This window comes from Rissa tridactyla, chromosome 1 (genome assembly GCF_028500815.1).
Source record: "Rissa tridactyla isolate bRisTri1 chromosome 1, bRisTri1.patW.cur.20221130, whole genome shotgun sequence".
Taxonomy (NCBI): Eukaryota; Metazoa; Chordata; class Aves; order Charadriiformes; family Laridae; genus Rissa; species Rissa tridactyla.
The window spans coordinates 183210330-183498687 of NC_071466.1; the positions used below are offsets into that span (position 1 = coordinate 183210330).

Below are 288358 nucleotides of genomic sequence, written 5' to 3' on the forward strand. Positions count from 1 at the left end.
TCTTCTCTTGAACAGCATGTATGCTTTAATTAAATGTTTTACATTGCAAATAAGATAAATAGGAGCTTGGATAGATAAAAGAATCTGAGTTACACTAAAAAAAAAAAAAGAAAAAAAAAAAGATTTGTCTCTAATATTGCCAAATGGTACGTTGTGCTAAGGAAAGTACCAGACTGATACAAAAAGGATGTAAACTGTTACAACCAACTTAGGAGTTTTTAACATTTCCTTGAATTCTTTAGTGTAAATTATTAGCAATTACAAAGTTTATACCTATTTAAGTATGTCTACGCTAGAGGTTTGTTCTGGTATATTTTTGTAACCTCTACATGATGCTAATTCATATATGACTTAAGCACTCCTGAAGCACTCGTTGAGCTTTAATTTAAATTATGATGCCAATTCTGTGTGACCTTGGACAAGCTTGGGTAACTTTTCTGATGATCAGTTCACTACTTGGCAGGAACTTGGTGAAGCTTAACTACATGATAATACCTCTAGAGAGATACAGATATATAGATATAGGTGTACATAGCTGTTTGAATTTCTTGTACATAGATGGGTTTAAGGGTGAAAATATGGTTTTAAATATAAGAACTTATAAATAACAACTCATTTTGTTTTCACAGAATACAAACTTGTTAAGCAGTGTCTTTTCTGTGCCACACAGAGGTGTGGCAGGCTCTGAAATGGTGATTGAATCTTCTATTCCGTTCGACAATTAGAGAATATAACACAGAAGTGAGAAGAATCAACAATAACATTTTGAGTCAGTGGGCATGGTAGGTGTTTGGTACCTCTGGAAGCTGGCTTGTAGCTGTCAGTTGTAACTGATTTATCAATTCCTTTTTCTGCAAATTTTCAATTGACTTAAAGGGCAATGAAAGAGTGGACTTACCATGAAAAACACCTGCCCCCCATGCATTAGTGGGAGAAAAAGAAGTATATTTTGTCTTATTTCACCATGTATAGGATTAATCTGATCACACTTTAATATCTAAAGGTTACTGTCTAGTCTTAGTTAATCAGATATGGTCCTTCATTAGTCAATAGAGAGAGATGGCCTCTTCTAAAGGATGACTCATCCCCTCTGTGTTACAGTGAGAAAAAAATGCTGCCTGGGGGTGCCTTTCTGTTGTTTATAAAGGGAACCTAGAGAATGAGTGAGTTGTTAGGCAGCTAACGCTTGGTGAGGTAGATCCTGCTTCAAGTGCCTTCTGAATTTTGAGATCTGAGACCGAAAAGTAACAAGCACTGTCAAGATAATTCAGAAGTTACTAAGTAGGGATAGCTCCATGACAGTATGCTGGCTTGTATTTTCTCTCACATAAAGTCATTGTGTATTTAAAAGAGCAAGATCCATATATATTATTACTCATTAAGTATCCTCTCAGAAGACTGGAACATCTCTTTTCTGTCTTTGAACACCTAAACACCCTGGGTAAGATGCTATCTCCTGGGAAAAATCCTATTGCCATGAAGACTGAAGCAGTGGCTTCACTTACCTTTCAATAGAAGTGGCTTGTGTGCTTGCATTCTGCACGAGGGTTATTCATTGAGGATTGCAGTGCTTTTGATTTTATAAAGGGTGAAAGCTATATTAATGTCCACTTGTAATCAACTCCGGAGAAATTAGAAACTGATCATTATTTATTTCAACTTGGAAGCTGTTTCTGGGTGAAGGTGATTTAAATTTGCAAATAAGTTATTTCTGAAGGATAAAGGAAACAGTGACATTAAGCAGCTGCCTGATAAATTCAGGTCAAGACTCCTAACTAAAAAAGCATCAGATATCTCTTTGGCCAGAAATAAAAATTATAGAGAAGAACAGCCAAAGCTACCTCACATAAATATTTGGAAAACCTGAAAAGTTAAGCTTAAATTAGGGACTAACCTGGTCAGTCTGAAAAAAAAATGAAGTTGCATACTTTCTTAATTTAGTTACTTTTAGTAGCTATCAGGTGAACTTCAAATATCATATAGGCAACTTCTGTTTGTATAGTTATCCACTGGGAAAGAGAATTATTAACCAATAACTTTTGTAATAACATTTTTTGACCTCTATTCTCTCTCATGTAGTATTTTTAACCCTGAAAATTATGAAAAGCACTGGAGAGAGTACACAAGAACACATTTAGTGGCAAATCTAAGACAGCGGCTACCTCCCAACAGGGAGGGTGTTGCCTTTTCTACAGGGTCATATGTGTCTGGAAAACATGTATCCACTGCCCATGCAGAAAAATCTGTTTAAATGGTGAATTAATGAAATATTTTGAAAAGTAATTCCACCTCCTTTCTCAGGGACTTTTTCTAGCATTATAGCTTGCCAACTATGTGAAGTGCTAATCATTTTAACTGGTAAATTTAAATTGTTCAAGGTGCCATTTAATTTCCTAGGTCTTGTTCATCACATCCACTTACACATATGCAGTTATTGAAAGGTTTAATATGTAAAAGTATTAAAGTTAGACTTTTGGGAAGTATTAGAATCTCAAAGTACCTTGCATGGGTTTAGCCATCAAGGTAAGGTCCTGGGCCTCTTAAAAATATCTCTGGAGAACTGGTACCCAAGAAAAGGCTTGTCAGCAACCCGTGGCATAGGAAGCACCTAGAATAGCTTGTAATTAAACATGAAAAATTATCATCTAAGTAGGAATGAAATGTGGAAAATATGAGATGCTTTGACACACAACCATTTCAGATTTCCTTTCCTGAGCATGAACACTCTCCTGAAGTTATGTGCTTAAACCAGTTCATCTTCTTAGGCAGATATTCTTTTGGTAAAAAAAGAAAAATGGAAAAAAAAAAAGCCAGGGAGAATAAGACAAACAAGGTATACAATAGCCAGGACTTTTACCTTGAATATTAGATTTCTTTTTACATCCCTGTTCTGCCCAAATATGGCAGGGACTTACACCTCCTTGGTCCCAGGGAGGTGCGCTGATGAGGGTAGGTTTAGATTAGATATTAGGAAGAAGTTTTTCACTCTGAGGGTGGTGAGGCACTGGAACAGGTTGCCCATGGAAGTTGTAGATGCCCCATCCCTGGAAGTGCTCAAGGCCAGGCTGGATGGGGCTTTGAGCAGCCTGGTCTAGTGGGAGGTGTCCCTGCCCATGGCAGGGGGGTTGGAGCTGGATGATCTTTAAGGTCCCTTCCGACCTGAACCATTCTGCGATTCTATGATTCTATGATTCTGTGATTCTATGATTCTATGTCTGCCCATCGTTTAATTCCAGCCTTCCAGCCACGGGGTACTGCAGATGATGAGTGTTTGGTGCTTCATGGGTGAAGGACATGTATATGGAAGTGTACAGACTTCACTGTCTACCGAGATCCTGATATTCCCAATATTTGCCATATGATAGGATTAGGACTCTCATTCCATGATGGGCCAAGCCTACTCAGGGAATCCTGTTAGAGCACACTGGGTTACGTGAGAGGTTTTCCTGGGCAGGTAATAAGAGAGAGCCCAGGGCACTGGGTCACTGTTGGGGAATGTGCCTCCTGGACTTGGGGGCTCCAGCAGATTTTGTAAAGAACTGGAGGGGAGAAGTGGCTTACCTGGAAACATGAAAGGAGGAGATAAGGCGAGAGTCAAAACACTGAGTTAGGCTCAGCAGTGGGGACTTCGCAGGCTCTTTCAGCTTTGGGTGTCCTGCATTTTGGCCTAAATTAAGCCTCTCAATAGCTTGTTAGCTGTGGTGGTATTGTTAGCCATGTCACTTCCCAATTGCTGAGCGGCAGCATGATAAATGTCTAGGGGTTTAGACATCCAGGAGTGTTAGCTCTGTCTAAATGATAGGTTTAGTAGAGAAAATCCAGCTGAAAATGGGAATGAGCATTGTGGTCCTCATGTAGTACAGGTACGCCTACACTGAGGAGCAGACCTACATGTACCAAGCAAAGTGGCCTAACAGGGGCTTGGGCTCAAATTGCCACAATGTGCTTAGGAAGAACTAAATCTCCGGTATTTCCTACAATGCACACGGCTGACCGAGACTGAAAGCAGGTCCAAGGCACAGGACTGAGGATTTATGGGGGGAAAGAGGGGATGGGAGTGGGAAAGTCTGGCTTTGAGAATGTGCTTACCTGTGTAGCTAGACTCCTTGGCATATATTAAAAGAAATGTTTAGGCACCTGTTTTATCTCTTTAGATACCTTGTTGACTTGGGTGCTTTAACCTCAGTCTACATCTTAACCTTGTGCTCGAAACAAGGCATGTTCTGGTGCTGCTCTCTGCTTCTGACTGCAAAAATTCGTATTCCAGTTTTTTTCTTTTTTTGCTAGCTGTCACTAAAATAAGTACAAAATATTTTGTACTTATTTTAAAACGTGACACATTAGCAATGGAAACAAGTCAAGATCTTTGGGAGTTTAATGCAAATGCTGTAGGTTATTCAAGCCTTCCCTTCAGAGAAAAATCATGAAGTACTTCAAGAGGTGGTCAGTCAGTGTAGGTCAGACTCATACGCCTTGTTCAAGTACTGACAAAATTATTTTACTGTTGACATTTGGAATGACCTTCAACCTATAATGTAATAAAAGGATTATTTACTGACAGCCAGCCCTGTAAAATCAAATTCTTTCCTTTTGAATTTACAAGGATCTTCAAATAAACACATAAAACATCTTGCTATATTTTTTTTTCTGAGTTGGTGGTGAAGCAGGAGAGGTGGTTTGCGGGAGCTTTGTGTGTGGAGAGGGGGAAGGGAAGGCTTGTATTGGGCTGTAATATACTGATATTGCATTATTTAAAAAAAAAAAACCAACAACAAACCACCAACACCCCCAAATCTAACTCCAGGAAATTAATAAGGTGTATGGACTTTGTTTTTGAACACGTATCATCATCATTTCTCAAATTTGTTTACATAAAGATAATTGGCTTAGGCTTATCCATGTGTGCAATTTCCAGATATACCATTAAGAAGTTTTGCTGGGTATGACTCCCACAACTGATTTACTAATTGTATAGTTGTGTTACCAGACATTGAAATGGCTCTGAATCTATCTGCTGAGGATGATATTTTAACTGTGAAGCTGCTGAAATTTGTTTAACATGTCAGTCATGTGAAAGTCTGTTTCGATACATTCTAAGTTTTCATAGAATTGACCCATTTCTGTAAAAAAAGCTCAAGAGGGATCATTATTATAGATTAATATAGACAAGCCCATGTGCCTATCATTCATGCTTCATAAAAATTCCATTTAATTTTTAAAATCTGTTCCTAAATTTTTATGATGATATATAATCTTGGGTCAGGAAGGTTAAGTAACCATTGTAATGCAACAAAAACAGCTTCACAATACAAAGGGACTAATTTAAGGATGATCACTTAAATAATAGCTAATAAAATCAAACTCATTTTATGTACATTTAAGAGCTAGACTAATCAAAGCTAAAAATGTGAAAGGATAATAAAGCAAAGCTCATTAATTCAGCATAGTAGAAATACATACAATCAAAAAGGGCTGGAATAAGCACAAGCTTACAATAAGAGAAAAGTGCTGAGCGGTTAATCTTATTCTCGCTGAAATCATCATAGAAATTCAGGGCAACTTCAACTGGAGTCACAGCACACTGGTAGAAGGCAAATCTGTTCTTCTCTCACTGTTATCAATGCTGCCTGTTTCGCTGTGCCGGAGGGATGTGGAAACTTGCTGTAAAGGATGGCATTTTTCACGCTATCATCTACTTTATTTTGAAAAGAAGGGAGAAAAAAGACGGGAGGGGTAACCTGCTAACATGCAGTCATGGGAACGGGGGTTTCATCAGCAAAGACTCATCGTCAATCAGGCACATTTCTGCATATTCCATAAATTCATAATATGGTAGAAAAATGAGGAACCACCAGAATATTTAATGGAACATTTAAATTTCCAGAGCAAGTTCAGGTGTTTAAGTAATTCTATAAAATTAATGGCCTCATTAATCTAACTCTGTAACAGATTAAGCTGTCCTTCCATTTTCTTTTGCTAGGTTTCCTACAGAAGAAAGCCTTGTGCATTTTGGAGCCCCCTCTGATTGCAACAAAATTTGAGAGACGGGTAGAAGTCTTAAAGCTATTCAATTACAATAAGAACAGATCCCTGGGAAAAAGAGAGAAAAGCCACAAGTGCATCTCTCTGAAAAGCTGTGCCTTGGGGTCACTCTTACGCACACAAAAAAGAGAAAATTTGAAGTTCCCCAGCATAGGAAAAGCTTCAATCAACCATGAGGTAACATCCATAGGAAAAGAGACTTCATTAGTTCCAGAGCTCACAGAACTTGTTGTTATTCAGCTTGTTTAGCAACTCCAAATTTTAGACAACTCTTTTTCTTTGATATGTCACCTGAAGCTTAACAGGGTTTTAGATCTCCTGCTTTTTATCTGTTTAAGGCTACGATGAAAACAAAAACCCCTAAACCCGGTGTTCCCTAGGTGATTTTCTTTCTGTGTGTATATGCATATGTGTGACAGGGGAGGAAGAGGGGAGAAGGAAGGGGAAGCATAAAAGAACTGAGATGTCCTTTTCCAAGATTTGGTAAGGTGGTGTATTACCTAGTCTGCGTTCTGCCTTCTGACATCTGGTGGCAACATCTCTCCATTGCAGTGCTTGCTCTGAATTTTTCAGAAATCTCCCCCACCCACAACTCTACGGGCTGCTCTGACATTTGTGGGTGCTTAATGCCAGTGAAAACCAGGGCACTTGTGGATAAGGAGGTAATTCTGGTGTCTGGCAGGAAGCAGCAGACAGGCCATGAAGCTTAAAGTGGGAGGAAAAAAAAGAAGATTTATGTAGCAGGTTTATCGCTCTAGCAGCAGCAGCAGCATCTCTCTGCATCCCAGGCTATGCCTTCTGTGCAGAGCAGAGACGTCTGAGATACCTGCTCAGAAAAGCAATTTTTTTCCATGCCAAACTCTGAGCATCTGCGTCCAGTTGCCAAATCCCAGCACACCTGCCTGGCACTGCGGCTGCTACAGATATGTGCCTCCTGACCACAAGTAAAAATGCTCATTTTGCTCATTGCGAATACTGAGTTTTGGGGCCACAAGCACATGCAGAAACAGTTGGTTCTAAAATATCTTTTTAGAAGAAAACTGTAAGCGATTAAGCATTGGACAGAATGAAAATGCCAGAATGATTCTCAAGACCATACCACATACATCCCCAAGGCCCTAGGTCTCCCCTGTTATTGCTCATTGTCCTTACCCTTGTTGGGCTGGGTTTCAGAAAATGAGTGTTACGTGCATCCAAGATCAAGTCAAGATGTTTATGTTGTGTTTACCATGTCCTGTGGGTGAGAAAGAAATGGAAATGTGAACTGATTTGCTATGTGAGGCAACCTGGCAGGTGGTGAAGCTCTTCAGGTTGGCCAGGGTTGAGGCAGTCGTTTCTTCAGGCCAAATGTTTTTGCAGGATGAGGGATGCCAGGCGGAGGCAGGTGGCATGCAGGGAGTCATGTGGTGACATTTCTGTCCATCCACGCGTGGCTGTTTAGCATGGGCAACCAGATACTAATTTCACCTCAGTCAGGTGCGGGTGGACTCAGTTGTAGTAGCGGAGGGAGGCGCACGTGAAATATTCTGAGCAGGACCAGGGCATCCCAGTTCTCTGCCATCACGCAGTCCGCACTCTGAATAGGGCAAGGTTAATCTAAAGGACTGCCAACTACAAATTTACTGCCTTCAAAGGAATCAGACAGTGACAGACACAAAAGCAGAAAAAACCTCAAAAGGCATTCATCCTTTAGCATTTCCTACCATGGAAGGAAGGCAGAGCTCGTTCAGTCTGAGTTCCTAGTCCTGCAGACCCCGAGATCTATGTGGCAATAATCCTCTCTAGGGACATATAGTTTACTTTCATATTTATACAAAGAGAAATTATTTATATTCAGACTATTAACTACGTAATCCATTAGCTCCACATTTGTAATCTCATTGAAAGGTATGGCTACTCTAAATAGGAAATGTAACTTTTTACATATATGAAATGGATTTTTTTGATTCTTTATTATCAGAGGCATTTTTTCATGCTGAATTAATAGCTGCTTGTCCTCAGCCAAGCCAAAATGCTCTTAGTTCTCTTCTCTCTCTCTCAAAAAAAAAAAAATTCCTTTTGGTCTTGTTTTTGAAAGTATCTTGAAATCTGCAATTCAGAACACTTAAACATGATCATATTCTATTCTTGCTTTGGTTTCACTCCTCCATCCCCCTCCAGTTTAGGGCTGTTTTGGAATAAATACAGTAGATAAAATTCTAAATAATAGTACTTCTCTGCTCTTGACTCTTGGAAAGCTCTACTTTTGCCTGTACTCAGTATGCAGAAAGATGATATCAAAATACACCTTTTTGCCTTACTATTAAAACAGCATAAAATGCAAAGTCTGTAGCAACCTTTAAGCCATCTTGTAATGTTTTTTAATGCACATACACAGCCTAGTACATTCTTGAGTGCAATTCTCCTTTATTTTTCCTTCCCTTATTGAAATATAGGTGGTTAAAATTCAGAGGAAGAAAGACTTAAAATCAGAAAGAAATGCTGAGGGACAGAACAACTTATTCCTATTTAATGCACTGTATCCTTCACTGAACTTACTTACTGAACTTTGGGTGATATTATTTGAAAGAGCGTGCTGTAACTAAAACAGGCGAAGTATTATTTCTTTAGAAAAAATAGCCCAGGTAAGTTCGGAGTGACTTTTTTTTCTTCTTTTTTTTTTTTTCTTTTTTTTTTCTTTTTTTTTTCCAGCAAACACATCTGACAGTCCCCTAATTTATCTCCCACTGTAAGAGAGGTGAGTTACTGGGCTAATAAGCTTTGACACCTTTTTAACCAGAATTTGTGATGCCTGTTTTTGAAATGACACTACACAGATTAGAAAATGCTATATCATGAGATAATAAATGGCACCGTGAATCTCTACAGCGAAGTCTAATCCTTCTTGGGGATGAGTTCTCAAGTCTGCCAACACGTTGCTCTCGGTAAAGAGGTTTCAGAAAAAAATAAGTATGATTTGTTTTGTGAAATCAGCTTGATCCTGACTTACCTTTACTACTCTTGGTCTGCCTAACCTCCTGTCTTCACAAAGTCTTCTTTTCTTTTCTTTAATATAATTTAATTACATAAACACAATTAATTCATGAAAATAATTCAAGACATAATTTTGGAAATAATTATATTTATTTTAAAATTAGATGAAAACCTCATTAGGTAAGGAGGTCTGCTTTTTTTCCCCATTTTGGCTATAATGCAACCCTTAATGTAAAATTGAAACAAAATTAAAACACATTTAACCAAGGATAAAACATTTATTAATTTTTGAGTTCTTTGTAGCGTGACTGCAAGAGCTGATTCTGTTTGATACACAGGAAAATGAGAACTACCATATTGTATCAGATGAAGACAAACAGATTCACAAATGAGTTGTATAATACAGTAACACAAATTTAGGCCAGATGTGCACCAACACTTTTTCCCCTGTTTTTTTTTCTTTTTTTTTTCCTCCTGATTTCTTCTTCTGGATGCCTGATTTAGTTATTGCCTCCTTTTACTGCTCCGAGTCCCACAGATGTAGGTGGAGGAATAGTTGGAGTTGTTTTGTTTTGTTTTTTAAAAAAGGAAAGATGGGTAATATTTTTTCCTGGATATAGTTTGGGTAATTTCCCAAACTCATGAATAACACTTACTGTACCTCCAGGAAGAAAGCAGCACTACATTTAATATTCTTGTAATTTACACCTTTGTAGTGCAATAGAGCCCTGTAGTCCCCCCCAAATATTTGGCCCGTGGACTCTTTTGGTGTAATAAAGCACAGACCTGTTGCTTATTAAATATAGAATCATAGAATCATAGAACCATAGGGTTGGCAGGGACCTCTGGAGATCACCTAGTCCAACCCCCCTGCCAGAGCAGGGTCACCTACAGCAGGTTGCACAGGAAAGCGTCCAGGCGGGTTTTGAATGTCTCCAGAGTTGGAGACTCCACCACCTCTCTGGGCAGCCTGTGCCAGTGCTCTGCCACCCTCAAAGTAAAGAAGTTCCTCCTCATGTTTAGGTGGAATTTCCTATGCTCAAGTTTGTGCCCATTACCTCTTGTGCTGCTGCTGGGCACCACTGAAAAGAGCCTGGCCCCGTCCTCCTGACACCCACCCTTTAAGTATTTATAAGTGTTGATAAGATCACGCCTCAGTCGTCTTTTTTCCAGACTGAAAAGGCCCAAATCCCTCAGCCTTTCTGCATAAGAGAGGTGTTCCAGTCCCCTAATCATCTTGGTAGCCCTTTGCTGTACTCTCTCCAGCAGTTCCCTATTATATGTATTTTTTATATATATATATAGCTATTATATTCGATATAATAGAACCAAGCAAATTACTTGTTAAAAAGAAAATTTAAGATGATTTCCAAAAGGTGGGGAGACCAAGAATTGTTCTACTTTTGATCTGAATTCTTCTGGTGGTGTTTTTTTTCTGCTTTTCGTATGGATTACAGCCTAGACTCAAAAAGAAATTTAGGGGCCACAGCATTAAATATTGCAACTCCTAACTTTTTGGTATGTGCTTCACCCAGAGCAAGACTGGGAAGCTTTGCCTGGCAGCATAGGATCTCTAATGCATAGAGAAAGTAAGGTGCCTTATGATGATATATAAAAGATCTAAAAAGCTCAGTAGTGACTTGTCAAGAGGTAGCAAATGAGAAATGAGGAGTGCAGGTTTTTAAATCTTTCCCCTTTAGGGAGCTTAGGTGCTTTACAAAGTATCAGAAAGAAGCATTTTTATTTTCCAGAATAGCTACAGTTCTCACAGCCTGGGGGATTTTGCTCTTTTTGATGAAATAACGTAAGAAGAAAGATCCGTTCATATGATATTCTATGGGGCAGGTCAGACAAACAGCATTCATCCCAGGGTTTCTTCATCTTTTTTTAAATTCTGCTTTGTTGGTGAGTTTGGGGGAGTAAAGTACCAACTCCGATAGTTGGGAAGATCAATAGAGGCCACTTAAGCGAAGTGGACATACAGTAGTCTGTGGGACCAAGTGCATCCAAGTGCCCTGAGGGCACTGTGGATCGCTGTCTGTCATCTGCAGATGTTCTTGGTGACAGAAGGTCCCAAATAATTGGAAAATGGTAAATATGCCTATTTTAAACAAGGCAAGAAGGTTCCTATGTGAGGAACCATAGATCAGTCTGCAGGAAGATAATGGAGAAAATTCTCCTGGAAGTCATTTCCACACACATGAAGGACAAGAAGGTGATTTGGAATAGTCAATATGGATTTACTAAAGGCAAATTCTGCCTGACCAACCTGATTGCCTTCTACAATGAAATGACTGGCTGTATGGGGAAGGGGAGAGCAGTGGGTGTTATCTTGACTCTAGTTAGGCTTTTGACATGGTCTACCATAACATCCTTGTAGCCAAATTGGGCAGATATAGGCTGGATGGATAATTTATAAAATGGGTGCAAATTGGTTGAACTGTGAGGCTGAAAGAGCAGTGGCGGGTCACTAGTGGCCTTCCCCGATGTTCAGCGCTGGAGTTCATACTGCTTACAATCTTCACCAACAATCTGGATGACTGTGGCAAACACTCCCAGCAGGTGACACCAAAACGTGGGGAGCCATCAATGCACTGGAGGGCAGGGCTGCTGCTCAGGAGGATCAAAACAGGCTGGAGAAGAGAGCTCACGGAAATTTAATGCAGTTCAACAAAGACAAAGGCAAGTGCAGCACCTGGGACAGAATAACCCCCTGCAACAGTACAAGCTTGGCACAGACCGTCTAGAAAATATCTTCCCAGAAAAAAGCCTGTAGATGCTGGTGGACAAGTTGAACTTCAGTCAGCAGTGCGTCCTAAAGTGGTGAAGACATGACATACAGGAAAACTGAAAGCTGTGTTTCTTCAGCCCCATTAAAAAAGAGAAAAGGGGATCTAACTGCTGTATTCAACTACTTGTGGGTGGTTACAGGGAAGATGGAGCCAGAGGCTTCTTGGAAGGGCACAGCAAACGGATGAGAAGCAATGGACATAAGAGACAGAAAGAGAAATTCTGAGAAATTTTTTGGGATGTAAGGAAGAAAATCCTTCATGATGAGGATGATCAAATTCTGGAAATGGGCCAGAGAGGCTGGTAGGTAGAATTTTTGTCCTTGAAGATATTTGAAACCACTGAACACAGCCCTGAGCTACTTGATCAAACTTTTAAGTCAGCCCCACCCATGACTAGGGTTTGGATCCTCAGCCCAACCAGACCTTCAGAGATCCCTTCCAACCCAATTTTTTCTCTGATTCCCAGCTTTCTCTCCTCCTTCATGAAAGCAACAAAGTCTTGCTCCCAAACTGACATTGAATATGTACATGTATCTGTTTTTTAAATCCTGGAAGATGGCATTACTCTATGAGAAGCGTTTATGTTAGCATGGATAAGCAATCCGTGTCATCTTGTATTTTAGGGGAATACTTTTAAATGGTAAAAAAAATCATCATAGTGTTTATCTGTGTCACTTATGTGTTGTAGAAAAGGAAGAATGGCTACTTCTGTTATATTTTGCAGTTAGTTTTTCCATTTTTTGTGGAAGCTTTGAAAGATCAGTGATGATTCCAGTATGCTAGTTAGAAACCCTATTTCCTTCAGAATCCAATAACCAGCATGATTTTAATAAATGCCTGTGGGAGACTTATTAAAGAACCCCAGAATAACTTTGCTCCGTTGCCTTTTCATTTTCCATCAGTTTTCAGGAGTCAATTACCTTTATTTTTGTATGTGAATATTGGAATATACCAGAGCTTTTAAGGAACTTTAAATTTGGTGGACCAGATTCTCACCTGCGACAAAAACATGAGTGTGTAGCTGTGTATCTGTGTACACATTGTAAAGGGGACTTTTAGGCACTGTTGGCCTGTCCCAGCTCACAGAGCGTCAGGAGAGGAAACGACCTCAAGTTGTGCCAGGGAAGGTTTAGGATGGATATTAGGAAAAATTTCTTCACCAAAAGGGTAATCAAACTTTGGAACAGGCTGCCTGGGGAAGAGGTGGAATGGCCATCCCTGAAGGTATTTAAAAGACAAGTAGATGTGGTGCTTAGTAACATAGTTTAGTGGTGGTTTTGGCAGTGTTAGGTTAACGGTTGGACTCGATGATCTTAAAGGTCCCTTCCAACCTTGATGATTCTATGATTTTATGATAACCACAAATCATTTACAGCAGCTGGCTTTTGGAATCTATGCTTCTTCTTCCCCAGCTTTAGGGGATGGCAATAGAGGAATGTTGTAAGATGCTGCTGCACATCAGGTTCTAAGCCACTATAGGTCTCCTTACATGGAGGTATTCCTGATGACAGCTGTGGTCTTTGTCCCTGCTTATTTTAGCACCTGAAGCTCAATATTAAGAGAGGTGGAAGACCCAAGTAAAAACCTGATCTTTATGTTCAAAATGAGAAATCAAGAACCTAACTGCTAATCTAACCATAACTGGCGCTTTTAGTTAGTTTAGGTTAGTAGCACGGTGGGTGATGGGAGGGGAAGGGTCTCTTGGGAAAGGCAAAGGAGCAAAATTGTTGATAGACATTACTGAACTCATCAGTTCTTAAAGACAAAATCTACATGTGGCTACCAAAATATAAATTTTCTTTTTCTCTATTTAGCAGCTCAGAACATGCATGCCTCTGAGTAAAATCAGTGTTTAAAAAAGATGCATACCAGATCCACATACAAGCAACTGTTCAGAAACAAGTTTTTATTTTCCTGATTTTTATGCTGTGCTGTTCACCTTGAAATGGAAATGCTGAAGCTGTTCCAAACAGCATACCTGTTGTGAGTGCCAATGCCCATTTTCATGTTTTATGTTTTTCTTTTAGCGTGTGGAAGAGCCCTACAAATTGATGAAAAGTAAGAAATAGTGACACTAACTCAAAACTGAAACAAGCTAAAGAAAGAAAGAGAGAACATTCATACAATAATTTTGTTTCATAACTGTATTGTGTTCTAAGGCCATGGTATTCAGCTGGGGATTTTCCAGTCAGGAAGATATAAATACAGGCTGTGTAGGACAAAGACTGCCAATCTGGTATTTCCAGAAAATGGTAAATTTATCATATCGTGCATGTGCAGCATGTACAAATGCACCTTTGGAGATGAGTCAGGCTTACTAAGTAAGCATCTGTAAAACCAGCTGCACTGTCTAGGTGCAATGGATCAGTGCAGTTCTTCCCAGGAGTGTTGGCCATACTGTGAAAGCACGTAGAGAAGCTTCCTGAAAGCATGTCTTTCTGCATGGTGTCACGCAACCTGGGGATTTTTTCACATTGTCAGATGTCGGGCAAAGTGATTTACAACAACTGCTCATGTGCAGCAGCATCACACCGTAAATAACGATCACATTTTCCAAGATTTGCACAGACAAAATTCTTGCGTTCGAAAACGGGTCAGCTTATCTATTGCTTTGGCTGCTGCTTTTTCTTCTGTTGTTTGCATGTGACTTGTTTGTGTTGTTTTAACTGGGTGATAATGGTTCTGTGTCTTCAGGTGTGTTTGCCTGATTTCTGTAACAGCAGGACACCAATATAAAACTACTTAGTATCCTCTGGTCTCACAATACACAGTCAACTTGAGTGTAATGATACATGCAGCTAATATAGGTATATGTGCTCCTATAATTACAAAGTGTTTGCTACGTCTAAAGTGGAACAGCTGCTGTAGCTGCATTTTAGCTGCTGCAGTTGCATTTTTGGCGTGCTTTGACTGCTTTTAATCCAGTAATGATACTTGTGAACACTGAACCACACAACAGTAAAGGTTACCCGTTCCAGTATGTATTCAGGATCCCTGGTCATTTTGCATTGGTGGGGCAGAAGCATCCAACCCCTGTGGATCCACATTAGTTTGAGTCTACGTCAATGTGCTGAAATCACACTGCTGATAGCAGCACGGTCTTGGTTGTTTCAGTTCCCTCTGCATTATTTTTAGCCGTCTGCAAACGTAAAAACTGACTAGGGAAATTGTGATGTTACTCTACCAGCTTCCAATGAATGAGATAAGACAACGTTTGTATTTACCACCAGCAGCCTTTAATTTGGCTGCAGTCCGCACCCAGGCATGTATGTGTACTGCAGAGCTTGCTGCAACAGTGACTGTGACAACCACATACCAGGCTACTTTTAACTTGCCCTTTCCATACCAGCCTCTTTGTATTTCATCCTACAGCTGCATCACTGTGTGTAGGGCAGTCAACATTAAGCCTTCATTTTGCCTTTTCTCTTTTGACTGCATGGACCTTTAGGTCTGTATTTGCTTTGAAAAAAAATATTTCAAACATTCCACACATCCTTACTTACATGGAAAAACTCTGGCATGAACAATAACAACTGGGGAAGTGTTTCACTTCCCTTTTCTGTTTCTCACAGAGTTGACTATCAACATCATATAAGATGTAATGACAGTTAAGGACTCAACAGAAGCTTTTTTTCAGAAAACTTGCTATTATACAAGCTGGTACAAATTAAAAATAGGCAACAGATGATTAAGTATATCAGTACTTCTTAATGCTGCATCCCCTTTTAACCTAGGAGCGGACAAGAATTCTAGGAGAAAATTTGACTCTGTTTGCTATCGCTGTAATGAATAAGGGCCTTTTGTCTCCTTCTTTGGCTCCCTCCCCTCCACGTCTCTGCACCCCCTTTCAAACAGCACAAAACACACTGAAATAAACAAGCAAGCTACGCTTTCAGTTATCCTCACGCACCAACATTTCCCTCTATTAATCAATAGTCGTGGCAGACGACTGCGACCCACCACCCGCCTTTAAGCAGAGGGAGAAGAGACCTTCAGGATCTGACCCGAAACACCTTCCCCCACCACCTCCCAAGCGCAGGTGCTCGGCGACCCCACCACTCGGGGACCACCCGGGCATGAGGGGCGCAGCCGAGGCCGCGGCTTTCCCGCCGCCGGAGCTGCCGTGCGTGACTCCCTTCTCCCTCTGGAGGGAGACACAGTCCAGCTTTTGGCTGCCGGCGCCGCCGCGTCCCTCCTGCCCCTGTCCCCGCTACAGCCGCCGCGGCCCCGGGGGGAGCTGCCCGGCCCTGCCCGGCCTGGCGGCTCCCTCCCCGCCCGCCGCCCAGCCTCCCGCCGGAGGGGACGGGGAAGGGGACGGGGGGGGGGTGTCCCGGCGGGAGAGCCGGCGGTGCCACCCGCCCCAGCAGCGGGGCCGCCGGGGATCCGCGGGGCTCTCCACCTCTCCCCGGCCACGTGTGCCTGCGCGGAAACTTCGCACCCCCCCGCCCAGAGGAGGGGAGGGGAGGGGGGAGCAGCGCCGTGCCGTGCAGTGCCGCGGGGGCGGGAGGCGGCCCAGCCCCGGTGTACGCGGGCCGCGGAGGGAGGCGGCTGGCGCTGCCGGCGGAGCCCCCCCCCCCTCCCTCGGTCAGACAGAGCGGCGGCCGCGGGGACCCGCTGCCTCGTCAAGGGGCTGGGGAGGAGAGCAGCGAGGAGCCGGATAAACACCGGGGAGGAGAAGAGCGTCCCTCCCATCCCGTTTCCCCTCCCGGCAGGGCGCGCTTGGAGCTGCCTCCGCTTGTCCGGCCGCCCGGGGCGGCTCCGCGCCCCTCTGCGGTGCGGTGCGCTCAGGTTGGGCGCGGGGCGGCTGCTGCTGCTGCTGAAGGTGAAGCTCTCGCTCTCCAATTACTTTTCCCAAGAGGGAGAAGGAGGCAGCAGGAGGGGGAAGTCGTGCTGTGTGCGAGCGGCAAACCAATCAGAGATGCTCTAACGGAGGGATTGCTGCAGGACGCGCCGGCTTTTCCTCCCTTCCTCTGCCGGCGGCGCTGAATCGGGACCGCACGCAGCTGGCGGAGGGGCCGGAGCCGCACCGGGCTGCAGGACTTCCTCACCCTCCGCTTTTCCGATACCTAATCCATACTTCGTCCTCTTTTCATTTTTTTTTTTTTTTTTAATACTCTGAAATCGTGCTCGAGAAACACTTCAAGTCTTCCTTCCCTTCCCTTTCCACTTACTTCGCCCTTCCTCCAGCATCTCTTAACCGGATTCCTGGTGTATTCCAAGAGAGAGGCGGGGGGAGACCCGGGCGCCGGCGGAGGGCTGCCTGCCCCAGCCCGGCCGAGCGGAGCCGAGCGGAGCGCGGTGCCGCTCCATGCCCCCGGGCGCTGGCGGGGCGCGGGGCGTCTGCCGGCGATGCCCGGGCGGTAAGGCTGGAGCCGGAGCTCCCCCCCGACGGGAGGCGGCCGATCCCTAGGTGTTTCCAGCAGGAAGCGGGGCTGCAGGTAGGTGAGCGGAGCGCTCCAGGGGCGTGTGTCTGTGTGTCTGTCCGGGCGCTGCTGGGGGGGTGGGGAGGGAGATGCGGGGCCAGGCGCAGGGTGTGCGGGGCTGCCGCTCTCCCGCCGCCCAAAAGTTGCAGAAAGCCGGGTGTGTGTGTGTGGGGGGGCTGCCTTCGCCGCCCTTCCGTGGCTCCTGCCGGCTGCATAGGGCAGCCCCCTCCCTCCCTGCGCCGGGGCATCCGCAAGGCTTTTTTATTTTTATTTTTTAATTTTTCCTTTTAATTTTATTTGATTTTATTCAAAAGAAAATTTCATCCTTTCAGCAGAACCGGGGGGAGGGGGGGGGGGCGGGGGGAGGGCAGGGGAACCTACCCGTTTTTCAGCCCAACTCCTTGTGTAGGAAGGGTGGCCGCTAACTCGCAACACCCCCGGGCACTTGGGGGTTTCCTCTGCTTTGGAACCCGGACGCTTCCTCGGCCGCCTTCAGAGAGCGGCTGGAAGAGCAAGGAGCCGCTTTGTGAATCCTTTGGGGGGAAAAAAAAAAAAAAAAAAAAAAAAAAAAAAAAAAGAGCTATAAAGAGACGGTTCGTGGCGTCATTTCTTTCTGTAACGCTCCCCAAGTTGTGGTGTATATAGCATGAAACATACCTTGTCCATCCACGTTTCTTGCTTTGCATTTCAGTGAACTCATTTACCTACTAAATACGTTTCAGGTCCTGTATACAGGGAGAGGGCTTTTCCCTTATTGCACCCCATTTATAGCTTTGCAAGAGAAAGTTGTAAAATAACCTGCTTTGTTCCTGTGGAGCTGTGGGATCGGACACCAGGTTATCTATGCAAAGAATAAAGAGCGATAGCTCTCACTGCCCTGTTTGGAGTTGCCATGCCTGGCTCTTGTGTGTGTTTCATTCTTACCGAGGGTTAAAATCATTGCTTAAAGCAGTTTAAATTATATGTGTAGTTACAATTGTGTCTTTCCATCTTTTGCTTGGAGATTATCAGTATTTTTTTTAGAGCACTAAGTACCTCACTTCTACCACGCACCCCCCCAGCAGACACCGGCTCAGTATTTAAAGAATCGTGCTTTGACTCCTGCAGAACTGTCAATTTAAATAATAAACATACTCAACCCCTATCCCTGAAAGCCCCGTAAAGCATTCAGGGTCTTAGGGTCTTCGCACGGCAGTGGATACATTTAAATTACTATTGACTAAATGATAATTGTTATCTGGTTTCTCTATCTTACCAACTAGTTTCAGACATTAGCATTCAGCCTGCTATATGTTTAACACTTCAAAGCTGCTTTATGGGCTGATCTAAGTGAAGCCAAAATGATAAATTAAGATTCTTTTCTGTAGCGTAAGGTAAACACTAGAAAAATAGTAGTTCAATGGTAGTAGGAACACAGCTTAGCTGAAGTTGGGAAAGAGCAAACTAAGGCATTTTTATCAGGGCTGGCAAAGGTTACATCTTTCATTGTACTTTTTCATAGTAATTGTACAGTCATTTCAAGCTGATGCCTAAATTGTTTTGTGACTGTATAATTAACAGTAGTAAAGTAATTCACATAAATTCCATTATTAACATTTTATTTCAGAGAGCTGATACCGCTGAGGCAATATTGAAAGCTATGTGTTTTTTGGTTTCATAAAGTCACAATTTCCAAATCTACAGTACTGTTATTCTTATAAATATAAACTAAGTGCCATAATTTCAGTGGAAAGCTCTGCACAGTTAATTAATAGCAAATTCACTGGTTCCACATGTTGGTTGAACATAGGGGACTTTCAAAAATGTGGTATTAATTTTAGATATGCTGCTGATAGTGGGTGACTGAGATAAAATCTTGATTCCTGTCATGCTGTTTTAATCAGAGAACGACGACTAATCTGGCAGTGTCTGTTATCATACTGGACATACGAGGTAACCTTTTTTACCTGTCTCTTCCTTTGATCTGAGGGATCCCAGCTTTACATGCAGGTGCTGGTAATGCACTTCATAATTCTAGTGGGGAATACATGAAAAACTTGTTCTGAATGGAAGTAAATAGATGTGTGTACAGACGGATATTGGAAATTGCTTTACTGGCAGGTTGCAAAGTGATGATTCATTGAACCCTATCTAGATTTACATAAAGCAAATAGTACTTTACACTGTATTGTGGTGGCAGAGAAACATGTAGCAGCCAAGAAGTTCCATAATTTCATCACAGGTGATGACAGACTTGATAAAGGACGTCTTTACAAATGCAGGTTATATGGTTTTGGTGAGCAAAACATACCATGGAATTTTTCAGATCTGAGCGTCTTCACTCTTAAATTGATTGCTGGCTGTATTGCTACTTACCGACAGGCGTAAAGCCTAAATAGTGTATTAGAAATATGTTGCGTAAATTATGTTGTATGTAAAAGAACAATGCTAACTAGTTATCACACTAAAGGAAATCACTGACTTTGGAAGACAGAAAATCACATTACCTGATACTCATCTACACAAAGATGTGATCACCATCTTGAAAAATTATTCTGAATGATACAACTCTGAGTGAGCAAGCAGTTCTAAGCCCCTGTTTTAACTTCTGCAGGATTTTATTAGAAATGCTTCATTAAGTCACATTATTCTGCAGCTGTTTGTTCACTGAAAATTAAAATAAAAATCAGGAAGTTTATCCAGCAAAGCAGCATTATTTCCTTTGTTAAGTACTGAAAGTTCAAACAAAAAAATCCTTTAGCATCAGCGTGCCAGAAACACTGAGTATATCCTGTTTTTGTGATATATGGATGGCATTTGCTGATGCAATTCATCAATGTATTTATTAGTCAAACGTCATCAAACAAAGAAAATAAATGAAAGTAAACAAAGACTGCGTGATGATACGGAGCCTAAAGGAAGGGAAGACCCTGCAAATCTAATTAATTGATGTTCAGCCTCATATTTACAGTCTATATTTAAACATCTCATTTAAATATCTTTCTCTCATCGATTTTCTACTACAACTCCAGATAATTCAGGTAGCAATAGCTTTTCATTTCAAAATGCATTTTCCATTTACCTTTTGAAATGCTGTGTTTTAAAGGCATTGAGGCTAAAGTTGCATTTGGATGAATAGAACAGAAGGGTCCCATGTCAGCAGAACTGAATAGTGACCTGTCCGCGTTCATGACCATTTTTATATGTTAAGAGGGGCATCCCCAACTGATGCAGACTTTCACTGCTCCATTGGAGTAGCTGAAGCTCTGACATTTTAAACCAGCTGGAGATTTGCTCCATTATCCTTAGATCATTGAATTTAAGTGTATATTTTAAAAGGATTTTGCTTGCCTTTTTTTTTTTTTTTTTTTTTTTTTTGGATGAGAAAACATTTACATAGCATACTGAGCTTCACAGAATCCATTGTAAGTGTACACCTTCACATTTGAAATACTTTTTAGAAACAGAGGCCCACTCTTGGAGCTATTTCAACAGGAAATTTGGCCCAGTGATTTGGTTTTGTAAGCTGTTAATACATGCTTCAAAACACTCCTCCTCATAACTCAGTGCAGATTTATAAAACTCATCAGACATAGGAATGAATGTGGAAACATCAGGGGTAATGTTGTTCTTTTTTTCTGGTGACGGTTACAGAGCTATCTTTTGTTCTTGGTAGAACTTGGAAAGATAGTGATTTTTGTGCTTTGATTCCTTATACACCCTTGCCAGCCACTCTTGCTTACCATATGTAGTCAGTTATTTATCAAAAGAGAAGACAAAATAATAAAGGCCACCTAATGTACTTTTTCATACTGCTAGTGCAAACCAGTCACATTTTTAAAATAAACAATTCGAGGCATTTTTATAGAGCTTCTTTGCTGCAGCGTGTTTTGAAAAATGCTTTGGAGATAGAGAAAATAAAGACATTGTGCTTTACAGTACTAGTTATGGCAGGACACTGCATACTTACATAAAATGGGACAAAGTCACTAAAAAAAGCTTTCTTAGCTTTTTCTTCTGTTCGGATACATCAGGACACTGATTTGTAGAATGCATTGTAGCTGTAGCTATTGCTTGAAGGAGCACTGGAAAATGCTTTGTATGGATTTGATCCTTAGTCCTTGCGTGAGTAAGCAGTTATAGGAGTAGCTCCTGTATCTTTTGCGGTATGGAAGAATCACTTATATAATTGCATGTGTAAAAAGCGAGAAATTGTCGTGTCGTCCCCCCCCACCCCCCACCTGCCTTGTTTAAAGCTTATCAAACCTTGTAATCCATACTACATTAATAGCTTACATTTTCCAGTAGCCTCACTTCACATCTTGCTGATCTTGTAATATGAAACTTGAACACAGGTCTGTCGGTACCCGGACAGCATTGTATACAGCCGCCTCTACTGTGAGCATCCCTTTAACCACACCAAGGGGAGAGCCGCAGTACAGGGCAGCACACAGGTGAAAGCACACAGAGCTTTTTTTGGACTCGTGAGTGTTTGGTAATCTTCTATGCTTAAATCACGAATTGGAGCTAAGGTCTCGTAAGGTGCTTTAGGTTGACAAACTTCACAAGTAAACATGCACAAGCACAGTTCAAGAAACCTATTCGGTTGTATAAATAGAAAAATATTAAGAAATAGATTCGTAAGTATGAAACATTTTTGAGATGGATAATGAAGTTTTTAGCCTTGGTTGTATGCTGGCCTCTTGTTGGGTGGAAGATTTCTTGCCTCTGTTGCAATATTAAGATCCAGTATTTGAAGATGAGGTACAGGACTAGGCGGACCACTGGCATGATCCAATAAAGAAATTTCCTTCTTGAAATGCAAGGAGGCGGTATTGCAGTACTGTATATTTTAACTGACTTAGTAGAACCAAACTGCAACTGCTTTGTGTACTGTTTTTGCTTTATTTTTCCCTTTTAAAGCAGGATATAATACATTTCTAAAATAATCTCTCAGTAACATGCAGTCTCACACCAGCTCTTTTAGAGACAGGAGCACAGACCTGAGAAGTCTCTCACATTTGCAGTGATACTCTCGTATTGGATTTCTTCCACTCCCCCACTGCAGTTTCTGCATCACATATTGATAAGGCAGAGCTGTGGCTTCCAGTCCGTCTCACCACGAACCAGTTAGCTATGCGATATGTGGCCCTCCGCTCATCTCCATCTGACATGTGGTATCATGGAATGGAGGAGACGGTATGCTTGCAGCCCTTGGGTCACCAAATGGCTTTTCATGCTCATCCGAGCATCCTTATCCAGGACACTCTTCTTGGTTACAGGCTCTCCCTGTGGCTTCTCCCTCACCATGTGAACCTACATGTATGAGAGGACCTCTCCCAAAGCCTTTGATGTGCAGTCTCAGGCTGGGTGCTGCCTTCTGCCTCGTGGCTGTGCAAATGGGAGCTCTGAGAACACTGCATTAAAACTATGTGCTCTAGATCCCCTTTCAGTTGAGACTGTTTTGGCGATCGTTCCTGTTTAAGATCCCTGTTTGGCCTTTCGAGTTCTAGGCTCAACCATAAATCGTCGTTGGCTTTTGTGTCATTGTACTTAATGGCTCTGCAAAGTAACACAGAGTGTCTCGATGGCTCTGGGGAAAGGTAACGGCTTTCTGTGCCGTTTGTATGTAGGAAACTCTTTGAAATTTGGATCCTTTCCAGCAAGGGATGAGAGTCAGTACCATCTAAAGCTTGTCTCATGGTTTATCTAAAATGAGTTAGTAGTCTTAGTTTGGTTCTTACTGTAGAAGTGCTCAAGTCGCAAAAGTCACCACTAGCAAACTGTAGGACATGGGCCTGCTATGTGCACAGAAAGGCAAAACCTGAGGTCTGATCACGCAAGGCATTTCAGCTGTAAGTGCGTGGCTTCAATGGGACTAGGCAAATTAATGATGTGCTTGAAGACTTTTCTGAAGCGAGCTTGAATAAACATTGCTAACTGCTTCGAGTGATCCATGTGGAAGGCCTGTAGGTGGGGTGGTGTTGAACCGACTATGTTTGTGTCTGTATTCTGGGTATATATTCAAGACTTGAGCTTTGTTTCAATGGCTTGTCAGTCCTACACCTTTTATAAACATTCAATCCCCTTAAATTCAGAACAGAGACTATAAAACAGCAGGTAATTTTCAGAAAGATGCTACAAGTAGCTACCCTATATTACAGTATTAGAAACTACAATTAAAATAATGTAGATTTTCAAATGTGATGTTACTGGTGTGGCACTGAAGTAAAAATATTACTTTCTGACAAAGCATATCAGGCTATGGTATTCCTGCTAGAAATGAGGTCATGTTTAAAGCTTAATTGCAGAAAAAGATCTGTTTCAGCACCATGACAGAAGAAGAATACCCTCTCTGGATTGTGTTACCTGTTTTTATTTAGCTTAGAAATTTTTTTATCTATGTATTGTAATAAATAAGCTATACTTAAATAAGATGGGAAATTTTATCTTGAGGTCTGGTAACAGCAGCAAATGAAGTGAGATAAGTTCTGGTTTATAAGCTTTCTGGAATCAAGACAGAAGAAATATTGTATTTGTATGCTGACACAACATGCTATAGATTCAGATATATTATCAGCCAATATGCTTAAAGTTGCCTGACACTTCTCATTATATGATCCTACTTTTTTCTGTTCAATCTAGAATCATGAGGGATATCCCTTGCATTGGAATTAAGGTAATACTTAAAACACATTACTCCCAAAGTGTCCAAACCTTCATAATCGAAGCATTATATTGGTATTTGTGCAGTGGATTTTCAAAGAAAGAAGGCCATGAATCCAGGTGCTGGTTGAGCTTCTGACTTAGGAAATGCTTTTTTTTTACCCCCATGCAGATTAGTTTTCCTTTATGGCAATGAGATTTTATTATTTTCTGTTTATAAACATCATAATTTGATTGTTCTGGTTTAACCCTGGTAGGTGGCTCAGCCCCTCCTAGCCACTTGATCACTGTGCTGTAGTGGGGTGGGAAGAGAATCAGGAGGGCAAAAGTGAGAAAACTCGTGCGTTTAGGTAAACACAGTTTAATAGGCAAAGCAAAAGCTGCATGTGCAAGCAAAGCAAAAGAAGGAATATATTTACTACTTCCCATGGGCAGGCAGGTGTTCAGCCATCTTCAGGAAACCAGGGCTCCATCACGCATAACAGCTACTTGGGAAGACAAATGCCATCACTCCGATCTTCCCTGCTTCCTCCTTCTTCCCTGCAGCTTTTACTGCTGCGCATGGTATCGTATGGTATGGAATATCCCTTTGGTCAGCTGGGGTCAGCTGTCCTGCACCTCCAATCTTCTCCCTCGTGGGACAATGTGAGAAACAGAAAATAAGGCCTTGATGCTGTGTAAGCACTGTTCAGCAATAACTAAAACATCCCTGTGTTATCAACACTGTTTTCATCACAAATCCAAAACACAGGAACTTACAAGCTACTATGAAGAAAATTATCCCAGCCAAACCCAGTGCAATCTCCACCCCTTATTCTTTACCATTTATGTCATGCTCAGGTCCCACACTATCCAGTACATCGTCATTAAGCACCCCCCTCCCCTTCCTGCCCTTTGATAGGCACACAGATGTCATCCCTTAGTCTGTGGACCACCCCTGTATAATCTCCATAAAATGTCCATTGCATTCATTTAGTCCATGACTTGGGTTCAACTTGTTGTGGTGGTCACTGTGGACAGGAGAGGTGATGTGTTGTGTGGAGTTATTGGGCACCAAAGCCAGCTCAGTTTGGGTCACTGCTGCGCTTGTCCTGCTGCTTGCAAGGCTTGTCCTCTGTTGGTTTGGGTGGTTTCTGCTATACTACTTCTATAACGTGACCTTTGGACCAGGTCATAGGGTTTAACATTGTAATGAACTCCTTCGCTTGTCCTTGCTCCAGCATGGACTTATCCACAGATGCATGGACTTATCCACAGATGACAGTCCCTTCAGGGGTATGGTGTGGTGTGGTGTGGTGGTGTGGTGTGGACTGTGGTGTGGACTTATCCACAGCCACAATCACTTTGAGGTGTACCTGCTCCAGCGTGGCCTTATCCATGGGCCACAACCCCTTTAGGGATGTGCCTGCTCCAGCGTGGCCTCGTCCGTGGGCCACAACCCCTTTAGGGAGGTGCCTGCTCTGGCATGGCCTTATCCATGGGCCACAACCCCTTTAGGGAGGTGCCTGCTCTGGCATGGCTTTATCCATGGGCCACAACCCCTTTAGGGATGTGCCTGCTCCAGCGTGGCCTTGTCCATAGGCCGCAGTCTCTTTGGGGTGTATCTGCTCCAGCGTGGCCTTATCCATGGGTGTCCTGATTTGAGGTAAAACAATCAATTTTCTGTTTTTTAATTTTACTTTTTAGCTGGGCCTCTTCTAACTGATTAAACTCTGAAATTAACAGCATATTGTTCAGAAACTGTTCGCTCTCAGAGTGATAAGACCCTTCAGGGGTGTACCTGCCATGTTGTAGACTTATCCACGGCCACTGATGCTTCAGGGTCACAAAATCCAAAACACAAGACCTTATGAGTCACTATTAAATAAAATTAACTCTATCTCAGCCAAAACTACTACATTGACAGAAGTATTTTTGGTGATTCTATCGCAGATTTTGTGTTACCACATAGATCAACTTGTGGTGAAAACCTGACAAAATAAAAGAATGTAACTCCGGGTAACTTTCATCCCCTTTTGAGCTGCTTGTCCTTCATCTGGGAATCTGAACCCACCTGCCAAAGTACTTCATACATCACTTTGTGCTTTTAGTTGACTGTACAAGGTTTTAAGGGGCTTTAGCCCCTCCTGTTTGTGCAGGCTGGCGTGGAGTGCATTTAGTTGTGACCATGCAAATGCACAGCTGCCTTCTCCCATTCTGATCATGTTTGTGTTCCCTCATGTAATTGTTGGGGTCACTGCTTATGTGAAAATGTACTAGGAGAAAGTTTAAGCTTAGCTCAGCTGTTTGGAGCTTCTTTCGCTTTGAGGCTGTGGTGTAATGTTTTAGTTTTGGGGTTTTGTTTTGGTTTTTTTTTTAACAGTATAATTATTCTTAAAAGCTTCAGAATTTCTTTGGAGTTGCTTTGATTTGTTACATTATTATAAATGCGTACTTGACATCTGGTAAATACACACTTCATGCTTTTAAAAAATGAAGTATGCTTTTATCAGAGCTATGGGTACGTAACTGTTACTATGTTTTCTTATCAGAAGAGAAATTACAAAATTGCTAATTATTCACCTACACAAATTCTATATAAACACCCTTTGTGAGAAAAGTGCTAACACAGCTATTACTATAGCGGCATGAATACACCGAGTCTCTTTAATGTAACACCTTGTTCCCATTCCCACTTTAAAAATTGAACCCCCAGATATGACACCCATATTCTCCTCTTCCTCATCATCCTCCCAGCTGCCCATAATCTAACTTTTTCTCCTCTAGCTCTCCTTGCCCTTCCTTTTCTCTTCACTGTTCACCTCATCTGCATTGGTGTCATATGATCTTTCCGAATGTCAAGTAAATGCAGACTGCAGTCAGCATTACCAAATTGCTTTCCTGCCAAAAAAGTCTCTTTTCATATGCCATGACCCGTCATCTCACAGTTAGCTGCAAGTCATTCTGATTCCCAAATTTACAATATATTTTCTATTTAATGAGCTATTAAACATTATGCACTTTTTAACTTCATCTTTTCTGACTAACTGCATTCCTCCTGATAATTATAGCTTCAGAAAGAAACAATTAATTTGAAACCAATTCTGCAACAGAAGTGACATTATTTAGATAGCATTCCTCCATATCCATGCTCTAGGGATTATCTCATTAGAATATATTTATATTTGGAAACTCCTTGAGACCATTATATCAGTCCAATAGCCACCATGTTGTCATCAATAATATAGACAAGACTACTGCATAAGCTGTTTTAATAAAACACAAAATGAAAATAGATACATGGATGGATGAATAGTTAATTTCTGCTTTGACTAAATAAAAAAAAATCCACCCCAGGAGAATGTTTTGTCTAAATTTAAGTTAAACACAAACACAAATAATATTCTGTATATATTGCATAGATGTGGACATTTTGGAATTGGAATGTTATGCTCATATATTCTTTTGGTCATGGTAATATTCAATTTGTTAGAATAATTCTTCAAATTAAGTGGTTGTCTTATAAAAAGTTTGCAAAAATTGCAGATGACTCAGTAGCAATGAGTGAGTTCAGTCTTTGTGCTCACAGGCTCTATTACATCTGTGTTTTTATTGAATCCAATAATATCTACTAGTTCAGGCTGTATAATCCTGCTTCTGCCGTTGTGGTTAATGATATCCGGTTAATGCATACAAACTAAATGTCATAAATGCACATGTGTTCAGCCAATAGTTTAGCTTGTGGTAAATCCCAATAACTTTTCCATGAATTCTAATTTGAGCAATTCTAATTTGAGCAACCTTGTCTAGCGGGAGGTGTCCCTGCCCATGGCAGGGGGGCTGGAACTAGATGATCTTTAAGGTCCCTTCCAACTCTAACCATTCTATGATTCTATGATTTTTTTTTTCTCTGCTACTCAGAGTTCTGCTTTAGCAAAATATGGAAATGAATGACAGAAGAAAACTTTTTTCAATGACCCTGCCATGGCAGAAGGTAGAAGTGTACATTTTAAAAAGTCTTAATCTTCAGGTTTGAACCTTATGCTCAAGATGTAGTAAAAGTAAGTCTCTAATAGACTTCCTTCATTTGTCGTGTATCGGAGCTTGTGCCTAGTTCTCACAGTTACTTTGTGGGAACAATATTGAAAAAGTTCCTGGGGGAAAATTTCCTTTCTCTGAATCAGTAGATGTTAAACGCTGATTTAAAATGAGTGCAATATACATATGGTTGAAAAATGTGCTGTGAGGTTTTCAAGCTACCTAAAATTCTCGTCACCTTCATAGCTGAGGGGTGTGATGTGTATCCTCTGCCCTGTTGGATACTGTAAGTTCACAACTTACTTGTGCCTTATGCATCTTTGCACCCCCTTTTGAGTATATATCTAAATATGTGGATGAGTAAGCAGTTAAACAGGTACCTTCACTTCTTCCCTCATTTCTCTTGAAGCTGGAAGTTTTTGGTTCAGCACCGCTTCAGTTCAGTTGCGATCTTTTCTGGTTTCTTGACATAGTAACATGACATCCCTAATTCTGTCAGCTGAAATAAAATATTTCTTTCTAGTGAATGATTAAGGTGATACAAAACCAGATTTTTGTAGCAAAATATTTTTTATTCTCCCAAACTTCCTACCCGTTAAACAAAGATAAAAGAAAAGTCTGTGTATACCCAATCCTACCTAAACTTTACTATTTTATTGGAAAAAGAAGTTATGATTTAATGCTTATGTCCACAGCTGTTCTGAGTTGCATATTTCAGTCGGTGTCTTTCTTTCAGCATCTTAAATTAAGCAGTTGTTGGTAATTCATGGCTTCCTTCCTGGAGAGACAATTTGTAGCTGTATTGTTCTTTTAATTTCTGTATGTGTTCTGGTCTTGACCAGAAGATCTGTATTACTTTTATCTAGCAGCCGGAAAGAACATCTTTCCAATTACTGGCCAAGCTATTGCAACTTTAAAGTTATTATCTCTCCACAAGTATATTTATTTTTCTTTTTATTTACAGCTGGTACTTCCACTTGCATATAAAATACATTTATGTCCAAATAAATATAACAATCCAAAAACAGTTATGAACTGATTGTATGTGAATTAGCTATGTGACAGTCAGAAAATTAGTGTATATCAGTCTACATTATCAACAGAAACCATTTGATAAACACACATAATTTTGCTGTATATACAATACATTCCTGGTTCAGCAGTGGGCTGTGGAGTTCAGACCATAGCAATGACAGATTGTGGAGATTTAAAGATACATCTTCTCTGTTTTACCGCTTTTGGGGTTGTTTGTTAGCTAATTATAATTTCTCAGTTGGTCTTTGACAAAGGATGAGTCAGGCCTATCATAATGGTTTGAGCTATTAGATGACGGGTAGTTTTGGAGGTAGAGGGGATGTTGGAGCTCTGTACATAATGATATGTTGGCTCCCACAATGTGGTTGTTTCTAGTAGAAATTATTATTTGAAAATATTTGTTCTCTTTACTTTCGCCTTTCCCCTCACATCAGGAGAATTTTTGAAGTAGGTCATTGCCCATGAAATACAAGATCTGTGATTGGAGCCCACTGGAAAAGGAAGTAGCATAACGGACAAACAATTTCTCTGTTTTGTTTTTATCAGCTGTTGCTGAGGTTCTCCAGTGACTATGACCTTGATAAAGACATTTAGTTTTTTATTCAGTAGTTCTCTTCTGTGAAGGAGAACTGAACTTGGTCTGTTGAGGAACTTCAGTAATGGCTGGAGCCAAACAACAAGTGGGACTAGACTATCAAAAGAAGGAAATGAGAATATGAGAAAAATACTGCTTCGTACTTTGATGAACGCTTTGCCATATTCTTTCTGTTGTTTCATAATAGCCAACGTTTCATATAACACTGTTATGTGAGGACTTATATAACACTAATTTGTGCAGGGATTGAACAGTCATTCCGGTTTTGGTGGAAAGAAGCTGTACCTGGCCTCTACTTTTTGTTCTATTTTTATTTTGTGCTCTTTTCACATGTGTGGAAGACATTCATTAGTGTTTCCCAGAAATGTCTAACCATACATTGGTGAAAGGCATGCCTGTCTATGACTTTCTATGGAACCCTGCTTTGTAAGGCCTTTTCATTCTTAACTGTTTTAAATACTTTCTAGCACTGAAGAAGACAAGACCATTATTGGTGAAGAGGAGGCTGATGAAGAGATTGTGCATGTCCTTCCTTTTTAATTTAAACAATCTTTAACTTGGGCTTCTGTCCAAGAAACACTTTCTTTGAAAAATGAAACCAAATGTATTGTTCCATTAGATTTTTTTTTTCAGTTTTTTCTTTTTTTAATTGTGATTGAATGACATAATGTCTTTGATTAGTAACTACATACTAACAATTAAGAACTTTTGTATACTTATAAGTACATTCTTCTACAAACATTTGATTTCTAATTGAAATGTCCCTTACCCCAGTGCATAGTAATGCCAATTACTTTAGTACTCGAGTAGTAAGAGAGCACAACTCCTTGCTTTACTTTTTACCAGCATAATAATTTATAGTAGTAATTTTATATGAGAGTTTTAATTTTCTAGTTAAATTTCCAATGAGCTTGTCATAATTGCAGAACTAGGTCAACTTTTTTCCCTTTCTTTGCTGTTTGAGGGCACTTCTTCCTACCTCTGAATGCTTTTAAGCCCCTACCGCTTTATCTCTTTTTGAGCATAGCCATCATTTTGCCATCCCATAGGACACATTGACCTTCAACACCAGGCTTCCTCAGCAGGTCTAACTGATTTGTGACCAGGATTGAAGAAAACAGTCAGAAAAATTTTAAATGCAAAGTTATTTTTAATACTAAGAATCAAATATAGCAAAATATCATAGAATCATAAAATAGTTAGGTTGTAAAGGATCTTTAAAAATCATCTAGTCCAACCTCCCCTGCAATGAGCAGAGACATCTTCAACTAGATCAGGTTGCTCAGATCCCCATTCCAGGGGTGGCGATACCACCTCTCTAGGCAACCTGTTCCAGTGTTTTACCACCTCATTGTAAAAAATTTCTTCCTATATCTAGTCTAAATCTCCTCTCTTTTAGTTTAAACCCATTACTCCTTGCCCTGTGTGAACAGGCCCTGCTAAAAAGTTTGTCCCTGTCTTTCCTGTAGGCCCCCCTTTAAATACTGAAAGGCTGCAGTAAGGTCTCCCTGCAGCCATCTCTTCTCCAGGCTGAACAACGCTGACTCTCTGAGCCTGTCTTTATAGGAGAGGTGCTCCAGCCCTCTGATCGTTTTCGTGGCCCTCCTCTGGACCTGTTCCAACAGGTCCATGTCTTTCCTACCCCAAGAGCTGGATGCAGTACTCCAGGTGGGGTCTTACCAGACTGGAGTAGAGGGGGAGAACTACTTCCCTCAGCCTTCTGGCCATGCTTCTTTTGATGCAGCCCAGGATGTGGTTGGCTTTCTGGGCTGCAAGTGTGCGTTGCCGGCTCATGTTGAGCTTCTCATCAACCAACACCACCAAGTCCTCCTCAGGGCAGTTCTCAATCCCTTCATCCCCCAGCCTGTATTGATACCGGCTGTTGCTCTGATCCAGGTGCAGGATCCTGCACTTGGTGCCTTGTTAAACCTCATGAGGTTCACACGGGTCCCCTTCTTGAGCCTGTCCACGTCCCTCTGGATGGCATCCTGTCCCTCAGGCATGTCAACCGCATCACCCAGTTTGGTGTGATCCACAAGTTTGCTGAAGGTGCACTCGATTCTGCTGTCTATGTCGTTGATGAAGATATTGAAGATGCGTATAAAATGGACTGTCTTTTCTATCTTACTCTTCAGTTTATCTCTTCCAGTTCATAGCCCAGGTTGATTTGCCTTCTGCAGTTGCTCAAATATCTGCGTAACACAGTAACTATTTTGAGAAAAAGTTAAAGGTCTTGAGCAGCAGACACCACAAACAGAACAGAGATGCAGCTAATTTTGCAACTGCTAGCAGTCCTGTCATTAATGTTGGTTATTAAAATAGCATCATATCCCTTCATGGTTAACTCCATGTGTTCAGTTTCTCTGCTAGCCTTCAATACTATAGAGATTTCAGACTGAGTACCACATACCTCCTCTTTAATTTCAATCTCAAAGGTGATGCAGGAAGTTTAAAACCTGCTCAGATGGCCTAGATCTGTCAGAGAAAAGAGAGTCGAGCCCTTCACATAACCATTGCAGTTATTCTGAAATTCACTCTATGAATCTCATATAATAAAAGCTCTTTGGGTGGCTGATTTTGATTGAAAAGGTGAAGGTGGAACCACCTTTCAGCATTTTCAACACTAATAAAACTTGTAGTTGGAATTTACCTTTTTACTGACATTAGCAAATCCGGAAGCTGGAGAACAGCTACAATTGTGTTTTATGACCACCTTGTGTTACTTGATTGGCCTGAAGATCTTTTTCCCAGTGATTAAAATTTATGATTTGGAATGATACAGCTAGGTGTAGCAGTAGTCTGATAGGTCTCATAGTAGTATGTTTCTTTGCCTGTTCAAAAGTATGGTAGTAATTTTATTTTTTGAAGTTATTCTTTTTAATCTTGAAGCCTCTGCTCAAAAATCTATTAACTCCCCTGGTATTTGGAGAAGAGTAATAATGGTGTATCATCAAATAAAATTCCTGAGCTAGCTTAAAGAATCTGAAGAGAACACCTTTTCAGACATCTCCTTCTCTTTCTTAAAAAAAGAAACCAAAACAAAAGGGCAAAGGGGTCCAGGAAGGCTGGATGCTCTTCAAGAAGGAAATTTTAAAGGCCCGGGAGCAGGCTCTCCCCAAGTGTCGCAAGTCTAAAGGGTGGGGAAAATGGCCAGTCTGGATGAATAAGGAACTTCTGATGGGATTTAGGAATAAAAGGAGGGTTTACCACCTTTGGAAGAAGGGACAGGCAACTCAGGAGGAGTACAGAGATCTCGTTAGGTTATACAGAGAGAAAATTAGGAAGGCAAAAGCCCAGCTGGAGCTCAACTTGGCCACTAATATTAAGGACAACAAAAAAGTTTTTATAAATACATCAACAAAAAGAGAGCCAGGGAGAATCTTCATCCCTTACTGGCTGCGGGGGGGAAAGTTGCAACCAAGGACGAGGAGAAGGCTGAGATACTTAATGCCTTCTTTGCCTCCATCTTCAATGGTCAGAGCAGCTATCCCCAGGCTGTTCAGTCTCTTGAGCTGGAAGATAAGGATGGAGAGCAGAACAATCCACCCATAATCCAGAAGGAAGTAGTCAATGATCTGCTTCTGCACCTAGACGTACATAAGTCTATGAGGCCGGATGGGATTCACCCAAGAGTACTCAGGGAGCTGGCAGGAGAGCTCACCAAGCCTCTCTCCATCATTTATCAACAATCCTGGTCAACAGGGGAGGTACCAGATGACTGGAGGGTGGCTAATGCGACGCCCATCTACAAGAAGGGTCGGAAGGAGGATCTGGGGAACTACAGGCCTGTCAGCCTGACCTCAGTACCAGGAAAGATCATGGAGAGGATCATCTTGAGTGAGCTCTCATGGCAAGTGCAGGGGGGCCAAGGGATCAGGGCCAGCCAGCATGGATTTAGGAAAGGGAGGTCCTGCTTAACCAACCTGATCTTTTTCTATGACCACGTGACCCGCCTTCTGGATGTGGGGAAGGCTGTGGACGTTGTCTGTCTTGGACTTTGGTAAGGCCTTTGACACTGTCCCCCACAGCATTCTCTTGGAGAAGCTGGCGAATCATGGCATAGACAAGTGTACTCTTCGCTGGGTTAAAAACTGGCTGGATGGCCATGCCCAGAGAGTTGTCATTAATGGGGTGAAATCCTCTTGGCGGCTGGTCACCAGTGGTGTCCCTCAGGGCTCAGTTTTGGGGCCAGTTTTTTTTAATATCTTTATCAATGATGTGGATGAGGGGACTGAGTGCACCCTCAGTAAGTTTGCAGATGACACCAAGCTAGGTGGGAGAGTTGATCTGCTTGAGGGTAGGAAGGATTTACAGAGGGACCTGGACAGGCTGGATTGATGGGCCAAGGCAAGCTGTATGAGGTTTAATAAGACCAAGTGCTGGGTCCTGCATTTCGGTCACAACAACCCCAAGCAACGCTCCAGGCTTGGGGAAGAGTGGCTGGAAAGCTGCCCAGCAGAGAAGGACCTGGGGGTGCTGGTGGACGTCCAGCTTAACATGAGCCAGCAGTGTGCCCAGGTGGCCAAGAAGGCCAACAGCATTCTGGCTTGTATCAGGAACAGCGTGGCCAGCAGGAGCAGGGAAGTGATCGTGCCTCTGTGCTCGGCACTGGTGAGGCCTCACCTCGAGTCCTGTGTTCAGTTCTGGGCCCCTCTGTACAAGAGGGACATGGAAGTCCTGGAGTGTGTCCAGAGGAGAGCTACCAGGCTGGTGAGGGGTCTGGAGACCAGGTCATATGAGGAGAGGCTGAGGGAGCTGGGCATGTTTAGCTTGGAGAAGAGGAGGCTGAGGGGAGACCTCATTGCCCTCTACAACTACCTGAAAGGAGGTTGGAGAGAGATGGGTGTTGGCCTCTTCTCCCAGGTGAATAATGACAGGACCAGAGGAAATGGTCTGAAGTTGGGGCAGGGGAGGTTTAGATTAGATATTAGGAAGAATTACTTTACTGAAAGAGTGGTCAGGCACTGGAACAGCCTGCCCAGGGAGGTGGCTGAGTCACCATCCCTGGAGGTGTTTAAGAAACGTGTAGATGTGGCACTTCAGGGCATGCTCTAGTGGCAGAGATTGTAGGTTGGGTTGTGGTTTTTTTTTTTTGTGTGTGTGTGTGTGTATGGTTGGACTCGATGATCTCAAAGGTCCTTTCCAACCATGAAGATTCTGTGATTCTATGAAAAAAACAAAAAACAAACCCACCACAAAACAGAAGCTATACAAGTTTAGAAGTAAATGCACCTTTAGTTGTGATTTTTTTTGTTGTTGGATAATGAACCTTTGCAAAGCTAGATTCAAAGTTACAATCTATTTTAATGATAATAGAAACTACTTCTTCAGAGACTTAAGTGTGTGCAAAGGGTAAAAAACTTTGTGTGTCACCCTGTTGCTGCTTTGTGCGTTTTAAGAGTCCAGTGCTGCTTGGTTTTTGGTGTTGGAAATTCAGTCATAGCCTACAAAAAAGGACCGTAGAGGCAGGATTCAGCTTGAGCTTGACACCTAAAATAGCTGTCCAGTTGTAACTATCTACGTGTGAGATAGTTGCTTTAGCTTCATAGTCAAGGGAGACCCACGGTAGGGTTCGGGTGCATAACATAATTGAGAACACTCTAGAGTATCTTGTCTGCCCTCAAAGTGCTACTTCAGATGCATGCAGAATCCAGTCTGAATCAGATGCAAGATGCCTTGCATCGTATCTGCCAATCCCCTTGGACATCTCAGATGGTTCTAGGTGGTTATATTCAGGCACCTGACTCCTGTTTCTTATCAACAGACCTGTAGAGTGATGCTGCGTGCCCTAAAACAGATACCTACTTTGGTTCAGCTGAATAGTACTTCAAGTCGTGGCAAGTTGGTCAAGTTGAATACCTTGCCCTCAATGTATATTTTAACTTTCTGTAGTGAGCATTTTAAATGCGTCAAAGTGTCTAAGATACTTGGATGGGATTTGTAGCACTGCGTCAGATCTATGACATGTGACTCTTGGGCATGTCAAATACCATGTTTAGTCAGCTGAACTGAGTACTTATATTTAATGCCTATATTTAAGTGTCTTAACCTCGAACATATCAGTACCTGTGTTACTGATAGATAACAGGAAGAATTAATAGCATCATATGCAACAGTTCTGAAATGAATTAATCTTGGAGGCAATTTCTGCTAAAACTTTATTTTCGCCTGTTTCTTTGTCTATCATTTAGTGATGTAGTCTAATGCTAAATTCTAGGTTGTGAAAAAATACCTCTGCTCCCAATTCAAAGGCTGGATTGTCAGCTGAGGAATCCAGATCCAGATCACTGAGAATTTTCTCACACTAAAAAATCTCACAAGTTATGAGCCTGCTAACCAAACTGGGTAAGCTAGATTTGATGTTTCTGACAATTTAAGAGAAATAAATAATCAGAGAATAGCTTTTTAAAAGTAGGTCTGGAAAGGGTGATTTCAGCTTTTCTTCTAAATCATAAAGAGCATGACATTAATTAAATTTTATTTCTCAGGTCAACTTTTGTTGCTGAGAGCATCATCTAGAAGGACAGTTAACTTCAGAAGAAGCATTTATTGCATTATCGTGTAATAGGGGGAAAAAAGAGGAAGAGTTTCCACATGAATGAATAAGCATATACTGAATGCATGTAAAAATCTATTTACAGAGTTTCAGAGCAATAAACCAAATGTGCAGTCCTGAAAGAGGCATATTTTGTATTAATTATTTCTGTGACAGTGGCACTTAGCATAACCAGTCGGGAGTGAGGTGCTGAACAAAGATAAAGCAAAAGATTTTTTTGTCCTTTACTTTGGTTCACTTGCAAGACTGAACTCTGCAAGAGAATCTTTTAGTCCTTAGTCCTTACTGCAGCTGCCTGTGCTTAGGTCTACAACTGTAAGTCAGAACGTTGTCCTAGCTGTGGCAGTGGTTCGTGTGCCTCAACCTATGAGGAGTGGGAAGTATGTAATTTCTAATGTCTACTAGTCTTTTATCAAAACAAACAATGAGAATGTTATAAAGATTTCCTTTGTGGTTTTCATTTTCTGATGAGTAACTTAACTGTGATTCATTAATTTTCTTTAGTTTTGGCTTTTTGTAGAATACAGGTCTACTGGCATCAGACCCCAAACTCCCATTGTTCTCATTGGAACTGGATAGACTTAATCTACACAAAAAAAAAAACACCACCAGAAAACAAAGCAGAACAACTCTCCTTTTTCTAATGAGAGTAAGTAATATAAGAAGAACATCTTCTTTACTACTTCTTGGAATATGAAACTCTTTACCCCAGAATTACAGCGAATCTTAAAAATGAGAAGTAGTTTTGCTTGTCCTTTGTGTTGTGAAGTGATTCTTAGTGTAGGCAGCAATGGTTTAAGTCACTGGGTAGATAAAATGCTTGGGCCCCAACCCTGACATGATTAGGCAATGTGCCTTCTCTCCTCATCCCATATCCCCCTCTTTTATCTCTTCCCCAGAATTCTTCTCTTCACTCCTCACTATCAGCAAAATGATTTTTGACCGTATTTTAATTTGCTGGGGGTCTTCAAGGCTCCTTACTATTTCTAGACTATGAAGAATCTGTCTGGATTCCCCCAATACCTGTGTTTGAGAACCTCTTGTAGCAGGACACTTGTATTAGCAAAATATCAATATCTGACTAATTAGAGATGAAATGCCAAATGAGTATTGAGTAATGCAGTTTTCTAACTTTCTAATTAATCGCAAAACACATGAAAATGTTAATTATGGTTGGAAAGATCCTAAGTACCATTTTGTGAAGAGTTCTTACAATTTTAATTGCAAGAAATGATGCAAATTGCCAAAGATATAATATTTGGAAAAAAGGTTTCTCATGCCGCTTAAAATACAGACATAAAATATTTTCTGGTAGGTAAAATTGTAAACTTCTACAGAAAAATGAGGATTATGCTTCTTTCAGTGAATAAACATTATCCTTCCTATGTACTTAGCTGCCTCCTTTTATAACCAAAAGAAAAAAAAACGAAAAAAAACTTTGCTTTTAAAATACTTAGACAATGAAAAAAATGTTGAAAATTCCTAGTACATTATTTATGATAACTTTTGATAACTGTTAGCACAGGTTTCATAACTGATGACCAAATCTGTCTTTAAACGTTAGAGTGGATATACATACTTAGATTGATGGGTACAGTTTAAAACCCTAGGGCCTATCTATAATAGAAAGAATTAGCATCAGCGATTTGTACAGCTGAACTGATGGTGAATGCTGTTTAGATAAAAATGAATGAAGGATGAACTTTGTCCAGCCCCGGTTCAAAGAAACCATTATATATTGGACCAGATTTTGACCAAGCCATGTGCTTGCATATGGCTAGAATGCCCACGTGCAGTGCGATAACATCTTTAAAGCAAGACACCTCATGGTTAGCAACAAGGCAATACTACATCTGCTTTAGGCCCTTTTTTTTTTTTTGCTGAATTCATACAAATGCATTTCCACAAAAAGTACAAACAGCTGCCCAGCAGTACTTGTGCAAAGTGGAACATTTCTGCTGAACCCATTTCATTCCACTCTCTCTGTCCCTTAGATGGGATAGAAGTACTTGAAGGTTGTAACACAGCATGGTCTCTAGGAAGCAGCTCACATGCTGTACACGTGCATATGTACCTGCTCTAAACAAATACAGACTTTGAAAAAGACCAGAAAATACAACTGATTTATCTGCTTTTTGACTATTTGCATGGTGACTTTTGTAGGAGCTATGATAACCAGGATACATATAGATTGTGCATATAATGAGTATCTGTCAGGAGTCATTAAGTTCTTTCTCCATATTAAGCAGATTGCATTATTAACTTGGGTTCACTGTTTGCATTAAATTTGAAGCATTACCTTTAGCTTTTGGCAGGTTTTGTTTTGATTGCTGTATAGATGTATTTATAATCAGCCCTCATTTTTGTAACAAAAAAGGAGGGAGATAACAGAACTTTGTAACCCTTCTGAATTGTTTCACCTTTCATTTCCTCACAAACCATCCCAAATGAATATATTAGCATCATTTCCTAGAAGAAATTTTGCTACTCTTACTTAGTTTTTCATACACTTTCATTTCTTCGCCATAGCAGCATAGAAGAGAGCATCAGCAAAACTTCCACTAGAATCTTGACTTTCATCCTACTTCCACTCCGAATGTAGACCAGAAAGTCTGCTTTCTGGGGAGCTCACTTGATTTTTTGTAGCGTCCAGCTGACCTGCTGGGCTACAACAGCAGTACTGCTTAGTGGTAATGGGAATGAAACTTCAACATGAGGAGACAGCAGATTTTACCTTGGGTGATGCTGATGTCTTTCTCAGGGCCAATAAACCGAATCTTCCCACCCCCTCCAGTCAAAGCATCTTTTGGACGTGAGGTCTGCATTTTCAGCTGATGCATGGCCACGGTACTTTATGTTAGGGATGTGAAGTCCTTATGGCTGCCATTGACCTCAGTTATAATTTGCAGTTCTGCAGCTCTGAGTGGGAACTTTCTATAAGCACAAATTAAGATCGCATGTGTAAATTGTGAGACAGCCTGCATAACTTACTGTCATTTGTGCATGTAAAAAGATTATGTGCATACAGTTCAGCCCATATGCTGAAAAAACAGCACTGTGTTTTAATCAAATTCCCTAATTAAATCAAATTTAAACTACTTGTTACTCTATCTGCCCTGAAGAGTCCTGACTCAGATCTCTATGAAACCCTTCTCTACACTAAAGCAGCAGCCATTGCCAGGCAAAATTTTGAAAAATTACTGGAGATACAGCTTACTCCAAGGGCAGTATGGAAGTCCTGGAAAAAGGAGATGAACCTTAATAAGGTTTGTATTCAAGTGGTCTACTGAAAGAAACTAATCCCCGTCTCCAAACAATCTTCACCTAAATCATGTTTTTGCATACCTTTACTATAATGATATCTGCAGTGGGTTTTATTTCCAAGGACTTCTGCAAAACATTCCCAAGAGAAAGCAGTTTGGTGATTGATTGCAAGCAGTGTGTGTCATGTGTTTAATTTCTTTGTTCCCCCTTTCTTTGTCTAACATTTAATTCGAATTTTTGGCTTCAAGCCAAATGTGATTTAGAACATTTTTAGGTCTCGATCACAGAAGCAGCTCTTGTAAGAACCGCATCCTCATTGCACAGAGGATGAGTTGGCATTTCTAGTTCAGATTATTTAGTTCAGTGATTGTAGCTATTATGCAGTGCAGGTGACAAGAAGGACCTTTGCCTTTGGGCTTTAGTTAGAAAGCTTAGTTAGCCAGGAGATGCTGTCGTGTCGGCTACAAGGTTAGAATCACCATGGACTTTGGATGCTTGGGAAAGCTGTTACAGCCGTAGCATAAAAAGATGTGGCTCTTTAGTGCAAGAATTGTTATTCAATGCATTTTTAGTTGTGGCATTCACTATTTCGATCCCTAGTGAAACAACCTTGAAGCAATAATCACGTTAACTAATCAAAACAGAATTTGAATCAGTTTTTCTGATCTAGACAAAGCTATTAGGACAGCTGCATGCTATCCTAAGGACCAAATCCGAGTTTTCTGCAGGTGCTTTTGATTCGTCCATAAATATGCCTAAGCTTGGGCTGCAGGCAGAAAAAATTCAGCTGATCAAACTTGCATATTTTCCTGTAGTTCAGGACTAACAGATTTTGCTCCTTGATATGAGTTCAATTTTTTGATATTCTACAGAGGAATGCTTTTATTACCTTGCCTGTAATTGTTGAAAATGCTGTATTTCCACATCATAGTTTGGAGAGCAATTTTCAAAATTGTGGAAAATGAGAGCTTGAATAGCTATGTAGTTATCTCTGATGACCTGGACAATTTGTATTGACCTGTTTTAATTGTAAAGGAAAAAGAATCTCCTTTTACAAATCTTACCTTACTTATGCATTCTGTTTGATTTCGTGATATCATTGTCTTGTTGATGTGTATAGGAAATTTACCATCTTCTGTTGGGGATATATACTGTGCGCCTCATACCGGATGCCGTAGAGCATTATTGAGCCCTATTGATCACTTACTCTAATTGGAACACCTCATCTTGTAGGAAGGTTGGTAAATCAGGCTTCCTTTTTTTTAGGGCTGGGCTGAGGGACTGGTTTTCAGCCCTTCAGTTTGAAGGACTGAAATTTCTCCAGAAGCAGTAAAGAGGAGTTGGGTGTGAAATTTGTTCTTTGTCATGGGACTAGTAAATGTCGAAGGAAAACATATTCCATGGGAGACGGCATCCTCCATTTGGGAGCTGCTTGGGGGTAGCAGAGTCTTGGAAAAATCACTTGGCACTCAATAAACACCTAACACCGATGAATACTCCAGTGCAGTATGCAACTCGTGCTCTGTCTGAAGCCGAGTAAGTGCATTCAGAATCTTTACATAGTCAATTAAAATTACCCACTTCAGTTATGATGTGTCCTTTAAAGGGCTTATGGAGAGACAATGTTCATGAGATGGGAGTTCTGTGGAGAAAGGTCATCCTCATATTATCAGAAAGTGTTTTATAGTAAACATAGGGGCCAAGCAATTGAACCCATGCGTCTTGAAAGGAGTGCTAGATAGAGGAGTGTGATAACATTTTAAAAAAATAAACAAACAAAACCCACATAATTTTTCAATTCAGAGCTCAAGACCTGTTTTTAGAATAAATTCAGTCCTCGATGTTAAACTTGAAATAGAAAATAAAGCGTTAAGCATGCCTTTCTTTTTTTGACCTTTCCCACTTCATACATCTCAGCATAATACTGTTTACAATGTAAATATGTTTAAGTATTTTAGGAACAAGAAGCAAGATCTCAAGTTCTGGAAGGAGCTGAAAAATGAAGTGAAAGTTTTGGCTGCCCTTCAAAAACTTCAGATCCACAAAATCTTAGATCAATGAGCTTAGCTCATCTAGAGACGTCTCAAAGAAAGTGTTGTATGTATGCGTCTGTGGCCTAAGCATAGAAGTTTTCTGAATCGTGCCTGTGAAGAATGGATCAAATACTAGATTTCATGTTCTGCTTTCTTTTATTGCCTGGAATAGAAGACTGTTCATAAAAAAAATTGTTCCGTTTCTGTTTTCAGAATAAATTGGCTGTGATTATAGGGAGATTATTTAAATTGAAAATTTTTGTCAACGATCTTGAAGAAGGAGTAATATATAGCTTTTTTTCTTTGTTTGGGGTATTTATTTACAATTCAGCATCTATCCAAAATTGTAATTTGGGGTGTGGGAGAAGTGATTTGGGAAGTGATGGATGATATTTGTGTGCGAAGCCAAGCAGATGACAGAGTCCTTTCCATCGTCACATTGAGAACTCACTGTGAGCTGTTGCAAGGGCAGTATGACAGAAGCAACTCTGGCACCGTAAGTGCTGGTGATGGTGTCCAAATTCAGCTAGCTGTTACCTGGGATGTGGGGTGCCCAGAACTAGGGTAATGGTTTGAACAGGCAGCATCAGCAGCTGGAAGGAACACAGACAGCAAGAAGGCTACAGGGTCCAGCAAATCAGTAGTTTTTGCTTGGAAGTGTATTTCAAAGTTAATGAAATTTATTAGTAAATAAGCTGGAAAGGGGTTGCAGATGACCCAGTTTCTGTTTGCAATGCTTTTACTCCTGAACACATAAATATGTAAGACTTGTGGTTGACATGTAAAAGAAAATTAGTCTAAAGTCATAGCTGGCTGTAGAATTTGCTGGGAATCAGACGTGCAGAAGCAGATGTGTGTGTGGCTGCTCCTTTCTCCCTCCCATAGACCACTCATGTCAGTGTTTAGCTGCTTTGCTTGCCCGCCACACAGAACTGACCTTGTTCTGGCTGGCCTTGTACTTTCTCATTTCTTTTGTCTGTGTTAAAGCCAGCTGGTTCTCTCTATGGAAATTCACAGCTAGGACCCTTTCAGCAGATGTCTGCGTGGCTTCAGCAGCTCTTTTCCTCTGCCCTTCTGTGGCATCATTAGACTTTTACCCTCACATCACAAAGTGAAAGCTGGGTTACTCAACTTTCTTGAAATGTGTACCAATTTGAAGGCTATTTATAGTTGGACTTCAGAGCATATGGAGTGAGCATAGCCAGAATATGTATGACCTCCAGATCACTGCCCTTTCTTCACCCAACCCCCAGATTTACGTAAGACATTGTAGCCTTTTATTTTTGAACCAGGATCTGTCCTGGTGTGTATTGTGATTATACAAGAAGATTTTCTCCTGGAAACTCTGCAGAAAAGTTAGGCTGCTCTCCAGCAGCATAACTTCACAGAAGTTTTCACATAGTTTATAGCAAGATTGTAACTGTGAGAAGGGCACTATTCAGGGTGTTCAGTGTGTAAAGGAAACTGAAGTCAGGCTTGGGAAATGGTATCACCTGCAAGACATGCTGAGAAGTCAAATAATAACATTGTCAAGGGGGCGCAGCCAAGGACGGCTCTTTACTGACTTCGGTAAAAACGTTTGACAGTATGTACTTGCTACACTGTCTTATTGCAAGAGAATTCTTGCTGCTTTAGCAAAAGGCAGGCTCAGTTTGCACCAAACCAGGTGCCGAGACCTCTTTTAGAACACCTTGCCTATGCCAGGGAGTGAGCAGAATTTCGCATGGCTGTTCAGCCTCCAAGAAAAGCTGGGAAACTTACCCTGTCATGTCATGGGGAAAGCACTGGTTTCGGCAATGTTTTCTACCTTCTGCAGCTCAGATTTTTAAACTATGCTTTCTGACAACTTGTGCTATTCTAAAAGACCTCAGAGCTATGTTTGAATCCTCAGGGTTCAAAACCTGTATCAAGGGCTTGCTAAATGTTCTGCTTCCAAAAGTGACAAGACTTTGAGATCTTTGTACAAATACAACGCTGGGCCAATCTTGTTTAGACCTGTGTTTCATTTCAAATCAAAATTTTGTTTAAGATTTCTTAAAGTTAGCAAGCATCTTGACAAAGCTTCATGTGTCAGTCTTTCTCTGAGTACTTGCACTCTTCTGAGAAAAAAATATCTTTGTAAATGGACAATAAACCCAATAGCATGGTATAGTAGTGGCTGTAATTTTTTTGATGAGCATATGATTTTGATGGGCATTTTGAGTATCTTATCCCATGTTCACTAGAAGGTATGTGGGTGGAGGAAGGATCTATATTCAGGGCTTCTTATGTGATCTTGTTTCCCCTGTGTAGGGACATATTCTTGCAAGTATTTTTCAAATAGAAAAAGACAATGGGTGAAAATTGCCCATCCTAGTTATGAGCCAGATTCCTTTTGTGGTATAAATTGACTGAGATTCCCAATGAAAGTTAAAAGTGAAAAAAATTTTAACTACTACCAGAGACTATCAACTCTACTTCATTTTCATGCTTTTGGATTTTGTCATTATTCTGGTATGGAACTGAACAAAACCCTTTTCCTTTACGTTTGCCTCCAAAGTCAGAAATCTATTTTGGACTTCAGCATGAGGTTTTTGAGAGAACGGGTGTGATGTCTTAAGTGGCCTTTTGGTTGTAGAAGGTACTTAGGTTCAGGTTCACTTTATGTGATTGTTCTAGAATGGCAGACTGTTTGCATAAAAATTGTCAAAAAGGCATTGTGGAAGGACTTCTTCATTCCCTGGTTAGTTCCTTGCCATCTGTCCGTGATGTTGTGACCATCTCTAGTTAATTATTCCTTCAGGCTCATAACGGATCCTGTACCTTGAAGGTGATGCCCTGTGGAGGTTATGGTTTCCTTCAGGCACGTGGCAGAACATGTTCTCTTAGCTGGGGATCTCATTCAGACTCCAGTAACTGAAAATTATGTCATGACTCCTAGGTATTTGTCTCATTTGCTTAGCAATGTGGGTTGCAGGGAATATATTACAACATGCTTCTGAGATTGATTAGGCTTTTTTTGAGTGTTTTTCATAACAGCTTTAGAGTTACGCTTCAAGGCTGTGCAATTGATCTCTGTGTACCTGAACTTGCCTCTTAACTACCTGAGAAACCAGTGAGACGATGGGTGCAACAGATGGCAAACATTTAACCCAGATAAGGTGATACTGTGACCTACTGTTTCTTCACATAACAAAGACAAAGAACAAGAATATTAATTACAAAGATGGGAGCATTAGTGTTCTGTTGGAAAGAGCCCTGAAATGTTCTTGATCTCAAGATGAAGATGACAGGCAAGCGGCATACGTGGTTCAGAGTGTTTGGAGGGATGCCGCTTTGTAGTAGATCAGCTGTCTTCCATGTAGGACTGATCAGCTAGGGACCAGGAGATTTTGAAGTGCCCTAGGTTGGACAGGGTGCTGAAAAAGAATGAAAGAAACACAGGAGTCCATGAGGGAAGGAGGAAAAAGGGGAGGAGAATCAGGCTGGGTCTTGCAGGAAGGCGGAGGGCGTTCTTTGCACGATTTGTGGTTGAGCTGCAGAACTTGCTGCAGGATGTTGTTAACGTGCCTTCAAAAATGGGCACTTCCATGAAGAAAACTCCACCAAGTTCTTACTAAAAACATTAAGGCCCTCTCTGCCTGAGGAATTAACTGAGATGCAAATTGCTAGAGGTTGGGAGCATGTTCTGGGGAAATTATCACTGCATGTTTACCATGTTAAAAGCTCTGTATAAACGTCTTACAAGGCTCCTGCTGCTGATGTCTGTTAGAAACTATTTACTGGAGGAGATGTGCTTTCAGTCTGACCACATACAGTTACTCTTAGGAGCAGGCAGACTGGGTTTCAAGAGTGAGAAACCTGTGAAGTGTAGATTGCCCTCTGGTAAGGGGAAGGACTCTTGAGTCAGCTTTCTGTGGATTATGAAGTAAAGTAAAAGTCATCAGAAAAGATGTGAATTGTGAATGATGCGTTTTCTTGACGAGAGAGGGTGGCAAAAAGCCCTTAGCTTTTTACCTGGTAAGGATTACTCCTGGTATAATTACAAGTCACTTGGACCAAAGTCACTTCCCATAACATCTCAGTCCAATATTTGACTCTGTAGGAACTGCCTTGTTGGAGGACTTGTGAGCTTGCTATTTGGGAGATATATTTCTTTTGTTTCTCTGATTAAGTGTGAATGTGAGGAATGATACAAAGGCCACACATGACCCTGCCACCAAACAGGGTAAAAAGTGTTATACCTCTATTGATGTTTCAGTTGTTGATTTTTCTCTAGTAATAGCAGCTGATGTTGAATTATTTTAAAAGAATCATACCAGGCATTTATATTTAATGATGGAATTTAAACGCCATTTAAGATGCCCGTTTAAACTGACAAACCCTTGCTGTTTCTTCTCTGTAAATGTGATTCACATTATTTACAGTTTCTTCAAGACTTCACGTTGATCTGTTTTTCAAGGTTCCATAACTGAGATCAAAACAAACTCAAATCAGAAAGTATCAGCGACAATGGCGGAAAAAACCTCTCACTCCAGACAGAGGTACCACTTGAGAAATACAAGGCAGAAACTGTTTTTTTTAACAGAATGTTTAGGTTAATAAAAGGTTTTCAGTCTCAAAAAAGGTCTCACAAGCTTATGCTTAAGTCTCTGTTGTGCTCAGTCAAAAGTGCATGGCACAAAATTTTCAAAACATTTGCTCTTAAAGAGAGTGGGGTTTTACATTTCAAATTAAGTTTTCCTCTTTTTTTTTTTTTTTGAGAAGCTCTTACTTTTTATGTGTTGCATATAGTTTGTCTAAATGCAGATCTAAGATTTCATTATATCTAACAAGACTCAAAAGTAAGCAGTCTTTAAATACTTTAAATGTATGCTTGAGATTTTCATTGCTGTCTCTGGGATTTAGCCATGCAGATCTTGTGGAAATCTTGAAAAGGACTTTGAAAATCAGTATCACAAGAGTGACCAGAGCACGCAGATGTACCTATTTATGCATGTCATGACAATATTACTGGGGTGGAACAACTTTTTCCTATCTCAACCTGCAGACTGTAAGTTCCCTTCAGAGCTACTTAGGCTGCGATTTTTCTCCAGTTTTTCACTGTTTTCTGTCATGGTTTTGGTTTGTCAAACATAAGATTACCAGTGAGGCTCCTCTCTAGATTTCATCACGAGAGCGCTACTTACATGTGACATTTTGCTAATCTTTTATGAGTCATTACACTTGTTTTGACTTTCTCTCCGTGTAGTCATTGCAGAAGAGAAAAATACCGTTGAGTATAATGTTTGCCTCACCTCTTCTACAGCCTTTACGCGCAGTCCTTCAAAAAGGGAACGATAGAAAAGATCAGTGAACAACAGTATGAAATAATGTAGCACTGACATTTGGAGATTGTAATTTACACAGTGTAACCTTTTTATTTTACATATCCTGAAATATATTTTCACCTGATTTACAGGTTCAGTGATGTTGTAAGGAGAGGCTGAAATGTGAAATGGGATGCAGTCTGAGAGACAGATTTGGCTGGGGATAAAAAGCGATTTTTGAAAACATAAAAATGTTCTTAGTTTTTAAGGCAAACATGCATGCATTTATTTTCAGGAATACACAGAATGTTCTTATGTTATAGAAATGAAATTATTTGATTTTTACTTTGAAATGATGTTTTTCTGTTGAAGTGACCTGAATTCTAAAATGATTGAGTAACATGACACCAAAACTATAAAAAATCCCCTTTTGAGTCAGTTGAAATTTATGAGTTAAAACAGAATTTTTGTAGTTCTTTTTTTCCTGCTGAACAGAAAACTTTTTGGTTTGTTTTAATTTTTTTTTGGCCTCTTTATTTATTACTTCAGCTGCAAACTCCAACATTTGTACAGATCTACTGAAGGATGCTATTTCATAAACTACGTGGGGCCTGGCCATTTTATCTTATTTTATGCAAATATAATGGGATTCTTGTTCCATATATGTGAAAATCACATGTCTTTCTATTTTGGTACTTGTAGGTAGTGATGCAGTTGCTTGGGAACTGGCTTATATACCCTGGTGTTACTTTCTAAATGAGTTCTCTAGTTCTGATAACCAACATTCTCTTTTGACATCTGCTACTTTATTTCTGGAAGAGGAGAGGTCAGAAGTGTCTCTTCCTTCCCAAAGAACTGTGCTGCAGGGTGAAACGGAGAGGTTTGGGGGAACTTCTCTCCCTGTTCCTCCTCATTCACTCTGCAGATGGGCTCGTAATATGTAATACCTTGCAGCGCACGGTACAGCATTTCCATCAATGTCCCTTTCAACAGTTATTAAAAATAAATATATAAGTCATGGCACTGTACCGTGTTGCATACCTCTGATTAGTTTTTTAATCGTCTTATCTCCCAAAGTCTTCAAAGTAAAATTCCTCATACAATAAGTATGACGTGAATAATTCAACCCTGCTATACAGTTTTCTGTTGAAAGTAGCAGTAATTCAAATAAGCCCGAGTTACCAAATCGTCAAGTCACTTTGTAGAATCCGGATTTTTCTTAACGTTATTTTGGATTAAGACGAGTTCTGCAAATCTTATAAACAATAATGTTACACAGTAATATTTTTATGTGTGGTCAAGAATAGATCCTGCGGGATTCACTGGAGAAGAATTATTTTTTGAGATCTCTCATTTAACCAGTTTTTAATCCATTTAAGATGTGCTAAATTGATTTTGTGTAATGCATTTTCATCATCAGTATGTCAGACAGCACTGTGTCAAATGCCTCATAGATGCCTAACTATGTTATATCAACTGAATTTGAAAATACCCAGCTTCTGAGAATATATTTCTAATCTATAAGAAATTTAATTTGGAGATATTTAACGAGATTGACTCTAATAAAATCTACTTTCTGATTGAGGACTTGATCAAATATCTCTAAAAGACTTCCAAGCAGACACACCTTACCACGGCAGCTTAGGAGTCCGGTGGGTATCTCTTCTTTTATACAGAAGTAGTGGAGAGACTACAGACCTTTTACTTTTCTACGTGCGTTGCTTCAGCCTCACTCGCTCCACCTTAATATGAAATGGCATAATGTACTGAAAAACTGTTATTATTTTTGGTGCATGGCATGCTAATTTTAAACCTGGTTGTAGGCGGGAGTATTTCATATGGTGTGCATTGGCCAACCTGTATTGCATGTTCCTGTCATCTGCCTGTTTTAGCAAGTGTCTCACCTCAGATTGCTTCAAGCCTGGAAGACTTTATGTCAGACTCCTAAATTTTCTAGTATATTGACATTCCCTGGCTTTAAGCTGAGCTACCACTAATTACGGATTGCTGTTCTGTTTTCTCTCTGTAAAAGAATACAGTTAGGGAACACTTGCAAATTATGCTTATTTTATAAGCATGCAAGTCACCTAAACAGTCAGAGCTTCCTGTACAATTACTTTCAAGCATGCACATGAGTGTGTTTGTGAACACATTTATAAAAGGCTTCCGCTTGGATACTTATATTTACTGAATGACAGAATGAGATGCCTCTGTAGAGGGAGAAAAAAGCAGATATATTCCTCTGCAAATTATTTGAGCTGACAGAAGAATCACTGAAGAGACAAAACCTGTCACATCTTATATGAATTTAGACCGATATCTGTCTGACCCATCTGCACCCATATCTGTATTAAATGATTCATAATACTTATAGACATTCTGTTTTTAACTAATCTGTCTTCAAAGCTTTCTGGTTACTTGTTCTCTAAACTTGAGAAATTCTCTGAATTTTCCTGACATAATCCTAGACATTTTGAAGAGTATAAAGCTGTTGATTACAGAGGCTGTATTCAACTGCTCCTTTTGTCTACCTTCATACTGGGGCATTGCCGCCAAATCCTGAAGAAATATGTTTGTAGTTCAGTACAATAGATGAAAACTATCTGCAGACTAATGTTTTTCAATGATAGCTTTGATATTGTTGTGTCAGCATTGCTATTCTAGCATGGAAGATAATCTCATCCTTCCTGAGACTTCTGACGTATTAATAAAAGTGAACCAAGAGAAAGGAAAAATTATTTTCTCATCAGAAGGCTATCTTATTCATTGTGTTTAATTTATGGGACAATATTCAAATAAAGATAATATGCATCTGTATAGACCAGCCAAATAGTTTTCAAATAGTGGCCTGTACAATTTGTTTGAATAGATATGCATAGTCTACTAGATACTGTCACTAACATAACCTGGTTATAGTTTTCCATGGGGAGAACAATGGTTGTTAAAAACTCTTAACATTTTAAGTTGCATTTTGTTATTTAGAGTATGTGGTTAAAATTATTATTTTTCTCTGTCAGGTTGTTTTTTAACTTTTCTCTCTCCTTCATTTTTCTGGTTTAGTATGTGGATTTGCTGCATAATCTCCTGTTTCACAAGAGTGTGGAAAGCAATTAAGAATACTTTTGGAACAGTTTGGCTCACAAAAGCCTTCCCCTGAGATAATTTCAACATGCTGAAAGCAAACTCTGATTCTTGGCAGCAGAAAGAATTGAACCTTTTAAAAAGCAGGCTCCCAGTAAGCACAATTAAGTTATTCGACCAAGCGAAGGTTGAATTTAGCCTCTCAAATAAACAATTCTGCCAGCTGCATCAGTACTGCACTGGTCCCAAACTCCCACTTCTTTGATCTGGCATGGCAAATTCATGAAGAGGAAAAGGCGAGATTCTGCATTTATTTTATAGTCTGTCAGATGGATTGTAGACTGAGGCCAAGCTCCACAGTTCCCTATAATGTCAGGGGGACTCGTGCGGAGATCATGGGGAGAATAAAGCATTTTTCCCTAAATTTATGTATATGTACTGTCACTTGGAGACTCTGCTTCTTACCAGGCCAGTCTTCTTCCTGCCTTTTGCTTTCATTGCTCCCTCTTTGTGTCCTTTCTTCTGTGTTGACTCCCACTTTTCACCACCCCCCTCCCCCCTCGCCCCCGGCGTTGTTTCTGCACCCTATTGCTATATTAGCTCATGTGAAAGTATTACAGGCTGTGTCTGTGTGACACTTCCGACGGAGCAGTAAGCAGTGAGACAGTCTCCATCACCAAGTGGTGATTTCAGGCTGTGTGCAGACTCAGGAAGCCCAAGCTGACGTGGTGTATGTGGTTCTGTTGGTGTTTTGGCTATTTATTACACGATCAGAGGAACAGGAACCTGGCTGACAGTGTCCCTCAACGTGCCCTGCAACACCAAAAAGAGGGAGAGGAGGATGCACTGCTGTGGTGAACTATCCCATTCCAAATTTTACCGCTTCTAATAATATGGTCACCAATCTTTATACGGTATTCACTGGTATTTTTCCTAATGCTAAATTCTCACTAAATAATTCCCACTGTTTAACAATGTTAAATCCTCACACATTATATCCAAATACGCAAAAGAATTCAACAATGCTGGGGCCTCCAAAGCTGCAAAGATGTAGAAGAGAGTCTTGGCTCTTCCTTGGTTCCTTTCCTCCTCCACGAGCAGCACATCTTGAGCAAAGAAACTCCATTTTAAGTTAGAGAAAATTTTCAGATAAACTAGATAGAGAGAGAGAAGCTGGAGTAACCAAATCTTTATTCTTAGTCATAGTCTTAATAAAATTTTATTATTTTTGGCATTTTCCAATTTTGTTCCATACCTGTTTCCTAGTAAACATGCTAATTTTTTTAGGCGCTATGTGATGGTAAAGCTAGATCTGAGTGAACTGGCATACACCAAAGCTTTCCACAGAGGAGGGTATGGCAGATCTAAGCTCCTGCATACTGGGACACCTGCGTACTTGCCCTTTTCCTAAAATGCTCTTTGAGAGGAACAAAAATTCAGCGTGGTATACCTCTCAATAGAAGTTACACAGAACCGCCGTGAGACAATATGTCAGTACAGCAGAGGACAAATTGTCATGGAGTACTTCAGAAATCCAAAACTCATTACTATATTTTAAAAATTTATTACCATCCCTTTGCTCCAGACATCTATCTTAGTCCTCCCATGGCTTTTCCTACAGTCAATGAGGACCAGAGGGCAGTTCAGAGCATCCACCTTATGTGCTTCAAGTCATCCTGCAGATGATCTGTACTTTATTCTCATCAGTCTTCAGAAATAAATCTTTTCGTTCAAGGGGGCTGCTGAGAAGGCCTTAAGTTTAGAAGAGGATTCTGTATGTCAGCTTTGTGCCACTCTAAAATAGTGATTACACCTCTCTCTATAAGAGAACGCCCCTCATTTCATTTGACTTTTGTGCGTGTAAGAGGAAACCTGAACCAAGCAGTCAAATGTCGGCAGAGCAACACTAAACAATATGACTGTGGATTGAGTCTTTTTCTGTAATTCTATTTGAGAATCAACCTAAAGAAACGTTGTCTTTTGTTTGAGCTTTGTGGTTAAGGTTTGTAAAAATGCATCCAATTAAAACTTCTCCATTTGTATCATTTTAGGATGCGCCAAGTTGCATGCAGAAAATACAAGTTATGGGGGCAGCTTCATATTTCAGATCTTTCTTGTTAAAACTTGTTTATACACCAGACCTCTGTTTTTCTTGCACTTGCTACCTAGATAAGGAAATGCAAGGACAAAAATCCTGGTTTTCTTTTTAAATTATGTAAAAAGCAGAAGTTTGCCAAATATAGGCATCTGTAAGTTTTATTTCAAGCATTAAGTGAATGTTTTGTGCAGGTTGGAATACAGTAGCAGGCCATCTTCTTCTGATGGGACATGGAAATTATTACTTAGTGGCCTTGACAGAGCCCCTGGTATTTTCATTTGATTTCTGCAGCCCATAAAAAGAAGCTGACCTCATCCCCTGTTCATCTTCACTGCAGTGTGTTTCTTGCGCTCTGAATTGCTGAAATGACCGTTACAGGGATGCTTCAAGGGCACATGGTAAAGCTGGAGAGAGAAATCAGATCCTTTTTCACTAAGGACAAGGATTAGATGAGAGTTTCAGAGAAGAGAGAACTGAGGTAGAAGATCCCTTAGATCCTATAATGAGGTTAATGGACCTCACCAGCAAATTAAGAAGGACTTAGTGAAATATTAAGAATAATCACTGTCTCATAGGGGACCTCTAATGGGAGCATCAGAACGGTCCTGTGTACTCGATCTGAAGCATCAGGAGCTCACATCTACGTATCACTTGTCTGGGAACATGAGAGGATCTCACATTTAAACAGTGTACAGCCATGAGGGAAAGGCAAAAAGTTGAGTTTTGAACTGTATTTCCGGAATACATATGGTCCACATAAAAGTACTGCAAATTGGATTATGTATGTACTTAAATATTTTATGTCCAAACATCATTTTATTCCGTGTATTTGTCATGGGGATAAATATTACACAGAGAAAAATGTCTGAGGTCTGTTGGCTTAGACACAAGGATGCAAAGGTAACACAGCAAATGTGCTGTAATGTTGAGTTGAACGTTATAATTTTTACCTGGTGGAATTTATTTCTAGATTGTGATTATGGTGGTGATTGTGGCCGAATATCTGTTAAAAAGTCAGAATGCTCCAGATAGTGGGAAGAAGATTTGCAGTTTCCAGAATGAGTGAAAAATTGTTTTCCAGGAATTAGTGAAGATTGCCATACAGTTTACTGTAGTTTATGTAGAAGTAGTTTCTTAATTGCTCATATATAAGATGTGTAGTGGGGCATATACTTCTAACATGTGTTCCAAGAATTTGTGAAAATTTTTGGTTGCTAATAAATGTCATAATAAGAAAAAACCAAGATGATTAATGAAGTAAAATCTGTAGTGACTAATCTTTATGAATACAACAAAAAAATTAAAGAGTACTTTTGGTGTAATTTTGGAACAGAACAGACGTGCACCTCGGTAGTGCAAATGTTCATGTACATTCTTCCTCTTCTTTTAGTTGAGAAAATAACTGAAGAGTCGATTGAAAAGGGTATCAATTTCTTTGTGGTCAGTGAATCCTCAAACTGTGGAATATCCAGATGTTTTTGAGAGTTATCATTACTGTGCAGCTGAAAGGAGACTAATCCATTATCTGCATGACTGTTTTCAAAATAGCAACAAAGCTTCGTTAGGAATATTTGGCAAAGCATAAAATGCCAAAATGGAAGTATTTGAACACTGACAGTATGTCCGTATTTGTATTTATTAATGCTAATTTTAACATAGATAGACATCACTGTGCTTTCAGACTAATGGAAGTTATTTGATTCTAGTTATTTAACCAGTTTATATGCTGTATCCTATAGGAAGATATGCGAGAGATAGGTTATCACTTAGTCTTAGGACCATAGGGTCACAGGTAATTCAGGGGAAGGGGCCTGCTCAAAGCAGGGTCAGGTTTGAAGTCAGACTGAGTTGTGCAGAGCTTTATCTAGTCTTTGTCTTGAAAACATCCAAGAGGGGAGACTGCATAGCCTCTCTGGGCAACCTGTTTCACTGCCTGACTGCCCTCAGGGTGAAATTTTGTTCCTTAAATCCATTCTGAACCTCTTGTTTCAGGTTATTCCCATTGTCTCTTGTCCTCATGCCATGAAGATGCTCCATCTTCTTACCTGTAGGCACTGGCAGGCTGCTGTTAGGTACCCCCAAAGCTTTTTTAGGCTAAGCAAGCCCTGGTCCTTCAGCTTCTCATTGTAGGTCAAGTACTCGAGCCCCGACCATTGTGTGGGCGCCTCTGCTGAGCTCCCTCCAGTTTGTCCGTATCTTTCTTGTATTGGACACAGTTAGATGAGGTCTAGTGAGTGTTGAGTGGAGGATTAAGGGAGGATGATCCCTTCCCTCGATCTGCTGGCTGTGCCCCTGCTAATACAGCCCAGGAGGTTGCTGGCTGTCCCTCCTGCCAGGGCACAGGGCTGGCCCATGCTCAGCTGCCCATCAGGGCAGTTCCTGCAGAGCTGCTCCCCAGCCTGTCCCTCCTCATCCTGGGCTGCAGCAGGGGTGCTTGTTTCCCCGGGGCAGCACTTGGCTTTTCTCCTTGCTGAATTTCCCAAAGATCTTTTTAGTCCGTTTCTCCCGCCTGCTTGGGTCTCTCTGAAAGGCCACTCTGCCCTCCAGCATAGCAGCCGGCCCCTCACCGCTAGGTGACATCTGCAAACTAGATGAGTGTACACTCCACTGCCTCCTCCAGGGCACTGACAAAAATGTTAAGCAGGATAGGTCCCAGGCTAAACCCCTGCCGTTCTTACTGGCCAGGGTCTTGGACCCCATTATTGCGTGGTCACTACAGCCATGGCTGCCACTCACTGTCACATCCCCAGCCAGCTCTCCCTCATCAGTGAACAGCAGATGCTGGAGAGCATCGCCCAGTTTGGCCCACCCAGTACCGTTATCAAGAAGTTCTCTCTGTCACCTTCAGAAATGTTGACTGCTTGTGTCCTGCCATGATGCCCTTTCAGCAGGTGTCAGGGAATCTTGAAAGCTGTATAATGAAAATTTTCAACCATTTCTCTTAATCTACTAAAACAGTTTCAGAATTTCATTTGTCAGTTTTTAAAACAGGAAGATATTGAGGCATGCCCCTTCAAGGAAATTTTCTCTATAATTTCATAATAAATCTCCATACATATGGAGATATGAATGTTTTCCTGTTCAATATTTGCTTTTGTATACTAGGTGGTGATTGGCCCCTTGCAATTTTTGTCTTAAGAATTATGAAGGTGGGAATGATGGAAAGCTACTTTCCGTGATTGAATGCTACTTGTAGTGCTTCTACAAAATGCAAGAGTTTTTTAACGATACGATTATAACATTTACGACAGTCCAATGTTGTATGCACTGAAGTTTATATCATAAGGTATTCATTCAAGTGCAAGGAACAGCAAAGAATTAATGACAAATAATTTTTACGTAAATGTAACTTTTCTCTGAAAATGAAAAATGAAAAGGAATTTCATTCAGTGTTGTAGATTAGTTCTGAGGCCTGGCCTTAGATTTTGATTTCATTGAATGAAATTATGTTAGCTAATAATCATTACTGACAGGTTGAAACTTTTTAGAGACTTGTGTATGGATTGTTGGTATGAGGGGTGGAGTGCAGGTGGGCTAAGCGGAGCAGGTATGCTGCTTCAGGAAGCTTGCGCCAGCACGTATTCCATCTTCAGATCCTAATTCTCTCAATTTTCAAAACCTTGGGGAATAGAATATGTCAATTCCTGCCTCAAATTCAGCAGTGAAACTGATGTTTTCCCTATGTAAACAGACTTGAATAAATTACAGATACCAACCAAATATTGATTCTGTTAAGGCCGAGTTTCAAATTAATTTTAGTTGTCCAAGTAAAGAGCTTTATGAATAGATTTAAAAACCAAAATGTATTAGAGCTGATAACTAACAGCTAAAATAATAAATTGAAGCTCATGATAATGTAGTTGTGTCTTTGAGGGTGGTGGAAATATACATCGTAGAGAAACTGCATGATGCCAATGGCATTTCTGTTCAGAATTTCTTAAAACATAATATTATCCATCATTTTTTATTCAAAAGAGGTTGTCACCACATTCCCTTATTAACATCTTAACTCCTAATAGCATTCTAAACAATTTTTGGCCTCATTGCTGTTGCTCTTTTGCCATTTTTCAATAGGAAGTTGTTATGGCTGGCTAATAAATGTCTCATGTTTGGAAATTTGCTTCTTTTGCTCATCTTTTCATTAAGTGAAGTGGCTGCTTAAAGCAGATTCTGAAGAACGTCAGTTTTTCACAGGGTGATAGTTACATTATTAGTCTTGTTGAGTTAGATAATTAACGGGTTTTGAGTGTGAGAAAGGTAAGCATTTAAATAGCTTTCAGAATTCTTGGATGAATATGTAAATTGCAGAAAAGCAACACCTCCAATGAAAGTTTGAAGAAGGCTTCTAGACTATCATGTTTTGTGAAAGCAATTTACTTTATTTTATAAGAACATATTTCAAACAATAGAGTGAATCTCCTGTTTCACTATAAGCAGAACTTTGTAGCTTGCCATCTCTATGTAAGTTGGTAGGGTGCGTGTTTGATGGTTTCTTTTTCCTCAGTATAGGGGTGTTCTGGCTTTTGGGCAAAGCTTGTTCTTTTTGAGAACGAAAAATTCAAGAGGCCAAGCTGATGACAAGCCAGACTTGTACATGGCACTGCTTTACATGCTAAATTGTTCCTACAGCTTGAGTATTGACTTAATTTGCCCTTCACAAATATGCACTCTCTGTTAATATGTTGTTTACAATGTACTAATGTTCCCACAAAGCCCACTGAAGTAGAGCAAATTGTCCCATTTCATTAGTACAGGATTCTAACTTTGAATAATTTTATTTCATGTCAAATAGCTTTTTAGCTCTGCATCATCAATGTAACCAGTATTTATTGTTTTGTAGAACAAGTTGTTGCTGTTTCCTATTTGTCATCTTTCTGCCTTGCTGACTCACTCTAGCCTTTATTTTGCGGTCTCAAACCATTCACACTCTCCTAAAGGGATTGCAGCTAAATGTAACGATTTGCCTTTATGTTCAATTTTCACTCTTTTTAGATATCGTGGATAAGTGGACTCACGCAAAGGAGGTTGGTTCAGGATACCACCTGAATACAACTTCCGTCTTTATGTAGAGAGGAGTAAGCACTTTGTTTCTATTTACTCCATTCAGGACAGGAGAAAATTGTGTTTCTTATATTACATGGCATGCTGCAGCTTTGGGCACACTGTTGTTCCAGACGTGTGGCCAGCACAATTGTGACAGGTAGTGTTGCGCTTTGCAATGACTTCCAGTCTGGTTCTGTGTCTTTGCTTCTTAGTGATGGTTTATGGCATCAATATATCAATATCCTTTGGAGGAGCACAAGATCATCTGATCTACATGGAGCGATTCATATGCTTAAAGCTGAGAATGTAGGTGAAATGAAGAATTATGAATCTATTCAGGCACTGGACGGAGATGTGTGTGTTCAGGGAGCTTGAGGCGACGTTTTCTGCCAGCCCTGCTCTCGCTGTGTGTATCCGATGGTCCTGCAGGAAAACACATGACAGAGATTCTAAGTGTAATGAATATATTTTGCCACTAGATGGTATTGTTATATGAGATTAAGTATTTGCTTTGTGCGAGGGGATGCTGAAGGGACGAGGACCTTTAATGGCTGTTAGGCATGTGGGAAGGTGCCAGTGGCTGCTTCTGAGCGAAGTGCAGATGGCCCCAGGAATAAAGCTCAGCAGTTAATTAAACCATAACTTGTGATTTTTTCTCCTGTAACTTGTAGGCTTGTTTGAATAATGCAAGTCTTTGCAGGTGAATAACCTCAGTGTGCATGCTGACAAAACACTGGAAAGTGGCGCACATCTTCAATTGCTATTGTTGTTTTCCATGATATTTTGCATATTGTTGTCCATTAAGGATTTGACTTTCATTAAACATACATCTGATTGACAAAGAATATTTTTTGAGGAAAGGTAAAAGAAGGGAAGAGCAGGAACATGAGAAGATATGACTTTTTACCTGTGTGAGGCAGTGATGCTCATGTGCTACACACCTGCCAGTAAATGATAACTTCTTAAAAATCCAAGCGGGAAGGAATACATAACATATTCCACCATTTGGCCAAGTTATTATGCTTTCCATTTCTTAAAGAAAAAGTTAACAAAAATTATCAGCTGTTAATTGTTTGGGTTCTTAGGATGCTTTGCTCTGCAAAGTGCCAAGATAGTCTGCATGAACTGTTTTATCTCGCTGTTGTGTGAAAGGCATTATTCACTTAAACCGGGATAGGGAAGCAGTTCTCCTGTGCACAGCAAAACAGACTGCTGCCTTCATTTGAAAAATTCTGCATAAAAAATGGAGAAACATTTTGCATTTTTTTTGTAACGGCTTTGACACTGCCTTACAGCTTTGTTTTCTTAAAAATATTGAGAGAAAGCATTTTATACTTCCGCTGATTTGGAGTTCAAATTGCTTTTTCATGCCAGTCTTTGTTTGAAAATCTGCTGATTTCCTGCTTGAGTCACAGGCAGATGTATTGCGGGATGTTGGTGCTGTGACTGACGTTGTTGCTGTGGCAGTGCTACACTACTGCAGTCATAGACCAGACCCTATTTTCCTGGGAATTGTGTGAATCCACAACAAAATTAGGTACCTGCCCCAGAGTTCATATTAGTTCATGTGTTTAGAAACAGGTTTCAGTACAGAAAAGTGCCAGTCAACTGAATATTCTTTCCATCACATTGAGCCCTCCCAGAGTCCTCCCCAGCCAGCAGCAGTTCTCACTAATCTTAGGGAAGATGCATGTACAGAACTCACAGTATTGTAAGGAGAAGGTGGAGCTCTTGATGCTTGTTTCTCAGTGATGCTCTTTGTTTTAATTAGACTTGAAGGTGTAGCATGCTTCTATGCAAATCTATGTAAAATTAAAGCCTGGCTTTTCTGAGTGCCTCCCTGGGTGGATGGCAGCGGGCTCGGGAGCAGCCACTGGCAGCATATGGTTGGTCTTCTTCCCCTTCTGGTGCCTGGTGCTGCCTTGAAGGCTCCCTGCCTTCTGCAGCAAGCATCTGCCAGTGGGTCGGGCAGGCGAGCCCCCAGCGCTGGTCCACGTCGCCCCGGCTATGCTGATGGGACACTGCAGGCTTTCTCTCTGCACGGCAGCCAGGTCTGGTCTCGAGAAGGGCCTCCAGGACACTCTGAGAGACAGTGTAGACGTAATCACCTCAGGTATCACATGCGAGGGAAAACATGATTTAAAGGACTGGGTTCCCAGCAGGTATAAATCACTCTAGTTCTTATCCCAGTGGGAGAACTGGTGGAGGAAATTCGATATCAAGCTCAGAATAATTACTAGGCTAAGACGACTCGCAGATAGTGAAGTCCTAAACAGAAATGCTGCATCGCGCAATGTTGCCAGCCAACCTGTAAGAGAAATGTATTTAATATAAAAAGTCATCAAGTATATTTTAAAAGAACCTGAGTTCTACTGGAATTGTAAAATATCATCATGCTCGTTTCCTACATCAGTTTCTTCTGGCATTTTCTTCCTTGTATAGTTTTCCATTGGTTGGATAGTGCTGCGTCTTTTTCCCTGGGTTTCATTTTGCTTCTTGTTTCAATTAACTTTGTGATGCTGTTTATAAATATTTGAGAGCAAAAATGAAATCTTCCTTTTTGGTTTTGTGTTTTACCAACTTCTGAGATTAGATGGGCTGTGTTTTCTTTAGCAGTTTCCTGGCATGAACTCTTGGAAACTGGTGAAGCAGTTTAATTTTCAGTGAGAGAATCCACTATTTGAGATTTTTCTTCTACTGCTGATAGCAGAGGTAGATTGTAGTTGGGGAGGAATGCCTGAACAAAGTCAATAGCTATTTATTGAATATGTATTTGTTCTTTAAATGAATGATTTTTGGATTGACATTTCTTTTATCTTTTGTCTTTGTGTCTCTGACAGGAAACAGTAATAGGTAAATTTTAACTGCAATAACAACTAACGCAGTGAATGATTGCACTTGTGATTAATATAATGGTACAATTCCGTTCTACCAAAGACTTTAAGGAGTACAGTTATTTCAAGAGTATTCCAAAAAAGCCTGAACAACACAAAACCTACCCAGAAATATTTTCTTTCATTCTGTTCCCCTTCTAAATTAAATGAAGTTAGAGAAACATAGTTGTACATGGTAAGCATGAAACCTATAAAAGCATGATCTAAGAACATTCGGCACAGGATTTCTTAATCTGCAGGAAAGTGCAGCGCTTTTATGTTCAACAATACTGAACTAGACAATAGCCAAACTTGTATGTCATCAATATTATTTTTAAGAGATATATCCCAGGCATATACAGTCCTAGTAATTATGAATTATATCTTCAGTGATTTATAGGGAGTTTAACAAAGGCATTAAGAGAAAATCTGGCAATTTAAGTGATTTGCTGGCTACCCTTATTAATTAAGGCTGGAGAGCACATTGTAATTGAAGAAAAGGAAAGCGTATTTGCGTATTTTACTTATTTTCCAATATTTACTGGCACATGCTGGAGACAAATGATCAAGAAGGATGGCAGTTGTTTCAAAAGATACTATTTTGCGGAAATGAAAACTCACTTGTAGCCAGTCTGTCCTACAGAAGCAGTTATGACCCTTGTGCAGAGAGTCCTTGGGGATACTCAATATAGGATTTCTGTTTTACCACACTCTGGTGGTGGTGCTAAACTGTGCATGCCCAAAATTTAAATTAAAGCTATTAGTAATGATTCAAATAATCCTTCATCTAATTAACCAGATTGACTGACCTCAGATATTGCCTCTGATTTTTAGTTTGATTCAAACCTTGCATTTGCTGTTAGTATTTAATAACTCTTTTGCTCAACCTGACAAAAAGGAAGTTATGTTTTCCTCTAGTGCATGTGCACTTAAAGTGTACCATGTATTCCCTCTGCAAGTTTATCTACTGTGTTATTATAGTGATAATATCAACAGCTTTGATTTATATTCCTTTAGCAGTACTAGCTAACTTCTTGTTTGCTTTCTTTACTACAACTGGATACTTGGCTAAAGGCTTTAAAGGATTTTTCTGTAATAACTTCCAATCTTTTTTTATGCTGCAGAATCTTTCTTTTAGCTGATATTCTGTCAGTTTGGTTCTTTTTTCCAGGGCTTGTCAGTCTGCATTCATCTACATTTGCTTTTGGCAAGACCAGGGTCTTAAATGATAAAAATCTTTTCCTCTTCAATTCTGGTTTCCATATGATATGTTGTGTCTCCTCATCTAATAACACTTACAGACTTTGAAATCTTCCCCTTTAACACTGTTGTCAGATCCTTTAACAGGACAAAAAGACAAAACAAGAAAGAGGAGAAAATAAGGCATTCAAGGACATATCTCTGACTTTTGTAGCATCTTTTTGCTATACTTTTGTTAACCTGTTTATGACCAACATTTGACCAAAATCTTAAAATTGATATAAATTTCCAGCTTGAAACATGCACTTTGTTCAGTAGATTATCCACCATTTATTTTTATGCTACTCTTCCTTCACTTTAAGGACCATGTCCTTTGTTGTAAAAAGCACGTCTCAGTCAAGAATTATTTTTTTTTGGTCCTAATTCAACATATCACGTAAGTCTCTTCCTGCCTGATTAAATACTGAAATGTGTTTAACATTTCTTGAATTCTGTGGAGTGAATGGGCTTGGTTAAAAAGCTGAATGTTTGCCTGGAGGTCCTTCTGGTGTCTTATATGAAGCCTGTTTAGTTTCCCAGGAGAGACACACTAGGGCTGCTCCAGACATGGGGCATTGGACCACACTGGTATTGGCAAAATCCTCTTGAGGGCAGCGCTGGTGTCCCTGTGTGGGCCAGGTGTCCCCATGAGCGGGGGACACCTGGCCCGCACAGGGGAAGAAGTCTTTTGATCCATCAGCCTTGGCACCATTCCTTGTCAGACAAAATCTCTTCTGTCAAACAGTGGGATTTTGGGGGTAATATAGCAGGGTGGGAGGCAGAAGCTAATAGAGTGGGGAGCTAAACCCCTCTCATTTTCTGAGAAGAAATCAGTGCTAGTTTGGTTTCTCTAATGTCTGTTTTGTGGATGCAGGTCTTATTGCCAGAACCATGCTAAACAGAAGTACAAAAAACAGGTTAGTTTCTCGCTGTTTGGGAATGTTATCTTAACACAAGGTGTTAAAAAAGCTTGCTGAATGAAATGCCCGACATCGAGGGCGAGACAATAACTATCCTTAGTTTCTGGGAAGTTTTTTTAGACACCTGAGAACAAGGATGGGTATAAACTGTGAAACTTGCTCAAAGATATTTCTGCTTGAATCTTTTACAGCCCTTCTGATTTCTGCCCTTTGGCCTCCTTCCAGTTCTCTGGATGTCCTAGTCCCACACCAGGGAAAGCTTCACACTGTTCCATCAAACTTCTGTCAAATGATTCTCCAGATAAAATGTAACTGACGTTTTTTTCACGGCCTCTTTTTCACCCTGTCAGAACAGTCAGAGCAGCGATCAAACCATCAAGCCAGTGGTGTGGAAACACACCATGCTGGTATTTTTGGCGCGGCCTAGAACATCCATTTCTACGGAGACACGTGGAAGGGACATCTAGGGGTAGAGATTTCTTCCCATCACTTCCTGGGGAGATGGCAAGGGCGTTGGGGCGGGGGGGGGGCTGCCTGCAAATGGGGTCTCAAGTATCCAGCATGACCATCACATGGAAAGCCTGTCACAGTCTGGGCTCCTTCCCCATGTTTATCTTCCCCTACTGTGCACCTCATTGTTCACTTTAGATCATCTGCCAGATCACCTCCTGGGGAGAGCTGTTTTCATTGGTCCTCAGTGGGAGGGTTGAGCAGAGCATGAACAGTGCCCAAGGCCATGTTATTTTTTTTTGATGTTGCCAGTTTGGGCTGAGCATTGGATAGACATTGTCCATCCTGCTCTATTGCTCCACTGCCCAGTTTAATCTCCTGTCTGTCACTCTCTGGTGTCACAGAACCACATGGACAGGACTTCGGGGATTGTGGAGGTGGACATTCCACCAACTCTGTGATGAATTCATTGTTTTGGCTCGTGTCAACATTTGTTCAGCATGTGGCTTGTTTTCCACTGGATCTGTTCAGCTTCGTTGACCTAACATGTCTCATTTGTGACTTTCCTTAGTCATAAAAAGACACCTGCTCCAACTCTTGCTTGCACTCACAGGGCTAAACATTTATTTTTAAACTAGAGTTGAAGATACTGTGTTACATGGTGGAGAGCAAAGGGGAGAAGGTGGTTGATAGCTTTTTAACAAACATAATCAGAGAGGAAGGTTTTCTCAAGGGCTCTTAAGAGTCATGTAATCTGTCCTGGCCCATTAACTGAATTTAAAGCATCCTGGGACACATTTATGCAGCCTATTTGTTCATGAAAACTTGCAGTATTTGGGTTGGCCATCTTTCCTAGGGCTTCACTAGCCATTATCACAGAAAATGTTCCTCATGCCAACAAAAAGAGGAAGGCAAACAGCAGGGTGGCTTTGGGTAGTTTAGACTGGAATCTGAAACTTTCAGGCATGAGATGACTACTGAGTTACTTGCTTGACAGAAAAATTATCCCCTGCATGTGGACAGAAGTCCAAAGGAGCACTGGTTGAATCAGCATGAGAGCTTCTGGGTTGTGGGAGCTGGAAAACCGGTGGGATTCCCCTGGTGCCTGCATGCCATGGCCCTGCAGGGCACACTGGAGATTGCGTGGGGGTGAAGTTCTGATCCTCCATTGCAGTCCCTGCCGCTCCAACCCCTTCAGGTGGCGATGTGGAGCACTCCCTTTCTCCATGGACCTGCCCCCCTTTCCCACCAGCCCCCCTTTTGGAAAATCAAAGTGGTATAGCTGTGTCACATCACTTTCCTCCTGCCCCTCTATCTCCTCTGCTTTTCTAGGTGTCTTGAGGGGGGGGTCCTCTACCCCAGCAAGGAAGGGATTGCTCAGCTTTCCATGAAGTGCCAGTGGTATCTGGGTCTCCAGATGGAGATGGAGGTGGAGAAGTGGAGGATGGAGAAGTCCTGGGAAAGATGATCAGAGAGCTGGAGCCCTCGATGATCAGGAGGGCTGGAGCACCTCTGCTATGAGGACAGGCTGAGAGAGTTGGGGTTGTTCAGCCTGGAGAAGAGAAGGCTTCGAGGAGACCTTATAGCAGCCTTCCAGTGCCTAAAGGGGGCCTACAGGAAGAATGGGGAGGGACTATTTATCAGGGAGTGTTATGATAGGACGCAGGGTAACGGCCTCAAGTTTAGAGAGGGTAGATTTAGATTGGATATCAGGAAAAAATTCTTTACTGTGAGGGTGGTGAGGCACTGGAACAGGTTGCCCAGAGAAGCTGTGGATGCCCCATCCCTGGAAGTGTTCAAGGCCGGGCTGGATGGGGCCTTGAGCAGCCTGGTCTAGTGGGAGGTGTCCCTGCCCATGGCAGGGGGCTTGGAACTAGATGATGTTTAAGGTCCCTTCCAACCCGAACGATTCTGTGATTCTGTGATTCTGTGGGATTAAACATATTTATGCAGCACTAAACTGCTGAATTTTGCAGGAAGGGAGGAGCTGGAGAATGAGGGTAAACAAGCTCTTCTCTCGCAGTCTGTGTTGTCAGTAAATTTTTATAGAGTTGAGATTTATTCTGGAGTCAGCCTCGTGTGGCTGTATATAGTGGGGGCAGGATGCAATAGCCTGTTTAAATAAAAGCTGTTGGCAGCGTGTAAAGCCACCCTTCTTTTTTTTAATCCTTAATGAATGTTTTGTCTCTTCGTATTGCTCTTTCGATTGTTAGCCGCTTTCATGCTCTTCTTCATCTGAGTGATCCTGTGCATGTTAATTTTTCATAGAGGGAGAGAGTGGGAGACAAATATTTAGTCAGAACTCCCTTTGTTTGGCAATGTACAGAGCCGATGCATCAGTTAAGAGAGAAAAACATTACAACTACCAGTCCCTTGCTCCTTTTTTTTTTGTTTTTAGGTACCGTCTTTGCTAGCTTGATTGATATTTGCTCCTGAAGGCAGCTAGAGAAAAGACCACCCAGCCATTAGGGTACCTGCTTGTTGCTCGGGCACACACTGCAGCATACCCCCCCGGCCCCCAACAGCCTGGCCTGGAGGCAGCATCAGGAACCGCTGCGGAGGGAGGCAGAACAAAATGTCTGATGTGGCATCCCGTGGCCACCAAGCAGCGGTGTGCGGTTCTTTCTCACCGATCACATGGAGCCGTGCAGGGAGTTTCTGTGAGCTGGCAATTGCAGAACTGATTTCTTACAGAGTGCAGCCCTTCTGCTGGTGTACAAACACAGGCTGGATAAAAGGACGATGCGTAAGAATTAAGGCAAGCCGGTTGTGCAACAGAGAGCTTTCCTTGTGAAAGCTTACATAGTACTTGAAATAATACAGAGGAAATGCATAAAGCGGCCAGAACTGTCTGACTGGAGAATCTTCAAACAAAAAGTGATGTTTGTACATGATTAAGTCAAATCTGCAATCTCAAATGCAACCAGAGATTTTGATATGTGTTGTAATGTACTAAGTCGAAATCTGAGATTCTGAAATATTTTTGGTCTAAAGTAGGACTGCATAGTGTAAACATAGTTTGTTTCTCAAGACACTTGGAAATTATGGCACTTTTTTGATGTTTATTTTGGATTCTCAGCAGAGAAATGCTGTAACAGAAGGTAATACATAGTCAAATTGAAGAGGAATTTAGTGAGAAAAATAAAAAACGTTGAAAGTAGAAGGGCTTGGTATTTTAGTAAGGAAATCTAAATATGATACCATGGGAGGAATGTATGATTTGCTCAGAAGAGGAAAATATATGATTTTTAAAAAAAACAGAAAACAACTTCAAATTAAAATCAGCATTGTGCAAGACAGAATTACAACTAGAAAACTGAGAGGAAACATCCTGATCTGTTGAAGCCTAAAAGTAAAACCATTTGCAAAACTGGCACTACAGTGATCTTTTAAATTAGCTGTAGGCTCACATAGACTGAATTATCAGACATTATGTTGACAAATAAAAATAGCAAGTTCTGATTAGCTTGTGTTGGTGCTTTCTGTCAGCCCCACCTCCAGAAAATATCTAGCAGTAGTGTTAGAAGGCATCCTCAGCAAGTGTAACTAATTTGTTTACTCATTTGCATGATCAGAGGATCAGGTCTCATACTACGTGTGTGTGCAGTGTTTGTGTGCGTATATAAAATAACCATTCCTTTTATATGACATTGATTTTTTCTCACAGTTTTATAATGATCACAGCTTTTATTCCTAGCAAAAAAAAAAAGTCTGCCTTGCAGAAAGTCAGACAGAATAACTGTGTCAAATAGGATTTATTTCAAGGAATATAAATGCAGCTGCCTTTACTCACACAAAAGTAAAGATTTGAAAAAAAAAAAGAAAAGAAGCTTTTACAAACTCCTTTTGCTTGCTTTCTCGCCTGACCAGAGCTCAGACCCAGCCAAAGACTCCCACTGATTGAAGCAGCTGCAGAGGCTAAATGAAGTTTTTAGGTGAACGCTTTAAATTGAAGCTGGCTAGGAGGTTCATGAAGTAATTTGAACTCTCAGTGTGTGCATGTGTAGTACATAGGTAACACTATTTTACCCATTATCACCTCAGAAAAAAACACTGGGAGTTCTGGATGTTTGGGAAATTTGTTCAGACACGTTCTCACAGAGGGTTAGGGCATACATATATCCAGATTTTCTCAGCGGTATTCTCTAGAAATCTTGGAACATTTTGAATACTTTATAAATGTGTCTGGGATTTAGGGACACCTGATGACCCTGGCCCAGATGCCCCTGCTCCAGCTACTGCCCATCAGTATTTCACAGCGGTCTCATCTGGGACTCTGGATGTAGAAATTATCTTATTTGGAGCCTCTGAACATGTGTGCTGTCTTGTAGAGCACACGTTATAAGTTTGACACTTCTGGAAGGTCTTCTGGGCCTGTGCCATCCAGCTGGTTTATGCATGTACAATGCTTCTGATCCCTTTCTGAAGCCAAAGGCTTAATGTGCACGTGCTTTACAGTGCACACACACTGAGACCTGCGAAATTGGGTATATGGAGGTTGATTCTGTCCCCAGTGGAGTCCTCAGACATTGTCGTCAATTTTGAGGGTCAGATTGAAGTACTATACTTTTCCTGGGTAGAAATGTGTTTTTTTCAGGTTAGTCTTTAATTTAGTGTGGCATGACAGTCCTGCTAGCTGGGCACTCAAGGTAACAATCTAGTTTTTCAAAGAAATTGTATTTAACGTAGCTTGTACATTTATTTCTATAACTGGATCATTCTTTCTGGTCAGCACCTTTCAGATGCTTGACCCCTTTCTCTAACAGAAAACTGATCTCTTTTTCTGGTATATTCTCATGTGACGTAGGTGATGCCAGCAATAAAAAGCATTATCTTTCCCCTGTCCTGTCAGGGACTCAGCCTGTCCTGAGTGGCCTGCGTTTTTCTTGACCTGGAAAGGAAATATTGAAATAAAAGTATAATTCTGTAATGACTTAATGTGCTGTAGATTCATTACTATTTTTGCAGAAATTATTCTCACTTCATTAGCTTTCTCTCCCCTTCCACCCATTTTTGTATGAATTATTATGAAGCCAGAACTTGATTAGTGCTGCCTTTGTCAATTCAAGTTATTAATGATTAGTTAATTCTCTCAAGGAATCTATTTTTACTGTGGCAGTATTCATTTTAAGCCATTGAATCTCATGTTTAAACATTTTTAGTACTTACTTTTCAATTATGTAGTCACAGTGGAATAAAAAAACCTTAAATACTTCCTTAAAGGTGACTTATGAAACAGGAATGATTTATGTCTGATTTTCACAGTTCTAAAAGTAGTGCACAATGTTACACACTGTATGTGACGCAACTCACAAGCAAAATAAGAGAGAAATAAGTGGGATTGTAGTCTTAACTTTGAATATCACTTCTGTAGAGGAACAAATGACTTCTTGAAAAGAAACTCATTATTTCTCCACTAGTAGTGCAAGGGCAAAATTATTAAGGTGATTTTCTTGTTAATAACTTAAGTCTTGTCAACATTTTCTCAGCTTTTCATAGTGATTGAAGAGACCTTTTACTTCCAAAATTTGCAGATAAGAGTGTTAATTGTATGTCTACAATGACCTGACTTAGTACATAAAAATAACTGTACTGTGCTAAAAATGACTGGAAATTTAAATATGAATCAGTAGGTACAAGATGTAGGACAAGGTAAATAGGACAGTTGCTGGTCGGGCTGTCTTTTTCTTACATATTTGTGGAACTACGGTCAAGAATAAATAAGTAATGTGTGCTTTTTGGAAGTTTAAGACTGCCCTATTTGCATTTGGTACACTGTGTGCGGATGTGGAGAAGACAGAAAAATAGAGCTCCCTGCCGAATGTGCGTGAGAATATGCGTCAGGTCTCCAGGGAGCATTTGTGTGGCTGTAGGAACAAACTGCGTAGTCTGGAGAGGGACTGGTGTCTTGGGGGAATATTTTCTTTCTAAGCCTTTGCATTGCAGTGCAGAACTATCAATCAGGAGTGTCTCATGAGGATACTCTACACATGAGAGCAGTTGGAAGTGTCTTTGCTCATAGCGCTAGGGTAATCAGCCTTTTAAGAGAACGTCTAGTTGTATTTGAAATATAACAATGTCTGGGATAGTCTGCATAAGACCCACTACTTCCCGGGCAGCCTGAGTGAGTAAAAGATGAGGAGGCAGCACTCACTATGCTTCAGAATCTCCATCCTCTGCCCTTTCTCTGGTTAAGTTAAAGTCTCTTCAGAGCTGAAAGCTCTGACTAGGACTCTCTTGCATCCCAGGGCTCTCGAGCTCTCTCAGTTGGCTCTGTGTCCTATTTTATCTCACACAGAGCAATTAAGTAAGTAATTAAGTGCATATTTTTAGGTCCTGACTTGCAGGATCAGATAATGAAAAGTTGCGTGGTGTTTTAGGAGATTGTTTGCTTGCTGCTGCTGTTAAAATACTTGATTTCTACATTTTTGTCAGGGTTTCTCATATCCTTTCTACAAGTTACATGCTCACAATTCCACCTCATAATTTTTCATGAATTAGTACTCAAGGTTAAGAATATTCTGCTGGGAAGGTTTGTTGGTCTGGTATGGAGTGACTTTGTAAGCGTTCTCCAGACATAGAGAATCAGCCCGTTACTGAATGAGCTGATATGTTGCTCATATTTCCTTTCCATCCATTGCTTGCTGACTGTTGATGTCAGAGTTTTGGATATACCAGCCAACTTAACAGAATTCCCTTCTAGCAACAGTTGAACTCCAAGTACTCATGTAATCTTCTGCACTTACTCTTCTGCGTGGTTTTTTTTTTTGCTATTCATATGCAGTACATCTAATATGAAATTTCATTCATTTTGTCAAATTAAACACCAAGTTTTCCATTCAAAATTTATTAGCCTGCTAGGCTCCCTGCACGAGTAGGACTTCTGGTGTTATATTTGTTATAGGATAGTGATATTCAATATGATCTTAAATTTCTGGGGGTTTATGTAAATCCATTAAATACATCTAGGAAAACTTAAATTATGTTGTCAAATTTTGACAACATGGTGTTAAAACCACTGGAACTGGGTTGACTGTTTCTGAAGAGCAGTTCCATTACTTACCTGTGCTCTGGAGATTAGATATACTGAGCGGCAAATTCTTTTTCTTTTTCTTTCTAAATTCATTTCTAATTTCATAGTTAAATAGAGTATGTGCTATCTGAACCAACTCAGATTTTCCAGGTATTCCCAATAAGCTTTTTATCAATAGCTATGCTCTACAAAGTTATCACTGCTTTTTAATTGCTTCATCACTTCCTTTCTAGCTATTGGTTGGGATAAAGTTGCTCCATGTTCAGGATTTGTCTTGATTCTGTCTCCTTTGTAATGCTCTTTGTTTTTTTCCCTAGACATATTTTAAAAATAATTTCTTCTTCCTGTTTTTGAGGGATTAATTTATTTGGTTTTCATTCTCTCTTTTCATTTCTCTTGTGGATATTTCACAACTGTGCATATCATTGTCTATATAAATCACCAGTTCCCATTTTCAGCAAGGTTTCTTTTTATCCTCAAACTTCCAATCAATCTCTCTGAAGCTGAACTGGCCTTCTTGTTGAGCACTTCTAGAGTAAAATCCCGTCCCTATTGAATTCAGTGGGAGTTTTGTCATTCATGTCAATGACTTCGATGCTTCACTCACAGTTAACATGCATTAGGTTTTAATTATAATGCCTTTTAGGCACCTCCATCCTTCTTCCTGCTTCATGGCTTTTAATTACTTCCCAGCAAGCACACTGTTTACTCCTCCTAATTCCACTCAGTTTGTTTTTTCAAAGCGTACTTTTTCTCATTGCTTGTCAGCGTACAGGAGAAGGATGACACCTTAGGAAAATATAAATATAGCCAAAAGGGAATTATGGTAAACGTTAAGCATTCCTTTTGCAAATCATTCTGTGAGGGCAAAACACTTATTAATTTTGATGGGCTTCACGGGAAACCTGACTTTTGCATGCTGCCCAGTGAAGGAATGGAGTCTTACAGAACACAATTATGACATTTCAAGTACAGCGTTAACCTGTTTAAGAATAAAGAAATGAAAAAAATCCAAACATGTCTGTGGCACATCTTGTGGTCCTAAGATAAGGAACTTCTAAGCTTTTTTGTTCTAGGGAACATGCAGTAACAAAAACGATTAATAGCAATTCCATATCAAAGTAAAACAAATGGAATTTGTGATCAGTTGCTGTTTGTCGATGTGTTGATGACAGTATCATGTTTACCAAAGTACTGTGGCTTTCTAGTATTTATTGGCTTGCTTCTTTTTAACCTTTTGAATACTGGTTAGACAATTTTGCTAACTACATTCATATAAAAATGTTCCATGTCCAAAGAATTCATGGCCCCATAACCTCTATAAAGGAAAGAAACCTGAATCACTCTATTGCTTGTGAATTTTGTCATGGCTGGTCTGCAGTTCTGAAGCTGCAGATTAATTAAACTAGTAAGAGAAAGAAGATGGTTTTCCACTTTTTTCTGTGAGTCTCGTGATCATATGGCTTATTTCTTATATGGGACAGTATCTGTCATTTGCTGCAGGTTTGTGTAACACCTTGAAGAATAAGATCTGGTCTTAGTGTTTTCTGCGTTCTCCGACCTCCAACGCTCCTTCTTCTTTGCTGCATGAGACAATACTCTGCTTGGTCATGAAAAGGACAGCAGTAATGGTGCTAAAATTCATTGAACAAGGTGTTCTACTCAGAAACAGAACTACTGGGAATAGCAGCTCAGTATCGTGACCTCTGGCTTTTTGATATGACTTGCAAAATGTGACTGGCCAGTCGTATCTGCAAAGAAGCTACATGTGCATCTGCAGACTGCTGAAGGGGAGATCATCATACTGCACATTGTAAGCGCCTGAGTTTCTTTCATGGTAGGAGCATGGGAAGTGGAACACCACATCATCAATCAAATGCCGAATACGCGAGACCTAAAGTGTCAGTAAGTTTCTTCAGGAATGATTTTAAATAAAAGCACTAAAAGCAGAGGAAGAGAATATGTTGCCTGTAAATGCCTAAGCAGCAGTAATGGCATTGGCTTGTGGTCAGATAATTAGTAGTCCAGTGAGGTTATGTTCTTTTTAGAGAACTGGTAAGTTTGAAAAGGTTTTGACGGGATCGGTCCCAGAGAATTGAAGAGTTGTCTGAAATCAGCTTATATGTTTCAGATTTCAGAATACAGCAAAGTAATTATTGAAGAAACATTTATTGTGCAATGATGAGAGCAGGTATCCCCTTGCAGAATTATTTTTTCTCTGTAAAGTATTTCTGGTGACTGGAGTCCCACTGCATGCAGCTATTCCATTGTCATGGGGTGTCCTGTCCCTGTCCTGGCCACACATTGGAAGTAGAGAAGAAAGTACTCTGACAATTCTGTCTAAAAATAGTTTTGACACCAAACAGGTGAAGACAGCTAACTTAGTAGTGGGCAGGGCAAGAGCGCGTTCTCATTCGTTCTTACCGTTGCTGGTGCTCCCAAGCTAATTCATTTTTTAACAAAACTAATCTCCCCTTTGTCTTCCTGTCTGTGCAGAATTTAGATTTTGACAGTCCTGAGCGATACATCAATCATTTTGCCTTTTAAATACTAAACCGTCAACACCAATATTCTGAGATTTCAGTGTTCTCTTTGGTGTCTTTTCTTTTTTGATTGGTAACACTAGCTGAGTCCTCTGAGGTGAGGTCACTCCGTAGTAACAGCTAGAATTAGGTCCTTGCAGAATTTGTAGATATTGTTATTTTTCTGACAATTAAGTAACATTGTTCCTCCCCGCACCCCCCCCCCCCGATATTGGTAAAGGTGATTTATCCTCTTCATTCTTCCTCTCAAAACCTAGGAAAGACAATCCTAGTTTGCTTAAGACACATTTCCTGGTACTGAGTCCCTGGAAAAGAAGTTTGAACAAAATATTATGGCAAAAAGATTAGAATTAGCATTGTGGAATGCTGGTTTCCAAAGTGTAGCTCATCCAGCTCCTCTGTAACAGTCAAGAATGTCTTGTAAAGGGAAAAAAAAAAGCACCCTACCAAAAGAATGTCAGATGGCCAACTCAACAAAACTGCCTCCTGACAGAAAACACTAAGGTACTTCCTATATACTTAGCTAATAGTGCAGGCTCCTTTGGGGAAGCAATTCTGAGGCTTTGAAATTCCTATGTTTGCCTCTTCTAAGGTCTTTCTGTTATCTGCTGTTGCTGTGTGGCAAGGGAAGCTGCAGCTCCACTGTCCCCAACAGATGTGTCGGGGCTTGAGGGAAGCAGGAGGAGACTTAAAGCCTCTGGGTGTTGCTCTTTGCTTTAAATAAGTCATCTGATCCCCCATCACCAGCTGATGGGGGCTGTGTTCTGCATATGGGAGGCAAGGGGAAGCTTGTAGTCAGGTGACTTCTTTTTCGAAGGCTTTATATGCCCTTTCTAGAGTTCAGAATAACTCACTGCTCTGATTGTTGCCTTCTGGGACCTGAGGACTTCAGAATACTTTCCAACTAATGGATTGGCTAGGAATCATTCTTAAGAGGGGGAAGAAATATTTATCTATTGCAAAGAAGGAATTTGTTATACAGAGGTGAGAAAGGGCAGGTATAGACTAACTCTGTCATTGAGTCTAATCCCCTGCAATTACTGAGGATTATTACAATTATTACAACAGATGTCTTGTTCAAACGTTCACAGAACAGCTGCCTCACAGGATCTGATGTTTGCAGAACATCTGCTGCACAGATAGTCACATATCATTGACCACAAAAGTGATTCCTACTGCTCTGTGACAAATGCTAAGTCAAGACTAAAGTGGTGAAAGGCCAAAAAGAGACGACTACGATGTCACAGTGAAGAAAATAAGAGATTGAGGAAGTTGTCCATGTCCTGTGTCTCTGGGATGACAAGGGGTTTGCCAGCTACAACTCTTGGATGATCCCAAGAGGCAGTCACATTGTCAAAAGTTCAGTGACCCCAGATGATTCTTCTGGAACAAAAGTTTAAATTCCTTCTGAATTGAAATCTGAGGGTCATTTGAACTCCAGGTGAGGCAGTGGCATCCATGCTTCTGAATCCTCTCTGCCTTGCTTTTACCTGGGCGTAAACTCTGGTGCTTCAGGTAAAAAAAATAATTAAGCTGTCCCTCAAAATGAGTCCAAAGTCATACAAGAGTAGGACTCAGCTCCCTTGATGTGCAGTGTTTTAACTTCCCACCATCTCTCTGCTAATATAGCATCCATCTTCATTAGTGTAAGCTATCTGTGGTTGAAAGCTGTCAGAATTACCTAGCAGCACAATTTCATTTGAGAAATTACCAATATCAGCTCTTTTATACTGTTGTTCGGAGTCTAGATTCTTATTAATGAAATGAGAAACACTTGTTGGTAATGTCAGCACTTTAGTTTCTTTATCACTTTTTCGCATTTTTTCCTGAAAATTGTGATGCTATCAGAAAATTATCTAGAAGAATATTTTGAAGGAAACAGTCCTGTCTAACACCCTTTCTTTGCCTGATGAGCTGGGATGCTACTGCATATATATAATTCCATATGCTGCATGTCATTTAACAAAATACTTCATTCAGTATTCAATTTTTATTTTGCACGGAAACAAAATAGTATATTAAAAGAAGTCTGTCCTGTTTTGTTCATTAAGGTTCTGAAAGTAAGAGATATTAAGGAAGATTTCTTGTGAAGTTTACACTGGGGAAGATATTTAAAATTAAAATAGGCAGTTCTGTGACCAGATGCAGGCCTCTTGGTCAAATTCTGTTCTCTTAGTAAAAATTAATAAATCCTAAATATATTTTCAAAATCTAGGATTTATTTCTGTTTGTCAAGTCAGCAAAGGAAAGTTGCCATGTTGATGGCAAAGCAAATGAGATTATGTTGTAGTGAAGTGGCAGCTTCTTCCTGTACTAGATTTAGAAACGACAGCTGTGATTAAAAATATAAGGCAAGGGTTTGTCCAGGTCCTCAGATGATATTCTGGTGTAGGAATAGGAATTACACTGATGTAAGGCCTCTTATAAGATGTAGGAATAGCTAAAGTTAGTAAAACTAATTAATTATGCGTTGGGTTCCTTTTTCAGTAATGGGGGCTAATTAGATGTTTTGTGTGTATTTTTATAGTGTTTGTGATATTATTTCTTGTCATATTAATGCCACTCTGCAGTAGGAAGCAAACATTTATTAGTGCATAATTTACAGTAGGAAAAGCAGGGTCTTAGGTAGTTAATAAATTTTAACAGAGGATTTTATCTAGAGCTGTTTGTGGGATTTCCCAGTAGCACATCTTAATGTGGTACGTTGTTACTGTCATCTCAGTTGATGCTATATTAAAAATGTCCATAAATTAATTATTTTGGTGTCCTTAAAAGTCTGACCTAAGGTGTATGAAGCAGTGCACAGAAGCTTTAAACAGACAGTTAATACTAAGTTCATAAGAGACTTACCATTGTCCAGTTCCAGGTGGATAAGTCACAGAGCTCAGGGATTTTAAGATCCCCAGAGATACCATGTTGCCTAATATATTAAAAAAAAATCTTCAGGATAGTGTTTTGTCACAGATTTTTTGGCAGGACTTGGGATTTTCCCTGTCTTCCCCTCTTCAAGCATGATTATACAACTAACCCATTAGTCATGTCAATGCTTTTGCAGGAAAGAGGTCCACGGGTGCCACTGTTGTATCTGTCAACATGAGAGAGAAATGCTCCTTGTTTCTTGTCTTCGTGACAGGTCACACAACCTGATACAAGCTGGGGTCCTGGTGGGCAGCTGAGCGTGGACCAGTCGCATGCCCTGGCAGCAGGGACAGTGGGGAGGCTCCTGGGCTCTATGAGCAGGGGCACAGCTGGTACATCGAGGGAAGGGATTGTCTGCCTCTATTCAGCACTTAAACTGCATCTAGAAACTGCATCTAATTTTGGGTCCCCCAATGCAAGAAAGACAAGGACAAACTGGAGTGAGCTCAGCGGGGGTCCGTGAAGCTGGTTGGGGGCTGGAGTGCTTGTCCTGTGAAGAGAAGATGGGGGAGCTGGGTATGTTCAGCCGGGAGAAGAGATGACTTCATGGGGACCTCACAGCAGCCCTCCCATACCTAGGGGAATGTTAACCAGAAGACAGACCCAGGCACTTCCTGGTTGTGCACTGTGGGAGGACAGAAAATAATTGACGTAAGTTGTAATACAAGGAGTTCAGACTGGGTATAAGGAAAGACTGTTCCCATGAGAACAGTCAGGCAGTGGAGCAGGCTGCCCAGAGAGGCTGTGCAGTCTCCATCCTTTTAGGATGGAGGTCTTTAGGACTTGACTGAATAAGGCCTTGACCACTGTGATCAATTGCATAATTCCTTCCAGTGCCACAAAAAATCTGTATTCTGAGAGCAAGAGGCTTGTCCCTGAAAGATGGGAATACGTTTGTAATTTCTCAGGCTGCAGAAACCTCTGAACCCATCCACTTCTCGCTGATACCTCCAACTATGGGGTAATATAAGTCGCTTTCCACTCAAACTGCAGTTTATGGTTAGTTTAAAAGGTTATGGCTTGCTTTTGCAAGTTTTCTTCCATTACTGTGTATTAGACTTGCTGTAGAGACTTCCCAGATCACAGCTCTCATAGGGGCATGAATGCTGCCTTTATGGAAGTCCTGCTCCTGTCTTGCGACTTCCATTCCAATTATGACTTGTATATGCTGAATTATTTACAGTGATGGGTAGTGACCAATGGTCAGGCCCCATTTGCATAAGTATTGCTGATTTTGATTCGGAAGGACCCTCTCCAAGAAAATATGCAATGTTCTTAATGTCTTCAGCAAAGATAATCTCCATTTTCAGTGAAGTCACTGAAAGGCAGGTAGCGGTTTATCTGCACTTTCAGTTGTCAAACGCTGCTCAGGGCTTCATCCCCTGGGAAATCCATGGGGCTGTTTGTTTTGCTTGGGGAGCAGAATGTCACCATTTACTGAGAAGAAGTACAAGGTGGAAATAGTTTCATTAGAGGGTGTTAAATTTTATAGTTCCTTCATCAAATGTGTCAGATTAATAGGAAGAAAACGTTTTAAGTGGTTGATTTTAATCGGAAGAACAGTGAAGTCTGCCAACAACAATAATCCATTTTTGGTGACCAAGTGTTTTAAGTCATTTAGAAGTTATTCCATTTATTCTTAATTATGTTCTCAATTATTGAAGTTTAATCTATTTGGAAAAATACCAGTCCTAATGGTATGCTTCACAGAGCACGAATTCTGTTGCAGAATATTTAAAATAATTACTTATTTTCTGGTCTCTCCCTTTTGCTATCACGTTCTGTAATGCTTTTAGCATCATTTGATACATCTGGTCACAATGTGTCATATTGCTCTTAGATTTACCATTTGGTAAGTATTTGCATCTGTTACAAAGGCTCCTTTTTGCAGTCTTTGTATCATTGCCAAGCTGAGACCTTGATCAGCAGTAAAGATACAGAGATGCTGATTAATGCTTTTGTCATCTCAAGGGCTGATTACTGTAATTCACTCTTTTTGGGACTTTCAGCCTGTGCTCTTAGGAAATTGCAACTGACACATTATGCTGCCATGAGGATTCTCTTCAAAATGAGATTATTTGAATGTATTATGCTGATTATTAAGTAAAAAAAAATTTCATCATTTGTTAAGTAGGAAAAAAATCATATTAATTATTATATGTATTTGGGGGATCTTAGAACATTACTAGTATGAGCTTATCATGCAAGTAATCGTTTTGCTGTTCTGATCTTTCCTGTAGATCATCCAATTTCCTGAGCTGTCCTTATGAAGTCTATTAAGATTTGTACATCATCAAGACAGTAAATTATCTATTGATATTCTCTAAGCTGAATTTGTGTTGTTTTTCAATCAACGTGGAAATGCTTTGTATTTGCTTGAACATCTAAATTGCAGGTTTTCCTATCCCTGTTTTTAATTTGTGGGTGTATAATTATGGACTTGGATGAGTCCTCCTGAAAGCTAATTAATCACAGATATTGAAATTCACCAAATGACAGTCCAGATTTGATGATAGTTTTGAATATTAAAATTTCATAGAAGACATAAAAAGTGTTATTTTTATGATTTTTCTCCAGCTATTTTAAATTTTGACAGAAAAAGAAGAAATAATACTATTTTTTTTTCTTCTTCTGACCATATCTGTTTTTCACTGGCACATAGGTGAGAAAATCCTGTTGTTTGAGTTGTCCTAAGCAGAATAATCAGAGTGGTTTTAGCAACCTGGGTAATAGTGCTAACCTGTTTATGTATGCCAGTCAGCACTGTCTAATTAGCAACCTTATGTTAGTGAAGTCTTTCTCCCTCTCAGAGGAAGCCTGAACCGCTAAAGAGTAATTTTTAAGAGGTCAATTTCAAAGGAAAAGCAGCTTATGCTTTATACTATAATGACTACATGAAAGCTTTCCATTTGAACAGATTCTTGCATACCTATCTTTTGGTCAGCTAAAAAAATAAAGGTCTACAGCAACACTCAGACTTTGGAAAAGCTCCAAAAATCCACTCCAGTGGATCCACTGGATCAAAGATAATTATGACAATTTAGATGTTAGCCCGGGATGTACAGCATTTCACTTTAATCTACGTGCCTAAAGAAAGCATCTCCCAATATATTCTCTTGCTATCTGAAACATATTATTTCATCTTCTTGAACAAACAGAATATACAGGCAGACAGGCTCCAAAACTTGGTAGGTGAGACCTGGTTTATGCTGAAAAACTTTTATCTAGCCTCTTTTTTACCTGCCTCAGATAGCGTGAGGTGAGGAACCAACAGAAAATGGTGGATGTTTATCAAGTCTCTTGCCTGTTGAAGAGAAATATGTTATTTGCACTGAAACGGAGAAGGAAGTGAAGTTCAGAAGCTGTGTATATTTTTGAGAAGGAGAAAAAGCACAGGCTCAGAGCCACACTCAGAAGATGAAGTGTTGCTGTACAGATTTCTCCTTCAACTCTTATCTCTGTGACAAGTTAAAGGATTTCCCACATGCTAAAATAGCCAAGGACTCTAGATCTGTCTTTTTTGTGACTTGGTTTCCAGCCTTATAATTAAGAGATTGAAATGTCTTGTTAAAATAAACACATTCTGTTTTGTAAAGCACCCTAAGAGTCTCAGCTCGGCTGATAGATGGGACATTCTCTCGCCAGGGGAAACTAATATAAGTAAAGCACAATATATAGGCATTTTCATCTGTGTAGATATGTATAAGCGCGTTGTGAGCTGCAGAGAGCTCGGAGGCTGGATGTGTCCTCTTTCCCAGCACCAGGGGGTGTGGGGCTGAGGTAGCTGAGCCCAGCTGTGGAGCAGAAGCAGCCCCTGCTGCTGCTCCTTCTGCGAGAGGCTGGCGGCAGAGAGACAAACCCTGAACCACCGCAGCGAGGAAGACAAAATAACTTACTTCAAACCAGATAATCCTCGAAACACAATAGAAGGATTTTCTTCACTTTTATCAGACTTATTTAAAACTTACTGCAGAAAGAAGAAAGGCTCCGTGGGGGGGCCCTTCAACTGGGTGGTTGGTGCTTCAGTGCTTGCCTGTGTTTATATTTTTGGGCTGTAAATTCTTCAGGGCAGAAATATTAACTTACATTTAGTTGAGTGCTGTGTGCTTTTTCTGGAGCTTAATTATGACATTTGCAAGAAGTCATCTCTTCACTAGGGAAACCTGTTTTTCAGCCAAGTTAGTGTGGAGCTTGGCCTATGTCAGAGCTATGGGATTTAAACTAAGGACATCATATTTTGGTGAACATCAAGATTTATTATCACAGATTTATAATGTGAATTATTGATCTTAGATCCACTTTGGTCATTATCTATTTGGGGAGTTAGTACCATTTAATGTGTCTGTTTTCTTGTTTTCTAATTTAATAGCATTCCTGAAACCATCAGAGTTGAAATAAACAAGTTTCCATGTCCCAACCTCTTGAAAAAACTCTGTCTTTTTGCATTTTAACAACTGTTTAAAAGGGCAGGACTTTGTCTATATTGCAGTTTATAGCACTGAAGTAAGGAGACAGGACTTTGCTCTAATATGATAAATCAAAAATTCAGGATTAAAAATTGAAAGAGTTTCTGCCTTATAAATTATTTTGCTTTACATTATAAACTTGGAAAGCAACATCTTCAAGTCCACAGTAGACCTATTATATTTCAAAACATTTATGTTGCTGAAATCTGTTAATGTTCTATCAAAATTCTGGAAAAATTTCCTCTTATACAACACGTCTGACATTGCTCTATTTATTACAAAATATTTCTTAATGTTCTTCTTATATTCTATAAATGTAATCTAAGAAAAGGTAACTTTTGAGCTCAAGTACTGTGATAATGCTATGTGAGAAGTTTTTTTCCCCCACGAAAAGTGTAGATACTAAAAGAGTATGATCCATTCAAAGTTATAATAAATTGCTGTATAGATATAGACTAAACTGTCTCTCAGCAGAATACAGTGGTTTAAGTTGCTTGTACTCTTTGTAGAATAGCAGGTGAAAAAAGTTGGTTGTATTGGCATTATTCATTTCTTTTGCTTGGAATGGAAATTTTACAGGGTAGTCATTGTAGAACTGGTTGAAACTTGTCTCCTTATACAGGCAATTTGTAGGTCTGTTCAAATAAACGCTTCTTTAAGCTGATATTTCTCGCTACTGGCTGACTTGCTAAGCTTCTTAATCTCTGCTTCAGTTCATTAGGCAGCAGTGTGTGTTTGTAGTGACAAAAGCGGTAGGCTTGACTCCTGCTGACAGTGGCGGTGGATCGGTACATGCCATTGTCGCTCCTTACGTAGGTGAATGAGGCAGCTGAAGCAAGAGCGGAGGATTGTGGCCATTAACTTTTCTTTAGCGTGTCCAGCTTTTTACTGTTTAGTCTTGGTGGAACTTTTTCTATATTGCAGTTTATAGCATTGAATTAAGGAGGACTTTGCCCTGGTGTGCTGAATATCCCCACTCTGAATATTGGAAAAAACAGTTAGGGAATTATAATGACAAAAGAGGTATGCTTGCAGCTGCATAACTGAAATAAAATTCCTCTTCAGCTTATGCAGCATCAGTGGTGCTGAGAAATCAGTTTTGTACTGACAAAGGTGAAGTTTCCGTATGGGGAAGAGAGTTAGTGTAGTACATAGTGTGCAGCTGCGCCCTTTTACAGAGATCCCAGTTTGGGAGGGCTGGCTTCCTAAGCTGAGGGAGCAAGTGTGGCCTGAATTTTACTTTTCCACATTTCTCTGTCTCACTAAGAGGTTGTTCTTCCATCCTCCAAATGTAGAATAATTTTTGTGTAGTCATCGGTGCCCTTGTACATCTGATAGGAGTCTGTTGTGTTCCACTCATGTTGATTCATTTAGAAGATGTTCAGAAATTTAGAAAGGTATAACGTGCAGCAGTGGGCTTCTTAAACAGCGTCTCTTTCAGCATATGTTATGTGACTGTTTGACAGCATTCAGCTATTAGTTCTAATACGTGAGACCACATTTTATTCTGAAATCATAATTTTTAATCCTTGTGAAAAAGTAAGTCACCTCGTAGGTACTGGCAAAAGCAGACAAACTGGATCCCTCCTTGTTCAAGTACATTGGAGTTGGAATTGCATTCTTCAGCAAAGGGATCTCATGTTTTCCAGTTCACTTGAAGCTGTTGAATTTCAGGGTATGCAGGGTCTTGCTGCTTGTGCAGGTATGTTAAGGGTACAACAGTCCCTCTTTCTGTGGCTGGATGGTTTTGTCATTTATTTAGGCTAACAGGGCTGTTCTCATACTATTCTGTTTTTACAATATTATATTTTAATTGATATAAAGGCACCTTATTTTATAGTAAATAAAGTTACCATGTTTTTCTAATGCTCTCCGAATATTCCTATGTTAAGTAAATAAAGCTCTAAAATATTCCCAAAGTTTCTTATACATAACAAAATTGCCACTTAATTGCTATAGAAATATGAAATAAAAGCTACTAAAGTGTTTAAAAACTTTGTAGAGTTGTCTAATATGCTAAACAATCATTTGGATTTCAGTGTCCTTGAAGAAATACTTTTTTGCATCCATCATTTTTGCCATTTGTTGTACATCAGGATCTGCATTGGCAGAATCGTGGCAGCCTGAGGGCTATAAATGTCATTGGGCCCTACAGATGAGGCAGTAGGGTTAGGAAGCTTGGAATTTTTAATGGAGTTTTAATTTTTTTAAATAGCAAAAAAAAAAAAAAGGCAGTGGCATATATGAGTAGGATTATGATTATGAGCTATTAAATGAAAATGAATATAAAATGTTCCTACTGTTGAAATCCCAGTGCTACAGGGTAAGCCCTGGGTAACATGGCTCTTTCCTGGGACCAGCACTTCAGAAATTTCTCACATTCCTTTTCTAAGATGATCATGGTACTGTCAGACCTGTCTTTATTTATCCATTTTTAAAGTTTATTTTAGAAGTTGCGGGAGTGGGTATCCCTGGGAGTGTTCTTGGAGAAAAGTCAAGCTAATATTTTGTGGTGTACATCAGACACAGCTTCAGAACATCCTGTTCAGTTTTCTTTCTTGAAAAGAAGTTTAGAAGATGCCTAACGCTTTCTTGAATACCCGTCTCAGTTTGTTTATCTTGAATAAAGCAGTTCTGGAATACATGAGGGTTAATTTTTTTAACAGTTATCTGGGATTACTAGCACTTTCTTTTATAAAATAAATACTAATAAAAAGTGACTTGTATATCAGGACTTCTGTCCGCTCAGTAATCTGTTGATTAGTCATATAACTGCTATCAAACCTGTGACGTGGAAAAGATTGGCAGGTCAAAGTTTCTGAGTTAGTTGGCCCATTCTTAGCAAGTGTACAGTAATTTATGATGATGTTTCTGTAAATACACTAAAAATGAATGAAGGCAATCAAAAGAAACAGTTTTTAAACAGATCAGTATAAGATACTGCTCTTTGAATGGAGGACAAATCCCAGAACAAGAAGATGACAGATAATACTAACTTCATATAACTTTGGATCAAACCCATTGGGGGCTCTGAAGCTGTTGCTGTAGAAATCACTCTGAAGCTTTTCATTCACTGCCCTGGGACCAGCAACATCCATAGACTTTATTTTGTTTTGAAATATTTTGGGGATCACAAATAAAACTGGTGTATAATCCTTACATCATTAAATATCTGTTGCCTCATAAAAGTCTAAAGATCTAACGATTATAAAAGCTCTGCTATCAAAAATAAAAGCTGTTCAAAATATTTGGTGGGAGGAGTCCATTAAAATTATTGTCTTCTAAATGCTTACTGTAGTTTGACTCTGTGAAGCAAATAACTATAATCCAAAGGATATGATTTCAAAGCATATACTGAAAATATAAACAAATAAGGAACATGCATAGTATGAGTAAATGTCAAGATTGCTTTATTTATTTGTGACTATATTTTCTAAGGAACTCACATACCACTCATTTGCAAATCTGAACTTTATGGCTGGACTTTAACTTTGCTTGTATTCCATGAAATTCTTCATTTGCATCCTTTGTCTCTCTGAGTTTGGGGCTCACATAGAGGAACTTCTGACTTGTTAGTAGACTTGACATTTAAGCAGGGTATATACGAATAGTTACATTTCTTTAAAGGTGCAATTTCAAATGCCCAGTAGTCAGCTTATACTTAGCTTCTTTGTATAGAGTAATAATGTTCCAAATACAGTTCTGACTGGTCTTTAGTAATTTACAGTTCCTTAACACTTCTTTCAGCACACTCAGTCTTTGGCCAAATATAGTTTGTATTAAGACAATGTGTCTGAGTCTGTGTGAGAGACAAAAAGAAAAGTTATCCGTTTCTGTAGCCCAGGTAACCATCTGCCACAGGACACCTCAGTGGATGTTCAAGAGATTGAAATAAGTTCTTGTTATGATTTTTAAGCTGTTGTTATTTACTCCACAGCAGTCAAAAGTGTGATGGTAGACATTTTATACAACAAGGTCCTTGCTTTGGCAGAATAAGCTAAAATTATACCATGAGGTAACTGTAGTGTCATAAGGATGAGGGGAAGAAATGCTGAATAAAATGACAGTAAGTTGATTTTTATGATGAAGTAGTCTCTTCTGAAGTTGAGAGCATAAGATATTCTTTGGCTAAAGCACTTGACTGGGACTCAGGAATCAAGCCCTAATCCCCTGAATTAACTGATTTATTGTACAGTTCTTAATGTAGGGAAAACAGGATGTGAGGGGGGCGACTGGATCATCAGGCAAGCTCTGCAGTACAGCATCCTTCCCGTAAATAGATTCATTGCAAGGGGAATGCCTAATTTCCCTGTTCTTTGACTCCTCAGCTGTAAAATAAGATTAACATTTTCCTTCCTTATAAGAGGAAGGGGTGTGGGAGGATACTTTTATTAATTACAGCATTATGTTCAACAGATGAATGATGAAAGTCAGACCAATAAACAAATTAGTAAGACCTGTTAATAAAGACTAAGTTCAAACAATTCGAACACATATAATGTCATGTCTGACTGTCACAGTTCTACTATCTGAACTGATAATTTTACTGGACTACTGGATTTAGCTGGTCATTTAAAATTCATTCACGAGTCTTGCTGTGTACTGAGAATATGAGAACAGTTGTACTGGGTCAAACCATCCTGGGCTTCCCCGGTGGCTGAGATCTGCAGAAAAGCAGAGAACAGGACAGGCTTTCAGAAGTCCTGCCTGCTGGTTATACCCTTGCAGCAGTCTGCGTTTAAGGACTTTCTGAATCAGAGGTTGCATCTTTGTGTTTAATAGACTATGATAGTTTTATTCCATGATTTCATCTAACTGAACCCATAAAAAGTTTAGGTATCTGCCTATCCTGTGCTGGTGATTGCCATAACTGTATGCTCTGTCCAAACATTGCAATTTGTGTTTGTTTTTGAGTTTGTCTTATTTCCTCTGATACTTCTTAATCAGCATTAATAATTATTATTTATTATGAAAAAACAATGGATGATAATTCCCTGTTAGCTTCTCCATGCCGCTGCAAGCCAATCATTGTTATATTTTAATGGTTATTTTCCATAACATCATGCATTTAATTCCCACTTTCAGTTTCACTGGAGAGAATGGAGCATTCAGGAACTACAGAAGACTGTCCTGTTAAGCTGTGTGGCGTTTTGACACAACAGAGGAAAATGCAGTTTTAATATTTCAGTAGCTGAAAGGAGACAGTTCAAAGAGTGTAGGCAAACAGTGATGATAATGTGTTGACAATGCATGAAATTTCTGATGTGGATTGCTTTATAAAATAAAATGATTTTTCAGGGCTGCAAAGGTGACTGTTAAAACCTCCAGTTATAAGCCCTCAGGAGAAAAAAATTCATTCCTTTGGTTTTAGCATTGCTCCCCAGCTGAAAGAGTGATGGATGATTTTTGATAAACATCTTGTAGTGCAAAGGACCATTACAGAGGCTATCTTGATGCTGGTAATCTGTTCTGATTTTTTTCTGATTCTTTATTCATTCTTTCTTAGAAATTAAAATAAATTAATGGAATAGGGGATTTTTAGAAGAAAGGAATAGGATTCAGGAAGCAGACTGACAAAACTGATACTTTATTTACATGGTTGTGTAGTACTTGTCACAAAAGAACAGAGTATGACAGATTTCTAAGTCCCAGTAAAGAATAAATTATTATATGTAGAGTGAGAGCCTCAGTGGAAACAATGGACATCTTATATATTATGCACACCTGAGGCACAAATAAGGAATGAAAGAGTTCAGTTTGATTCCATCTTATAGACACAGCTCTGCACAGGTCGTGTTGTACTGTGTGCTGTCGGAACACAAGAAAGCACTCTGCCTTGGAAAAGCTGAGGCTAAGCCTTCTGCAATTCCTGAGAAAGGAATGGAGGCACTGAAATCAGTCTGCTGCTTGCTGAGGCCCTGGATGAGTCTTCTAGCGCTGCAGAGACCATAGCCCGTGAGGAAACTTCCTAGTAGGCTTTGGAGGGAAGGTTATGTTGCTTCCTGCCTTCTCAGCTACTCAGAAAGCCAGCAACAGTGTGTTTTATCATAGTGAGTAATTGTTTTCTCAATGGTCCTCTCATCACCTGGCTGTGAGTCACGGTAAAGAGGGACGCCCCATCCCAATAAGATTGCTTCTGGCACTTAACAGTTGATGGATGTTTGTGTTCCTTTCATAGATAGAGTGAAGTGCTCAAATAATGAACTCTTCTTTACTAAAATAAATAGGCCAGATACTTGAAAGCGCTTTTATGAAAACCAAATACTTGTTATTAAAATAACTGGGAGTTGGTCGCAGTCTTTGACTTGAGCTTATATATATGGCTGAGTTCCCTAGATGGAGGACTAAGCTGAAGGACTTTCTCATCTTCTGGGAACACCTCTGGAAAAATGAAGGATGGGCTGATCTCCCTAGAGAATCTGATATTCTGTATGGAATTTGTGAGAAGCCTCCTTGAAATATGGTCACACACAAGACCTCACAGTGTAGCAGCCAACAGAATCATCCCCCAGCACTTCCAACTCCAAACTGGAAATAGCTGCCCTGGAAATAATCATGAATGTTAGGACAGGGCTCTCGGAGGAATAGCACTGGTTTTGTTGTGCTTACAAGTAGGCACTGGTCAGGAGTGTGCAGGAATAGTACTGCAAGCATAAGCGTGATATTTTAATGATAATATCTTTGAAGTAGTAGCAGCACTTGGTCCTGCAAAATTCACAGCAAGCCTCCAGAATTCAATGCGTGGAGATGCCATTTCCATTACATATTCATTATTTTGTTAGCACCTGCCTGTTTTTCCACCCCTAAATGTTGCTATGCATTATTAGGATCTGGCTGATGAAAATGGTGAGAATTTTTTCTAGTGTCGCGCATAGACAAGCTCTAAACCAGGTATCTTGCTCAATATGATGTCTGTGTACATGTGAGTTCTTTAAACAATGCTAGCCCTTCAGCAAATATCTCAGAACAAACACAAATACTACAGGGAACTCAGCCCCTGATATTTCTGATGTTAAAAACAAGCACATAAAACATTTTTACCTATTGGAGATTTGCTTTGCAGCAGGCTCAGTATGCTACCAGAAATGAGTTTGTTTTTCTTTTCCTGATTTCTCAATATTTACAGATCTACTTCACAATGCATCACATTCATATCTGCACTTAATTGGAAGATTATATATTCATGGTATTTATATGATCCACTTTTGTTAACATGGTATCTGAGTGTTTCAAAATATTACTTTACACTGTAAGATGATTATTTGTCTTACTATGCCTTCCAGTTTTATGGATGCAGTGTCCATGTAAGAAGACTAACTGGGTTCTGTAAGGTCCTGTGGGAAACTTATAGTAGTTCAGGGAGCCGAGGCATGTTCGTCTAAATTTGCAACTGTTGGCTTAAACACTGGATATTCTTTTCCTTCTGTCCGAAATGTTTGTTGCTCAAGACAAAGGAAATTGAAATGACATGTCTGTTTCAGACCACTGTGCTGTACTGAAATTAACTTACAGGGAAGGATTCATAACACATGACTCATATTATTTCTGTATCTCTTGTTCACAAGGATGAAAATATCCTTGCTTTTGATAAAAGACTAGTGAGATACAAATACAGAACTGTTTCCTTTTCAAGCATGCAAACGAACACCAGGCATCCAGTACCTCTCAAAATACCCAAATAGTGGACGCTTTATTATGTGAAAGAAAAGGACATTTCACAAGGTGAGAACCCAGGTGACTGGAACTAGCAAAACCTCTTGCTGAAGAGGTACTGAGCTAATGCTGAGCAATCTTCAGATAGAGGAAATAGGAATTCATTTAAACATCTGGATTTCTGTCAAAATTTGTGATTTTAAAGGGGTTATGTCCTTGATATGATTCTTTCACTGCAAAGATGGAGAAGCTGGGAAAAGTGTGTGTGCAGGCATGTGTGACACAGAGAGAGAGATTGTTAGGTGCAGCAGTAAACTTAATTAAAACATTGCAGCTGTTGCATTATTATTTCACCTTCAGATATGACTGTATTATATAATACCTATTTAAAGGAAGCTTATGGCTCTCAGGTACATAGGGTCACAGATAATTCAGGTTGTAAGGGACCTTAGAAGGTCAGCCAGTCCCTCCACAGCCTGGGCTGCTGCAATGGTTCTTCCTTCCCAGGGCCAGTGCTTTGCATTTCTCCTCATTGAATTTCATGAAGGTCCTTGAAACTCCTGTCAGCCCATTTCTCCAGCCCTCCTGGGTCTCTCTGAATGGCAGGCCTACCCTCCAGCATATTAGCTGGCCCTTGCACCTTGGTGTCATCGGCTCACTTGAAGAGAGTGCACTCCATTACCTCCTCCAAGTCACTAATAAAGATGTTAAGCAGGACAGGTGCCAGGATAGACCCCTGCAACTCCACTTCCTACTGGCCTCCAGGCAGGGTATGACCCATTAACCAGTACTCTCAGAGCCTTGTCATCTCAACATTTTTTTACCCTTCTTGTTGTCCATACCTCCAGAGTGTAATGTCCTAACTTTTATAAAGGAGTACTGTGGGAGACAGTGTTGAAAGCTTTCCTAAAGTTGAGGTAAATGACATCCACTGCTCACCCAGTGCAGTCATTTTTGTCTTCATTCTGTATCAAACTTTAATCAGAAACCAAAACTAAGATGAAGTTAGTATGCAAAACCAAAACTAAGATGGAGTTAATATACACATTTGGACAAAAGTGGTGAGGACATAGTGACAGGCAACTCCTTTTGCCAACGGAGCAGCATGTTCTGTTATCTGGCTGCTTCAGTTCAGCTGGAGAAACCACAGGTGGATAACAACACTTAGCACATATTAACTCATCCTTCTACCCAATCTCATTGGCTTCCTGAAGACAGTATTGACGTTGGACAATGGTCACAGAATATAATGTTTAATGCATGTACGTGCAGAAGGCCCCATAGCAGCTATACAACTTTGTTAAGTTGTGAATGTGGTTCCAACACTACTGGAGTTGTGGTAGAGATAACCCTCCCTCAGGGAACTGATAGCTACAATACTACACGAGTCACCATAAAATAGAGATAACCTGCAGTTGTTTAGCTTGTTTATAGCTAGTGTGATCTCTGAGTAGCAACTGATATCGCATCAGTTTGGATAAGCTTGAGGAGATAACTTGCAATAGTAACCCCTAGATTAAAAAAAAAAAAATTAAACCCGAGGAAAAATAATAGTTTTTGTGGATTATTGCATACCAGGAAACAACATACAGAACTTTTAACTAGAACATGGATTTCTCTTAAACAAAATAGTAGTCACGTGTAAAGAGTTGTCTGTGCCGCAATGTATTGGGATTTCAAAGATGGCTTTTGTTCTGTATCAGGAATTTTCTTCTCAGAAAAGGTGAACCCTTGAATACTTCCCAAAATGTCAAATCCTCCCAAATAGGATCCATTCAAGATATGTGAATCTGACACCAAATGCTATGGTATTTAACCTATGGAAACTCCTAAAAATAACTATTAAGTTCTTCATGAAAGGGAATCGTCTGAAGGAAGGGATCATGCCTGCTGATTCATGTGATGACCTTTCAGTTATGACTGAAAGAAGCAAGGGATAATTTCTCCTTTTACGCTTCTATCTGATGGGCAGAAATGGATAATTCTTACAAGAACAGGAATGGGTTACGAAGGGAAAAGTGGCTTGTTGAAAGCACTCTCCTTTATAGCATAGGGACCTGGAGATCTCTGCTCAGTGAACAGCAGTGCTACCTCAGTGTCAGTCCGCAGTCACTTTGTGTAACCCAGGGAAAATACTTGAGATTGTGTGTAGCCTTCTATTATTAGCCATCATTTTTATTTTTCCCGGTGCTGTTTTTGTCATGTGATGCTAATTTGCTGGCTTAAGAGACGTTTTCCATTCAAAATGTCAGTTTTTTTCTGTATAAATGTGCTCCCAAGGTGGTGTGAGGTGGTTGTTAAAGAGCAGTGTGTGGCTCTGCTTGGAGAATGTGGACTTTGCTCCACTCCCTTGCTAAATACCTGGCTCTTGTATTATTCTTCACAGCTGACTGTGCATTGCTATGTGTGACGATATCTTAATTTTAGTACAGGTAATGTGTTTTGAAAGGGAAAACAAAACAAAAAGTTATTCTCCTGCTTAATCAGCCTGCTGTAAAATTCTGGCTCACTGGGACGCAGACGTGTTGAGTGAGATTAAAATGTACATCCCCTGGGTAATGTGTGAGGGTGGCATTTGGAAACCCTTGTATGCTAGAAGGGTTAGTGCTTATCATCTGGAAATGTTTTTTATATCCTAATGAAAGCTAAAATGCTGAAGTAGTGACTAGGTTTCTTTTCACTGTGTCTGAAATAAAGAAGATTAAGAAAAAATGTAATGTGCATTAGTGTATGTGTGGAGAATGTCATTAATTGTCTTGGTCGTGTGCAGACAGTACTTTACAGTAATTCTAGTACCACTAGTAGAATATTAATGGCATGCTGCTTTGACCTGCTATCAATCATTGTGATTTGCATATCATTTGCATAATACTTTGCATATCAGTCACATATTACTCACTAGATTTTGTACTGCTAGAATGGCAGATTAACAAAACGATTGTAGTAGCATTACTTCAGAAAAAGGGATCACCTTCTAAGTTTCTCTTTTTTCTACTATTTTCCAAAATAGTTTTTCATTATGTTTTTTAGAATTTTAATATTATTTTTATCAGAATTAGTACCAAATCCCAGATGTGCCATGTCAGTACTAACTAACAGTTCCCTGTTAGTCTCTCTCATCCATAGTTACTCCACTTGATTTAAACCTATCATGACAGGCTTACTTTGTGATCAAAGCTGCGTTCTTTGACTATGACTATTAAAACATTTTAGCATATTTAGCATTGACAACTGAGACCTTAAATGCAATACTTGAAAACCCGAAACTAGACATATAAGCTATTGATTTCATATCAATAGTTAAAAGTATTTGAAAAATATTGCAATACAGCTGTATTAAATAATGTTATGAAAGCTTCTGACTTGATTGATAGCTGGCACAGCTGGCAGGGAAGGTTTCCAGGATAAAAAGTGTGTCCAATGTGCATCTACAGTGATTCAACATGGGTAGCACTTAGACCAGAGCTGAAAGAGAGCCACAGAAGTTGTCAAATAAGGTGGGTTATTTCTGGCCAGGAAGAAAACTTGTTGGCTGTATGCATTTCCCAGACAGCTCTGTTGTAGTTCCAGTGCACTATTCAACCACAAGCTGATTATTCTTGAAGTTCATTTTTATTATCTAGCTTTGGCTTTCTGTTAAGTAGCCTCTTGGGGTAAATCTCTGCTCAGAAACAAAGGCTGAACTTGAGAGTTTTTAACCTTCTGTGGACTCCTGAGTTTTGGGGACATGGCAGGTCTCTCTGAATACTGACCCTGTGCTTTGGGAGAGTTGAGCCTGGGCTTGCTCATGGGTTGGTCCTTAGTGCGCTTGGTCATCACCCTGCCTCATCTGCCCAGACCTCATAAATAAGAAACCAGACGTGTTCTAGATGTATTTAAGTTCTTTCTCTCTTTCTGTATTGGTTTTCTTTTTGCTTGAAAGTAGGAGTAGCTGTTCTTAAAAATGGGTTCAAACCTAAATATAACAGAAAATGTTAGAAGCTTGATCTTGAAACATCAACTCAAGAACAGCTTTTACACTGAGTTAAGTAGTGATAGCGTGAAAGCTCAGTGTGTTGTACGTTGCTTTGACTTCATTCATCTAGATTTTTTAGACATTTGTTGTGGGTAGGTACTGCATAGAAATCCAGAGTGGCCACAAACTTCCTTCAACTTCAGTATGAGGGAAAATTATCACTGTCAGAGTGTCTTTCTTCCTAACTTCAGAAGGGTATAATGTACAGCAAATTTGCACCCCATTGGCCCGTAGTAAAATTCCTGGTTGTGCCAGGTCACTGCATCAAGTTCAAAGAATTTATGTGCTGAAGATATCACTTGTGAAGTATGTGTTTCTTTTTAGTTGAAAGGTTACATACATTTGCATTGACATGGCAGGGTTTAAGTTAATATAAGGGCTGCTATAATGTCAGTAGACTTTTTTTCTCTATTTATTTATAGATTCCAAAAGAGCTATTATAATTCTCAGTAGAGCCGTCTCCTAGAGTACCAGTGACACCGAAGCTATTTTGTTGTTAATAAACCTTCTTCACAGCCACGCTTTGACATCATGAGAGTTCTCAAAGAGCCTTTTTGCTTTCAATGGAAGATGTACAATTATTTTTCAAACTTTTGCTTTTCTAACTAAATTCTTCATTTTTGTTTAAAGAAATAATTTTTCACATAGCCCAAAAAACCTATCCTCAAACAGTGTCTCTGCATGCTTCTTTGAGTTCTTGAAAGAGATTTGGTATGTAAAACTTGCTTGATAATAGACATTTTACAGTATAGCCAGCTATTTTTGGTGCCCAGTAATGAAGGCACTTTTAGCAGGCCATATGTATACTTCTGCTGCCCTTATTCTTAACTGCTGCCAGTTAATTGGGAGCTCATCAACCTCTCACCTGTTGGTTTCACACTTCCCATAACTATTATTGATATAAGAAAAATTCTGGGGGAAGACAAGTACCTCTCATCCTGATATATATGTATGAACTGAAATGTATGATCTATACGTGAATTATATGAATTCAAATAGCCACTGGCTAAACATAACTTGCAAGAATATTGGATAGTAAAATGTTTCGTAGATGGGTTTAATCTAGACTGTAAGTCCTCAGTAAAATTATGGTACATATCTGTATAAAACTGCCTGTTCTTTGAATGAAGGTTCATCTCAGAAGCTTTAGTATAATTAGGGACTAATATATATAAAGTCACAGAAATTAAAGATTGAATTTCATTCTTAATTCTAAAATTCTGGGATTTTTAATGGAACATGTATCTTGGGAACTTTTTAATATGCTTCCCCATATACATATATCCCATGTATGAAAATTGGTTCAAAGCAAGTGTATTTCATCTCTTTAAAAGTCTGTAAAGGAAGTACTCTGGATGCTATAATTTTCTGATATATACCTAAGGGGAGAATTAAAAATATTTCTCACCAAATACACTCTGTGGCCCTTCCAGATAGCAACTTCTATTTCCAGCTTACTTCCAGTAACTTCCAGCCAGTTACTGTTAGGGGACTGGGAGCTGCTGTGATGGAACTACCCTGAGAGGCTGAGGCACCAGGCAAATCTCAAAACTTCAAACAAGCCCTTACATACGCTCAACAACTGGGAATCAACGTTAGTCAAACAAGTTGGCCAAGCCTTGGGTACACAATATTGCAAGTCTAATGTTGTGTTTGGCCTTGATGGCCAAAGTGTTTGGTGGTTCTCAGGTGTCTGAGGTAAAGATGTGCTGACTCAAGAGCTCTTCAATGATTGAAACTGGAGCTGAAGTGAGTGTCTTCTTTTTTTTTCTCCCAAGCTCCACTCGCATTACTGGCATCTGGATAAACATTTTCCGTGGATCAGGACAAGTCTGGTTCAAAGGATTACCTCATCTTTCTGCAGGTGGGAACAAATCTGTTCCAGCTTGTCCAGGCAGGTGTTATCCCCCAACATTTGTCCATCCTGGTCTTTTCAGTTGGTATGCGAGTTTGCAGACTTGTGCAGGTTATCTGATACCCTCAAGGAGTTGTAGATCGGGTGCTGTTATCTTAGTTTTACTACTTTTATACAACTATGCCAAGCAGGCAGATGTTAAAAAATAATTCGCCTTCTAACCTAAATCAAGTAGTCTTGTCATATGCCTAGGTACAAAACAAACTGGATGTTCATCACGTTTTGCCTTAAATCAAGCAGGCTTGTAATATAGTGGTAGTGAAAGGAGGATACATTATGTTTCACAGATAGGCCCTCCTGCTGCACCGGGCTAGACTATCGTGCCAGATTGATGGTACTATGTTGAATTTGCATTTTCGGTTGGACTTTCAGCAATCATACTAAAAAGCAAATAGAAGGAAAACGCCATACACCAGCATATTGGGCAGTGTTTTCTTTATATGACTACAATTTTGCCAGGGAAAGTTAGATTAAATCTGGTTTTTTGTGGGGCATTTAGAGGGAAAGTATAGCAATGAAGAAAATAGGTGCGACAACAGTCAGTTTAACTTCAGAACCCAAACTGTCAAGATCTGATGCACACAGTGGATGTGAAACTTGTGCGTTCAGAGTACAATAAAATAGTTTTTCATAGTATTAAATAATAAAAAAAAATCTATGTCTTATAACATGACTGAGCAAAAGCCTCCAGTCTGCTCCCACAGGATTCACTCTTAAGCCTTAGCAATTTTTTGTCTTATTTTGAAATACTACAAATACTACAAGAACTTCTTTGCTTTACAAATCCAAAAAAGGGATAAATATAAGAAAAAACTTACTACAGAATATGTGACTGTAGAACATAAGCATGCCTTTTTTTTAATCATTAAAAATTCAAAAGGAAGGGGTCTATATTTGTACCAAGATGGATTTTGCATTCAAACAATGATAAGTATTTTTTTAATACAATTATGAATACTGTAATAGTGGAGATTAAAGTAATATAAAATTACATTTTTTTAATGTAGAATTTCACAGAATTCATACTACGGATTTACAGAGCTCTACTTTGCTGAAATAATTAACTTTAATTCAGATCCAGTATTAACTGAACAAAACATTATTAACAACACTTTAGGATATAGATGCTAATTTAATAAAGAATGATGGATTCATTTAACTCAGCATGGTCATCCTCTCTGCTGAATTTTCTTGTTTGCTTTCAGTTTGCCCAGTCTCATGGCACAAATCAGGAATAGGTCATGCATGGCTGCTTAGTGGTTTCTTAATTAGTATTATAACCCATTTGCTTTGTTAATAGCTTTACACTTGCAAGTATCGTATCTCATTTTGCTGAGGAATCATCGCTGCAGCTCTTCAAGAATAGGCCTGTTAAGGAACCAATGGAAATGAAATCCTGTATAGTCTTGCAAAACATGTTTGACATGTTCTGTGATCGAAGTGAATGTTTTGTGTTGTAGTTTTCTTATCTATCGCTCTGTGAAACCTGGGCTGACCTATGACCTGACCACTAGACTGTATCTTTAAAGGTGGTGCTATCATTCATTGTGACTTTAGCTAGAGCATATTTAATGCAAAAGTTCTTGCTACATGTAGGCCAAATATATAATCTCTGCTGTTTTTTCATTTCTACTAAAAAAGGAAAACAGTGTGTTATCAGAAAGAAAACACCTGTGGAGTGGAGAGGTCACTGCTTCACTCACTGCTTAAAAGCTTTCTTAAAACCCCTTGCGTTGCATTGCTGAGAAATGCAGATGTTGATTTTGCACAGTAATCAGAAGCTGGAGGTTGTGACACACCAGGTCATGCATCTTGCGGGCAAACGTTCACCATGGCTTCATGATGTAGACCTGTGCTGGATCAGTGGGGCTGGTGGTACTGCAGAGTGCTCGGGCGGGCGGGCAGAGCTGACCCCTGTGCTCAGAGCAAGTCCCTTTGGCTGGTACTCCTGGGCACTGATAAAGCGCAGTAAAAGGTGATAGCTATCTACTTCCAAAAATGACAGCCTAGTTACACAGAAGACACAGTTACCAGTTTAAATGCATTAGTGTATTTAGGAAGGAATCTTATTTTAACATTAAAAATTACCAGTATGTATTAACTAGGAAAAAAGATTTAATTTCCTCTTTTCTTACGAGTGAGAAATAAATAGAGTCATGTACGAGTTGAACTAATGTCGGTCTTGTTTAATGATTATTCACCAGCTCATGAAAGAGGCTACAGGGTATAACAAAACCAGAGTGCACTTGCTCAGCACTTGGTCGAAGGTTTATTTGAAGTTCATGCTGCACAGATGGATAATGGTTTGAAAGCGCAGATGGAATTTAAGGAACAGCAAGTTCAGTGGGAGAACTACTGTATTGAAGAGAGGGAGAAAACTGAGCGAACCAACAGCTTGAGAGGAAAATATTGAGATCCAGCTGGTTATTACACAAATTATTTCAGCTTCTCCTAGCATATAAACTGTGAGGACAAGCGGCAAATGTTTTACAGGAATTGGCTGCTTCCTCACTATTCTCTTATACAAGAAGTGCTTCTCAAACCTAATAAAAATACAATTTTTTTTTGATTGAGTGATGTTGTACTGGGAGTTAGTGGGAGACAGAGACAAGGATCTATCTAAAAAGCAAAGCAGAGCTAAAGGACATGAGTAGAGCAAAATTAAGTGGCTGGAGCTTTTAACCCCAACATTTTTTAATCCCAAGAGAAGGATTAAAAAGACAGTCTGGTGAGAATAGAAGGAAGGGCAACTGCCACGCTCACCAGTCTGCAGGTTCTGCTTGCATTGGGTGCCTGGCTCTTGCCAGGACTTGTTTCTGTCCGAGTCCTTCAACAGCATTTTCCTTGTGCATCCTCCAGGGAAAGGCGGAGCACAGAAAAAAGTCTTGCTTCTCTTTCTCCAAAAGAGTAAAAGGAAAAATACTCCCAGCTAGGTTTCAGCCAGCTGCTTCTTTCCCTAAGCTGTGTCCACTTGTCAATCCTTTTGCATTTACCTGTTTCCCACTAATGTCTGCAGTGATTTAATCTCACGCCAGTGCATTATAGTCTTTAGCTCTTGACTCATTTTGTTAACCTGTTTACTCAAAACCTTCCAGTCTTAGATGACTGGTATAGTCTCCTGTCATAATCAAGTAACTGAGCTACTCTTTACTTTCTGATTTTCATATCACAGTTTTCTAAAAAAGTTTCATTCAATAAATAAGATCTGATAAGCAAAAAAATGTACCATTCAATGAAAACACATTTTGGTAGAACATTTACATATTTTATATTATTCTTGCAGTTCACTGACTTTCTAATATTTCAGGAATAAGTATGCAGAAGGTGTTTTTAACTAAATTATAAAACAAAGAAAATTATTTTTCAAGTACTAGATTCCATATATATGAAATTCCAAGAATAATGTGAGATCCATCATTCAGAACAGGAAGAGATGTCTCAGCAATAAATTCATTCCTTCAAGCAGCGATTTTAAAAGAGAGAAAAAGAGAAGACTAAAATTATATAATCAGATGAATTAAGACTATAATTTATTGCTGTGCTATGATTTATCTCCTGCTGCTAGAGATTGTCTCATAAGCGAAGCCACTATGGTTAAGCATTTAAATTCAAATTTTTTTAAGTCTGAACGTCTTTTTCTTCAAAGTTGTATGTTTCTATATATTTATATTCCAGTTTATTAAAAACCCAAAATACCTCAGAGCTTTCAAGGTTATTTGCTGAGTATAACTAATTTTGTATGCAATTTTTGTAACATAGATATATGATAATTGTAAAAGCCCCAAACAAATAATTCTGCATCATATTTTGCTGATTTAAAATAAACCACCTTCTTCATGGCAATGTATCTCTGGAGCCCTGCTGTAGGAGTTGAGTCTTTCTTCATAAATAAAAGGAAATAAGTAGTAAGTTGTTATTGATTTTTGTGTGTGTTTATTGGATCCAATACTCAGGAAGCAAAACCATTTCTGGTTTCTCTCTTTCCATGAACTGGGCTATTGCTTCCAGAAACACATTGAGATTTACTGTGCTATCTTATAATTCTTTTGGTTCTTTAATTTTATAAACGGTGTTGGTAGTTTTTTTCAATTTTTGAAGTAATACTATTTTTGTGGGTTTGGTCTATCGGTAGCATCAGTGCCCTAATTGATCTTTGATGGGGAAAAAAAAAATTAAATATCAGTTTTTAACACTTTTAGAAAGGACCCTTTCTTACTTTTTCCAGTCTGTTGAGGATTTTTATCATGGCATTTGTACTTCCTATCAGACAATAAAGAAAGTGAAGGATGTTTGTCTTCTTTTTGAAGGAAATCTTGATGCTGAAAGGATCAGCAAAGAGCTTCTTTTTGAAGGAATCGCAGCATGTGATTGTACCTTCCAGTTAAGACTTTATGATTGAAAACAACTGGAGAGGACCTTGCAAGGTCATCTTAAAGGATTTAATAGGGGATGATCCAAGCATTTATATCTAAGATCTGTTGGTTCGTTTTCTGGACATAAGATAATAGTGGTGTTTTCAGCCCTCACATACAGAGAGTCCTCTGAGCCTCTAGCAGGAGTCTGAAAATGAAAAAGAAGTGCTAGTGCCATTCAGGGAAAGAATACTAATTCTTCAAGGTTAGCAAGTCACGTCTTATGAAGACATGTCTATAAAGCAGTGAATGGCCATGCAGATGTGCCTAAAGGTGTCAGCGGTCGTACAGTAAGTGTGTTTCACTGCCCAGCTAGTCAGCTTTACTGAGAAATTGGGTGTAATGACTCATGGAGTGCCATGCTAAGGGAGCTATGTGCCCTCTAGTACCTAGGCTAGTTTTGTCCATGCTAACCTGGTCACCTCTGTGTGGAACTGCTCAGAGCTGTGCAGACATACCTTTGGTTAGTAAAGGCAGCTTCCTTGAATACTTAGAGACACCAAGACGGTCTGGAGCTAATCACAGACAACATTAGATCCCACCGCCTCCTGCTCCCTCTACGTGTTTCTATGGAAAATTTCCTTCCTGTACTGGTTCAAGCTGGACTCACTGGACTTTCAGTGATTTTGGTTGCACTTCAAAGGAAGACCTAATGCTGTGTTGTAGGATGGTGATTCTGATGACTCAGAGCAGAAGTGGTTTTACGTTAAACGTTATTGTGCCTTGCAGAGTAATGTATGGAGGTCCCACAGTGTGAATCTACATCTGCCTGGGTGTTTAGAGAACAGATACTTGCATACAAAATTCTTTAGCAGAAGGTGACTGAGCTAATCATGTTCATATTATTAGACAGCACCATCATTTATCAATTCCAGTCATCGGCTCATAAGGAAATACCATGAAATTTCTACCTATGAGAAGGAGACTGAAACTGGCTGTTCCCACTTCGATAACGACTGAAGCTGCAGCTTTATAAATAGAGAAGGTGTTCTCCACAGACCTCTACTGTATGTACCTGACTGTAAGAAGGGGATTGGGTTGAATGAGGTTAAAAGCTCTGGCAATGCATTTATATTGCTGGGCTTTTGGCATGTCAGGTTCCCTGTATAGCTGGTGGGCAGAGTTAAGCAGCTCATAAGGAGAGTGGAAGGCACCGATGCTGGTTAGCCATCAGGCTTCCACTCTTGGTGCCAGGGACTGCAAAGCACCGACCTTCGCTTTTGGTCATGCAGCTCTGTTCAGGAGCACAGAAGCCCAGTATTCAACAGCATGGATGACCAGAGTTGCTCCTGTCTTGCCTGCTAGGAACACAGCACTTGTGACTGCAGCTCCCTTGCGCTGCAGGTATATTGGCCACCAACGATGATCAGTGGCTCTTTCTGTAAACCACGCATCCTTCCTGACTTCTGAGATTATTTATGAGTTTTATTTCTTTTTTATGAAGAAGAGAATAACATGAGCAGATTCTCTCTTATTTCTGGCCTTTCACTTCAGCTTTTAAATGTTCCCCTTTTTTCAGAGTCTTTTGTAATAATGGAAGACTGACAAAAGAAAAATGGATATGCATGAAATATAGAGGTACATTTTTTGACCTTTTCCCCTCAGTGGTACAACATCTCCTACTTAAATTTCTGAAGTCCTGTTTTCTCCTTGCTCTCTCAATTCACAAACAGAAAATAAAACTTTGTGCTTTCAGCACAGATTTGATGTGCCCTTAAGGCCTAGTAGTGCAGAGCAACGCAATTTAAAAGCCATAATTCTTAGTAGTTTTCTTTAAGCATAGGAAGAAATGGCCCTGACTCCCCAGGATGTGTAAACTAACAGTTAACAGGGCGTATGAAAAGCCTGGATGTTGGCTTTTCCTTGTCCTTTCAACCTAATGAACGGTTTCTGTCAAATTCAGTTCAGATTTGAGAGCTGTGGAGAGGAGAGGCCTTCAACTAAGAACAGAGTTCTCATATTTTTGAGGGCCGTCCCAAGCAGCGCCGAAATGCTGTCACTTCAATGGTCTTCTCTTTGCTAATGTCCCCTCTGAGCACCGAGTCCTTTGAGAGAGGACTTCTTTGTAGGCCTGTAGACTTTTGTCCTTTTCTCCTGTGTTTTTCAAAGGGGTGTCAGGGAAATACCGTGTATCTTCTTCTGTCATATCCATTTTAATTATTTGGTCTGAGTAGCTCAGAAATTACTCTTTTTAAACCATTCTCTGATTTCCCTTTCTGCAGAAGAAATAAGCGCATCCCACTTGAGCTATGGGGCGTCAAGCTTCTGCCAAGGTATGGAGAAAAAGCTTAAAACCAGAAGAGATATCTTTCAGTCCTCATCTTCTCTGATACAAATGCCGACCTTTTCTTCAGTCAAGATTTTGTAATTAAGTGTTTTAGGAAGAAGAAAAGGGTATATATGCTTTGAAGTAATTTGATAAATCAAGGAGGGTAAGGATTTTAAGTATAGGCTTCGAGAAGGTCATTAGGGATTTTACCGAGGATAGTTTTAGTGGAGTGCAAACAGCAGATGATGCAATTGAAAGGGGTTATACAAGGATAACTTTATATGCTTGATGTCCCTGAAAATAATATTTTTTAAATATATTGGAGATAAAACGATGAAATATGAAAATCATAGCAAAGAATGAAGTATTTTAATAAGATCAGCAATCCATAGGTAATTATATGTAAAATAAAGTAAAATGTGTTAAAAAGCAGGTAACTTGTTCTTTTAAGACTAAACTCAAATCAACACTTATCTTTGCAATGGAAATTCACTTTTCTGTCTGTATTTACAGTGTTCTTAGGCTTCTGCTGTCTTGTCACTGAAATACTTGAGTTTTTATCATACTCTGTTCAACAGATTATAGGAAGAACTTTTACAAAATAATTTTATTTCTGCCTGATTTTGGAAAGGAGCAAAAGGTAGATGGCTCTAGTGCCATTTGCTTTCCTGCTTTTAAAAAATTTTACCACGTAAATGTTTTTGCCACCAAAGCAACAAAAGTTTTAAAATATTGCTTGTTATTTGTTATCCTTATGATGTTTCTGAAACTTCAAATTGTTATAGTTCTCATTGCTATCATATCATTTAAGTTCCCTTGTTTATGTGGAGTTTGATTAGTAGTTCCTTCATAAGTTCCAATTTTCTATAACATCAGAGATTATCGGGAGGTTAGTGCAGAGAGCCCAGCTTTTCACTTTTTATGGCAGAAAATGTTGGTCCCTTTGAAAGAAGTCTCACTAGTGATATGGTAGGCGTGTCATAGCTGGAAGTATTGCATTGTCCAACCCCACTGAAAAAACAATATGGGCCAAATAGTGTTTCACCAATTCATGCCACCATTCTGGGGTCATTTGCTGTTTGCTGATAATCCCAGAAGTTGTAAGGAAGTTTACAAAGTGAAATTTGCAACATAATTAATAAACTTAACACCATTATTACAATTATTTATATGACTCTTCTGCCAGGTTTTTTTTTGTTTACCATAGCAAGGACCAGATTCAAGGGGTTGTTAAAACACTGTGCTGCCTTGCGCTCTACAGAACTATGCAATGCTGAGATTTGGGAAACTGAGTAACGCTACGCAAGTGTTTGGTGAGACATACTTCCCCGGTTGCCAAATTTAACAGGCTTATACAAACAATATTTTATTGGCTAGAGAGAAAAAAGGAAACATAAAGTCATACTGCCTTAGAAAGCTCCAAAAGATAAAGTGAATCCTCTGCCAAGGCATATGCAATAATTCTGCCCCATCCTTCTCTGCAGCGGGGGTGGCTGCTGCCTTACGGAGCGAGGATCCTGCTGCTCTGCACCCCTGAGCTTGGGAGAGGCCAGCTCGTGGTTTTGAAGTAGTCTAGAGTAGTAATCCCAGCATACCTTTAGCCAATGGTGGAAAACAGGCAACGACCAGAGAATGACTCATTTGGCCTATTTTGAAAGCATATTTCCCCCTGATCTGGCCATTTTTCTCCACTGGCTGGTTTTATTGGTTATACCTTGATTACATCTGGTGTCCATTATTGACCCCTGTCTTTCTGCAGTCTTATGGGTATTTTACATGTTCTAAGTCTACTTCTCCAGTGAATCTATGCTACTCTGTGGAAAGGGAAGTAAGTATCATAGGACCAGGATCAAGTCAGTAGCCCAGCAATGAAGCCCATTTGTGTAGAGGGGAGGTACTCTAGGATTCAGTTCCTGCTTCTTGTAAAGTTTACACATAAAACTGTTGCTGAATAATAGGCATAGGAAGCCGAGACTTACGAAGGGATGGCAGGAATTTAGATGCAGGAATTTTGTAGATGGCCTATTCTGACTAAGTTGATTAAATGGTGCCTAAGTCCTACTGTTGACAAACTCACCAAGCCCTTTGGAAGATTCAAGTAGGCATTCCCCTCCAGGCTTTCTGCATTTGTAGGTAATTAATCTTCTTAAAATCTTATGTGCCTGTGTTGAAACTTGAAAGGAAATTAGTAAATGACACAGCTTTTTCTGATCCAGTTGTGGATGTATATTCGAAAGGCATTTTTTATAAAAATATTTAGCTACAAATACCTAGTTTCCTGCAAATACCTTCTGGCTGATGCAATAAAAGTTATAACTCCAAACTTTAATCATTGACTTGCTCTTATAACAAAAGGGTTGCATGTCCAAATGACATCTCAAGATCAGCCACTCTGCATTTCAGGACACCTATACATGTGTTGAGTTCAGTACAGTAACTCCTGACACTAAAGCAAAATGTATTTATCTTCACGCTCAATCTAATTCTGCTACTCCATCTTTAGATTATTCATTTTTATTGACGCCATTTTACTTACACAAATAAGATCCTCATGAACTTTTCTGGGGTGATTCTTTATAAACTACTGTAAATAAGATCCATTTTTTGAATCGCAACCCCTAGGAAAAATGTTTTGAAACAATTTATGTGAACATTATTATTTTATAAGAATGAAGAAAATCACAGCTTTTATGTAGACTAATTTATTTATAGTCAGAAAGAGTTTTCCCTAATCAAAGAGCAGCTTTACTTCTTACTGCAGTTTTTAAGTGTGTTTTTGACACACAAAATATGTTACAGGAGATAATAAAATATCTTGTCTCTTAATCTTATGGCACAAGAAAACTACTTACACAAGAGTAATTTACCAGTTGGAGACATGAGAAACCCAGTAATTTGTATTCACATTTCTCTCCGCAACCAAAAGGAAATGGCCGCATTTCTCAAACGTTTTTTCAAATGGTACGAAATCCAAAGGTTTTATAAACTCTCTGAACTGATAGCAGCTTAGTTTTTACTAATAAATATAAATAGTCTCCCATATTTCTGATTTATTTGTTCATTCCATGCCGCTTAGAAATAATGGAAAAAACTATTCCTAAAATATTTTTACTGTTGTTGTAAGACTATATACCCCTTGTTTAACCCTCTTGGAGTCGCTTGGGACAGGACATCACATATGACTTAACAGGAGAAGGTCTAAAGCATGATAACTTCTGCTGTGCAAATGTAAAATCTGTATCACCAAATACTTAAGAGACCGTTAGTAATAATATTTTTTTTATCAGTAAAGTGGTAATTCTTGCATATTAATGATGCCTTCCTACACATTTGAGAGCAGTTCTCAGAGCCTCTGTTTCTCTCATTCTCTTGGAGGTGTAGTAGCAATGGCTGGTAGCTTGTTATCTTGTCTTCCTACTAAGGCAAACTTTTAAAAAATGTGCTTCGTAGTAGAGTGGAATTAATGTTTTGGTCTGCTGTAAAATAATTGCTCAGAAGCCACAATCATGCAGAAGATTATACAGTACATGTCTCTGGTATTTCTTGAGTTGTTTATTTCTGTTGACTTTTTATTTTTATTTACACAGAAGGAAACTTAGGTCAGAATTCTGCCATTGGTGTTTTTCAAAATGTCAAATATCTAACAAAATAGTCTCTAATCATTGCTTAAGCACAACTAAGAGACAAATATATCACAGTACATTTGCTGAATATGCAGTGTAATTCAGTCTTCAGTATTTCTTCTCTTTAACTCTGCACTGTGACCTCTGAGTAAACCTGTAAATGGCTCTCCTGTGTCTATGGAGATTTGCTTTGTAGAAGCCACCTTTGCAGCACTGTATATTGCTTTTGTACCCCAATTGTTTAAAATACCTTTCCCAAAATAAAACTAGAGGAAAGAAACATCTGACAAATCCTTGCCCTAGAAAGGTTAGAAACCTATATTCATTCAATTTTCTTAGCATGCTTTATCCTGACTGGATTGTGCAAATGGTTCTTGCCGACTCCAGGATGCCAGTGTGACAAAACAATACACCATGACTTAATCTTTTTTTATTGTTATGAAACGGTTATAGCTATTGCACAGTTAAGGTTGAAGCTAGCTTCCATTACAAGCCTGATCTACAACTCCCATCAACCACTTGTCCCCAAAACAAGCCATTCCCTGTGAAATTTCACATGTCACATCTCATGCAGAGTTAAATGTTTCTATGGAGGCTAAGAGAAGAATACAGAAAAAGACTTTTAAAGTTACAAAGCTTGATTCTCTGCTGCCATGAACTACTTTTAGTCATCATAAACAATGAACGTGTCATACACTGTGTATGTGTATATATTATTAATGGGATTGCTAGCCCTGCCTATTGTCAGATTCCCTAATAAGTCCTGTCATAGGACCCCATTTTCAGTTTCTTATTGCTTTGATAAATGTTTACTGTCTTGGGATTTTATTTCAGCCTCATGTTTGTGTTTATGCATGGAGATATGTGTAAAATGTCAGCCAGCTCAACGCAGTTATTGAGAAGAAAGACGCTTGTGCAGCAGATCAGTCCTGTAAAATGTTCAATTCTGTGTTTTAGCTTTCAAAATGAAATGTAAATGAGCCAAAAAATTGCAAAATGAGATCTCAAGAACAGTTTTAGAAGACAGAGAAACGTATAGAGATCCTCAGCTGTGTGGGTAATGTCCTGTGTTGGCACTGGCAGAGCATGAGCATTGTGTTCTACTTGGTGAAGCTGGTGGCAGATTTCAAATACATATCTGAAGGTGAACTAGCTTCAATAAATGTACAAAATGTTCAACACTTTATAATAGTTTTTTGTTTAATATCACAGTTCCATGGTATGTTAATATGTTGCAGAAAAGTATATGTGCTACCCCCTCTCTCCCTACAGTATGCATTGACAATGTTGAACTACTTTTTTTTTCTATTGCTTGATCGAGTTATTCGTTTAATTTGATTAGGAATCAGTTGTTCTAATTTCAGAATGTAGTCAAATGTAAAAAAATGCTTTTTTAAATTCTTGCTCTTCCTTATCAAATAATTTGCTTTTGTAGAATAATCAGTACTTACACCTTGAATTAAAAATTTTCAATATCCATGTTAATAAGCGTTACTTTTTTATAATGACATAATCTAAATATAAAAGGGGTAGAAACATTTTAATATTTGTCACATTTAAACAAATACTGTGTAAAAAGGGTTAGTCCTATTCACTTGATCTTAGATGCCTTACAAAATTTTTCATTTCATTTTGTAACTCATTAGACAGAGCCGATCGATTGACAATTGTGAGGCATTTCTTTTGTGTAGAGTTTTCCCACATAACTGCCAGTTTTTCCCTGGAATAACCTTTTATTTCAGTAAGGTATATCTATAGCGCAGGCTATCAGTTGTGACAAATTGATGTTTTCTTCTGAAGCTCGCAGACTTCCTTAGGATTATCTGCATGAGAACAGTAAAGCTCATTTTCAGTCCTGACTCAAACTCAGGACCGAGAAACTTTTGCACTTAACCCTCTGCACCACCTGTCTTCTCATGAACAACTTTTCTGTAATGAACATATGAATAAAACTCTCAGTTTCATTCTTCAAAATCTATTCCATGTCGAGCTAGCAGAGTTCTCACCTTTTAGCTACTCAAGAAATATCAAATATCTATCATCTTCATACTTACAATAACGCATGTAGTTATTTTGCACTAAGGAATGAAATAAATTGCATGTTACGTTGTAGTACTGATGAAAAAAAATAGCAGAAGCTATGTCTCCCTGTGTGCTTGGAATGGATACATCATGAAAATTATCTAACACAAATAACAATAAATACACCAAATTGGCTCTTTTACACAACTCGATATACGGATATACTCTGGAAGTCTAATTACTGTGATTGATAATAGCAGCCATTTATGGCACGTCTTAGGGCAGCTGTACAATGTGTAGTGCTTGAATTTTGGTTGGCCATATTAATTATTTAGTAGAGCTCCCCATTGATTTCTTTGCACTGTTCTATTTAAAAATTGATGGTGTGAAAGGAGATGGTCTTATCAGGGCTGAGATAAAACTGGAGCTCATAACTTTGTTTAAAACTGTAAGGTGTAACAGACTGTGTGATCTTCTCAGGATGAGACCTCTGTCAAATAAATGTCAAACTGTAGTTCCTTGCCTGGGAAATTAAGAGACCTGTCTGTTTTGCCATTAACTTTAATATTCATGTACATTAGAGTGGAATGGTATGTTTTAAACAGTGGGAACACCTCTTTTTTTGGTATTCTTTACATTTATTGAACTAATTTATATCTTAAGAAATGTTTTACCATGAATAATTCTTGTTCCACTCTTAGAGTCGAACAGTGAGGATATAATAAAAGATACGTGGGAGTATGATTTCCTTAGCGCATTCAGTGATCAATGGATCTTCCTCAAGATTTCAGAAGTTTGAATTAATTCAGTATTTTCTTATAAATTGTAATGTTGGTTAATTTACTGTCCTGTATTTTCATTGCTATTTGTAGCAGATAGTCCCAGTGAAGCCAGTAGGTGTCTGGCAGTGAAATGCAAACATTCAACAATAGGCTTGATTTGCTTGACAGCATCTTTAGATAATCTAAACATTTCCTTTCAGAACATGCATAACTTTAACGGTAGGGCCATGAAAGCCTTCTGGGCAAAGAATTAATTTTCAACATTGTAATAAAAAAGCAGTGTGTGTGTCAAGGGTATGCAGCTCTTTTGTTAACTGGGAAGATTGTACTGCAGTGTCTGTCTGCAGCAGTATTCTTGCAAATCTGTTCTGCAGTGAAGGTACAACCCTGCCTTCAGAGTACAGATTTGAAGGATTTTTTTTCAGATTCTCAAGGATGTGATGAAAAGGAATTTCAAAAATACCTTTCTAAAACAGAACTCAGGGTCTTTGTTTATTTTTCACTAGTTGGGGAACCTCTCATAGTCTTCAGTAAAGCATTTTATCTAAGGGAGGCTGAAGAAGAAGGGACTGATATAGAGCCGCTGAAGAATGACATAAATACAGCTGGTTCCCTCTTTGGGCAGGGAAAACATCTAGTGACTTTCTTCTTTTTTTCTGTGAAAAACTGAACATTTCCCGGTGGGATCTGGGTGAAGATTCATGTTTGTAATGATTTGAGGTTTGGCTACTTCAGTATTTAGACAAGATTATTTCAGTAGTGCTTTGGAAAGGAAAAATACAGCCAAGGCTGTCATTGGTTTTGGTATAGTGAAAGCTGTAGTCATTGGTTTGAGAGGCATCTAGATGAATCTACACAGGAATGCAGTTTAAAGGGTAAAGCATAAATTAAAGGAAATTCCTTTACATTTCTTTTTTCTCCATATCTGTAAGCTGGAAACAACACGTGAACTGACCTAATTTTAAGTGATTTTTAAGTGCCTGTATGCGTGGAATAGAGAGAATATACACACACAGACATATATATATATATATGTATAAAAAATCTTTAGTCCAGATATAGGCTCATTTTTGAAGAAGATGTTTGAGAATTTGTGAATCTGGAGTAATGTTAGCACGTCAGGTCCTAATATTTAGGCATATAAACCACATCTTTTCTATGAAGATATTTTGCTGTGGCCTAAAAGTCATACATATATGTCACACATATCTAACAAAAAGTACTTTTAAATTCATTCATTCAACGGAGTTCAGCTACTCAGTGCCAGAGGAGATTGGCCCCAAAACATGATCCCAAAATAATGAGGGCTCAGTTCAGTTGCCCTTTTGCTGCTTTCTCTCTTTTCCTCTGTGCAAGAGAAGAAATGTTAATGCTGACTGAGCATTTCCACATTTAGCAAATAAAAGGCAACTTCTGTTAGTCAGCTTCATCATGCCGTGCATAAGAATGTGATAGAGTGGTGATTGCTGCTTGATCCATCTGCGTGTGTTATGATTCACGCTAATGGAACATGCAAATGCTCTGATGAAGAGGAAATTAGTGCAACGAATTCATTTAAAAGATACCCTCCAAAAGTCTCCCATTCTTTCAGTCCTTGAATACTTTTGTTTGACTCAAATGGTGACAACATAAAGTCAGCTCCCCAAGTGGGACAAGTCAACTGACAGCAACATACCAAGTCATAGTAACAAAGGATCAGGACTCTGACGAACATCACTATCAGAATTTGCCTGCTATACTAAGTTAAATTATTTGACATAGCATTATGCTACAAACACTTAATAAAATGAGTATGCGTGAGGTAGAAAAGATAACATCAGTGATGGCATTATTTCAGAAGTATAGTCTGATCTATTGGAATCATATTATTTTCCAGTAGATTTTCCCAAATCCATGTCTTCTGAGCTGCTTAATGTGGGGCTTAAAATGCAAATGAAACATTGAAAAAACTTCCAAGATGTTCCAACTCTTTTTTTGCAGTTTGAAAACATTTGGGTGGTATTAAAGTTAAAAAAGAGTGTGGAAATTGCCTGGTTTGTGATTAAATTCTAAGTGAAGTAGGAGATATTCAGAAGAGATGAAAATCAGAGATTTGAGTTTAATATCTGAAAATTCGGTCAGTTTTCTTATTTTCTTTTGTTGGGCCTGTGCTCTGTCTTGAAGAATGTTTATGGCACTTTTGAACTCAATCAAGGAAATGCCAATGGTTGTTAAAAATGTATTTTTATATTCATAGCTTATAGGTAATGCGGTAACAGTAGTCTCGCATTCACTAGCACACATTGATACAACTGAAATCCACTTACTTTCTTTAGTGCTTCTCCATCCTCACTTCCTTTCAAAAAGTATTATCCTTTTAGTAATTTGTCCTAATGCTTATCCTATCTATCTAACTAGGACATTGTCCTAATAGATATCTCCTAAATATTCAAGGCAGTTATTTATATATACAAGACAATTATTTCTATACAAATTTTGATTAAGAGGTTTGGGAATGCTGATGTGTCTCCAAAAGGTTGTGGAACAAAATTGAAAGGTGCAGCTTCTGCGCGCGTAGTTGCAGCATCGGATGTGCTCACCAGCTGTGCTGGCGGGTCTCAGGGTGCGAGAGGGAGAAAAGCCACCCTCTGCAAGGCAGTGCACCAGGTGGCCTGGGTCTTGCCAGGACCCTGCAGGGCATTTTGCTCTTGGCATGACCTGAAGAACCAGAGAGGAACAAGCTGGAAGCTGGAAAGGCTGTTAGCTAATTCTGAGCTCTTACATGACCGCCCCTGCCAGCAGCACACAAGTGACTGTTGCTACGGCTGAGGTCTGCAAATGCAAATGCTTTTAAATGCAAAGTGTAATAACTAATTATATTGATAAATAAAAATGCCTTACTGTATACTAGAATAAGGATAATTTCTGTCACACAGTCAATTTGATTTGACATTCCAGTTCTGGAATTATTTTGCAGTATTTCAAATTTCCTTTCCTTTTTTTTTAATTAACTAGTGATAATATTTTAAAATGTTATACAAATAATATAAACAGTCACTTTATTAGTTTTTTTTTTTTTTTACAAGGCAGACAAATTAGTGGATGTTCCTTAACCTTTATTTTACTTGATTGGATGACTGTTGTTTTTTGAGCTTATCAAAGCAGCAAGTCTTTAACAAAGAAGAAATGGGGTGCTGGATAATTTGGGCTATGCAGAGGAATGGGGAATGCTTGGCAAGAGGTGTGTTCTTGGTTGACCAGGGCTACTGAAAATATAAAATGTGTTGGAAGAATCACAAACCAAAATATTGTGGTTTTGAACTAAAAGAGAAAAACTATTGTGCTCGGAATCAGAAGGAAATATTTTGATTTTTTTGAATGTTTTAAACATAAAAAAAAGATATTTTTGTAGGTGCATTTTGAAATGAAATAATCTTTACAAATTTACAAGTTGAAGCAGATGTTTGTTTAAAACATTTTAACTGATTAAACATGACTTCACAAATGGGTTGGTTTTCTGCTTAGGGAACGATCTGCAAAAAGAAGTTGTCTTGGAAAGTTTCATGGAGCTGTAGTTATGCTACAGTGCATTTTTCATCCTGTGTACAGCACATATAGCTGTCACATTCCAAAGCTCATGGTAAGAATAGATTCAGTCTAAATAAAGTGATGAGATTTTTATAGCTGCCATTAATTTTTGTGAACTCTTTTTGCAGTTGGATGGCCAAATATTTCTTTCTGTATTGACACGTGCAGACAATCTTAATAAGCTGACCAGTACAGGATACTAAAGGATGTGTGAAAATGTGTTCTTCCGTCTAGGTTGTGTTATTGCCTTGGTATTTACACCTCCCAAGGATCCTTAGGATGGGAGGATGGATTGTTCAGTGAAATAGTAACAGGATTTGAAGACTTTCACCCCTAGGGCATTGATTTATGTCCCAGGCTAGGTTGGCACTGTCTGAATGGAGTTATCACCTGAGAGCTTTTGTTTGGCCTATGGTAGTGGACAGCTGTCCAAATCACAAAATACCATCTTGTTTTGCACTAATTATGGTCTTTCAAGTTTCTATAAAGAGACAAGGATTAAGTAGACATTAAAACTTTCATCATATCCCTGGTGAGCAATCTTATTTGTAAAGGCACTTTGTCAGGATATCCTTGACAGTCAGATGCTGCTGTCACCATGCCAAATCCCTGTTTACTCGGTAATGAAAAAACCTTCAAGACTCAAACAACGACAACGCTAACTTAAAAAAGCCGTAGAAAAAGTTTGGGATGGGAATGCGTACTGTATAGAAAACTGTAAGAAAACTTAAAGACTTGGGGGGCCAGCAATCTCAAACTCACAGTCACCTCAAATGGTTGATTATTATGTGTCTGATTTCAGTGAAGAAACAGTAAAAAGTTGCGTGCATGAATCACATTTATATTTTTGTATGCGCTGCACTATAGGCTGGTGCAAAATAGAAGGTTCACTGGATAAAATCAATTCATGCTGAAATATGGGGAAAGTTCTACTTCAAATTGGCCAACCAGAATAATAAATACAAGAATAGTACGTGGCCCACTGCAGAAGGCTTTGCATGTTGTACCAGCTGGTTCATAACTTACTGGGAGGAATATTAAAGCTTTGTTCTGGATTTGCTAAAGATGAATCAGCTTGGGGAGAGAAAAATTGAATCTGACTGGAGCACTCTGTGAGAAAGGGTAATTACTGCATAGCTGTAGAAAAGACAGAGCCAGACTCTTCCTGGAGATGCACAGTGGTAGGATGAGAGGCAACGGATGCAACTTACAACATAGGAAATGAAGATTAGATAGGAGGAATTTTATTTTGTTGTATTTTTCGTCCCCAGAAGGATGGTCGAACAGTGCAACAGGTACCTGAGCAATGGGTGATTTGGAACGTCAGGATGTTCCCAAACCAAAAGATAGCGATCCCTAATGCCCAGCTGCTGCAAGAGTAGGAAGCACCCAGATCCCCAGGATGTGCAGCTTGAGGAAATTCAAAAGGGAACGGGTTACATCTCCATGGGAGCTACATAGGTCAGATCTTGTATATGAGGACTCAGGAATGACAAAAGTGTTTTCCAGGGACAAGCATTAATCAGGAAGATTGTCTGAAATACATCAAGTAAGGGAGGAGACTCCCTGACTTTGCGTTCCTAACGCATCATCTAATAAAAACAGAAGACTCTCGATAATTAAAGGCTAATCCATTTTTTTTAAAAGATCATGGTAGCTCTAGGCCCTCCTTAATCCTTACTGGTAAAGTACATGCCAACCTATGTACTTGTGGCTATATCCCCTTCAGTGTTTGTGGGAAATTAGTAAGACTCAGTGTGAGATCTTGTGGAAGAGGAAGGTGGGTTTATTTTAAAGAACACTGTTTTAATTCACAGTCATTCTGTCACAGATTTCACTCATTCATACTCTCACCCCCACATACTTGGCAGCACTGAGATAGGTCTGTCAAAGTGGTTTGGCCAAGATGACTCAGCGTGACACAAAGGACACGGGATTGTGGCTGCTGAATCCTCATCACAGCATTTGGGTTTTTCTTGATTGGTGATGACAAACGGGGATTTGAGCAGGCCTTTTATATCCTTCAGGATTCAGCTGTTACTATGGCTTGACTCTTTTGCCTCAGAATTTTGCTTACTTCAGCCATCATAAATTTTAGGCAAGTTTGCCGGACATTGTTTATGTTTCCTGACTTTAGGTATCTCAGAGTTGTAACCTAGTTTCCTGTTGGGCTGGCAAGAAGAGGAACAGCTCATCTGATGTGCTCTAACCTTGCTGTCCTCCTCCTTTTATCAAAGTGTAGGGTCTTCCACTCTTGAGTCATCTGTGCTGTGCTCTTTACAGAGCACAGGCCTGAGTCTCGATGGAAACATCACCTCTCTGAGTGTTTTGTCCGCTCTGTTGTCTGTGTCCTTGGTTGTCAGTACAGGCTGTTCTTCTTTTAACCCTGTTCTGCCATTTCCTCTGACGCTTTCTCATGTATATTTGCATTCCACTGAATGTTTGCATTCAATATAATATTTCAGTTCAGGACACATCAGTTTTGTTGGGCAAGAAGGCAAAACAGAGGAAACAATAGGAAAACGCTGAGTTTTGAGAGCTCCAGCTTTAAATTTTATATGTGCCTATGATACCTAGAAAGGGACTTTTCCACTGTGAACAGGAATAGTGAGCATTTACTGAGTACAGGTCTGGGGCAAAAAACTCATTAGTGCTCTGCAAGATGAATTGGTTACATATTTGGGACTTGACAGACTTCCAGTGGACATCAGTGACATTTTACAGTGGAATGGGAAGAGAATAGCAATAATGTTTCACATTACAAACCAGAAAGGAAACCTTCTCCCTAAACTTGAGAAATGCTGGATTTTTTAGTCGTTTCTCTAGTTGATTTATTTTACCAATTAAATCACATCTTGTAGATGCGGCTACACTATATTTACATCACCATCTCTTTTTATTGTGTAAGCTACTAAATTGATGATTGGTTCTTTGAAATTAATTGTTTATTACCTCATTTGGGTATTTTTTCTTCATCTTTCTTATTTGCCAAGTCAACAAATTGCCTCATTTTTATGAAAGCCAGCTTTTAACTTAGGCTGCTTTGTTGGTATCATTAAATAAAAGACATTAAATGATTACTGCAGTTGTAGGGAGTTATACAGTGTAATTTCAACCTTTAGTGAGTAAAACTTACTACATTTGCAAAATTTTGCTACTGAAATCTGTTACTAGCTTCATCAGCTGGCAAAGCAATGTACTGGAAAAAAAACCCTAATTCTCTTGGAGTAGGGCAGTGATAAAGCACGTGGCATTGTCTCTTTTGGAGAAAACAAAGCTCAAAGGGAAATACGCTTTGGCTTGTGTTGCCCTTGGTTCTTTTTTCCTTTCTGGTTTCTTCCAGGTTCAGTGTTGAATGCTCAAGTGGTTGTTTATTTAAAAATGTCTTGAGGATCTTTTTGGCTGTACAGTTTGTATAGATCTAAATGGATTTTCCCCTGCGGATTTCCTCTTCCGTAGGAGCTTTTCCCCTCCCCCTCCCTGCACTGAGAAACTTCTTTTTAGTGGCAATGCAGGAGGTGGCAGGGCCAAGTGGGGCTACAGAAAATGGTTGCTGCAGCAACCAAATAGACTTGGCCCGGCAGCTGGGGCTCCTGTAAATTGTATTTCAGAGGCAGCTGGGTTGGGTGAATTCTCCAGGGCACTGGTTTGCCCAGGTGAGGGGCAGCTCCTTGGGCTCAGTGCTGTTGCTGCCCACGTGTGGTTGCCACTTTATGGGGCTGTGTCCAGGCTGACACTGCCACCCACGGTCCGGGCTGCCCTGGGATGTGCTGGGAAGGAGCAGTGGAGTAAGGGAAGGGGCAGGGCTGTGGTCCTATGGCTTGATTAAAGCAGGAGGGATCCACTGCCTACCTGGGGCTTGCTGAGCAGGCACAAGCTGCTCTGTGTGTGCGTGTGAAGGGTATAACACTACGTCTGAACCAACTTGTCCCGTTTCTCCATAGAAAGAAAGGGCTGGTTGAGAAGATTTCTCACTAGGAAAAATCTCTGTCCACAGCTACTGGCTGGAGAGCCTGCATAGAGCGTGAGCAGGACCAGCCCTTGCCTGCTGGCAAAAATAGGTGTTTCCCTTACTTAAGAAGGACTTACCTATTTTGCAGACAGAGAAAAGACCTTAATCTTCTCCTGGAGTTGTTGTCAGAGCATTTCCTGATTACACAGTGGTACCTTAGAATAACTGTTAATCATGTTCAGCTCTCAGGATGGGCTCTGTGCTGCTCTTGTCAGATTAAGGGCTAACAAGATGATTGCTTTCTCCCTGAGCTACTCATTGGACTCTGCTTATTGAGGCTGCCATTGCCACTTCATTTGATAGCCTTAAGCGAGGCTTTGAGTTGCTGTTTGTACCCATCTTTGGTTTGCCTGGGCCAGCAGGTGCATGGACAGGCACTGGAGCTGGTTCTACAGGTGCTGCTGCTGCAGCAGGGCCAGTGCCAGCCCTGCAGGCACAGTGGCTGCTCCCGCTGCTCTCACCCTGCCCTAAAGGAGTGATTTTGTTGGACAGACATCTATTGCAAGAGGTTCAGTTCTTCCTCTTGGTGGTGGTCTCGGTTATCCATTTGAGGATGGTGTTTAGATCCATATTAATTCTGAGTGCCCAGCACTGCCCCTGGGAAGGAAGCACCCCGTAGCAACCCAGGCTGGGCGAGGGCTGGCTGGGGAGCAGCTCTCTGGGTCCTGGTGGGCAGCTGAGGATGGAGCATCCTGGTAGTGAGGATGGCCGTCAGCCTCCTGGGCTGCACAAACAGGATCACAAGCAGTAGACTGAAAGAAGAGATCATCCTCCCTTATCCAGCCCTCATTAGACCTTGTCTCACTGTGTCCAATTTTGGGACACCCAAGGAAAGACACGAACTGCAGTGTGTTCAGCTGAGGGCCCCCACGATGATCCAGTGCAAGGAGAGCCTGAGAGACCAGGGCTTCTTCACCGCCTGGTGGAAGCATGGCATTGGGGGGACCTAACAACAGCTTACTGGTACCTGTGTGGAGGTTAATAAGAAGATAGAGCCAGGCTCTTTGGGAGGCTGAGGTATAATGGACATAAGCTGAAAGAGGGAGAGGTACACAGTGGACATAAGGAAAATGGTTTTTTTCACCATGAGGCTGCCCAGGGCAGTTGTGCTCTCTGTCCTTGGGGGTTTTCAAGACCCAACTGGATCAAGACCTGAGCGACCTGGTCTGAGCTCAGAGGTGACCCTGCTTTGAGCAGGGAGCTGCACAAGAGACCTCCTGCCTCCTGATGTCCCTTCCAGTCTTGCCTGACTAAAATAATGTTTCCTCTGCTGGTGGGAAAAGAAGTGGACACAGGAAGATGAAGAGAGAGACTGTGCTTATATATCCCATTTTTTTGCCTAAGGCACCAGATACGGCTTTGACACGGTATTGCCTGTGGTCTGTACTGTTCTGCTCATCTGCCAGACCAAGGCATTCACAAGGGATTAACCCTGTGATGGGTTCTGTGAAAGCCTATTTCTCAGAGGATTATTGACAATCCAGAGGAAACCAGGCACTAATGGACTAATATAAAACATGACATGATTTTTTTACTTTTATCCTGCATTAGTGTTGCAGCCTTCAGGTCAAGCAGCATTTCCAGGAGGGGCTGGCTGTTGTCGTGCCTGGGACTGACTGTCTCTGTGGTTTTGCCACAAAGAGGGTGGTGGTTTTTCCGTGTAAGAATTTGCCTCCAAGTCAGACTATGCTTTTGTTCTGTTGTTTTATTACCTGCCGGTGCTGTATTCTATTCATTATATGAACCATTTTTGTTCTCCAATATGTTCTTTTGCATGCCTGTGGCTCAAAAATATACCTTTTACCCGATCAAATACTTCTTCGCAGTTCCTTTAATGCTTACGGGTCATGGAACATTAGGCACCAAATAAGGGCTGTCTCTAATAGCGCAGAATGAATGGTCCTCCTGCTGCAAGGCCTCACTTATCACTGTCACAAAAGAAGCAAAACAATATAGCGCGGTGGGCACTGGTTTTTGCTGCTCACAGAAATCAGCAAGGCACTTGGAGAGAGCCTTGCCGCTGTGTCACAGGTGTTACTGACTATGGGAAGAGCTGCAGCTCTTTTTGCAGGGAAATGTGAGTACAAGGCTTGGGCACCCGTACCCTTGTGAAACCTCAGCTGCTTTGACTAAAGGCCAGGATGAAGAAACAAAAGGCTAGGGAAGGAGATGGCTTTATTTTTTATTAAATGAAACCTCTCTGCTCAGAAGCCTTTTGGGTTTGATAAAAGAAGAGCTCATCACTTGTAGATTGCTGTCCTGAAATTCAGAAAGCAAAGTAATAGGTTAGATTTATTTTGGGGGCCTTTAATCTAGTAATGTTTTTCAACAATCCTAGGGAACAGTTTATGCCATCACATGGATTTGCACTAGAGGATACAGAGTTCATTTGCTCATGTTCCGAACGTCTAGGTTGTAAACATCTTTCTCTAACATCAACAATCTACGTACAGAGCAGAGGAAATTAAAGAAAAAAGTTATAATTGTAAGCTTGCATCTCAGTGTTCATTGAACCTCGTGGAGAGTGATCAGTTGATCGGATTAACTCATAATCAGCAGTATCTAGCTATGAACTATAAAAGTGTTTCCTTCAGATTGCTTTCATACTATTTTTGCAATCAGAAAGGTTTTGTCAATATACATTATGTTAAATGCAAGTGGCACTGAACACTTAACATTTTTTCTTTAATTTAAATTCATTTTATTTATATGAAAGGTTGCATAATTTTGTAGATATCTATGTAGGTGAATTTTTAATCTCTCCCATCAATTAAAGACAAACCAGTCTGTCCCTTTATTTTGATAAAACCTATGAATCATTATACAAAACAGAAATAAGATACCCTTATCTCAACAAAACTTCCACTTTTATCAAAATTCAATTTCAACAATGGAAGGGTTTGTTGGAATTGCCACTCGCTTAGTCAGAAAGATTTTCTGCTGTTATTTATTGTGCTTCTGTAGACAGGTGTTCACACACACACACTCTTCATATATTCTGTTCAGACTCTATTAGCAAGAGTTTACAGTATAAAGAGCTGATATAATATGGTGCTAACTTTCTGAATTGTTTGTATTTGGAGCTGATCCTTTTGTAGGATCTGATTTTCAGGAGAACATTTGTTACAGTTATAAGCTTTGGCTCAGTTCTCCAAAGCACTAGTGTTACCTGCTAAGCTTTCACCAAACATGGGATGTGAAGTGTAATAAAAAATTAATCTTTTACTGTTTCTCAGTATTTTGTTAAGTTTAGAGCTCACCACCTTTGGTGTTAGAGGTAAGCTTTGAAAATGTAGAACTCTTTGAACATTACCTTCTCTTGGAGAAATTATGCAATTACACCTTGTATTCTAATACATAGCAAAAAAATACCAACAATTGCTAAGTGTTATACACATCAAAATAAGAATTAATTATCTGAAAGACAATGATATTGAATATGAAACTCAGTTATGACTGTACTCTGGCCTATGGATTTTGCATGTAATGAAAAAAAGTATTTGCATTTTAATTGGTAAAATAAATACTTCACTTGAATGAATATAACATTTTTAGAACAAGCAAACTGGAAAAAAGCATAGAAGAAGACTTACATATCAAAACATCATCAATAATGTACAAGATGGAGTAGATCAGAGTAATTTTTGATGAAACCATTTTTAGTTGGAAAACGTTGATGGGACTGAACTTAAACTGCTTGTGGGAAATAACTTTTTTGATTAGTTCACAGAATCATAGGGTTGGAAGGGACCTCTGGAGATCATCTAGTCCAACCCCCCTGCCAGAGCAGGTTGCACAGGAACGCATCCAGGCGAGTTTTGAATGTCTCCAGAGTTGGAGACTCCACCACCTCTCTGGGCAGCCTGTGCCAGTGCTCTGCCACCCTCAAAGTAAAGAAGTTCCTCCTCATGTTTAGGTGGAACTTCCTGTGCTCAAGTTTGTGCCCGTTACCTCTTGTCCTGTCACTGGGCTCCACTGAAAAGAGCCTGGCCCCATCCTCCTGACACCCACCCTTTAAGTATTTATAAGCGTTGATAAGATCCCCCCTCAGTCGTCTTTTTTCCAGACTAAAAAACCCCCAAATCCCTCAGCCTTTCTTCATAAGAGAGGTGTTCCAGTCCCCTAATCATCTTGGTAGCTCTCTGCTGCACCCTCTCCAGCAGTCCCCTGTCCTTGAACCAGGGACCCCAGAACTGGACCCAGTACTCCAGGGGCGGCCTCACCAAGGCAGAGTAGAGGGGGAGGATGACCTCCCTCAATCTGCTTACCTGGTTTAAAATTGTTTTGAAAAAACATCCCATTTTGCCATTGTCCAAATGGAGACTTTAGTCTTTCTTAATAGAAATAATTGTTTTGAAATGTGTTTTTGTTATATAGTAATATCATCAATGGCATGAGAATTTAAAAAATGAAATATTTTGACTTGCCAAAGTATGTCTTCTGTTGGCTTTTTCAAGTTGCAAAAGGTTTGAAATTTTGGCCTTTATTTTCCTGAATATGGGAAAAGAAAGCTGTTGAAATCGTGAATATTTTTGTGTGGTAGGAAATTAGTTTCCCACTAAGATCTGTTGCAGTACGTGAAAAGAGATAGCATGCAGCTACCCTAAGAAATCCACTGGGTGCGTAAATATGAGTGGAGCTTGAGGCATATAGAATCATAGAATCATCTAGGTTGGAAGGGACCCTTAAGATCATCGAGTCCAACCATCAACCTAACACTGCCAAAGCCACCACTAAACCATGTCCCTAAGCACCACGTCTACCCGTCTTTTAAATACCTCCAGAGATGGTGATTCCACCATCCCCTGGGCAACCTGTTCCAATGCTTCACCACACAACCCTTTTGGTGAAGAAATTTTTCCTAATATCCAGTCTAAACCTCCCCTGGTGCAACTTGAGGCCATTTCCTCTAGTTACTTGGGAGAAGAGACCGACCCCCACCTCGCTACAACCTCCTTTCAGGTAGCTGTAGAGAGTGATGAGGTCTCCCCTCAGCTTCATTTTCTCCAGGCTAAACAACCCCAGCGCCCTCAGCTGCTCCTCATAAGACTTGTGCTCTAGACCCCTCACCAACCTTGTTGCCTTTCTCTGGACTCACTCCAGAATCTCAATGTCTTTCTTGTAGTGAGGGGCCCAAAACTGAACACAGTATTTGAGGTGTGGCTTCACCAGTGCCAAGTACAGGGGGATGATCACTTCCCTAGTCCTGCTGGCTACACTATTTCTGATACATGCCAGGATGCTATTGGCCTTCTTGGCCACCTGGGCACACTGCTGGCTCATATTCAGCCAGCTGTCTACCAACACTCCCAGGTCCTTTTCCGCCCGACAGCTTTCCAGCCACTCTTCCCCAAGCCTGTAGCGCTGCATGGGGTTGTTGTGACCCAAGTGCAGGACCCAGCACTTGGCCTTGTTGAACCGTATACCATTGGCCTCAGCCCATCAATCCAGCCTGTCCAGATCCCTCTGTAGAGCCATCCTACCCTCAACCAGTTCGACACTCCCGCCTAACTTGGTGTTGTCAAGAGAGGAGACGGGCTTCCCAAACTGCTTGATGCTTCCTGTTTTAATGTGCCTAGATGTCTCTTGAGCAAATGTAAGGAGAATACAATCAAGCAACTGATGATGGGAAACAACCAGTGGAAAAAACCCCCAAGGTTTGAGGGTCAAGGGCTCCAAAATGGATTGAGTGGGCCCAGTAAGAAGGCACGAAGCAGAACATGTCTGAGAGCACCCATTGCTTCCAGAAGACATCTGTGGTGATTTGCTCAGAGAGGTGGGCCAGTGAAGCCTCCCTGCCATTATTTTCTTCCTCCTGGCGGTGTTAATGGCCAGCATGCCAGAGCCAGAAGAAGGTGAATGAAGAGGTGCAATGAGTTTGTGTGTGTGGCCTCAGAGAGAACATAAGAGGAAGAGGTGAGGAGACCTGTGCATCCAGAGTATCAGCAAGATGATCTGGATGAGCTGGAAAGCGGACAGTGACCTGGAGCTCTTGTGGTACGTGTGTGCCGGGGTCTTCCTTTTGCCAGTGAAAGCACACAAATTGGGAATCTATGAACCACTCCACAAACAGCATGTCTGTGCCCACTGCCTTTGGAGGATTTGTCAGATGTTGTCCTGGCATGCCATGGGAAGAGCTCTGAGCAGAGGCTGGCCCTCCTATGGAATTACAAGTACTCTGCCAGTAGAGGGGAAAACAACATAGGAACTTCTGATAAATATATAGTTTGGGAGAAAGGAAGGGACAAATAGAAATGTAGAAAGTTAGAACTCTTGCAGTGGTGGAAGATAGAGGACATGCCAGGAGAAAAACATGTTGCAATGCAGAAAAAGTAAGGAACGTAAAGAAGGTGGAGACACCGTAACAGGGAAGAGAGATGAGAAATGAGAAATACAGCTATTACAGCTAGGGTAGAACACTCTAGACCTACTCACTAAGGTAGAGAATAATAGAAAATAAGAATCAAAAGAAGACTACTAATCCAAACATCTGCTTCAGTGCAAAGTTACTATCTAACCACGCATACTTAAATCATTTATGCTACCGTATTTCTGGTATGATTTAATGAGAAGCATTCAGCATCATTTTAACAAGTACTGTATTGCCTCAGGGGTCTTTCTCCTTGGAGAGACACAGAATACCTTCAGACATGGGTTTTTGCTTGTCTTGCGGCAGCCTCCAAAATTATCTCTCCAAGTGAAAGTGAAATTAAAACAAACAGACATCAAATTCCTTCAGTAAAAATCTTGAGAAAGAACACTTGTTCAATATAATGCCTAGAGAATTTAAGCTGTGTAAGTGATCTAGGTGAATAACAGAGAGAGCAAAGAGGATTATAATACCACAACAGAAGTGTAAGTGCATATACTGTTTAGAATGAGTTCTGCTTAGGCAGAATATTGCTGTTTGTTGCAAAAGAAGAACTTTTCCTTCTTTCTGCTTTTTATTTTGAGTATTTCAGTTTTTTTCAGATTTGATCTTCATCAAATGAATTAATATAGCCTTTATAAAGAAATAGGAAACAGTATCAAGTTGCATTGTTATGTGTGCCAGAGAGATGAATCAATGGTTATTACAATTTCCAGATTAATTTGCATTCATCCACTGACTTGGTCTTTGGAGGAACAGCAGATTAGCCCTTGATTACTAGGGGGTGAACGATTCACAGTGAATAATTTATTTGGCAAATAACTTATGACTTAGAATAATTCATTTCCCTAAATGAATTCATTGTATGTTGTACAGGGCTCTTAGGTGAACAATTTTCCTTCTATAGATTATTCATAATTGGTTCTACAATTTCCATAATTACATAAATTTGTATACTGGATCAAGATAGCAAACCAAGTTATCTCAGTCACTTCACCCTGCTACTGGATGCCCTGCTATGGCAGAGGTTAACCAAAACTGGAAATCTGCAACAGTCAATAGGAATTCTGCAATCTGGGGCCAAATGACACAATTTCCATTGACAACTTGCTATTCCAAGTATGTATTTTTGCTAGAAAACATTACTTTCAACTTGTATCTGGTCAGCATGGACAAATGTTTATTGCAACTACGGAGCTGTCTGTGTGATATATTTGTTGTTTATCTGCAAAGGGCTTAAGCACGACGTTTACTACCAGTATTGAACGGCTTTTCCAGCAGTTTTGGCAGCTGCTTGTAATGGCTGAAGCAGCAATAGAGTGATGGAGAGCAAGGAGAGCGTGTGGAAGAGGAGCACACAGAACAACTGTATCTGAAAGATTGTGTCTTAGATCAGTTTCATTCAAGGCAAAATACAGGCCTGGAGGCAAGCATGGACTGGTGGGTGACAATAATGGTGCTGATCTGGAATGATTATCAGTGGCCTCCAAACTTGAGAGTAACAAAGACTACTTCTTTGATATTTATGGAAGCTATATACCACTATGAGTGCTCTTAAACTACTTAGTAGTGTGTGGTAACACTGTTCAGAATTGCTACAATTCGTATTAGCCTGCAGGTAGCAGTTAAAGTATAGGTAGAGAGACTGTTTAAGATCCTGGGAGAGATACACATATACTGATAGAGAACCCAGTACTCGGGCACTAGCTCAGGCATTTGTAGACTTGAGAATGCAGGATTGCAAAATTACAGTAGCTGCTGATAAAATCCATATTTCTCTTTGCTTCTGCCCCAGACATCTGAGTTTTTTAACAGAAAGAAGTAATTTTCCATTGAGCTGTGAGGTCCAGCTGATCACAGTAGAAGACTCTGATTGTAGCCTGATTGTTGTTGGTTTTTTTTGTTTGTTTTGATTTTTGTTTGGTTTTGGGTTTTTTTGGTTTTGTTTTGTTTTGTGGTTTTCGTTTGTTTTGGATTTTTTTTTGTTTGCTTGTTTGTTTTTCTTTTGTTTTGTTTGGTTTGGAAGGAACTAAATTCTTTGCTTGGTGGACATTAAAGTGGTGCAATCATTGCTGCTGTCTTGGGAGACTCAGTTGACCTTTCACTATCCTAATAGAGACACGCTCTCGTTACACAATTGGATTGAGGAAAAGGGTTGTTTAACTGTTACCTGCATCCTGACCAATGGTGCATTTGGAAGACTGTAAGGGAAATGGTGCTATCTCCTGACAAAGACAGGGTTGGCTGAACAGTAGTCACTGGAATTATGGCTGGCTGATACGTGCTGCAAAATACCTGGCAGTGCAGAGAAAGCCTTACTGCAATTTAAGAAATAATATTTGGAAACTTTCCAAGATTTACAAGAGGCCAGTGAGATATTGATGCAAAACTACAATCTCTAGGGACATCTCATCCGGGATATTCTGTATTCCTGTTTTGAGAACATAAGATGATTTAAAAAAATTAAGTAAAATGTCTTTCTTTTATAGTTCAGATTATTGAAAATTTCAGGGATTAGTTCATGAGTGCTTCATGGACTATATCATAAGTTGTTCAGTTGTCACTGAAATATTTAAGTAAGAGCACGAGGATAGAATGGGAATTGGCACAGCTGACACTTAATGGCTGCATTCATACTAATCTCATTACCCTTAACAGCATTTGAAAAAGAACCAAAGATGATCCTGAGGTGTTGCACAGTTTGGGATAGGAGCTCATCTTCCAACTTGAAACTTTGTTTATTTTTAGAATGTTTTGTCTCCTGCTTTACTCATGAATATTTAATGAAAAAAATCAAGGGACATTTCATGTACCTTTAAACGATTTTTAAATGAAAATTCTTTAATATGGGATTGTATTTTCCTTCTTGGGGATTTTTTTGTGGCACTTTTTGCAGGTTTTGTGGAAGTTTTATTAGGTTATTATTCTTTAAAATCAAATTTAAACCAAAAAGTAAAAATGAAAATACTTTTATTGCCTTAGGAACCTATGCAAATTTACTGAATTAGAATAGGAAGAAAAAACTGTGACAACAGGGCTATGACTTAAACAACAAACGTCTATTAAAAAAGGTTGAAACTAGCAGTCAGGGACTCAGAGACAGAACAGGACTTGCAGGGCTGAAGACTTTCAGCTCACAGCAAGGAGTTGCCACACGCTCTGTGCTTGGCTGCCCCTGGAGAAACTGAAGGTCCAAAATGTATTTAAGTTGGATGGCGACTGATGCTGAGGAGTGTTGCCTGGAGAGGTCTGCACAGGTTACTGATTATATTTTGGAAAGTTCCCTGCATTCCGCAGTACAGGACCTGAAGGCAATGCTGGCACAAAACAGAAGAGTGAACTTAAATGATACAGTTTCCTTCAGTTCATGACAACACTGTTCAAATTTTCATTGTTGTATTACCTCCTTTTGCTTCTTCATCCTTGAGACCCTGTCCTCCCATCCTCACCTCTCTGTGCTTCAGCATAGTCTAGCCTTGTTTCTTTGAGAATTTGAGGAGTTCACCCCTTTTCATTCCTTTTCTGTTTTTTTCCCTTTATTCTTCTAAAACTGGCCAGGTACTGGGAGTTTAGGCACCATGTCTTTGGAGTTCTGCTTGCTTCACTGCAGTTCCTCTGGAAAGCATGAGAAACAGAAATGAAACAGGTTTGTTCTCTGTTCTGTTCCATGTCACTAAAAATAGCCCCTCCACTTTTTTCCTATTTTTTTTTAGTATACAGCCTCAGTTTCCACTGTCTGTGGCCTTTTGAACCTTGTTCATGTGAGTTACTGATGTGAGTTACTCTTGGCTTTTTTTCTGAACTAAAGTTTAGCGGAACATGTCCCTGCCCATGGCAGGGGAATTGGAACTAGATGATCTTTCAAGTCCCTTCCAACACAAACCATTTTATGATTCTGTAATTCCACCCTGAGGTGCAAGTTTTGGTTTTATATTGAGAAAACTGAGCAGTTAAGGTCGTTAATAGTTCGAGGGGAACGGGTGAATAATTGCACTTAAACCTCTTCCAGTGTTTTATATTTTGGACAATGTGTAGCTAATCCCTGTGCTCTGAAAGCAAAGGCGGCACCTCTCTAGGAAAGCAAAGGGAAGCTCAGACACTGATGTCATTAATTAGAACAGTTCTTCCACCTTCTCTTTGTAGCTGGAAAGACCATCTGTTCTGGACTGAGTGACAAGGTTAGTTTTCCCTGTAGTGACTCAAGCACTATAGAATAATTTCTATTGCTAAATGTCCTGAATTTACTGTGAAGGAACTGTCTTGCAGCAACTGCTGAAGTTAGATATTTGCCTCATTACAAAGAGTGCAGGAGAGCAAGCTGACTGAGCTCAATTTGCTTATTGATTAGGACTATAAGGCCTGTGACCAAGCAGAGACATAAAGCTGTGTTACCAATTCATCTTTCCTTTGTGATGCGTCAGTGACTGAAATAGAGAAATCTCTGCATCCAGTTTTACAAATCATATTTCTATCTTGTTTATAAAATGTAGCACTACAGTTTCCAGCCTTCTTCAGCGGCTTATCTGAAAAGCAAAAGGACAAAGAAGAATTACATTCACAGTTCATCCGTGTTTGGTATCTCTTTGGCAATCTTGAAAGGGTAAATATGAAAGCACAACATGTACGAATCATCTGGCTAGTACAAAATGGAAAAACTAAACAAGTTTTAAAAACTCTCGAAGAATAATGGTCATAGAAAGTTCAGCTAAATCTCTTGATATAAATCCTTTAGTGTTTTGGGGTTCAGGTTGATAATGTGCTGACATAGTCTTATAATGTTTGGATTGTGCTGAATTAAAATGTTAAAATAAATAACATAAAAGGAAAGTGATTTAATACTATTGAAATGAATTACTAGGGTACAAAAAGACCCATCAATAATTTTTGTCATATTTGGCCAGCTCAGCTATTGGCCAGTGTGACTCAGCCATTTACTTCCAAATAGTTCTATTACTTGGCCATCATAATAAAGAAACAGAAAATATCTAGCTGACGTAAGTTTTCTATCTAGGAATAGGAAAAGATTAACTGAAAATTATTATTCTTATTAGTACATAATGAAATCGGGCAGGATTATTTGATCTTGTATTTCGAGTTGTTCAATTATACTATTGCTACAATGCACAAAACTGTACCAGAAGATAATTCTGAGCCAGCAAAGTAAGCAAGAAGAAAACAGAAATGAAATTTATCATAAAAATATTTAGTCCACTTCTGTAATTATATGGAAAATTTAATTTTGTCAAAAAATCAGAAATGAAATTCTAATTCACAAATACATTTTCTTTTACCAGAATCGCAGAAAATATTTGCAAATGATTTCTCAGTTGCATTCTGAAGAGAGGTTTCTAGTAAGATTGTTCATCAAAGCCAGTGAGAAATTAAGCTGCAATGAGATAAGAGGGAAGGTCTTCACTTAGACTAATAAATCGTTAAATGGCAGGAAAAAAAAAAAAAGAAGTTATAATCTTTTTCAGTAGGGAAAGATCACTGGTAGAGTCCAGAAGAATCTGTGCTAAGTCTGTCTGTTCGAGATGTTCATAAATGATCTGGCAAAAGAGGTGAATAGTGAGGTGACAAAGTGTGCTGATACTAATCTATTCAGTGAAGTGAAAATGGAAATTAACTGAGGAGAGTTACAAAAGATTTCACAATACAGAGGGACTGTGTGATAAAGTGCCAGATGAAATTCAGTGTTGATAGATGTATAGCGGTGCACACTGGGAGAAAAAGCTAACTTTACATCCATAATGATGGGCTCTGAATGAGTTATTTTCACTGAAGGAAGAAACCTTGGAATTATAATAGATCATTCTATGAAAAAGTCATCGCAGTGCTTGGAAATAGCCAATGATTCAACAGCGCACAAAGGCGGCACATAAAATGAAAAGACTTGCTAGGGAAGGAATAGGGAACAAAGCAGGCAACATCATTATGGCATTGTACAAATCTCTGGTCTGTCTTCATCCTTAATAATTTGTACACTTCTAGGGTTCTAGTCCTGAAAACCATATAGAAGAATCAGAAAAGAGAAAGAGAAAGAAGATGTGACTCACGAAAGGTGTGTAATGACTTCTTTAAATACATGAAGAGTGACTTTCTATGCCAGTGTACTTCACCCTGAAAAAAAGACGTTTGACTAGCCCAGTGCTGAAGATTTCTGTAGGTAGGGAGAGTTTATCACAGAATTACCTTTATGTGCTTTATTTTATACGGTTCCTTAGGTATCATTATTCACCATTGCCACAGACCGTATATTGAGTTACACGAGCGTTTGATCTGACATATACGCCTCTTCTCCTTTTGTTATGTCTTGTTACTATGAAGAGAAACAAGATTAAACATTTTCTTGTGATTCTGTGTTCACTTCTCAACTAAGAGTGGACCAGTATTTTGGACTGAAAAAAAGTTATATGTCTTTCTGTCTGTCTATCTGTCTATATATCTGCACAATAGTTATCTTGACCTTGACAGTATAATCTGTGTAATCAGTATAATCTATTGTATTCTTGAAGGGGAGACATTTCTCCTCCGAGTATAACACAATAATAGCACATACTGGGGACTGAAAGCCAATGAAGTGCACGTATAATTTTAAATTTTACTCAACCTCTGGAAGACAGTTTGAAACGTGGTGTTCATAATATAAACCTACACCTCCATTTTATTTGCCTACCACTTCGCTATTGTATATGATTAGTTGCAGTCTGACCAGCTACTGTTGTAATTGAGATTTGCATTTGAGATTTATATTCAATTAGGAGATTCAACGTAAATTAATATTGCACAACTTGAATTAGGAAGAGGATAAAGGAGATACTCACACAGCCTTAATTCTTTGCAAGCACACAGCAGTCTATACAAAGCCTATTTTAGTGTCAGTAAAGTGTTTAGTTGCATGAAATGAATAACACTGTATTTAATTTGTATAATTTCTTAGACAAAAGTAAAACCAGCTGTCACTGAATATTTATGACCTAAGAAAATTAAGAATTTGGCTGATGAGAGGTATCTCTGAGAAGTTGTTTGCAGTCCACTCTTTCTGATTAATGCTGTATATAGATACACTCTTTTGGAAAGAAACTCTTTTGTAATAAGTTCTTCTTGTTGTAGAATAAGAAGATACACACATGGAATTAATCTGATATAGTCAATATCTTGTAAATAAACACTTTTTCCCAATTAATGTTTGTTCCTAGCTTTTGGAATAACTATTTAATCATCTTGCACTTATCTTGAGTAGTCAGCAATACAGTGATATTCCACATACCTCCCTGTGCATGTCTTCCACGTTCAGTTCCATCTCTACATTTCAAGTCTGAGCCCCAAATGGAGAAAGGAAAATGGCTATTTTTAAATGAGCATATTGCTATAAAAGGCACCTGTGAAGAAAAATTGAGAGGATAATCAGAGACATGTATTGCTGCAGCAGAAAGTAAACAGAAATGACACACCAAGTCATGATGTGAATGGGTGGGAACATTAAGTCATATAAGGTATCTTTGTTAAAATAAGTCACAGATTTGCTAGAGGCTGTTATGGCGTGCCTAAATATGTAAAGGTTTGTTATACTGTGTTACTGAACACCTAGCTAAATGCTGACGGTGAATTCCATAGTCTAAAGAAATACTGGATGAAAAGGGTTCTTCCCATTGCCTGTTGTCAAGTTTCTACTTGACAATTTCACATGGATGCCTGTAGTTCTTGTACTGAAAGAGACAGTAAATGAGCATTCCCTAGAAGAATAACCAGGGACTGGGGAATTTGTGAAAGCAGAAAACACAATAATGTTTAGAGATTACAGTTGCCTCCAAATACATTGTACAAAATGACCTAAAATTTCCACTGCAGCTTTTAACATTGAAAAGGTGGACTGTGAGAAAGATGAAGTGTAAAGAAACTAATTGAAGGGAGCAGCAGCAAGGACAAAAAGGCTTGCAGGTAACCTTGATACATTTAAATAAACTATAAACTTAAGCATTAATAGGAGACTACTTTCGAAATACTGAAAACATGTTAAATTGCAACCAGAGAGAAACTGTTAGAACTCATAGACATGCATGTCATGTCCAAATGAGGAAGGCGGAAATAAATGTAAACTTGGCAGTTTAAATGTAAAATTGCAATGAAACAAGCCAAAACATTTGAGGGACAAGTTGCTAACAGAGACCTACAAATAAGCCCTGCACCCCCATCGGAATTGGGAAGTGTGCCAGAGAATCTCCGAGATAGCTAGGTAGATAGCTAATCAAAGTCATTGAGTGTAATAAGGCCATTGTGCAGAAAATCTGAATTAATTGTACGCATTTATGTTCACTGCAGAGAAGGTCAGGAAAATACCTACCCCAGCGTAATTGTTTATGGATGATAAATCTGAGGAACTATCTCAAATTAAAGTATCAATAAAAGATGTTTTGGAGCAAGTCAATAAAATGAATAGTAACAAATCACCATGATCTAATGGCTTTCATCCAAATGTTTGACGGAACTTAAATACAAAGTTACCGAGCTAGTAATAGTAATATACAACCTACCATTTGTAATGAGTAGAAGGTGGAAAATGTGATTCCAGTGTTTAAAATGGGGTCTCAGGATGATTCTGTGAATTACATACCTAGAAATTTGACATGTGCATTAAGCAATTCGATAGATGTTGTTATAAAGCCTAGAATCAGTGGATACAGAGATAAATATATGCAATAAGCACTGAAATGGCTTAAAAACTAGATGGATGTCATGAGTCAAAAACCTAGAGTTCTTTGAATGTATCAGTAAACATGGGATAAAGACGATCCAGATGATACAATGTAGTTAAAGCTGTGAAGGAGATTATGACAGATTCCTTCAACAAAGACCCATATTGACACCTTATTAAAAGATTGCTAGTTAGAAATGAGTGTTTTTTTCTTATAACTGAGTGTAGTTACAAATAAAGTCCTGCTTAGAAGTCTGTGCTGAGCCTGTGCTGTTGAGCATATTCATAAATTTGAATTTCACAAACTCGTAAAATATGCAGAAAATGATGAGTATTGTAGCAATAAAGTTTGCAGAGAAAACAAAGTAATGCCTAGTATTTAAAACAGTCTGTGATGAGATTCTGGTGGTACAATACTGAGTTACTGAGTAATAAAATGGCAAATGAAATTCAGTGTCAATAAATACCAAGTGATGCATGCAGAGGAAATGGTCTTAACTACACATACAGAATAATGACCTCAAAATTAGCATTACTGTTATCATTTAGCAATATTAGAATCACAGCAGATATTTCATACAGAATGTCACTTCCATGCTGAACACTGAAAAGAAGAAGTAGGTGTTGAAAATTTAGAGGTAAGGTTTTGAGAAGGAACACCGAAATTTCATTAAACTACTGCAATTACACATTGCACAAGCTCATTTGAATACTACATGCAAGATTCATTCAATCACAGAAAGGTGTAGCAGAACGAGAAAGGGCACAGGGAATTTAACCAAATATGGACCAGAGGCATGGATCAGCTACGCTATTAGAAATCACAATCTAAAATTAGGACTCTTTCCTTTGGAAAACAGACAGCTGTGAATAAATGTGAAAATATGTACAAAATCATAAATGACCACTCTTTTTTGTTACGTTAAAACTAAGGAGCACCAACTTAATTTAGCCATTTAAGGCAAAGAAATGGAAGTGCTTTTTCGTACAACTGAGAAGTAAATTCTAAAATTCACCACTATAGGATATTTTGAAAGGCAAACACAGAGGTGGTTTCCAGAAGTGATGAAACTAAATTATGGAAAATAGGCCATTTATAGTTATTCTTTTTGATGGTCTTGGTATGACATCAGACCCAGTGAGTCCCTACACTGCTGGCTGCCGTATGAGGGAAACATTCTGTGTGAACTCTGTCCTCTGTTGGTGATTATTCAATACAGGGAAGTGGCCAGACTGAGAAGTTCTAAAGTTTACTTGTCTCAAAGTTCACAAATGAACATGGAGGACCTCATTCTTGACAGCTTTCTCCACTCTTCCCCATGCAGTCATCAGCACTTACGCAAAGAACATCTAATATAGTGCCACTCTTCTTTGGAAGTGTACTTTTTTTTTTGGCTGGAATAGTGTAAATTTTCTTCACAGTAGCTTGTAATTTGTTGTGTTTTGGATTTGTGATGAAAACAGTGTTGATAACGCCGGGATGTTTTAGTTATTGCTGAGAGTGCTTACACAGTGTTGAGAAGCTTTTGGGCTTCTCATGCTGCCCTTCCAGCAAGGAGACTGGGGGTGCACAAGAAGCTGGGAGGGGACACAGCTGGAACAGCTGGCCCCAGCTGACCAAAGGGTTATCCCATACCATATGACGTTGTGCTCAGCAGTAACAGCTGGGGGAGAGAAGGAGGAAGAGGGGGACGTTCGGAGTTATGGCGTTTGTCTTCCCAAGTAACTGTTACATGTGATGGAGCCCTGCTTTCCTGGAGGTGGCTGAACACCTGCCTGCCCATAGGAAAGGCTGAATGAATTCCTTGGTTTGCTGTGCTTGTGCAATCAGCTCTTGCTTTACCTATTAAACTGCTTTTATCTCAACCCGTGAGCTTTCTCCTTTTGCCCTTCTGATTCTCTTCCCGTCCTGCTGGGGGGGAGTGAGTGAGCAGCTGTGTGGGACCAAGCTGCTGGCTGGGGTTAAGCCACCACAGGCAGTTTTACAGTACTGACACACATGTAATGATGTTTCCAAACAGCAGTCTTGAGCCCAGTATCTTGTGTTTTGTGGTGACTCAGGCATTTAGATGCATTGTTCATTGCATAGGAATCCCTTCAATAATGAATCCTTTTAACGTTGTGCAAATTATTTCTTAATGGCTCGTTGTACTGAAGAGCAAACAAATTCATTTTAACCAAAAATATCTGACAGCATAGTATAGGTTCAGATTCAGCATGCATTTTACAATTTTACTCCAGCTAACAGAGTGTATATAAGGCGATGCTTTCTCGCGCATTGCAGAGATACCATGTATGTATTGTTTACTTATAGGGTAATATTAATACTTAATTATGTGTGAAGCAGTGACAAAGCTGGGTAATTATGCTGAAAGGACAATGTAATTATCCAGGCTCAGCCCTCTCCTCCCTTTGAGGAAAGGAAGGGAACAGAAAAACTGGAAAGTTTATAGTCTGACAGCTGTGTTTTATCTGCAAAGAATTTCCTCTGTGCTTGGACTCTTTTTAAAGTTACCGAGGGACTTGGCCTTCAGTCTCTTTTGTGCAATGTAGAGATGCTTAATCTCCTGCTAAATGAACTAGCTGCAGTAACAGAAGCAGCCCAGCTGCAGTGGCATGGATCTATATTTAGGCTGGCTGCTCCATTACATACACTGTAGAGGTCTATCCCAAGCACTGGGATTGCTAGTTCCAGAGAGACAAGTGATACTACAGGCAAGGTAATTATCTTTTTTTGAGTGCTGCTTCAGCAGAACAAGGTTTTCACTATGTTGCTTATACATTACAGGAATCATCAATGAGATACATATTTGGAAATCCAACTGTATTTAAATAAAAGTATTTCATTCTTTTATCCTTCCACGTATCCAAAGCCTTGGCATTCTGGAGCTCTCCCAGAAGAATATCTAAATTACACATTCCGAGCAAAGAAGGGATAAGAGGCTGGAGGGAGGGCAGCATGCAGGAGGAATGCTTCAGGTCACCACCACTATGTGGGGGTTTGTCTATTAGAGGTCAAATATGCCGGCTCCATCCATGTGCAGATAGTTATATTAATTTCAATACAAGTTTTATAAGGTATCTTATGTGAAAGAGATTTCCATGAATCCAACTAGTTTTTCCAAATAATAATTTCAGAATCAAAATTTCCAATTCATACACACTGGTGAAAGAAGATGCTAAACTTCACACCTGAAACCTAAGTGAAATTAAAAAATGCATATGTTACAAATTGTGATAAAATATTTAGGAACCAGGACTGATCTCCACGTGCGTTCGATTTTCCATTGCTTCTGTCTCTGAGTGCAAGGGAAGGTGAATCAATTGAACACTGTTCTTGAAAAAAACAGAAATGTTTATAGTAGCAAATGAACCCCCACTAGATAATGAAACCTGCTGTATTTTTAAATCATAATGTTATCTGGCCTAAAAAACTATAAAGAATATTGCAGTGCATTTTTCTTCTTGGATTAGGTTCAGGTCTATACTCCTGGAAGGAGTGTCTTGATCTGTAGAACTTGCTGGTGGTGGCAACTCACTACTCATGGATTTTGTCAAGTTCAAATCAGTGATGTTTACTAGTTTAGTGAGTAAGATCACCCTTATTCTTATGCAGTAAAATACATCTTGCTTTACTATGTTGAATACCTTTGCAGAATAAAAAAAAATTCAACACTTAAGAAAAGCAATATATCACTGACCAAGTCCTCTCTCTAGAAGTATCTGCTTTGTGTCCCAAGTGATATTTTCAGGTCCTGTAGACAGATTTCCTTCATCTGTACGCATTTGTATTGTGATCATTATTGTGGGAAATAAAAAGAAAGTGTTACCTGCCAGACTGCCTCCATTGATAGCCACGAGAAATGGAGAAGAGTCCTGGCTGGTCTGTGTGTTCTCTGTGTGTCCTTCTGAGGGCAGGAGAGGAGGCTGAGTAGATCTAACTGTTTCTGGAGAGAACGGATTGTGTTCCCTAAGTTTTTTGGATGTAGTGTTTTTGACCTTCCAGGAGAGAGTGATCGAGACTAACTGAAATATTCAGATTTATTGGTCATACATAGGACTGGTCCACATCCATTATAGCTCCATCGCAGTGTTATGGTGGTACCAAAAGAAAAATACTGAAAATGAGAATGTGATTTGCCCCATGAGACCAAAGTATTGTCGTATGAATTCTCAAAACTGCGAGCTGAGGTTTGAACTGAAATCTGATGTAACAGGCTAATTTTCGTGTTGTGTCACACCATGGACAGCTTCGATTTCCGTGTAACTAGAGGAGACCTGAGTCTAGGCTGAAGATATATTTTGTTTACCATTCAGGCTGCAGAGGTAACGATTTCACATTTTGAACTGGAAATGGTGTATTTTGGCCCAGTGTCAACTGCATGTATTTCTTTGCACGTAATTATTTCAGATGGAATCAGTGTCTTTGATTCTTTTTCCCTCTAATTTTAATGTTGACATTTCGCCTATATTTCACTGAGGTCGATATTTCTCTCTTTGATACTAGTTCTTATTTTTAAACGTTTTATTCCTAAAGCAGAAGCAGTGAATTCAATTACATATTAAAATCGAGGATATTTGCTTTTTTGATTTAACTGTCAAAATTATTTTTTTTATGAAGCCTTTCATTTTTTTAAAATATTTTTTTATAGGTTACAATTTTTTGAGCCAGCCACAAGTCCAGAGAACCCTTCTGGGCACTTAGGAAGGAACCAGTACAGTCCTTTCACTGATTTACTCTGTCTGTTCTATAGTAATGGCCAAATTTTGGGCATCAGCTTAACTTTGTGCCTACTGAATACCTTCAGTGAAGCTGCTCGGAACCAGTTATTAAAATCCATCCTGCAGGTTGGAAATTCTGTGGCAGTTCCCCCAAATGTAGAAGAAACCAGCCTCAGGTATTGCTGCACTGAAAGGCTGACAGAGCCAGCGTGTCACAAATGCTGCCATCCTCTACTGCCCAGCTGGGGCAGGTACCACTTGCGCAAATGTTTAATAATACTGTTTAGATGACAACAGAATTTGACTTTGTAAATAACGGGCTTGTAGTGTTCTGTGGTTAACAGGCAGATGAAAGCCCGTATCACTTCACTTGAAATCCATACCTGACAGTTTTGAAGATTGCAAGTCTTTTTCAGGCAAATTATTTTGATATCCTATTCCCTCTGGATGTTCGTATGTAAAGACATGCCGTAGATAAGATGGCATTGTTCTCTGGACGTATAAGTTGTGCCCTTAATCTGGCGTTCGTCACATCTCCTGACAGGCTTATGCATGGCTATTTACCTTTACAGGACCTAATGCATTCTGAACATTTAATTGGCTGTGCGGATGTTCTGTCTTTAGCATTATTTTCATATACAGCTTTCTGTTTGACAGAATATTGCTATTGTAACTGCTAGGGAAATTAACCGGTAATAACTGGTGCTATTACCAGGCAGTTAATTTGCAAAAGGCCAAGAATTAAGAGTTTGGCTATTTATGTGGCACACTAATTTTTCTGCAAAAGGAAATCCGCATTGATGAATAATTTAAATCCCAGTCTCCCTGCAAGTCTATAATCACGTGCCCTACAGAGACTGTAGTACATTCTACTGTGAGCATTGTGCAAAAGATTAGTAGCTCCGTGGTGGCAATGCTGCTATAACAGTGTGAATTGCACTTTTAATTTGTGTTCCCATCTGACAGAGCATCTCATTATACTTTACAAAATCTATTTTAAATTATACTTTTAAAATTCTCAGTTGAAGAATATTTACATAAAAAAGGTGAAGATTAAATAAATTGTTTTAAGTCATATCGGCAAATCATTTTAATGGGAACTTCCTTTCTTCTTGCGTTTGGAAAAGAATGTGCATTTTATTCCCACCATGTTTAGTTCCAGTCAGTCAAACCCAGCAATGACTGGATACCATTTTTTTACAATACAGTCTAGATGTGAAATGTGTGATAAGCCCTACTTTGTGTCATAAAATTATGCAGGCTCTCTAATAACTAACTTGTTAGCTATCTTGAGGCTGAAAAGCATTTTATACAAAATCTTACATAAGACGAAAACTTCTTTTTTCCCCACAAGTAGCGCTGAGCAGAAAATTATTACTTTCTGTTAATCAGATTAAATTGTGAAGGAGTATACACACAAGGTCCTTAGACACGCTTTTTTAATATCAACATTACATTTCTTTCACTCTTTCTTTTTGCTCTTTCTTAACTACATTATTGAAATTTAGGAAGCATAATAGCCGATCTATTTAATGGCACATCATTGTCTTCCCATAGAATAATGCGTACTATTCATTCTCTCATATTATTCATTAATCCATTATATTTATTCTCTCCTAGTCTTTGTGTAACTATGCAAAGAATCAGACTTTCACTGTACAAATGAGTAACATTTTGCAATATTCAAAGACCCCGATTAATACCAGTGACCTGCTAATTTGATGGTTCAGTTGTGGGTAGGATTACGTGTTACTTGGATGCCGTTTGTTATAGCTCTTGTTTATTTGTCTGGGCATCAGCTGTTAGAGTTAGTACTGTGCTAAACGCGGTGCAAAAGCCGTGGATTGACAGTCTCAAAAATATTGCAAACTCACTGAAAATAAGAGTGATTTGTTAAAAACCAGTGGACATTTATGTAAGACTTCAGTGTGAACAGCATTATATTTATGTGAAACAATTGTATTTAATACTTCCTCTTATAAAATATGTGGGCCAGGTCCCTCGAGGTAAGGGGAGGTTTAGGAGGCTGCTGCCAGGGCACTTTCCTTCTAGCAATTCTTTTCCAGCAGAGCATACCTCGGGAGCTGTAGCTGCTGATGTAGCCTTGGCTGCGGGCTGCCATGCCTCGGTGGGGTGGCAGGAGCTTGCTTTGCTGGGAGAAAGAGCTCTGAGATCAGGGCAGGGCAGGCAGGCTGCTCCAAATCATGTCCCTAAGCTGTATTCTTGGCAAAAGGTAGTTCTACTGACTTTTATTTTTTCATTTGCACACAAGACATAGCCTGTCTATGAAGACAGGCTCAGAGAGTTGGGGTTGTTCAGCCTGGAGAAGAGAAGTCTCTGGGGAGACCTTATAGCAGCTTTCCAGTATCTGAAGGGGGCTGACAAGAAAGCTGGGGAGGGACGTTTTACAAGGGCATGTAGTGATATGACAAGGGGTAATGTCTTCAAACTGGAAGAGGGCAGATTTAGATTAGATATTAGGAAGAAATTTTTCACTATGAGGGTGGTGAGGCACTGGAACAGGTTGCCCAGAGAAGCTGTGGATGCCTCATCCCTGGAAGTGCTCAAGGCCAGGCTGGATGGGGCTTTGAGCAGCCTGGTCTAGTGGGAGGTGTCCCTGCCCATGGCAGGGGGGTTGGAACTAGGTGATCTTTAAGGTCCCTTCCAGCCTAAGCCATTCTATGATTCTGTGATTCTGTGAAGTTATACTAGAATATTACTTTACAGTTGTTAATTGTAATTGTTGGCAAGGCATAGTGTTTGGGTTCAGATCCAGATTTGATCTTCAGAGAGTGCTGGGAGATATTTGGACCTACATTTCTGATTTATGTCATCTAATGTGCTTTTTCATATTTCTTATTTGCCAAGCTACAAAAAATAAGTTTATGTAAATTCTTTATTTTTTACACTGTTGTTTTAGGTTACTCTTCGTTTTGCAGCACCCATAGATTTAGCTTGGCAGTTAAAGTAGAATTAATTTAAAAGTGAGCTTTTATTGTATACCTTTCCAACTTGTATTGCTGTAAATTATTCATATTTAAAACTAGAAAGAGAAGATATGTATAATCAAAGGGTAAATAATAAAGTCCAAAATGGACACCACTGTTTATTAAGACCTCATGCCTCCCAGAAACTGAAGCTGTAGTCCCACTTCCACAGATACTGGAACATGTGCTGAGTTTTGGATACAAAAAGTCATCCCAGTGCAGAGTTCTAGGCTAGAGCGCTCAACACTTTGCCTATTTAGCCCCTAAGTGCATATGCATGCTTATAAGCCGATCTTCTACGTGTATACTGAACAGCGATTAGACTTCATAAAGCTATGCAAGCATTTTGGAAGAGAAGTCTCACTACAGTTTTAAAAACAACTTCCACCATCTGCTTGGGAAAAGCAGTGGGTCAGTTTCTTGTGAACTTGGCAATTAAATATGCTAAAATGTAGTTGTAGCAGAATAAAATGTTTGCCATACCTATTAAGAACAAAAACTAAAATCCAACTAAATAACACCAAAACCTCAGACAAAGAGCAGCCATCTGGCTACCAGGTAAAAACAAAACTCTTGATACTCATAAACCACCCTCATTCAAATAGATTTTTAGTGAGGAATTTTAAAGCAATGGGAGTTAAGTTCCGATTAGAAAAGCAAATTTCTTATTTGAAGTCCTTAAAAGGCTGTAAAATATGTAAAGACTATATATTATGTGCTGTTTTATTTAGACTGTGTTTTTCTGGCTCTAAAGAGAGGACAGCAAAAACTGCAGAAATTTCAGCAGCTCTCTGATCTTACACAGATTGAGATCTACACAGAGAGATGGTAGACTTAGTGCTCCAGCTCTTGGAATAATGAAATCACAGTTTTCACTGAGTGAACCGTCATTTCTGCTCCTTAAAGGAAAGCTAGCAAACATAGAATGCCTTTTAAGGATATGTCAGGACATCAGATATTCTGGAAAATAGCGTTGGGGAATAGACTCACCTCTAAATCTCAGTGGGTTATTCAATTTCCAGAGTCGGTGTCTAGGAGTATTCCATCAAGAATAATTTCAGTGAAGAACTCTGTGCATGGCAGAGGAAGAATGCAGTGAACATTATCCTCTCAAACAAATACATCTCAGTAGCTGGCATAGGTGTGCAGTTCATTGCTGCTGCTCTTAGCAGGAGGAGGTAGTTGTCATAATCGTGTGAAAGGAGGAGATTGCAGCTGTTTAATATACTCTTGCTCGGTAAGTAAAGGACTCCATGAGTGGGCTTACTGCACTAGACTTCTACAAGGCAGATGTGTCTGTCTACAGTATCTCTACCTCCCTTTATAATGAGAGGAGAGAAACTTGCAATTGTAGGGATGATTCAGCAGCCTTTGGATACCTGTGTTAAGCTGCTGAGAACCAGCTCCTGAATCTGTCTTTTCCCCTCCATCAACTATAAGAGAAATGGAGACATTTAGATACCTAATCTTTAAAATGCTTTAACTAGAACAGGTTAATCCCAGTTTATATGGCTAAAACTATGTTGGCTATATGCTAAGAGCAGACCAGGGTGTGGAATGGCTGAGGCTGCAGCTACCTTCCCAGCAGTGTGCTTGGCAGACTGTTTCCAAATGCTCCTTCCAAACTTTTCTTTCCTGGATGATGTTTAAATTGCTGTGATTAATAGGGCAAAGGTTACTTGTACGTACCTCAACTTGGTGACATGTCCTTAAGTGTCTTGAACCAGTCTGCTTGAAGGTGGTGTTGCTAGTTCTAAGCTGTGGATCCTTTTTGGTGGTGTGACCCTCATAGTCTTATGTCCCTTGGGGAAGGAGGTGCAGGAATATGTTGTTAAACTCAGATTTTCTTCTGGATGTTCAGCCCTTGAAATATACTTCTACAGTCTCTGGAGTGCTGGATGGGTTTGCGGTTACAGTTCTGCCTTCCCTCTGAGTTAACAAATTCTGATGTGACACTGAGCTCAAATCTCTGTCCTTGACTTTGCTGGGAGAGGGTGCCAATCTTTGCAGTCAAAATGTTGTTCCACATCATGGTCAAGTGTGTCAGCTACTGACATGAAAAAGTCCCCTGATAATATCTCTTGTGTTTTAGAGATTATCTGCGTTGTCTCATTGGATTCAGATTTTTTTTTGTCACCCACAATCAGCAACAGATCTCATTTCTTACTTAGAGATGATTTCTTCAGTGTTTTAGGGATTACTCTGTAGTTAGCTCTTCAGTTTAGCTGAGCCAAATGTCTTATAAATACATCTAATCGCATATTTACAAACATGGCATCTGTCTACTTTAGTGAAGACACCCTGAAAATTTAACTATTTCAAAAGTGACTGCTTCCATGTTGTTTGATATACCATGCAAAGGAAGTCACAGCCAGGAAGCTCAACTAAATCTTTAACAATCCTTAATAAAAAAGCTGCTTCCAGGGGAATAAACTTGCGAGTAATGTCTGGGTGCTTATTTCGAACCTTCAGTGTGTGTCTGCCCATGTAGATTCTATGCAGCCTTCTGGACAGTAATTTTTCTCTCATCTCATGAAGTGTTGAAAATTGTCACAAAAAGGTGACAGGCTTGTAGTCATTGGGTATGTTTTCAGTTTTTGTTAATACTATTCCGCCACTCAACGGCACAATCAAAAGCAGTGATTCAGTTTCCCCAAGTCAAACCACTATCTACAAAATATCTAGACGGACTTTCCGAGAAATGATAAACATATGTATCAACTGTTACGGCACATTCAAGGATTCATCATAAATATCCTCTCCTTGCTCAGTGGATGTACAGAATAAAATTTAAAAGTAAAATCAGGTCAAGGTATTTGCAGAAAAGTTGAAATGTTCAGATTTATTTAAAGCATATTGACAGCACTTATGTATTATCATGGAGAAATAAGGGACCGTGGGATTGAATGTTCTTTTCTTCAAATTGTGAAAATTAAATTTTGCCTGCCAGATGAAGGCTACGTATGCAGTTAAAACTTTAACATGAGGGATACCAGAATACTGCATGGCGTGGTCATCAGAGGTTTATATTACCAGATGTCAACTGATACGAACATAATACCTGGTTAATGAGAACTCTTTAAGTCCATGAAGGAAAGTCTCATTTGCTCCATGCCCTGTACACCCTGGTAGTTATTATGGTGGAAGGAGGATCAATGTTCTACTCTTTCCTGCTTATGATATTCATAAATTCTGAGCCATTCTGAATTGTACTGAAGTAGTGGGTACATTTAAGAGGGCAGGTAGGTATGCATGGCTCAGATTTCTTTTTAGTAAGTCTAAACACTTGGCTCACCTTTGATCACTTCTGGAAAGCCTTTATTTAAAAAAAAATAAGCACGGATCTTTCCTCTCGTGCTACTGGAAAAAATGCTAAAGGGATAAGAAATACGGTGAGTTTTAAAGTTGTTTCTCTCACTTTTTTAATATAATGGCCATTATAAACTTAAATACTTTTTGTAATCACACTGAATATTTTTCAAGAATCAGAGTTAGAAGACATTGAGTAGATTTTAAATCAGCATTGCACAGCATACCAGCTACATCATAGGCTCATAAATAGAGAGATGAATTATTTCCTTGATTCTTGGATTATAATGGCATTTTGGTGTGGTGTCTTTTTTGATGAAATATAGCTAGGTGATTCTTTTTCTGATGAACTGTGAGGTAGGCAGTTGCTTTCTACTGATTCTTCTATTGATAGAAAAATAGTACTTCTGGGAATGTCAATTTGAATAATTTCTAATCTTTTTGATACTTTGATTTTTTGGCATGCATTATTGAACATGTAGTTAAGGGACATTTTTCACACTTTCTTTTTTACTGTGTAGCTGAAACAACTTTTCTTAGTATTTGGAGCGTGCCGTGTACTGACTTTTAAATGGTATCTCCAAAATTTACTTTAGCTGTAGCCAACTAATTCATAATTCTACAGGTACTCTAGAATTCTGTGATAGGGGAAATTGCCTATGGGATTTTACAGGAACTAGATTCACATGTATAGGATGTTGTCCACTGTTTGAGGTAGATTGGTCAAAAATTAGCAGCTAGATCCTAATCTTTGGGTCTCCTTCCAAGAGGTTGCATTCATGTAGTGACTTCTTTCAGCACAATCTAGTGCTTGCATAGTGTGGGTATGTTTCACGTCTTCCTTCACACATGCTCAGATACAATGGCCATAGCTATGGTTAACTGTAGACAGTAGGTTGCTCACCAGAAATGCTGAGAAAAGGAAGTAAGATGGATAAAAGTAGGACAGATAAAGAATCCTGCAAGTCATTCATCATAAAGCTCCCTGGTTGGACCATGCGGATTAGGGTTTTTCTCCAATTATGCAGGACCATTTTCCTCTCCTACTTGAAGGGATTTGAGTTCAGTTTTCCATGATTATGTCATTATCCTAATGACTGAAGCATATAGTTTTCACTTCTACCTTCCACAAGGCAGATTTGAGATGAGTCTTTTACCTGAGGTCAGTGTCGTAACCTTTGGCGCAGAGAGTCTTCTCCGTTAAGTCTCCCGTAGTATGTTCTCATGGAGCTAGCACACTACATATATATTAAATAGACTTTGAATCAAGGAATGACTCTTTATTGCGATGGCTGCCTCACCAAATCATTCAGTTTTCTGTGGAATACAGGTCTTTTCTGTCTATTCTGATGAATATTTAATCATCTTCTCAAATCGGAACTCCTTCAACCAGAGATCTTACAAAACTACTATAATTCAAGAACAGATTATGACCAAAAGCTGAACGTGAAATAAACCCATGTTTTATTTCTAAAACTCACTTATTCCACTATGTAGAAGCCATATTCTGCAGTATGTCAGGACATTCACATACGACTCCAAGTTAACTGAAACTAAGTTCCTGTGACAATATTTTATAAGCACTTTGTCTGTGTAGATTTCAAATAACGCGGTTTTCATAAATAGCCTTAAAGATTAATTTCACCTGCATTGAAAAATACTAGTTTTGGGGTTATAAGAGCTTAATGTTTTGTATTTAGATAGTTTTCAGAATCAAGGATTTAGATGCAATAGGATTAAAATAAGATGTGGAAATACTGAAACAGTTTCAGGTTGTTTGCCTCAACAGTTGTATTGCCCCGTTAAGGCTGTTCCCTGTGCTTCCATTTTACCCTCTGATTTGCACTTTTTTTCCCTATCTGCATTATACTGTTTCCATGGGACTGAACAATCATTGTGCCTTGTGGGAATATTCTGTCTCCAGTTGCCAGAATCTAAAGGATAATGTGCTTGTGGAGGCAGTGACCACTACACATCCAGGGCTATGTAGATGTAGATATATACAGAAGAAAGGGCAGAAAAGGTGAGGTTCTGTGGAAGCTCAAGATCTCCAGATATAATTTGATTTTCATCAGATTTTCATTTGATAAAACATAAATGAAAGTGTTTTTCTGTTTTGCTGTTGCTGAAATACCTTTTTTGGGGGTTTTGATGCATTTTGTGTTTGCATTGAGCAAAATATTTGATTAAAAGAAAACTTATTTCTTTTACACACAGTATAAAATAGCAAAACAAAGACCTAGTCTTGGTCCTCAAAAATGAGGAGAAACAGCTACTTCTGTACAAAATTCCTTTAAGATATAGGTTACCTGTATTTAGATCTCTCTTCTTACCTTGAGAAATTTGATCGTGCAGTGAAGGTGTGAATGGCTTGCCCCAAAGATTATCCCTTGATGCTTTTTCTGTTTTGTATCAAACATAATTATTCAGGGAATGACTGCAGTCTGGTGGGTGGGACATTCACCTAGGAGGTGAAATACATTTTTTTGATGTTGCAATGAATAATGAAGTTTGTAGGGGCAACATAAGAATCTGTGAGTACCGTACACTACTGCATACTCATTGGGATATTTTTCTGGAAGATGAAGGTTCATATTCCTTCAGCTACCTTCAAGGACCTGAACGTGGATTTTCCATATGCTGGATGAATGACCTATGCAGTATTATTAAATTAAAACTTCTGTTTTGCCCTGTCATTTTCTTTATTTAGTTTGATTTATTTTTTTCTTCATCAGAGCTATCTAGGTGACCTCAGTGCAAACGTCTGCATAATTTTTAATCAGTGAAACTGCATTTTCTCAGCAAGGAAGCTACAGAACTTTTCTCCTGTTATAAAGAAATAAATTCTCGTCCCTCTTTTAATGAATTTCACAAGCTGAAAATAAGAGTTAGGATGTTTTTTAAGTTAATTTGGAATAAAATTATCTTCTGGATTTGAACTTTGCTAAAACACTGTGCCACTCTCTTCCCAAGTCTTAATGTGGGGTCATCTTTATTTTGATCTCATACTTTTCAAATCATTAATGTATGTCTATGTATTGGCATCATACAAGCTAGAAGGCAACAATAATAAAACATAGTATTTGCATAGCATTTTTATTTTTAAATAGTATTTCACAACTATCATGTTTAGAGGAATGGTTCAAAATAGAAAAAAAATAAATATACTGATTCTCAGAGAAGAACTTTTTTTGGTGTGGAGGCTCCTTCCCATACTGCCCACAGATGAGTATTTCTGAATTACAGCAGTCATGAGAAATGTCCCATTTATCTTTTGCCTTACGTAAAAGGTCTTCATTATAGCTGAACAAAGAACTGGTATTTGATAAGCTTAATTTGGCTGACAGTACACGACAAATATATAGTATTTTATATTTATTGGAGCAATACATTTTGGGTGAGTTGCTTTCCCACTGCATTTCATCATTTGTTCTTGTATATGCTTTGCACATCTTGCAGTTAACAGATGATGAATAGTTTGAGATGACTGGTAAACTTTCAGGTCACGGCGTACAACTTAGGTTCATCAGCTCTGTTTTATTTTAGGTGAAGTACAATGAAAACACAGGATTGGAAAATGTTACTGATCTCATTTAGTGTGCAAAGAAGTGTCCTTTAGACACTTAATTTCTTTTGACCAGATTTTGGTCCTCCTTGTTTTACTGAAGAAGCTTGAATTGCCACCAGCAAATGCAACATCTTAGACTGGATAGAGAAGAGCAACCCAGCTACCACTGAAAATACCTAAAACAATAACTTAGAAAATTCATGGCTCTTCTTTTTGTTTCCAGAGATATGTTAATGAGAATTCAACTTCATTCCTGCCATTCACAGGAGACAGAGTCTTAGCAGAGTTTGGGTTTGACAGTGAAAACAAAATATGCATTGCTGTGGTACCAGCAAAAAAAGGAAGGGGAACCTACTGTCATCTATTAAAAAGAAAAAGAAATTGAAAGAAGCAGTCTCATTTAATGGACTTTTATTTTCTTTTATCTTGATTATTCCATTTATCTTAATGGCTTTTTATTAAAGATACGTATTTCTGCAGTAAGTAATTTACATAGTTTAGGCAGCATTGGCCTAAATTAGGCCAATTAGTTTAGGCAGCATTAGGCAGCACTTGTGGCCTAACCCGTCTTGACCTTGAAATCTCAATTTCATTTTTCTCTGTGAAATTTCAAAACTTACATAGGGAAATGAGGAGAAAATTCCCCTTTCCAGAATTTGTGACTTGTTTTATGCAAATTCTTTATATTCCCAGTTGGGCATTTATATTAATTAGACACGAACAACAATGATGTAAGTGAATTTATCAAAGTTAATGTAGCTATTCAGAATAAATTTCCATACAGCATCTGTAGATAATTTGAAAAAAGAAGCATAAAATAAATACATAACCTCCACTGGTTATTTCCAAACCAAAAATCTGGCAATACTTGCCAAATCCGATTGTCCAGAAATTTAGGCTCATCTTTCTCAAGTTCTCAAGGCTTTAATAAATGAAAATGGATCCTTTTGTTTTACTGCCTTCAGAAACCACATTTTCTCTGCAACTGCAAAGGATAATTAAAATTGCAGTTCTTATCTAATTATTGAACTCTGGAAGCTTTCAGAGAAACATCAAATACCAAGAAAACACCGGGGGAGCTGTGCTTGCTTCACTGTGCAATAGGGTACTGAAATGGAGGCCCATTGGTAGCAAACACAACTGCAAATTATGCAAGAAGGAATAAAAAAAAGAGCAAGCATCCTTTACTGGATCAGTGTCATATGAACAGTTTTCACCTTTTACTGGCAAGGATTGTGGAAAATGCAAGGCAGATGATAGCTGTTAAGATAGAATTCTAACTGGTGCAGAAGGAAATACAAATGTTGGCTTAGACTGCGCATTGTTTCTCTTCAAGTTATGAAATCTGTGGTGATTTTCCAAAATTATAACAACATGTAATGAACCGCTGGTCTCAGTGTCATACGCATAGTTTCCTGCAAGTCTGGCAAGCACATAATCTTTTCCTTTGATGGTGATGTCAGTTCAACATCTGTAATTGTGACTGAAATGGTATGGAAATATTATTATACCATTTTTTTCTTAGTAAGTAATATATGTACAGTATTATACCTGTGCTCTAGTAAATTATAAGGATCCCTTATGAAAATTAAATCATGATTTTACAGAAACAACATTCTAAACCTTTCTATCTCACCATTTATTTGTCTTTAGAAGTTTGGGTAATTTTCTGCTGTCTTTTACTTATGGCTCTTCCTATGTTGTACTAGCTAATTCTCATTCTTATCTAAAGACTGTTTTCAAGTCTTGCATGTTTAGAGAATAATGCTCTCTTAGTATGGGAGACACATGGAAAGCATGGACACATGCTTTATTAGACAGCAGTAGAAGAACTGTAGTGGACGGTAGGGCTCTTGTATGTTACCAAATTTAGATTGTTACTTACAGCAGAACAGGCATTACTTGGCTTACTTCCTAGACAGTTCCAATTAATTATTATAAAATGAATAATAATAATAAAAAAGCTCTCTATCATAAATACTACAGACAGTGGCTGTAACCCCTTCTTTTGAAACAAAATGCATGGAATGCTGAACATCCTTGTGTCTAATACTGGTGCTGTTAATGCAATTGTTACAGAAGTATAACAATATAACCCTCTTTAATAAAATGAAATACAAATTAAAGTAAATAATTTTTTTGTTCCACTGAGCATGCATAAAAATGCAAATGCAGAGTTTGTTAGAAACAGTTAATCCTGTTGTAAATATGGTAACATTTGAAGATTTTCTCGGCCAAATCTGTATTAGGGAACAAAAAGCATCTTGAGTCAGACTTAATTTACTCTAATAAACTTCTAATTTAAGGATACTTTACATTGCTAGGCTGGAATAAAAGAATTTTAATTAATTATGAATATGCCCTTTATTTTTTTGGATAAAATCCACCAAAATGTACTTGGGCTCGGTTTTTAACTCAAGTCCTGCTGCCGGGGCAACAGGAACCCAGTACCTTCCCCCTGGGCCAGAGGATGTAGGGGGTCCTCATTCCCCATGGGCTGGGCAGGGCAGGTCCTCGCGGGTCAGGGCCTGTCCCACCTCCAGTCAGTAATTTCCTAGGCTTTCTCTTTAGGCCTGTTGTTTTCTGTTGTTCAACTAAAAGGGTCAACCTACGCAACCGGTTATTGGTAGCTTGGCTACCAGACTCAGGGAAAAACTGTCAATAATCCAATACCTGAGAACGGCTGGTATGGAGCCAGTAAAGCATCCACTTTGACAGTTTTACAATAAGTTGTACTTTCCTTCGACAGTAGAGTTGCTGGTAAATTAGGCAGTACTCAATGTGAAAAAAGACAGCAAAGCTCTTGTCTTTAATTTTCTGCATTGAAAGACAAGGGATTTGCTGTTTCACAAAAAGGAACAATTCACTGAGTAATTTGAAGTCATTTATTCTGTACTCCGTGCTCTAAATTAGGGGGATGTACTGCAGGTAGCTGTTCCCTGATTTTGGCACACAAGCTGTCCTTCCCTTTGCTGTGGTGTCACGGTAGGAATAATGGCCCTAAAATGCAGATCAGAACTTGTTTGAGGGCTTTCTGAGTGACAGGTCCCTTTCAACATGCCGTTGAGGTTTGCTGAGGGTCTGAAAATGCTTTTCAGATTAATGACAATCAAAAGGGCATCTTACCTAAGTTTAAAATAATGATGATAATTACCTCCTTCCTCACAAGATTATAGGGCTGCATCTATATTAGCAAATAGTTTACCCCTACAGAAGTGATTTTGTAGACCCAAACTGTTGTTGCTGAGGGCACAATGTCCACATTATGTTCATTTAATGGAGAAGGAGATTGGTTTTGACTGTCTCTTGTCCCCTGAACTGAACACCCTTAAACTGTTGGAGTACATTAGATCCACCCTCAGGCTCATCTTCTGCTATATTTTCAGCTAAAATGGATTAATTTCATGTCCTCCAGAATCAGTCCCTGATGTGATCCAGATCATAGTAAATGGAGACAACTTGAAAATTTGTTTGTAAAGTGAAGTGCAGCTCCAAACTGTAATGCTAACAAAACTGCACCTCATAAGAGTCTCTGATTCCGGGTGCTAGATGAGCAGGACACTATTTATTCGTTTGTTATGTCATTTACCCTCCTGTTGTGCTCTACCTGTAAATGCCAAGCTCCATAACATGCAGCAGGAAGCTGGGTATAAACTTGTAGGAACTGCAGGTTATGACTGGCTATTTAATGAGCTCCTGGCCATCTTAAAATGCCATTGTAAGGCTGGCACGGTACATGCCAAAGTAAGTGCTTTGTTTCTGGAGGTACATTCACTTGGATGAAACTCAGGATTGTATGGTCAATATGGCTCTTATATAGCTGCTCTTACACTTCAAAAGAGGGTGTTTGGAAAGGGGCTGGGAAATTGATTTAGTTTTTCAAGGAAGACTGGATGCCATTTAGATATTTCAGCCGTCATCAAGCAAATCCTGACCTGACTTGAATCCATTCCTAGCAAGCCATCACAGGAATACTCTTCATTGTTTTTCCAGTATGACGTGGTTATTAATGATTTCTTACTGTTTCAGAACACTGATGAGGAAATAGAGACTGAGAGGAGACTTCAAAATTGTGTGGCATATAGCATGTTTCTCAAGACAGCATTAGTTATTATAGTATATGTGACAGATTAGATCGCATGCCAGGGCCTAAAAGCCACCAATATTTGATAAAACCCTGTGCATAGGCAGAAAAACCGCTGTTAATGAGTAAGCTGAAAATTCAGATTTTCCCTGTGTGCCTATGTGGGCATAGCTCTGCTGAGTACAAGGCTCTGGATTAGCTGCTGGATTTTGTGTTCTACTTCCCAGCTGGTAGCGGAAGGTTGGTTGTGCGGCCTGGCTTCCTTTCCTTAGCATTGCTCAGAGTGAAAGAAGTCCTTTCCTATGCATTAGCTCAGGGATAGAGATTCGGATTATATACCAGATTCATATTTGGAAGAGCCTGGTCTAACGTTGGGAGTGATGCCTGTGGGGGCTGAGATGAATGAGCATGTGTTAGGACTTAACACTAAAAGAGTGGAGGAATGTGTTTCATTACTAGGTTTCAACTAGGTTTACTCCCAGTTGACAACTCTGCTATCTTCCTAGTGTGTTATGTCAGCTCTTAGAGCTATTTTGGTCATTGCACAAGCAAGCTTTATATTTTTCTGTGATTTGAGCAACTTGTCATTTTTTATTTACGCTTGAACCCTTGCTTTCAAGTGTGGCCTAAAATGTGTAGGAGTCAGACAATAAAACATAGATTGGGCTCAGACCTACCTATTATTTGTCAGAAGCGCTACTTTGCCTATTGACAGATACAATTGTCATAAAAATAGCAGGGGGGGACTTAGTCTGAGTCTTACTTCCCTGTTCATCTGCGGAGGTCTGTCACAGTGTCTTTTTCCAGGAGAATTCTTTGGAAAAACAAAATTTATCCTTCAGTAGGGAAGTCATGCAGTAGAATCTGAATGGTTCCTGTGAACATACTAAATTTCAGGTCTGTCAAGGTCGCGTAATACAACCATATTCTTACATACAGCTAAGAAGCCCAGTAGTAGTCCTCCAGTATTGCTTGAAAGACATTATGTTTAAGATGATAGTCACTTTGAAAGGATTTAATAATAACAGAATTTTTTAAATGCATGTATTCACACTCTTAAAATACTTCTAATGGTATTGTTTAGTCTGTTTTTATTTTAAAATGCTTAATTAATTTTTGAAAGTATATAGTTTTTGTTCTTTACATTTGGACTCTTGAGGAAAACAAAACTCCTTCTTATCTTGACAGTTGTGATGCTTGCCAGTTGTATGTTTCCATGATGGCAATGTTAAAAACAATAGGAATAGGTAAAAAGCAATAGGAAGGTTTTCAATTTAAAGCAAGAGTGATAGAAAAGAGAGTGAGTTCTAAAGAAAGTGAGGGACTGTCAATCATGGAACGGTTAGCCATGTTCAATAGTATGACTTCGAGTCAATTAAGTTACTCAAAAAGCAATTTTAATACTGAATGGTCCACCAATACAGTACTGTGACTGTTTGGGTCATCTTAAATATTATAGAATCATCGAATATATGAGACAGAGATGTTAATTATGCCTTGAAGATGTTGAAAAATAAGGAGGAATATTAATCTTAATCAGATGTTCATCAGCATGGCCAATTTTTGTATGGAACCCAACGTGGGTTCAGGTCATTAGTGAGGACCGTCAGTTTTTTTCACATAGGATATCACAGAGAGATGCTGTGACTTTTGTCTTTTTGAGAAGAGTGAAATGACTCAGAAAAAAACCACTACACTAACGCACTTGGAACAAATTTGCTTATTGTTTTCTTTGTGAAAAAAATAGCACCTGACTTCCTGTACTAATGTACAAAAAGGGATCATGATATTGATGTAGAGAGAAGGCTGGAAGAGACTTTCTGAATCACGAAGCTGAGTGTCTTGATCCTGTGTGCTGGCAAGATACCATCTAATCCATTTTTTATGGGTATGTTTCTTGCCCTCCCTGTGTTTATTTCCTTTCCTCAGTCTCTGTTTCCCTTTATGCTTTGCTTTGCTCCTTTGCTTTGCTCCACAAGCCAAGCTCTTTCAAGCACCTGCTGTGGTAGGGTCTTCATTCCTATGACCATCAAGGAAGACTGTCCCCATATGTTTTGTGAGTTCAGTTTTTCTTTCGTGAAGATGTTTGGCCAGAATTGTGTGGATTATTCTGAGTGATACTTTAAGAAAATGCATACTCATCCTTCTGTGTCTTTATTAGAAATATATCATTTAGTAATTTATAGGATTTGCCTTTTTACAGCCATCTCATGTCATATTGATGCTGGTGTACTCTGAGTCATCAACTGAAATACAGTAGTTGTTTTTTACATGTGTTGTTTCAAATGATAAATTCCCAACTTGCAGCAGAACTGCTATTAATCCCTGGTACTCCCTTTCAGTAATACTCGCTGTTATCGCACCTGGATCCACCTTTCAATTCTTGTGGTAATCCACAGATTCTCTGGCTTAATGTGTAAGTTCCGGAGTGACACTGCAGTAAATGCTTTATCTAAATCCAGACAAATTATATCTACTTCATTTCTTTGTCTGGAAAATCAGTTATCTTATCAAAAAAGCTGTCAAGTTAGTCTGGCACAATCTACCCTTGGTAACACTGCTACATTTTATCCTATGTTCTATTTACTTCTCTGTCTTTAATTTATCTTTTTCTTCAAAGCCTATTCTAAGCTCTTGCAAACTCAAGAGGTCAGACTAATAGGCTTATGCTTGCCCAGATCATTTTCGTCCTTGCTTTTAAATATGAGCACTTCAGTTGCCATTCTCCACTGATATTTGATGCTTCCTCTGCCTTGGTAGATTTGGAGGCTTATCTCTGCCACTGCAGTGGCCTTTATGAAATCACAGTATACCTAGTGATTCAGGTCTCAGTGAGACATTTTGTTCAAAGCCCACTGAACCGTTATCCTTTTTTTTCCAGTTAAAGTTTTGATTGGTTAGTGAGATGTGAATACAGAAAATTTAAATAACCATCTGCAAGAGGATCACATGTAAGATATAAGCAAATACTACTGCCGTGATGATTAAGTGAATAGATAGTTCCCCCCTACAACTTAAAGCTCCCTTAAGCACCGAAACTGGGAAAGCGTTTAAAGTGGTATAATAATATCTGAGAAAATTATGTGAATTGGAGCCTAAGTACCTTCTAATACTGAACACTTAACTGTGAGAGCTTATTTCACAAGGGTGTAGGACATCATTGGGCAGATTAAAGATATTAGAATATCTTGGATGTTTAAATATTCTGTAATGTTTTATGTTAGCACTTAAAACCACAATGAATGGGATATGCAGGTCTAATGCTAGATTATTAGTATCAGTTTTTTATATATATAAATATATATATTTTTAATATATATATATTTTTATATATATATATAGGTACATAAATATATAGAGGTACAGAATCTAATCCCACAAAAATTCATGACATTTTCTTTCTGTGTAGCATCAATGTTCATCAGGTGAACACTCTTTTGCTGTTTCTGATGAAATGACCAAGAAAGAAATTTAATATATACACAGTTAAATACATCTTTGTATTGTTTGAGTTGAGGCTGGCTCGGAGAACAGTGTGTATCTTGTTTACTCTTTCTTTGCTTTCTTTATTGCTTTCAGTTAGGTGTGGCATCTGAAAATTAATGAAGGTGAAAATTACAATCAACTGTGTCTGCAAAGAACTAGTGCTAATCTGGAAGCAGGGGAGATTAACATTGATGGCAGTTTAGAGGGAAGGCCATTCATCAGTATCATCTGAGTTTTCAAGTCGTTATCATCGCAACCATCCATACCCTTTTGGAAGAAAAAAGTTTTCCCCATAATCTCTCAGGGTTTCTAGCTGTGAGGTGGCATGCAGCTAGGTGGCTAAAGCATTTTATACCTCTGGTAATTCAAGCATCTCTGCTTATCAGATTTTGGAAACAATAATATATATGTAAATTTCACATCCAAGTGCTATGAGATACAGCAGGCAAATGTAATTACCTGTATTTGCCACTGTCTCCAGCTTCCCGCTACTGGGAAACTAATTGCAGTATGTAAAGAAAAATGTTTTTTGGTTTCTTGCATATTTTTGTATCTTCCATAACTTTTTATTTTTCAGATACTTGAGATATTTTTTTTCTTGAAACTGTCTCTTCTTATAAAAGCTCACTTATTATTCGTTTTTCAAGAACTCGTGTTGTATACATACATTTCTGTTGGGGAAAGTAAGTGCTCCAGTTTAAGTATGTGCTTAAGTCACAATGGTTTAAATAAAAGACAAATATGGGCATGCACATCAATCATATGCATAAGTACTTTTGGGAAGAAGAATTCATTTGCCTCAGTGTCTTAAGTCTTTGCACAGTAGCCTTTCAGAAGCCCTCCTTACGGCATTAAGCCTAAAATTGTTCCGTCTGCTTCCACTGGTACACTTCAGCTGAGTGACAGCGACAACCTTGCGGTATTGCTCTGCCAACAGTGCTTTAACTATTTCCGAATATTTCTCAATAGCGGCGCTAAGCTCTCTAGGGCTACTATTAAAAGATCCACACCGGTAAACGACTACTTTTTGAAAAAAAACCCAACAAACCCCACCCCTTTTGCTTGACATATGGAGGTTTCCCCTGTGACTCCTACGTAAGCCCTGCATGCTTTGCGAGGCTAAATGCCCGCTCTCTTTCTTTCCTTGCCCACCTAGATCAAAGAAAGTCGCTTATGGGAACAGGTCTGTGTTTCTCCCCCAGCTTCATTCCAGAATCAGAATGCACTTTGTGTCTATTACAGGCTGTGATGTATGAAGCAGAAAGAAGATTGATTTTCACAAGCTACCTTGTACCTGCAGTAATGAGAGAGGCAAATTGCTTGTTCACTGAGCAAACATGACAGGAATGTCATAGAGGGAATTTATATATATGCAAACGCACAGGGGTCACATCGGTGTTACTTTTGCAAAGTGACCTTATCCACCAGAGGGGCATTTTTAAATCTGCATTAGCTTACACAGGAAAGGCTAAATAAAACTGCAAATACCTGCATTGCGTGGGATGTAGAAGCTAACACAACTAATAAATAATGTAAGATTCAAGAAAGTATGGAACATAATTTAAATGGCTGCATTATTTCTGTACAAGAGACTTGGGGTCAGAAGTGATTTCTACTACTGGTTTAGGGTTTCTCTGAAGTAGCAAATAAAATGTTCGTCGTAAAAAGAAAACGAAGAGAATGTGGGAATAATTTTCTATCAGGTTTTTGTCTCTTAAACATTTCATCAGGACTGAGTAGAGAAATAGGCTTTCTCTTCTCTTTATGAACACTTGCATTCACAGGGTGTGTGTCTTTGTAGAAGACAAATGGATCTTACTGACACTGAAAGTTTCTACATATGTAAAGCAGGAACGAATGAATTTTGAACAGTTTCACAGAAGCTGATGTTTGTAAAGAAAAGAAAGAAAAGGAGCAACAAAGAAAAACGCTGTCACTCCTAGGAAACAGATGAGAATTTTATTTGTGTATGAGCTCTTAAGGGAAGAATGAAAGCTATTATTTCCTTACATTTTTTTTTTCTCCTCAACAATAAAGATTACATGAGGTTACACTTCACTTAAAATAGGAAAGCAAGGCAATTTAGCACTGGCTGTACAATGTAAGGCAATTCCCATGTGATTCTTCTCTAATTCTGAACTGTTGGAAAGGTGGCTGATCTCAAGCCCAGAAGCAAAGAAGGAAGAAAGTAGAAACTCAAAAACTTAAGGATGCCACATTGCTGCAGTGAAATTGAAAATACGCATCTGCACATGGCAGTTTCAGTAAAACCGAATAGTTGGGCCACTGTTGGGCAATAGTTGGGCAATCTGCTGTTGGGAGGGGGCTGAGAGTGAGATGCAGCACCGATGAGGAGAGCTCGTGCATCCTACTAGTGTATTCACAGTTTGCTTCTGATGAGCCACGGAGGCCGGGGAGAAGGATTTCTGCTGACACAGCAATCTGTGAGGCTTCTCTGCAGCATCAGATGTTTTTTCACCCTGGGAAAACATCCTGCAATTTTTAAGCTATTTTTGTCATCAATCACCAAAACAGTCTATCCTTGAGTCCATGATACCGGACTGGTGATGGTCTCATGGAGCATGCTTTAGGGGAAAGGAATCTTAGGGAGCAAAAGTAACAAATCGTATGAATTTATTCATTGTATTATGATTAGCAAAGAGCTCGTCATGGCAGAGTCATCTCACACTCAGCCACTGCCTGTTTGAATTATGTGGGTGACATCCTTTTGTTTTATTTTGAATGTGTCCCTGGAACCACAAAGGGAGCTATCTTTCTTTTTCCTTGCCTCTAAGACATTGAAAAATGAACTGAAACATGGCAGCCTTTCATTTTCTCTTTTGTGTGACAGTTCTGAGAATTCTTTGGTTTTATTTCCAATGTGTTTGGGTTAGAAACTGAGGGAAATTTTTGTTACACATACCGTTTGTATTTTTGTGTAAAATTGTTTTTCAAATGTAGACATCTCCTATAGCATGGCTGTTCTCAGTTTTGATCACGTTTGGTTTACGTGGCGTTACTGAAGGCTGTAAGGATCACAGCAAGGGAGAGGTTCTGCAGAAAGAAAGGTAAATAGAAGAGGAAAATGTCTTGCAGAGAAAACCATTCAGTTTAATGGCTATAGTTTGTCTGTGGAGCTCTGCGTCACCTCTAGGAAAAGCAGACCTCATTTCAGAGCTCATTTGTTCTATTTAACACAGCCTGTTATGTTAGTGTAATAACAGTACAGTAATGGACGGAATTTTATTTCCTGGATGCACTTACTTGACATGGGTCGGGGTTGCAGGAGGCTAATAGTTATGTTTCAGAGCTTAGGTCAAATCCTGTCTAGTTCCAGTGTCTTCTCAGTGCTCTGTCATTTGCTTTGCAAATCCACAAAAAATACCCAGCATCACACGTTCTGAGCCCAGGTGATAACACACGCACTCAGACACTGAGCATATCTCATGGCCTTTCCTTGTTATCTAGCTGTTTGCCTGCTTTGCTGATGAGATGCATCCATCCCAGCCCCCCGAGTTTCTTGGACAAGAAACGCTTTATTTTTTTATTTCCAGGTCTCTGTTGTTCCAGGGTGGCTTCTGTGTGTGGACCAGCAGCGCTGGCAGCAGAGTGCTTCCTACCTTGCTTGCGCTTATGCAGCCACTCGTCTGTCCTTGGGCTGACCGTTGTTAGTGGCCAACGCACACAACTGCAGGTCTAGTGTTATACTGCATAATTAGTTTGCAACTTAACATCACCTTCCAACTTTTTATTTGAGCTGCCGTGTGTTGTGAATGCTTTAATTGCTGAGATTTTTTTTCTGTACTTTGGTGATGGCCTCTGAACTCTTAGTCCCAAACTAGAACTGATACTTACCCTGACTTCCCTGTGAATTGTGCCTATTATGCGACTGCTAAAAGACAAAGTTATGATTTTTGTCCTTCCAAAGGTGAATACCACAAATAAGCAATGCACGAGAGTGTAACAGGCTTGCAGTACAGAGAACGTGTGTTGTTTTTCTCATGATTGGAAAATCTGGCAATGGCAAGGAGCCCATATTTTCTGCATCTAAGCTGAAAACCTTCCTTTACTTTGCAGAACAGTCTCTTCTCTATTCAGTGCTGGCTTATTCCTCTTTGGTCTGCTGGGCTGTAGGCAGAGGTTTGTATCTTCACTCTGCCACCTACCCTGAGGGGCTGCTGTTCACAGGCAGATAGGTTGGTTTTCTCTCTTTCCCCCTGCTGCTACTGTTTTTCCTTAGGTATTTGCATTTTCTGCTGTGCATTTGCTGCCAGCCTCGCAGCGCAGCGAGGGAACCTGGCATCAGCAGAGTACAGGAGGCAACTGTATTAGATTGTACTTTGCTTAATGGTGCAAGTCCCACTGGGTTTTGAGCTGTGTTGGGTAGGTGAGGAAGAAAGATTTGATTTTAATGAGACATGACTTGGCACCAGCATCGTAACAGGTGCTGTAAGAGAATCCAGGAGTGAAAGAGTTAATTACTATTCTGCTCACAGAGATAGCTGTGAAAGAGCATATGCTGAATGTGCATTCCAGTTTCATTTTTTTTTGTTTTTATTTACAGTGACAAATAATGTATTTCCCTTTAGCTTTGAGTGCTTCATAAACCTGGAGCTGATGATGAATATGCAGTTTACACTCCAAAGGCACTGGAATCAGTGCAAGAAAGCAGAGCTTGGTGTGGTTCACAGCACACTGTGACCTCCGCTGCGGTTATTAATCAGTCAGGCTTTCAGGGGCACATCCACCATCCTAGATATAGCACATGCTTACTCCTCTCTCTTTTTCCCTGATAAATGTGATATCTGAACCTCTGGGAAACACACTGTAGATGTGTGACTTCTGTCAAAGGACGCTGAGTTCTGTTTGCACTGGATTCAGGTTTAAAAGGGTTTGGTACACTCCTCAGTGGGTTCTTAATTTGAGTCATAGTGTTTTGTTACTTACAGCCTGGTGTGGAAACTTACCAGTGCTTAACAAGGTCGCATCAATCTCCTGGAGAGCAAGAGTGGCAGTTTTGCGGGAAGTGGTGTGGTTACAAGTCTGGAAATCACGAGTGGAGTTGTGGGGTGTGTGTGGGGGGTTGCCTTATCAGCATGTAGTGTTCTGTTAGAAAGCAATTTGCTCAGAGGAAAAGAATTGCTTTGAAGGAATGGGAAGAGATTTGGGGCTTTGAACAGGCTACCTGTTAATTCTGTATTAGAGCAGTCTGCCTTTCACAGGGTTGTTGTTGCCCAAGATAGTGTTGTACACAAGCAGAGCAAAAGAGATGCTTTTAAATTCCTTTGGGCTTCTTACGAACAGAGTAGGAGACAAATGCGCAACCACACTGAAGCAATGCAGTTTTTTCTGCTCAGAAAGGCACTCTAGTTCCAGGCATTACAAAATAGCAATAATTTTGTTCAAGTGATTAAATTTGCAGCTTTACTAGTATAAGTGATTTGGAATAGGCATCATCATCCTATTGTCCTATCAGCAGAAACACGACCATTGTGCAGAGCTGTTTCTTAGCCAGCTCCCTAGGGCTCTTCTACAGAGAATGAAAAGTGAGAGAAGGTTTCATTATTATACCTCTTGCCATTCTCTGCACAACTGTAATCCTTAAGCACTAGAGCCTACGTTCCTGAACTTGTCTTTTTGGCAGGTGGAGGGGTATTTTGTCTTTGGAGGAGGTTACTGAGAAATAAGTCATGTGTTACTTTGTGCTTGAGCCACCACGGTGGCTTGCTGTCACCGTGAAAACATCACTGAGCAAGATGAGGGTAGCTGTGTGCAATTTCCCTTGGTGCAGTAAATCAAATCTTTTCATTACCCAAAGATAGACAGGAGAGAGAACAGTGAATCTGTCCGGCTTGAGTCTATGTTTCCAAACCACTCATGTCTTCCTAACAGGATTTCTCTGTGGGATAGTTCATGTGTGTGCTGGAGGTATATTCACATCTCTTACCTCCTTATGACTTGTGGGCAGATTCAAAAAAAGATTTGTGATCCCAAAAGCTAAAAACTCCACTGCATGGTCAGAGAGGACCACATTGACCATGACTGGGCCCAGACACCCCAGTGGAACTGCTCTGTTCATCAAAACCTGCAGCATAGCTGCATGGCTTCCTCCTTCTTGTCAGCTTAGGAGTCTGCTGCTGTTATGAACACTGTTTTTGCCTTAAGAGAAACCTGATGAGTGGAGTCATTGAATTCTCTTAGTACTGACCAGGGTGGAGGAATGCTGGAGGACCAGGGCGGGAGGTTATACGCATGCTCTGTATGACGTACCTCATTTAGAGCTAAGCAGAATTTAAGAATCAAGGGTTGTCGGCCAGCCACTTATAAAAACTTCCTGAATTCTTCTTAAATTAAGACAAAAAATGTTTTTTTTTCAAGAAGTCTTAAGATAAATACTTATTTTTGTGTGTTTTTGTTTCCAGGATGAATAAGAGATACTTACAGAAAGCAACAAAAGGAAAACTGCTAATAATAATATTTGTTGTAACGCTGTGGGGGAAATTAGCATCTGGGGCAAATCACCATAAAGGTAAGAAATTCCATTCTGTTATACTGTGGTGTCTGGACTTCTGTCAACAAATGCAGAAGTGTCCAGTCTATGCAATCTTTTTTTCCTTGTGCGTATTTGTGTCTCCTGGTATTGGTCCACTAATCAGTACCAAAGGAGGAGAATTTTCAATGGGTAGACTTTTGCTAATTTCTTGAGAATTTAAGTATTTCAGCCCATTTTCAGCCTTGTCTAATTTTAATATCTTGTTGATCCTTTTGTAATGATGGCACAGCTGAAAACATGGTAAAAGACAGTAAAGTAAAAAAATCAAATAATGAAATCTGCTTGTCTCATAAAAATAGATATACCAGATAGCACATATGTGTGCCACAAATGAATTCCTGGAAATAACCTTAGAAAGAAACAATTTTTAGTAACGTGTATACTGCTACTGTGTGCGGTTATCTGTCAAGGCTAACTTCGTGGGTACTGTGCGCTGAATGTGATTGTTGCGTCACCAGAAAAAGCCCATTGCTTTGCATTAGGCTGTTGTAAAAGGCTGTTGCATAGCTTTTCTATGCTTCATTCCTAACAGTGGACCAGGAACTCTAGTAACTTGTGACAATGTGAGATTTGTTTCTTCTTGGTCATTCCAGCCTTTAAAATCTATACACACAGGCAGAAGGTGTGATGGCTTATTGAAGCTTGTAAAAACCTCCCCCCCACCTTTTATTTATTTATTTTTTTGCTTTGTCTATTTGTTTCAGTAAACCCCTAATGCAAGGAAAAACCTGTCTGGATTCACATACTAATGTCTCCTTATAAGCTAATATAACTTGAATGCAATCTGCAGTTTAATAAACTTTGAAGTCCACTTCTCATCTTCATAGAGTGTCTGTCGGCTGTTTGTCCACTTATTCAAGATCAGGATAAACTCTAAAAACTTGAGTAAAGGTGGGACATGAAAATTACTGACAGCTAAAGAGTTAAATAGGATTCCAGTAACACCAATCAGTTCATCTCTCTATGTTCGTGTACATTTTATAATGTTCCTTCTGATGACGGGATTTTATGATCAGTTATTTTATATATCCAGCTGCTAGATATTTTTCTGCTGTGTGAAGATACCTTTCTTCAAGATTCCTCACTGATTAAGGACTTCAGCATGCAGAGGCACTTTCTGCAAAGTCTTTTGTGAGTTGCAATTTGGCTGTGGACAAAACAGATTCTGATGTGGTCCTGCAGGCCACCAAAGATGGGCATCGTGCCAGACAGGAACCGTGCTGACATCCTTTGCTCAACCTTTGTTTCCCCTCTGAAACAGAATATGGATTTGTGCTGTGGCTTGCCATTTCAGGCGTCTGTTGAAAAAGAGCCAAGATAGCCTTGCCTGGATTCAGAATTCTTTTGTCTTTGATTATCTTTCTTTAAAAATCAAAAAAGCACATCTTCAAATCATTTTGATGCCATCCACAAAGGCTGGTCAGGCTGTGTTCGCCTCAATCCAATTCAAACTTTGCCAAAGCATGCTTGCTACTTTTTTTGAAAAACTGATGAGTAAAACCTGTCACCAAGTATTTCATGGAAACAAATTATAATCCTAAAGACTATTTGGGGAATTAGTGCTTCATAATTGAGAATCAAATGATCTCCCACCAATTTCAGCTTTCTAGATATATTTATGCAAGGGAAGCCCCAGCAGAGCTATACCATTAATTATCTGGACAGTACTTGGCATTTGAGCCCCAGCCTTAGAGCAGAAATAACTTGAGAAATATTGAATTTGATGTCTTTAGATTAAAAAAATATGCACATGAGCAACGCTGCAAAATCAGGTTATTAGCTTTAGGGACTTCTTTACATTCCTGGAAGTTAACAAAAAGCTTTGGTTCTTCTTTAAGTTTTAACTTTTCACGCCTTTAGCAAAATATATGAAGAAATCGTGCAGGGAACAATGAGAAGAAGCATGACTTGAGTGTTTAATTTGGAAAAGAAGCTATTGTACATGTTCTTTTGGAATTCTTCTGGAAAGAAAAAAATATTCAGAAGGATTTTGGCTTGTGTATTGGGTAGACCTGCAAATCAGCTGCGCTCACTGTATATATTTGTGCTTTTAAAAAGCACAAATCAGAGTTACAAAGCTCAACTACCATAGACTTCCAGAGGAACTGGGAGTTAACGTCCCATTGCGTCAAAGAAAATCTTCCTCCTAGTCTAGTAGCAGAAATGGAGCTACGGTACATTCAAGGAGAGCTTGACACTGTTCACCTTTGCACAGAGTTTCCAAATACTAAGAAATATGCGAGTTTCTTCAGCGATAATTATCCCTAGTATCATTAATCTTAATTTATAGAAGTCCTTACTAACATATTGACAGGACAAACCCTAATGACTTTGAAGGAGCCCTTACAATTTCAAAGATCAATAATCTACATTTTAAAAAATCTTTACTATCCTATTGACTTAGGCATGTTATGTATCAGTTTACCCACTCTCAAACCCGTCTCTTTTTCTGAAGGCTATTGTAAAAGAAAAGAAAAAGAACAAGAAGGAAAGATCATCAATGTGTGAAAAATTGTTTAATGAGCATTCTGCTCTGCAGACAGACTTCAGCAGGGATATAAACAGCTGACTCCGACAGGCCGTCTCTAGGCATGTTGCGCTTATTTCAGGGATAAAGCACAGATGAGAAATCCCACGTCAGGAGCAAGAAAAACAGAGGCTGAGGCAGGGCACAGGGAACCAGGCTGTGAGGTCCAGTTGAGCAACCAGCAGGATTACAAACTGGGATTTCAGATTACGTTTTTTCAGCGTCAGGTGTGTGGGTGCCAAGTCCATGCTTCTTTCTCTTGAGAAGACTGTTTTGAAGACATGTCTGCCCCCTTTATCTTGGCTGATTGTTAAAGCTTCATCAGTCTGGACAGAAAGTCCAAGAGGTAAAATAGATAAACACTCACAGTGTTTAAAACAAAATACAAAGATCACTATTTTGCTGCACACAGGATTATGAGTTCTGCGTAGTTCCCAGCACTGCATATACTTATATTCCATTTATCCCTTCTTCTGAAAAGAAACGGGAACTCTGCTTTTTCTTTTTCATTTCGCTGGGGACCCTGATACTGGTGTGACGTGTGCCTTACCCGAGTACACGCACCTGTGAAGCACCCGCAGTGCCACATCCATTTGTGCGGCAGTAACTATGTATGAGCAGACAAGTCAAGAGTGGCATATCAATCTCCAAAAGGATGTTGTCAAGGTTATGAGTCTAAAAACTGATATACCTTGAGGGTGGCTGAAAGAAATCCATAAGGGTATTTTATTATAAGACTGATCCTGATCCTCCTGCTCATTGATAGCCCTTGGAAAACAAATAAACCTGTGCAAACATACAGCGTTCACTGACAGATATGGCAGGCAGGCATCAGTTCAGCATCACTGCCTGTTTGCTATTTCTGTCATAGGGAACATGAATTGATTCGGTGACCATTGTATCACAGCCCGCGTTTCAGGTTTCAAGTGTTGGACTGGTCCTCTTGAGAAGGAAATACACTGATAGCTCCTGACAAGCACTCCTTTGTAGACAAGAGGCTACCACGAGACACAGTTTCTACCCTAAAACTAAAAACACTTTCAAAATACATATTTCTTTGAGCTTTTTGTGATTACTGAGGTTTTTTTTCACATTGATAACACAAGAAGGTCATCTAAATAAATTAAGGGTGCTTTTGAATCTAAGCATAGTTTAATATTCCTCAAAATACAAACCAGCAAGTTTTATAATAAATTTTAAATCCCTGGAGAAAATGAAAAGCTACTTAAAAATATGGTTATTCATGAATGCATACTTGCTGGAAGGACGTTGTTATGGAACCAGAAAAGACTCCAGGTAGATAAATAAAGTAATTGAGTATTTTTGGACTTACTAGATGAAAAGGCATGATAATTTATTTTCATTTAAAAAATTTCACTCAGAAGCTGAACTTATTCATCTGATGCCTGTCATACAGTTAAACTAAACTCTTGATGGTTTGTGATGCAGAATTGCTGCTCCTCCTTGTCTGTGAATTTGCACTAAATTAGAAGTCTGAGGGAATGTCTCGCTGTTCACAAGGACAAAATGAGTCTCGGTGTCTCCTTGCAGAGAAGTAGCTGCTCTGAAGCCCAGCTGAATGAAGGAGCCACTGAGCCTTTAAAGCTGCAAGTTAGGTCACCCTTCCTGGGTGACTCTGCCTTTCTCAGCTGCCTCGCTGGGGCAGAAACACTGGTGGCACCAGTGTTGTGATATAGGACATAGCCTGTGCCAGACATGTCCCTGGAGTTTGGGAATGGGTATGGTTACGAGAAGCAAGAAACCCAGCGGTAGCAGTGTCATGCTTTCAGGCGGTACTGATGTGTCTATGTTCATGGCTGGACTTTCATAAGTGGTCATCCTCTTCCATGCTCACCGGGTCTCTTTCCTTTTGTTTTGTGAAAACAGTACAAATAAAATGTGCAGGACAGTCCTGGAAAGCGTAAGGAGCTGTCTGAAGATTTTAAGTCATTGTGGAACTGAGTTAGAAATGCCACTTAATTGCAATCACTGTCCCTGGGTATCTTATTTTCTTTGGGTAACTCATTATTTCTGTTTGCTCTGGAAGAGCTTTTAAGTAAGTCTCATGTCTAGATTTGTCATGTTTTCTATCAGGAAAAGGAACCACAAGGTGGCAAGCCCTGAACAGGAGTCCATATAGTCTAACACACATTCTACACGTGTGTATCTTTAGGGGGAAGAAATCTGATAGTAATGAACAAATATGATCAAATGTGATGCCGTAGGCCAGTATCGGCAGCAGTACGCCTGGTTCTGGAGAGCGAGTGGAAGGACTCGTAGCCCTTGCAGACAGACGGGGTGGTGCGAGTTTGTTCTGGCTTCAAGCATTCAGCGGGGCTCTCTTAGCCAGTGCAGTAACACTAACGCTGCGCTGAATCAGCATGTGACAGGCTCCTGGCTCTGCCTGACCCCTGGGCTGTGGAATTGATTTGTTCTGAGGAGAGATAATATAGCACTTTGTTAAAAGCTATGGTAATGGCCTGTGTGTGTCGCCTCAATGCCCTCATGCCTGTTTCACGCACATGGGGTGAAATTCGCTGGTGACTGAGGACAGCTGTTTAGACAACTTAATAGGTGATTTATGTCGTATTTGTTCTTCCTTTGTATCACTAGGGCAGTGAGAGGGACTTGAGGCATGCTGCTGAATCTTGTGCAATGCTTTCCAACCTCTTACTGTTGTGCATTGGGCCTTAGAGATACTGTTGATCCTCTGATCCTTGCAATAGAACTTTACAGTTCTCCACTAACTGATACTCATCTAGTTGCCTGTGTGTAACTCTATTGCTATGCATGTAACTCCGTGTTCAGATGTTAGTATATAAAAGTCCAGTACTAGCTTGCACACCCTGGACTCACAGGACAAAACTTTATTATCAGAAATATTAAATATTATGGACGTGAGTAAATGTACCTTGACGTTTACTAAAGACAATGCCTAAGTGGAGATGCTTCTGAGCACTGATGGTTGGGTCTTCTCACTTGTCTTCCTGACTGGCTGTTTGCTGTATGTTTAAATCTGAAGCAGCAGAGCAGAAGACATTGTTTATGTTGTGCTGACTGCTTCCTGTGGACTAAATTAAACTGCCTCGAGTGGAGAAAGCCTCTAGAGCACATGGGTGGTCAGGTAGAAAAGGAGACAAGACTGGCTTGCAGGAAGCCTACAGCAGGAGCAAAGACTGGGGGACAGCTGAGGACTGATGAAGAGACAAACCGCTAGCCTTTTGAGGTGATGGAAAGAGAGGGACTTAAGGAGCTAGATGTGACTGTATTGAGGGGTTCTGGTTTGAGGGCAGACTTGGAAAGAGGAATCCATCCCACCAAGGGCACATTTGTTTATAAGCTCTTTTATTTCTGTTCGGCTTTGCTCAGCACCACTGTGTTTTCTCAGTTTTAAAATGTGTTTGTGTCTACTTTATAATAATGACTTTGAATTATTAGTCCTGCTGAAGTTTTAGGGTACCCTGTAAGAAAAGGTCTGCTACAGACCTCTGACTGTGTTTGGTATTATTGCATTTTGTATGAAAAATCATATTAAAAGTTCTCAAACATTACATCGACTGGAATATTGCAGAATATATGTAACTGGTTCTACTACTCAGAATCACACTGGAGGTTACAAGCACTCAGAAGGGCTGGTGAAGGACTGTATCTGTCCTTTACTCTGGTGTCTTGTTATTGCATTAAGACTGTGCAGGTTGCTAACAACGATGTTCAGAAGCTTGGGTAAATACCTACAACACATTGCAGCTAAATGATGCTGTCTAGTTTACTTTATTCAGGAAAATTAGGGGTTACCTATAATTTTGGTGGTTGAGATCTACATTTCTAGTGTTTAGAGTCTCAGTGTCTAGATAAGAATAGCCCCAACCAGTACATGTGAGACCTCTGAAGAATTCAAACCTTTGTCTTTCCGTAGAATTGCCTTCATTTTTAAGTTATAGTGTTTTAGTATGAATGTACCTTTGTCCTTTCTGTTGAGGACTTTACATTGTGTCGAAGACAGCATTCATAATGCAGAAATAGAGGGTGTTTGTATTAAATTTTAAAAGCAATAAGTACTCTTAGTGCAGAGGACGCAAACCAGATAAAAGACATCCCTCTTTCCAGCTAAGTAACCATGAGATAGCCACGAGCTCCCTCTTGTTCTCCTTCCTTCCTGAAGCAGTCCTATTGGAGCTAATGGCATTCTTTGGGGACGTGAGTTATGAGGTTTGAACCTCTTTGAGCTGAAGAGGGCACTGAATGCAGATCTCCCAGTTCCATGATACGGGCTTTAATATAAAGGGTAAGCAGCAGCAGTACTGTTTTTTCCTCAGTTTCCACTTTTTGGAAGTGCCTGTACCGTAACACTTGATGAGGGATCTGACCCTGTAGGTAAATTGCATGTGTTCAACATGCACCTTCTGGTTGTGTTGGCCTATCAAAGGATATGAGAGTTGTTCTGCATATCCCAGGTTCTTTACTGGAATTAGGTGGGAGAAAACTGCCAGATATGTAGATGAGGGAAGTTGCAAGCATGAAGAGAGGTGTGTGCGGATGCCTTGGGGGCTGCCAGGTGAAGCTGGAAGATGTCAGTGGGGTCTGTCAAAATATTGGATGGAGGCATCCACTTGTCTATTGTCGATATGTCAGTCCTGCTTCATCAAAGTCTTTTGTTGTATTTGCTAAATATCTCATACATGGATAATCTTATCTCTTGTGGAAGTTTGTCCCAGAGAAAGATTCTCTGAAATGAGAACGCTTTGTGTGCAGCTTTCACTGACTTAATTCTTAATGTAATTAATGTTTAAATATAGAAACAAAGGAAGATGATAGTTATTTTAGCAGACATGGGGAAGAAAGATATTAGATGTTCTTATCTAGCTTGGGCATTAATTGAAAGTTTCAGTTATATCAGGATCAGAACCTGATCCCAAAATTGCCATTTGCTTGAAGATAAAATAGAAAAGTCAGTCAAACACTTTCATATTGGTATCTGTCACTGCAATCTAAAATGTTAATACAATATCTGTTGGAATTCAGTAGATAACATTCCTTGGCTTTCTGCCACGGTATAAAGGAAAATCATTTTCTCTGATTGCCAAGATGCCGATAGTTCTGATGGTTCACTGGGACATGGGTGCAGAAATCGTGGCGATAGCAGGGTTATGCCCATTTCTTCTCTGTGCTGCCAGCTCCATCACAGCCAGCAAATGGCTGCCTTCCTTTCTTCCCCCATTCCCACCACTGCCTGGGCGATGAAACTTGGCTGTCCTTGAGGCAGCCATGGAGAGAGATGCTGGAGAGTTGCAATGAGATATCATGCATTTTCCTTTATACTGATCACTTAAAAATATTTCTGTTTATATATGGGAAATATCACAGTTTCTTGATGTTTTTCTAAGACAAGTAAAAGGGAAGTGCATAGCAGTTCTTTATTTTGGGCCTGATCTTGTAATCCCAGTTGCAAATTTTTATTAACTTTCCATGAGTGAGTACCCAGCATCTTTTCCTTAAATACGTTCAGATTTTGTGTTGCAGTGGAAAGGAGAAGATTGCACAAATGATTATATTAACGTAAAAGTTACATAGTTGACTTCTATAAATACAAAACTTTTAAACATTTTCAGTCCTTTCATTTAGTAATGTTACCTTCCCTTGGATAGCTGGCCCACCAATCAACTAATTTATGTTTTGGAAGATGTTAGGACTGAAAAAACACTGATAATATGCTTAACCTGCTGTTACTTCTTTCTGTCATGAGTAAATGTTGACATTTGCCTAATACTGTAATGAGATCTACTTTTCCAGTTTTATATTCTTAATTTCAAATTAGTCCTGTTGATTTGTTATGTATGCTAAGTAATGCATTCTGCTAGATTCCTTTATCCTTATACCTAGGAAAACAGAGTGCTTACATTTGCATGCCACGGTATTGACTAAACCCATAAAAACAGTACAAAAGAAATTGTTAGCTCCCCTAGATAGTTGTTTTTATTCAATTAGTTTTAGTTTAATAGTACCACTCTCTTGGATCTGTTGATCAGAATTTTCCTTGTTGTTTCATTAACTTATTAAGTGCTCAATTAATGGAGTATGTAGTAGTACATTTTTGTTAGCATTTCCAGATTAAAAATATTCCTTTCTGGGCTTACAGTTATATTCTGAATGTTTCATTTGCCTAAATGTATATCATATTATAGATAATGTCTTAAACAAACTTTTCCCCAGCGTAGAAAAGGAAAGCAATGGATGGTAGATGCAGCTGTGATCAGGGGGGAACAGAAGGACTGTTAGTGACCTGGAGACTCCTGTCATACACCATGAAGCAGGATGCTATGCCACAGTGAGCCGATGGGATTGCAGCAGCAGTCTGTGCCCAGTCCCCAGATCCTTCTCCCTTTCTGGGAATATTTTTACTCATCGGCTACACTGTCTTTCAAGAGCATCCTTCCAGCACAGACAAGTAGTGTAGCAGTAGTAAATGGAAAAATGATTACAAAATGTTAATGGTAAATGAGTGAGTTTACACAAATAACACCTTTTGAGGAAATGCCATTCTCTGTCTATTTATATAACTACTTAATGCTGATAACAAGAGTCTACTGAGTTACTCCAAAAGTGTGAATCCTTACATGCAGTGCACGTAATGCACGTAATGCAACGCCATGCATTGTAGAAGAGCTGCGTCTGGGTCTTCTGGTGGCTTTGGAGCTCAGATGGTAGGATTATCTTGAGGTATATTGGAAGGTCATGACTAGTAAAAAGTTATGTCGAAGACCCTGAAAAGCTTTCTTTGGTGGAGAAGGTGGGGAAACCAAGCAGATTTTTCTCCACTTGTATCACAACTTTGATTTTTCCTGTCTTTTTCCTCAGAGAAACACTCTTAAAATTTCATTGATGTCTGGGACTATCATACAAGAATAGAATTGAAGCTTATAGTTTCCCTTACATTATGTTTTCTCCAAATTCAACATGTTAAGATTCTGTCGTTTTTATAGGTCCAATATAATGCGTCAATATCATATTACAATTAGATTCTGATCCTTAACAGGATCCAGATATGTAAAATTACTGTAGTGGCAGGATTAGGGCCAATTCTACCTTCAAAGTCTAGATCCAGTTTCAGGTACAGAGGCCATATATCCCAGTGCTGGTCTTAGGGTTATCTGCACTGCCACTCAGGCTTCCTAATATACATTTCATAGATCCAATATGCATTCCATACATGCAGTGATGACTGCCCCATATGTTTGCTGGTATCTACTGCACATTCCCGTTATCTGATTCAGGTGGTTTCACATATTCAGGTTGGGAGGTTTGTGCCTGGAAAATCGCATCCCATGTGGAGATTATTTCGGTAGCATTCAGGGGATATGTTAATCTAACTTTCATCTGCATTAATTTTCTGCTGATGATGCCTAAAGACTATGCCCTTCTCTCTTGACACTCTTCATTGAATTTACTCTATAGCGGTGCTAAGTGATTGCTTGTACAATGTCATATTTTAGAACAGCTGTTCTTTAGTCATACAAGTGCCAAGGAAATGTTCAGGAACAGTCAGCTATTCTGGGGAATAGCAGGAGAAAAATCCTTTGTGTGTTTTGGGTTACAATTTATAAAGTTTCCTTCTGAACAAAAATTTTTAGTTGCGTTCTTTGGTGGGCTGAGGGGGACTTACCATTTTGAGGCTCACTGGGACGGTCTTACCCTGTAGTACAGATTTAGAGTTATGGAATCATAGAATTATTTAGGTTAGAAAAGACCTTTAAGATCATCGAGTCCAACTTTAAAGGACTCGATGCAAATTTATAAAAGGGTCTCACCTTTTCAGAAGGTAAGGGAATTGATCTGAGTCTAAGCTGCACAAACCAATGGCTCCAAAGCAGCAAAGCCTGTGTCTGTATGCGTGCCTACGTGTGCACAGCTGCACACAGAGGTCTGAGACTTGGATGAAAGAGAAAAATGCAAGGTCATCACTGATGAAATAGCTTACGTGGACCATTTCAGTGTTTTATTATTTATTTATGGGACCTTCACAAAAAACTAGGTGCTTTTCAAACCTGACAAAAAACTCAGGGAATTTTCCACAATATCCAGTTTTAGGTGTCTCAGGTGCTCTGAAATACCCTTCAGAGCTCATTCCTTTCACAAAGTGAGAGTTGAAACTTTCAGTGTAGGTGTGAATACTTCCCTGAATTATTATACCAAAGAGTTTGCAACCTATTGGAAACCTTCTGGAACTTTTGGAAGTTAGCATCAGGACTTAGTTTGGATATTGCTCTTTTATCTGCCTAATAATTCTTCTCCTGTATCAGGGTCACAATGTCTGAATAAAATTGTAAAGGTCTTATTTTATTTCTACTGTTCAAAGGGAGTCTCATGTTGCGGTTCAGAAGCCAGTGAAATTTGGTCTGTGACAGATTCATTTATATCTGCATATCATTCTGCAAATGTCATTCTGTTGTGTTAAAAAAGATTTGGTTGTAAAACCTGTGTTTGGCATTTGCTCCATTTCTCCTTGTTGAGCCGAAATACACAGAAAGTCAGGAAGAATTCTTGCAATTTGTAGAGGGGCGATACCGAAATTTTGACCGCCCCATTAAAGTGTGAAAGTACCATTTAACCATGACCAAGAAAAACCCACTTCTCCACATAGATGCGAGCAAAACCATGGTGTACTTCCTGGAGAATGGAGGCTGGCTTGGGGGTTTAGATGACAGAAAGCATGAAAATCATAAAAAAGCAGTCTGCTTTGTGCGGCGCTCTTTTGCCAGGCTGAGCAAGAATTCTGCCTGCGGTGATGAGGAGGCAGAGGCAGGAGCTGCCAAGTCTGGCTTGTTCTTTTTTTTCCCCATAGATTTGTATAACTCTTGTAGTGAAATTGTTCTCAAGTAAACGCAGTAGACTTAGAATTCTTTTTGCAAAATACTTCTGGGCTGCAATATCAAGTGTCCTTGAATGACTGAAGTATAAAGCTGAATGCGTGGGTTATTCTGGGTGAATGCAGAACTGCGGAAAGGATATGCTTGAGAAAAGTGTTCTGTTAAGACCAACACAAAGCTTGGGTGCATTATGCCATTGTATTTTTAGGTGCAAGTTATTAGAATTGTTTCAGCTGAGTCTGTGCTCCAGGACCGTGTGCGAGAGGAGAGCCAGGGCTCGTAGGAGACTGACTGAGTTTCTGGGAAGGTCAGAATTGTTCTGGATCCAGAATTTGAACCCAAGACTATGTATGTGTTTGATGAGAGGGGAGCAAGGTTGAAGCAGTTATGCCTGTAATTCAATCTCAGTGAAAAGAACGAATCATAGAAAAGACTGAAATCATCATTAGATTCCTTCAGTGAGCTGGAAGACTAAGGAAAACCAAAGTTAAGTTTTAAAAAGATGTCTGCAGAAAGTATTGTACCTATGAACATCAAAGTGAAAAGATTTTTTAAGTATAATACTTATTTAAAACTTTGCTCAGTTTTGCTATGTTATGTAAATTTACTTCTGAGAAAAAAAAAAAAGGTTACTAGTGCTAAACTTTCATCTAAGATGCATTGGCATGTGTCAGATTAACTGTGGAATTTTTGTGAAATGGAACCCAGAAGGTGTGCTAACTGCTAGACACCACAGAGTGGAAAGTAAATATATTTCCAGTGAGTGAATATTGAGAAAATAAGCATCTGGAAGAAATGGGAATTTTGGATTCTTAATTGCATCATTCACCCCAGAACATCTGCCAGAGATACTAAGAGCAAATATAACTGTATCGGAGAGAAGATACAAGTTTAAATAAGGAAGGAGGAAGAGTAATATTGTGCCATCTTGTTACACTGCTGCATGCTGTGCATATGAAGGCTGTGTAAATCTCTCTTCTTCGAGTTTTGGTTCAAAAACACCTTAGGAAAATAAAAATACTGTCTCCATGCCTATGTTTACCTTTTCAGAGCATGGGAAAATCAAGAAAATCTCATTTATGGTAAGTAAATAATCCATATTTTTGCATATTTTGTCCCTCATCATACCAATACATGGTATACTAGAAAGCTGGGTTGCAGAAGACAAAGGGCATCCTGCAGAGGTTATGCCCTGGAAACATCTGAGAAAACAATTAACCTTTCATCCTACTTGTGCCACTCCTCTTCATAATATAATTTAGATGAGCACAAAGGCTTCTCCACTCTTTGCTGTCACACCAGCGCTGGAAACTGCTCTTTGGGGACTGCAGGAATGAAGTGCAGTCAGGCCCCCCCACCTAATGTTAGAGAAAAAGATGGGATGGGATGTAAACAGCTAAAACATGGGCAATTAGGAGGATCCCCATTATGCCAGTGCAAGGACAGTGCTCACCAGTCTTATCTCATGCCTTTCTCGACTTTTCAGTTTTCGCCCCGCATCATTAGATGTGCTTTCTGCTAAGCGATCTAAGGACAGTACATATTTCCCAGCCTCCCTCTGCCACAACATTACAGTCATTGCATTTTCCCGGGTTTACTCTGAAAACCAGCTCATGTAGAGGAAAACGTCAGAAGAAAAGAGCTTAGCTACCAGAGGAGGGTTAGGCATATTGTACTTCTGGCATAGACATACTGTACACAAATCTGAAGTAAAGCCATATGTTAGAGAAACAGAAACAGTTTTTAAACTGGCGTCATTTTAAATTTTCTTTAAAAAAAAATAAATACCAGAAGGACCACTGCATATTATTGCCTGTAAAAATGCGTATTAGAACAGCTGTTCTTTAGTTATAGAAGTACCCAAAAGAATGTTCAGAATCAATCAGCTATTTTTGGAAACAGCGAAACACAAAAATCTTGTAATTATTTTGGACTAAGACCTCCATTAATAGATTATCATCTTTTTATGTTCACGTTACAGGCATTTAAAACTTCAGGGTTTTGCTGAAAATCAGAGCAAAACTAAATTTGAGCAGTCTGAATGGCACATGGTATTGTACTCTTATTTTTTTGGAATTCATGTGGTTTATTTCATCACAGGCAATATTTTACTCTCATTCTTTTTTCATCTTTTTGAAAGAAACATTGCTAGTCTGTTGGGTACTATTGGTGGTAAGTCCTGAAAGTACTTCTAAAAATAATGAATTTGTTAAAGCAAATGCCTTTCTCAAGTCTAGTTTTTGCTTCTATTTTCAAATATAACTTAGTCTAATGAGCATTTTTAACCTGCATGTACAATAAGCCTTGTGAAGAACTCACACTTAAAACCATCCCACCAAGTGGTGGTGTAAGAAAAATAATGTAAAAGGCCCCACTTATCCAACTGATCTCGGCTGCCAGAAAAGCTCTCCTAAAAATCCGAGCAGATCTGTAGGACTGATTATAAACTAATTTGTTCTTCTGATGGGTGCTAGGAATACAACAGTCTACATTTAAGCAACAATATGACCCACACTAAAAATATGAGAAAATGCCAAATTATGGCTTATCCTAATAGAGTCATTTTAGGAGGGAATTGTTAAACTGTAAAACATCACTCCATTTTTCATAGCAATGATCACTAGGGGGTAACAATTTCAATAGTTTTTAATGAAGTTTTTATGTTTGGCATTTATTTTGTACCTTATTTATTTTATGGAAAAATCTCCTAGGTTCATGCATAGCAAATGAATAATTATGGAGGAGATAGATGGGACACATGAGATTTCTTTCTGACAGACAACCTGCAGAAAAATGTGGAAATGTTATTTTACAAATATAGAGTGGAATTTATAAGCTTCAGACTGTTTCTATGTCTCTTTATTAATTGTCTACAATGAGGAAATAAATCAGTATGTATTTTAAATCCAGGAAGTTTGTCTGAGTCCTCTAAGTTTCAATTTTTTATTCTTTGAAGAGGAAAGTTCACCGTTTAAAGAGAGCTTTGAAAATCAGTCTAGATATCATGCTACCAAAACAAGTAATGTTTTAAAAGCTCCTGAAATAATAGCTAGGGGAGTACGTTCCTCAAATATCCTTTTGCTTCTTTCTCTGACTTCAGTGTTATATTTGGACCTGAAAGTCATTCCTCTGCTGTGTCCTGGCAAATGTCTGAGACCTTAGAGGTCAGCTTTACAGCGGAGGATAAATCAGTGGATATATTTTGGCTTGGTTTAGTTACACACGTATATTATCAGTCCCAGAGCAGACATGGTCATAGAGCACTGACCTTCTGTTAGGCCTGTTTGTTGTGGTAGTGTCAGATTCTCATGAGGGCAATCTCCCAAAAGAAATGACTAACCAGGGACCAAGTCATGTCTCTGCTGGTGTAGCTCTTTCCCTTAGGGAGGGATCTAATCTTGCATGCTTAAAATTCAGTTATTACCTCCTGGGGGTGCTTCTTTCTCTAGCTCTGCATTGATTATACAGGGATGTCCACCTTAGACTAGATGCCAAAGCTGTAGACATCCAATGTATAGTGACATGTGTCTTTGCCTTTGTAGAGAACAGCGGAAACCCCACTTTCTTCATTGTTATAATATTTTAATAAATAATGGTATAATGATTCAGAAAGTGAATAAAAATGTCAAGATGCATTGCTGTTTTAAAGGTTTGGATCCTTCTACTTAGAGACACTTTCTTATATGTCCTTGACTGTGTATGTGTGTATGTATGTATGCGTATGTACAATACTTGAAAAAATTAACCAGGGACAAAACTCCAGAAACTCTCTCCAGTTTGCAGGTTCAGACACTGCCGTATATTGCTTTTGGGTCTCAGAACCATGCATGCACTGTTGGAATTTGGTTTCTTGTTCATTCAGCTGACAACATATTCATGTAATACGTGTGTTGCTAGACAATCTAGGAATGACTGTACTGGAAAGGAAATGTGGATGAGCATGCCACTCCCTTGAAGAGGGCAGACAGAGGATCAGAAATAAGCAGATAGCATCCGTATTATGCAGCATATTTGCTGAAGTAAAATCCAAGTGAAGAGCAGTCATAAACCACAAATATCAGCGTAGTTGTGTGTGAAACAAAAGGAAATTCAGTGTCCATATTTACGTTTTTATTGTGGATCTTGTTCCTTAGAAATTATAGGTGCCCAGTCATAATATAACTCCTAGGCAATGCAGCACTTTCACATAAAGAATTAGGTGGTATAGCAAGGCTGTGCCACTGAAGTGAGGAAAGGCTGGCTCACTCTGCTGCATCTTCACTTTCTGATTCCCCCATCTTTTTGTTTTGTTTTACAATGCTCTGCTAACTACAGCTGCACCTGGAGGATACGTGCTAGGATTATTCTCAAGACTTCCCTGCCTTGTGAGCCCTGTGAAGATAAAACTCCCGCTAGATTTGTGTATGCGATCAGACAAGGTATCTCATGGATGGCGTTTTGTCAAATCCTACAGTGTATCCCCTTGCTGTTCAGCTTTTAAGGCAGTGAATCGAAGGGGAAGGCACTTCTTGTTTTGTGACAGTCTTCCGCACGCTAAAGATTACGCTTGGCTCCCTTCACAAAATATCAGTGCCGTGGACCTGGACAGTTATTTAATTCTCATCTATTTTTTCTGGTGTGCATTTTAGAACTAAAGCAGTAAAAATATTTTTCGTGAGTCGGTGTAGATACTCCTAAGGAACCGTGGGTAGTTGGTTATTTCCCCATAATAATTTCATGTGACCTTGAAAAGAGGCACAGCCCTACGGATATTTAGAAATGGCCACTTGTCTGTTGTCATTTTTGAGACATCGTTAGGCACTGGTAGACAAATACACCTCACTGCTGTGTATTGTACATGGCATTTAGATTCGCACTTGGGACTTTGAAAGAGTATATGCAAACTAGCCCAGAGATAACAACTGCTTCTCAATCTACAGATCTTTCAGTTGTTTAACTAAAATGCACTCTTCGGAGTGATCTGAGGGTTGAAGTTTCAAGGTTCTAATGTTGACTTGTGTAAAGAGAATTCTACATTAAAGTAGCAAAAAGATCAAAGTATATGCAGCCATAAAAAAGTATACAGCCAGTATATGGATGCTATAATTTTATGTTCAGGTGGTCATTTGCCTATATATTAAGTGCGTCCTTGCAAGTTCCTATTAGCAACATTTGAATTAAAATTTGACCATTGATTTTTTTTTTTTTAATTTTTTATTGCTCCCTGAGGGCCTACACCTCTCCTTTCCTCCCTCACCCTTTCACAGTGGTGAGAAGGATGGGAGAACTTCAGACTGTCCCTTTGGCACAAGCAGTCTCCAGCACTGACACGACACCCTGGAGGATGCCTCATTCCCAGCAGCTGCGGGAACATTGCTCCGGCTCTTGTCGGGGAAGGATGGATCTAGGCGTTGGGCAACATAGCAGAGGAGGAGCTGTGGGAGCTGGACCTGGTGATGGGTGGGAAGCTTGCCTTGAAAGCAGCCCCTTCACCACCCCTTTCAGCAGCAACAGCACAGCACTATAGCCTTCCTCGTGCTCCATTGCTGGAGGCAGGGTTCTTGGCTCATCTGCAAGTCTCGTGTTCAATGCAGGAGGCTCGACCTCTCTGGCATAATGTAAAATTAATTTACTAAAAATTTACTTACATCCTGCTCCAGGTGTGCTTTTTATGGTCCCAGGAAGCTCATGCCCAAGAGCTGCCCAGCACACTCTGCTGTGGTCTGTACTTGTGTCTCAGCAGTGGTCTAGATCCACCAAGTGCCTGGCTTGTTTCATGGGTAGGCAGTAACAAAAAGGGATTCTGAGCTGGCCTGGCGTGGCCTCTTGCATTGCTGGGTGCAATGTATGAGCTTCTGTAGAGATACGGGGTAAAATGCCAAGCATGAAGCTATGTCCTCATTCTCTGAAAAAGTCCTTGAATAATTATGATCCCCCCCTTCATATCTTAGTTTTTAATAGCTTTCTCTTGAAGGTGTGAATTACTTCAGATGCTTTCATTACCTGGCAGTTTTTACAAAGCACGCTTCTGCAGTTCTGGGAACTGTGATATTTTTGCAGCTTCTGACTTTGGATAGCAATGAGAGTGGTATATATGTTTCCTATCAGAGAGTGGTATATATGTTTCCTATCAGCAGCTTCTATTAACCAGAGTTCCTTCAGAAACAAGTGCCAGGGAGTCTGCTGGGAGCATCTTAAAAGATACCTTTTCAGCAAGAAGAGATATCTGAAAGTATTATCTACTGGGAATCCTTGAGCAAAAATATTCTTGATTGCACAGCTCTGAATGGCTCTCCTGGCAGTTTCTCCTCTTTTACTTTGCTTGTTGAAATGTGCTTTCTTTTCCTCTGTCTTGAAGAATAGCCAGCCTCTTCCCAGGCCATCCAGTTTCAATTCATAGACTCTATCTAGATACTTATTGATTCATCATGCCCATGGCTTAGAGACTTGCTATTTATATGGAATCAATAATGTAGAGGGAAGGTTGTAGCAGGGGAGATCACTCTAAAAGAGGGGATTTCACAGGACTAGACATGTGCCTTGTTAGCAGTTTTTTTCTAAAGGCCTGAGTTAAGTTCCTCCCCTGACTCTGCACTTCAAAGAGCTTGCCTGGGGCTCTACAGAAGCAAGCTGAAACTTAAAATTAAGATCTTTCTTTCAGATGGTGAACTGTGTGCTGGGACATCCTATGGAGTTTCTCTTAACACATGTGGGGGAGTCTGAAGCACTGTGGGGAAGTCCTAGAAGGCAGGGGTGGAAAAGGAAAAAGAAAAAAACAGTTACGTAGTTTTCAGAAAGACGAGTGTGCATGTATGTGCCTGCAGTTTGTGGGAGGAATATTTCAAGGTATATTTGATAATTTGGTTTAAGTGACAGATTAAGTAAAAATGCCTTACAGAGCAGCAAAATGCAATGTGATGTATTATAAAAATACATTACAGAATTAAAGAAACTTTAAATTAGCATAGAGATACCGTTCTACCCAGTCATGAAAATAGAGAAGGCAAAGCAAAACAAAGCCAAAACAAGCCCCATGATGTGATGAGTGTGCACACACATATGAAAGTAAAAAAGTATTTTCAGAATCTTATGGTATATTTTTATTTGAATATACTTTCTAGATGTGCACAGGTATTCGTAGCTGTGTTTCTGTATAGAAGATGGATATAGAGTGACTCAGTGTTCTGAACGTTATGTTTGGGAAAATTCTGCACGCTTCAGTCTTGAAGTTGGTGGAATTTCAGCCTTGAGCCCACTGAGTGGTTTCTATCAGGTCATCACTAAAATCCCAGAGTGTTTCTGTTATAGCATATATTCTAGATTTCATCAGTTTAGTAGTTCTTCAATACAGATATTAAACAAGCAATGTTCATATTCACCCTTAGGAAAAAAATCTTTGTGCTGCTTACTTTGAAAGTCATTGCTTACTCTTTACTCTTATTCTTTTGGTGGCATTTATTAAAGACTTTCCAAATAAATTTGGGGGACTGTTGCTTTTCTAACCTTGAAGAATCTTAGCATGGGGTGAATAAGGGGCGCTAAGCGTAAGTTTTTAAAAAGACAAGTTGAATAAAGCTTAAATACCTCGATAATGGAATTCATGGTGACATTCAAGTGCTTAAATATATATTGACCTTCTTATTACTGAGATCCGTTATCTAAATAAGTTTCTGCTCCTTAATATAGAAATAAATACCCTAATTGTGGAAGCAAGATCACACATAAGAAGCTAGATGTGTGTTGAGATGGAATCAGAACACAGGGACCCAGCTGCATCCTTTGGGGAAACCATGGTTGTCCTTCCCTAGGCTTCAGCTGCCATTTCCACAGAGGCACCTAAAGTCCACTGCGGTGCTTGAGCTGTTTTCTAATAAGCATGAGAAGCCTGAAAGCAGGCTGTTCAAAAGGACTATTGAATTTAACTCTCCACCTTGTTACAGTAATCCTATTTCATAGAGACTCCATACACAGCATTTCTCTTAAGATGTTACTTCAGGTGAGGGTTGTGTGCCAGAGGGTCATTCAAATGTGTGAGGGTAGAAAAAAACTTTTTTTCTTTTTTCTGATGCGTCCCTGAGAACATGTTAATTTGTCATCTAGTACAATGTGCCCTGAGACGATTTGGGTCGGCTGGAAAGAAAAGAAAATTAATAATGAGAGTCATCTAAGGAAACAGTGGAAACATATTCCCCATAAACTGTGTAAACCACAAGCTTCTAAAGCCCTGAGACTGACGAAAAAATGTGGGGGTTTTTGTATTCTGTCAGATGCTGAAGGCTGCTCTGAGACATGTGCTACTGCTTCTTGCTGAGTCGAGATATTTGGCAGAAGGCCCACAGAGAGACTAGAAGAGAATAAAAAGTCTTCGTGCCAAATGTTCTTTTGAGTGCCTGAGAGACGGATTGGTCTTTTTTTCTCTGTGAAATCATATAATTAGTAATCTCAAACCTCAGCCTGTTAATTTACAAAATGTCTGCACACTTTAATATATCGTTTGCTTAACATGTTTGATAACAACCTCAGAGATACTGGGGCTTTTGACTTCTTGTAGTATTTATAAACTGCGACTCGCCCTGGGTGTTTCTCTGCCAGCTCTACACACGCTGGTCTTGTGGATGGTGTCAGCTAGAGAAGAAACACGGGAAGCGTCTTGCTTGCAAAAAGCAAAGCGGCTCCATTTCTGGCCTGTAGGGAAACACACAGCCTTTGCTGCCGTCAGCCTCCTCCCCTGTCCGCTCCACTGCTCAGCAAAGTGGGTGGCTATGGTGGAGCAGGTCCACCCTGGGCACCTTGTGGTGGTAGACAGTGACAGACCTGGTGGGCTGGCTGCAGCTGGGGAGCTGAGCTTGTCGCGAGGACTAGGTCAATGTCCAGAAGCCTCCTTTTCTCTTCTCCACCTCTTCTCCTCCTCTTCTCCTCCTCTTCCAGCGGGCAAACATAGAAAGAGCTGCAAGATCCCGAATGATCGCTGCATGTGATCTGTCTCTGAACCCTCCGTGGTTTCGTGGGCCTAGCTATCATCTGATTTCAAAATTGAAAGCAGGACCTAGGGAGGGTGACACTCTAGGCTGAGAAGGGGTGATGTGAAGAAGAGGAAATTACCCTTCAGGCTACCTGAAAATTAGTTGTGTTTAGAGTTCCTGTGTCTTTGGCTAAAAGTTTGGCATGAAAGCATCATTTGTAGCCATTGCTGTAAAAAGGCTCTGACATTTGTGAGGGAGAGGAGATAAGCTCATTTGAGTAAGACTGGCTCACTCCTGCCAAAGGACTGATTGAATAAAATTAGCTTCAGTAAGGCCAGGAGGATAAAGTCAGATGGCTGTGAGCTCTCCAGGTCCAAGAGATCCTACATGAGGTGCTCCATCTGCGGTTTTATGTTTGTAAAGATTGTGTGACCAGCTGGGACCATGCCAGCTTGCTGTGTTATTCCAGTAAGTCTTTTTCTCTCTTAGTGGAGATAACTTAATCCTTCAGTCCATTTCAGTGCATAGGTAGTGCCATGGAAATATCTGAGGCTTGATCTCACCGGGCCATTAGCGAGCTCTTCTCAGGGGAATGCTTACATTGTAGTTTTCCTTGATTTTTTTCCAAAAGGGAAAAAAATCTTCCCACACAGATGGCTATAACTGGTGGCTGGCAGACAAGCTGATGGATGAGATTTTTCCTTGGCACTGTGCAGAAAAGTATGCTTGGCAATGTGACTATGGCAAGCCATTCATTAGCTCGGTTTTTAAAGGCTACCAGAGACGCTGTCTGCATAGTGTTGTCATATGAACTCTGCTTACCATCCTTCACCCAAGTGGACTAACTGGGTTAATTGCATGGTAGAGGCAGCCTGATGAGAGGAGCTGGGCTAACAACTGCAGAATAAACACTTATCAAGAATTACTCTTGCTATTTTAAAATGGTTCTCTCAGGAGAGAAAACACCACCTTGAATCCAAGAAACCTGGGAGAGGCTGCAGTTAGCAGGATCTTTTGTGTATGTGTTGCATACAGGTGGCACTGCAAAAATAATCTGTCCAAGCAATCAGCTCTCTTTTTTAACACTTTGCCTGAGAACCTGTCCCAAGATGCAGGAAACATCAGAGTAAAAGAGAAATGAAAAGCAATGGTGTACTTTTGAGCTAAACTGTTTCTCCACTGGTGTAAGTAGAGCATAGTCTGTGCTCTATCTGGACTTTTTCAGTGCCCAAGGTGACCAAGTGACTTTTAACAGCTCTAGCTGAGGTGCAAGGCATGGAAATGTCAATGCAGTAAATAAGACCTCAAAGTCCTGTCAATAAGGTGTGCTTGTAGGGGTTTAGGAAATATTTGCATGGAAAGGAGTTGTCCACATCATAGCATTAGCCAAATCAAGCAAAGAAAGAGGTCTGCATGTCCTCTGGCGTGGAATGGACTGCTCTCATTGAACAGGGCAACTCTTCTGCTTGACTCACTGCAGTGTTTTGGCATGTGCCCCTCGACAGCTATTGATCTGCTGATCTTGCGAGTAACGTGCCTAATATGAGAGAATTATCTTGACAGTCTGTGTATATTTCTTAGAAGCAAAGGCTGAGGCTTGAATGTGATTTTGCCAAATGCTGCCTCTGTCTTCCTTGCTGATTTTTTTCTTTCCAAAAGGTTTTTAATGCTCGCATCTGTTAGAGGTTGGTGAGTACAGTAGTGGAGTAAATACTCGACTAGTAGGCAGCTGCAGCTCCTTATCCCCAGGTTCTGCCAATGGAAGGCTGAACATGTATGCTCTATAGACACATATAGATGAACACATAGACACACAGACTCACATACGCATGAACCCAGCCCCACAGATCAATGCAGATGGAACAAAATGCTTTTCCTGGCACGCAAGTTAATGAAATGGGATTTAATGAGAGTGTAGGTAGCTTGCAGTGTTTGAGCACAGGGCTCAGCCAGGCAAGTGTACTGATCAGTTGCTGTTTATACCTCACTGGCCCCTCTGATCCTGTCCCCTTCATTGACTGATGCTTGTTCCTCCCCAGTCCACCCTGAGCCCCTCCCATTCCCTGCCCCCGGTCCTTCCACTAAGCAGCCCATGATGAGTCACACACGTTTCCACAAAGTGTCTGATGGCAAATTTCACACAATCTCAAAACTCTGTTCCCCCTTCATCCGAGAACATGTCCTAGATGCCTGCGTGCCGTAACTCCCTTTAGTCTGCAAGGCTTTCTGGGGAGGCAGCTTCTTGTGTTGACTCATCTCGGTGGGTTTCCTACAAGGCCCAGGGGCTGACGATGCCCTGTGGATGACGCTGGGAGCACCAGGTCAGAGTGTGCCCTCGGTACTCATTAGCATCCTGGGGTCCTCTGGACCCCCAGGGTCTTCTTGTTTAGCCAAGGGCCATGCTAAGGTGAGGGTTATTTGGCACATCCTCAGATCTTAGTATTTGAAAAAGGGATCATCTTAGACTTAGAGCGCAGCTTGCAGCTTTTCCCTACAGAAAATTCTCTCTTTAAAAGTAAAATCTGGTATCTGTTTTTAGTTGTACACTACTTTTGAACTACGCGAATGTTTTAAATGTGTGTGACATCAGTGGAATAGATAGCTAAATAAGTTTTTAAGTAGCCATGTGAAATGTAATGATGGTGTAGAATAAGACAGCACAAAATTACCTTTTTTTCCTGCTGATTCTATAGCGCAACCCCATGTGTCATCTGGAAAATAAAGCAGCATGAGTGCCTTTCCTGAGATGCACCACAACTGTGGCATGGCTCATTCTTACCACTGAGGACACAGGAATTACTGCTGTGTCTGTAATTGATTTTTCAGTTCACTGGCCAAACAGGAAAAAAAACAAAAAAAACCAAGTAGTTTTTTTTCCAAAGAAAAGAAAATATTTTGCTTTGTTTAGAGAATTTTTACAATTTTAAAAATCCCTTAAGTTTGTCATAGCCATAAAACATATTGTTAAAAAACGAAATTAAAAACACATGTGGAAACAATTTTTTTTTTTTGCCCCCCTCTGAGGATGCCTACTTTTAGCTTCAATGTCTAACCAAACTTGACTAGTTTTCAAAAATAGTTACCCTGCTTGCATACTGTACTTTTAGTAAATGAACGGTTCAATGAAAAAACACATGACAACTCTAATAATGGTTTAAAACATGATTTAAAAATCTTAATTCATTACACTTTTCAGTCACATACTACACTATACGTCATCATTTGCTCACTATAATAGGTGCTACATATGCAATCACCAGAATAAATATCTCCGTTTCAAATCCAGATGTCACTTTCATTGGCAATACAAAATTTTAACTCTTATCATTGAAATTCTGATCCAAAATCACTGATCAAACCAAACCCATTGATTTGAAAGGGTATTGAATCCGATCTTTAAAGGTCATGTTCAGTAAGGTTCCTGGCAACGTGTATCTATCTACCAGTGCTTCTTTGGGGGTCGGTGGCTTGCTGCGTGCCAGAGGTAACGAGATTAAGACAGGTATGGAAGACACCTCTGCTTTTCCTGATTTCTGTGCTGCCAGTTCTCCCTCTGACCCATGGAGCTGAAATGAAGGCATGCTTTACTTTGTGTTCACACAAGCAAACTGAAGCTTGTGTTCCCAAAAGTTGGCCTGTTTTTTTCCCCAATTTTACTTAATGAGAGGACAAATCAAAGATTTTACCTCTAACAAAAAACTTCTCGTCGCTCATATTAGATCACCCAACTGCAGCAATAGCACCCCCAGTGTCGTCAGAGCATGAATAAAACAAATTCAGGTTTTTCCTTACCAGCTGTTAGGTGGATATAACAGAAAATATTGAAAATTATTGAAATTAATTGAATGAAGGAACTGGAAAGTGTATTTCTTTTCATAAGTCTTTGTCTGATGTTTAAACAGAGAAAGCTTAGTTGTAAATCCTGGCTTAGCTGTGGTTCCATAAGATTTTGATTGCTTAGATGTGGCAGCTACTAACACTTATTAAACTATTGAAAAAATGCAAAAATATTGTGTGTGAGTATGGGTTTTTGTGTGTGAGAGATTTCGCAAATTTATTTGTGTCCTTCCTATCTACAGTGACACACTGAGACTGATACGACATATTGAAATTGCTGAAGTGTAGCAGAAAGATAACCTACATTTGTTTTCCATGTCAATCAGTATGAACAAAGCAAACAGACTATGTGAATAAGAAAACCCACTTTTTTTTCCTGGTCACTTAAAAGCAGAACAGTGATTTAGAGCCTAATCTGGAAATAGTACATTATAATCACCAATTTTATTTATTTTTCCGATATTGATACCCCTCCCCACACACACACACACATTTGTTTGAATATTGTGGTACAAAACAGTGAGTGATGGCTCAGGGAAATGGATGGAGCAGGTTGATAATCTGCTGAAATATTGTTTGGTTTTTGTTACAGATGGCTATTAAAAAAAAGTAGTTCCATTATAGTCCTTAATGCAATTACTCATGTGGATATTGTTTACATGAATAAAGACTACTTGTGTGCCTATTGTGAAAGTATTCATGTAGGTATTTCGTATAGGACATCTTCCTGATTGTACCCAAGGTGATAAAAAGGACAAAGTTAGTATAATATTCAATGTGATTTGGATTGAAACTCATGGCTAAGAGCAATTTCTGTTTCCTTCTTGCTGATCTGTTGCTTCTCGTTTCAACTAAAGCTTTGTTTATGTGAAGAGCTTTAAAAAGCACACAGACACAGGCAAACAAAGCTTTGCACACTTTATGTAGTCTCTCCAACCTCAGAGGAATTACCTGGAATGGAATAAAATAAGGTACATTTATTCCATATAAAAGTGCAGAGCTGCAGTGCTTGTAAGCTGATATAGGAACCGGTTTCTGCAGCAGGAGGTGATCACGTCCCCATGGCTGCCTGCTCCTGCTGCTTCTCTATGGCTGAAACTGCTTTTCACTAGTCTCTGCACCCAGTCATAGCAGCTAAACTGGAAAAGAACTAACCCAACCAAAATAGGCGATATTTTCCTGCCAGTGTAAATCCCTGGCTTACCATCGTCACCATTAAATGACAGTGTTCGGGCAAGCAAGGCATGAAAGAGTGCGGGAAAAGGGAAAAAGGTTCTTCTTTTTCTTCCAGTAGCTGTTAGTCATTGGATGGGTTGAGCTGTATCACCCAGTTGTGCCACTGTCTTTGCAGAGAGCATATTCTAGAGTCTTTTTGATGGTTTTTTCACTGTTTGTACGTGGCTGCTGCAATGACAGGGAACCAGGGGACAGAAACAGCCGGTGACTCTATTTCATCTATGGCAACATGATTTCTTCCTCTTTGTTAATGGCCTATGTGTGTCTTAATGTATGACCTACGCAACTTTTGGGAAGGAAAAGATTCAAATGGTGCCAGAATTGAACATGAATGTTTAGGTAGCAAGACTAGGAAACGGTGATCATAAAAAACAATGGAATTCAGAAGACTTTCCTTAATGCTAGGTTTGTGTATAACACTGCATCTACGCTAAATAGCCTATATTCATATTTGTGAGTTGCAAAATAATAATCTTGAACAGTAACTTGCCTTCTGGCCTGGAACAAACTTCCCATAGAAGTAGAGGAGTAAGGGCCATGACTGAGTGCCAGGTGCACAGTGCAAATATGAATGACATTTCATTCACCTGAAGGAAAGAAACTTAAAGTTGCCATGAAGGAACAAGAACAGGTAGAATTTATATATATTTAAAGGTCTTTGCTGTGTATGTTTCAACATACTCTTTAAGTGCATTCGATTTTATGTAAAATGGGGAATAATAATGACTTAGCTTTATTTTTTCCAGGATCATGCTTATAAACACTTATGTTTTTGGTGTACCAATATCATGCTGATTTATGAGGTATCTACTGATGATTTCACCACATTAAAAATGCTGTAAAAGTGGCAGGTTGGTTACAGGATATACCTTTAATGGGTGAGATATGGTTATGTCTGTTTTTCAAGTTACACTCTCAGTGTTACATCTCCTGCAACATAATATATACGTATATTATGTTATGCATAATCATCAGGAAAACTTCACAGTCTGTACACATAGATATCTCTGAGCCTCTTTCTTCAGTCCTTCTTCACATTGATTTCAGGAAGGATTACTTGCATTAACAGAGAATGCCGGACGGAGTGTTTGCAGTGGTTTTGAATAATGAATTTCTGTAGGATTCCAGAAATGACATTCAGTTCCTCAAACATTTTCTGCAAACCAAGCAGCATACTTTGAAGTCTGTGCTAGGAGAAAAAGAAACAAAACTAAAATGTGAATCTCCTAAAGTACCATCCTCCTTTCGTGGAATGGTTCAGTGGCTTAATGAGGTTAATTTGTATTAGGTTGTGGGAAATCCTTTATCTACTGTATAGAGGCTTTCATTTCACATGAATGTGACAGATACTGTACTTACTGCACTGGAACTTAATTATTTGATAGCATAAGGAGCTGAAATCCCTACGTTTCCTCTCAAGGAATATTCATTGCATACTCTAGATGGTAAATAGAAAGTAGAGGATGGTTGGCCTAGATTTTCAATGTTTGAAATATCTTTGTATACTTTCCTAGGTTGTTTTGGTTTTATACCTAGAAAATTTCAAGGCAGCTTTATTAAAGTTCCCCAAATACTATCAATAGCATGTGATTATTTTTTGTTCTCTCCCATTTTTCACGTATATTTTCACCCTTTGAAATTCTGTTCTGTATGGTACACGAATGTAAGTGACCGCTTCATTTAATTACACTCTTTTTCCATAGAAGTCTTAAAATGCCTGATTTTCTCTCCCTAACTACTACAAAACAAGTCTTTCAAAAGTTTCGTTTGAGTATGAACGTTTCCCTTACAGAATTTTACAACAGCTCTTTTAACTGGCTTCCATTCCAGATGGCTGTTGGTGCACACTGTACTTTATTTTCTCCTAGCAGGTATATTATGGCATTTCTGTAGACCTGGTAGAGCTGTGTAGAGCTATTTAATAAGAGAATGAGAAGACAAAATTTCAGGATCAGTGATGCACACCGGAATACAAATAAGAACTGAAAAGTAATACAGTGAAAGATTAAGTGGGACGAAGCGCACATCCTACCACTAAATTTACTTTCTTTTGTAGATTCAGTGTCTGGGTTTTTTTATGTACCTTTCATAAAATACAAATTAGTGAATTTGTGTTAGCATGTGTGGGCATAAGATGTGTAATCAAAATAAAAATTGATGTTAACTTACAAAAGCAGCATGTGCTTGTGCTACTATATATACATTCAAAATACATCCTAGACTAATTTTCTTACCATATTCACAAATAAAAAATCTTATAGCCATTTTATTGTGAAAAATTAATGTACTTATTTAAATTGTTTTATTGGCGTATGTACCAGTGAAATTTTTTTAAAAATAAATAAAACTAATGTTTACAGCAGGCTGTGCTGGTAGCTGTAAAAATATTTGCTCGTCATCAAAGGTATGAAAATACCGGAGATTACAAAGTTCACACAGATAGTATAAATTGCTTTCCTCATGCTCTATTGAATTAAAAGTCATAAATAGTTAAAAAACAAAGAAAAGAATTTTTATGTCCTAGATTTCTCATTTATATGTAACATTTAGTGTACCAAAATATGACGGATAATGGGTTAATTGTTTGCATTGTATTATATCATTTCAGCTGTAGTACAGTATGATGTGATAGAGTATAACCTAATCTGACATAGTACGACGTAGCGAGTGGCAACAAACATCACAGACTGTTCAGCGGACTTTGTTCTACTGAAAAACACGTAATTGCCCACATGAAATGTTTAGTAGTTTATGTTTTGTTGATGAAGACCCCGCGTCTAATTGCTGCCTGTGGCTTTTGCCTCTCGGCACATTCTTGGGCTCCATAGTCTGCCTCAAGTTTCTTTTCCTTCCTCAGGCCTTTTGGGAGCTGATAGCGCGCAATAACAACTGAGTGAATCCAGAGATCAATGTTGGGCTCCTGAAAGCCTGTTAGTAGGGCCTTCTTCTCATGGAAGCTCTCGTTTATTGTTTGCCATTAGGGGTATAAAAGGTAGCTGAAGCGTTCAGTACATAAGCTTTACATAAAGCATACAAAAAGTTAACAGCATTAGTAATAGAGGATTTAGGGGTACTGTCGTAACGCATATGCTTTGTATAATGAATATTCCTCCCTGTACAAGCTAAAAGTTCAGATTTCTTTCTGTCTTCCTTCTGATGGAAATGAAGTATCCCCAGAAATATCTGATCTTGTATCAGTAACCACTGAAAGTTCAGTTAAAATGACTTTTTCTGAACTCTGGATTCTTTGGTAACTGGCTGCGGAACCCGAAAGGATAGTTTGGTAGCTCCCCTCTTACCAAATTGGTCCTCTCATAGGACTCCAGTAGCATGATTCTGGTGATCAGTTAGAGCAGCGTGTGTGGGGGCGATGGGTACTGGATATGGGATAATGAAAATTGTCCTGTTGCCTCCCATGTTTGACCTCCCATGTTGGTTCCCCACATTCCCAGACTTTGCGGTGCCAGGCAGAAAGATTTAAAATGTGATTCCTTATAGGTTTTATTTCTGGGTTTTGTTTGAGGGGTGTCCCTCCACCCTGCCATCTGTAGGAAGGTTTTGGGATATCATATCAAAAACTGCATTTGCCCTGGACATAAAAGCTGGAGACATAGATTCTCAAAACATATGCATGTATGGGTATTTTAACATTGATACACTTCCATTTGAAAGTTTCTCCCTTAGGGAAAAGAAAAAAAAATCTTGTTAGAGATACACAGCTGTTTATGGGAGTCCAGAAATTAATAGATTTTCTAGGTTAGTTTTATAATGTTTCTGCTTCCCGCTTCACTGGAACAGTCCCATATGTGGCCTTCTCCAATTGTTCTACTTTAGCCAGTGTTTTCTGCACTACATTTGGAAAAGAAATCAACTTTCTAGTGTTAGTATCATTGTAATTCTAGTTTCATGCATGGCAGAAGCCGTGCATAAACAGAGCCAAGTTTAATGCATTTCTAATTTAAAAAAAAACCCCAAACAGTATGATGCTAACTTGCAATGTTATCAAATTGCTCATCATCTTATTTTCACAGCTCACCATGTTAAAACTGGGACCTGTGAAGTGGTGGCACTGCACAGATGTTGCAATAAGAACAAGATAGAAGAAAGATCACAGACGGTGAAGTGCTCCTGCTTCCCTGGGCAGGTAGCAGGTACCACCCGGGCAGCTCCTTCTTGTGTTGATGGTGCGACTACTCTATTGTTTCCCTTCATTGCATGTTCATAGGGTGTTTTGCTGGGTTACTGTCATCACTGAGAACCACTCCATTACAGTTAACTGTTTAAAATAAGAGTAGGAAGGCTTCTGCATTTTGAAGGGGACGCCCAAGGTGAAGGGGAGGAAGATGGGAAAAATGGATTATTTGCTATTACTCTGTGGAAATGCTAAGCAAAATTATTAGATGCCAGTGAAAGAGACCTCCTGAGAAGCTTAATTTGATCTAACTAAAAGAGTGCCCTCGGAGTTGTATGAAATTCACTTAATTAAAAGTGTTTATGCAAAATCTACATAAGCATATCATTTTCATGTGCTGCAGTCTTACATTTTATTTATATATTTATTTTTATCATAGAGGAGCAAATAAGCAAACAAACAGAATATAGTTCTGGCTGGTTTTTAGTCTTTTTAGACCAACGCTATTTTTCCTATTCACGGTGCAATATTAATGTTTTACTTAACAAATCTGGCATAGGCTCATATGTTTTGTTTGGGAAAATACTAGCTGATTTTTCACATCTCTTTCTCTGAAAGAGAAGCAGGATGGATTCACCCTTTACGTGATCTCTTTACTGTTGATATCTTGTTGGCTGTCAGAGAAGCTGTAAATATGTCATCATTGGGGAATAAATTTAATCAGGCTATGCTAGACTATATAGCAGGTCAGGCAAAATACACTAACTCAAAAGAAGGTACTCTACTTCAAAATTTGAAATCTGGCTGAGCAAGAAAAAAATGAGGGTTGGAAAGAGATCCTGTGAAATTAGTTCCTGAACTGCAGTAAATTAGAAAAAAAAAACAAAACACAGTAAAGAGATTGACTTTGAAGCACATAGCACCTTGTGCAAATTGAGGCCTAATACAATACATGAGAGAGGAAACAGTTTAGGAGGTTCCTGGAGTGTGTGGAAGATAAGATAACTTCCTGACACAGCTGGTGAGAGAACCAACTAGGGAGGGCACCCTGCTAGACCTCTTGTTCATGAGCAGAGAAGGACTTGTGGATGATGTGATGGTTGGAGGCCATCTTGGGCATAGTGATCACAAGATGATAGGCTTTTTAATTCTTGGAAAAGTAAGGAGTGGTGTCAGCATAACTGCTACCTTGGGTTCCAGAGGGCAGACTTTGGCCTGTTTAGGAGACTGGCTGACAGAGTTCCTTGGGAGGCAGTCCTGAAGGTCTGTTAGGATATTAGGAAAAATTTCTTCACTGACTGGGTTGTCAAGCATTAGAACAGCCTGCTCAGGGAAGTGGTTGAGTCCCCATCCCTGGAGGTATTTAAAAGACATGTAGATGTGGTGCTTAGGAACATGGTTTAGTGATAACTTGGCAGTGCTAGGTTAACGGTTGGATTTGATCTTAAAGGTCTTTTCCAACCTAAATGATTCTATGATTTTGTGATTCTGATTTCTTATGAAGATTCTGAGCTGGCTGAAAATCACAGGCTAGCTGTCAGTCAATATATTTCTAACATTTTACTGCACAATAAAAGAAATGTTACAGCATAATGACATATTAAAGTGTCCATTTCAACAACATGCAAATATGTTTGTGTTCCTCTCTTGTAGCTTCAATAGTGGAGCAGAAATGGTGGTGCCACATGCAACCATGTCTTGAAGGGGAGGAATGTAAAGTTCTTCCAGATCGTAAGGGATGGAGCTGTTCCTCTGGGAATAAAGTAAAAACAACAAGGGTAGGTATAATACCAACCTTACATGTTACCAACAGGTAAAAAAAAAAAAGTGCACAGGAAATTGCGTCCACATAGAGGACACCAGTTGAGAAGACTAAAGAAGCGTGGGAAGAGAATCATACTGGGATTGGACTTCTTGGTCCTGCACACTTTTCTCAGCACACTTTGCAATTGCTTGAACATGGTAAGCAGTGTGCCAGACCTTCTCAGGTAAGCAGTGGAGATAGTAGATTTGAACTCTTTTTCAGCTACCAGTAATGATCAAATGTATTATAATCTGGTATGTATTTCTCTCTGAAACCAGTTGCACAAAGTCTCTACACCCTAATAAGCTCTTCATTCACAGGATAGCAAACAAGTGCATTTTTATCAGTAACATGGAATTACCATGTTTCTACAAAGATACTGCTGAGTATGGTAAGCATTTGATGTGTCATGACAGTATGATCTTCTGGTTCTTTCTGTTTTGTATGACTGGGATTTGCTAAAAGGTTTTGACAGAGTTTCAGTGAGTTCCTTATCTCCATTTGACACTTTTTGTGTTATTGGTTCAAAATTACATCAACAGAAGTACATCTAACATTCATCATATATAATGCCTGAAAACAAAGTAAACCTGCTGTCATCTCAGCTTTTCAGTGGCTAACAGGAACAGAAGAATAACAAATTCTTCAGATGAGCATTAAGCACTCAAACTTCCTAAGACTACACCGTTGTATCTCTATAGGGTCAACACAGTTCTTCATCAATTTAAACCAGATTAAAACACACATGCACGTGCGCAAGCATAAACACCTTCACCCCTACACCCCACCACACATACTGATGACTGGTTTTGCTTGTAAGTATTTAGCAATTGCTTGCAGTGTCAGGCCATAATTTGCTAGTGTGGTGTTTACTCTATGCGAGTTTTGAGTGTCTATGTCATTTGACTGAAATCTTCCTTGCATAGGCACTAAATTTGTTTTTAGTGAAATGTAATATGTGCTGAGTGAATTACATTCCTTCTGTTCCACAGAGGGCTCTACACGTCTCAGTTTCTCTACGTATATGTCTTTAAGACATTTTGAAATTTTTTGAAGGAAGGGTACTTTCTAAATGTTTGATACACAACTCCACTCCTGAATCCTCTTTCAAGTGGGTTTCTTCTGAAGCTAACCTTGCTTGAATGCTGCCCTCACTTAACTTGGTACATGCCAATGCAAACCTAATTATATGCACGTAACGTGTGCCCATGTATATTATAACCAAAAGGAACTAGATAGAATTTAATAACAGTAATGGAAATAGAAAAATTATGTATGTGTGCGTTTTGAAATTTGTCCTGGCTACTACTACATGGCACCATCAGTGTTGAAGAACACATGCCATTTTATATTTCATGTGAGTGTTTAAAAAGCAGTAAGTAAAAATTTGGTCTGGATTGTTTCTGTAGGAAAAAAGAGGTCACAAATGAGGGAGATATCAATTAGAATCACCTTGAGGAGATTTCTTCCTGATATTTTGTCAAAAGATAGGTTTTTCTACATCGGTCAAGGTTATGAAGTTCTGTCAAGAGCTTGTGACTCTGTTGCAGACTCACAGGTCTGGCTCTTTGCAGGAGTTGGGCTTGTCCTCCATGAACAGTGTCAATCCTCAGGACTTATTTCATAACTCTTCAGAAGTGAAGCTATGAAAAAGCCAGCCCAGTTCTCTATTTGACATCTTACACACTGATTCAGTACAATGGCTACCAAAAGCTGCTTGCAGACCTACCACCACTAAAAGGAAAATACTAATCCCCTTAAATCCCCCACTATTTGTCCTGCCTTCCAGTTTATCCAAATACTAGATGTTTTCCACCTTCTTCCTTCATTTCCCACACAGCTGCAAAGCTGTTTTGACACAATAGCAAACCTGAATTCAAATTTCTGACAGAGTTGGTTTCAGTTACTGAAACCAGGTGGCAGGTGAATGAAGGTCTCCTTCTTTCCAGACGCAAGAGGCTGAGATTTTAACAGATGTCGTTCTGATGCCCAGAAAAATATACGTTGCTGGTGGAAATGTGAATGATTCTTTGTGTTAAGAGAGTAGCTTATTTTCAAAAAGCAAGTACTTTTCCCTAATATGTTGTCACTACAATATTTTTGTAGCTCCTCTTTGTGCTCCCCAAAGCCTATATAAAAAAGGGGGAAAAATTCTGAAGTGCTCTGTAGCTCCAAAACCCCCTTTTTTGAGAAAAATGAAAAGACCTGTACAGAGTCAGTATTAAGAAGTCATGAATAATAAGTTTCTGATGGTCAAAGAAAATAACCAATATGTGATTATCATGTATAATGTAAAAGCATAAAGAAACAAACTCTGAACAGCTTGGGTGATTTAAGCATATTGCAGAAAAACCTTGTGAAGGCTTTCCTGAAAGGCCTAGGATGGTTTATATTCACCTCCAAACATTTTCTGCAAGTTTGCCTCCTTCATGTGCAGAAAAAGCAACCCAATCACTGAAGTACTATCTTCTCTTCTACAGGATACCAAGTTAATAAGCAGTACCTACGTTTCCACATCTCGAGCTATTAATTGTTAAGCACTATGTTAGAGACAAAACTAGTGGAGGAAGGAGGTATTTTGCTTGTCCACCTCTGTTAGCATATTTGACCACAGTATTGTAAAAAAATGATGATACTAACTTCTTAATACTTATGGTACCAGTCACTAAGCAGAAAGACCAAGTGAATAGTGGGAGAAAACGAATCGATTTCTAAAAATGTGGTCTACTTGACATTTTGCATTTTGTTCAGATATGCGGATCTAATATGGCAATACATGAATAATGAATTAGTAATAACATGACTGTTATGGTGCTCAGAATTCATATGTCAAGAAAAGTCAGGTGGAAATTATTTATCTTCAGAATGCAAAAGCAGGTATTATGGAAAGTTCGAACTGTTTTTATGAGTTTGTCTGCGTATTAGTGGGAGAAGGCCAACGTTAGGATTTAACCATGGAAAAGGAATGAATACAGGGTGGGGGTAAGTGTGTATGAAAGGGCTGAGTACTGACCTAACTTGTGCTCATTTAGAATTTACTATTTTGTATCTATGTAGCCTGCAGGAGGGGAAGGGGAGAAAAGGCAATGACAATTTAGCTAAAACAGTAATTTTTTTTTTACTTCAGATAAAGAAATGCATGTTTGCATTCCTGAGCACTGTATCGCAACAAAAGAGGATGTTCAGGAATGCACTAGGAGAATTACGAAATGATTATGTGCATAGCTGAGATTTACCAGGAGAATTGTGGAATTCTCCTCCAGACTGAGAAACTGTTGTGAGAGGAAGAAATTGATTTTTTTTTCTATATGGCTGGCCTCAACATTTTGATAAACAAACACAAAGCGTTTGTCATGTTACCCTCTTTAAATGATGACAAAAGCATTAAAAAGGGGAAAAAAATTACTTTGAAATATTTTTTTCCGTAATAGACTTTTTCTAATACAATTATTTTATTTGAAAAAGCTCTCCTGGTTGTGTTTCCTTTCCGCTTTGCAAAATAAGGAAAATGTCTGTTTAAAACACAGGAATTTTTCCATCAATTGAAAACTACAAAATTTAGCAGTATTACATATAAAATTGACAATGACATTAAAAAACTGCTATGAGTTTGTATTACACAAAGGAGCCCTTTACAAAGGCTGGAAAACAACATTTTGAGGAGAAACAATATCATATTTCTCCCAGTTATAGGATGTATTTCACACCAGCAGTCTCTGGATAGGGTTTTTTCCAGGGCAGATCCAGATGCCAGGTTTCATTTGTATGTTTAAGCACAGCATATTGCCCATTATCTTTATAATAAAGGCTGACTTTAAATAAGAGTACTGGAAGCTGCATGTAACCAATATGAAAGTGTATGCTGCAATGCCTCCTTGTGTCCCAGTTTCCCAAGCATCCACCCTGGGACTGGCTTGGAGCATGCCGTGGCTCCTGGCCAGCCCGTAAACCCGTGTATCCTTCCTGCAGAAACTGGAGCACAGGAACACAGGTGAAGTGGTGCATCCTGGGTCTCATCTTGACATCCTGGACCTGCGACATGACTGGAGAAGTGTGCACTTGAGCTTGGGAGTGGGAAAGTGTCCCTGGGCTGATATTTTATGAAGATACAGAGAAATAAGCATTGATACTTTTGAAGTGAAATAGAATAGCATAGCATAACAAACATAGATTAGACTAGAGTAGACTAGACTGGATTAGACTAGAGTAGACTAGACTGGATTAGACTAGACTAGAGTAGACTAGACTAGACTATTTCAGTTGAAGGGACATACAACGATCATCTAATCCAAATGCCTGACCAAATCAGGGCTGACCATATTAAAGCATATTATTAAGGGCATTGTCCAAATGACTCTTAATCACTGACAGGTTTGTGGCATCAACCACCTTTCTAGGAAGCCTGTTCCAGTGTTTGACTACCCTCTCAGTAAAGAAATTTTTCCTAATGTCCAGTCTAAACCTCCCCTGATGTAGCTTTGAACCATCGCACGGTAATGAAATAGTGCCTTGTCCTTAAGCTTTTAGTTTGATTTAGTAGAACTGCTTCTGGAATGAGGCATAGTTTTACGCTAAGTACTAAGTTCTGGTTGATATACGTGGAGTGGAATTTACTGGACTTTGCTTGGGTTAGGACTCTCTTGAGTGAAATGACTAGCCTAAACACTAGGCTCTTCTTTTTAGTATTGGAGAGGATTGTTCAATTCCAGAGGAGAATTTGTTTTGTCCTAAGATAAGTCAGATGAATTATCTTCTGCGGGTGCTTATGGCTCCCTAATAACTCTAAAGGAAAGCTCTGATGACTAGCTTAGCAACTAACATTTAGATACTTAATGTTGAATCAGAAGATGCTGGCGTGGAGACTTTACTCTCTTTGATGTGGTCTTCAGTAGGAAGGTGGTGAAAAGAGAGAAATATAAGAGAAATTTCAGAAATGTTCATGTTCTGAAGATACACAGTTATGAGCTAAATCGGTGAATCATAATATGATGAGCAACATGTCCAGTATCCGAAAAACAGCAACCAGTGCATTTTCTTTTAGAATTGACTTGGTATAATATTACTAATACTACTAATGCTACTAATATAAATTAAACAAAAAGATCAGATATAATGCATAGCAGGTATTGATTATTAACCTCAGAAAATCTCTACAAGCTGAAAGTGAACAATGTTTTCCTATAAACAAGTGAAAGTAGTATTTTCATACAGGTCATAAAAGGCCATCTTTTGGAAATGAGCATCCGACTTTTGGAATAGCTAAGCACCCACACTTTTATGAGTGGCAGAAGGAACTGCAATTGTCACTCTGAAAACTGGCTGTTATTTTTAATACGTGGAGGAAAGCACACGGCAGAATAGAAAGAAATCAATATCTAATATATTACTATGTAACTGTATGCCAAACCAATATTAGAAATAGAGTACTGTAAAAAATAAAATAAATATTACAAGGACAGAGAGAAATAAAAGAGAAATATTACAGGACCAAAAATAAATCCATATTGAGTATATTTATCTACATTCCAAATCCAAATCTGCCTTCCAAATCAATACCAGAGATAGACGACTAGTGTGAAAAGAACAGAAATATTGCCAGGATGGAGAGAAATCCATACTGAGAGTGTTTATCTGCATTCCAGAACAATATTGGAGAGAGCCTGAAGTCAGATATTTGTAATATTCCATTTAATCTAATTTTACATTATAGCATCCAGAGTTTAAAAGAAACTAAAAATTGAATAACATTCTTGGAAGAGAGTAAGGTGTACCATCCAAACACACCAACTGGCTGCACACGAAGCCAAATGGTGTTCAGTATGTGCATTCCAATACTCTGAATCAATGCAGTTCTGCTGCTACCTATAAATACCACTTACATTTTTACCCTATCGCCTCTTTCTCACTTGCAGATGCTGGATTGTTTCTAAATTAATTACAGCTGCTGAAAGGAGAGGCAGTAATTTTATTTATGCTTCAATTTATAATATCTGCTGTTCATAACCCTTTCGGCACAAGGAATGAAAGGACCACTGGTAGGTACCTTTAGGTAGTAATGCTTTGCAGTGGGATACTGAGATTCCCGGCATCAGGAGGCAGCTTTAGCAGTGACTCAACTACTACCAGTGCTGTCATAACCACTGCTTAAGTAAGACAACATAATACAAGAGAGCTAAAATGTGTCCCTGGATATGAGAAGAAAATGGCATTTTTCTTGTAACTGAGCCTGACATCAGAGTTAGCAATGCAGCTACGTTAGTTGTTGGTCTGTGCTTCTCCGCATGAGGAACAGACGCATAGGCTCTTTAAGCAGCAGCAGAGGGGAAAAAAAAATGGAACAAGTACTACTGTTTTTTTCTGCCAAAGTTGAAAAGAAATATTGCCATTGTGGTAGCCTATTCCCTCACATCTTTATTCCTTTTCCTCCTCATGGCTTTTCAAAACAGCAGTAGTAGTGACACGTAATTAGAAAAAGCAGAAACTCATCATATAAACATTGTGCATAGGTTATTCTAGGATGTTTCCGATAGACCAGATATATGGTGGTTGTGGTCAGTCAGTGCTAATAAGGCAACGTATTTCTCACATGACATTTTTTCAGTGTAAAACTGCAACTAACTTCCCTCACATGAAACAATTTGCCTTTTGCTTTGACCACTGTGACACATGAAATGCCTACAGGATAAATCGATGATCTGCCATGTGTCAGTAGTAAACAATGACAGGAAGATTATTTAAAGGGCTGTATGAATAAATTAGGAAAAAACCTCAATGTAAAACTGCTCTTTCCCCCTGCTTTCCTTCAGGCCCTCTGTCTATACACTCTTCTTCTACCTTAATTTCAGATGAAGATTTATAGGAATAATACACATGCATACAGTGACTAGCAATACCTTGTGGTTCATAAAAAGGATGCGATTACAATATAAGTAAGTGCGCAGACTGTAGCAAAATATTACCCATGGAAAAGAGTGATTGCACTTGTGACAGCCTCTTTGTTGCTATGGTATCTCTTTCCATGCCTTTGGCTAATCTGTCACTAAGAGAAATTTGCAGCTGTCTCAGCATGTTTCTCATTGCTAACTCAGAGACCCACTGTATCTAATCTGTCATTAACATAGCAATAAGTGGTACGCACACATTTTCCTAAAAATACATACAAGTTTCAGGGGGCAAATGAGGTGGTAAGGGAAATAGAGTGACATTTTCTGGGGTAAAGCTAGCTTTTTATATTAGTCAGTAGTTATTGTTTTGATCTAGCATCACAATTCTTTTATATAGAAGCTCTGTATTTTTTGTAGGGCACCTAAACATTAATCTTTTGGGACACTTGGACATTTTGATGAAAATAGTTAGCATTCCAGCCAACACATATTACAAGGAATCATCAGTATTCAGGGCTATGCAATTCACTGATTTTCTTAAACACAGCTGCTATATACCAAATTTACTTCATTAGCGTGGTGTGCCTAGTTCTACCCTGTGAAAAGGTTCCTGTTGCAAGCCTACATTTGACATGAGTTTAGGCGTACTGCTTGATGACGTTCATTTGTAGGTCACAGAAATCTAGACAAGTCGTAGTCCTTTCCCCAAAGACAAATGTACATAAAAATACCCACAAAACACAAGTTAAGGTGAAAAGGATTAAAAGAGGAAATGCTGTCGTGTGAAATGTTATAAGCAAAGTCACAGACTGAAAAGTCAGTTGGGCAGGTAAAGATAATCCAAACATTCAACTCCCAAGAAATTTTCAGTCTCAAATTTTGTTTAGTTCTGTTCTGACTGAGTCCTATGGATACTGATATTAAGAACTGAAAATGAGAAACATCAAAAGAAAGAATGGGTTAAAGACGATATTCGTAGGTATCTCTATTTGGGAAGGAGGGAGCCTGTTAATGCATTACTTGAAAGAGAATAATTTCTAAAACCATAATAGTATTTTTATTTTATTATTAGCAGCTTTTGTGTAGAAGGCTTGCAATTTTTCATTTTTTTTCAGTCCATTGCTGCATCTCCTTGTGAATACACTGTCTTGTCTGTAGCTATTCAGAAGGGTTACTCTCATTTTTTTGTGAATAGACACACTGTACCAATCATGAGAAATGAAATCTTTTGCAATCCCTTCATCACACTCACAGACTGTTAGTAATTTATGCTGTGGTTTATACATTTTTATGAGGGAATAGCTTTTCCTAAGGTAAGACTGTTGCTAGCATCCATTGTAAAACATCATTTTAGCTGCAGAACCTGAAAATTGACAGAAATAGTCTGAAATCAAAGGAAAATGTTTCTGCAATATTTAAAGAAAATGAAAATGGATTTCAGTTGCATGTCATTAATTAACTAATCAGTGATTTTTGCAAGCATTTCTTTCTTCCACATGGGAATCCTCCACTCCATCAGTCCAGCCAAGAGGTTTTCTGCCTTTGTCCCAAAAGATTCAACTTGTGATTTATTTTTTTTTCTTTTCTTTTTCCCTCCAATTTGTCTTTTGCTGGCATGTTTGAGATACTGACCTCATGTCTGAAGAATAATTTTCTGCCTCTGTGATGGAAAATAAGAATGAGTTTTGAAGGCTGTATGTAAATTACTGGTTTTCTCCACTTCTCCATGAAGTGGAAAAGTCCTGACACTGAAATAAAAGATGTTGCCACTCTGATTTCCAGCTCCATTCTGCCGGTCTCTTTGCCCTTCCACAGCTGTGTTAGAAGGGCTCTTTGAATATCTAGCAGTCCTTTTTAGTTTTCCCGGAAAATCCTTGTCAGCTTCTACTACCTCACAAGTTACCATATAGGAAGATGATACTTAAATGCCAGTATTGTGTGAGTCATGCTGGCATGCTCTACAACTAGTGCTTCTTCCTTGCCTCACCCTCCTTTGCAGTCTGTAAGGGTTTCTTTGGATCATTTCTGCGAGTCAGAAATGATACGTTTCAGCTCAGAGGAACTGGAGCGTTCTGAGACCTCACATTACCTACTACCTAAATAGCTTCCGGCAGAACTCTTGCCTCTTGCGATGGGTATTTGACACAGGCTTCACGAGCTGTGCATCACTGCTTAGTTGCAGAACTGATATGAGGGAAGGGCAAAGTGGCCCCCAACTGTCCAAAAGGTATTACTTTCAATTCTCCAAAATCCCACCGTTTTCTTGAGGTATTTCCTTACTCATTAGGACTGTTTCTAGAAAACCCCAGAAGTACTGTCCTGTCGCAGCGCTGCTTTTCTGCCTTCTAACGGGGAAGGAAATGGATAATAATATCAAGCGGAGAAAGTCAGTCGTACAGAGCGTTATGCACAGTCGCTGTTGGAGTGAACAACTCTCAAACCAGTTGAAATCAAATTACTCAGCTACTATTCCCTTGTACAGCAAAGTGAACATGGCTGTAAATCTTACTTATTTCTCCATAAGAATAAAGAAGATAGTCCTGTCCTGTCTGAGAACTGTTCAAAATGAAGAAAAAATGGATTTCAGGCAAGAATAAGTGGAAGATTGATGTCTAGGACTAAATGAAAAAAAGAAGAGGACCAGCATAAAATTAATTTCCATAAGAATTCAAAATTGTTCGTGTTTTTTATCGCTTGTTGTTTACTCCTTCTTCCACCTTGGTGAACACGAGGTTCACCTTAGGAAAGACACTGCTGCTGTGTATGGAGAGAAGACTCCAAAGGACTTTATGTGTTCTATAAAATGGATTTTGCGCTTTCTTCTGCTGCATTATTAGCAGACATAGATGATTCCTTCTCAGGTCTAACTGTCCTGAGTATTATTCATCCCCTTCCATAACTCCAGTGAGAAATTTCACAGAGCTCTGAAGTGGAGATTCTGGGTGAAGCTACAAAATACCCAGTTCACCATGACTTATTTGTTTGATGCAACCCATAGAATTATATTGGCAAGACCTCTAAAACGAGAAGGGAACACAAGTGTGCCTCCAGTTTATGAAGATGGATACGATCTCAAGGAAACAATGGATTGTGTCTAACCAACATGTATCTACAAACTCAGTAGTAGTAGAAGATTTGAGAATTTTAATGGAGCTGCATATTTTAAGAGGTCCAAAACATCTTTGCCTCTTCAAGTTCAAGAAGGACAGAAAATATCTTACTGATGCCAGCCAGAAGAACAGCAGCTTGTTCCTTCATCTTGAATTCAAGCTTTGTGGCTCAAGAACATGTCCCTGCCAAAAGAAGACCAAAAGACTTTACCTCTGCTTGTGCTGTTACCAATTCAGACAGATGCCCTGAAAAATCAGAGTAGTTGTTCTTCTGGAATTCTGCAATCCCTCTGTTCTACCTCTGTGTCATCTTTTCAGAGTGACCTTGGAAAATGAGAGCATAGCAAATTTATCATCTTCAAGGCATCATTCTAGTTTTTAATTATTATTGTTCAACATTTTCAAAGTATGAAAAAGGAACAGGAGACTTCCTCCTAGAATGCAACTTGGCAAATTTGAAGCTGATTACTTGCAAAGCCAAATTATTTTTGGAGGGTCATTCAGGAAATTACCAGAGTCCTTTTTCTCTCTCTTGACCTTAAAGCAAATCATTGCCACTTACATTCCTGAAATTTGAAGGCAACAACCTCTTCAGAGCTGTCAGTCTTTGCTTCATGACTTGAGATTTTAGAATACCATTCTCTAATTGTGATTAACTTCATTCATACTTAGCTTATCTTGGGTGACATACTAGTCAGAAGATAATGAGAAGATGCAGGTTTGAAGACAACTGGCCAGGTTCTTTAAGAAAGACAAGTTAAATTGGATACCAACGCAGGTTCTTAGTTAAATTTCTAGAGTTAATTTTTTCCTTTGACAGGATACATCTTTTCTGTGTACTGTGAAGCTCAAAAAAAGTATCAAGATGACCCCCAGTACAGAGGAGTTATAGGAAGTTGTAACTTTCACCTGAAAATCTCCATAATACTCAAGCCAGAAGATATTTCAAATCAGTTCAGACATGATGCTAGTAACATGCATCAGTTTATCATGAATTCAGGGCAAATGCCAGGAAAAAGCATCAAAGCCATCATTTTACGGAATTAATACCCTATTGTTATGCTATCTTATTTGAAGAATGCCACAGGAATTTGTGACCAATTACATGTAAAAAACACAAGAGAATGACGGTGAAATTTTGTCATCTACACGCAACGTCAGGCATGGATAGTGGATATGGTCTCTGTTTTGTGTTTAATTTATTTACTTATTGAATTGACAGTACTAGTTGCTCTTTTCGCTTCTTTTTCTCTGGTGACCAAGATGACTGCAACTAGTAGTTGTGAATCATCAATGATAATCTTGACTACTTCTGAGTGACCCAGACTTTATGTATTTTTCCCTGGGCAATGAGAAATCCTTCTAATTGTTCATCTATGACAGCTTTTAGGTGAAAAACCTTGAATCTTCCTTTTCCCAGGTTCTATTGAAACTTGAGACAGGGTGACAAGGATTTTCCTGAAATCCTCCAAATCTTCCACCTTTCTGCTGTTTCTTATCTGTATTAGAGTGATGGCGTGATGGGTACTCATACTGGAGAAAGTTAAAATTAGATTCCCTAAAATAATTTTATATTCTCTGAATGGGTACCCACTACTCTGTCAGCACCCACTACTTTGGCTAAAACTTCTCCAAGCATGGCAAAGTCTTTTCTTCGTGTGGAGATTCTAAATAGATGGAAAGAGAGAGGAAAATGATCGAAGGGTTTCAAGTTGATGACTGATTCATTGCTTTTAAACATTTTTTTTTCCTGCCTGGATATTGCTCTGCTGTTTTCTAACTTGTTTTTTAGTTGTCTTATATTCCCTCAGCTGTGGCAGTATTCCTGGAGCCAAATGTGAGTGCACTACCTCAAAATGCCAGCAGTGGAAGCTGGTAAGCAAGTGGGGAAATATCACCAGAGGAATCTCTGAAGCTTGGGACAAAGGCAGAAAACACATCAGTACTGCACTAACAGAGCAGCAGGTACCCTCATAGAGAAGATAAAATTACAGGTAAGGAAATAATTTCCATTTCTATTTTGATCTTGTCCAAATGGCTTGTTACTTCCCATTCAAAATCCCAGAAAAATTAACACACCATAAACATCTGAAGAAGAAAAAGATACCAAATGTAATGAATTTAGACTACTTGATTTTTTAGTGGGGAAAATTTCAAGTTCAATCTTACCCAATTTCTGGAAAAATATATTAAAAGATGAAAATCCGTTATACCTATTTGGCAGTTTAAAACCTCAACCTAGTTTTAAAACAAGGCTGGTTTTTTTTGGGGGGGGGAGTTGTTTTTCCATTTTTAGAATATTAAACACAGGAAACCACTTGTTACAGGTTTTCCTTTCCAGTCAAGAACAACAGTAGGCTTTTCTTTAGGTATTTGAGATCTGACAAAGCCAAAGACAGAAGGACTCTGTTCCCATCCCTCCTTCTCCATTTACTTTCTCACAATTGGAAGGGTAGCATGACTTTTTATTATGCTTCAGTTTCCTTATCTGTAAAAAGGAAGGAGGTTGTTTTTATCTCCCACTTGAGATGACTAGATGGAATAAGTGGTGTAAAAGGGAAGAAAATTACATTTATTTAATTAATTGTCTTGCAGTCTTTTATGCCGCCATGCTGCAGTCCCACTGTGGAGTTGTGATCACCACAAAAACCTCAAGAGGATATATCCTTGTCTGAATTGCTACAGTTATTTTCTGTTACAGAAAGTAAAATAAGGGTTTTGTTTAAGTCTTCTTTTAATATAAAATTTTTGTCTGTAATTGAAAAATTTTGTGAAGTTAAAACACTTCTACCATAAACTTAATTTCTCTGTTGAGTTTCAGAAACATTGAGAAAGTTTAGGTATGGGCATTGTAGTGACATTACCTTTTGGAAGAGAATAATAATGAAGTACATTTGAAAGACTAATGAGTTAGATTTAGCCTTGACATAACTCATACATCTTTATCAGATATGCACTATGATAATTGTCCCAATGACTTGTATCAATTGAGTTTATTTTGTAGACTATCAAGTTCAAGGAAATATGAATACAGAGCCATATGAATTTGTTTCATAGTATTTAAATGTCTAGAGATTTTATTAAAGCATCAAGTTATCAAAGTTATGAGTTTAGTCTTGTAATGTATGTTTCTAATGATCTGCAGTATGCTATTTAACTTAAAAAGCCTGAAGATAAGAAAAAGGAAAATAATAACCTTTTTGTAAGCATTATTTAAAGAAATTTAGGTGATCTTTTGAGGTGTTGTGCAACCCTTTTTGGAAGCAATCATTATCAGCAGGTCCAAAAAATATCTAGATAAGGAACTAGCTGTCTGAACTGAATATTGTCTTTTGAATTGTGTCATCTGTTATTTTATGGTGTTTACTAGTGTTAGTAACCCACTAATCATAGGAATGATTACAAGTAGAGTTCTCAGGATGCTCACATTTTTCCTGCTATAAACTTTTGGGGAATTTTTGGTTTTTGGTCCTTGGGTTTTTTTTGTTGTTGGTTTTTTTGTGGTTTGGTTTTCTTGGTTTGTAAGTTTTTTTGGTTGTGTTTTTTTTTTTATTTTTTTTATTTATTTTTACTTTAAGCATATATGGGAAAGACACAATCAATTCTTTCATGTGGAAGGAATCTTATTCTGACTTCATGGCTCTTTTCTGTACCGCAGGTCTATTCACGGACTTGTTTTCAAAGAACTTTTCAATTACTGTTTTATCATAGTTAAAAATTGCTGAAATACTTGCAAAAATGACTGGTTTTTGTTGACAAATCAATGAGTTTGAATTTGAGTATGTTTAAACCTATTCTTTGGGGTTACTGTTGTATCTTGGGGGTGTTTTTGAGGCCATGCTCTTTTGCTAAGAGAAGTTTCTCTGATTCTGAAATATGTTTTTGCACATCATTTTGTACTTTTCCTTGTAAGTTAAAGAAAATTCCATCTCTCCCAGTTTTGTTTTCTGTAACTAATTCCGTAACAGTGTAGTACTTGACATGTGTTTGTTTCTTAGGCAAACGTGTAAAACTCCTCAAGTCCGAATGGAGAAGTAGAGAAAGGAGGTTTCTGCTGTGCCTGATGACAATTTTTGATTTTTCCACACACACAAAATATTCTGGCTCCACGTTGGAGCACTAGTTGTGATGAATCCTAGTCTTGGTCGGATTCTAAGGAAGGGCCAGAACGTTCGTTGAGGAATAAAGAGTCAAACCACTCCAGAAAATGTGTTCCAGCCCTGGTTTATTACTCACAGAGCAGCAGGTGTGTACAAATACAGGTTTATGCAGTATTAACAGGAATTGTTGTACCTTACTCCTCATTGTAGTTGCTTAGTTTGCTGCAGAAGCCCAGGAATCATGGCTTATTTGGGCAGAGCTTCAGGAGGGTGGTTGGAGAGACTCTGCATTGCGCTGCTAAGCAGCCTCAGTGTGTCAGTCAGATGCTTCAGGGAGCCGCTATATGTCTTTCTTCACTCACTCGCCTTTCAAAGGTAGACCCAGGTGATGAACGTAAGTTACTATCATGGGAAAGCAACAGAGGCTCTGGAGAAAACAACAGCACTTAGAAAGGAAGTACATCTTGGTAAATTCAGTTAGGTGTTGCTTTGTAGTTGAAAGCTCAGCAGCCCATACTGGATTACTTGAAATGCAGAAAAAGTTGGCAGAGGGGTATTTCCACTATATTCTTAAAATATGCTAGACGTTGTCTGTTTAATCTTAAAACCATGTTTAAGATGAAGAACTCTGCCATTTTCAGGAACGTATGCCATGCTTTAAAGTATTCTTCCTTTACCTATTTTTCTTGTCCTAACTTTAAGATTATTTGGAGCAATGGAAAGCTCAATTTACGTGTGAAAGGTTTCCAAAGCCTTTTAGTTTTAATTAAAAATTTTAACCCTGATTGTGTAGGTCTTCACTTTAACACCAAAAATCTCCTGCTGAAATCATTAAGAGCAGTGGGAAAACATGAAATACAGAATTATATACTTCAAATGGCATTTTGTGAAATGGGTTTTCAACATGTTTGTTTCTTTCTAATCAAAGGTCCAAAGCACAAGAATTATCACAAATGCAATTCTGATTAGTCACAGCGCAATAAAAGTATGAAAGAGTAAAAAGCTGTAGAGTCTGGAGGTTATCAAAGACATCGGAAACTTTTGAGCCATTTAAGTGTACTGGGAAATGTTCTGTTTAATTAATAAAGCGAGTTAGAGATGTTTGCCAAAGGACAGACCTGAGGATCTAGAATTCTAAATTGCTCCATTACAGGCTTGGGAACATGTTTAGACTAACGTTTTTCATGCTGCAGTGCCTAAAATAAAGTTAAGGGAAAAATTTATAGCTCTTGAGTCTTGGTATCGCTAGTAGGGCCGAAGTTTTATGAGCAGGAATGAAACATTTGAAGACTTGTGAAAAATGTCTATCAATATGTCACCTTCTCTAAAGGTAAATGAATCCATAGTTACCATTAAATATCTGTTTTCCAAACTCCTCACAAATCACTCCAATTTTGTCTTTTGTCATTAGCCCAAGTCAAATAGTGGTCTGTGATATTGAAACAAGAGCCTGTTTCTTAACTCACAGTTCTCTGCTGGAGTTACTTTATCAAGCATACCCTTGAAATATGGTTGAATCACCTTAACATTTCCTGGACTTTTGAAATGGTTGCTTGTGCCGCCAGAAACTTAGCACAAACACCCAAATCCACACCTATCTGCTGTTAGTGCATATGCATTTAGGTGCCCTATTGCAAAAAGGTCCTTAACAGCTCTTTTTGTCTAGCTTCCCCACTTTAGAAAATAAACTACAGGATTCTCAAGCTGTGAGGAAATGGTGAGCCTGTCCTTTGTTAACATTTGCAACGTACTTTTGAGTATCATTGGTACAAGTTAGTAGTATTAGACCAGAAGCACCTTCGGAGCTTACAAGTTGAACTGTTTCAGTGAATAAGCACGCACAAGTGGCAATGCAAACTGACATTTGCTTTCATAAGCCACGTATGAATGACAGTGCATGGCAAACACACTCTATGGATTTTGAGGTTCCAGGAAATAGTGCGCTTCCATCTGTTCAAAAGATTCATTTCCAACCTCGACCTCATTCGCAGAGGGCGTAAGTGGAAAAAATGCATTGGCAGATGTTCGTTTCTGGTTGTGTGGGCCCTTCTGTTTCTGCATTGTAATATTCATATTAGGCTTTCACTACCAAAACAAAGTTATTTATGTCATGTAAAAATATGACTGTTATAGCCCTCTTCAAGTCCATTCCTTATTAGGAAAGGTTTGCTAAAGAATCACTTTGTCGACCCTGTTTTATTAATTTATTTTTTTTGTGGTCTGTTTATGTACAGTATAAGAAGAATATAAAAATAAGGACACAAAATGGATGGAAATGTACTGCATACAATTAAGGGCTGTCCTGGTACAAGAGCTCTGTCTTATCTCTGTGTCTTGGAGGACAATCCATATCTAGGCATTTCTTCAAGCCATTTCTTAGGCCTCTTTCTTCAAGCATTTAAGAGATTCCTGTGGCATTCCCTGCATTTGGCTTATCTCTTGTTGTACATTAAATATATTCGTGAGATTCTTTTTGATTTCAAGATATTTCCACACCATTTTTGTTTCTCAAAGGCCTTTAATATTGTACCAAAGAATGCTAGGGGTGCCAAGATGGCTTTTCTTTGTCTCATGACATTCCACTTAGTTCAGGGTAAACTATTCATTACTTTAAAAAAAATAATAATTTCCTTTCTCTGCATTACGCATGTCAGGGGGAAAAAAAAAAGAAACCTTGATGATTCTTGAGCATGCTCAGATGGCACCCAGGCTATGACCACACACACAATCCTATGCAGTTTATGGAACTTTTCTAATTAAAAAGAAGGACCCCAGTATTAAGTTCCTTCTGTTTCTTGTGTTTATTTCTATTCTTTGGTGAAAATCTGGAACAGAGGGTCCATCATACGGCTGAGTCATCTGTGGAGGGAGGAATCACTGGCTTAAAAATTTCCCTCTTTCTGCATTTGCGTTGATGCATAGTCCTGACAACATTATAGTAGGCTTCCCTCCAGCACTATTCCCGACTAAATTCTGTTGTTTACTGTGCATGATGTAAGAGAAGTAGAATTGGAGTTGCAAGGCCACCCGTAGAAAGGCAAGTCGCTAACTTTCAAGTGCTTGACTTTGCAAACTCGTCTGTTTTCAATATGGATTTTCTGTATGGTTTGCGATAAACATAGAAAAAAATTGAAAGTGTTGCCAACCAAAAAAATAGTAGTGTACAAAGTTGTGTTATGCAATGTTCCTGCACACACTGATTTTAATATGTCGTATATTGTTATCTATTTTCTTCTAACATTACTAAATAATAATGAATTACATGCCTCATTTACATGTATAAACTATTCTGTAGTTAGCAAATAATTGGTGATACATTTGTTTCTCTGAAGAAATAGATTTGTACTGTACCTAATTTTGATCCTGTGATGCTTAGGTGCGTGAAAGTAAGAAGTGCTTTACTATTCAGAGAATGTTCACTCAGCCATTCTTTACATGCGATAGTCTTGATTTTCCTCCCTTCCTCTTCTCAAGCAGAAGGAAGTCTTGAGTAAAAGTATCAGACTGGGTTTTTATTGGGAATCTGTTCTTATGGAATAGATGGTATTATCGACTGTATTCATCAGCTGTGGGGATTTCACAAGTAAAGGACATTTTTCACCCATTGTCAGCAGCACTGGAATGGAGGCCGTCCAAAAAATCTCTTGAGCTGGTAGCTTTTCTAATGCGCTGCTTTTGAGATCTTTTCATCTCTGGTCCATTCTGGGTTACCCTGGCAAAAATGCTGTACCCAAAGAATGAATCTGGTTGGCACATTTAGTGAACAGAAGAAATGTGGAAAACTTCAGTTGCATTTAATTACATATTGTTGTTTTAAAATAAAACAAGTGAGTTCACATACAATTATAGCCAATTTACGGCAGCCACTCACTAATTTAAATAAAAAAGTCTGCAACTGTAGAGTAATTATACTTTAATTGCACATTTAGTACAAGAAAGTGAAGAGAGTCTAATGTGTTGTATTTATGATATAACAAGCATGTGAAAAAATATATTAGCATAAAGGGAGTAATTATGTTCCAAGAATGAACAAATTAATTCAAATCAACACCTAGGATGCTAAAGGTTTTATGTCCTTTTTTTCATTTGTATTGTTAAACAGCAGCAAAGTTAATTTTCCATACTTATTAATTATTAACTGAAAAATTGATTAGCCTTGATTTGCACCCATTCAGTGTGTTACTGTTCTCTTAGGATTTTAAAGATCGGACATGTACTGCTATCGGTCCCCCTTTTCCTATAAAGTCCTTTGGTGTAATACATTGCTTCCCAGCCACTCAAACCGTATAGCTTTTACTATATCCAAAATTAGGCATTACTGGAAATACCATCACTAGATATTAGCTAAAATTTCATTGCTTCATTATGAAATTGTTTTTAGCATCCGAGAAGTCTGTTCTCTCTCTAACATGTATGGATGTATAACTTCCATTAACATTAATGGCCGATGTGTGCTTGCATGTAACAAGTATTACCTTCTTACATAGCAAATGTGGACCGCTATGTGTGTTACTCAGAGTAGCAGTGTGTGACCTGGAAGTTAAGAGGAAAAAAAAGAAAAAAAGAAGAAAGAGGGCAGGTGGAATAATAAAAAATCTGGCAAGGGAAAGCAATTAAAAACTCCAATCGTGTAATTGTAAAAACTAGGAATATGCAGCTGGACTTCCTGTGCAGGCTGTATAAACAAAATGACCTTTGTGTATGATTAGATACTTGTTATAGAGCAGAGGTTTGAATGGCTATCTGACTTTTTTTTTTCTTTATGTCACCTATTTTTTGTATGTAACAATATATGTTGCTTTTATAGGGATTTTTTCACCACACAATTGTAGAGCTAGATGGGGGGAGCAGATATAGGCCTGCAGATTATGATCTCACTGGGTTTCTTTATGACTTAACACATTTGCACTTCCAAACAGCTATGTAACTGAGCAGTCATGTATTTGTGAAAATGCTAGCTGCAATTTATTACCTTAGCCCATGCATTGGCAGAGCTGGATGTAACAGAAATAATAAATCACAGAATGGTTGAGGTTGGAAGGGACCTCTGGAAGTTGTCTTGTCCAACCTCCCTGCCCGAACAGAGCCACCTAGAGCAGGTTGCCCAGGACCAGATGGCTTCTGGATATCTTCAAGGATGGAGACTCTACAACCTCCCTGGGCAACCTGTGCCAGTGCTCAGTCATCCTCACAGTAAAAAAAGTGTTTCCCTGGTTTCCAGGGAACCTCCTGTGTTTCTGTTTGTCCCCATTACCTCTTGTCACTGGGTACCACTTGAAAAGAACCTGGCCCCGTCTTCCTTGCACCCTCCCTTCAGGTATTTGTACACATTGATGAGATCCCTCCTGAGCATCTTCTGCAGCTCTCTCAGCCTTTCTTCCTATAAAGGTGCTCCAGTCCCTTACTCACCTTAGTGACCCTTTACTGGACTCTCTCCAGTAGCTCTATGTTTGTCTTGTACTGGGGAGCCCAAAATTGGACACACTACTGCAGGTGTGGCCTCACCAGTGCTGAGCAGAGGTGAAGGATCACCTCCCTTGACCTGCTGGCAATACTTTGTCGAATGCAGCCCATGATACCATTAGCTGCCTTTGTGGCAAAGGCGCATTGCTGCATCATGGTCAATTTGGTCTCTCAAAAGTCATCCAGTACCCTCTCTTTCTAATAGCAAAGGTCTGCTCTGTGGGTACGTTGGCAGAATAGAGAATTCAGCTGAGTTCCAGGGACTGCCTGTCCAGTTGTGCCTCTGAGGAAACTGTCCGCTGGTTCTTGGATTTGGTCTGTTCTGTTGTTTGGAAAAGTAAGAAGCTTTGACCTTGCATCTACTTGGCCTCTTTGCGAGTCTCACAGCCTTTGATCTGTCTTCCGTGTGCTTTGCATCAGCTGATTTACCACAGTTTTTATATATATATATATATATAAAGTGCAGCTAATAAAAATCCACCTGAAGATAGGATCAGAAGATGTGTATTTTACATTATGTAGCTCAGTGGCACCTGGGTCCATGAGTAGAATTCCAGCTTGTTACAATAAAGCAAAAAATAAATAACAATAAGATGCTGTGTCAGCCTTTTGAGCTTTGGTGCAGGGCACAGAAATATGTTGCCTGACTTTTAAATTAATTCTTCATTATTTTTTCAGGCAATCTTCCACTGTAGAAGGGGCCACATGAGGCTGTTTCCAACAGCAAGAACAAAACAAAACAAGAGCAGTGTAATAAATAAACCCATGTATCATAAAAATCACAAAGCACAATTCTATTATTGCCTTCTTAAGTGCAGTTCCTAGAAACAACTTGGTGGAGAAGGCAGACCGGAGTAATGAAGTCCTTGAACAGTCCTTTTAATATTCTGCTCTACGTTTGTGCTCTGCAGAGCCGACGAGAGCTGTATGCAAACAGTTTTGCTGAGGGCAAAAGAATGTTTCATCATTAAGGAGCATGACCCTTCTCTCTGTGATCAAAATGAAAAGCATGTGCCCCTTGATGTCATAAAATGTTATTGTGAGCGGTCCAACGGGTTGTTCCTCAAGAGTTGGGATGTTGTCCCCTGACACGATTTTATATTAAAATGTTACATGATCATTAATTGTATCCACTGACACAGCAGAAATATTCCTCAGTTATGTTTCTTTGATATGATGGATTATTTTTTTTCTTTTAATGTTTAAAATCCAAATCAGACACAGGGAAAGTCCAATTACTGTGAAATGCTTTGTCTCCCACTCTTTCTCTGTGGTCCTTCTGTTCCACTCTTGTTTCATGTTAGGTTGGGTGAAACCACTCTAAGTAAACTCCTTGGTAGTTATTTTATACCTTGTGAATAACAGGATCTATTTATCTCTTGTTTATGTATGCATGATTTTTGTCCTGTTTCTCCATGAAGTGATTATTGCTTGCAAAGATGCATTTAGCCCTTAACAGGACATTGCATTTTAAAGTAGCATGCAAAGAACAGAAGAATACATCTCCAGTATCAGTCACTGTTATACTCAATGGCTAACATTTTAAAAGCATAGTTGTTACCATGCTTGCTCTAACATTAAAACAGATGAACAAAATACAGAAATTTTCCTTGAAACCAATGCTTTGGACGTTTGTGGGTCGGTAATTTGTGACCTTCACATTTTTTTATTATGTTTTTAAGCATGGTCACATGTCAATTTCTCTTTGTCAGATCCAATTCCAGCAAAGCACTTAAACACACAATTTAACTTGGGGAGCAATCCCATCTAATGCCATTGTGAATTATTCACTTATTTAAAAACAATTGGAAGAGCTTTGCTGGACAGAGATCTACTTCAATCTCAGTTTCCAGTACTTCATAAGTAAATTCTCGATGTACAGTTTTGATTTTCTGATTTTCTTTTTCTTTACAGGTAACCCGATAGCTAAAGACAAATCAAGTCAGTCTCAAGGCTGATAACATTAAATACAACATATAGGAATTTCATTCCTCCAGGCAATCCTTGAAGTGAAATTTTATACTGCTGGGTGTATCCTTCAGAGCCAATTGTTTCAATGAGAACCTGGCTTGTAATCAGCAACAGCCTTGATATCAAAACTACTGGAAAGTTATTTTGAACTTCAGTGTCACAAAGATTTCAACTGTTTGAACTGTGTACACTTGTAAAATTGCACTTGCTGAGGAATTTGCAGCTGTAATCACAAGAGCTGATATTCAAAAGGTGCAGAAAAGCAGCAATCTTTTGGATTCTCCATTCCAGACTGATGGCTTTTCATCTTGATGAAGTCAACCTCCAAAATGTATTGGTTCCTTCTCACTAAAATGATCCCTGGTCTGCTGTTCAGATTGCTGGTGGGACTGCACACTGCTTTAATTAAATTTCTGTTGCAGAAATTGTCCTCTGGCATGGCGCAGTTTTAGACATTTTTATTTGTATTCTAATCTTGGAGCTCTCAAAGGTACATATTTCAACATCTTGAAGTTGCTTTTGTTATAGGAATGGAAATATATATCCATTGTTAATAATTATTGTTGACAAGTAATAGTTATCTGAATACATCAGTCATATTAGAATGTATAGTCAGGTTGACATGTTTCCCTAAGGCTAACCACCTACTGCAGCTCTTCGGCAGTTAAAAAAGTAGTGGTCAAAACTCAATTACCACTTCCATTATAAGGCATTTTATACCTTTAAGATATACATTTCCATTTGGTTTGAAGGAGATGGGTGTTCCTGGTATGTACTTTACTTTCCCAACCTTTAATTGATTGAAATTCATGCTAAGCAGTCAATTTCATCCCTTTTTATAAAGATAGGCAGGGATGTAAATGAGTTTTGCAATTATGAAATTGGATGGTAATCATTCAGAATTTTTGTCTTTTTATTAAAAAATAAAATCTCTTGCTTGAACCTAAGTACTGTTGGATGCTTATGTAGATGTCTGCTCAGTCTGTTTGCTATAAAGGAAAAAAGACCTAGTGCCCTCCCAGATTTACAGTTTGTGGGTATTTTGCTTGCTTACAGTCATCCAATTCAGATCTGATCCTTGCCAAAATCGCATTTACTTTTTAATTTTTTGTTTCAGTAGCAATTTTCAAACTTTGTGATGTGCTGTTACATGAAAAAAGATCCTCAATATTTAAAGGCCTTAAGCATCTACGAGCTTTTTTCTAAGTTATTACAGAATGTATAATTTTATACTCCGTTTAATGTATATTGTACCACCTGTAATATGGATACAACAGAAATTTGGCGATTCCTTGTAGTGACGCTGCATAAGCATGCTGCCTGGAGAGGGTGAGGGAGCTCTGACTGTGTGCTTTGGTGCATTGGAATGAAAACCACACACAGTTAATGGTAGGCAAAACTATATAGGGGCGAGCTTATTTAAAGAAGTCCTGTGTGGTTACCAGACTCCCAGAAAAAGAGGGAAGTGATTTTATCATTACAAGCCATTGACATGGCTAGGTAGTTATATATTAAGTTCCATGATGGATGAACACCCTGGAGTGCTCTGCCTGTCACAGTAGCCCCTGCTGTTCCAAAACCATTTCATTACCTCTGCTGTATTATTGCACAGGAGAGCTTAAATAAAATAAATGACTGTTGGGAATAAAATTGAGAAGTATCTTCTATCATTCTGCTGAGAAATAATAAAAAATGTTGGCAGGGAAAGATATTCTTTTCTGATTAAAATTTAATTAGGGTAAACTGTTTGTAGCAGCCAGTAGGTATCTCAGTATTTTAGGATGGATTAATATTGTACGGATTTGTGCTAACCGGTGCAGGACAGAAGGTAGCATCTTAAAGAAATTGTCCGGGACAGTGCAAAGTGTAAATGTGCTGTTTTGTAAAATCTGAATTTGGCCTCTCTTTGGTCAAAACTCTACATCATGCTTCTCAATAATTGTTTTCTTTGTTTCTTTGTTCTTAAACCAACACTGAAGATACTGTATTATATACAAGTGTAACACATGCATATCAATAAGTGAAAATAAATGGATTTTCAAATATACTGAATAGATTATCTGCAGTAGATTAATGTTGTGAATATTCATAACAAGTGAATAAAATTGTAATATAAAATAGAGTTCCCTGTATGGATGTGCGCTTTGGAGATCTATTCTGTTTACCCATGGAACAAAATATTTTTTTTTCAGTGAATAAGAATCTCAAGGGTTATATTAATTTTGTATTTCTTCTGTAGAGCTGGGAATATCTCCTACCGCTTTGAAAGGTCCTTTTCCAAAGGAAACTGATCTCTAGCACAACTGTTCTAGCATTGTCATGGGAAATTCTGGTGGGCGTACTGTTCTTTTCAGGCCAGACTGAATAAATTTTTTTTTTCTTCACAAAATGGGAATCCTGAAAAATTCTATTTTTGACCTTTTCAGTAGCAAGAGAACATAGTAGAAATTTCTGAAAATGTTTCAGGTTAATTTGTTGAACAGTTTAAAAGGAAATAAATAAAGCCAGTTCAATCGTGCATCTTGAAGCGAGCTGGACACCATAGTTCAGCTATCCATAGTGCCTGGTTTTGTGCTGCCTTTAGAAAAGGAGTACAGGTGACTAGATCAGCTCTGGGCATTCATGTTGTAGGCACATGAAGACGAATCCTGCTTCAGTTACTCCTGTATTCCACGTATACTACTTCCCAGATAATTTGATATACCCAGTCTCATCCGATTGCAAAGATGATCAGGCATTATAATCAGAGGGAAATCCATGTTACCCTTTGAATTCAGTAATCTGGGTTCCTATTCTGCAGTTGCGTGCGTCAGCGCATCACCAGGGAAAGACAATACACTGCTTTGTTCAGATGTTTCAAAATGAAATGTATTGGAGCAGTTCAACAAAGCAAAAAGGAAATCCTGATATGAGTCTTAATAAAAAAAAAAATTCCAAATCAGCTATAATTAATCTAAAGTAGAGCTTAAAAACATTCAAGACTATATCTTGATTTCATCTGGCTTACTGGTCATAAGTAAGTGCTAACCTTTGAAACAGCACTGCTGCAGATGCCACTGTTACTACCTTTAAATCCACCTGTTATCCTACATCCTTTAAATCTTCCTATCTATGCTATATCTTTTAAATCTTGGCTCCTCCAGCTCTACTCAAGAATGGAACTTAACTGGTATACGGTTTCAGTGCTTCACCAAGCCAATGCAGCTCTGTTTTGTGTAGAATCTATATGCTTTAAAACGGGAGACAGAGTGCATCAGATAGATTTCTTTTGAAACTAAAAGCACATTATGTTGTTAGGTTTCATAAAAATATATGCAGGGTCTTTTTGCTCATTATGATTGTACATCTGGCTTTTACAATTTCCAGGTAATGCATGGATGTCTCTGACAACAAACCAGAAAGATGTGATTGGCATCCTTTTGTGTTGATTTACTGCCTCCTCCTTCATGACTTGAATTTTACGCATCTGTTGTTAACCAATTTATTGGCAAGGAAAAGGAGCACAGTTTTGCTTTGTAATAGAAGTGTTGCTTTAACCTCTAGTTTCTTTTTGCCAATAGTTAGATAGCTCTGTATCAAACATGCTACATCTGAACAATCTGATGGTATTGCGTGATTTCTCTGGGGTATTAAACTGAATAATGAGAATTAACTAATCACTTTGTTAGTCTTTATAACACAGTTTTTATCCTGAGAAACTTTTCTGTTTGTTCTTTTACAGAATGAGAAAACATTTCCAAATTACGTCTTTGATCTTGTTTCTGTAAGAGGTTATGTAACTTTCTGATAGCACTTTACAGTCAGTCATTGCAAATATTTTAGCAAAAATGTCTTCTGTGGCTGTTTGTTTTGCATCTACTATATTCATCTGCACTGCTTATGCGGTGATTGCAAGAGGTAGTATATGAAAAGGCTGAATTTCCCACAACTTTCTTTTGACAGGTGATGACAAGTGTTGCCAACATCTCTTAATCCACAACTAACTTAAGACCATCTGGCAGGAGGACCACTGGCAGTGAAAGCTGAAAGCTAATGTATAAGGGAATGAATAAGCTGCTTCTTTCTCGGACTGCTGTTAGTGGGATGCCAGGCTAGGCAAAACCGTTGGAGTATGCTTTCATCAACAGAGATGTAGGTTCTGGGGATGTGGATCCTGCATGGGAGCACCGGGGCACAGTCGCCATTCTGAAGCTGGGGCTGTGGTGGTGACAGCAGGTCTTCAGGCCTGGTCTGTAGAGTGGTGGAAAGGTCTGTCTTGTGTGTCTCTGGGATTTGCTCCAAGGCCAGACTGCAGGCATGGCGAGGTGCCTTGGTGATTTCAGTGGGGTTTGGGTAAGGCCTTCAGCTGCCATTGAGAGTGTCCAGCATTTTGCTCAGAAAATTCTGAATAAGCAAGTTTATTAAAGTTCACATGCTGCCCCTATTCAGGTTAATGTTTAAAGAACGATTTTCAATCCCTCCTTGCTACTACACAGGGAATTCTGTGGCAATAGGGAGTGAAATCCAGTTATTCTGTGATAATAGATTTTCTTGTTTAAATATCACTGATCACATCAATATTAGCCATGACTAAAATACTTGAAACATGTCTGGTTTTCAGTTCTGAAAACCAGTTTATTGCCCAACTAAGTTCAAGAAATAGTTTGTGTAGTAGAAATATTATTGCCCATATGTAACCCTAACTGTAAAAGCTGTATATTATGCTCATATTATATTATGTATATATAATATATATATTACATAAAAAAGCTCTTTAAATTATGTTTATATTCATAACTGTAAAATTCTGGCTAGATCCTGGTTAGATAACAGCAGGGCCATTTTTTTTTCCCCTGTAACATTGAGGTAACCTAAAGACCCTGTGGTTTGGGATTTACGGCTTTGCTTTCACTGCTTCAACTGCACAGCGGGGAAAACAACATGTAAAAGTCTTTATGTTAGTCACATTGCTAGGACATTTTTCTTGAATATGATGAATGGGTGGAGTTGCAAGTTTACTCCATATCAGCATTTTGGTTGAATCTCTTGATCTCTTTTCTCCTTACTGTCATAACAAGCATGACAAAAACTAAACTTGAATTTTCCAGCCTTATGCCTTAGTATTTAGATCTGATATCCAGAACTCACAAAACATACACAAGTTGTTTGAGGTGCTATGTCTCCATATAAGGGACGTTTTTTAGTCTGTTTCTCTCTTTATGATTAATTCTGGATGCCTTGCCAATATTTGGGTGAGAGAATATAATCCTTCCTATTACTTACTTAGAGTTCGAGTCTCCTTTTTGTTGTTGTTCCTTTACTTTTTTTTGGTCATTTTCTTTTTCCTGGGATCCAGTCAGTTCTTAAAATAAGTCAGTAGTGATGAGAAAAGTTTTTTAATAAATAGTGGCCTGGAACTGAACACAAGCTCTTCCTAGTTCTTGGAGAGAAAAGAAAGAGAGCAATGATGTGTCTCTATCATTTTCTCTTAAAATGGTTTCCAGCTTAAACTATTCCATCTGAATAGAAGCATTTTTTCCTAACTATAAATGGTCTGTGTTTCAATATGCTCTCTGATCATAAAGCTGATGAAATGGTCCTCTCTGTAAGGCAGATTACCTCAGCAGAATTTACAAATGGAAGATGATGATTTTGCTAATGTCCATGGGCAGGTAGACAGAATTTGGTCCCAGATGCTCTGCCTAATGTTCATGGCAAAAGCGACTCAAAAACAATGCCTCCATATGCCGTAATTGCTGGAATTATTTCTCAGGCATATTCCCTTGTCATCCCTCATATGTAGAACTCATTAGATTCCTAGTGGGAGAACATATGGAGAGGAGAGATGATGGAAAACATTGTAAAACAGATTGTGTATTTAAATTTATATTATAAAAGACCTCTGTGCACTGGCAAACTTAGTGGAGAAAGTTCAAACTCTTTCTTCACGCATCATAAGGAAATCGACATTTACGGAGCTGTTATGTCAGTGCATTCAAAGACACTTATAGATGATGGGTTAAAGCCTGGCTTTAGGGACACTGGTGGGAATCTTGCTGCTAATTTGAGGTCAGTTCTGTATTTCCTACGTTATTTTTCCAAATATTTAGTTAAACTATAGCTGTGGAAGATCTTTTTGCTAATAGGAATGACAAGAAGTCAGAGTTCCACCCGTACAAATCTGTTTGGAGGATCAGGCCTTTGGCTGTGGGTTTGTGATTTCAGTGTCAACACAGTGACTTTTATGAATACCTAGTTTGTGTTTCACCAAAATAAGCAATAAAGTTTCTTTCATCCAGCTCAGCTGACTGATGGACGGGGATCATATACATGCAGAACTCTTTTAATGACTACTGAATATTAATAATTAATTCTTTATCCTTTTGTATAGTTAAATAAAGCAAAAATAAGCTAATCATGCAGGAATTCAAAATATTAGATGCTGACATTTGTGATGCTTTTTTAATTACACTCATGACTCTCTCCTGTTTTATGGTAAATCTTTTCTCTTCTTGTTTTTCACTCGATAATTACCATGAAGCTGGTTTCAACAGGGAGCATTTGGGGTACTATAGAGAGTCCCAGTGGTGGAGATGGGCACTAGCAGGAGTTACCCAACTGGGCAGGTGGGAGGTGGATAGACCTATGTCTGGGAACACCACGACTTCAGTGCAGTGGCTAGTGAAATATGTCCTATCAGCTAGAGAAACATTTCTGCAGACATCGTTGTTGCAGAACATCATTGTTCTGCAGAACATCATTGCCAGAAACAATTCTGACAGGGTATCTCTTATTGCATGGAGCTGAATCAAATGTCATACCTAAACAGATACTGGAAAGACACAGAGAAACAGTGTGGACGTCTCTTACGGCGTGGCTCTACAGGCCTTAAAAATGTCAGGTATGACCACAGGATGTTTCCATCTATGTCATTGCCTTTCTAAAAGGAGACACAAAATGGCTGTTTAGGTAGATTTGTGGTAGAGTTGTGTGTGTTTTTGCTGGCAAATATCCCTGTCTAAAGCTGAGATTTGGTGTCATGTCGTGAGACAGTGCCTCCAGAAGTTCAGATTTGACCCCCCTCCATTACCACTGAAATCGGAGTGTTACTACACTGTTCTTCTAAGCCAGAGTTGCCCAGTACACCCCGGAGAGCTGCACCACTTGCCCTGCACCTTTCAGAGCAGAATAGTTGCTCTGACAAGGCTCAGCGGGAAGCAAAACACGCGTTACCATACACGCTTTTGCCTCATTCTGACAACTCTGATTGTTCTCTGTGTTTCTTCTGACAGCTACAGTATAAATGTTTATTATTAGGTGAAAGTTTAAAGTGTATTATTTTGCACTAGTCTGAACAATGCACTTAAAAGATGTATTTTGCAGCTTCTTATTTGTTCAGCCTATCATAATTTATTCATTTGTGCGATATAGGTATTAGCCTCTCTGTCAGCTACCGGTGGAACCTTTTAAAAAAGTGTCCTCAGTTAGTGACTTTTTAGTAACTGCAGGAAAATGCTCTTTGGGTTGTAAGTCTTTCATTAGCATGTTGTGTTTTTTCCATTCTGTCAGTACCAGCATTAGAAAGCAGATGACCAAGTAGTAAAAGAGTCTTGAAGATGTACTGATTTAATTGCTCTTAGGCAAATGGCTAGACCTTGCTCATTGATGGAAGTCATAGCTCCTGTGTGTAAGATTGTGTTCTGTCATTCAGAATATCCAGCCCTCAGCTTTGATTCAAATTTGATTATACAGAAATTTGTGCAGTAGTAATATTAATATAAAAGATTAATAGCTACTTGAAAGATGGATCCTTAAGTATTGATATATGCAATGAAATATCCAGGACATCTCAAATTCAGGTCTTTACCTAGTGTTCCTAATGGATAAGGAAAGTAGCAAGTCTTTTCCCCATTTTTATGTCTTTGGAAGGAAATATAGATATACCAGAACACTGGGAGTGCTGGCTGGACTTCAGTTAATGGCGTGTTTATTGCCCAAGTCCACATAGCTGGGATCTTACGTCACATTTTGTTAAAAGCATGTAATATAAGGACATTAAACCAATCAATTTCTGCAATTAGCAGTTCTGAAAGGAAACACAAAAGGAAGTACAAGGCAGTTTGTGGCTGGGTTAGCTCCACTGTCTTGAGTGAAGTTATTCTCCAGGTAAATCTGACCTTAAGCATTCTAGCTAAATAATTTAGAAAATTAGGCTATGGTTAATTTGAAGACCTAGATAAAGGCATATGAAACTTCCAGGGCTTGTGTAAGAAAAAAATACAGGTGACAAAAAAATTGGATTTCCTTTAAAATTTCACCAGATGTTATATTGCTGTATAACTCTGGGAATTATACGGTCCTGGTCCCACCTCCAACAGAGAAATATGTGAAATTCAGTCCTATTCTTTGTCCTCACATAAAACACATACCAAAGGCAATTTATGAAAGGCATTTGGCTTTTACTCTCAAAGCTCCAGTGCAAGGTCTCTACTCCATGCCTGTGCTCCTTAAATCCTAAAAATAGAGCTTTCTGAGAACTTTGATGATGACTTAAGCTTCTTAGGGACTTCTGCTCAGACTTCTGCTCAGGTTTAAATTTCATACTGACTACCTGCTTCAGCTGTTCCAGAAACTTTATCATTGGTTCAAACACCTGCCTGTCCCTGCTTTGTTGTTGGTCAATATAGTAAAAAAAATGCTTTATAAATATTGTCTTTAAATTTGATATATTTGATCATCTGCACCAATTCCAAAATGGCATTTCTTCCTTTGTGTCAAACTTGGAAATTATTAAAATATCCTGAATAGTCATAAACTCAGTCAACTCATTCACAATAAAGAACTGTGATGCCTTAAGGCACTTTTTACTAGTCAGAGTATTGCCAAGGTGACCTTTCATGCTGTTTCAATTGCATAGCCTTGCCATTATTTAACTATTAGAATGATGGAAAGCTTGCACTTTGCTATATGAGTGGCAACATTTCTAGACACAGGGACCTGAAAGAATGGAACATATGAGGGGCTATAATTAATGTGCCACATTAAGGAGTTAAGGATAAGCAGCCAAAGAAAGACTAAATCTGGTGGAGCAAAGCAGCTGCAGTCTAGTCTTGAAAACTAAAACTCCATTTGCAATGCTTTCTAGAATCCTAATATCTCCTGCTGGTGACAAGTCGTTAACAGTAGCTCATTTTTCCTGCACCGTGTCTTGACCATCCATCATTATGGAAAAGTACAGAAAAATGCAGCCTCTGGAATGCTATTAAAATTCCTCTCAAATTTAAGTATTAGTGAGGCTAATGCCATACTATATTTTTACCTTCTATTTAAAAAAGAGAGAATTAATTTCTATGTGTTTAAAATTTTTACATATATATTTATATATGTAAATTGGATTTACATACAATACGTATATATTTACATATATATATTTATACAAATAGAAAGAGTTAGAAAATATGGAACATCTGAAAGCTCTTTTTTTTGTGTGTGTAGAAATAATGAGTGTAAAAATTTTTAGGCTATATAAAAGCCCACTAGGGACTACTCTACTAGACCAGAGTTAGTGATGCACCACGTGGTTTAATATTATCTTGCCTACCCAGGACATATCCACTGTGTAAAGAGGAAAGGTAAGCTAAAGCCAACAGGACCTGTTGTACACCCCTCTATAAATTCTGCATATGTGTTTCTGTGTATGTCTTCACTGTAGGGCAAGGGATTTTGTGTGATGTAAAGGCGACATGAAGAAATCACAGAAGGAAGTGAAAAACCCATCTTTGGGGGGACAGAGGGATAAAAAAAGGGAACTCGTTATCTTTGTTAGCTAAAATGCAAATTTAGAAAAATAATTTTTCTTTTTGTTAAGCAAATTGAAAAGAAAAACAAGAGTTGTTAGCGTACTTTCTCAAAAATAATTGAGAAATAATAATCATTTGCCTTCTAGGAAATAATTTTGCTGCAATTTTATGTCTGTTCATTGCCATGTTTAAATGTAATTGTTTCATGACTGTATGATTAAATGTATTCTGTCTACACGAAGCCTGACTGGTGTTGACAGAAAGCAAAATCATTAGAAAGATGTGGCTGTTGAAAAACCTTTTGTCTTCACAATGCTCTTGGAGGAGGATGAACATCACAGACTGTGGAAGCTGTGTAAAAAGCAGAACAGAAGAAGGTTTCTTTTCCCATCACGGGTTAGGTGATTTATATACATGACTCTCATTAACATTAATGGGAGTTATCTGCCTCATTTTTTATGAGCCTGATGTGAAGTTAATGGCAGTCTTCCCATTGTCTCTAGTGGGCTGTGGATCAACCACTAAGAGCACAAATGAGTTTGGTTGAAATATTGGTGCTTGTACGCTTAGGATTTCAACATGCTTCATTCACAGTTACCACAAAAAATGTTGGGTGAATGCCTAAGAGTGTGAGCTGAGGAGTTTAATACTGCAGAGTGTGCTGATCTGTGTGCACTGTGGGGCATCCACCCAGCAGACTGCAGAGACGCCTGAGCCAGTTCGCAGTGAGCTCGTGTGAGCAGGAGCAGGAATCTGCCCAGCTGCACGAGCTGGTTTACTTTTCAGAGATCTGAGCTGGAGTAGGTGTAATGGGGTCTGTGGTCCAGATGCCACATGACGGGGGAGTTGCAGTGCCATGTGATGCTGTACTCCCATCAATAATGTGGTAATATGCCACTGTTTAGCTGAAGTCTGACCGGGATTTCTCTCTGTGCTGTGCTCTCCTCTGTTTTTGTTTTGTTTTGTTTTGTTTTGTTTTTCTGTTTTGTTTTGTCTTTCTTAACAATAAACATTTCATTGACTAAGTATGCTTTGCAGTTGTAACAAAACTAGACTGCACTGCTTTTTCTTCCGTGAGGAAGGGAAGGATTCCTCATATTACCAGCAGAACTGGAAGGACTTCTAGTCACATCCACGTTCCTTACTATGAGCCAACCACTACAGAGACAGATGACCAGCCTCGCCATCAGTGAAGAACATCTCTGGCCCCACACAGACTAGCTGGTACAAGATAGCTTGCCTGTGGATTGGGAGCTCCTCTTATGGTGACTCATGTTCATGCTAAAGTATTCCCAGAAGTGCCATGTTTCTCCTTATCACGACATCACATTGGTGCATGCATGAAAAACTGGCCTTCAGAAGAACTTGAATTTGAAGCTAAGATTCTAGTAATATTAGGGGTAGCTAGATCCTGAGGACTTTAAGACACAGAGGGGTTTCTGCTCCCAGACATGGCCACTCCTGGTCCAGATTCCAGTGCCAGGCTGTAGCAAGGCTGGGCATGTACTTCTACGATACAAATATACACACAATGCAACACAGATCAACACAAGCAAAAGACGGGTGCCTTTATCATCACCTACTTCAACACACGCAAAGCATGCACATAGCCACATGCAACACATGTGCAATCCCTTCCTCCTCTCTGGTTGATCAGGATTTAAATGTGGTGGTGGGGCCTGTGCAAACCCCCAGTCTCCCAGTTCCCAGGTCCTCCCACATCTGCAGGTCCATTGAGTCCTCACAAGCTATTGAACAAGCGTGCGACTGTCCCATCTGACTCTGCGGTGGAGTGGGAGTCCTTCACCACGACAGTGCAAAATCAGGCCTCTCAGCTTAATCCATCTGGCCTAAAAAAGTGGCTTAATCCAAATGGCCCAAATATACCTGTATAACTTGCTGCAGCTGAAAGGTGCCACAAAATGCAGTTAGTTTCCACCTCTGGCTGAGATTTTGCTATGGTCTTTGTATCTGTGCGACATCACGAAATGTCAGCTGTTGCAGATGGATTGGATTTTCCCTGGCCCTGGGTTCCTCGCAAAGTTTCCAAATATGAGCAGAGAGAATCAGGAATGATGCCGTATGGTATCGGTAATCCATCAGATAGGGAACAAGCAAGTACCCAAACATGGGGTTTACTAGCCACATTCACGTATTTTTGGGCCTGCACAGCTCAAGCAACGGTAGGAGTAACAGGGCAAATAGTCCCCGCTTGTTCAGCTCTAGTACAGCTCCACACTGTGCGTAAGAGAAAAGGTAGGTGTAGGAAAGAAAAGAGAGATCACTGCCATTCAGTTTGCCTGTAGCAAGTTTTAAAATGTTATTTACAAGCTGTGCTTTAGTTTTAATTAACTTCCCCCCCCCCCTTTTTTTTTCTTTTTAGATTAAGCATTGTGTGATAATTTAAAAAAGCCCTTTTATACCTTGTTAGGAATCAGCAGGTTGGACTGCACTGCTCTGAAATTTTTTTATTGCATATATTTGTAAGTTTAATAAAGTTCTGCATTTGTATTAAGGACTTGTTTTCTGCTTAATTGTAAGGAAATGGGAAACCAGAGCGATGCCAAAGGGTTTTATTAAAGTATCAAAAATCAGCAAGCAATCTACACAAGCCAATTAAATCGCACTCTGTGTCCCTGAAGTAGAAAGCATAGAGGCTTGCACTCAAATGGATACTTTCTTTGACAAAGAAATCAACCCTTATAAAGTCAAACCCGTAAAATTTATCCGATGCAATATACTAAGTGCAGATTAGCAGTCCCTCACCACGGAAATGAAAATAAATTAAACATCCAGTCCTTTAAAAACCTTATAACATGCCAATACAGCAGGTTTTAAGGTATTTCCATTAAAATATATGCATTTGCAATCAATGTCCACCATGGATTTAAACATTCATGGGCTGCCAGAGTTTTCTTGCCTGCATTCACCCTGGGACTGTACTGCTTCTAGGGTGCTTTCTCGGTGCTCTGGTCGTGCCGTGGAGCATGCTGCAGTACGTGGAGCCCACTCCACATGAAAAATTGCTACCCTTGGTGACACAGATGCTTCTTTGGTGACTGACAGCTGGTGCAGCCCCTCTGAAAGGTGGCTTTATATGATTAACATTGGAGGGTACTTACAGAAAGCTCTTCCCATGGATCCTGCTTTTGACTTCACAGCACGGACACAGAAGTGATGAGTGTTTTTGGTCAACCAAAATTCCTATCGCACTAAGACGAGTCCTTCCCTACTGTGTATCATGTAGCTATTCTTTGTACAGTTCCATACATTACTAGTAAACCTGGCATGGCCCTCAAAGCATTCTTGTGCTAGAGGTGAGGACCAGTAGGGATATTTAATTGCGGGCACTCAGTGTTTTTTAGACAAATTTATGAGGATGGGGTAGAATTATTTTGCTCACCATCTGTGTGATGGATGTAGTTCTAGTAAGCCTTTACTGGGCCAGAGAAAAGCCTACTATAGAGCTAATAACCATTACAAATTAGACTAATTCCTTGTAGTTTGGCTCTGAATCAGAAAGTGGTTTCCATTTCATGGGGATTTTTTTTTCCCCAGTGGATCTTGTAAATCTGTTCACTCTTTCACTCTTTTCTGTTGGATGAGTGTTTGTATTTCAAAGTCATCATCTTTAACTTCTTTTCCTGGCAGCTTTATCACAAAGGGTAAGGGTAGAATGATCGTGGAGTCTTAAGCCTTCACTTTCAAGATGACTCTTTATTGTAGGACAGAAGCATGCAGTGCGATCTGTGGACACTATTTTTCTGGCACTAAATGTCACTTAGCTGTTTAGGGGATTGGCAGAGCTTTTTAGATTCCAGGACCATTAATAATCAGCTGTATAGCCAAAAGCATTACGGCCAATTTCGCTTAAAATGCTCAGCAAATAAATGGGGAATTTTTTATGGTTACATTTCCACTACAAGTTTTCCTTCATGAAAGCATAAGAAATGAGGCTCAAAGAGGGTTCATTTGCCCCCGCAATGTTTAATTTCCTCAGTCCATGAGATGAAGTGAACTGATGTAATCTAATATATGTTAATAGAAAATAACGGCTAAAGATATTAACAATTATCACATCTGAGCAAAAAACAAAATATGTGCCATTATTTCATCCACTTGTATTAAATATAAATTTTAGATTTGCTAAAGATTAGCCTCCAGGAAGGTGCGAAATTATTTAATTTGACAGGATTTGAAATACATGCAGCAGATTCTGATTGGAAGTTAATAGACAAAGTCCGGAAACCAGTGCAGAAAATAGACTTATGACCAACATCCAACTGTATTTAGTGTTCCGTGTGTGTGTCTTCTAATATTTTTAACTCCCTATTCTGTATTTTTCTTTGCAAAACAAATTATAGTAATATATAATATGTAATAATGTATAATATACTTTCTTGGAAGAAGGCAAATAAGAATCACTCATTGACAGGCAAGCATAAAGACATTCCATGCCGTTGTAAGAAAGTTCTGTATCACTATAACCATCTTCCTGAGATGGCAACTAATTAGACAAGAAAGAGTGTTTTATATGACTTTCCAAGTAAGGTAGTATATTTGTCCTTTCTTGGTTCAGGTATGTCAATTGGTAACAAATGCTTTGTCAACTGCTTCGTAGCTCTTAATTGCCATGGACATAATTTAAATAGAAAGGACAACCTTGTTCTCAGGACAACTTTAGAAAGCATAAATCTCCCACGCCACAAAACCCTCCTTGACTCTATTTTACTTTTAACATGTTTACTCTTCAATAGTTTCATGTCCTCACAGAGAAAGCATGACATTTGAGCATCCCACCAGCTGCTGCATGTTCAGCATAGTGAGAATTTTCCCCAGTGTTATGAAATGGCTGCTTTTAAAGGGCATCAATTTCTCGCCTGAATGGAAATCAGAATCTTGTACACAGTAAGTTTTCTTGTTGTTCTTGTCAATACTCATAATGCTATATTTATGGAAGGGACATCGTTTTGTCAGTAATTGTTCTGATTGCTCCCAGTTCTTGCATTATTGTGTATCTTTTACTTTCTTTTCTACATTTACAGAAAATTTAAAGATAGGGGTGAAGGAACTTGGAATAAAAATATGAACCAGTCACAAGCAGTGTGGTATGAGCTAACCAAATTAAACAGGGACAGCAGGAGCAGAGTTTTAGCTACATCTGAGCTTTACTCAGGCGCAGTGAGATGTTTACAGCTTTTCATTTTGCTTCCTATTGCTGGTTAAACAGTTCCCAGGCTGTGTCTCCAGTCTGTATTTACCAGCTGACTTTATGCACTGTTTCAGCATCATTACTGTGAACTTTTCCTTCCTATCCATTACACTAAATAGGATGCCATAGGAGGTGGCAATTCCTCCTTCACCATCTTTCTGCCAGTGGAAAGCTCCTTGGCACAGGCATAATTCTTGCCAGTTATCAGTGATACCCTTTGTGCTGCTTGAACAGTGGAAGGTAGGTTTAGCTGGCAGAAAAGTCCATCCTAGGAGATAACAGTGAATTGAAAAAAATAATGCAAACATGAACTCTGCATCAACACTGTTACGGCAACCTAGAAAAGGTTGTAGACAGGTGAGGGTCGGTCTCTTCTCCCAGGTAACAGGCAATAGGACAAGAGGAAATGACTTCAAGTTGCACTAGGGGAGGTTTAGACTGGATATTAGGAAAAATTTTTACACTGAAAGGGTTATTAAGCATTGGAACAGGCTGCCCAGAGAAGTGGTTGAGGCATCATCCCTCGAGGTATTTAAAAGACGGGTAGACATAGTGCTTAGAGACATAGTTTAGTGATGTTTTTTGTCAGAATTAAGTTGATGGGTGGACACGATCTGAAAGGTCCCTTCCAATCTAGGCAATTCTATGATTCTATGAAAAGCAAGTACTTCAAGAGTCTGCTCATAGACAATTGTCAAGAGAAGATCTATTGGTACAGGTCCAAGATCTGTTGCCTCATCTCTGCAGGCTAAAGAGGCTGACAGCTCCTCCGAGTGGATGGCTCCTCCCTGAAACTCACCCTCTTCTTGTGTCAGAGTCTGATGACATTTATACTGACAGATATCACAAAAATGACATCCTAAGATAATTTGGGTTCAGGCTCAATAGACTCTTTGGTTTGAACTCAAAAGTTCTCGTGGTAAAAGCATCTCAAACTTCTATGCCATGCATCTATCCACAGTTGTAACTGATAGCCTGCAGAAAGAGACATACAGAGATATGATATGTTTACAAACTTATCAGAACCTGCCTGCTGCCTTGGCTGCTTTCAGAAGTGCAAATGAACTTTCTGATGTATGAAGTTTTTTAGGATCACAGAATCACAGGACAATTCAGTCTGGAAGAAACCTCAGGAGGCCGCTAGTGTAACCTCTGACACAAAGCAGGGTCATCTCTGAGATCAGACCAGGTTACTCAGGGCTTCATCCAGACTAATCTTAAAAATCTCCAAGGATGGAGACTGCACAACTTTTTAAAGAAACATTTCACTGGTACTTTCATAAGAAGTCTGATTAGAAAAAAGGGTTGTTAGTGTATCTTTATGCAGGGAAGATGAGTATAGGGAAAATTTCTGACAAAACGGACTTGACATCTGTTCCCTCTCCTATTGCTCAAAACGTCCATTTCTATTACTCTTTCCTTTTGTTTGCTTTCCTCTTGTGCAGGCTTCTCTTCCATTACATACAAAATGCTGCGAAGGGCCATGGAATGAGGCACGCATAAATTGGCAAACATCTGGCAGGTTTTCTTTGTTGAGAACCGTAGGGCACCTCCCGTGTTGTATAAATATCACAGTCCCACAGTTTCTTTTCAAGTCATGGTTGAGAATTTTATTTTTCCTTATGTTGTTTTGCCAATCCCAATCAAATATTTGGGTAAGTAACTGGGATGAGTATGTAACATTCCCAAACACTAGTTTGAGCTTCTGCCCACTGAGTGCTTTGGCAACTTTTTATTAAAAAAGTAATGTGTCCATGCTATTGCACATTGTTGCATTTGCAGTTTTGACAGATCTGTGATACAGCAGCAGCAAACAAGCATATACTCAATCCATAACTGTTCTCAGTGGGATACATGTTTTCTTTTTTTTCAAAGCAAAACCAAGTCCATAAATCCTCATCTGTTTTCTTCTGTGTTTATTGAGGAACCCTCTCCCCATCAGTTTAGTATTTGCCTCAATTTTCTGCAGATTTCCCTTCCTTCCTTTATAATCCTGAACTGGCTTCTCTTCTGCCTAATCGACTACCTCCTTGCCATTTCTGAACGTGATTCCCGGTCATTGGCTGCCTTCTCCTTGCTAGGTTCTGTGGAAAAAGCTGGTCTGCAAACCCAAAAAGGAGCACAGAGGGTGAGACCACAGCAGGGTTGGGAGACCTGGCCATATTGTGTGTGTGTGCGCGCGTGTGTGAGTGTGTGTGTGTCTGTGTGAGGGGTTTATGTTCCAGTAGATGGAGTGGGACTGTGACCTCAAGGATTAATCTGTAGCCAGGTGCCAGCAGCTGGGGAGACTGGTGGATCCAGGGGCCAGTTACTGGTCAGAATGGGTGTCTGAGCCCACATGTGGAAGGGGTCCACATTGCACATGTGTGTATCTCTCTCTATATATATATATATGTATGCATTTAGAATCATAGAATCATAGAATGTGTTGGGTTGGAAGGGACCTTTAAAGGTCATCTAGTCCAACCCCCCTGCAGTAAGCAGGGACATCTTCAACTAGATCAGGTTGCTCAGAGCCTCATCAAGCCTGGCCTTGAATGTCTCTAGGGATGGGGCCTCCACCACCTCTGTGGGCAACCTGTTCCAGTGTCTCACCACCCTCATTGTAAAGAACTTCTTCCTAATTTGTGCATATATATACACATATACATATATATAGAGAGATATATATTCTCACTAGTGGTCTTCCATTCTGCTCAGACAGAGATGGGAGCAGGATGAGGCTGCTGGTGCTGTCTGTGTTTGTGTGAGTGCTGTGCATGTTATGTGTGTGGCCAGCTGCATGTATTTGTATGTATGTGGTGCATACATGTGCTCTGTGTGTGCTTACTGGGAGTCTTGCTCCCTTGGGCTACTGGATCTGGACCAATTTCTCCTAACATTCTCCCTTTTACTCTGGGCTTTGAGCCTGGGAGCCGATAACACTGCATTGTTTCAGGATCTTTCTCGCTCCTTCGTTGTGATGATATGTTTCCAATTCTCATAAAACGTGGAGCTTGCTGCATTGGTAACTCTGAATAGGAGAATTTCTGATATAAGAAAAGAAACAGTCTAATTTAGGAGCATTTATATTCTCAGCCTCCTTTATCACCATTTCTGCCTCCCCATTAGAATCAATTACCTTACTGCTTTTCTCTTTCTATTAATCTATCCATCTATCTGTGATTCCTTAGCAAATAATTAAGACCTTGTGCTGTCATGTCAGATTGCAGCCCAAAGAGGAAACAAAAAATACTAGAAAAACAGAATTCACTGCTAAAAGTAACTTTCCAGTTCTTATTCATGTGTTTTAGTGGGTCACCACTCTGTCCTAGTCAGATGTCAGGAAGGTAGAAAGAAGAATTGTCTGCAAGGGAACTATGCTGTGAAATCTGGAGGCGCTCTCTCCAGCAATGGAAAACCAAAACTGAAGAGGAAATACACGCTTACCCTAAAGTCCCTGTAAAGAAACGCCATTATCGGACTGAACAGTCACTTTTGTAGGTTACCCATGTCTAGCGGGGCTTGGTCTGCAATTTTTCCAACATTTATTTGATTCTTACCTGAAAAAGAGTGTGAAGGTTCCTTTTGACATTCTCCTTACTCAAATAAAGGTTCCGTGCTAAATCTAGGTCATGGCATGCAGGATGATGTAATATCATACCATTCCTCCAGCTTCATCTTCCGGTGTAAAAGGAGTACGATCTTCTGGCTGAAATTCTTTACTTACTCAGCCAGTTAGAAGTAAGGGTTATTACCATGTACCTCAAGTCTTGTAAGGAACTTTACTGTGTTTGAGTGCCATGAATGAGCTCAGTTTCTTCTGTCAAAATGCATAATTTGTTTAGGTACTATGGGAGCACAGTAGTGTCAAAGAAGCGGAAATCAACTGAGAAGTGTCATTTCAATTGATATGATTTTGGAGCTGATTTAGAATGGCTTCCTGATAACAGGCCATATTTTTATCTTTATCTTGCATATTTTAAGGATTATGCATATTATCAAGTATCTGGTCCTAAAAATGACAGAACAATTTATGCTCATAAATGTACCAATTAATAAATCATGCACTGAACTAAATCTAGTCGGCAATGTCTAGTTGTGCTTTTTCAAAAGCAGATTAATTTACATACTGCAGGCACAGGATTATTAAGAAAAGCTGAAAGAAATCAGGATTTAGGTGGGGAAGTCTAAAGATGGGAGAATTGGCTTGTCAAAATAAGCAGGCTGCTTAAGTTTTAATTCACCCAGCTATTGGCTTGCTGGTAATACGGAAGAACTTAGTCTAGATTCATTTTTTTTCCTTTTTTTGCTTTTTTTTTTTTTTTTTTCCCAACAGACAGAGAAAAGAGACATACTCAGGAGGAGTCAACTGAGCCATGAAGATTGTGACAGACCATGGAGTGGCAATGATGGATTGGATCTTGCCTTCGCTTTGGACTTTTCCAGCCTAAAAATACTCTGTTCTTTCAACCTCTTTTTACAGTTTGTGTTTTCTAAACCATCCCATTGTTATTTCTGCTTTCTGCATTTTCTTTGGCTTATTTGCATCTTTCTGAAAGTGTGCTGCTGAAAACTGGACTCCAGTGGATGACACTCTAGTGCCTTGTACAGCAGGATGGTTGCCTTCTGTTTCTTATACACCATACTCCTATACACCATACTAATACATCCCAAAATATTTCACAGCATCTTAGAATAGAATTATAGAATAGTTTGGGTTGGAAGGGACCATTAAAGGTCATCTAGTTCAACCCCCTTGCAATGAGCAGGGACATCTTCCACTAGATCAGGTTGCTCAGAGCCCTGTCCAACCTGACCTTGAATGTTTCCAGGGATGGAACACCTACCACCTCTCTGGGAAACCTGTTCCAGAGTTTCACCTCCCTTCCTGTAAAAAATTTCTTCCTGTATCTAGTCTAAATCTACCCTCTTTTAGTTCAAACCCATTGTCTTATTGCAACAGGCCCAGCTAAAAAGTTTGTCCCCATCTTTCTTATAAGCCCCCTTTAAGTACTCTAAGGCCATAAAAAGGTGTCCCTGGAGCCTTCTCTTCTCCGGGCTGAACAACCCCAACTCTCTCAGCCCATCTTCATAGGAGAGATGTTCCATCCCTCTGATAATTTTTATGGCCCTCCTCTGGACCCGTTCCAACAGGTCCATGTCTTTCGTGTGCTGATGACTCCACAGCACTCCAGGTGGGGTCTCATGAGAGTGGAGTAGAGGGGCAGAATCACCTCCCTTGACCCCTTGAGCTGCTGACCATGCTTCTTTTGATGCAGCTCAGGATATGGTTGGCCTTCTGCGCTACAAATGCACACATTCAGCTCAAGTCCAGCTTTTCATCCACCAGTACCCCCAAGTCCTTCTCTTTCTCCCCAGGGCTGCTCTCAGTTCCTTCACCCCCCAGCCTGTATTGATACTGGGGGTTGCCCTGACCCAGGTGCAGGACCCTGAACTTTGCCTTGTTGAACCTTCTTTGCAACAGCAGCGTGCTGTTAACTTGCATCCAGTTTTCAGTCCATACATACTCCAGGCCCTTTTTTGCAGTGTAGCTACCTAATAACTTGTTTACCATGTTATACATGTGCACTTGAGTTTCCTGTAGTACTTCACAGGTGTTACTGAATTTTGCCTTATTGTTCTCAGCCCACGTCATCAATTCATCAAGACTATTTTGAATTCTAAACCTACTCTCCAAAGTGCTTGCAGCCCCTCCCAGCTCAGTTATCCACAAATGTTATAAGGAGCTTTTCCACTATTCATACTGTTCATGAAATCACTGACTAGAATTGTATGTCGTGCAGCCTTATATCGTACCCACCTAATATGATCTTCCAGTGTGATGCAACCTAGTGATAATTACCTTAAAAATGGCTCTTTCAGCTGCTATGTATTTTTGTTCAGGCAGAGCCAAAATGCCAGACGCCAATCATTCTCATTAGCTCTTTCAGTGGCTGGAATGATGTCATGGCAGACCATTTCCTCATGCTTTTTGGCGGTGCGAGAAACATTCCCCAGTTCCATACACAGATCAGCTTGTACTTCTTTCTGGTTACTGAGGGAAAGACAGCCAGAAAAGGCAAAAAGGTTAGTCATTGAAAAGGTTTTGTCTCAAGAAATGGATAGTGGATGCTTAATGCTACTTCATTGTTTTAGGAGCTTGTAAATGGATTATTTAATCATTTGCTTCAGTATCATTCTGCATAAGAAAGTTATGTTTGCTGATCTTTAATTCCCCAGGTGTTTGTTTTTCCTTTTCTTAAAGGTAAGATCAATATTTATCCTTCTCCATCCCTTTCAGATTTCATCTATTCTCCATGAAGTCTAGAAGATAATCACTAGCAATTCGAAGATTGCTTTGCTCTACGATAAATTTTCTCAAGCTTTGTGACTTGAATATATATAACTTTCCTGAATACCTATATATTCTCTGATGTGTTCTGATTCTAGTCTGGCCTATCCATCTATCACATCCCTTAGTTGTTAACAGCAATCTTGTAAAGCATCTGGTCACTATTAAGATTTTTATGAAAAAGGAAGTGAAAAACCCTGGGACATTTCTGCCTTTGCTATATCATCTGTTAATAGCTCACCTTCTCCATAAAGCTCAAGATATTTTACTTTGCTTTTTCCATGGCCTCTAATGTCTTTATATATTGTAATATTTTTTTTAAAACTATCCTTTGCTAGCTTGTTATCCATTGCTGGATTTTATACGTTTACACTTATCCATTCCTGGTTTTGTGCATTTGTGCTTCTGTACTACTTTCTTAATTTTTCCTAAGCAATTCCTAAAAAATCCTAAGCAATTTTTCCCTGTTTATGCTTTTTGGACAATCCCTTTTTGATTTCAAAATACTCAGAGAGCTCACTGTGAGTCCAAATCAGTCTTACTGCATTTCCTTTTTGGAATTGTTTAACTTCAGGATTGTTTGGTTTTGCACTGGTTGCAGTCACGAAAATAATTTTCCCCATTATTCCCTTGCCAGGACTTTTTTACCAAATACTGAGTTTATTTAATTCTGCTTTTGTTTTAGGCTCATTGTCAATAATTTCCTACTCTTGCTTACTAAGAAATCATGCATTTTAAATAAATGAAAGCTACTATTACAGGAACTATGGTTTTCAAAAAACAAGGTGTTTTTTTACCGTGTTCCTGCTGGGACACCATGCTACTGAACAGGATTAATCTGCCATGGTATTTTGTGATACCAAACATAAGAGAGAAAGGATATTCTATGATGTTATAGTCAGCTGAAAAGTGCTAACTCTGCATCATGAAGAATGGTCTGGAAAGGGGCTAATTATAAAAATGACATTCTATTTACATGATAGGGTTTTTGGCATATGTATTAGGAAGAATGTTATTTCTCCTCTTACTGAAATGCAACCATTCCAGAGTGGGCAGAATGTAACAATATCATATATTTTAAGACTGAAAGCAGTAGAGCCATTATCATGAAGAATGAAATTCCTTTTGTGGAAAACTGCTATTTGCAATTCACAGATTATTATCTTCGAAACTGACCAGGAGTTCAGCTCCTCCTTCTAAAAATGGATATTATTTATTGATAATTCATATTAGAAAATGAGTTTTGCATTCAAATGTACTATAATAATCATATATTGAAAGCAGTGTAATTTCCTCTAAATGTAGAGTAAGAATCCATAACTGAGTCTGTAAATAGGAGTATTATTGCTGGCTGGGAATGTATGAGCTCCTGGAGAATTTACAGTGCTTAACTCTGGGAATGGAATTGAAGGGTTAAGAGAGGACCATGTTGCTCACAGCAGTCCACGTGCCTTAGGATCTGACCAGGGTCTCTGTCTCACTATGCTCAAAATTCAGTTATGGGCAAAAGGCTTCAACGTCATATATATGGAGTTAAGAATGTATTGCTTGGCGGCTTAATGTTTCAACAAGTCTAATAGTCCCAACTAACACAGAGAATCTTCATCAATAATGTTCTTAACATTTTTATATTAAGCCTTCCTAGTATCTCCCCCTTGTTCATTGGTGTTATGCTCACCCTTTCAATGTCCCTCTGCATGTAAGGTTGACCTTTCAGTACTTCTGAAGAAGAGTGGAGAAGAGAGGTCTACAACAACTCATCAGACTCATGAGGTCTTTGTCAGATGGAGCGTGGTGTTCACGATATAGGTTTCTTCCTCAGTCTTGCATCTGCTTGGGTTTATTGTTATATGTTTTCTTCACACAGACTTCTTGTATGTTGCTTATTTTAATTGTTCCATATTATTCAATTTTTCTGTTTGCTTTCTCTTTTTCAAATGGTGTCACATTACTTGTGAGGTTGCACTTGTACAGTGAGTGCTTGTTTACCATTGACATTGGTATTTACATTCTGGGACCTCAGATCATCCTTCAAATTTTTGCTCTAGAGTCCTAGATTGTTCAATCCACACAGAATAAGTACGTGTTATTATGAACTAAAACTAAACTAAAGCAAATTTTGACAATAGTTACCTCATGTCACAGATGAAAATACTTGACACAGTTATGATTTAGTAGCAATTCAAAATTTATTAATAGTTTGAGGTAGATCAAGAAGTTGAATTTTAGCAGCACTTAATCATCGGCCAATTTAAGGATTTACAAGGTAATTTAGTAAAATAAGTAAACAGCAACTTAATTACAGATTTGAAAATGGCAAGATTCACACTAACTTACTATGTTATATATATATGTCTATATAGAGTCATAGAATCATTTAGGTTGGAAAAGACTTGGGATCATCGAGTCCAACCACCAACCCCACTCTACAAAGTTCTCCCCTACACCATAACCCTTAACACCACATCTAAATGACTCTTAAACACATTCAGGGACGGTGACTCCACCACCTCCCTGGGCAGCCTATTCCAGTGTCTGACCACTCTTTCTGTGAAGAATTTTTTCCTAACGTCCAGCCTAAACCTACCCTGCTGCAGCTTGAATCCATTCCCTCTTGTTCTATCACTAATTACCCGTGAGAAGAGACCAGCACCAACCTCTCTACAATGTCCTTTCAAGTAGTTGTAGAGTGATGAGGTCTCCCCTCAGCCTCCTCTTCCTCAAACTAAACAGTCCCAGCTCCTTCAATCGCTCCTCGTAAGATTTATTCTCCAGGCCCTTCACCAACTTTGTTGCCTTCCTCTGCACTCGCTCCAGTACCTCAATATCTCTCTCGTATTGAGGTGCCCAGAACTGGACACAAGACTCAAGGTGTGGTCTCACCAGTGCTGAGTACAGGGGGACAATCACCTCCCCTCTTCTGCTGGTCACACTATTTCTAATACAAGCCAGGATGCCATTGGCCTTCTTGTCCACCTGGGCACACTGCTGGCTCATGTTCAGCTGCTTGTCAATTAGAACCCCCAGGTCCTTTTCTGCCAGGCAGCTTTCCAGCCACACTTCCCCAAGCCTGTAGCGATGCATGGGGTTGTTGTGTCCCAAGTGCAGGACCTGCATAATACAATACATAGTATATATGTGTATGAATACAAAACATATAAACACGCACCAGTCAAGGAGTCGCACCCACACCACCTGAGTCTTTAACTGCTAGGACAAATGTTGTTTTGCAGCAGGCTACTCCAGTGATCCCAGGGTTGCCCCTTTTGACTCCTTACATACAGACACACAGACAGAAAATATTTGGATCCAGTAAAATATATGAACACCCACACTCATAAAAGCTAATGTGTATATCAGAAATACATAGACAGGTGGATGAAAGACAGGCTAGCCTATAGTTAAAATTTCCCTCTTCTTGAGTTTAGAGTAAATATCCACTGTGCATCAGCATTCCTCAATTAGAGATAATTGAGACTTGAGAGGGTTGACTTGCCCTGGCTCTTTAACCCTTGAGGTGTTTGCCTGAGTGGTGTCCCAGCTCAGGGGAGGTGCTGGTCACAGCCCGCTGTGATCCAGGAAATCTCAAAGGGTCTCACTAGAGTCGCTATTTATAGGGTCTGAGATAATTTACTTTCATCGGGTACTTTTCTGCTCCAGCCCAACTCAGACAATGGGATATTCTGTTACTTTCCACCAGTTGTGCAAGCCCAGAACTTGCTATATCTTGAAGTTCTGGTATCACCCCCCCCTCTTTGGACCATGATCCAGGTACTGTCAGGGGGTGATCGATTATCAACTCTTTCAAAGCGACAGGGGATGTGAGAAGCAGGTGTGCTCAGGAGTTGCTGTAATATTCTGGTCCATTGTCCTTCGCATTCTTTCCTGATTTATGTTGGGTTGTTATGTGGCCCAGGTGGGGGGAAATTGCACCAAGAACCAAGTGGCCCAAGAGGTGGGGTGTTTGCACCACCACACCTCATTCCTAGTTGATACCATGGCTAAGCCTTGCCAAGACAAGACCTGGCAAGCCCTCAGACCCAGAACTGAAAGGGCAATAAAAAGTCCATGGTTTTTTTGGTGAATAATGGCAAAATTGTATTTACTGGGCTACGCTCTGTCTTGGTGAAGGGATTTTGGTGTGACTATTCTCCTAGCTTGACCCAATTAAGTGCTATTAAATGAATCTGTGTCACCATTTCTGTTCTTTCATGTCTTATATGTGATTCACCACTTATGTTTGGTCTAATAGCATTTCTGTTCCTCAATTTCCTCAGTTTGAAATGCAAATAATGCTATTTCCTGGACTGTCATTTGTAAAGTAATTTAACAGCCCTTGAGGATATGTGTCTTATTAACTCCTAATATTACTAAATTGCTAGTATAGGGAAGGTCCTAAAATAAGTTTGGTACCTCTGCTTTAGACAACTTAATTATTTGGTATGATATTTAAAGGCATTAATATAACCTTTCCCTTTCCAGCAGTTATTTGTGTTTAAGGTACCAAGAGAACTAATGGAGCTCTGGGAGACACATCATACATTGCAGCTGACTGATTTTATTTGGGAGTTCTGAAACAGGTAATAATAACAGAGCAAGTCTGTTGAATCACTTTGTCATACTGTATTAATTTATCTTGGGTAATGGAACTGCAAATTGTGGTATGTGCTATAATTTTTTTGGCAGCTATAAAATGCATTTTATCTAAATATTCAGCAAAGAAAAGATGAGAAACCTTAAATCCTCATCTACTGTAGAATTAGTTATTACTTCTCATCTTGCCTTTGGCCATGAAAATCAGCCAAGAGTCAGATGGGCACTATTATATTGCGGCGGCATATATTTCTGCTGAAATGTTTCTTGTACCTTTCAATGGTGCCATGTAAAGAGTTATGCAGAGATGCTACTGGTAAACACAATGTTAATGAGCTGAGGTGAGATCAGGCAGTTCTACCCCAACTTACTGGTAAGAAAATCAGATTTAACGGAAGGAAAAGGAAAAGAGAAACCATGATCACAGGAGGGCACAGGCTCATGGAGAGTGTTCTGTGCCTAAGGAAGACTATATAAAATGACTGCCTCTGGGGTGACTGTTTTCTTGGGTGCTTTTGCAGAGGGCAAAGGGGCCTGTGACCTGATCCAGGTTTCAGGGAGAGAGTTCCACCAGGGACTATCTAAGGGACAAGTGGTTCACTCTGTGTTTAGTTCTGCATCTGTGTTTCTTTCTGATCACTGATAAACCCAGAAAGGAAGGACTTCCATGTCAATGGCTGGAGGGCTGGGTTTCCTATGGTAACTGGAGAGGACCTTCCAGATGCTGCAAGCTCAATTCTGGGTGAAAATAAAGCTTTTTTATCCCTTAAAAGCTTCAGGAGAGGAACCCCATTAGAGCTGTGAAACAATTTACAGTTAGTATGCAATTGGACTGGGAGCAAAAAATGACTGATTTTATTCATTAAGGCAACTGCAAGAAATGCTGTCATATTCTCTATAGAAACAAATGTCTCCCTGACCTCTAATGGTTCCAAATTAGAGTCTGACTTATAAGATATATTGTTGTGCATACTTCTATGTTATATTATTTAGTATATGCATGTTTACCAGTTATACTAGTTTGCCGTTATAACTGTAGTGCTATACAGTTTCTAAATGATTATATGGAGTAATTCTGTCCAATGTGGCAGCTACACAAGTACAGCAACCTTTCTGCTAACAAACATCAACATTTTTGATAAAAGAAGCAACCAGAAAAGGGCACAAGAGGACATTTTAAAAAAATGCTTGAAATCAGACATGAAAAAACACCACCTCTGCAGCTATAAATGCTGGTTGAAACACTGTGTGCTCTCCTTCCATCTCTTCCCAGCCTCCCCCGATTATGAAGGCGTACTACTGATTCATTAAAAGAGAAGGGCTTAGCCTCTAGTTTCACACTGGTAGTTTGTTAAAAGGAAGGGCTCAGCTAGTGTTCTTACACTAGCGTTTAATGAGCTGATATGTCTATAATCAGAGGAGAGAAAGGTACCAAATGTACCTGTAATGTTACATGAGTGAGTTATTAGCCATTTTTAACTACTGCGTTCGGTACATTGGAGTAGAATCAATGAGATGACATACACTTAGCAACAGGGCATTTATGTGAAAAGCAATCCTGAAATATAATTGCTAATAAAAGATCTATTAATGTCTTTAATGTGTTAACAGGGTCTTAACACTGAGTTGGTGAATGATGTAATAATTAAGAAGTCAGAGGTTAGAAAGTTATTAGCAGCCGTATGCGTGGATATGGAACACCCCCTCCACTCCCCAGCTGCTTGCAGTGAACCTACACATGCTGACTCAGGGTGAGATGGAAATACCGTGTCATGTCATGGGCAATTTTTGAGGATATTTTCTATTTTATTCTCTACTTTATGCAGCAATAGAGCTGGAAATTTTAGCACATGCTGCATTTTTTGGCAGCAGCAAAATACATTTCTAAAATATTCACTAAAGAGAGGATGAGAAACCCTGAATTCTCATTTACTGAGGGGTTTGTTATCACTTCTCATCTTGCCTTTGGCCATGAAAATCATCCAAGAATAACATGGCTACTCTTCTGTTTACTACTTCATATATTTCTACCATAATTCTTATACAAATAAATTGTACTCTGTGATGGGTTACACAAAGCTCATATCAATCAACACAGAGTTAATAAGAAGCACTAACTCATTGTAACAGTGAGTGGCACCAAACCGAGCAGGAGACTCTAAAACACGAAAACATTACACAGCTGGAAATAGACTAGATAACAGTCCCTAAATCTTGGGAAGGGCATCTGGCTAACAGAAGTCTCTCTTGGAGACTCATTTCTGATGTTTCTTCACTGTTTGTGTGGTGGATGAATTCTTTGGGGCTCTTAGGCCAACTGAAGACTGTGCCAGTTTTGCTTTCATTTCTAACAATTTATTATATGATTTCAAAATTTCTGCTACCAACTTTCCAAGGAAGTGGACAGAAGCAGAGAAGTTGTTACAGGAGAAGCTCAACTGGTGTAACTCTTGTAGGTCAACCTGCACATGAGGCTGTGATGTCTTAGCAAAGCTACAGGGTATCTATATGTGCAAGGGTGATTAAAAAGCATCTAGCAAACCTCAGTGTTACGTCTGTCTTCATCCATAATGCCCTAAAGCCTAAAACAGAGCACCACAGGTGGCACATTCACTCCTCAAAAGCAGCCAGTTACACCCCAGACTACCTCTGAAACTAGGATCCCTGACAACCCTTGGTTAAAATCAGAGGACAGAAGAAAGTTTATTGCTGCCTGTTGAACTCACCATACAGATTTTAACTGAGAAAACAATACACTTCTCTGCTTTCTGGATTTCTCTTGACCTTCCCACTTTCTGTCTGGACAACGTTTAGGACAGAACTAAATGAAGCTTCATAGATGTCAGCCTGAGTTTCCCTTTTTACCACCAAGGGAGTCCTTCTGGTTTAACAGGTCAAAAATTAATGCTCCAGATTGGAAACACTTGTCATAGAATTGCAGCCAAGAACAAAATCCAAATTCCTTGCCAACGTTGTTAGCTAGTGAAGAAGGCTAATAAAAGCAAGCATGGCAGCATTAGTGGCTTCCCCAAACTACAGTTTAGAGTGCACTCTTCTGGGAGGCTCTTGGTTCTTGTCAGGCTGAGACAGAAGGCTTAATAGGGGGGAACATATTGCAAAAATAATCCACTTGACTTTCACTAAGCCACTAAAGCAGTCAGCCATAAATGAACATTTTTTGAAATGCTGACATATTTATAGTAACACGCCATACATTTAAGTAGCAGAGGAGTCATAAAGCAAGCTCAGACATAAAAGTTTTGAAGCAGAAACTAAATTAGGCTTAACTAAATTATTTCCTCTTATGATTTTTACATGACTCCCCATGACTGCTTCTTTTGTCCAAGGAATTTATCTCAATCTCAGGGTTGTATGAACACACCTACCTAAACAAAACCATCCAAAGACAGTTCAGGAATGATACATCATCTCACAAACAGTTATGTTGAATGTATTTCCTAGTCCTGTGAACACAGAAAAATTCTGAATATGTAAGACCTAAAAGCCCTTCATCCATATAATCCCATTGGTAAAGGTTTGTAGGTTTAGGAGTTCCTTTTGAGTGCCAGGTAGATATCACCTTCAGGAAAAATAATAAGAGGAATTGTCTCTGTATGCAGGCAAATTAATTCAAAAGTTCCTGCTATTGCAGTCTGCCATGTGATAGTTTTAATTAACTCTACGCTTTTCTGCTATCGCACTCTACTTTGTGATAGATGTTTTGGTTTTGTTTTTTTTTTTTTCCTCTTTCCACCCTAAATTTAGTCACAATCACTTTATACTTATTTGTTATCCCTCTGTTCTGCTAATGCATGTCATTATAGCCTCTGTTAGGCTAGGCTAAACAAATCTTTTCCCTTATCATCCTAGTGACCATGCTTTGCAATGGTTCTAGTTTGAAAGTATCTTTCTTAAGCATGGCTGATTACAATTATACTGAAATCCAGATTTCTCATTTTAATTTCACTCCCTAATTAAAATTTAACTGGCTCAATAAATCTAATCTTCTACAGGGTAGTAATTTGAAGTCCTCCAAAATTTAGATAACCCAACCTGAGAAACGAATCTTAAAGATCTTGTCTTCAGAAAGCTCCAGAAATTTGCTCTCTGATCTCTCTAAATGTTGTCATTTTGAGTACTCAAGAGCCCTCAGTTCCTGATACTCTAACATGCTGTATCTATTTAAATATTTATATAATTAATACATGCCTACTTCACTAATAAAGTGTTTGTTTTTTTATATATTCTTTTCTGCATAAATAATGGAATTCCTCGTTTGTTGATAACACCATTGATCTTGGAAACAGCAAATTAAAAAAAATAATAGAGAACCCCCCATGTTCTGGAATGGTTGATTTACTGGCTTAAAATCAAAACAGCACAACACACTGACACTGTGAAATCAAAGCATTTGACTTTTTCTGACCTGAAGCAGGGTGGTGTCTCTTCGTCAATTTGGCTTTAATTTTATTGCACCATGGGGAGATAGCTGAGTGGTAAGCTGAAGATTTAACTCCTTCTGTTCTGCAGAGATTGATATATTTAAAACCTTGCCTGGGATCGACAAGGACTGTGTGACAATGGCGAAAAAGGGATCTGGACCAGTGTGTTAATAGAGAAGAGAGTGTTTTGGCCCAGGAAGGTTCTTGCTCTCTGACCATCGATCCAATACTTGGGAGCCCTTAACAGTGTGGGCAGGTGTTGCTGAGTGCCGCTCCTGCTTGCTTAGTCCTGCTCCTTTGCATGTCTTGCTGTGATATCTCTTTTCTGTGTGTGCGCATCCCCGAGATGGTGCTTGGATCCTTTTCTTAAAGGGTAAGACAGGGTATGATTGTGATTGCACTGGAACAGTCAGCTTGGCATGCTCCTCACTGGACAAAGGTGAGAGAAGGTGCAGGCTCATGTTGTGCTGGCCAAGATACACAAGAATTTGTTGTGTGCAAGGAGTGGATTTTGGAGTCTCGAGTCTGAACTGAGGAAAGGGGAGAGGCATTTCTCAGGAGCAGGGTGTGGTTGTGTCCAATTTCTAAGCATGGGTGCAGAGCTCTTAGATGTCCCAGTTTTATTAGTAGAGGATATAATATGATCTGTCTTTCTCTGTATATGTATATGGTAAAACCGAGAACACGTTATTATTTAATTGTTATTTATTAATAATTCCATTTTCTGTGTTTCCTCCCTTAGGATTTTGGTACCCCCAGCTATTAGACCACATGTTAGATTACAGCATAAGATTCACCCTTACATCCTACACTTCATAACCTTTCCTCATGTCATCTGTTAATTCTACTTTGGTATCTAGGGTAGAATAGAACAGAGTAGAGGAGATTCTCTCTCGGTATCCACATCCAGACTAAATGGGAGGAAGTTATAACAAAATCTAGACGTGGGCTTTTTAGTGAAAGGAGCCCCACAGAATAAGAAACAAACCCAGACTACTTTATATTTGGTGGATAAAAAGGTAAATAGGGAAGAAAACTATTGCTGCTTCTTTGTATCCAATTAGTCTAATACCATCTCCCCTCTGAGCAGATGAAACCCTGGAACATAGAACTGTGGTGCCAATGACCACTTTGAGCCATCCAGACCAAGTAAATCACTTGCTGTCCTCCATTGTTTCAAATTAAATATCTCTGGAAAAGGTGCTTCTGATAAGTGGGTGCAAAAAAACAATTAACAAATTTTTGGAAGAGAGATATATTGTACACTGGCAGACATGCTGATCATTACACCATCTCCATAAGCAAGGAAACCATCCCAGCAGATATCTTTCTTTGTAATACATTGTAAAAGATTCTGGATTTAAAATTTTTTGATGCAACAGAGTTTTATTTAGACTTTTAAAACAGTTTTCCTTGAAAGCTGCCTCCTCAGACTTTTTTGTAGAAGGAGCATTATATATTCTTTGGAGAATTGAAAGATCAATTGAAAAAAGAAAAGCAGGTACTTTTGCTGTGTGATTTCAAAATCATCAAAATTGATATTATAGGAAAGAATGAGACACAGCAGTAGGATGTGTTTTGAAATAGTAAGAAGTTCCCAACAGAAAGGGGATTAGCAAAATTTCTTATTAATCTTCATTGTTTTGGTCAAATTGACTGGATTAAATAGAGTTGAGGGAGAAATGTTGCTTCACTGAACTCTCCTCTTCTATATGACACATATGGAGGCATATTTTACAAAAAAGGGGAAGAAAAGGAAAAATAAGTCCTTTTCCTTTCCTTCTTTCATAATGTCTCAGAGTTTTCAGACTGGAAGATGATGGTGTTCTCTCTTGTGCCCTGCTTGGGTTTTGCTGGGATATTATTAATTCATAAAACTGAAATTCATTGGGGGTTTTCCACTGAGATGTGTCTGTTGCAGACTGTTCTGAACTAGGTTGTGTGCCTAGCAAATGCCTGATGATGAGCAAAGCTGGTGGGAGCTGATAAACACAGCACTTGAGCTTACGTTGCCAAAGTCAATCTGAGTCAGTCACTCTCAGTGTCTTTTCTGAAAAATACACCTCCACTGTCCCTGGCTCAGTAATGCCAGTGTTCATACCTTTGGAAGGTAACATCAACTGTTGTCTTCCTTCTTGTGCTAAATGAATGAGTACTTTGTGTTTCATCATTTAGCAACACTCGTGTTGTCACTTTCCAGTGCAGGGGCCTGATTTCAGTGACAGGGTAGGAAGGAAACTATCTTCCTACCTTGGAGATCTGAGAAAGAGCCACATCCCTTGCAGAATTGAGACTCATATTTTTGAAAACTGATAATCGCTGGATAACAGCTGGGGAAAGAAGCCACCTTATTATGTTGCTTGATAAACTGTGTATGTATTAATTGCTTTCTTTCATGTTTCATTAATGTCACCAGCTTTTGTACCCAAATGAATAAGTCTTTTTAACCACAGTTCAGGTAAAATAATTTCTGCTGGTTTCTTCTCTGGGATTCATTTTGCAGAAATAGTCCATTTTCCCAGAGAAATTTTCTTTCTTTTTCCTGCTTTTAGAAGGCTGTAGTTTAGAAGGAGCCTTACTCTGTGGTTCATCAGATTGGTTGTAGGAACAAGAAGACAAAACTACCCAAATAGACTGGATGGCTTGTATTCCCTCTTTTGAGTTTGAAATTCTGTTTCACTCCCCCTTCCCCCTCAATTTTGTAAAACTGAAGAAAAAAAACTGAGAAGGGAAATTTAGACTATGTAGGTGTCAGGTAAAAGTCACTGCAGAACGCTGCTTCTTTGTACAACAGGATGGAGTAACAACTCATGTGGGTATGGGGACTTAAGAGAGTAAACCTCGCACTGTTCTGAAAAGCTGGAGGAATTATACCCATAACTTGCTCTCCCTGTTTCTTTCACTGAAGATGTAAACACAATGACACAGAGATAAGGGCCAACTTAGCTTCAGACAAACTCCAATCGTTTATCTGTAGCGTGACTTGGAGTGTGACTTGAAGTGTCTACCCTGAGCTGGTCAAAACAGAAAGCAGGTTTACCCAAGGAGATAATGAATGGGGTGATGTGGACCTGAAAAGGACTTGTCTGTCCTCTGGTTGAAACAAAACCATACACATAGTCAAAAAGCTAAAATAGCGTAAAATCAGCAAGGACTTTTCAAGTTGCCATACAGCAGTCTTACCAGAAAAGTCATCAAATTCAAAATGGATGGGGGAAAGCCTCTGCGTTCAACAGATCTACATTTGGTGAAAAATGGCATTTTTAACATGGTGGAGGCTGACTTGCTCTGACCTTACTGTTTGTACTGTGTTTTTTTAAAATTACTAAGTATGTTTTGCAGTGAGCCAGGATCAAAGACAGAAACATTTTAGAGACTGGGAACCTCTTTTTCCAAAGTGATGCTGTAGAAGATGTAACCGTTTATCAAGAGTTGGGGGCCAACCTGGAAGACCTTGAACTGGGGCAGTGCAAAGTCTCCACTGTGGGAAGCAGGCTCACACAGGGAAGGTGGGGTGGGCCAGGACAGGAGGACTTCTGCTATGGCAGCTTCTTAGCCACATGCCTACCACGTGTTCCCTGGGAAGAGTAGCGTATGCAGCATTACAGCTTCAGCATTACAGCCTTGTAGGAGATCTTTCTGCACAGGGAGTAAGATTCTCCAAGATTACCAAGATGGTAAGTGTGTATCCTTAAAGTCTCTTTGCTGTAACACTTTTAAAAAAGGGAACTGGTTTAGAAGCTGCCTTTTCACGTTCCCCCTCCCTGTGAAACTCCAGGCACTGCACCCTCTTTCGAGAAGTAGCAGTAAACCTGAACTCCCTCTGCTGCCTGTCTGTAGCAGCCTGTTGGTTTCCAATGACCGACATATTAATAAACTATTAAAGCAGTTCTCCAAAGGACAGTAATGGAATGATTGTTTGGTATATGCCTATCATTTGTTTGAGTATATTCCTCTGTGCATGTCAACATTTTATTTTATCACTTAATTACAAAGTCAAGTAGTAGGTTTTTGCTACTTTAATCCGTATCAGACACATTTACACCTTTTTCTAAATTTACGTGCAAAAGAACATTCTTGTTTGAATGAAGCTTAAGCTTTGTCAGTCTGTATAATTAAACAGTCCATATTACACACTGCTATCTTAAAAAATGTAATGGAAAGATATCCTGCTGTCACTCTCCTGTGCTGTTCTGGTAGTATAAATAGGGTGACTAAATTACAAGAAAGAATAAAATTCTGTAACTATAAATGCTAACGGAATAGAGATAAACTACAGTTCTATTTGAAATGGAAAACACTAATTATTAACAGCAAGTAATTTTCTCTTATGATAGACTACTAGACAGCTTTTTTCATTCTTGCTCTTTTCTTTGAGTTTACTAAAAAGAAAACAAATATTACAACTTTATAGGTGTGCACCTGTGAAATATTGATGTCAGGGAAGCAGACTACAAATAAGACACTCTTCTAGAGGAAATAAAACTTAATGTTTAAAGTCAATCTTAATACCATTTTTTCCAGATTGCTGATTTTTCAGTTACATTCATAATGGCCTGGTAATTATATGTTACCTAACACCGAATTATAATCTTCACATAAAGTTTAATGAAAATATGATAACTTTAATTAGAAAGTACTTTGTTGTTATGCATATAAGTTTGTTATGCCTTCTAGTTATTCCGCCTTTAGAATAATTTACCATTTTTACTACAGTTTTTATGTTAAAGCAGCACTATAAAAAAATATTCTATGCAAACTGGCCAAATAATTTATGCTTACATATCTCGCTTTTTAAAAATAGATAGTATTTTATAGTGTTTCCAAAAAAATGTGACTATGTTTAAGCCGACGACAGATGAGGAGGCTGGTGAAGTGCTATCCTTTGTTTTCCAGATTGCATTAAGCTAGAATTGCCTTGGACAGTCTTCTCTTTGTTTTCTTCTGCTTAAGAAAGAGCAGGGATGTTTCCCTCTCTCTTTTTTTTTTTTTTTTTTTTTTTTTTCCCCCCTCCCAACCCCCAGGGATGTTTCCCTCTCCTTTTCTCTGTTTTTTTGGTCATCTAGATCTCTGAACTCCATTGTAAGAAATCCTACTTGTCAGATTGCACAGGCACCAGCCTATGCTGGTCATTTCCCAGGCAGAGAGAGGTGTTGATGGCTAATGTGGCTTTTAGCAGGGCTTTTCTTGGGTTGGTAGCTCTGCTAGGAAAGGTTTCCAAAATGCAGCACAGCATCACAGCTCCTCTACTGCTCTACAAGATACAGATGCTGAGTAAAATGTTGTCATGCCTTGCTGCCAAATGTGGAATATCAGTGTGTGGTAGGAGAACATAAGTGGGAACAACTGCATTCATCACAGAAAGTGTGAGACTTGATACGCTGCTAACACACTCAAGAAAACAATGCAGAAAACATTTGTGATGTTAGCAAATCAACACATTGGCCCCCCTGCATATACTGTTTCCTGTGCTTTCCATTCTCGGAACCAATGTGTTTTGCGTGAACTAGACAATCTTTTCGGGAGGACCTCTCTTGATCTTTGTTTATAAAATCCTTGACCTAATATCATCCTTCCTAGAGAAGGATGCAGACAGCAGTGATAATAATTGGTAGTGTTGATAATAACATAGAAATAAACACATGAACATAAGCTTGTGACTGCCCTGAACTTATCTCATAATGTCTTTGTTTCCTAATTCTCTCATGCGTGACCAAAACCACCATCAGTTATGGATCATTTTCTTAGTCTAGTTGTTTGCCATCATGCTGTTTAAATAGTTATCTTGGTACTCTACCATTGTAAATGTGAAAAAGTAAGTAAATCTTAGTACTGCAACCCAGTCTCTGCTGTGCCAGTCTCCTAAAATTTTAGCTATGTTAAAAGCCCATGTATCTGAAATTCCTCAGTATCTCATTCATCAATAACAGATGGCTGTTCTCAAGTCACACAAAGGTTAGCCAAGACGTCTATACACAAGTAGTCAAATTAGCATGTACAGTGATTGATAGAAATAGTGTCATTAGAAATGTAATTTTGTTGTCCAGTTTAGGCAGTCAGATATGGACCCCCAAAACAATGTCATTTAAAATGCAAAAATAATATATAAATATTCACTTTTTATGACCTGGGTCACATAATGAATAGTTTCTGTGAAAATGTTACCAAAATAAACCCTTCATTTTTGTAACAAAAAACTTATTTAAAATTTCTCTTTGAACCGAACTTTTAGGTATTATATAAAAATATAGTTACTATTTCTATATTTTGCAATTATAAATGAAAAAAGCAAAATATTGTATAATACATAAAATAATATTTTATATGATAATGGTACGGTATTATGATACACAACCATATAAAATGCCATAGTCATAAATGTAAATATTTGAGAGATGAGACATAAAGTTCTCCAAAGACATAAGGAATGAGCTTCATGACAACTGAAATTCAAATGAAGTTTTAATTCTTTATAAAGAATTAAGTATAAACCAGAAAAAAATAGTCAAGTAGAAAACACTTTCATGACAGTATTTTATAACAGTTTATGGGGAGCTCAGACTTGGCGTACTAGTCCTAGAAGAAATGTGAATTTGGGGAAGAATAGTCTGAGAAATATAAGGGTATGTGGAAGGAGAGAGCGTCTACTCCCCTGAGGCTATCTGGTCAAGGACCTTTTCAATACAAAAGGGGATAATAAGAAAAGAAGGAAGCCCTAAAAAGAATATACAGAGACACAAAGCTGACAGATGAAAATAAGCAACGCGAAGAGAAGAACAAAACTCCTCAGACACACTAATTGATGGGCTGTACAGAACCTGCAGGCAAACTGGCATTTTGCATCCCATAAGGGTGAAAACCTGAGTGTTCAGGGTGTTGAGGGGGGTGGACGTGTTGGTGTGACTATGCAAACTGATGGTGGAACAAGCAGGGAAACAGGATTGGGGAGTAATTAAGGGGGAAGAGACAAAAAGGGGTGTGAAAGGGTGATGTGGTTTAACCCCAGCTGACAAGAAGAACCACGCAGCTGCTCGCTCACTTCTCCCCCCTGCAGTGGGATGGGGAGAAGAATCAGAAAAAATAAGGAAAAAAACTCGTGCGAGATCAAGGCAGTTTAGTAAATAAAGCAAAAGCTGTACATGCAAGCAAAGCAAAACACGGAATTCATTCACTACTTCCCATCAGCAGGCAGGTAGGTGTTCAGCCATCTCCAGAAAAGCAGGGTTCCACCACACGTAACGGCTACTTGGGAATTAAAAACACATTAACTCTGAACATTCCCCTCTTCCTTCTTCCCTCAGCTTTATATACTGGCACATGGCGTGGAGTATTCTCTGGGTCAGTTGGGGTCAGCTGTCCCAGCAGTGTCTCCTCCCAGCTTTTTGTGCACCCCCAGCCTACTTACTTGCTGGTGGGGCAGTACGAGGAGCAGAAAAGGCTGCTTAGCAACAACCAAAAACATCAGCGTGCCATCAACACCACTCCCATCCCAAATCCAAAACACGGCACCACACCAGCAAGAAAGTCAACTCCATCCCAGTGAAAATCATGACAAAGGGCCAATCACTTGTAAAACAGGGCTAGTCAGTATGTAGTCTGTTCTGTCTTCTTATTAAATCCTTTCTTAACTACCTCTCTGTGTAATCACACTCGCTATCCCATGTGGCCTGCAAGGACTAGATGCCAGTTACTGGGGGAATTGGTGTGAGCAGTTTTGGTGCCAGAAGCTGGAGTCAGACTGGGGGTGCGGATGCCCGGCTGTCTGTGGTGTCAGCTGCTGGAGAGAGTGGGGTCTCAGCATCAGCTGCTGCAGTGACTGGGAGGCTCTGACTCTTGCCACTGGGCTGGGAAGGGTGTATGTTCCAAAAAGGCGGCTACTGGAGGGGACCCCAGTGTGAGTGAGGCAAGTGCTGACGGCTGGAATGGAAACACAGCCACATCCCATGAGCCTGGTGCCGGCTGCTGGGGGAACCAATGTCTGCATCTTCCCCCAAACCAGGTGTGTGCAGATTGTGCGGGTGTCATATTCTAACAAACCTCAGGCTGGAGCAGCTGGGCCTAGGTCCAGGCAGGGAGATGGGGCAGGCAGAGGGTCTGTGCTGGTATTCAGGGGACCTGCAAATCTGTGTGAGTTTGTGTGTGTGTGACTGCGCGTGTGTGTGTGCGCGTCTCCAGAGAGTGCCACGTGTATGCCTTCACTAGTATAGAATCATAGAATCATAGAATGTGTTGGGTTGGAAGGGACCTTTAAAGGTCATCTAGTCCAACCCCCCTGCAGTAAGCAGGGACATCTTTAACTAGATCAGGTTGCTCAGAGCCTCATCAAGCCTGGCCTTGAATGTCTCTAGGGATGGGGCCTCCACCACCTCTGTGGGCAACCTGTTCCAGTGTCTCACCACCCTCATTGTAAAGAACTTCTTCCTAATGTCTAATCTAAACCTACCCTGCTCTATTTTAAAACCATTGCCCCTCGTCCTATTGCTACATGCCCTTGCAAACAGCCCCTCCCAGCTTTCTTGTAGGCCCCCTTCAGGTACTGGAAGGCTGCTATAAGGTCTCTCCAGAGCCTTCTCTTCTCCAGGCTGAACAACCCCAACTCTCTCAGCCTGTCCTCATAGGAGAGGTGCTCCAGCCCTCTGATCATCTTCGTGGCCCTCCTCTGGACCTGCTCCAACAGGTCCATGTCCTTCTTGTGCTGAGGACTCCAGAGCTGGACACAGTATGTCGGTGAGGTGTACATGTATATGTGTGTGTGTGCCTGGGGTATGTGCTCAGCTTCACTACTGGTTGAACCTGCAAACCCAGGCAGAAACCCCGAGTCCTTGGGTGTACGGGTCTGGGATCCAGCAGTCAGGCAGGAGGAGTCCCGATCCAGAGCTGCTGGAGGTAGCATCTGCTCCTAACATCCCTTAATAAGAACCACAAAAAAGCTTCTAAATAAGGAGATAATATAGGACAATTCCAGCTTGGAAAAGGTATGCTGTGAAGGATTATAAAACCACGATGGTTTGGAGAAGCTGAATAGGGGCTGAAAACTTCATCATACAAGAAACAAGGAGGAAGCAGTTGGGCCTGGTAAAGACAGACTCTTCTTTCACATAATTCATAATAAAATGATGGTATTTGTTGTCACAAGAAGCTGTGGAGGCCAGGAGCAAGCTCATGGAAGGCAGTTCCCTTGGTATCTATTAAACGTGATGGCCAGATGCAATGTCCAGCTCATGAAATCCCTAAGCACTTATTGCTGGAAGCTGTGAGGTTGTGCTTGGATCACACTATTCTTACTCTTCCTATTACAATCTTTCCCAAAGCATCTATTAGAAGACTACTATTGGAAGCAGGACTGACCTAGTTTGGCAATTTTTATGCCCTTTTATTACTGAAGCCTGAGCAAGTTGGCAGTTCTGAATTAATCTTGACTCGCCCTGAGTATTGCTATAAAAGCTTCAAATATAATCCTCCAGTATTGCGAACAGATGTGTCCTCCAGGTCTTTTGCCAGGCGATAATGTTTACCTGTTTTATGACAGTCTGTGTTTAAACTTGTTCATTTACCATGTGCTGTGTCTAATTGTTGAATATATTTCTTTAAAAGGCTGTGATTTAGGAGAAAAGAGGAAGCCTGCATCTTTCCTTTGTCAGGTGGAGTCCTCTCAGGGTAGAAGATAAGAGCCCTTTTCTGAGCAGCTGGATATGGAGGCGAGCAAAGGGAGCTGGCAGAGAGAAAGGCACACTTTGCAGGATGCTCCGGTAGGAGCCAGCCTGGGAGGTTACTGAGAAGTGAGATAGACCAAAACGCAGCCAAATCTGTGATGGAGAGGAAGTTTTTTTCCCATGGACCAGATGAGGATATATCGTAGAAAGCCTTTGCAAGTTGCAAGAGCAAAGACGATCTATGTACACAGGACTAGGGGGATTTAGGTATTTTTTTCTCACTCAGCAGATCAGAGTTTTTCTATCTAAAATGTTTAAGTTTTCTAATTTAAGTGCAAGTAAAATTGAAATTTGAAATTCAGATTTGGTGGGGGTCCTAGGTGTGTTTACTTTAGGAATAACATGTAAGAAACTCATCTCAAAGCTTTGCCTCCATTGGAAAGCTGTCACATGTTTCACTGTAATTTGGATAGCACAGAAAAAGATTTGCTGAAAGAATCGAACCTAGATCTGGCGTTTATTAAATCTGCTGTTGTCTGAGCTAATTTTCCTTGCTGCTGGCTTCATCCATAGCACTACCCTTTTAGGGTAACTGATCATTCAAATTGCATTACAGTTAAACTATGAATGACAGGCTTTTGGTGTTGGCATAGTGTTGTTTAGTTCAGCTTTGTATGTAAATTCCAACATAACATGGCTGTTTGGAATCAAATTGTTTTCCTCTTTGTAGTCTTAATTTGTGGCAAGGATGGGACTAGAAGATGGGAAATATATCTCTTTTGTAGTTAGCAGTGACTTAAAATAGGACAAATATCTCTAGAAGGATGATTTTGGAAGAGAAAGTTACTATGTGCATGGGTTGAATGCTGCCTGCAATTACAGCAAATCATTCTCATTCGAGGGAGTCAGTTTAGTTTAGGAGACCTTTTCTTTGATTAGTCTGCATGTATATGAAATGTAGTGACAGTCAGTCAAGTGAGACTCACAGCAGGCAGGAGAGAGGTATGAGACAAAAAAGCAGCTACAAACAGAGGAACATCATTGGAGGAGCGATCCTTAGGAAAAGACAAATGTCTGGACAGAAAGTCCCACAGAAGGTTTTTAAAAAGTGGAAGCAAAAACTGCATCAGTTTGAAGAGCTGACCATGGAAAATAAGGATGGGGGAAAAAAAAGCAGCAGGTTATCGTTGCCAGGGATAATGCTGCTGTTGTGGGAAAGGCTGATAACAGTATGTGTGCATTGGAATGAGACTGTAGAGAGAGAGGTTGCTTTGATTTTCATTTATTTTAGTCTGAAACCAGGAAGTAGAATAATGAATTAATGCATTAGAGAACTAAGCATTCTGGCGTAGCTAACTGCTGCTCTGAAAACTCCTATTCTGTAATTCCCTAATTAGAAATAGGCTTGACTGTGGAAACTTGATTCCAGGGTATGCAAGAAACTGTTTAGACGAAGAGAGCTAAACCTGGAGAACTGACCCCAAAGCAAGTTTTTTGAACTGCTCGAGGAAAAGATTAGGACAATGATAGGCAGGAGTGGACACCCCTGGGTCTGTTGAAAAACACCTTGGATTTGGAGCAGGGACAGACTGTGATGACATTATTGCTGCAGCTTTTCATGAAATAAAAAGGAAAGCTGAGATTACAACAATATTGCCAGGATTATGAGACACAAGCCCCCTTTTTTTTTCTTTTTTTTCTTTTTTTTTTTTGTTTTTTAATTCTCCCAGTATTGCAGCAACTTCATGAAGAATAGAGGAAACTGATGCAATAACTGAGTACAATGGCTTTTTTTCACTGGAAGTTTGTATCTGCAGGGTGACTTGACAGATCCAAAAGCTCTTGAAATACATGTAAGGCAGGAGAATACTTCTGGCCTTTATGCTGTGTTCACATGGCTCTAGATCTGAATTTTATAAGCCCTACTGAGAAGCTGAACTATCTGGGTTTGCTGAATGTCCTTTAATATTTGCACTGAGCTCTGCTGTATGAAGCAAACACATCCAGTAGTTTTCTGGGTGGTGAAAATGTCTTTACAGAGGAAGCAATTTAAATCTTCCAGAAAACAAGCTACTAATTAGAAGATAAAGGCAGGCAAATTCATGGAAACACAAGTCGTTTTATTTTTAATTAATGGCAAGAATATCTTATTTTGGAACATGGTGGCTTATTCATCATGCAAAATTTTCAGATCAAGATTCAACATCTTTCTAAAGGTACAGGCAGTATCTTGCCTGGGGTTATTGATTTGATGCAGGAAAGTGTGGGTGGAATTCAGTGACATATATTATGCAGGTCAGATTACATTAGCCCATTAATGCCTGTTGGCTTTAATATCCTTGAATCTATAGAACTTTGTGCAGTGGAGTAGCTAACAATGCTGACATTTTAAATTGTCATCTTCAGATTTCAGAGAAAAGAAATGGGGCAGTTCATCCATGTGTTTGCTGTTTTCTTAGCAAGCATGAAGGTCAGAAACTTTTCTTCTCAAACATAAAATCTTTGATTATATAGCAAGAGGTTCCTGTTCTAGAGAGGAGGAGGAATTCTTACTGTGGTATTGTTAAGTCCTATATCATGTAAAAGTCCATCCCATTTTTTGGGATGAAGACTTTTATAAGAGTATTATGGCTTGTCAACTGTACAAAAGTCATTATGGTTTAAGTCAAGAAACGCTGTTGTGCCTCTGGTCTATTAGGGTTTTGTAGCAGGCTGACTCCATCTTGGAATGGTATACACAGTTGAATGCAGCCCTGAATTGGTAGAGGGCCTCTGTAAATATGGGCCTCCTACCCAAAACGCATGTGGTCTTTGGTAGCGGTAACTCCCTGACCTTTGATGAATCATGAGAAGGATATGGAGACATGAATTGGAGAGAAAATCATTCCAGTCAACGTAGTTGTAATCTATGTCACAAGGATTTAGTAGGTAAAAACAAACAGGAGCAGTCTGGTCCATAGTGTATTGATGGCTGCAGAAGCCAGTGTGTCTTAGTCGGGCTAGCAGGGTGGGCTGTGTGGGGCTGTGCTTCTCAAGTATGGCAATTAAGCAATATAAAGCAGTGCAGGCTTCCACTGCTGTTTGGTATAGCTGTGGCGTGGCATACCATTATTCCCTCAGCAAATGAGAAGCAGGATAGTTCTCATGGGTCCTCCAACTTCACTTGCTCTTGAATGAAAGCAATGCTCTCTATTCATCCACCAAACACATCTATCTTTTGGCAAGAAACAAAATCTGTGCTCCCTGTTTCTTCATCATACTAAAAATTATTACATTAATTCAAGCGTAGTTTAATCCTTTCAGCCATGGTGTAAATCGTTAGTGTCAGAAATAGACATACTTATTTTACTTGGTTTTCAGCACAGTTGAGTCAGCTGTAAACGTATTTTGATAACAAAACGGTGGTGTTTCTATGACTGGTAGATATCAGTGGCAGGTAGATACCAGAACAATGTGTCTATGTGTGTCTGTAGATATAAGCATCTAATGGATCATTATTTTTGTAGAGGTAAACTGTTCAATGCCCCTAGAATATAGATATACGCGTGACTAAGTTATGCTAATAAAACTTTAAGGTGTGTTATCAGGAAGCCACAGCCTGAAGGCCATTGAAGAGAAATGGGATTGTAACATAGGCTTACGGAAGTAGAAGAGCAGGATGATAGCAAGAGCTTTAGAATTGCAAGCATAGACGGATAACAGAGGTCTCTGGGCTATAAATACAAATCACAGTCAATTACAGGTCACTAAAGGAAAGTAACCTTCGGAGCTGGGTAAAACTGGTTGTAGGGATAAAAAAAGAGAGCAAAGAAGTCTCTACGGACCATACAAAATGAAATTTAGATATAACATGGAATTAGAGCAAATGATCTGTGTTAGCAAACATAAAAATAATCCCAAGCAAACCCAAAAGTGACAAAGAAGAACTGCCCCCATCTCCCATCAGTTTCATAATCCTGGTGAAGAACTTGGGGTGCTGACAGTTCACTGGAAACCCTTTCACATTCTTGATACAGACTTGTACTATCAACCCTAACATCATGAGGGACATCAGAAAAGTTGAGTGTAACACCAGAAGAAGGGGGAGAACTTTATCATTACCAGGAATGAACTGTAAAATTTTGAGCTGTGTTAGTATTATTGGAAGTGGATGAATCTTTGATTAGATTCCAGTACTTTAATTAGACCTACTAACAAGAAAATCTTGGTTCTGCATATGAGGGATGTTTCTTTAGCTTACTGAATTACATGATGTGTTTTAGTCTTGTACTCACCTGTGAGACTTGATTGTAATTTACGTGCAATAAGTAAGTAAGGCTGTAATTTAAGTAAATATGCAAGATTGTAATTTATGTGCAACAATCCCCATCCCGTCTCCCCCACCTTGTTTTAAATATGGAAACTAAAAGGCTTTTCGAACTTACAGAGAGTTTACATTACCCTAAGAGTATTATGTGATATTTGCTTACTGTTCACTGGTTTGTGCCTAACACCTTCTCAAAGTGTGCTCTCCTGTATTTCTTGGTACCGATATGAAAAATGTTGTGCTTCCTTCAGAGGCCTTGTTGACATTTGAATGTAGTTGGCCACGATTGGAAGTGATTCAATTAGCATGGCTCAATGAGTCATCTGAACCTTGGCAGCTGATGGTGAGCCTGTTCTTACACACACCTGCTGTGCCTGTAAAGTAAAACCTGCTAAGTTTACCCATCTTTTTGGTGGACGTGATTAGGGACAGTGGAGAAAGGAAGGACTGAAGCATGTTTAACTTTTCAAAAAATAGTTTCACTTTGGTATTTCCATGCGTGTATTTTGGTCGAATATTTCCTTATTTCACTTACAGCATGAATGTTTAATACTTATAGCAGTATAATGAACTCCTGGTAACTTTTCATATTAAACTGCAATGAAAAGTCTAAGGGACTCAACCATGCAATGTATTTGGTACCAATGTCTCAGCTTTATCTTGGAGGTTTTCAGCAGAATGTGGTGTTGTTAATTTCTAAACAGGAAACTTTCCAATTTACCTTGAAATATCTATGCAATGATTGCACAATATAAATAATTCTCTGGGAGCTCATAATAAAATGCATATTTTATAGTTTTAGTGTAGCTAAGCAGTATCTTCTTACCAGAAAATCTTGCTTATTACAATAGACGTGCAATAGTTTTATTATTCAATGTACCATTTCTGAGGTATCATGAGAAGTGGAGACAAAGTAAAAAAAGGCAGATTCCATAATTTTTAAACTTGCAAGATTTTATGAAAAATTGAAAGAAAAGGAAATTTCTAGAATTGTGTCCATAGACTAGTTTATGGATAATTTAAAAAAAAAAAAATTTTTTCTGCTAACAGACCAGTCTTGGATCAGCATGATGTGTAAGAGAATGAGTTTGTGATGAGTTTGTGACCTTTTTGGTGAGGTAGTCTGTAACATGTGCCTCTGCACTTAAAAGTGAAGTAGAGATGGTAAAAAGCAATGGAGGAGGTGAAGTTTCACATTTAGGGAAGACCAATGCAACTTTTTAGGGTAATAACTTCCAAAATACATATAAGGGGCTAAGGAGGCATATAAGGGACTTAAATGATTTTTCAGAGCACCAAAACTGAAGGCCACTGAGCTCAATAGCAGTTACTACGTATTTGCACATTTAGTGACTTTGCTAGACATTCAGATTCTTCCAGTTCTTTCCCTGAGGGTTTTCTGCCTGACTGCCTTTCCTTGGTTTGCCGTTGAAGAGTATGGGGAAATTGCTCAGTGTGGATGGATTTAGATATGAGTTAACAAGCAATCAACATCTTTTGCTTGGCAATGGTAAGATGATCTCCAACAATTTGTTTTCTAAACTTCAAAAGAAGTTTTCAACAAAACACGACCTGAAAGTTCTCCTTTCTGTTAAAAATCTATGAACCAACCTGCCTAATTTGACCTTAATATCATTTCTTTGCCCATGTAACTTACTTCAGGCATTTTCTCTTAATCAATTTACTGATATTTTATGCTCTAAGTCTTTCCTGTTAGATTATTCTCTCCACACCTTACACTGCTTTCATGCTTTTGGCCCCCTCAGTTTTCCAATGTCTATCGGGCTGTGCTTAATAGAATTGAATACATTAGTATAAATTCCACTAGCTTTGTACAAACAAATTATTTTTTCTTTGCTGTAAGTCAAGATACTTCTGAACATGCTGCTCAAAGTCATATTGTCCTTTCTGTACAACATGTTATTGTGTAATTCACAGTTTCCTATCCAGAAATAATATTGGTGTTTTAGTTTCTTTTCTCCTGTTTTGAAAAACAACTTTGTCTTGTTTCTTCATCTTCTACCTATTCAGCTGAACCTAAGGAAATTCGATACTGTATTTCTTTGACTTTGTTTTTGAAAGGTCGTGTCCTACACTTCACAATTTATTATCATCTGCTAATTTAATTATTGTGCTGTTTAACCTCTTCCTAGTTGTTAATGAAGATGAATCTCTTACAACTTTTCCATCTTTAATGCTGATGACCAATTATATATTTGAGTACAAATCCAACACTTACAGACCTTGCAAAACATCCTCAAGCTCACTCCATTGATATTTATTATTATATTATTACTCTTCTACTTATGCTTTCTTCATCTGGTTTTCTTATGAGGACCTGTTTATTTCCAGGTCAGACTGACTGAACATCAACAGATAGCCTGAAAATACTAGCAAAACTTTTGTAAAATTCAGAATTGCCTCCACATGCTTGTGTCCCATAGTGTATTAATTTCATCCGGCATAATAAGCTTTTAATAAAGCCTGAGTATTTCTTCCTAATTGTTCAGTTAATGTCTAGAATAAAAACATTTTTTAGGTTACCTGCTTTATTTTCTAGTCCTGAAGTGAAGTTCACTAGGCAGTAGCTGTCAGGCTCATGTGTTCATTTTTGAACGCTGTTCATTGGTTGTGGATTAGCATCTGCATTAGATGGGTCTCAGATTACTCAGCACCTGCACTTTTCTACACGTCCTCCAACACCTGCTGGTAGGATAGCGAACTCATTTACTAACTCTGTGTCTTGTGCATTTGCTAATTTGACTGCCTCCCCGTTTTCTTGTATTCCTGTTCCTGCCCTTTTTTTATAGATATGCTTATTTTGCAGTTGTGAGTTTTCTTTTACTAAGTAAGTCAAGAAGAATACTGAGAGAGCAGTTCAGCTTTTCTACTGTGAAGTGTAGTCTTTGATTCCCTCACCCTGACAGTGCTCTCTGGAGTGTTTTGGTGATGTCAGTTCATGGCACTGTGACTTCTCTTGTAGTAATAAACCACTGTCTGGGATGCTTCCTTCACAGCTTTATCCTCTCCCTTATGAAGCTTTCCCCTTGCAGACCTCTTTCTCAAGGAAATTACAATGCACTAATTATATGTGCCAGGTAAGTTGAAAGCCAGCTAGACTAAATTCTCTGTTGGGCCAGGACATGAGAAATGAGAAGACCCTGTTCCTAAGCAGCCTGCTGCACACAGTGAACCCAGAGGAGGAAGGACAGATGCAAGTAGTTTTCTGTCCTAGTTGTGAGCAACAGAGATAACAGAAGCTACTGAAAAATGCTTCGAAGCAATGCTTTTCTGAATTCATTCAGTCCATGCTGAGATTTGTGATGATGTCCATTTTCAGCAGACACTCAGTAGCCAAGGTTCCTGAGCCGGATGTCTTTTGTTGTTGCAGAGGGATGGCGGTCATTATATATGCTGTTTGGGCTGGCTTGTTTAACTTAGGCATTTTTATAGTCTTTGGGCAGAGGGGAAAAAAAAAAAGCAGCTCTCTCATAGTACTATTCAAAAGAGGACCCTATCTTATGTGTTCTCTTAGGAAAAGCCTATTTTGTTTTATAATGGACACGTTGCCTAGCAGCTGCAGTAGATGGTGTGGATATCCCACTACATCTCTGGCAAACCTCATATTTTACAATATTCCTAGACTCGCAATGAATTAATGGGATTTAAAAACACAATATAAGATTAGCTCTCAGATGCAGTGTCATAAGAAGCTTCAGCTTATGAAGAAGTATAAGCATTCACCAGCTGTGGGAAGTCCTTGAGTTAAAAATAATCCAGAGAACAGAAAATGTTAGTTGCATCTACAAATGGAATCACATCAGAAACAAAGGGTTTAAGTTCTTAACACAGAAAAATCCGGTAACTTTAAAGATAAGCCCAGAAAGACTGGTTTAATCAAATGTCACATTGATGCTGGCCATAAAGATTGTTGTCAAAATGCCTTACAGGGCTTCATCTATGAGGAAAAAAAGTTATAGAAGATCAATGAAATAAAGTGTTAAAAGAAGGTATCGTCTCTGCTGCTGGTTGTTCATAGGCATCTCCACTTAATACATTTGCTCTGGTGAGCAGTTTTATATGGACTATAGGAAATTAAACGGTGCCACTCAGAGATCAATATCTGCTGTCTGAGGTTGATGACTCATTAGGTTTTAGAAGTGAAGCTAGGTCCATTAGCACCTAAGACATATGTAAGGGTAACTGTCCTGCAGGTGTTTCTGAACGTAAATTGAAAATCACCATTCTTTAGTAGGAGGATGCTGTATCATTTTAAAGCCATGTCCTTTAATTCACCTGCAATGTTGCAGAGATTAGGGAGTCATGTTATGGCAGCTTTAATTTTCAAAATGTATGTTTCTATTTAGATGACTTAACAGAAGCATTGTCTATTTTCCAAAAGCAGCCACAACAGCAGCTTTTGCAAGATTTGGAAGCATTTAATGGAATATGAAAAGCAAGGATTACCCGTCTATTAGAGAAATGTCAATTACACTTCTGTTTGGAATAGTAGGTAAGGATTAATAGCAGATTTTCGCAAATGCTGAAGTGGGATTGAAAACACAATCTGATAGTCAATTAAAAGAAATTAGGTCATTTTGAGGAACTATCAAGTACTACTGAAACTACATGCCTGACTGTTCTGTTAAAGCTTCCCCTTCAATCAGCTCACAAGATGTGCCTTTTGAACAGACTCAGATATGCTAATAAGCATTTCAGCTTAAAAGTGTTTGTCAGCAGTTTTAAAATATTCACAATTCAACTCATTGAAATTGCTTTCCTAAGGTTTAGCGGCATGCTTGGGAGCATCTGTCACAAAGCTTTTCCATAAAGGATCACACAGTGTGGTAGTTTAGTTCCTATTTTGGGTGATAAAGCAATACAACAAATAGTGTGAGGTGAGGTGATTTCACATTAATTTCTGCTGTTGAACACTTCTTCCCATAGAAACAGTTACTCTGGTATTCAGCAACAGAAAATGTCCTCGAAGTAATGGTCCAGCTCCTCAGCTGCCATAAACTTGCAGAGAATCACTGACTGCAAATTCATTTGAGGTCCAGTGTAGTTCATAGAATCCTAGAGGTGTGATACAGTAAGAGAGTCCGGACAGTTAAATGTATTCGGTACTGTATTTCTAAGTAGGGTTTGCCCCATAGTATCATCTGTTACAATACCTAACCCCGCATTTATTACTTTCAATAGGGAACTAGAACAAAACCTCTATTTTTGGAAAGTTTTGGAATTATCCGAAGATGAAAACTGTAATTTACCCCTCTCTGCACACAGGTTCAAATGAAAACCTGGGATGCAATTGTCCTGTCAAATCTTTTGTTTGTTCATTTCAAATTGCAAGGAATGAATATAAATCATCTAAGTATAGTAAAACTATTCATCAAAAACCAGGGAGAAAAATATTTTCCCTACTGTTCCTTGCAGTCCAGCAGGATTGTTTAGAGTGAATTTTAGACACTTTACAGTTCTTAACATCGTCACCCCATTCACAAATGAATGTGATTTAATTTGTATTTCTAGAACCCTTCTGATAGATCATTCACTATAAAGTGAATTGGATGAATGGCAAGTGAATATGGGAGCAGAAGTAATGTGTGGTTTAATATTCAAACATAGTGGAGTAAATAAAGCCTAGATGTCATCCAGTGGGCTGAAACCTTAGGAAGAGGGTGCCAGTTTAATTGTTAATGGTGTCCTGGTGTAAGGTAGTTTAAAAATACAGTGTAGCTGCTGAATTGTGAAATAAATGAGAGACTGAAGAGCAAATCACTCCTATTACAGCGTGGGAATCCCCCCTCCAGGTGGGGGAGGTGATACAGGCATTTCTCTCCTTTGCCTCTAATCCCCTCAGATAATGTACTGGGACTGGCTGGGATGGAGTCTTTCTTCGTAGCAGCCTGTATGATGCTGTTTTGGATTTGTGATTAAAACAGTCTTTACAACACACCTGTGTTTTGGCTGTTGATGAACAGTACTTGCACAGCATTGAGGCTTTCTTTTTTTTTTCCTCTCTGCCCCTTCTCCCCCAGTGAGTAGCTGGGGGTGGGCAAGAAATTGGGAGGGGACACAGCTGGCGCAGCTGACCCAAACTGATATCAAGGATATTCCCTACCATAAGATGTCATGCTCAGCAATAAAACAGGCATCAGGAGAAGAAAGTGTGGGTTTTGTCTTCTAAGGTAGTTGTTGCTCTGGACATTGGTCTGCTTGTGGGATGTGGAGACTGATTGCCTTTGCATCATTTGGTGGTTTTTTTTTCCCCTCTTTCCTTCACTTATTAAACTGTCTTTATCTCGACTCATGAGTGTTATTGTTCTTGCTCTTACTATTCTCTCCCTGTCCTGCTGGGGCAGGTGAGCAACTCTGTGGGTGCTTAGCTGCTGGCTGGGGTCAACCCACCACAGAGAGCAAGCTGCAGTGATATTGAAAATATCACTCCTTGACCCAGTTCCTAGTAAGGTTGCTAGTAAAATGGGAAATGGCTAAAGAAATGTGCTAGGGTCCCTCCTGCCCACCAGGAGGTCTCAAACTATTCCACCTTCTCATGCTTTCTGCCTTTACCATCCTTTCAGCACAGCACAGGTCTGGTTCTGAAAACTGCAATCGATTGCTTTCAGTTGTCTGAACTCTGTTAAAATCAATCTGTGAGAATACTGATCTAGAATTTAGATATTTTCATGCAGTTCCTTTGCCCTTGGTGAGAGCAGGCAAAACCAGGAGGGTGAATGATCCCTACTGGGCTCATCACTGGAGAGCTTGACTTTCACTTTCATGGTGTCACTACTCTGCATTGACCAAGTGTAATGCATTTTTAGCCTGGTTATCAAGCATGGTGGCAGGGGCAGGACTGAAGAGCATGTTACTTTGCATGGTCTGAGAAACTGTCATCTTGATGTGTAGGCTGGAACATCTGCACTGTGGGTTTTTTTGGGAAGAATGGACAAGGAGAGGGGGTGGTAACACAGAGAGAATTAAGAAGAGCTGATAAGGGTTGTTGGATAAGAGCAATGATATAGGGATCTCTAGTTTCAGATGCCATAAGTTCAAAGACATGTAAGAACGAAAAGATTTAAGTGGTTTGTTTCTTAGAGCATGTAGGCAATATCTTTATGAACTCAGTTAATTCTCCAGAGAAGACACAGGTCACCTTCGGTGTGCCATCAATGGCCAAACAAGGAGGATCTAATAAGTAAGAAAGGAAAATAAATGCCTCTGCTTTCTTTTATAATAGAACCTTCTATGTTTCAGCAGTAATCTAATCTCTACCAGAATAGCAGTAGCTAAGCCTTGTGTCTAGCTAGTAATATGGTTATTTAACCCCAAGAGTCTCCTGTGGCTTCTTTAAAAAGCCCTTTTTATTCCAGCCATGCTACTTTTCTCTGCTACAGTAACCCTTGGGGAAGCTGTGTAGTGTAAGACTGTATTCAGTCTATATTACCAGCAAATAACTTTCACACTTGGTCAGGTCTCTTTGGATTGATTGTCTGCATTTACGCTCCTGTTTAGAGCATCCTCAATTTGGCCTCAAGGCAAAACAGTGAATCATATGCTGACAGCATCAGTCTTGACATCTGGGATGGGCTGTTGCTGCTTGTCTTCTGAAATGAAATCCTAGGTGTGTCCAGTGTGCTGGAATCACATCTGCTATAGGGAGAGCCCCAGCAGCTGCTGTGGAGGTTGCGGAGGACGACTCAGACACATCTGCCTGCATCTGGCACAAGATGCGATGGTGCATTCAGGCTGCATTTAATTCACTAAACTGGGTGAAACCTGCTTGCCCTAGGGCTGGATCAATCTCAGCAGCACCCTGAGAATGAGTGGTCTTGAGTAATGTGGTTGTAGCTACCTTGCAGGTTTCTCTGCACTTTGAAGTTTTTCTGGCATAGTCTTTAGCTGCTGTATAACTATGCTGGAAGCCCCCCACATAGACACAGTGTCATGGGCTAACACTGTTCCTCCAGGATCACTTACCTTTTTGGAAGGAGAGGTTAGTGAGCGACTGAGATTTTGTTGGCCAGTGGGTAAGTCAACCATAACTATTTCCTCTTGGCAATCCTGCACTTGTAGTATATTTACCTGGTGTATTTTCCAAAGTCAATATTTAAAGTAGTTTGTAAACTAGTTTCTTGGCAGTGTCTGTGGCCCCTAGATGGGGAAATGCTGATTCTATACCTGCTTAAACTGCAGCTGCACATAAAATATAGCCATAGCAGCAAAATTCTGATAAGTGTAGGTTAACCTTAGATAGCTCTGTGATGTCTTTGCAAACTTAACAGACCAACAGCTCCAAGACACAAAAAATAAGTAGGAAATCCTAAAGCTATCAGGTTCAGACTAGGGTAGATCACTATAACGAGTGCCACATGCAGCTACTTGTGAAAACCAAGCACAAACTGGGTAGCAACTTGCCATCATGACAGGCATGACCATGCGGAGCCAGGTCACCCAAATGGAACCACTTATTTTATCCCTGTTAGCTTGAAGAAATTGAGGTACACTTGTCGACATATACAGCACTGAAATAACATTGCGATACAAGAATTTAAGTTGCAAGTGGTAAAATTCCTAGTCTTTATCTCTTCATTCTGTATATCATGGACAAAATTGAAGATAATCTCTTCAGAGTGGTAAAAATGCTGTCTGTTAAAAGTCACAAAGATAAGGAAAAAGTAACATTCTTTCAGAGGGGGAATTCTAGTCATGGAACTCCTTCTGAACTAAGGCACGGTCTCCTACCCAAGAAAAAAGTATTGTATTACCTAAACAATTGCATATGTTATCACCTGGTGTTAAAGGGACTCCAGAGGAAGAAAAGACAAATCAGCTGTAGATTATTCTTGTGGGCAACTTTTTTGGATCCTATCGTAAAACACATGCCCAAGTGTGATGTCACCCTGTCCAGAGATTGTCTGAAGAGTTATTTATAGACATGTTACATGAGGGCTTTTCTTGTTTATTTTTGGGATTTGTATTCAGACTTCTGAAGATGGATTTTTCATGTCAAGTGGTGCATACAAGAAAATAATTTTTTTTTTCATATTTAGCACCAGTTTGCATTAGCAGAGCCACTCATACGTCCCGTTAAAATGTATATTTATTATTCTCAGATGATTCTTGTGTGAGGATTTATTTCAGTGTTTCCCTGAGCTGAGGGTAGCTGCGCAGGTGCATTAGAATCTGCTACAGAAGTAGGTAAAATGCTTTCAAATCTGTGATTTCTGTTTCTGTCTTTCTCTGTCTCTTTCTGCTCTCTTTCACCCTCTTTGGCCCAGATTCATATCTTTTGCTCATCTTGAACGGTGCTTGGGTCTCTACTTGATATTTATTGGCCTGCTCAAGGCACAGGCCTTCATTGTGAGCTGTGGTCTCAGAGTACTTCCCTCCGTGTGGCAACATGGGCATTTGGAAGAGATTTTTTAGGTTTTTTGTGCATTTTTTAAAAATAGACTCACAGATATCATATATATATATGAAAAGTGCTGAAAATAGTATTTCTCTGCTTTCTCAGAATGAGGCTTTGTGTAACTCAGTTGAACAGGGAAACATTTGAAAGTGCTCACCTTTAATATGTAACATACTCTAGCTGTAATACAAGACTAGAGTGCCCTTCACCATGCCTCTTTGTCACCACGGTGTAGACATATCTTTCTGGGAACACCAAATGCTTGAACTCACCTTGAAATGTGCAGATTGCTTGAGCCCTTGCTCCTGCCTTAATCCTTCAAATTGCCCTGTGGTTTCTGAGGTGCTGCCTGAACCTCAACCCACTTATTTCTGGCTTATGCAGACTGTTTAGTAGATCATCCTGTTTATTCCTTTCCTGTAGCTTTCTTTATTCTAAACGCAGCTCCAATAAGCTGAGGATGTCCAATCAACATGCTCTTAATTGTATCAAGAAACATACCGGGTTCTAGTTACTCTTTGGTATAACTGATGCGGGTCCCTAACTTTGAAAGTAGTAAGAGAGACCTCTTGATTAAAACAAGTTTTCAGTACAAACAGGGTAGTTCTCTGTAATCTTAGGGCGTGTTCTGTTCAGTCCATGAACACCAGAACATATTGAAGGTATTAGAGCTTTCTGGCTTGGGACATATTGGACAGAGCAGGTCTTTGCTAAGTTGAAGTTTAGAAGCTATTTCTTGATTATTAGTGACTTTATGGCAGACCTCAGGGTCATGAAGTCACCACTTCTGCCTTACTTATCTTCATAGCACACATACGGTAAATGTAGACAATGTTGCCTTGAAACCTTGCTTCAGTGCAATGAAATTTACTTGTCACCAAGACATACAGAAAAAAAATATTTCGGGCTCGTTGAACCCAATTTTTTAATAAAAGTTTTTCTCCTTTAAAATTTCCAGTCACCTCTGTTCCTACATAAATACAAGTTTTCTCCATTCTAATTTTGCATTGACTGGAATTGTAAGAAGGAGCCTGACTCTTAGTTATTACAGTGGAAAACAGTCATTACAGTGGAAGGATATTTTAACAGAAACCTAACATCACATTTGTTTTAAATGATTTTCATGTTCCTAGGCAGGCTTTGCAGGTGAGTCCTGCTGCATTTTACCTGCTACAAATAATAACTGTAAATAAATTTTGGACTTTTTTTTTTCCCTGGCATAAGCCTGGCATAAGTCAAGAGAAAGGTGAGAGACGGGGAGGAAAAGAGTGTGTAAGGATTTATGTGTCTCAAAGATTGCCTTGCCGTACCAGAATAAACATTTCTCTGTGTGCTGTTATCTTTCAAAAGCTTAATAGACTGAGTATTTGAAACATTAATGCATAGTAAAGTCTTGCTGTTGCCATAAGTAAAGCCTGTCAGATATTTGCGTCCCAGATGCTTTCTTCATTCCAGCAAAGTGCTGCGGTGGCAGTTCACTACGTCAGTTGACTCAGCTCCTGGAATCATCAGTGCCACTGGTATCAAATACGCTAAACACTACAGCAGATCCCCTTGTGAATAGCAACTGAAAATTGTATTAAGATAAAACCCTCATGCTATTTTCAGATTAAAATGAATTTTTTTGTTAGCCTTTTCGCTGCTTCTATAATCTTTGACTGCTCCCAGAAGAATAAGTTAAAGGCAGTGGCCCAAATTTCAGAAGTGATTAGGAACTTAGCGGTTTACTTACCGGGGGCCCAACCACTGCTACCCAAAACAGGCTGAATTTCTGGGAGATATCTGCCTCCCTTGTAATGTGTGACACTGGCTTTCGCTTTTAAGATTAAAGCTTCTGGTAACAGGAATTTTAGATGCCCTTTTTCGGTATATTTTATATCTCAGGATCCCTGTACAACAAAATCAGTCAACTAAGGACACAAAATCTCTGTGGGACACAAGCAGCATGACATTCAAGAAATCACCTTATACTTATAACCCTGGGTCCTCCCATCCTCCTTGAACCATCCCATTCACCCACTTACAAACACAAGCTGTGCCATTGATGGTTTCTTTTCCGTGCTAGCCCATTACTGTACATGTGGGCATGATTTCTATGTCATTTTTGTCCTCTTTCAACCCCAGCAGCTGGAACGCCCCAGAATTTGAAAAGCCCCCAAAATATGTAGTGCCAGCCTCTAGTGTGGACTCTATCCAGTTGCCTGGTTAGGAGTATGAGATTAATATTGACAGTGTTTATCCCTCTTATTCCTTAGGCCCAAGAGCTGTAACCGGTGCTGTTCAGTTGAGAGTCCTCGCTGGTAGACTCGGTTCAGCCACATAGTTCTACATGGCTCCTGCTCAAGGCCGTTCTGCTCAGATAAGACTCATGGGCTGCTGGAGAATATGGGGGGAAAGGAACAAGTGGTAGTGAGAAAGGTCACTTTGGTTTTTCTGTGGGGAGCTCGACACAGTGAGAAAGGGAAAAAAGGGTATGCCTCAGGAGTAAGAAATTTTCAATGCTTCTTTTGCAATGTCTTATCAGCTAAGCACAATGCTGGTAACAGCCCTTTCAGGGCTGGTGTAGGATGCAGCACAAGATGCTCTGGGGCACTGGCTTCTGAAAAGATCCGAAAAAAGTGTTGTATTTTGGTCACCATGCACCTCGAACCACCCAGAGCTCTAATCCAAAATAGACCCACTGTGACCCAAGGTAGTCCCTGTGTCAGAGAAATAATAGAGAACCACAGACAAAAGTTGTAAAAAAATATCTATTATTTACCCAGTGCCGAGGATGGAGAGTAAACAGTACAGCCCATAGTGAATATTTCTGCGGCTGCTGACAGGTTAGACAAGAGGATGTTTTGCTGTAACTTCCAAGACTCTAAAGCCATTTCAGAAGGGAGCCAAAGGACAGACAAGAGTGTGCTTAGCTGGTCGTAAATTATCTTTTCATTTCCTTGGCAAATACGTTGGTATGTAAGTCTCAATAGGATAGACACGCAGGAACTGCCTAAGCTCTTCTAAGATGAAAGATAGTAAGCCTTTTATGCATAATCTGCCTAATCTGTTTTCAATTTTGTAGTTTCTGACTTAACCCCTTCCTGATCATAAATATAGTTGTTATCTGAAAGAGCCTCCTGTGCACCACATATGATGCATATCCAAACTGAAAAATTTAACAGCTTCTCTTTACCGTATCCCCTGCCTATTCATGATTTTTTCTCCTTTTTAGGGAGTATCTGGTATTTGATTTTTGAATAACCAGTTTCACTTTCAAAGCACTTGGAGAAAAATAAAAGGAGTACTACAGGGTTTCAAAATTATACTGACAAGGAGGAAAGGGCTGTGGTTAATAGAATCATGGAATAGTTTGGGTTGGAAGACACCTTTAAAGGTCATCTAGTCCAACCCCCCTGCAATGAGCAGGGACATCTTCAACTAGATGAGGTTTCTCAGACCCCCGTCCAACCTGACCTTGAATGTTTCCAGGGATGGGGCATCTACCACCTCTCTGGACAACCTGTTCCAGCTGATATCTGGCACTTTATTGTGTTTAGAAATGCTTGCTACTCTGTGCTCTTTGACTGACACCGCCAAGGAAACAGTATTTTTTAATTGCCAACTGTCTGTCCTAGTTTTGTGCTGATGTAAACCACTGCCACTAATTATCTTATTACAAGAAAGATATTTTTTCCTCTCTCTCTCCAAATCCCTACCTAATTAAGACCCTGTCCTTGTTAAAATCCACCCCACATCATTTAGTTCCCTTGTTAGTAGTTTGCTGTCCCTTCTTTTCCTCTGCTGTGCTCTTGTATCTTTTGTGTTGGTGTTGACAGTATCTTAGGTTATAAACTGTTTGGGGGCAGAGAGGGTAGTTTCTGTCTTTTTTTTCTTTTTTTCCTAGAACGCTGAAAAGGTTGCTTTTCAGGGCTGCAAGGACTTCCAAATATGCAAGCTTTTCACAAATACGACTATATGAATGACAACTGTAATAAAAACAATCAAATGCAAAAAACCCTCTAGTTCCATATGAACTGATTTTATTTTTATTTTTACTTCTCTTGAAAACTAAAATCTGGAAAGAATAATTTCATGTAGAACACAGAGAAATGTATTGCGTCGTTTAAGAGTTTTAAATGGAGCCAAAGCAATGGAAATGAAAGAATGGAATATATTTACATAAATGGTAAGGAGATAATGATGCTACCCTTTAAACACAAAAAAGGAACTAGTTAGAACAATAGAGACTTTCTTGGTATTGAGCAAATACTTGTTAGTAGCTGGTAGTACTTTCATCACAGAAATGTGCAGTACTCAAAGCACAGCCTTAGTAGGCTCTTTTAAGAGGCTGAGAATGACAGCCTGTAGCAAGACTCCAACACTATTCTGAAAAGGTAGTACAAACTTAAAGTTTCTGTAACTTTGCAAAGACAACACTTATAAGGATGTCTCACTCTGTAGAGATGGGAAATTAACAGAACTCTTTGCCCATCGGTGAGGTGTATATAATGTTGAGTGTAAAGAGACAATGCATTATTACTTTTATTTTTCACTGTGTTATATAGAAGTCCATCTATGGCGTACTACTAATCCCAAGTATAGTTTCTGCTCTTTGGAATTACAGGGGGACTGATCACCATCGGATTTAAATAATTTTCAAATTTCATCCCGATTACTCTGAGTGTATTGGGTTTATGTGGCAGGGTTTGGGGTGGCTTCTGTAAGAAGAAACACACCAGGGGCTGCCCCCATGTTGAACAGAGCCAGTTACAGATGGCTCTAAAATGGACCCATTGCTGGCCAGGGCTGAGCCCATCAGCAATGCTGGTGGCACCTCTGTGATAGCCTATTTAAGAAAGAAAAACATATTTAACTGTGCAGCAGCTGTGAGCCAGGAGTAAGAAAAGGCAAAAGAAACAGCCCCGCCGACACCAAGGTCAAATTAAAAAAAGAAAGGAGGGAGAGGAGGTGCGGCAGGCATCAGTGCAGAGATTCCCTTGCAGCCCATGGGGAAGACTACAGTGAAGAAGGTTGTCCCTTTGCAGTCCACGGAGGACCACAGTGGGGCAGATATCTACCGTGCAGCCTGTGGAGGATCCCACAGCAGGGCAGGCAGGCATGTCCTGGGGGAAAGCTGCAGCCCATGGAGACCCCATGTAGGAGCAGGCTCCTGGCAGGAGCTGTGGCCTGTGAAGAGGACCCTATGCAGGAGTATGTTTTCTGGCAGGAACTGTGGCCTGTGGGGGGTGCATGCTGGAGCAGTCTGTTTCTGAAGGACTGCACCCTGTGAAAAGGACTCATGTTAGAGATGTTTGTGAAGGACTGCGTCCCATTGGAGAGACCTCATGCTGTAGCAGGGAAAGAGCATGAGGAGGAAGGTGTGGCAGAGACAAGGCATTATGAACTGACCACAACTCCAATTCCCCATCCCACTGTGCTGACTGGTGGAGAAGGAGGAAGTAGAAGAGTCAGGAGTGAAGTTGAGCCTGGGACCTATCATGCCAATGCAGCCATGCTCTTCCCACAGTGCTTTGCCTGTAATCAGGACTTTCAAAACACAGGTAAATTTGCTTGATGGAGCACTGTGTTTTGAAGTACAACCTTTTTGTTTATTTATTTTTCAACAATCATTGTTACCTTTTTGATCATTTACTTGGGGCTGTAACTTTAACATTGTCTCCCTGGAACTCAGGCACAGAGAACATGGCGGGCGTAACACTGGGAGAAAATGTTTGAAACACCAGTGTTTCATATGAGGTTCTCTAGGGAAAGATGAGGACTTGTGTTGGAAAGCTAATGTATTTTTCTGGGGGAAAAAAAAAAGAAAAAAAAAGAAAATGTTATTTCAGTAGCAGTAGACTAAGAGAAGCAAAATGTAGTATTTTTTCCTTATTTTCAAGATAAGTACCTTTTACATACAAATGGTTGACCAGCTGTAAAATTGATGTACTTAGACTCAAAGGAGTTAAAGCCACCAGCAGGCACCAACAGAGACTTGGCAAGGAGATGTAATATGTATGTACAGTGGCTTTTGCCTCTTGCTAATCGCCTGGGTACGTGAAAAGTTTAATTACTCCTGTCATTTCTTCCCCTGTGCTCTAATCCTCCTGTTCCTCTTTTGTGAGGAACAAGCATAATGAATGAAAATGTTGGCTTTTTCTTTCTGCACAGAGGGGTCAGTAATGACTCTCGAGTAGCCTTTCATGATTAGGAAATGTCAAGTTTTACTGTTAGTGTGGATTTCATTGTTTTGATGAGATGCCTTCCAAATTGCATTGAGTATTCATTCAGTTTTTGTTTCTTTTTTTTTTTTTAACCAATACTTCCAACTATTTTTCTTTGGGCAAGTTTCTCCAACAAAGAAACTTGAAATAAATTATTAAACTAGTCACAGGTTAGTAATATATTTATTAATGTTAGTAGCAATAGTATTAAGCTATTGGCAACACCACTTATTTCTGATGGAGCAGTAACTTCATTGAATAGAGGGAATACTTATCACTTCCTTGGTATGATGATTTATTTGAATCTAGTGTTAAAAAATCCTGTCTGAGTGGTGTGTTCACCTCATTTTGGAACATTTTGGTAAAGAATATTCCCAGAAATGATTATAGGTGTGTATTTTTCAATAGAAAGGTTAAAAACATTTTCTCCTCGTTTTTGAGCTAGGTTTACATGATGGTGGGATGAAGAGGCAATGACGCAAATTTTGCTTGTGGAACAGGAAAGAAGGAAATTAGTATCAGAAAATATGGCCTTTAGTCTCTCCAGTCAGATTTTGAAGATCATGATTTTTGATGTTATGTTTTTTTCAAATTAGCATTTTAATATTATATAGCTACTTTTAACTCTCCAACCATCTGTAACTAATTTCCTTTTCTCAAAAAAGCATGCTAACATCTGTTTATATGCAATTACAATTGCAAGCATGTAGAATATTACCTCAAACTTAATATTTGGCTAAAAGCTTGGGACTCTGGAATAATATTAAAATTAACTTGCAATTTATTATGCTTAGACATGGGTTTAGAAAAGCGTATCGAGTTAAACAGTATGGCTGTTGACATACTCTTAAATCTTAAAGGCACATTACTATCTTATTTTAGTTTGAGCCTTTTTAGACACTTACTAGTATAAAAAAATAGTACTATCCAAAATTCATCTTTGTTATTCTAATTTAAAGATTTTTCCAAAACTTACAAAGTGATTGAACTTCTGATGAATCTCTTTAATAATTCAGGCTTATTTTGGTAATGTTTTAGTAATCTAGGGAAAAAAAAAACTCAAAAGGGAAAATACATAGTGTCTGGCGAACAGAATACGATTTTCTTTAGTTCTACAAAAATGGATTATTTTGCACGAAAGGATTCCTCTTTCAAGGGACAAAAGTTTAAAACCAATGACAGATCTATGCTAATGCACAGAGATTACAAACTGGAAGTGGCCCGTTAGTTCTTATTTTCCAAAGTAACCAAATTGCAGAAACAATTATTTTTCCTCCATAACTTCAGTTTGCATGGCCTGAACTGTAAAATGTGACCACAGTAAAAAGTCTTCACAAATTAATTTCAATTAGAGTATTCCTCTGAATTAATACTTAAAAGTGACTATGTACGTCCTTTCCCATCGTGGTATAGTGTATGAAACATAAAAAAAAAGAAGGAAAAGGTATTTCTGCAGTTATGGAAGAAGGTAAAAATAGATGCTACTGCGGATTTCCTTGCTTATCAAATGTGCACCCTTGGTAGCAATGGAGTGTGACTAAGGTGTGGAGATTCTTTCTAGTAACATTTGTACTTACATTTCTATTGATGACAGACTGAGCCTGCTGTGAATACATGGCATGGATGCAAGTATGAGACCATGAAGATGGCAATATTAGCTCATGAGGTAGGAATTCAGTTAATTACTCCATATTCTTTAACTTTGCCATGGTTTTGGATTTTTTAATGATGCTGCTGTTTCAGCTGTCACAAATTGTGTTTATCAGTGCTTGGCAAGACTATGATGATACAATGCTTAATTTTTACCTTAATTTACAAAAGGACTTTGAATTCAATCTATAACTAGGCGATTGGTAGCTTGTGAAATTACACTGTGATCAAGTCAGTGCATTCATCAAAGCATACTTACTCTTGGATTAATAAACATACTGTACTGAAAAATCTTTTCAGCTGTAATGTAATTTTTCATCTGCATAATGTATTCACCCCTTTGAGCATTTGCTCTTTATTTATTAATTCAAAATTCAGCTTTTAGTTCTTAACTCCACAAAGATCAAGAATACTGACACTAGGTGTTTGTTCTTGAACCCTGTAACTGGACTCACTAGTGGTTTATTAATTGTTCTTTCCAAAAATATCAATGATCAAACTGTCTATAACTAGATATTCTGCATATTGTTCTTTATCATGAGAGAATAAGACAGAAAGCTAGCCCGAATCTCCTATTAACTTTCAGAGACAAAGGCCTACGTTTTGTTTTACTGATTTTTCAGGTCTTCTGCAAAGACATTCTTTCAGATGTCATCCTAGAGTATGTATGGCAGAGTATGTATGTCACCCTGACAGGCATAGAAGCATTAAATCTGTTGTACGTTAGCTGGGATCTGGGGACATCATGCCTACTTCTGATCATCTTTTCTCACAGAGGAGGAGTTCTGGCTCTATTTGGGACAGGGAAGAAGGACAGCTAGGATGACAACAGAACAGACAACAGATATCACGTGAAGAGAGAGAGAGAACGTTTTTCCCTCTTTCATTTCTTAACATAGCCAGAGAGACTTAAAAGGGATATAAATACTTTCTATCAAAACATCAAGGGAGTTCAACAGTTCTTTCTTCCAGGGCTGAACTAATGTTCAAGATTTGCTCCAGGTTCAAAGGAGTTTAATTTTTAGGCTGAAAATGAAAAGGCTTCCAATCAAAAGTTTAATAAGGTACTGGAAGAGGCCTTTAAAGGAGAACTCAGGACAAACAAGACCATAGCTTATGTTAAAATGGAGTTTTGATGAAAGAGACTACATGAGGCAATTGCTCTCATTTGGGGATTTTACCCCAAAAAGCATGTTGATGTCAGAGATCTATATGAGATGCCTTATAGGGTCCCACAAAGAGTTCTGCTGTCCTGTGGAGGGCTCATAGGAAATAAAGTATTTGTATTGTTCATAATTAGCTTCCTCGATAGCTCTTGAGTGACTTGCTATAGAAAGTAGCCAAACAGTTGCAGAGATGGATTTTTTTTACATCCTGCTTGCACCTTTTTGCGTAGTATTAAAAGGTGCCAATACTGCGGGGTAAAGATTGGTCATAAAGGCAGTGTATATGTGGGCATATTTAATTATTTTGATATTACTGTGAGTGACACTCTCTTGTGAGTCACTGAGCTTTGTACCAGATGTGCATGCAAGCAATTCTCTGGTCTTCTACCCTGATCAATCTCACTCCAATCACCTTAAATAAATCCTGAATTGGAGGAGAGAGGGAGGGGAAATTCAAGCCAGTTCCCCTAGTGAATGACACTTAACGCTTAATCCTTAAAGTGCTGATAAGACCTTCTTCCCTTGAGCCCTCTCTAGAATGCTTAAAAGTAAACCACCTGCAGGAAAAATGCTGTTAGGTTATTCTGTCTCTGTCTTAGTTTCTTTGGTGTTTTAAAAACAAAATAAACATTCGAATTTAGAAATGCTGATCTGAGATTTTTGGAGTGTTGTTTTTTCAGTCCTAGAACATTTCTACTGACATTTCAAAATCCTTTGGAACATCATCTGAAGAACTGGTGTTTAGGAACCTTAAGCCTCTTAAGGGCTGCATGGCAATAGAATCTGAAATGGTTTGGATTTTCTGTTTTAGTACCAAATCAAATCACTGGCAATTTCCTTGGATATTTTTTTCTTTTTCAGATTAGGGTCTTGTTCTCTGTATGATGTGATTCAAAACATCCCCTTCCATTTTCTCTCTTTTCCTTCCTTTCACCTTCTCTCCTTTCTACTTCTTTATTCTGTGATAATTTTTTTGAAAATGGTTAATACCAAGAGTGATACAAATCCTTCTTAAAGAATTCCACTTAGTGATTTCATTAAAGATCTGATTTTTTTCAAACCGAAATTTATCTCTAACCTCCAGTATTGCGGAGGACTACCATGACTGATCTCTATTCTTGTCAATGAGTCATGTTACCTTCTTTCATTGATTTCTATAAAATTCTGCAAGTAATTTCATATATGGCATAGAGTAATTCTAAATACACTTCCATCAAATCTGCATTAGGGAGGCCCCGAAGGAGAATACTTTCTTCTAAGGATGTTATTTGTAGTAATGTGGTCACAGTAGGTGGTAGATTTCTTTCATAGGCAGAATTTCTTCCTTGGCTAATCCAAAGATAGTACCTCCTGGTGCCACGGTTTCTTACTTTTAGAAGTAAAAGAACAAACCAGTCTACTGAACTTAGTAGGACTGAGTGTCTGCACATGTCTTAAAACACAATCAATGCAAGAGTCTGCAATGAAAGTAGGCTGAGCTGAATTGCACTGCATTTGCCGTAAACTAGGAGTATGCATATGAACAGTGTAATTCATGATAAAGTATTCAGCTACAAGACCTGAGCCCTGGTATTGTCATTCATATGAAAGGAATGAATTCTTTAGCACTGTGCATTTCCTGTGTATATCTTCCCTTGATATTTACTATATTACATTCATCATGACAATACCTAAATGTACTTGGTTTCTCCAAACCTAATATTAATGTAAATGATTTACCCTCAAAATATATCTGATATTACAGACACAAGGAAACTTGGACAACAGCTCTCTATACCTGTAATTGCTCTTAAAATGAGAGAATATAAAAGGAGATTGTAATTAATTTGGTGAAATCCTGTAGAATCTTAGATGCTCTAAAATCTGTTTCCACACTGAAATCAATGGGAACATACACCCTTCAAAAACTTAGTCCAGCTGCATAGTAAAAATGTGTAATGGAGAGCAATCATTAAGCTAATATTTTCATTTACCAAAATTTCTTGTGACATCAGCTTTTGCATGCACATCAACAAAGCACAGATCTATGTAGAACTTCAGTGTAATGCTGATGCGCAGGAACAAAGCCTAAGGAAAAAAGCCCTGCTGTGGCAGTACATATGCTTGAGTACATTGTTTGAGTTGAAACTCTAGCAACTGCTTATGTGCTGAGTCAGAGCGTTAGAAATCAATACAAGTACAAACCAGGTTCTATAAACTGGCATGGTCTAGTTCTCCACAAAGTCCTTCAGACTTAATTAGACAGACTGAATTGCAACAGCGTCTTTATCCCTATTCACTCGCACCACTTACCTCTGCATGGTTCCCATTGTGCTCTCTTCTCGTCATAACGTATCCCGCTCTGACCATACCCTGCATGGTTGTGCTGGCTTAGTGTGGGGGAAAAAATCTCCAGAAACTGAGAAAAGATAGAAGGAAGTTAAGGAAAAGGTGAACTTTAGCTGGATGAGTTTAGTGATGAGTCAGGTTCCTATCTTATATCAGGAGCCTCTTTACTAATATTTTGCATCAGGTAAGAAAGGATTTCAGATCTGAAAGTGTTTGTATATGCTCATGTACCTTCAATGTGCATGTGCTCTTATGTATATAAGTCTATAATTATTCTTTTTTTATGTTTCTGAGCTCATGTTGTGTATATAAAGCCAGTCTTTCTATTTCTTGATGTGAGTGAATGTTTCCTCTCTTTGCTATATGTGTACATCCTCTGATATTTGTGAACTTTTTTTCCTCTGTGTTATTTATTGTAGGAGAGAGATTGTCCATTAAGGCTTTCTAGGACAATTCAAAAGCTGTTATTTAGACTCCTGATTCCATTAGCGCTTACATCAGTTAAAGTGCCTAGAAGATCATGATGAACAGTACTCCCCAAACCTCCACTCTCTTCTTTGAAAAACTACCATGCATAAACTCTGTTTTTTTCCCCCTCTGATGATAATTTTAGGTAGAGGATAAAATGGATGAATGAGCTCAAGCAGTGGGATGAGATAACATTGGCTGGATTGTATAGTGCTGTATAGGCAGTTCTGTTCAGCTACAGAAGGGCCTATATCCTCACTTGATAAAGTGCTCTGCGACTGTACTATTTTTCAGAAAGGTATGGTGTGTAGGCAGAATAAATGGAACTTAAATGTGGTGAAAAGGACTGTGCATGTGTATGAAAATGCAATTACTTTCCATGAATGTGGCAAGAGAAAGTTGAATACTGTGTGCTAGTGAGTTTATACATTCTTTATTTTGCTCATATTGCAAGGAGAGGCGGACTTTAGGTCTGGTGTCTATGCCTCACCAAAATAAGTCTCTGATTTAAAAAAGGGAAAGGCTGACAGTGTCTAATTAGATTCACTAGATCTGCTTTTCTACCTACTTACACTTGTTATTAAGAAGTCTTTGTGAGTTCACCATAGTTTTTGATTAGAAAGCTCTAATTAAAACGGAGGCAACATCATGAGATTTTGGTGACCAATCACACAGTCTGAATGCTGAATTCCAGTACTGAGTTCTACTGAACACCAAGTAATATTCTCAGTTGTCAGCTCCTAAGGCCTACAGAAGCCTGTGTTTACGTTGCTCTCTGCAGTTTCCGCCCTTGACCTTTTTCAGATTGACCCCTAACCCTACAAATGTTCTTGTCAAAAATGCCTAAAGACACCTTCCAAAGTATGGCAATTTAGGATATTATACTGAGATCACCCCCAAACGTCTTGGCTAACACTATCTCATTGTTTCCTGTGATATCCCTGCCTCCGTACATTAATTTTTATCTCCTATATTTAGATTGATGCAAGGACAGTGACTGTCTTGCTGATCTTTTTCACAGTGTGTAACAGAGTAGGATCCTGGTTCAAGAATAAGAGTTCCCTGAATTATGGTAAAATAAATCACAATTATTAAGGATCTGGGGATGCCTTTTCAGTGGTGAGGTAGTCAAATGATTTATAATGGATTTTGGAACCTTTGGGACTGAAAGAGGTTTTAAATTTAAAACATCATCTTTTTCTCCCTAAATTTTTGATAAAGTGTTATTTATGCAGGTTTTTTAAATTCCAGTCATTGTTGTTGTGTTTTTCTTTAATGAGAAAATTGTGCTAGTTTCAGCCAGCACCTGAACTTAACTTTGTATTACTAACATCACGCTGGAGGTCACAAATGACTTCAGATAGCTATACTCCAGTGGGTTATTAAATTGTGAAGTGTCCTCAGAATATTTTGTTCCTGCACACATCACTGGGTTGTCCATTTAGGTTAGTAACATCCTGTGAAAGAAGAGCTGGTGAGTACTCAGCTTGCTGCTCTATGTGCAAGGGACAGACATCAAATTGTGTCTCTGAATTGTCCTCTGAATCTTCCTCAGGATTGCACTCTGCTAGGTTGAAAGATTTGCACTGGGAATACATATTAGATGTACAATAACTCCTAGGACCCACCCTACTGAGATGTAGCTTCTTTTTGTAAGATCACCTTACCTATTGGCATGAGGATAAACTGCATTTGACATGTGAGATGGAGTAGATCAGTAAGTAGAGGGTCTTATTGCCCTACATATATTTGATGCAATTATACCTGAAGAATGACAGGAACAGAATGGAATTCGTCCCATTCCTGTGGTCTTATGAGGAAGCATAATTTAATTATTCAATTGTGATTAGCATGATTCCTGGGGAAAAAAAGCTAGAAAAGATCTATCTTTTATTTTTTTAGAGAGAAAAGAAAGTAGCACTAAAAAACATCTGGAGCGAACATCCGTAGACTCTTCATGAAGTCCTGTTTCCAGGACTGATACTAAATTTCAGTATTTTGCTTTATTTCTCACAGGAAGAAATATAATTATGAACTCTCTGGTACTGGTGCTATATGGATAGATAGTAGCTTGCCTACACAGTTTGTGCAGTTTTGCATTTGAATATTCTTTACTCAGGCTTTTTGAAAAATAAGATATTTAACAGAATCAATGCATTTGAGTTCAGATCTGCCAGTCAGAAGGACACAGATGTAATCAACATTCCCTGTCTCCCTCCTCCTCCCCTCTCTTTCCAAAGAGGAGCGATGTGCTGTGGTCAACCTGATCATAGCTCACTGGGGTCTGATCATTTTGGAGAATAAGTCTGTCTTGCCTGCCAATACCTCTCTGAGCATTGCAATGGAACTGCGTTGCTAGTATCTTCTTCGCTGAACAACCCCATGCTATATGTCGTTATCCTACTGGAGTTTCAGTTGAGAAAATTAAATGGATATGGTAATTTAACAGGAAACTGAAATGTCTGAGAAATGCTGAAAAGGGTCTATTCAGACATGCCTTACTTTACAATGGAATAGTGGCAGGTTTCAAAAAAGGATTCGCTCTCTATTAGAATGCAAATAAACACTGCTTTCCCCTAGAGCCCCTGTCTAGCTATGGAATAATAACTCTAGACAAAAGCTGTATATTGTAATCTTTGACATTTTACCTTTATTATATGCTTAGTTTTTCCATAAATTATAACATTCTTCAATTATGATTAGATGTGTGCAGTGGTGAATCCGGTATTATTAATCAAAATCGCTTTAAACTGTCACTTATGAGGACAGGCATCAGTGCAGTACAGGAAAGGGCATGATGAAGAGAATACCTGCAGTCTAAAAGGTACCCTTTAGCAGGATGCCATTTTAAACAAGGTGTTAAGAGAGGTAATGTGGGTGTGTGTATTAAGCAGCGTGGCAGAAATTGACTTCATAATGATATGAGCTTCCACGAGCTGGTTTAAAGGTTGAAGAAGATATATTAAGCCAAACTGACAACTGAATGCTTCTGTGCGGCTCCTTTTAACTGTAATATGAGAGAGAAGCAGAAGGGAAGAAAGAAGAGAAGAAGGAGTGGGGAGGGGGGGGAGACAGAGAGAACTAATCAAACCCAACAAAAATATACTGAATATTTGAGATATTCAAGCATGCCTTTCCAGATACTCAGCTGCACTGACACACTCTTCATCTGTTGAAGGAGTGAAAAGTGGAAGTATGACTGAAAACCGGTAGCAGACCTCTGCTAAGGATATTGGCCTGGTGGGTGACTGCTGCCCCCCCGGGAGAAAGGAAGTATTTTTAAAGCAATCTGTTCTAACTTCAGCCTGATTTCACTCGCTCTCATGGGCTCTATAGCTGCTAACCTTTAGGCTGGTGTGTCTCTTACCAAATGCAGTGGCTATGGTCCCAGATCTTTACTACTTGGAGGATCCCCCTAACAAAAAGTTGTCCTCAGGTAGCCAGTCTGTAAGTTTTCAGTTGCTTTGCATCATCAGCATATGTGAGTGCACACAATACAGGTTAGAGTACTGAAAAGAGGGATTATAGTTACATTTTTTAAATCAGGCGTTTCAATGAAGAACTCTTTTTCATTAGCTCTGTATTTTGTTCAGTGTGATAAGCATTGCGCACTGATCCTAGCTCAGTTTTGTGAGGATTTTAATTTCTTTCTATTCGTCTGTGATATAGTCAAATAGTAGCCAACTAGAAAACCTTTGTTATTTCCTTGGAAAAGGGCCTCTGATTTGGTCCATATGGGTTTGCTGGAAAATGTTTAAATCCTGTCTCTCTGACTCTATTACATTTAACATCATGTTCATTGATGTAGTGTCATACCTTATATCTTGTATATGGGGAGCAATCAAGAGGTTGCTTTGTTGATACACTTGTTAACCTGTGAGTTCAGCTTCTGTCATTCTGCTTCGTATGCACGGGAAAATCCTATTTATGAGGTAAAGCAGACAGATTGGCATCTTTGAAATTATTTATCCATTGATGAGGGTTTAGCACACATAATTTCCCATCATTCTCCCAAAAATATGTCCCAAACTACAGCTGTAGGGACTTGTTCTCAAAGTATGTATCTAAGCAGTTCAAATCCGTAAGTCTTTAGCTAAGATTTCCTAAAAGATTAAAAATTAACCAATGATGATAAGTTCTATTCTGTGGGGTTTGTTTCATGCAGAATAACCAGATTCAAATGTCACTTAGTTGGTTAAATATCTCCACAAGGGAGATAAGAGCTTAAATATGTTTTGCAGACCTGAAACTGAACAGAAAGTATAATCATAATTTTATATAGCCCAACAAACCTGTATGTTTTTTACAATACTATAATATATGTATATATATAAACATAGCATAATATCTTAAATCAGTATGTCTCCAAAAAAACTCCAGTAAGTGAAAACTATACTGAAGGGTGTGTGTCTGGTTAATTTTACTTGTATGAAAGTTTAGTACATATATTCATCACAACAAACAGCATTTTCCTCCCAATCTGCTACAAATTGGAAGCCAGTGGCTGTCAACAGCCTTTAATGAAATTCAGTCCTGGGCTTAGGATCACTCCTGAGCCTATGTAAGCCCTCCAGCAGCTTTTAAGTGGGGGATTGGACCAGTGCTCTTAACTCCCTTAGCAGAATGGAGCCGAGTGCCCAATCACCCTGCAGACTTGGGAGAGCTTCCCAATGAAAGGGGGAGTAGCTGATTAGTGGGCAAAGCAAAATATCCTTGAGTACAGAGACTGTCAGTTGCCAAGAGAACTTAATCCACTCCACTGTCTATACTAACAATGCTGGAATGACTCTGCTAAGGCTCTTCTAAGACTTCATGGCTTGAAAATTGGTTTTCAGGCAAGGAGAGAACTTGAGCAATGTGTCCTCATTTTAGTTTTGCACAGGCAGTGTGGATTCAGCTGCCAGATACTAAAGGGGACCTTAAATATTTCCACTTCGCTTAACCTATTAGACATTAAATAACCTAATACAAAGTAGTTTATCTTCACCTATATGTTTATCCTGTAGCAGATCACACTGTAAAAATTGTGTAAGAAGCTAGTTGCTTTCATTTTGAACAAAATTTTAATCATAGGCTGGTGCTTTTCTGTGGTTATGTGTACTTGTCTCAGTCCATGTAAATACCTCACACAGGGTTAGGCTGAGATGTTTTCAGGCTTTTTCACTGCAGCCCTCCTGTCTTCCTGGAAGACCAGTAGAACTTCTGCTGTCCGAGGTGTGAATGAGTTATTGATTCTGAGGGGATCAAAGCCTCTGGGGTGCTTCATAAATCAAGAAAGCTTAAATGAATTAACAAAGTTTTTATGGCTGGAAGACCTCAAAAGAGAAGTTACTCGCTTTCCATGAGAGCTGTTCTAAAGAAATAAGATCAATGCCAATCCTACCAGAAAATCTAAGGACTGTGGGTGAAATTGTGGTTCATTGCCACCAGCAGAGCCAGGAATTGACCTGTGACAGGCTTGATGATAACCCTCAATTGTTAAGCTTTGATTTAATCTGCCATTTGGGTTTACCATAGCAGTTTATAATCCCCAGTGGCCTCCTTACTAGTTCCTAATATAACTACGATTTATTTCATTTTGGCCATCGTTACTGATGATTCATTTATGCTTCACAAAAACATTGCCTGAATTCTCTTAAGCAAGTGTGCAAGTCCCTCAGGAAGTCCACACATAAAGTACCTGAATATCAAAGTTCAGATGTATAGGGCCTGGAGTTTCATTAAGCGTACTTTTAGGTCTGCACGACTTGATTACTGGGCATAGCTCTCTTACATCATTCTTATAATCGTACCTTAAAACTCCAGTTACAAACTAAATATTAATTGGGCTGGCATTTTCCATGCTGCCAGACAAATGAATGTTTAGGAAGATGTAGATGCCTCAAGTCACCATAAGCTTAATTAACTGGTGATTTTCATTCCTCCAAAGTACTGTAATACCAACCTGATGAATTAAAAATGTACTTACAAAGAAGGCTAGGAATGACTGTTATTTTTTCTTACACTGTGAGAGAAGCCTCATTACAAGGCAGACTCATTGTAGGGCAGCAGAAGGAATGTCACTCAAGTGCAATGGTGAGCTGTCTGGCCATTGAGAAAGCATGAAAAACTGGGGAGCACATCAGCTTTTGCTTTAGTTTAAGTTAAGTACACATTTAAGACTGGAATACAGATGTTTTCCTCAGCCAGAACTTTATTACTTTTGTTGGATAATCTTTTCCAGCACATCATTTTCTTCAGTCATTTAATAGTTGAAAATAAGAAATAGCTGGTTTCTGTCTGGTTGTGTTCCCAGCCTGGGCTTCATGATCCTATGTTCTGTCTAATCAGCGGTACACATTGTTACTTTTGTCACTAGCCATCCTCTCGGCGTAATTGAATTTGGGAGACTGATCTAGTCTTGAATCACACTAGTAGTTTTTGGCCACTGGGGGCTAGGGGCAGAGGTTGACTGTCTTTGTGCAGCTGACCTTAGAAAATCCCTGACCCTTTAGGATTCTTTCAAGGCAGCAGAAGATGTAGACTGTGTCAACAGGAAGGAAACATGGATCTGGGACTGTGTGTATAAAATGTCATTATTATCAACGTATGTCTATCTCTCTCTCTCTCTCTCTCTGTATAGACACACTACCTTCTGTTCTCATTCATTCTCAACACTGACTTTGATTTTAACTCTTCTCTGAATTTATTTGCACTCACCATAAAACTGTCAGATGAAAAGATAAAATAATCCAGACAGGGAAGAAGAATGTACCAAATGACTGATATATCCAATTAAGCCTTCTCTGTGGATATATGAGATACTCAAAATGCAATGTTGGTAATCAGTCCACAGGGCAGAACTTAGTTATTTGAAATATTATTTTAATAAATGAATTCATCTAGGGAACCCTTGATCTACTGACAAACTTTTTTTTTTGTCAACAGGAAAAAGGTTGAAAAACATAATTCCTATTTAATACATTCTCATGCATTCCTTGCTCGGCTTAAAATAACAGTTATTATATTATTACTTCTATGAACTTAATTTTCTCATGAGTTGTTTCTTTCCTTTTCCCCTGCTCCGCTTTTAATTTCCTTAGAAAACTTCACAGTTTCCTCATGATCCTTTCAAGCTAGGAATGTTCTGTCCTTGCACGCTCTCTGTGAAGAATGTCTTGGAGATCTCAGATAATTTCTTAAGTATTCATTAGTCTTTGGTAGGAGTGTGTGATGTAGATAAGTGCATATAGAGCTGCTACTGTGAAGGATGAGACAGACACCTGTGCCATTGGCTTGCAATTGCCAATAAAAGGTGTGGAGAGGGGGAAACTTAATTTCTGTATTGCAGGAAAACTAGACTTTGAAAAATGATTTATTTTGGTTCTTAAAGAAAATCAGTCCTTTCAGCAGAAAAAAATTTTGAGACATTGAAAAACATACTAGAAAAAAGAATCATCCTATTTTTTTTCTTTTAACAAAACAATAACAAAAAAAGGATGGAACTTCTTGTGTTATGTCTAGGCAGCCACCAAATCCCCAAAGACTCACTAGGTTGCCTCAAATTCAGGGCAAATTCCCCAAAGCAAGGGACAACTGTAGGTGCCCATGGAGCTGAGAACCTACATATCTTGAGGAATACAGTTTAAGACTCCAGACTGAGATTGTTGGCTCCTGACTGTAGGAGCCCAGGTCTCTAGAGGTGTGCACACAAATCCCGAGCCTCTGGAGATGTGCACACAAAGCTGAGGGTTGCCTTGTGTCATGCACCTTTCGTTGCTTGGTGAACATTGCTGAATGTGCTGCTAGTTCCAAGCTTATGATGTTGAAGTTGCAGAGCTCCTACTCGTGAAAGAAAACCTTAAAGTCATGAAGTCCTGGAGCTCTGAGGCAATCCTCTTGCCGAGATTGTGGACTATAAGTGATTAGGCTTTTGAGTGCCTCACTAGTTAATCGGGTTGGAGCTCATTTTTCAGCACCCAAGCCACTAAGGGGAGCTCAGTTCACAGGACTACACCACAGAAAGTCTGAAGTAACGCAGCCTGAAATGCCTTAGTGTGGACCTCAGTCCACCAGTAGTGGTGATGCGGCTTTAGCCAATAATACAGTTCAGACTTGACCCATCTGGGTTTTACAATTACATTTCCTTTGGTATAAGGAATTCCTTGGTAAACTGATAAACACCACCACTCCAAAGCTCCTCTTGTAGAGGGTGAGAATTAAACAGTATTTTGTGATAGCAGTTTTAGGGATTATTGCACGAGCAAATATTTCAGATCCAAGTTCTGACTGAGTACATTTTCATCTTCCTCTGTTGGAACCTCTTGTGACCCTTGCCTGTCTGATTCTTGTCTGTCAGCACTCACTAACTGTTTTGGAGCTCTCTGGTCTGTTATAACTCCCATAGTCTCATCATGGAGCTGCACGAAGTACTGTCAATTAACGTCCTCCTTCACCTTTTCTAGGGAACAGGCACTCTTGGGAAAAGAATTCCAGGAGTAATAGCAGCTATGCTTCCTTCTGACTGTTGTGGAGGCCACAGTGGAAGCGCGGATGCTGCCCCTGGATCTGTTCAAATTTAACAATGCAGAACAGTTTAAAAACTGGGATTCTTTAGGTCTTGAGTGCTTACCAAAGAACTAGTCAACTTTTTTTTTTTTTTTAAATCTGCATAATAGTAAGTTCAATCCAATGAAGAAGTCTTCTCTTCGCATTTATGGTGGCCTTCTTCTGTTACAGAAAAAAAAAGTGTTTGTTTTTCTTTAAATAAATAATATAAAAGTTAGGAATGAAGTCTTTATTGGAAAACTCAGTAGTTCTGTATTTGCTTTTTTCTATTGGATCCTGAAATACCACCCCTTCAATTTAATTTTAAAAGCTTTTTTTCAAGTTTCGTATTTCGCAATGGCATATTGAATCAATTATAATTACAGCTTGGTAACATCTTTCTTGGAAACAGCTAAAAATAGTATATATTATAAACAAAATCCTTCTGATGGTGGTGATATATAAAGCTTTTCTTCCCCTTTGATTCTTCAGAAACATGGTGACAAATTGTCCTAGTACAGTCAAACTAAACTAAATTGCTCACGCCATGTCTTAACTAAAGATTGTGCTGAGACTCAGGTCACATATTTGAATCTGAATTTCTCAATGTCCATGGACACATACAGATTTTTCATCCTGAAAAATGCACACTGACCTTGGCTGCTCCCACCAATTTCATTGCAGGACTGAAACCCCAAATTTGGATCTGCATCCATACCTAAATTTCCACAAGTCAGTTTAGAACAACCATTTTGATTCACAGCTGTCTTTGCTCTAATGTACTGTGAAGCCCAAGTTGCTTCCCTATTCTAGTCTATCAAATATAGTGCTGCCAGGATTACCTCTACTGCTGTTATACTGACCATATCTCTTCCTGTTATTTTAATCCCTTCACTGGCTTCCAATTGCCTTTTACATCAAGTTCAATCTCATACTTTGCCTTCATCTTCAATATGTCATCTATTTTTTTTGCTCAACTTATTTACCTATCTCTTACCTATAGCTCCTTGCACTGAAGAGTCTAAATGCTGCTTCTTAGGAAAGCAAGATCTGTGTAATGTGTGACCTGGGAATCATTAAAGCTTCTCACCCAATTTCAGTTCACATTTGCATTATAATGCTCGTAGTAATGACACTCAGTTTAAAAAGTGCATTGAAATCTAAACATGAAAAAGACTGTTACACCTTTAATTGTATTATATTGTAATACACAATTATATAATTGTAAATAATTAAAAAATAGATAATTTCAGTTGCATATTGTTCATCAGAGTGGTAGTTATAAGGTATAATATTAGGCTTGTTCTATTCAGGGTTATATACAAAGAGATGTAGATGAGAGCAGAATGCCTTAATCAATGAAATCCAGTCTTTATTTCTTGGTTTTTTGTTTTTTTTTTTAAGTTGATTTGTTCTTTCTTTTTATGGGCAGCTGTCATAGCAAATGATCAGTGAACGTCTGGACACTGAGAGTACTGACATTTCCCAAAATAAAGGCTTTGAAGGCCAAAAAGAGAACAATGCAAATCCACTATTTTTAGGTGAGGAAGTGACTTTTCAATATCTAAGTCTGACAGGAAGCTGGTTTTGTGTAGGATCATGCCTCCCTGAAGAATTGATCAGGAACTTCATCCAGGTTGTTGCAGATCACAACAGTCTTGGGTTACGTTTTTTCCCTCAAAAGGCTTGACATTCTGGGTATTTTTAGTGACACTTGTGGTATCTGTATTCTCAAAGGACATCTGTGTGGATGTTAGCTGGGATTTGCAATACTGCCTACATTGGAGTCTTGGATCACTTCAAGGAATCGGGAAATTAATTTTATAAATTCCAAGTACCTGATTTCAAAGTTGGGTATGCTTAGTTCTGACAGCGAACTGAGCCTTTCATCTGGAACTCAGTACTTTACCAAGACAAGTTACTGTTTCCCCTCCTTTGGATAATGCAAAGCTTTATTTCATGTATTTAATTTATTTTCTGATTTCAGAGGAATGTGCATATTTTTGTAAAACAGGGTTAGCGGACCACAAAGTGGAAAAAACACAAAATACTTTAATTTCCTCCTAAAAACCAGTGCTATTTTGTGAAGATTTTTAAAGGTAAAAACACATCACCCACTTTGGTTCTCTGCTTGCCAGTTTCTTTAGACTATGGTCTAAAGTCTGTGCTATTGTAAGATAATAGCTCTGATGCTAAGGATACTAAACAAGGAATACATTAAAAAAAACCTGCAACCATTAAAAACAAAAAAATCCCACCAAAAAAAAGAGGGGAAGGATCAGGAGGAGGGACAGAATCTGCAGTGAACTAACTGTATGACAGAAGGGAAAATATAACTGTTATTTTTCTATTTTTCTAAAATTATTTTTCTAAAATGAGGAAAATACTTCATAACAATAGCCTTTGTCATTTTTTACCCTACAAAGTTTTAAACATTTGTGTTAATTTTTCCAGTATGCAATTAATGTTAAATGCTTTAAAGTATTTTTATGTATAATTAACTGTGCTGTTTCCAATGTCCTCTGCAGATCATACGTTTTACAAGTACATTTTTCAACACACCAAATAAGTCTCTGAAAGGTATTCACCTTCTATAACTTTTTGTTGATTTCTGCACTAAAATGAAAATACAATGACATGTGGGCCATAAGTCTCCAGGGAGATGACATGTCCCAGGTCAATATTATGTATGCAAAACATTTACACAATTGACCAAAATGATTCCTTTGATCCCCTTATGGCATCTTAGAAACCTTTTACTGCATATCTACACAGCTGGCCAAAGCACCTCTGAAGCCAGGGTTGTTAACTGAGTCAATAATTACTATTTTAAAAAGTCATTAAGTAAAAGCTATCTGAGCTTTCAGAGCAATTAAATTTTGTCCCTCATATGCAAGTTCTACAGGAGATTTCAAGCAGCACAACGTCTCATAATAGTTAGCAGTACTGATTTTGATTTATTGCCATAGAAAAATATGTGTGTTTTGAGTAAGAACTATCCCAATCCTTGAACAAAGCCAATGCTGTTTTCATCCATGGTTAATAACTCACACAGCTACTGAACTGAATGTTATAAAAAGCTCTTCACTTTTGCTGAAGAATAGGCTGACCAATGCACATGAACTGTAAGACATTTAATACAAATGGACATATGGAGTGGGAGGGAAGGCAATACCTAATCCCCTCTCCTTGTAAAAGCTAAGAAAAATCAAAAGAAGAGAGATCCAGAACTGAGATGAATGTATTTTAACTTGTTTTACTGTGTTACAGCTGAAGGGTTCCTCAATCTGTTCATGAAATTGAACCTAAAGGGTGTTTTTTTATGGATAGAAACTGCTACTGCTAATCAAAGTTGCATCTGTAGGTATTTTAAACAGTTTTACAGACCTAAAATAGCAGCACCTGATATTTTATTAAAAAAGATAGATGTTCTTAAGGGTAAACTGTCTTTTCCCTTCTGTAAGTGATTAATTTAGTAGATTAATTTTTTGAGTTGCAAGCATTCCTGTTTTGTTACAGATTATATAATTATTCTGTGAGGTCATTCCTGACCTAAATATTCAGTTCTTAGATGTTAGTATCTATACCAGGTTCAGTGATAGAGCTTCTAAAAACCTTGAACAAGCTGAATCAATTTACAGAATTTACAATATATTTGTGAACTACATTATGGAATTTATAATTATCCTTACACAAATATATACTTCTCTAACAGTTTTTTCAAGTTTTCAGTACTCTGAAACATGTAATTAGAATTGCATAGCTTAAAATCATTGCTCTTGTGCCCCTGCAGACTTTGTAATTTTTTTTCCTTCCAAAGCTGCTTCTATTATTAAGCTCTTATAAACTCTACATATTATTAAAGGAAGCTCCTTTTTAAACACTATTTTTTAGACATCTTGTTTCATTCAGATCCAAGTTTCTAAGTGTTATTTCATCTGGGGACAGTATTAAGCATATTTAATTTAGAAATATTGTTTGCTTTAGAAAAAAATCTAGACACATTCAGTGGAAAAATTTTCATTTTCTTTATGTAGC

General features: G+C 39.2%; 1 protein-coding gene across 3 annotated transcripts; it reads left to right on the top strand.

Annotated features, from left to right (window-relative positions):
- The first annotated feature begins 17004 nt into the window (after positions 1-17004).
- TAFA2 (TAFA chemokine like family member 2) lies at positions 17005-211879 on the top strand. 3 transcript variants are annotated; one of them, XR_008464536.1, is made up of 6 exons: positions 17005-17245; positions 157242-157348; positions 186810-186962; positions 188564-188688; positions 202707-202954; positions 210186-211879. XR_008464536.1 is itself a non-coding variant. In XM_054189088.1 (5 exons), the coding sequence occupies exons 2-5, from the start codon at positions 157243-157245 to the stop codon at positions 210195-210197; spliced, it is 396 nt and encodes a 131-aa protein (XP_054045063.1). In that variant the 5' UTR covers positions 17005-17245; position 157242; the 3' UTR covers positions 210198-211879. The 3 variants fall into 3 exon arrangements, 2 of the variants coding, with proteins under 2 accessions (XP_054045063.1, XP_054045062.1); XM_054189088.1 differs by lacking the exon at positions 202707-202954; XM_054189087.1 differs by lacking the exons at positions 202707-202954; positions 210186-211879 and adding an exon at positions 200501-200760.
- The last annotated feature ends 76479 nt before the right edge of the window (positions 211880-288358 follow it).

What these genes read in the sequence shown, in the direction of transcription:
- TAFA2 (XM_054189087.1), top strand. Translation starts at nt 157,243, where the DNA reads ATGAATAAGAGATACTTACAGAAAGCAACAAAAGGAAAACTGCTAATA. An exon ending in AGCTCCTTCTTGTGTTGATG is followed by an intron (nt 186,963 to 188,563) that starts GTGCGACTACTC and finishes CCTCTCTTGTAG; the next exon opens with CTTCAATAGTGGAGCAGAAA. An exon ending in ATAAAGTAAAAACAACAAGG is followed by an intron (nt 188,689 to 200,500) that starts GTAGGTATAATA and finishes CTTGTTTTTTAG; the next exon opens with TTGTCTTATATTCCCTCAGC.